The sequence below is a fragment of the Miniopterus schreibersii genome, assembly GCF_964146895.1.
Source record: "Miniopterus schreibersii genome assembly, chromosome: 13".
NCBI classification, from domain to species: Eukaryota; Metazoa; Chordata; class Mammalia; order Chiroptera; family Miniopteridae; genus Miniopterus; species Miniopterus schreibersii.
This window is the reverse complement of record NC_138113.1, coordinates 11,461,238-11,736,752: the sequence shown is the minus strand read 5'-3', so window position 1 is coordinate 11,736,752 and position 275,515 is coordinate 11,461,238. Positions and strand designations below refer to the sequence as shown.

The window sequence follows — 275,515 nt, the reverse complement described above, 5'->3', positions numbered from 1 at the left end:
CATTTCACAAAGAGACATGAACATAACTAAAAAGCATACTATTAAATGAAAAGAGAAACAGAACAAGATCTATAGTACAATGTCAATTCAGTAAATTAAAAACACACACACGTCAATAGCACTGGCTATTTTGTAAGAATTCATAAATACAGGGTAGACAAAAGTAGGTTTACAGTTGTTTGTATGGAAAACAATACAATAATAAATAATAATATAAAAATAAACTTTCACATACTCACAACTGTAAATCTACTTTTGCTCACCCCTGTATTTAAGGGTAAATATCAAACTTGTTAACATAGTTGTCTGTTGGGAAGAAGGGGATGGAAATGGGGATAAGAAAATATAACAGGGACTGATGATGTCAGTATGCTACAAAAAGGGAAGAATGATTTTCAGCTTTCTAAACATGAAGTCCAACATTACAAATTTAATACAAAGAAGTTCTGGTTCTGGCATAGTGGCGTAAGTCCAACACTCCTGATTAGAACAAAAAAACTCTAGACTCTGAAACGTAAACAAAATCAGAGGGATTGTGGAGAAGAGTCAAAAATGGGGGAAGTGACCCACATGGGAGCGTGTTTCCCAGTTTCCCCCCCTCACATGTGGCTTTGCAACTAGGGCAGAACCCACTTGCAGAGCATCACGGGTAGCCTAAATTCCAATAGAATCTACACCTTTCTGGCCAGAGAAATGAGGAAGAGTGATCCCTATAGACTAGAAAGTATATATGTGGGGGGTGGAGGGTGGGGGAGAATCATGAAGAAGAGATAGGGAAAGAAGGGACCCTATAATTTTGTGTATGAATCCACACAAGTCACAGCTTAGCCTGAGCTATGTATGTATGGAGTATATCCAAACCAGCTTTTGTAAAGGCTTTGAAAAGTGAAATAAGATTTGAACAAATGCACAAGTCTCAGACTAACCCATGAGCTGCTAGTGTGAGACAGAACCAAACCAATGTATCAAAAGCTTTGAGAGAGAAAACAAGATTTGAAACACCTAGAAAAAAGTCTCAGACTAACCCATGAGTGATCTGTGTACAAAACAGACCTAAACCATCTCAGCAAAGACTGAAAGAATGGAACTGATATTGAGCCAATGCCCTCAGAAGGCAAAACAGAACTTATGGTCTGAACCTAAACAGGTTACCTGCTAAAATAAAAACATTAACATTTCCCAGAAGATCCTAAAAAGACCCAGAGTCCACATATATAACATTCACAATCTTGAGAATTCCAAAATTACGCAATACACAATCAGGAAAATGTGAACAATTCTCAAAGAAACAGATGATAAAGAGATGAAACCCCTCTAGATGTTGGAACTATCATAGACTTTAAAACAGCTATTATAACTATGCTCCATGAAATAGAACACATTTCAAATGAAGGGAAAGGTAAGAATTATCAGCAAAAAATAGAAACCATAAAAAATAATGAAATGAAATTTTAGAACTGAAAAATACAGTATCTCAAAAACTCACTGGATGGATGGGCTCAGTGATAGAATGGAGATGACAGAGGAGTCTGTGAACTTGGTGACAGATCAATAGAAATGATGATCTAATCTGAATAAGAGAACAAGTTATTGAAAACAGTCAACAGAGCCCCAATATCCTTTGGGTCAATATCTAAAGGTCTAACCTAATTGTAATCCCAGAAGGAAAGAGACTGAGGCAGAAAAATACATTTGAAAAAAATAATGATGGGAAATCCCCCAGGTGTAATGAATTTACAGATTCAAGGAGCTCAATAAACACTCAATGAGATAAACTGAAGAAAAAAAAAAACCTAGAGCTTTCAGCTTGGTGAACACAGGGAGATTTGGGGAGGATGGAGCACTCACAGAGCATGGAACCCCTGCACCCCCTTCTCACATACCTTGCCTTATGCATCTCTTCCATCTACCTATTCCTGAGTTATATTCTTCTATAAAAGACAGTAATTTAGTATTAAAAAAAAAAGATAAAATACACCTAGAGACTTCTTAATGAAACTGTTCAAAGCCAAAGATTAAAAAAAAGTCTAGAAAGCAGCTAGAAAAAATGACATATTACATTCAGGCAACAACAATTCAAATTATCATGGATTTCTCAACAGAAACCATGGAGGACAGAAGGCAGGGCAACATCTTTAAAATCCTGACAGAAAAGATGCTGTGAAAATATCCTTTAGAAATATTTCTTCAGATGAAGAAAAACTAAGAAAATTTGTCAACTGACCTGCTCTATGAGAAATGCTAAAGAAAATTATCCCGGACCTAGTTGGTTTTGCTCAGTGATTAAGAGCATCGGCCCACGGACTGAAGGGTCTCAGGTTCGATTCCGGTCAAGGGCACGTACCTCAGCTGCATTCGGGAGGCAACTAATCAATGTGTCTCTCTCACATCGATGTTTCTCTCTCTCTCTCTCTCTCTCTCTCTCTCTCTCTCTCTCTCTCTCTCTCCCTCCCTCCCTCCCTCCCTCCCTTCCACTCTTTCTGAAAAGCAATGGAAAAAATATCCTCAGGTAAGGATAAAAATAAAAATAAAAAAACAAGGAAAAAAACCCTCTTTATAGCAAAAATTTAACATCATCTGGCTAGGTTCTCAATATATATAAATACAATATATATGACAGCTATAACTTAACGGTCAGGGAGGGGGTTAAAGGAATCTCTATGGTTGTGAGCTTTCTACATTTAAGCAAAGTAGTAGGATGTGAACTCTAAGTAGACTGGAAAGACAGGCATGTATATTGTAATTCCTAGAGCAACCACTACCAAAAGAAAGAGACAAAAATCAAACAGATAAAATAAAATGGGACACTAAATACTCAAAAAAGAAGGTATAGAGGGAAAAGCAGGATACAGAGGACAGGTAATAAATCCAACTATGTCAATAATTATCTTAAATGTTTATGGTCTAAACACTCCAGTTAAAAATCAGACAGACAGGGTGAATAAAAAAGCAATACCCCAGTATATCCCGCTTATAAGATGCACACTTTAAATATAAAGACATACATAGATTAGAAGTAAATGGATGCAAAAATTATACCATGCAATCAGCAAATACAAGAAGGCTGGAGTGGCTATTTTAATATCAGATAAAACAGACTTTAAGACAAAGAGTATTGCTAGAAATAAAAAGAGACTATAACAAATCATCAGGAAGACATAATTACCCATTGTATGTGTCTATAATAGAGGCTCAAAGTACACAAAGCAAAACTGATGGAATTAAAGGACAAAACAAGACTATTCTACTCTTAGCAGAAAATTTTAAGACCTCCTCCTCTCAGCAATTGACAGAACTATACAAAAATTCAGGGAAGTCCTGGACAGGTGACTCAGTTGGTTGGAGCACTGTCCTGTTCACCAAAAGGTTGCAGGTTAGATTCCTGGTCAGGGAACATACCTAGGTTGCGGGTTCGATCCCCAGTAGGGGCGGGTACCAAAGGCAACCAATAGAAAGAGAGAGAGAGAGAAACATCAATGTGAGAGAGAAACATCCACTGGCTACCTCCCATATGCACCCCAACAGGGGATCAAACCTGCAACCCAGGCATATGCCCTGACTGGGAACTGAACCATGACCTCCTGGTTCATAGGTCGACCATCAACCACTGAGCAACGCCAGCCAGGCAATTTTTTATCATTTTTAATGATAAATTTAAAACTTCTGCATTTCAAAAGACACCATTAAGCAAATGAAATGCAAACAACAGACTGGAAGAAAGTAGTAAAGACAAAGGAATTGTATTCAGAATATATATTTTTTAAAATACTACAATTCAATAAGATAAAGAACTTTTTAAAAAAATAAACAAGATATTAACAGATACTTGCCAAAAGAGGACATATGAATGGCCAATAAGCATATGAACATATGTTCTATATCATCATTCATCAAGAAAATGCAAATTAAAAGCACAATAATCCCAGACAACAAAAAGCTAAAGGAGTTCCTCACCACCAAACCAGTATTTCAAGAAATGTTAAAGGGGACTTAAGAAGGAGGAAAAAATAAATAAATAATATAACTAATAAAATGGCAATAATTGCATAACTATCAACAATTACTTCAAATGTAAATGGATTGAATGCTCCAATTAAAAGACAGGGTGGCCCTGGCTGGCTGGCGCTCTGAACAAATCACAGGTTTAATTCCTGATCAAGGGCGTGTACCTGGGTTGGAGGTTCCATCCTCGGCTTCAGTCAGGGCTCAGCTCCAGTCAGGGCTCATGTGGGAGGCAATCCATCTGTCTCTATCACATGACGTTTCTCTCTCTTTCTCCCCCTCTCTCCCTCCCTTCCACTCTCTGGTGATGATTAACAGCAAAAATAAGACATAGGGCGGGTGAATGGATAAGGGAAGAAGACCCTTACATATACTGCCTACAGGAAGCTAACTTCAGATCCAAAGACACACACAGACTGAAAGGAAAGGTATGGAAAAAGATATTTAATGAAAATGGAAACAAACAAAAAAGCTGAGGTAGCAATACTTATACCAGACAAAATAGACTTTAAAACAAAGGCTATAACAAGAGACACAGAAGGACCCAGCAATCCCACTTCTGAGTATTTATGGGAAGAAACCCAAAATACTAATTCTAAAATATATATGAATCCATGCGTTTATTACAGCATTATTTATAATAGCCAAGATATGGAAGCAACCTAAGTGGTGTCCATCAATGGATAAATGGATAAAGAAGAAGTAGTACATAAATATAATGGGATATTACTCAACCATAAAAAAAGAGTGAAATCTTGTCATCTGCAACAACATGAATGGAACCTAGAAGGTATGATAAGTAAAATAAGTCAGACAGAGAAAGACAAATACCATGTGTTTTCACTTATATGTGAAATCTAAAAAACAAAATAAACCAACAAAACAGAAACAAACTCATAGATTCAGAGAACATTTTGATGGTTGCCAGATGGGAGCAGGGTAGGGGAAATGGGTGAAAAAGGGGAAAGGATTAAGAAGTACAAACTGGTAGCCACAAAATAGTCATGGGAATGTGAAGCACAGCATAGGAAATGTCAATAATATTGTAATACTCGGTATGGTGTCACATGGGTACTAGATTTATCAGGGTGATCACTTCATAAGCTATATGTCTAAGCACTATGTTGTACACCTGAAACTAATATAATATTGTATGTCAACTGTAACTGAAAAATAAAAACCTATTTTAAAATAACACAATGAAACACCATTATATACCCATTAAATTAGCTAAAATTAAAGACTTACTCTCATACACTGCTGGCAGAAATGTAACACAATACCACCATTTTGGAAAACAAGCAATGTCTTGTAAAGTTAAACACACTCCTGATATATGACCCAACCATCTTAATGTTAAATACCACCCTAGTAAATAAATACCATCTTAGATATTTATCAAGCTAAACAAAAACATTTTTCCACACAGAGACTTGTACATGAATGTTCATAGCAGCTTTATTGTAATACCCCCAAATTGAAAATAACCCAAATGTTCATCAAGGTAGACGGCTAAGCAAATTATGGTATATTCATAATGGAATTCTATTCAATAAAACTATTTTTCATTCAAAGAACTCATGCAAAAAGACAACATACTTTATAATTTCATTTATATAAAATCCTAGAACATGCAAACCAATGTACAGTGACAGAAAACTGGTCAGTGGTGTCTGGAACATAGCAGTTATTTAGTAAATGTTATTTGAATGAATTAATCCCCTCCAATGAGTACCTAGTTAACAATTTTTTGTATTAATATGGAAAAGCTTAGCACAATCGACATATAAAATAATACACCAGTCTGGAAGTCAAGTAGTTTGACAATACAAGGATTTCTTACAGTCATTTTTATTAGTCCTTCCGATGTTCATCAATGTATCCATGAGTACATAAGCGGAGGGCTACACTGAGTCCTCTGTTCCATTTTTATTATAATTCGTACTTTTTTTTTTCTTTTTTTTTGAAAGCTAAGTTGTTCTCTGGGTTTAGACCCGCACTTGTCCAATCAGGTAGACATTAGCTACAGGTGGCTATTTAAGTGAATTAAAATTAAATACAATTTAAAATTCAGTTTCTAACACTAGCCACATTTCAAGCGCTCAAAAGCCATACGTGGCTGGCAGCTACAGTACTGGACAGTGCGAATACTGAACATTTTCACCATCACAGATCGTTCTCATGGGCCGCCCTGGCGACACAATCAAAAATGGACCTCAGAAAACCTCACTTACTTCTTAGTTCCCACGATCCTCGTGCTCCTCTGCTGCTTAAAGGATGTGGGTCCCGGAGTCTAACAAACGCAAGCACAGAAGTGAATGCAGGGGGCCTCTGGTCCTTGACCACAAAAAGACAATCCCCCTGCGGCCAGAAGAAACGAAGCTCTCCCGGGGCAACTACCTCAAACGGAAGGAGGCAGGACTTTTTTAGGAAAAGCGTGCCGTCCTATCTTCCTACGGCAGGTGACAACACCAGAGCCTTCCTCTTCCCCATTCTTAAAACCCTGTCTGGATAGAGGCTCTAAAGGGAGGAGAAAAGAGAGGACAACGGATATGGGAGGCATTGGATATATAAAAAGAACAGAAACCAATGGCGATCTGGCGACGAACTGAGTCCAAGGAGGTGAGGAACAGGCAGCGGAGAAGTGGGGGGAAAAAAGGGGGCCAGGTAGACCTGACCTAGAAGGGTGGGGCCTGCGATGGGCTCTGATAAAACCAACAGTGAGTTGGGGACAAAAGCGAGGACCGCGTGCCGCGGGCTCGACAGCGCTCCCTCGGAAGCATAACGGTCAAACCGAGAAACTCACGGCGGGTACTGCACCGAGTCTGGAAGACATCACTCCCTCTCCACGCCTAACAAATCCACCCAGGGGCTCCGGCCAGACCAACGCCACTCCGGCTCTCCTCTCCGCTCCCGGATGTGGAGCCTGCGCAGTCCGCGCCGCCCGGCTCGGGTCTGAACGGCCACTTCCGCCTGGCGGCTTCCGAGGGGGCTGCTGCCCGAGTGAGTCACGTGACGAGCCACCCTCCCGGGCCCCTGAGACCCCGCCCCCGGACTGTGCTGTGGGACCCTGGGGACTGGGGGTGGGAGTGGAGCCTCAACCTGGCCTCAGGGCCCCCTCCCCTCTCCTTTAATGTCCACCTTCCGTTCTCCACCCAGCACGACGAGTGGTCTTTCTAGATGCACAAGGAAATCAATCATTGCCCCTTTATTTATCGTAGAGAAACTGCAGCCCCCTCCCCGCCGTCCCAGCCCCCAGGTAGAGAGGCATAAGCCCTTTCACTGATGAGGGTGCAAGAATTGGAGTCGGTGGCTGAGCAGGAAAGACGCCAGGAAACGCCAGCTTGGTGAAGACGTGAGGGAATAAATGAACAATGGGGGGCGGAAATCTCTTCTACTTGCTTCAGGGCTCCAAACTTGCCCTGCTTTGGGGGTTTTTTGTGTGGTCCCTAGGAGACATTTGAGTGACTCTTGAAATCTTTAGACAAAGTATATCTTGGCCTCTCCCAAGGGGAGTTGCGTTTGAGTCTCTCCTTAGGGGGACTGTCAGGAGTTCTCTCAGAGAGACTTCCATGGGTTTTCGCAGATGGACTGTGTAGGCTCCTCTCAGAGCGACGGTGTCTGCTCCTCTCGGAATGACTGTGTCCTCTCCTCTGAGACGGGCTGTGGTATCTCCTCCTAGAGGGCCTGCGGTATCTCCGCTCAGAGAGTCTGCGGCATCTCCTCTCAGAGGGACTGCGGCATCTCCTCTCATAGGGACTTTGCTGGCTCCTCTCAGAGAGACTGCGATGTGTCCTCACAGATGGGCTGCGATGTCTCCTCTCAGATGGGCCGCGATGTCTCCTCTCAGATGGGCCGCGATGTCTCCTCTCAGATGGGCTGCGATGTCTCCTCTGAGAGAGACTGCGATGTCTCCCCTGAGAGAGGCTGCGATGTCTCCCCTGAGAGAGGCTGCGACGTCTCCCCTGAGAGAGGCTGCGACGTCTCCCCTGAGGTGGACTGCGACGTCTCCTCTGAGAGAGACTTCGGCGGCTCCTCTGAGAGAGACTTCCACGGCTCCTCTGAGAACTTCGATGGCTCCTCTGAGAAGGACTTCGATGGCTCCTCTGAGAAGGACTTGGATGGATCCTCTGAGAAGAACTTCGATGGCTCCTCTGAGAAGAACTTTGATGGCTCCTGTCAGAGGAATTACCTAGGGCTCTTTCCCTATGGAAGCTCTGGGGGGTTGGTTTCTTAGGTGTGAGTTTCTCTTTCGAGTGACTGTATGAGGTTCTCTTGGTAGGGGTACCGTGTAGGATTCTCCCTTGGGCCTGGACTCTGATTTCTCTTTTGGAATGCGTGGACTCTGGGCTAGAGATTTCTCTTCTGTGGAAGTCTTCCTTTGGTCTGCAGCCACTCTCATTTTGAACGGTACCCAAAGGATGGCTGATTGTGGTGGTACTTACTTGGGAAACACCGCCCCTGGGCAGTGGGAAAGGTCTGGGTTGGAAAGAGCCGTCTGGTTTTGGTTGTTGAGCTGAGTCGAATTGGTCTGCTTCTTGCCCCAACATACTCCCCTGTTTAGTGGTTGAGTCTGTTGGCTTTAGATTGACAACTGGGATCCTGTCGCTTTTGATCTCTCTTGGTAAACTATAGTCAGAGGCTTTTTGTTTTGGTTGGTAGTTTTTGCTTGACCGCAAATGGTCTGCCTTTGTCCTGTCCTCAGGCTTTGGCCCAACAGATGCTATAATTCTCTGTGCCGTTTGGAATGCCCTCCTTAGTCCCTGGAAAAGCAGTTGAATGAATTTGGGTTGGGAGGATTTCTTAGGGTGTCTTTTGAAAGAGGCAGTGGTTGTCTGAGATGCTCCCTTCCTTTTCCTTTTATGGGCTGGTAATTTCCTAGAGGGACTCTGTACAGGTCCACTGTTTGTAAAGAACTTTTTGTTTTGTGGTCTAAATCCCTTGGTGCTTCTTTTTGTTGAATATTTTGAATCATGGGTGTTTTTGGTTCTCACTTTAGTCCATTTTTCTTCCTGATTGCTTTCAGAGTCACTCTCTGATAAAGAATGAACTTCAGTCAATTTATAGTGCCCAGGCTCTCCAATATATGTCTTTCCTACTAGGTCAGGGCTGCCACATTGCTTTTGCCTAATGGGGATGTGCACAGAAGCAGAAGACTGAGAAGACTGAGATGAGAAATCTGTTGTAGATGTAGGACTCCTGGAAGCTCGAGTATGGATTTTAGCTTTCCTTAGTGATGTTGATATAGAGCTCCTCGGTGTGATGGATCTGCCTCTTCTATGATACTTCGAGACTTGGGACCTTTTTCTAACCCGTAACCTAAAGCCAAGACGCAATCTAATCTCTCCATGGCCTTCAGGAGTGCTTACAAGGTGAAGCTGTGGATAGATAAGAAGATAAGGTCCAAAAGTGGCCTGTGATTTATGACAACAATTAAATCCTGAACATCGGCCACACTGTAGGCAGATAGGGTATTTTAGGACCAGACCTGAAGCTAGTGGTGGAGGTGCATTGTGGGGTATTTGACTCCTTAACAGTTTTGCTGCTATTTTTAGCTGTAGATCTTTTAGCAGTTGGAACTGTTCTGAGTAGTCACCGTTGGCCTGGGAAAGATAACTTGGCTTGAGGGAGTGTTGGGACTCAAAAATCCTTGTCTGTGAATCACTCTGTGAGTTCTCACTCTCGTTCACTGGAACAGGATCTTTCACAGTAAAAAATATATTGAAGGAAGACTCTGACTCTACTGGGTCAGGAAGCTGCCCCCCTGTATATGGAAAAGGCATGTGCTGAATGAATTCCTGGGATGTATCACTGAGCTTTGAGTTTGTTTTCTTTATTTTCACTCTAGTTCCAGAGTACTGCTGTATTATGGAGGACATAGAACCACGTGTCCATATCCTTAAGGCCATTCTTTTCTCATGACCATGGCATGAAGTATGTCTCTGAATGTAGTTTTTGACCACTGAAGCCTGAAAAATAGTACCTTGACCTGTCAATAGCAGACCCTGTGAAAATTCCATCAATTCAGCAGGAACCCCAAATAAATTCTGAATAAATTGACGGGTATCAGCAGTGGCTCTTTCTGTTAAAGATGTTTGAGAACAAAGCTTCCTTTCCATAGTGGCCCCCAAGACATTCCCCAGCATTAGCATATTGGAGAGATATTTTCTAGGTAGTCTCTGCTTCCAGGAGTGACTTTCCCAGACATTCTGTTGTCTTCCCAGGACAGACCAGGTAAGGCTTCTTCGAGCCCCTGATCCTGCCTGGAAGGTCTTAGGTGGTGATCTCCAGCTTTGTGGTGGATGTTGGAAGAGGTCCTGGAGTGAGTTCTGTAACTCTGCCACCTGCCTTTTCTGAATCCTCTCCTTAGATATGTCATCCTCTCCTGGGATCTTAGAATGGGGTGTTTCTACAGTGTTAGCTGCCTTATCAGAGGGTTGGTTATGAAGGAACAAGGGAAAGGTTGAAGTAGGGTCTATAAAGGACTCTTCAGGCTGCAAAATATCTGTCCAAAGATTTTTTATATCCAAGGCTCTTGATACTTCTGTCATCTCAGAATCCCAAAGACCTCCTAATTCAGATTTTGTTTTGACAGAGCTTGGAATGACTGGGTTTGAAGAGTTGTGTAGAAACCTAGAGAAATAATTCCCTATTTGTAGCTTTTCTCCTGATGTTAACTCCTCAAATTCCCTCTTCTGATATACCTGTCTTAGATACAAATCCTCAGATTCCATAACTTGAGGAGACCTTATTTTTATCCCTATAGATTTCACAGCCTGAAGCCCTTGTTCATGAGTCAACACTGTAGGATCCTCGAATGGAGATGTTGGCTGTGAGGCTAATTCTGCAGATTTCACTTCAGTATTTGACCCTGGATTTAACCCCTCAGATTTCACTTTTTGAAGATGTGATTCTAGTGCAAACACCTCACATTTTAAGTCCTGCAGCTCAGAGCCTGAAATCAATTTCACAGACTTTGCACCACAAAGCAACGGCTCTTTGTTTATCTTCTCAGATTTTACATCTTCCAGCAGTGGCTCTGGTAAAAATAACATGGATTTTGCACCATTTAACTGAGGACCCAAAACAAAGTGCCCAGCTTGTTGCTGTGACCCAAGGTGGTGCTGCAAAACTTGAACTTCTGGAAATTTTGTCCCTGGAGTTAACTTAGAAGATTTTACACCTTGCAGATGTGATCCAGGATTAATTAAAACAGACTTCATTCCTTGAGATTCTGGCCCAGGGTTCAATTCAGAAGGTTTCATGCCTTGTATCAGTGGCTCTGGATTAAACTTTATAGAATTTATACATTGAAGTTTTGGCCCTGAATTCAATTTAAAAGAATTCACACCTTGCAACTTTGGGCCAGAGTTAAACTCTGTTGTCGTTATACCTTGAAATTTTGTCCCTGAAGTCAACTCAAAAGATTTTACACCTTGCAAGAGTGGTCCAGGGTTACATCCAGTAGAATTTACAGATTGTAATTTTGGCACTGGATTCAACTCACAAGAATTTTCACACTGCATCTGTGGCCAAGGGTTGCTTTCCATAGGTGCTACACCTAGAAACTTTGACTCTGGAATCAATTTAGATTTCACACCTTGCAAATGTGGCCCAGGGTTGCATCCAGTAGAATTTACACACTGAAGTTTTGGTTCTGAAATTAATGAAGAATTCATACCTTGCAAATGTGGCCCAAGACAGAACACCTTAGCTTCTGTACCTTGAAGCTCTGGTCCAGGGTTCAATTCAGGAGATTCTAGACCTTGCAACTCTGGCACAGCATTGAATACCATAAAATTTATACATTGAAACTGTGGCCCTGGATTCAATCCAGAGGATTTCCCACCTTGCAGTTTAGGTTCATGCTTGAATTTCAGAAATGGTTCATCTGGAAGCTTCATGTTAGTGCTCAGCTCAGATCTTATCTCTTGTAATTGTGACCCAGCATCAAACTCTGCAGACTGTATACCTTGAAGCTTTGTTCCCAGGCACAATTCAGAAGATTTTACATCTTGCAGCTGTTGATGAGGATTGAAATCAATAGATTTCACATCTTGAAGTCTTGTCCCTTTACATAATTCTGAAGATTTTATATTTTCCAAGGCCAACTCAGAGGGGTTTGCAACCTGAAATTTTGGGCCATCATTGACCTCTGTAGAGTTCATTATTTGAAGGTTTATCAACTCAGAAGATTCCACACTTTGCAACTTTGCCCCAGAGTTGAATTCCATAGATTTCGTACCTTGAAGGTGTGTGTCTCGTGTCAACATAGACAATTTCCTATTGTGCAGGGCTGAGTTGAACCCCAAAGACTTAACATCTTGTACTTTTTTACCTAGAGCTGATTCAGAAGATTTCATATCTTGACACATTGGTCTGGTGATGAACTTCTCAGATTCTTCACTTTGAAGCTTTGTCTCTGGTGTTAACTCAGATGTCACAACTTGAAACTGTGGAACAAGTTTTAACTCAACAGATTCCAAATCTTGAAGTCTCCACCCTTGTGTCAAATCAGATTTCTCACCTTGTTTCTGTGGTCCAGGGTTGAACTTCATGGATTTCACACCTTGAAGCTCCCTCTTCTGGGTTAAATCAGATTTTTCACCCTGTAACTTTGGACCATGGTTGAACCTTAAGGAATTCACATCTTGAAACTTTGTCCCTTGAATTGACTGAGATTTTTTACTTTGCATCTGTAATTCAGAATTGGAAAATGATTTCATTTCTTGAGGCTTTGTCCCTGGGATCACTTCAGAAGATTCCATACCTTGAAAGTGTGGTCTAGAATTGAGCCACACTTTTTCATCTTGAAGCTTGATACCCATGATCAAGTCAGAACATTTTATTTCTTGTAACTGTGGAGCTGAGTCCAACTCTACAAATTTCGCACCTGGAAACTTCCTCCCCAGGGTCAAATCCGATTTCTCATCTTGTAACTTTTTACTAGGTTTCAAATCTACAGATTTCACATCTTGAAGCTTTTCCCTTGGGATCATTTCAGAAGATTTCATACCCTGCAAATGTGGTCCAGAACTGAAATTCATAGGCTTTACATCTTGAAGCTTTATATCCATTATCAACCTAGAAGAATTTATATCATGCAACTGTGGGCCTGAATTGAATTCTGCTGAAATTGCTTTTTCAATTTTTGTCCCCATTATCAGCTCAGAAGATTTCACAACTTGCAACTGGGGGGCAGGGCTGAATTTTTTATGTTTTACACCTTGAAGCTGTGTCTTTGAGGTCCCTTCAGAAGATTTCATACCTTGTAACAATGACCCAGGTTTGAAATCTATAGATTTGACACCTGGAATCTTTGTTTCTATAGTTGATTTAGAAAAAGCTGTACCTTGCAACTGTGAGTTGGGATTTAACTCGGTAAATTTCATATCTTGGGGCTTTACCTCTGGTTGCAACTTAGATTTTCGACTTTGCCACTGTGACCCAGAGTTGAAATCCTCAGATTTCACACATTGAAGCTTTTTTTGAAGAGCCAACTCAGATGACTTCATACTTTTCAAGTGTAGTGTGGAGCTCGACTCTATAGTTTTATCACTTTGTAATTGTGACCCTTGGCTTACTATCCCAGATTTCACCTCTGGAAGCTGTGGTTCTTGCATAAGCATTAGAGACTTTACACCTTGAAGCTGTGTTCCTGGAGGTGACTGTAAGAGTTTCACTTCCTGAAGCTGTAATTCTGGGGTCAGTTTAGGAGATTTCCCATCATGCAAGGGAAGCCTAGATTTGAACATCATAGATTTTATATCACAAGGCTTTGACCTCAAAGTCAGGTCACCTGATTTCATACTTCTAAACTGTAAACAAGGTTTCAAATCAGAACCTTGGGGCTGATGTTCCTGGCATGATGCCAAAGACTGTATTCCTTGAAGCTCTGGCTTTGGAGTCAACATAGATGATTTATTATCTCTTAACTGTATCAAAGGTTTCAACTCTGCTGGTTTGACACATTGAGATCGTAACCCAAGATTTAGCAGAGATTTTGTACATTGAAACTCTAGTGCAGGCATCCACTGAACAGATTTCGTACTTCCAAGCTGTGGCTCTTGGCTTAACTCTACACTTTTCATACCTTGATGCTGTGGCTCTGATGTTGATGCCAAAAATTTCCCTTTTTGCAGTTGTGGTCCTGGGGGCAACTCAGGGGTTTTCACACTCTGCAACTGTGGCCCACAGTTGAACTTCATATATGTTGCACCTTGAATTTTTGGCTCTAGAGTCAATTTAGATGACTTCACATCTCTGGACTGTATGAAAGATTTCAACTCTGCAGAATTGACACCTTGAGATTGTGACCCAAGATTTAACCCTATAGATTTCACACTCTGGAATTCAGGTCTTGGTAGCCACTGAATACATCTCATAGTTCGAAGCTGTGGCTCGTGTTTTAAATCAACAGTTTTTACCCCTTGAAGCTGTGGTTCTGAAGTTGACACCAAGGGTTTCACTTGGTGCAACTGTGGCCCTGGGGCTAACTTGGGAGATTTTATGCTTTGCAACTGTGGTTCAAGTTTAAACTCTTTAGATTTTACACCTTGAATATTTGATTCTGAAATCAATTCACATGATTTCATATCTTTCAACTGTAACTCAAAATTGAGGTCTACTAATTTTCCATCTTTAAAGTTCAGCTCTGGAATTAACTCCAAAGACACCCCATCTTCCGACTTAGACCCTCTCTTCAATTGCTCTGAATTTACACATTGCTGCTCTCGTGAGATTGCAGATATCTCCCCGTCCTGTTCTGGCTCAGGAGTTAAATTCCCAAGTGCCATCCCTTGAAACTCTTGCCTTGGTGCTGAATCCACAGATTTTACTCTCTGAAACTTTTGTATTCTGGTTACATTCACAGGTTTTACTACCTGCTTCTTTAGCCTTGGGGTCAATTTCACAGACTTTACACATTGCAGTGAATCTGAAGTCTCCTCTAACAATTTTAAACTTTGACATTTTAAACATGGAGTAATCTCCACAAATTTCATGTCTTGCATTTGTGGCTCTGATGTCAATTCCTCAGGTTTCACACATTGTAATTTAGGCTCTTGAAGCAATGGCCCTTGTGCAAAAGGCACAGAATTCTCACCTGGCACCTTTGACCCAAGTTTTAATTCCACAGCTTTCACACCTTGCACTTGTGTTCTTGGGACCAAATTCATAGCTCTGAATTCATTTCTTCCTGACTGTAGAGTCAACTGAACAGATTTTATATCTTGAAGCTTGGGATCTGGGATGTTTTTTACAGATTTGACATCTATCTGTGGCCCTAAGCTTATCTCCACTGAATTCTCACCTTCCAGCTGTGGACTTGGACATTTTAGGCATTGTCCTGGAGTTAAGGCCACAGATTTGACACTATGAAACAATGATTCTGGGGTTTGTTCCCCAAATTTGACATCTTGAAGCTTTGGCCCTAGTTTCAGTTCCTCAGGTTTCATACCTTGAAATTGTATTTCTGGGGTCAATTTCACAGATTTCATGCTGGGAAATTGTGCTCCTTCAATAGGGGAAACAGATTTCATATTTTCAACCGGGAGTCCTTGGCTTAACTGCAAAGATGGCTCTGCTACAAACCCTAAAGACTTTATATCTTGAATCTGTGTTCCTGGTATACACTGCACATATTTGAAATCTTGATGCTTTGGTTCTGGGGTCAAATCAGAAAATCTAACATCTTTCAAGTATAGTCCTGAGTTTAGTTCCACAAATTTCATACCTTGAGGTTGTGGTTCAGGAGTTGACTGTATAGGTCTAACATTTTGATGCTTTGGCTGTAGGATAAAATCTGACATTTTGATATCTTGCATTGGGGAAGATGAGGTAAATTCATCAGATTTTACACCATGGTGTGAAGGCCCTGAGATTAAATCTACACATTTTCCGCCTTCAAAAAGTGGCCTTGGAGATAACTTTGAAAATATAACACTTTGTGACTGTAGCCCTATGGTCAAGTCCTCTGATATCATACTTTGTAGCACTGGCTCTTGTATCAGCTTCTCAGATTCTACCGCTCTGGTAGTAGTTGACTGTTGAGTTAAATTAACATATTTCATATCCTGTAACTGTGGCTCTGGATCCAACTGCCTGGACTTTACTTCCTTGGGCTGTGACTCTGGAGTCAACTCCATAACATGTGGTTTTGGTCTTGTAATAAACTCTTTAGATTCTATCACTAATGGGGCTGACTCAGGTTTTATACTTTGGGGCTGTGGTTCTGAAGTCAATGGAACAGGTCTCACACTTTGAAATTGTAGTTCTGAGATCAATTCTTCATAGTTCATAGCTTCTGAATATGGTCTTAGATTCAGAACAAACTTAATACCTTGGGAGTCTGGGATCAACACCTTTGATTTCATACTTTGTACCTCCGATTCTGGTACCAACTTCAGAGATTCTTGTGTTGTGTGTTGTGACACCAGAGTCTCCCCCATGGCTTTTACACTTTGGAGTTTTGTCTCAAGAGTATCTTGGGACGACATTGAGTTGATCTGCCTAGATTTTGAAGCATGACTCAGTGACCCTGGGGTATTTCCTAAAGATGATTGCATCAACCCCACAGATTCCTTCTTGTGGTGACAAGTGTCAGAGGTCAACTTTGTTTCTGTTTCTTGATATCCTGGCTCTGAAATCATCCCTAAAGATTCTGAAGCTTGATGCCATGGGGTCAATCCTTCAGGTTCTGTGACTTGATAATTTGGTTTGGGAACCAACTCTACAGATTTTACTGCTGGAATGTATATCCCTGGGATCAGCTCCTCATATTTCACACCTTCTACCTGTGTCTCAGGAATCCTTCTACATTCTACCATTTGAGTTTCCACATCTTTAAGCAATGGCACATGGACTGTCTCCTCAGGTCTTATACCTTGTAACCATGGCTTTGGGGCCAACTCCACAGATTTCATATCCTCCTGTTGTGGTCTTGGGGTCAACTCCACAGTTTTTATACCTGGAAACTCTGGCGGTAGGGTCAAATGAACATATTTCATACCTTGCAACTGTGAACTGGAGGTCAAATCTATAGATTTCTTACTTTGGCACGGTAGTACTGGGGCTAACTCAGAAGATTTTTCACTTTTCTGTTGTGGTCCTAGGGTCAACTGGGTAGATTTCTCTCCTTGAAGCTGAGATCCTGGGTATGACTGCACAGATTTCCCACTTTGAAGGTGTGGTATGAGGGTCAACTTATCAGATTTTACACTCCGCTGTTGAAGTTCTATGGCCAATTCTATAGAGTTCGTATTTGGGGTCAGCTGTCCATATTTTACTATTTGTGGTATTGATCCTGTGGTTATATCTACAGATTTTATACTTTGCAACCCTGGTCCCATGATCTGTCTCTCAGGTTTTACGTTTGGCAACCCTGGGGATAACTTCATAGAATCCATAACTTTAAGTTGTGGCATTGGCTTTGCCCCCATATTTTTCACATCTTGAAGCAATGATGTAGTAGTCATTACTGTGGATTCTGTAACTTGATGTGGTGGGTTTGGGCTCACTCCTATAGATCCTGTACCTTGACCCAGTGACTTCGGGATTGTCCCTAAAGATTCCATTATTTGATGATGTGACTTTGTCAACTCTACAGATTTCTTCATTTGTAGCCATATGTCAGAGGTCAGTTCCATAGTTTCTATAACTTGATGGCTTTGCCTTGGACTCATCTCTGAATATTCCAGGATTTGATACCATGGGGTCAACCTCAAGGATTCCATGTCTTGAGGTGGCACTGGGGTTAATATCATAGATTCTGTGCCTTGATGAAATGGTTGTGAAGTCATCCCTACAGAGTCTAGCACTTGAATACATGGCCCAGGAGTCGACTCCAGAGATTCCTTGACTTGAAATATTGGCCTTGGGGTCAAATCCTGAGCTTCTACAACTTGTGACTGTGGTTCTATGATCATTCCCATGGATGACCCCAGTGCTACTGGGGTTGTCTTTAGAGGATGTATGGATTGATATGATGGCATCCCTACTGATTCCATGGCTTTAGGTGGTGGTTTTGTAGGTACACTCACAGACTGTCTAATTCCAGGTGGATCGATAGTAGTAGGAGAACTAGAAGACATCAAATCATCTGGTTGAGTTGCCCTTGGGGTCAAATTTGAAATATGAGTCTGTGAATCTAGGATACCATCTGGCTGTGTTGGTGGAATTATTCCCATGCGATCCATAGCTTGTAATAGTGCCACTGGAGTTACTTTCATGATATCCATGACTTGATGCAATGGCCTGGGTATCATGTTCAATGACTTTGTGTTTTGACATACTGGCCCAGGAATAATTTTCATTGGTTCTACGACTTGACTTTGTGGCTTTGAAGTTATGCCTACTGATTCAATAACTTTATGCTGTGGCCCAGGGGTGATTTCCACAGTTTCCATGACTGTATGCTGTGGCCTTGGACTCGTCTTTCCTGGTTGTATGTCTTGGTGGTCCAAAATTGTGTTAATTTTCACTGACTCCTTGACTTGACATTGTGGTCTTGGGGTTGTTACCACTGGTTCTGTGATATGTGGGTGTGATTTTTTAATCATCCCCATGGAATCCATGACTTGAAGCAATGCTTCAGGAGTTACTTTCACATTATCTGTGACTTGATTCAGTGGTCTTGACGTCATCTTCTTTGAGTCCATAACTTGATGCTGAGGCCTTGGGGTTACCTCTGCTGATTCAATGATGTGACATGCTGGTTTTGAGCTTACACTCACTGTTTCCATTGGTTTCACAACTTCATTTGGCTGTGGAAATAAACCCATAGATTCTGTCAATTCTGAATGTGATTCTGGGATCGTCCCCATTGAATCCACAACTTGAAGTAATGCCAATGGTGTTATCTTTATGCTATCTGTGACTTGATATGGTAGCCTTGGAGTTAACTCCACATTAGTCACTTGGGTCTCATGCTGCTGTATGCTTTTTTCTGGAAGACTTCTTACCCTCTGCTCTATACTAAGTTCTAGTACATGTTTTAGGTCCTTCTGCAGCAAAGTGTTTTCCTTTTGAATTATGTCAACTCTTAAACTTTGGGGAGGTGGAGTGCCCATTGATGTAACTAACAGCTTGGATCCAAGGATTTGGGGGCCATCCCCAGGTTGTGACTTCTTACCCGGGATAAGTGATTGTGAAATTTTTGTTTCTGTTCTATTTAATCCAGATTCTACTCCAGTGTTCACATGGCGCTGAAATGATGGAAGGTCTGGGGATTTAGTGTTGATATTTTGCTCAGTGCTTTGATGAATGGGCATAGATAACTGGATTTGGGGTTTTTCTGGTTCAGGGATGCTTCCATGTACCTCAGTTAAATAATTCAGCATCGCCCATGATTTCCTCACAGGCTGAGGCACTGTTTGTTTAAGCAAAGTACAAACCTTCCAAGCCATATGTCCCTCTAACTCCCACCTAGCCAAAGGAGAGAGCCGGGTTGGAGCCCACCCTGGGACTTGTGGTCTCTCCTTGACAACAGAATTTGGCCGATGATCTGTCAAATGATTCTTGCTCCTTCTCTCATACTTTGTTTTCTCTTGTTTGCAGAAATATGGGAATTTAAAAATAGAGTTGATTAAAGAGCTTTGAGGTCTTAAAGGTGAAGGAGCTGCCAAATTCTGAAAGGTTTTTGATTTCCCAGGCTCTGAAAGCTGAAAAGGAGGCAAGGATGTGCTTTGGTTCTTGAAAACAGGTGGTTGCTTTTTAGATAAAATAGGTAAACTGTGGCTTCGGGATTGCCAGGTTGTTCCTTCAGAAAAGACAGAAGAGTGAGACAAACTGGAGCTGTTGCATGATGTTCCAGAGGGGGTGTTATGGATAGTAGAATGTTTTGCCATCTTACAGTCACAAAAGGGTAGAACAGGCTCCTGAGCCACAAAGCCAGAGGAGGTGGAGGAAGAAATATCCTGTGGTTCAGGCAAACGCGATTCCATAAGAGCTAATCTAAGGAATAAAGAGAAAAGTTTCATTTTGCTTTGAAACAGGAAAAGGAAAAGTAGAAAAAGGAAAAATAATGGCCATTTAAAATGCAAAATATTTTGGACTGAGGGAGAACAGCACCAACAAAAGGTTGCTTTCCCCGACATCAGTTACTTAGGAAAGAGTTCCTCCACCGAGACAAAGGGAGACAATTGTCCCATTCCAACCAAAAATGATCAACAGGCCAGTGGTTCTTAAAATTCCTTTAAACCAGAACTTTCCCCCACTGCCAAAACTAACTGACTGGTTCTTTTCTCTCTCTCTCCCTCCTTCCTCATCTCCCCCTCTCCTTCACTCCCTTCCTACGTCCCTCTTAAAAGCTCTACCGCCTTCAACCCCTACTCAGAAACTACATTTCCTGACCTTGCACTTTCCAGATGCTGGAAGATCTGTTGAAGACAGAGTATACATTCCTGGGTCCATCCCTCAGGGAGGCCTGAAATGCTGGATGAAAAAGAGTATGTGAGGGTAATGGAAGTGATATTAAAAGTACTGGTAAGGAAACTGATAAGAAGAGAGACTTAACTTAGAAAGGAGGCAGCTATGATAGGGTGAGAAGTAAAACAGAGTCCCAGGTATCTTACTCCTAACTTTTTATAGTTTGTCAGTAGGATAGGCTGAAGAAAGAAAAAATAGACACAGTGAAGATGGATTTTACTCACCATGTCAGGTTAGGTTTAATGCAACCCATCCTGAAATTTTCTTCCCACTGTTGAGCTGGGAATAGAGGCGAATAATCTATTAGTATCATGACTATTGACATCACCTAGTCCAAACCCCTTATATTGCAAATAAAGAAACAAAGATGAAGTCATGCCCAAGATCATAAAGCTAATTAGTGGTAGAACTCAGGTTTAACCTAGGTCTCAAGTTTGTTTTGTTTGTTTGTTTTAAATCCTAATCTGAGGATATTTTTTCCATTGCTTTTCGGGGTGGGGGGAGAGAAACATTGATGTGAGAGAGACACATTGTTTGGTTGGCTGCCTCCCACTTGTGCTCCGACCAGGGCTGGGGATTGAGCCTATAACTGAGGTACATGCCCTGGCCAGAATTGAACCTGGGACCCTCGGGCCAACTCTCCAACTACTGAGCCAAACCAGCTAGGGCTCAAGTTTGTTTTTTAAACTATACTATGCTGTTTTCACCATATAGTATAGATGTAAGCCATTGGAAAGAGCAGGGATGATCATGGTAGTAGGGAGTTGGAGTGGGGGAAACATGATAATACATATCGTTTCCTCCAAAAGAGACTATCCAGTTTCTATGGTAGGTAAAAAAGGTCCTGACACTTTCCATAACAAACTCTTGGTAGTCATCCCTTCTCCACTCTCCCATCTCACCAAGTTTCTTTCCTGATACTTTGAGCATTACACAAAATGAGAGGAGGAAAGGAAGCACGGAAAGAATTATAGAGCCATTTACATCTCTTTGGAAGTGGAGATTCTAGAAAGAATAAGCACATTTCTTTCATTAACATAATCTTTTTCAACCTCCCACTCTCCACCAGCTGTTAAAAGCTAGAATCTTAAAAACAAACAAACAAAAACCAAAAAACAACAACCCACAGTTGGTCTGTCATTAGCCTTGAGCTTAAGAATAAAGCATAGGATCTTTCTGACCTGTGAATTTCTGGATCTTTTTCAACCTATGCTCCTTTGAAGTCTAGAGAGGCACAAAAAGAAAAAAAGAAAAAAAAAGTCAGGTAATGTTCTAGGTTAGAGAATTTATTGACAGTGCATTTCATCTTAAAGACACAAATATTGATACAATTGACATCTATAACACCACAGCAACAATTACCACCTCATTCATTTATTTTTATTTTTTTATTTTTTTTAATATATCTTTATTGATTTCAGAGAGAGGAAAGGAGAGGGAGAGAGACAGAAACATCAATGATGAGAGAGTCATTGATCGAGCCCACAACCCGGGCATGTGCCCTGACCGGGAATCGAACCCTGATCGTCTGGATCCCAGGTCGATGCTCAACCGCTGAGCCACGCCACACCGGGCACCACCTCATTCATTTATTCACAAGCCATTTATTGAGTACTTGGTATTGGGTGGGGTGCCAGGACTACAAAAATAGATATGATCTCTGTATTCTAGGAACTTACACTAATAAGAAAAACAGATCTCTAAACAGATAAATTACAATAGTGTGTGGTAAATGCTGTAGCAGAAATGTAAGTGCTAGGGATACAGAGGACAGTTGTTAACTGCTGGGGAGAGAAAGAAAGAATTACTCAAGAAGTCATTTGTGTTGGAGTTTGGAAAATCAGCACAAGGTTTTTAGGTAAAGAAAGAGCATTTCAGGCAAGTGGGAACATCACCGAGATTAGAAGGCCATGCTAAGTAATGAAAGATGAAGCTGAAAAGGTAGGTAGAAGCCAGATTATGCCAACTGGAGCATTTTTATTTGGTCCTGTAGGTCAGAATTTCCCAACCAGTAGTTAGTAAACTCCCGGGTTTTTGCAAAGGCGTTCCACGTCATTTTAAGGGGAAAAATATTTGTTACCATTTCAAATCCTAAGATAATTTTTATTTCTTCCCTTTAAACTAGAACATCAGCCTCGGGAAGTATACTAAAAGAGCCTCCACAACAATTACTGAGGAATTCATGAATGTCCACATGATTCAGTCACTCAATTTATTACTCAGTTGAATACCCCTAACTCAGTGGTAGTTTTAACTTTTAAACAGTTTTACGCTGATTTTATACTTGGTCACGTATTATTTATGTCCATAATAGACCATTGATTAAAAACATCAAGCAATAGGAAAACTGATGTTGAAATACAGGTCAATATATTTACAAATTATCTTTTTATATATTTATCTCAAAATTACCTCTGCATGTCATAGACCCACATAATCCCCCACTACAAAAGCACTTGGAAATGCTGAATAAAATACAACAAATAGCCCAGCCAAGCATGGCTCAGCAGTTGAGCGTCAACCTAGGATCCAGGCGATTGGAGTTCGATTCCTGGTCAGGGCACATGCCCCAATTGCAGGCTTGATCCAGAGTCAGGGGCGTGCGGGAGGCAGCCAATCAATGACTCTCTCATCATTGATGTTTCTATCTCTCTTTCTCCCTCTCCTTTCCTCTCTCTGAAATCAATAAAGATATATTAAATATATATATATTTATATATTTATATAAAATATCCTTTAAAATCTGCTCACCAGACAATGAAGCTTGAGCTCAGGGAGGAGGGGGCACACAGGCTTCTCTAAGAATTTTAACCAAGAGTCTCTCCTCATACTCGTTTGGAATACTAATTTATGCTCACTGTGTAGTCAGGGACCCTCAGAAGGAAAATAAAAGTGGTCCTGGGTTGGTAATGCCCCTAAGGCAAAAGGCAAAAATAAATATAAAATCTCTTTGGAAACTGGAGTAGAAGAGAAAGGAAAAGGAAAACAGTTTGAATAATTATACTTTAATAAATGAGGAATACTTAATGAAATGATGAAATTCTTGGGGGGGAAAATGTAAAATACCAAAAGTAGGCTTAAAGAAATATACCATTTGAGTAGACCAGTAAGTATGAAAGCAATCAAAATGCTAATCAAAGATATTCTCCATCAGACCTATTAAAAGAATTCCAGGTTTCTAAATACCAGAACTTATAAATATCAACAGCATTTCTCTACTGCAACAAAAAACTAGAAAAATACATAATTTTAAATAATAAAAGATATGTCCTTCATAATAGCAATAAAAATGATAGAGTATCAAGGTATTAAGTTAACCAAGACTACAGAAGACCTTCATGTAGAAAATTATGGAACTCTAATAAAGGACATAGAAGATGATCTGAATAAATGGAGAGACGTTCTAGGCTCTTGGTTGAATAATTTGAAATTATAAAGATATCAGTATTCCCCAAATTAAATTATACTTTAATGCATTCCCAATCTAAATTTCAGTTGGAATGTTTCAAGAACTTGTTAAACTCCCTAAAATTATACGGCAAAAGAAAGATCCACTAATAGCTGAGTCAACCTTAAAAAGAGGGGCAAAGAAGGGACCTGCTGTACCAAACACTAAAACACACTACAAATCTATGGCAGTAAACACAGGAACAAACAGACCAATGGGACAGAATAGAGAACTCAAAGACAGACCCATGAACGTGGTAAAGGGAGTTCCACGGATCAATGGGGGAAAGATTCTTTAGCAAATAGTGATAAGAACACTGGCTAACTATAAAGGGAAAAATAAAATTGGATCATTTCTTACTACTATATATAAAGGTGGAGTCCACGTGTATTAAACATTAAAATGTAAAAGGTAAGCCTGGAGCATCAAAAAAATGTAGAAGAAAATCTAGAAAACCTAGAACACAGAAGAATTTTTTAAAGAAAACTTCAAAAATACAAACCATAAGGGGGCGTTGGGGGAAATCCAGTAGAAGATCCTGCCATAATATTGAATGTCAACTGTAATTTAAAAATTTTTTTTTTTTAAATTGAAGCTCAGCCTCTGATGCGTTTCAGCTGGAACCTCATGACACTGAGAAGTTCAGAGGACTAAAGAGAAGTCCTTGGGAAGTTGTAACCACAGGTTGACTTTTGTGTAATTTGCAGCTCAAGTTCACATCATCTACATGGTCCCAAAAAACTTTCAAGCCATGAATTTAAAGTGATCCTAGATTGATGGTGCCATAGTCAGAAGCAAATTAAATACTCCAACAAAGATCTTTATCCTAGGCTTCAAAAAATCCATGAATATTGCATTTTATTGAATAGATTATTTCTGCAGAAAGAACAGAAAACCAAAACAAACTTACAGAGATGCCAGGTATTGGAATCATCAGATCTAGATTAGAAAACAACAATGTATATTACATTTAAAGAAATAAAAGACAAGCTTAAATATATTTGTAAGGAAAAGAAAACCATAAAAAGTGATCTGGCAGATTTGAAAGAGAATTCAATGTTACTTCTAGAAATTAAGAATGCAGTACTGAAATTAAAACCTCAATGGATGGGTTTGTTTTAGCAGTGTTAATAAAATACTTCTGAACAGAGAATTGATAAGGATGCATATTGAAATTCCTGGAGTAACCACTGGAAGAATAGGAACAAAGTGCATAACTTTTAAGCTACTGGAAGGGGGAAAATGGAGAGAGAGAAATTCAATCCAGGATTTCTGTTTCTAATTGTTTGAATCCTGCAAATGAAAACAACTGGAAAAGCTGGACCAAAAACAAATTTTTTAAAAATATGTATCTTTATTGATTTCAGAGAGAGTAAGGGAGAGGGAAAGAGAGAGAGGGAAACATCAATGATGAGTCATTGATCGGCTGCCTCCTGCACAACCCCTGGTGGGGATCTAGCCCACAACCCGGGCATGTGCCCTGACCAGGAATCGAACCTCGATCTCCTGGATCCTAGGTCAATGCTCAAGCCATGCCCAGCTAGGCTGGACCAAAAAAATTTTAAACATTTATTTGAAGTCATTGAAGATCTGTCAAGGCATCAAGGACCAGAGGAGATAAGATCCCAGAGAAAAAGGAACTGTAAGGAAGTGAGCCCAGATTCCCCCCTCAAAGCATTTGCCAACTCACGCCAGGGCTGAAAAGCTAAGCAAAATGTTCAATAGTTTTATGGAAATATATGGACAAAAAAAAAATACTTTAGGGACCAAGGAAGAGGGCCCCTAATAAATATCCCAATCTTTCATTTGATACCCCTTAAGGGTTATACTTAGGAACAGGAATAAATCTGAAATAAACTAGGCTCAAAAATTGAAGCTCATATGGTTTCAGGTGGGTACTAAATTTATCCAGGGGATCACTTCATAAGTTGCATAAATGTCTAATGACTATGCTGTACACTGGACACTAATATAATATTGAATGCCAACTGTAATTTAAATTTTTTTAAATTGAAGCTCAGCCTCTGATGTGTTTAATCCCTGGTTGGATGAAGACGAGTTTCTCTATTCTAAATGACTTCCAGAGGAAAAAATAACTCTAATGGCCCTAGCTGGTTTGGCTCAGTAGGTAGAGCATTGGCCCAAGGACTGAAGGGTCTCAGTTCAATTCCCAGTCAAGAGCATATATGTTGGTTGCAGGCTCAATCCCACCCCGGTCAGGGCATGTGCAGGAGGCAACCAATTGATGTGTCTCTTTCACATCAATATTTCTCCCTCTCTGTCTCTCCCCCTCAATTCCACTCTCTCTAAAAAATCAATGGAAAAAATATCCTCGGTTGAAGATTAACAAAAAAAGATAAAAATAAAAATAACTCTAATGTCTGGAGGAAAGTAACTTTACATATAACATGCCTGGTATTCAATAGAAAAATTGCCATGTATATGAAAAGATAATAGTGAATGGTTGAAAACTAAGAGACAAACATGGGCAATATAAACAAACTCACAGTCAATAGAGATATTGTTAAAAGACATGTACTTTAAAATACATATGATTTATATGTTCAATAAATTAGATTACAGGTCAGAGCTCCCAAAGAGGGACACAATGGGCAGGTATGGGTGTGACAGGGGTATGGACAACTTCAAGTGGTTGGAGCTGCTTCATACTCCAGAGGCCTAGTGTCTCATGGTGACCTCTAAAAATGGTTTACTATTCACTGGATCCAGAAAAACCCACAAAAACCATACAAATTGAGAGGCTCAAATCTTCAGGTTCACTTTAAGAACAATCGTGAAACTGTCCAGGCCATCAAGGGTATGCATATCCAAAAAGCCACCAAAAACCAGAAGGATGTCACTATACCGAAGTAATATGTGCCATCTGTCATTACAACGTGGAGTTGGTAGGTGCGCTCAGGCCAAACAGTGGGGCTGGACTCACGATTGGTGACCCAAAATGAGTGCTGAATTTTTGCTGCACACGCTTAAAAACACAGAGGGTAATGCTGAACTTAAGCATTTAGATGTAGATTCTGTGGTCATTGAGCACATCCAGGTGAACAAAGCTCCCAGGATGCAGCGTAGAATTTATAGAGCTCATGGGCAGATTAACCCATACATGAGCTCTCCCTGCCAAATTGACACAATTGTTACTGAAAAAGAGCAGAAGAGGTACCTAAACCAGAAGAGGTGGTTGCACAGAAGAAAAAGATATCCCAGAAGAAACTGAAAAAACAAAAACTTATGGCCCAAATAAAATAAATGCTAATAAAAGTTAAGAGAAAAAGAAATTAGATGACAAGATGGAGAATTTTAGCCAAGAACTAGAAGCATTTTTTTAAAAAATCTAATGGAAATTCTAAAACAGAAAAAAAAAAAAATTAAAAATGGGTAAACAGCAGATTAGACACAACTGAAGAGAAGTCTGAAGAAAATATCTATATTGAAGCAAGGAGAGAGAAAATAGGTATAGGGACTATGTAATAGGAGTCCCAGAAGAAAAGGAGAGAGAATAAAGCAGAAAAAAATTTGAAAAGTTAATAGTGCAAGGGGTATATGAGAATTCTCTGTACTTTCTGTTCAATTTTGCTGTGAACCTAAAAACTGCTCTAAAAACTAAAGTCTATTTTTAGGAGAGGAAAAAAAAAAAAAAAAAAAAGACAACTAGGAACTTTCCAAAACTGAGAAAGCCTGAGATTCAAGTCTTAGATGCAAGAAATGTTATGAAGCAGGATAAAGAAAAGCCAAACTTAAGTACATAATAGAGTGCTGAAAACCAAAGACAGAATTTTTAAAAGAGTCAAAAATAAAAGGCACATTATATTCAAAGAAGCAGTAAGATTAACAGTTGATATAATTTTAGAAATAATGGAATCCAGAAAACAATAGAATAGCATCTTTAATGTGCTAAAACAAAATTACTGCTTACCTAGGTTTCTATATATAGTGAGACTATCATTAAAAATTGAAGGTGAAATAGAGAATTTTTCAGTCAAACAAAAACTGAAAGTATTCATAGTATGCCCAATTGCTCTAGCTAAAGAATGTTGAATGTCTTGAAAGCAAGATTTATCCCAAGAATGCTAGGGTGGCTCAACATAAGAAAATAAATCAATGTAATATATCACATTAATAATATTAAGGGGGAAAACTGACATGATTATCTCAATTGATGCAGAAAAAGAACTTGACAGAATCCAACACCCATTTATGATTTTAAAAATACAACAAACTAGGAACAGATGGGAAATTCCTCAAAATGTAAAGGGCATTTATGAAAAACCCACAACTAATCCCATACCCAAAAGTGAAACACTCAAAGCTTTCTCTCTAAAATGAGGAACAAGGCAAAGATGACTGCCTTCACTGCTTCTCTTTAACATTGTACTGGAAGCTCTAACCAGAGCAGTTAAGTAAGAAAAAGAAATAAAAGGCATTTAAATTAGAAAGAAAAAAGGAAAACTATCTCTAGTTACAGATGACAATCTTATTTACAGAAAATCCTAATGAAAACACACGACACCCAAACTATTAGAGTTAATAAATGAGTTTAGCAAAGTTACAGGCTGCAATATCAACAGGATACAAAATCAGTTACATTTCTACACGCATGCAGTGAACAATCAAAAATAATATTTACCTAATGTAATAATAATATTTACCTAATCATGTATTATGAAAAAGGGACAAAATGATTTTTAAATTCCTAAGGCAGTTGACAAATTATGACAATGAAAGAAGTTTGAGAGTCAGAAAAGGTTGGTAGGGGAGATAAATGGTATGGGGGGAAAAAGGGAAAAAAGATTGGGAAATGCTGCTGTAGGCATTGGAATGCTGGGGGATTTTGTTTGTTTAGTTACTTTTAGCAGAAGGACACAATCAGCTTTGGGAGGTTTTGTGTGTGTTATGTTTTTGTTTCATAGAGCCAGGGTCTATACTCCAGGCTGGAAAAAGTTTGTAGGAGACGAGTCAGGAGACTGTAAATAGTTCAAGAGATGAAGTCCTAGTTAAGACAATGATACTGGATCTTGATTGCTGTACTTGACTTTTTGAGAAAAAAACGAAAGAACCTTGTGGCCAAATATATCGATAGCCACATATATCTCCGATATCTAGAGTCTAGGCTAGCTCTGTCCAATAGAAATATGGAAATATTCTGTATCTTCTCTGTCCAATATAATAGCCTCTAGCCACTAGTGAGCATTTTAAATGTAGATTGTGCAATTAAAGAACTAAATTTTAAATTTTATTTAATTTTCATTAATTTAAATTTAAATGGACCACATATGGCCATTGAACACCAGATTGGACAGCACAGGTCTAGATCACTAATTGGGGCTGTTTGAAAAATCTCTCCACAAACAATTTATAAGAACTTCAAATGTAATAATTCATTCTCTACCTTGACCACACACAGGACTTCTCCTATCTAATGTTTTCTATTGTTTCAAATGCCACCATCTTGTCAGTCATTCAGGGTTAAAGCCGGAAAGTCATTCATTCATTTCACAAACATATATAGAGCACTTACTTATGCCAGGCAGGATGCTAGGCCCAGGGGATACAAAGATGAGTGTGGTCCTCATAGGAAACAGGTGGTAATGTTTATAATTAACCCTTTGTATTTGAGTTTCAATCAGAAAAAGACTCAGCCCCTTCCCCCTTTTTCTACCTCACTTCCCACATCCAAACTTTCACCACAGTATATGCCTCCTCTTTCACATTTCTGAGGATAGAGTGTTTTGTCCCTGCTTCTCTGCTGAATCCATAGTGCCTAGAGGAGTGCCTTGTACACTGTGGCAGTGATGGGTGATAAACATTTGGAAGATGAATCCATGTCCTCTTTTCCACCTTACTGCGCATTCCATCATTTCCTTTTCCCTCCTTCACACTAAGTCATTAATACAGCCTCCTGTTGGCTCGGCTACGCCAGAGAACTACCATATACACTTCTGGAGCATGACCTGAGAGCTTGTTAGAAATGCAGAATTTCAGTTCCTACCTCACACCTAAATCAGAATCTGCTTTTTGAAAAAGACCCCCAGGTGATTCATATGCACATTAAAGTCTGAGGAGCACTGTTGTAAGGCACAGATCTAAGCACATTTTTACCTAGCCTTAAAATTTTTTATGTCTTTCAGTTGCATATAGAATAATATTTATACTACCAAGTATCCAGCCTGGCATTTGAAGACCTCTACAATGTGACCTCTATCAGTTTTCCAACCTTTTCTCTGAGTTCCCTACACTTCTACACTCTATTCAGATAGGTGTCTTCACCTGTCCTCAAACACACCCAACACTCCTGCTTCCCATGCTTTTTCCCAATATACTCCTTCGATCTGCAGAACCTTCCACTACTCTCCTCCACCCACCCTATCCACCTTCAAAATCCTACCCTTTCTCTGAAGCACAACTCAAACTGAGCTCTCCCAGAAGGCATTTTATAGATCCCTCTAGTTCAAAATACTCTTTGCCTCACATCTCTTTAGCAATATTTATACCTCTATTACATCTTATCACTTTCTCTTTCTTTGAGTTGTGTATATATCTGTCTGCCTATCTCTGCCTCTTCATCTCAAGCTCCTAGAAGGTGGGGATGGTGTTTTATTCTTCTTCAATGGCTAGTATGCTGTCACATAAAAGGTACTCAAGGTTTGTTGAAAAAGTACTGAGAGTGACTTATATATAGGAAACCATCCAAAAGCACTATCTCAACTCCCCTCTTCCCCCCATCCAATTTCCCCAATGGCCCAAGATGTAGGAGTTTCAATACGGCTTCGGGGGCAGGGGCAGGGAGCAGTGAGTTTCAAGAGAGTGTTGCATCACATACCTCTGAGTCTGAGTCTGTCTCTGCTGCCACTTGCTCCCTGTTCTGTTTCCCAGAAAACAGCACCCAAAGCGCCCAAACAAGGAGACCAAATAATAGTAGGAGACTGACATGTGATGGCAGTGGAAGGGCTGGCCCCCATGTCAGCGCCATTACTCAACCCCATGCCCTTCTCAGTCAAACAGTTTTCTTTCTCAAGGCTGTGACTCCATATGACATCACAATGGGCATTGCAAGGTCAACCTGACAGGTCACTGCATGCTGCTTGAGTTTCTTCTCTGAGCCGTGCCATCTGCTGCTTCTTTCAGCAGCTGCCCATGGTCTTTGCCCTGACAACCAACGCTTTTACAACACTTCTAGGATCAGGCTGGAAAACTTTTCATAAAATAGAGAGTATGGAGGCAAGGTTTCAAAGGAGCAGGACTCCCAAGTGGCCTGTCCTGCCCTATAAGCATCTTCTCTGGAGCCAGTTTTTCCCTAGAGGTCCAGGTATGGTGTCGCATGTTCCAAACTGCAAATTACAATGGGTCAAGTACATTTAAGAAAGCTAGGATATTTTAAGTAGGTGGCCTCAGAAAATGTGAGATATATGGTTTCCTAACTCTAAGGCTTGACATGTCTCCTAGTTGCTGTTGCACTGAGACAGATAAGAGGTGTCATATAGGGAAATTAAATGACCTTAGATTTCCCAAGTCTAGAACATTTATTTTGTCATTACACCCAGTTGACTGGATTCTCTAGGGTTAATTCACTGTAAACAAAATTTGCAAGGAATCAATCTGTGCTCTAACAAAGATAAATAAAACTGGCCAGGACATTTTTAATCTGGAAAATCAATTAAATTAAATAACTATTGACTAGCAGGCACTGTCTTAGAAAAAGACAGACACGGTCTCTTACCTCACAGAATTTTCAGTCCATTGGGGCAGCCGAAGTAATATTCTCAAAAAGCTCAACAAGGAAGTGGTTCAATAAATATGGTATATCCATATTATGTAATACTCTGCAGCTACTATAAAGATTATAATTATAACAATAAAAATAAAGAAAAAATATTATAATTATAAAGAATGAGACCTGTCATATTGAGCACACATATATGGCAGGTACTAGTTATATGCCAGCCCAGAGTTCTAAGAAAAGATTCAGACTGGAGGTACAGTTTGGGTTCTTAAAATATATAGGTACAATTTGACAAGAACCTTTTTCTATATGTATATAAAAATGTATTCTTTGTGCCTTAAATATTTACTCACCATTATGAGAGTCTTTCCTGCTATTTTGTATAACTGATATTCATTTATGTTTATTATTTCATTGCATTATATAACCACACCATAACTTATTTATCCATTATATTGACAAACATTTGGCTTGTTTTCTGTGTTTGGCTATTATAAACAATGCTTACATTCCTATTTCTCCATGGCAGTGTTTCTCAAGATTTAACATACATCAGAATCATCTGGGGGCTTGTAAAACACAGGTTGCTGGACCCTAGAGTTGCCCATTGAGTAACTTTGGAGTGGGCCCAGGAATTTGGTATTTCTAGTAAGTTTCCAGGTGATGCTCATGCTGATGCTGTTGGTACAGGGACCACACTTTGAAGATACCTGCTCTAGGATATCTATCTAGGAGTGGGATCATTAGGTTATAGAGTATATGTAACCTAAAGCTTAGTAGACAGTGCCAAACTATTTTTCCCAAATGGTTATGTTGATACTTCCACCAGTGGTGAATGGGAGGCAGTTCTTGCTCTCATGCCAACATGTGGTATTGTCAGGCTGTTTAACTTTAGCCAATCTGGTATATGTGGCAATGGTATTTCATTGTGGTTCTAACCTAAATTTTTCTGATTACTAATAATTACTAACTTGTGAACATATTTGCATAAGTTAATTGGGGATTTGTCTCTAAATATATTGCTGTATTCTTGCCCTGACCGGTGTTGCTCAGTGGTTAGAACATCAGCCCATGGCTTCAGTTCCTGGTCAAGGGCAATACGTAGGTTGCAGATTCGATTCCCTGCCTGGGTCGGGGCCTGTGTGGGAAGCAACCAATTAATGTGTCTCTCCCACACTGATGTTTCTCTCTCTCTCTCTCTCTCTCTCTCTCTCTCTCCCCCTACTTCCCTTCCCCTCTCTCTAAAAATCAAGGGACAAACTATTCTCAGGTGAGGATTAAGAATAAATAAATAAAACCAAAATCTGTTCGACTACTTAGCAGTCACCTTCCCACCTAAAAAGATTTAAGTGAGCCTCAGAGAGGTTCTGTTCCCGGAGTTCCTGGGTGCCTCTTAGTTGGGTATCCCTCAGGCACAAGGGGGAGCCAGCTCTCTACTATCAGAGTGACATATCTTAGGCACTGAAGAGCTGGCGTGGGTCTGGGATGAGAGAGGGTGACCTGGATTTGTCAAAACAGGTGGCAGCTGAGGTCCAAAATGCACTCCCCTTAGGCAGAACTGAAGACCACTTTTCTTAACCTCTGTAGTACCCTTTTCATACTACTTGTCACAATCATGTGTCTCACAAGAACAGAGAGCTCCTTGGCAGAGTGTCACTGAGCTTTGTAAAACTAGTGCCAAGCAAAATTCCTGACACACTGAAAGTACTCAGTAAGTGTTTGCTGAGTGACTAGCAGTCGGCGGGATACCTGTTCCTTCTCATGTGCAACCTGGATGTGGACGGAGATGGGAGCAGGCCAAATATCATCTGACAGTGGCTGAGGGAAGGGGAACCCCTGGAGGAGGCTCTCCATGTACTGAGCCTTGGGCTGTCTAGAGGACCACTGTGGAAGAAGTGATAAGCTCAGTGTTGGGCCAGAAGGCCAGGTGAGCAGGAGAAGGGAAGGCTTGGATCCTGAAGACTGGCTGGACTGGCTGTAGAGGCTGTAGAGAGTTGATCCCTATAGGAAATCCCAAACTCATAATCCCCAAGTATGAAGAAAACTTTGGGTAAAGGGGTTGGTGGTGAGCCTTGACTAGCTAGCTTAAGCTGGAGAATTAATGGCAATTTTCAACCATGTCCCATCAACCCTACAGGCTGGTCATTTTAAATTGAACTCACTCCCTCCGGTTTCCTTCCTAATCATATCCATCCTTCGCACTGCTGTCAAGACTGTTCAAGTGCAAACACTGTTCCTAATTTGTCACCACCCTCCCTTCTATCTAGCTCAGCACTGTCCAATAGAAATATAATGAACCACATATATAATTTTAAATTTTCGAGTACTGCATTGAAACAGGTGCAATAAATTTTAATTGTTTTATTACATCCAATATATCCAAAATATTATGTCAATATTAAAAATTATCAGTGAGGTATTTTACAATATTTTTATACCATCCCTGTGAAATCCAGTTTGGGTGCTAAATTTGGGTGCTAAATTTTAATGTAAAAGTGACATATGGTTCTACTAAAACAATAAAGTTGCATTTAATGAAAAAATATTACGCTGCTTCAGTTTCAAAATAAAAGTTAAAAGTTGATTCTTCAGTCGCGATAGGCACATTTGGAAAGCACAGGTCTAGCTACATTTGGCAAGCCCAAGTTCCTGGCTGGCCTTCAGTCTTTCACAGTCTCTCTCCTTCCTGCTCCCTCATAATCCCTCACCACTCTGTGAAATGACACTTCACTGTAGTCAGACCTGTGTCCCCATATGTCATGCCTAGTCCCCCTTCTGGGCCTTGGCTAATGTTTTTTCTAATAAGGACATCCTACTGTATTTCACCTGTGCAAGCCATAGCCACCAGGCCCAACTCAAATACCACCTCTTCCATGAAGACTTCTGTTTTGCTATAGAGCATACAGACCCCACCCTCTTTGAAGTTCTGTTGGACTTTGCGAAGGATCCTGTAGTTTGACACTTAATTGTCCTCTGTTTCAACTACTGGTTTTGTCTCTCCTCCATTGGATAGATGGGCCACTCTGGGATGGCAAGGACCAGCTCAAACCCGTCTCTGGCTCCGCCTACCCACCCTGATCCCAGGAACTACAAGAGTATAAAGCTTTTTTTTTTTTTTTTTTTTTTGCCCCCAGTTGGTTGGGTGGTTCTGCTCATTTGAGAAGGTTGCTTTGGGGCCCTGGTGGGTGCTCACTAAATGCTCACTGATTGATTCCTTTCATGTAGGGTTGCCAGATTTAGTGAGTAAAAACACAGGACACCCAGTTTAATAGGAATTTCAGATGAATAATGAAAAAGACAGTGGAAGGATGTCTCAAATATTGCATGGGACGTACACTAAAAAATTATTTTTACTTATCAAATTCAAATTTAACTGGTGTCCTTTATTTTATTTGCTAAATCTAGCAACCTTACTTTTATGACCGTCTGTTGAGCTATTTGCTCAGCATCATTCCTCCTCCACCACCTTGATTTTCTCTGGGGAAACACTGAGTACTGGAGAACATCATTTTGAGTATCTAGAACTAGCTACCCTGGAATTGTTCAGTTACACGAGCCCATCGTTGCCTTGTTGCACTTAAACCAGTATGAACTGGATTTCTATCACATACTTGTAACGGAAAGAATCCTGTCCAATCGATATAATTTCACAAACACACACCCAATGAGTGCACATATACCCTTTAAAGGGGAGGATGAGCCTGGTAGAAAGAGGAGAAGAGGCGAGGGAGAGAAGTGGGCTCTTATCCCCACACATCTCCATACCTCGGCTAAATGCCTTCCGATGGCAGCCTAGGCATTGAAGCCAGGCCCCACCCAGCCCCATCATGTCCTGCCTGCAGCATGGCCAGAGTCCGCCAGAGGAGTTCGGAGTTGCGAATGCAGAGGTCCAACATGCGATTTTGGTGGATCTTTCCAAGAAGCACATGGGCCCCTGTACTCACTGTATTCAGCATCCACTTGCTGCTTAGTGCATGCTGTAACTTCTAAATAGCGCAGTCACATGGGGGTATCGAAAATTAGAGGACAGCAGAGCAGCAGAGTGAGCAGGACCCTATTATTGGACAGGCATCTAGAGATCAAAATCCAGGGGCCAAAAGGCAGGCATAATTTGTTTGACAGCCAGAGTTTAAATGTTAGGACAGTGGTTGTAAACTAGTACTGTCCCAGGCACACCTGATGGCTTCACACATTTGTGTTTTTGACTGATATCTTCTCTGTGGATTTCTATCACATACTTGTAACTTACTGTGGTAGACAGATATCGTCTCTAAGTCCTTTCACAGTAGGGTTTTGCTCTTACCAGAACTTTCCTTTAGCTTCACAGGTACCATACAGGGGAGAAGTCCTGGGATTCATTTCACTAAAACCAAAGGCTCCAGCCTTTTCGTGCGCTGACACATGATTACTGATCAATGTGTGTTTGTCGAAAGCATGTTTGTCGAAAAAATGAATTCGACTTAATCCTTATAACAACCTTATGAAATAGGTTTTCCTATCCCCATTTCTACATATGTAGAAACTAAAGGTCAGAAATAAATTAAGTGGAAAAAGCTCATATGACTCAGAATCCGAAGTTAAGTCCAGGTCTTCTGACTCAGTGATGAGGCCATTTCCTACTCTGCCACATCATCTCCTGTGTGGATGAGACAATGCATGTGAAAGCTCGCATGCATGGATGAGACAATGCATGTGAAAACTAAAGTGTGTGCAAGCGCATGGTACCGTGAGAGAACTACCACCTGTCCGTGGCCCTCATATCTTGCACTTACAAGATCTATTATCACACTTTGAGGGCAACAGGGGTCCAGTAAAGGAATTGAGAGGATTAATTACGTGTGTGTGTGTGTGTGTGTGTGTGTGTGTGTGTGTGAACATATATATGTCCATTTTCTTTCTACTGAAAGGACTTAGAGGCAAGGACACACCAGTAGCAGTGAGCATACCTAGCACCTAGGTTTCTAAAAACCTATCTCCAGTAACAACTAGAGCTCCTTGGAAAATGGCTGATTCCAGGGCTGGAGCCAGGGAGAGCACAAGGTGAACCTGGGGCATTTTTGTGCTCCTACATAGGACATGACTGGGTAAACTACTGTACATGCACACATACGCGTAAGTAATAATAAAGAAGAGGTTTGTAAACCGAAGTGGAGTGATTTTCAGGATATCTTGTTGAGCAAAACACAAGGCAGAAAAGAATATAGTATGCTACCCTTTGCATAAGAGAAAAGGGGATTCCCCCCCCCAAAAAAAAAGAAACACAGCAAAGAGGGTTAAATACTAATGTGGATATGATATGTCACAAGGATACAGGGGCTAACTTGAACGAGCTCTCATTCTGAGCCTTAAAATGAATGATGACAGGAATGGATTAAAACGCATTTAACAACAGCAACAAAAATACATCAGTCTGTACCGATACTAAACAAATGCAGATGGGGTGGGGCGGGGGGAGAGAGGTTTTCTTTACAGAAGAATGCCAACTAATAGACCTAGACGGAAGGAGAAAAATAGAAAAATCACCACTTTAAAATGACCAGAGTGATGACTGGTCCAACCAAGGACCATCAGTGGATGCTAAAACCATTGGATGAAAGACTGCTGAGGAACAGAACATGAGGAAGTATAGCAGACATCGTCTTGACCAAATGATCAAGCGTGGATCACCAAGAGGGGACAAACTGCTAGCAGGCACCCCCTGGTAAAGGCACAGCCTCATCTGTGCAGTGCTGCTGCCAAAAAATTTAACCTGAGTACAGTGAAGAAAGCATCAGGCAAATTCAAGCTGAGGCACATTCTAGATAACGGTTGGTCTAGCCTTCTAAAATGTGACAGTCATGAGCGACGAACAGCCGGGGAACTCATCTAGATTAAAGGGAAATAAAGAGACCCGGTAACTAAATGCAATGTGTTATCCTCGACTGGATCTTGGATCTGGAAAATGATAACATTACAGAGGTAATTGGGGGAATCTGAATACGGTCTGTATATTAGATAATTATATTAGTGTGATAATTATATGTAGGCGAATGCCCTTGTTCATAGGGGCAAAATAACTTGTGGCAAGTGTCATCATATCTCCAATTATCTCTCATATAAGTCAATGGGGAAAGAGAGATGAAGCTGCTGTGGGAAAAATGCTAATGACTGGTGAATCTGGGGAAAGCATATGGGTGTTCATCGTCTGATTCTAGCAATTTTTCTGTAGGTTTGAAATTTTTCAAAATGAAAGTGTGGGGGAGTTTACATAAAAAATATTTCTACAACTAAAGATTTATAAGCCCTCATGGAAGCCTCCTTATTTTAAACAATTCCAATACAATTACTTAGAAAGATAAAAACTTGAATCAAGTAAAAGACAAAACCACAAAAAAGATTGATAGATTTGACTACGTAAAAATGTCAGTAAAATGTCTCTACATAGAAAACATTTATAAAAACATAGAAAAAGAACAATAATAAACTGGGGAAAATATGGAACAGTATTTTTTAAAAAGGCTACTGTTCTTGTTATATGCATTCCTTCTTACAAATTAGTAAAAAAAAAAACTAAAAAAAACCCCAAAAGAATAGATGAATATGTCCAGAAGATATGAAGCAGTACAATTAAAAAAAAATCAATGGCTAATATGTATCTTTAAGTAGCCAACCTCCATAGTAATTAAATAAATATAAATTAAAACAACAATGACCTGTTTTACACTTTTTTGCTTTGCTTATTAGTGAAGATTAAAAAGAACAATGTTACCCAGTATTTTAAGGGTATAAGCAATTTTACACTTTGTTTATAAACCTCTTTGGAGGTTAATTTGACCATATTTATCAAAAAGCCTTAAAATTTTATATACCCTTTCACCCAGTGATTCCACTTTTGGAGGTTTATCCTTGGGTTTATCCTAAAAAAATAGTCATATGTGTGTATAAGGATGTTCAGTGCAGCATTTTATAAGAGCCATAATATTGAAACTATCTACAATATCTGACAAGTGGGGTTAGAGTAAACAAATTATGGTACATCCATAGCGTGGAATAATACACTTGCATTATAAATAATGAGGTAGATATATTTGTACAGAAACGTGCTTATAATTTTAAATGAAGATAAACAAGTTAAAAACAGCAGGTCAAGTATGTTTCTATTTTTGTATAAATATATTTACATATGCATAAAAAAGAAGTCTAGAGGAACATTCTCCAAAAATTGTCTAAGCGGTTTTATGGAAAAAGGTGGGTTATGAATTATTTTTTCCTTCTTTTGATTTCTGCATTTTCTAAAGTATTTACAATACAAGTGATTACTATCATAAATACAATTTTCTTTAAAAATACAGTTTTTTAAAAGATCACAGACTAACATTCCCTAATTATATCCCCTATCCTGGGACAATCGGTGACATGTGATAGGTCCATAAAAAACATTCATTGGGTGAATGAATAAAGGAATCTGGCTGAACTCATGGATATGGGTGAAATTTATGTTGTCTGGTAAAATAAACCATGGACTTACAGTGACAAGACCTGGGTTCAAGTCCTGACTCCTGCCTTAGCTGTGTGGACATGATCACAATCCCTGAATATCTCAGTACCAGCTTCCTTATCTAGGAAATAGGAACATTATTCCAGACTACCCTTTCCAGACTGCTCAGGAATGGGTAGAAAGGGCTTCAGTAGGCAGAAAACTAAGAAGTAGACAGACAGGGCATCAAGAGAGTGCTGGAAGGAGGGTGGGCTCAGAGAGTTGATAGGGAGGTAAGTGAGCAGCCTGGAAGCTAGGCTAGAGACCCTGGCAAGGGACGGAGGCCCACAGCAGGATGAGCTCCACTCTGCATGACCTGGACCATGCCCAAATCAAAGACTCTCAGAAGTTTGGTTAACTTTGGTTAACTTAGCAAGGATTTGGCTAAGGCCTTTGTAAAGTCAAAGGAAGGGCAGGCGACGCTAGGGAGATGTGTCCACAACCCAGAGGAAAAAGGAACGGGAGCGCTCAAGGCCTAGAGGGCCCACTTCAGTTTTGGGAGAGGCTTAGAATGGAAGAATGAAACTGCATCCCATCCCATTTTTATAAAAGTCCAAACGTAAAATTGAAACATATAATCAAGGCATAAAGCAATCCACGATTCTAGTTAACACCTTCTACACACAGATGCACAAAGCTGCTTTCAACAGAAACTAGCCCTGGCCGGCTTGGCTCGGAGCATCGTCCTGTACCCCAAAAGGCCACGGGTTCGATTTCTGGTCAGGCCACATACCTAGGTTGTGGGTTCAGTTCCCGGTTGGGGCAAGTAAGAGAGGCAACCCATCGATGTTTCTCTCTCTTTCTCTCCCTCCCTTCCTCTCTCTAAAATCAATAAACATATACTCAGGTGAGGATTAAAAAATAAAAAACAAAAACTAGAAACTACCCTAGATCATGTAGGTGTTTTATAATTACTGATTCAAGAGAACTGTCTTAAACGGGTGGAAATAACACATTTTAAGATGAAAAAGCAAATGAGAAACTAGGATTTGATCTACAACATTTCAGTTGACACACAACGGCAGGAATTTAGACAAGATGTAACAGAACCTAAAATCAGAAGCCCCCACTGTGTTCCCCTTTCCTGAGCGCCCTGCGCCTCCAAATCACCTCCCTCTTATTCTCTCTCTAAATGGACACTTTGAGCTCAGAGAAGGAAGCACTATATATTAAACCAATAGTGCTTGGGGTGGTTCTGTGGATGAGCTGCCTTGGGAGTGTTAAAAAAAATAGGAAAGTAGATTCTAGCCCTGTGAGTGGGAGCTCTGATGTAGGTTGAGGTAAGGCCCTGAAATATCTATTTTTTGAAAGCATCCCTTGGAGATTCTGATGTACAGCCAGGCTTAGGAAACAGCTAAATAAACCATTGGAGTGAGCCACTTGATAAAGCTGAGGGCTTCCTATCGCTGGAGGCTTTCCAGAGAAGGCTTGTCGATCACTCAAGAGCAGCTTTGTGAATTCAGTGGTGGTCTTGGGGACAGGGATGAGCTGGGTTCCTTCTGAGGTACTTTTTTCAATTCCCAGATTCCAAGCCTGTAGTGCAATTCATACAAAAGTATAAATGAGTCTGAGGTACTCTTAATCCTGATCCTTTTAATGGAGGCCTCTCCTTCACCAAAAATATATCTGCTGCAGTGGATGCTAATTTCAGGCACCGTGACTAAGTGAAATGAAGGATTCCAGACAATATAGGCATGGAGATCTTCCAGCTGTTCCTTAAATCGGTGGCTTCCAGACTTGGCTGATCTTCAGAGTAGTCTGGGAAGCACTATAGAAAGATTTTTGAACACTACTACAGAACTACCAAAGCTGACTCTTGGGTGAGCATGGTACCCAGAAATGGGTAGTTTTTAAAAAACTGTGTATATTTGGGCAAACTACTGAGGAGGGGAAGAGCAGAAACCCAAGGTGGAAAGAAGTCCTGATGAGAAATGATTCTAGGAATCAGTGCAAAAAGCCAACATGAAGAAGGGTCTCGCCTCCCATTTGCCAGGTTCTGGGACCTCAATCACAAGTTGAAACGGTTTTGTGACTGGCGTGGTCCCACACTGCAGACACACTGTCCTGCCTGCCTCTGCAGCCACACAAACCTGTCACACTGCCTCTGCTTCCAGCTGTCAGGGCCTTCCTGAGCCACAGTGATGATAAACCCAAGTACCCTGGCCCCTTTGAGCACCACCCCCTCTGAGCCCTTTCCTGTACCCTTTCCTGGTCTCCAGGCCATCTGATAACCCTGGGGAAGCTTATGGAGTGCCTTTTTATGTGCACCTAGACTTCCCAGCCCCTGCTTTGCCCCTGAAGAGGAAGACCCAACGTTCATTACTCTTGCCCTTAGGTACAATGACCTCATTCTGGATGGCCTAGAGCCTGGAAGTGCAGAACTATACCCAGGCCCAGGCCCAGGGCATCGAGAATCCCTAGGCAAGAGTACTCTGGGACCAGGAATGTATCAGGAAGCCAAAGATCAGGGTCCTCAGGGTCAGCACAGCTCAGAGGGCTGGGGCCATGGCTTGATCACATGCTCAACACACACAGTCATCCAGTCATCTGTGCCCCACTTGCCTTATTTCACTCTCTCAGAAGACAAGAGAAGCTTCAGAGCCCCAGGGGTGTGCACGCTGAACTGGATATTACAGGGGAAAGCGCACAGAAATAGAAATGCTGCAATAAGAATTAGAAACCAAAGTACCTGCCCTCAATACGTTAGCCAACATGTATTTACACTGAACAATGCACTTTTCCCATACAGTATCTTGTTTGCTAAGAGGACACTACTAATACCCTCCTATTTCAGATGATGAAATTGAAGCTCAGAAGTTGTCAGTTGCTGAAGATCACACATATCCAGGTTCTGACTCCAGATCTCATGCTCAGCCAAAGCATGAAAAAAAGTGAGGATTTTATTAGATGTTCAAACTGAATGAAGCAACTAACAAACTGGTGCAAATTAATAACCTTTCATTCACACAGTGTTGTAAGATTTGTAAAGATCGTCCCCCAGCATTGCCTCACTTGAGCCTCACTACAGCCCTGTGACGTTCTGGACTCTGATTTACAGGTGAGAAACCTGAGACTTAGATTAATCAGTTTCCCCAAGACCACATGAATTGAAAAGGTAAGTTGAAAAGGTACAAGACACATACATCGTTGCTCTTTAAATTTCCCCCTAAACACCCAGTGCTCTTAATAATCTCTATCGCAGGCTCTTCACATCCCGTGCACATAGGAGACCCTCCATAAATATTTGCTGAATAAATGAAAGAATGAATAAGAGGCTTTAAGGAGTAAATGTCACATGATGAACGGAGAAAGGACTTAAAAGCTGACGCAATCTACAAGTAGGAGACTGTTGACTTATCTCGGCCACGCAGGCCCCTCCCGCGCTGCTGGCTAATCCCACCCGGGGAGGGAGGGGACCCCCGCGCCCAGGACCCCCGCGCCCAGGACCCCGCGCGGGCGCCGCTTCCCCTGTCGCCCCAGCCGGCGGGCTCCTGGGACCGCGCGGAGGGATCTGAAGGATTGGGACCCGGGGAGCCGCCAATGGGAGGGTCGTGGGAGGAGCCCCGAGAAGGGGGTCGGCGCGGGAGGTGGGGGGGGAATGACGGCAGCAGGAACCCCTGCGGAGCCGAGCGGAGCCGAGCGGGGGCCGGTGCGTCCCGGCCGGGCTGCGGCGGAGCGCGCGGGGCCAGCGCTGCGGAAGGCGGCGGGCGGCTCGCCGGGACGGTCGCGCCCCGCTGCAGGCGCCCGAGGACACAGCCGCACAGCCTCCGCCGGGGGACCCAGGCCGCGGCCAGGCGGCGCCGGCACCGGCACCGGGCAGTGCTCGCCGAGCGACTACGCCGCGGGTCCGAGCTCGGGGCCCCAGCAGCCCCGCAACCCGCGCCCGCTACGCCTCCGCTCTCTGCCTGCAGCTCGGCCCCGTGCTACCCGCCTCGACGGGCCCGAGCCGGGATGGGGTAGGGGCAGCACCACCAACTCGGGCGATGGGTCGCCCCCTGGGCACCGAGCAGCCCCCCGAGGCCTAACTGATCGCGAGGACCGGCTGAGGTGGGTTTGGGCCGGGCACAGCCGTGCACTGGGGGCTCCTGGGTGATGCGGGGACGGGAGGGCGTGGGAAAAGGGGGCGCTCTGGTGCTGCTGTGGGCTGTGGGGAGTCCGGGAGAGTTGCTGCCCCCACTTGCGTTCTGGACAGTCCTTGACAGCCCCCCCCCCCCAACTCCTGGCATCTCCAGGAGCGCCGCCTGGATGTCAAGCGGATGCCCCAGTGCCTCCTAGCGGACTCAGTGGGGACCATGGCTTCCCTGATGCCCCTCTCCCCTTACCTAAGTCCCACGGTCCTCCTGCTGGTCAGTTGTGACCTGGGCTTTGTGCGAGCAGGTGAGTAAAGGAGATGGGGTGGGGATTAACCAGAGCTAGTCTGTGGATGGAACCTGTTAACCTGTGACCGTACCCACACTCACAGACCGGCCTCCATCTCCTGTGAATGTGACAGTCACTCACCTAAGAGCCAACTCGGCCACTGTGTCCTGGGACGTCCCAGAAGGCAACATCGTCATTGGCTACTCCATTTCCCAGCAAGTATGAATCGCCCTTCTGCCCCCCTAATCTGTGTCCTTGGATCTCTGAATATTCCTTTGATAACCTCCCCCCCAAGCTCCCTCCCAGCGGGGGGAGAATGTGGGAGCTGGTGTTTCCTGGCTCAAGCTGCCCTTTTCACCCTACTTCCTTGGCTTGGATGTTCAAGAGTGCTGGCTTGAGCCTGTAGCCTGGGACTGGGGTGAGGCTGCCCTTCTCTCCGTCATTGTCTCCCTGAAGCGACAGAATGGCCCTGGACAGCGTGTGATCCGGGAGGTGAACACCACCACCCGAGCCTGTGCCCTCTGGGGCCTGGCTGAAGACAGCGACTACACGGTGCAGGTCAGGAGCATTGGCCTTCGGGGAGAGAGCCCCCCAGGGCCCCGGGTGCACTTTCGAACTCTCAAGGGTTCTGACCGGCTACCTTCAAACAGCTCGAGCCCAGGTAAGGGTCTCAGTTATTCCCCACTCCCTAAAGCTTTGCATTCTCTGGCTTTTTATCTGGACTTTAGCCTCTTGTTTACTTCTCCAAAGCAAGTGACAGTCTAGCTTAGATGAATAGAAGGATGATTTAATTCGTTGTTACTGCCAGGAAAGGAAGGAAAGCATGTTGGCAGGCGATTGAGTATAGACAGGCTGGTAATGAATCTTTTGGAGGAAGGGCTTTTCAGCTTCCTTCTACCCAACCTCAGTTCACAGCCGCTGCAGCCTGCATGAGCAAGTACCTGACCTGTGGCCCTTCTGCTTTTTGACTTCTGACCACCTGTCCATCAACAGCTTCCCAGAGAGGGGCTACCAGGGTCAACGCTGGGATAGGTCTACCCTGACTCTGATCCCCAGCATCTCCATCCTTAACTGTCTGCATAGTCATAGCTCTCTAGCTAGTCCCCACACCTGGAGTCTGTCTCCTTCCTTCTCAGGTGACATCACAGTGGAGGGTCTGGATGGAGAGCGACCACTGCAGACAGGGGAAGTGGTCATCATTGTGGTGGTGTTGCTCATGTGGGCTGGTGAGTAAGCAGCTGGACAGGGGACCAGTGATTGAGGGAATAGGGCTCAGTGAAGGTGGGAGGTGGTGAAGGTTGTTGGGAGAAAAGGGGGTGACAGAAATGGAGTGGGAAGATGCTTAGTTGAGAGGAATTAGCAGAAATTTGAAGCGAGGGAGAGGAGGCTGTGGGGAGCCCAGAGAGAAAGATTTAAGAGGGTGGTACTTGTGCATGGGCACTAGGAATTCAAGGATGTTCTTCTCAGATTCTCTATCTGACTGCGGGTATCACTGCCCTTTGAGGCTGTGAGTGGGGAGGCTGGGATCAAGGCTCAGACTGTTTTGTTGTGTTTCAGCTGTAATCGGGCTGTTCTGCCGTCAGTATGATATCATCAAGGACAATGACTCCAACAACAACCCCAAGGAGAAGGGGAAGGGGCCAGAGCAGAGTCCTCAGGGAAGGCCGGTGGGGACAAGACAGGTGATGTGGGGCCAACGAGGGAGGGAAGGGTGATTTTACTTCTAGGAGCAGCCAGGGAAAAGGGAGAAAGCCACGGAAGGGCAGGAAAAGGGAGAATGGAAATTTGGGATGGAGGAGGTACTGCCTTCCTGAAATTAGAGACTCAAGCCATTTTCATTCACAGAAAAAGTCACCGTCCATCAACACCATAGACGTATGAGTGAAGAACCGGAACCAGAAGAGAGATGCACTAACAACCTGGGGATGGGGATGGGGTCAGGGAGAGCCTAAGATGGTGATCTGCCCAAGACTGAAGGATCCCACAGTCTCCCAGAAGATAATGACACTCCCACAATCTCAGGCCTGGTACCCATCCTCTTTCCACTGTGAACAGGGCCAGAAGGTAGGTCTGTGAGGGTCTGTGTCCCTGCACCTGGGGAGTGGGTATCAGATGGGATATGTCTTTCCATCCCCCAGGTCCAGGGGAAAATCACTTGTTCAACCCTATCCCATTAGGTCCCAAATGGAGTCCCCATTTCACCTGTATCAGGACTCAGCATCCCCAGCTGCCCCCACATCTTGCCTCCAGGTCTCAGAGAGGGGTTTCTGTGGGTACTCCCCCTCTCCCAGCAAATAAAAAATGACAGACACTGCACTGCACTACTCCAATGTCTTCCATGGAGCCTCAGGTGCTCCCCCTCTCACTTGGCAGCGCCCCCAGCTGCTGGTGATCTCACTCCTCGGACATTTTTCCAATAAAGGTTCTTGGACAAACTGGAGCTGACTGTAAAGTATGCTGAAGACTTTTCCCCGCCTTCTGTCCTCTGACTACAAGGGCCCCTCACACCACCACCAACTTGACAGGAGCAAACTCTCATTTTAAGGTGTTTGCTTTGATTCTCCAGCCTGGACTGGGTGGAGAGGGGCCAGAAAAGGGTAAAGAAAACTAGAGCCCTAGTTCCTTTTGCTTTGTTGGGTGAGAAAGGGGAGAAAGGATATAAATTCTTCCTGCACCAGTGGAAATGAAGGTTATGTCACATAAGAAGGTCAATAGCCTTTTTAACTTCACATCAGCAGCCCAGCTCCTCACCCTTTATTCCTTTGAATCCTCCATCAACCCTGAGCTAATTTTCAGAAAAGGAGTGAACAGAGAGTCTTGGAAAAAACGAAAGAACAGCTACACTAATGGATCCGTTGGTGCCACACGCTCCTCCTGTGTGTTCCTGTTCCTATTCTTCCCAGCCCTTGCTTTCCCTTTTGTCTCTGTTTCTGTCCATTCTGTCAAGGTCAATAATAATTGTAAAGCATAAATGACTTTATGTTCACTTCCTGCCACCATATCCAGAGGAGGATTCTGGAAATAAAACTGAAGTATTCAAACTCCCCCGTCAAAAGAATTATAATTTAGGCTCTGGGGCCTATTTGTTTCCTGTGAAAACAGGGGCAGTCCTCTACTCCTTCCTGAGTTCCAATTGGTTTGTGCCAGTGAAATACCAATTGACATTTGCAACCACAGTGGGGTAAAGGCTTCGGAACCCAGAATCTGTCTGGACATCATATGCTACACTTTCTGGAGGGTTACAGGTCTTCTCAACCTCAGATATTTCCAGAGAAGGCTTATGACTAACTCTGCTTTTCTGAATCTTGATCTCTCTGGTATGTTACAAGAAATTAAAGCAAGAATTCTGAAAGAGACCCTGACCCAAACAAAGCTCAGTAAGTCAATATCTTTTCTACTTAACCAAGCTCTAACCCCAGGTATCACAAGACAATCTTAACTTACAGATGAGCCAGTTTCTGATTTGCTCTCCACCCTGAACCATGAAAGTATCCTGATCTAATTAGCAGTCTTTAATCCACCATTACCCAATTTGGAAGCAGATTACCTGACCTCTCCCTGGCCACTGGTTCCAAAACACTCTTCTCTCAGACTGAGCACGTCATTTCTTGGGATGGGAGTGTCACAGGGTATAGTGTCATGGAGATAGGGAAGTAGGAGTTGAGAAGGAATATAAAGGGTGTTCAAATGGGCCAGCTCTGGGTTGAATCCCAGTTCCATCCTTAACTGACTGTTAGCTTGGGCTAAGGACCCCTCTAATCCTGAGTCTCCTGTTAAGTAAAATGGGACTAATAATACTGTCCCCCTTCAAAATGTGGCTTTGAGCTTAAATTGAGATAATGCATGTGCAACACTTTGCACAGTAAACCTGGCAGACGCATACTGAGTATTCCCTGTTAGCTATCATTATTAGCCTGTGATCCCGGGCAAGTCCTAAAACTCATTTCGGTTCAATTCCGTCAACTGGAAAAGGTCTAGAATAGCAATTGCCCTGCTTTCCTTCAAGGCTGCGAGAATTAAAAGAATGCACTCAGCCACGCTTACGTAATCAAAGCTGGAAAGACCTCGATTGCATAGCCCCCGGGTTTGCAGCGGGCTGCGAGCTGGGCTCGCTCTGGAGTTTGCAGGCGGCCGCGGGGTTAGTCAGGGAGAGGATTCCTCAGGTCCTGCCCTGGCCCCGCTCTCCGTCTCACTGCGCCTGCGCACGTCCCGGTCGCTCCGCCGCGAGCCTACGTGGCGACCTTGCGACTGGCGCAGCGCTCCGGCCGCGCCTGCGTCAGCCGCGCATCTGCGGCTGCGTGACGGGTTGTCCAGGTAACCGCGGGAGTTGTCGCCGTCGGGTGGCATCTGAGAGACAGGTGTTCGTCATGCAGCTGAAGCACCTGAGAACCCTGCTGAGCCCCCAGGTGAGGAGTTGCGCGCCTCGTCCCTCCCCCCGCCCGCCCTCACGTGCCGAGGGAAGTGGGGACTGAAGTGGAATCGTGTCGAGCGCCTACTGTGTGCAGGAGACTGGAGGCCATAGCGGTGATCGGGTCTCTGCGGCGTCAGTAGCGCCCAGCAGGCGAGATGGATCGCTACCCACCGCAGCTTTCATTGCGTTTCATTTAGCGGCAGGTCCGTACCAGGCCCCGTGCTGGGGCTCGGAGGGATCCAGAACCAGCTGCTCTTTATTGCTCCTGCCTCCGAAAGGCTCGTACTGGAGGGAGAGGAGCGCGTGTAAAGACGAACGGAGACCTACACCGAACTCGAGAAGCGCTCTCAGCGCGAGCCCCAAAGAGGGGGTGCAGACGACGCCCCCGTTCGTTCCGATGGTGAAGACCTCTGATTGACAGGAGGCTGGGTACCGGGGCAGGAACCCTGAGCCATGGTGCAGAAAGGCTGGGTTTTGGAGTCAGGAAACCAGAATTCAAGTCCTAGCGGCACCGCTGCTTTAAGCAGACCTCATAGCTCAGACTTCATCCCTTTATCACACAGACTCTGTCAGCACTCGCTCTAATAGCAGCAGTGAATAGGGGATCTGGGAAGAGTTAAAGGAGGTCGTATACACAAAAGAACATGATAAACTGAAAAAAAGTGTAAAAATCGGATAGACAAGAGAGGACATTCAAAATGCAAAACAAAATGGTACAAAACTAGTAAGAATAATGTCTGTCAGAGCTGAATGTTGTAAGAGTAAAGAAGTTAGGATTGTGGTTTATGAGGTCAGACATACGTGGATGTAAATCTTGGTCCTGTCTCTTACAAATTGTATATGTAAGCTTGAGCAAATTACTTAACCTTTCCATGCCTCAGTTTCCCCACCTGTGAAAGATGCATAATAATGGCATCTACCTCAGTGTTATGAGGTAGAACAAGATAAGGAATATCAAGCACTTATCAAAATGCCTAGTCTATGGTAAGCACCTGTTAAAGGTTAGCTATTATTTTTCTATTTCCTACCTCATTTAACCCTCACAACAGCCCTGTGAAGTACATATTGCAGAGAAAGGAGAATTGATTGATTGTGGGAATCAGGAAGGCTTAACAGAGGATATGGCATTAGGAGAATAGAAGGAAATTAGAATAAAAGATAGATGTGTCCATTGCTTAGTAAACTTTCCCCTGAGCCTGCAATTTAAAATTTTCTTTACCCTAATGGAATAATTGGAAGTGAAATCTTCCTTCAGTCTTTCAAAATAAGATGATGTCATGATGCAGGAAAGGGCTGAATGCCCAGGATTGGAAAAAATGATGAAGGAAGATGATCAGCAATGATTGTTAAGGAGCCCGCAGCCCTTCTGATATAATTTAATTAAGATCTGGAGGGTAAGACTGGTGGTGATGGGACTACTTTCTGACTCTGGAGTGAGGATTTTGACTTTTTCAAAAAGCCTTTTTAAACCTCTGACTTTGGAGGTAACCGGGTTAGGAGTGAAAAGTAACTGTTTTAAGCCAGCACTCTAGAGCCCAAGTAATTAATCAAACAATTGAAGCAGACACTAAATTTTTTTATTCCAAGGAGGGAAATCCCTAGTGCAGAACCACAGAGGACCAGGAGGGACAGACGTGGCAAGAATAATTCACTGGGAGATGATGCCTTCTAACTTAGACTTCTGTGAAGTGGACAGTTAAGGGGGAAAAACAAAAACAAGATGGCATTGTTCATCCTAAGTCTCAACTCTGATTACTTTACTCCCTATTCCAGAACTTTTACTGTCTCTCTCTTTCCTACCAAATAAACCCAAAGTCCTAGTTTCGAAGATCCTTCTTGAACTTGCCTCAGTCTGTTTTTCCTACCTTATCTCCTCTATTCTGCTATTTACAAGACAGTTTTGGCTAAATTAAATTACTGTTCCTTGATCCTACTTGCCTTTGCTCATGCCATTCCTTCTACCTAAGGTAATTTCCCCACTCAGCTGCATTCACTCCTCAAAGCTTATGTTGATCATATAAACATAAGTTATCTCAGGCTTCTACAAACTATTATAGTGCTTTATACATACTTCGCTTATGGGAATTTTCCCCTTTTTTGCACCATCTTAGTAGGTCAGGGGCAGGGACAGAGTGCCTTTCTCAGTGAGGTACTCAAAAAATGTTAATTGAATAAAAGGCTAAAGACCAAAACTTAGATCAATTGAATTTATCTTAGTAGCAGACCTGGGGTATGAGGAGACAAGGTTATTGCAGGGACACATTGGTACAGTTGACTAAGTATGTCACCTCTTAGTACATTTGCATTATGGGTTTCTAGAAGCACCTTATTCTCACAGTCTAGGGTTTTATGGCCTTGGAGACCAGATGGATCATGGGCATCCCTTTGTTTTAGGAAAATTGACAAAAGTCACACTAGAAGTAATGAAACTAGAAATGCTTTTGGCATTCTAGACTAGCACTTGAATTTATTTGTTTATTTTTAATATGTTTTTATTGATTTTAGGGAGAAGGAGAGAGAGAGAGAGAAAGAGAGAGAGAGAGAAACATCAATTGGTTGCCTCCCTTAAGCACCCTGATCCGGGACCAAACCCACAACCCAGGCATGTGCCCTGACCTGGAATCGAACTGACAACCTTTCAGTTCATGGAACAATGCTTAACCAACTGAGCCACACCAGCCAGGATGCACTTGGATTTATTTTTGCCCTCTTTGCCTCTGCAGGATGGAGCTGCAAAGGTGACCTGCATGGCTTGGTCCCAGAACAATGCCAAATTTGCTGTCTGCACAGTGGACCGAGTGGTATTGCTATATGATGAACATGGGGAGCGGAGAGATAAATTCTCCACTAAACCAGCTGACATGAAGGTGAAGAGTGTACCTTAACCTGTTGATGGAGCCTTAGGAACCTGAAAAACTTTCTAACGCACTTCTTAGCCACAGGCATAGGAAGTGGCCTGCTCCCCCATTTCTCAGACTAAATCCCTCAAGCTCATTACAGTCACACATGCACCTTTTCTTTTTTCTTTCACATATTCTCATTACTTTTTACTTCTTTTTTTAACTCTTAGTATGGCAGAAAGAGCTATATGGTGAAGGGCATGGCTTTTTCTCCTGATTCCACTAAAATTGCCATAGGACAGACTGACAACATCATCTATGTATACAAGATTGGAGAAGATTGGTAAGGGTAGAGATTGGGAGAAGGGGGTGTCCTGGAAAAGAAGGGGAAGGCAGGAGGAAATGCCCCACTGGGGAGGGAGAATCGAGAGGATGGGGAGCCAAGCTGGGGCACAGAAGGCAGAGTCTGTTTTTGCTTCCCTGCCTTTGCCTGCCCCATGTGTTCTGTGACCCTGTCCCTGGAGGAATCAGTCTAAGTCAACAAGGAGGCCCTGTGAGATCCTGGGGAGCCCCGGGCGATGTAGCCTCTTTGTTATTGTTCCAAAGCTACTCAGGCTCCCCTCTTATGCCTCCTTTCAGGGCACCTATGGAGTGGTAGGAACACATCTGCTTTTTTTCCCCTTCCCCTAGCATTATTTGTGTCAATTTATCAATGAAAATGGTTTTTAATATGCTTTTCCTCCTTTTATTTGGCAGGGGTGACAAGAAAGTCATCTGTAACAAGTTCATCCAGACGGTAAAGTTCAGACCAGTCCCTGGGAGATTAGGGTGAACAAACATGCATCAATATACCTGCTTATAAATACAACCAGAGTTGCATTTTTTAACATCTGTATCTGACTTTTCCTCCTGCAAGGATGGTGCTCCCTGGCTGCTCATCCTCATCTGCTTCTGTCCTTAGAGCCCAGTTGTATCCCCGCCTCTCCCTCCCTGAAGGCGATTGGGGTGGTGGCATTTGAGGCAAGGTGTCCGGGTAGTTCAGATTTATGTTCTTATAAATGTGCTAACTCACTTAGAAGTGACATCCCTTTTCCTTCTTTCTGTCTTACAGAGTGCTGTGACTTGTCTGCAGTGGCCAGTGGAGTACATCATTGTTTTTGGACTGGCCGAAGGGAAGGTAAAGGAGGGAAAAGCTAGTGGGTGGGGATAATTGTTCTGGAGAAAGAAATATGGTTAATCTCCCTTAGGGTTGAGTTGTGTACTGAGGAACCATACAGAGGGACCAGTTTTGTTTTTTTCTTTTTCTTTCCTTAGGAACCAGGGTGAAATTGAAAGTACCCTAATCAGACTTGTGTCCATTCTCCCATTTTCAGGTTCGTTTAGCAAACACTAAAACTAATAAGTCTTCTACCATCTATGGGACAGATTCTTACGTGGTGTCACTGACGACAAAGTGAGTAAGGAGAATGGTGTCCCAAGAGTTTGGAAATGGTAGGAAAAAGCTTTGGGGAAGTCTGCACTGGGAGACCACAGTATGAAAGATGGGGAAGACTGGGAGCAGGCACCACGGGCAGGGTAGTGTTTGACAGAGAAAGGGGACTTCCTTGGTGAGACAGAACACCCTAATCTTTTTCTGTATTTCTCCTTTCCTTCTTTTCTCCCCTTTTCAGTTGCTCTGGGAAAGGAATTCTCTCTGGTCATGCTGATGGCACTATTGTTCGGTATTTCTTTGACGATGAAGGGTCTGGAGAGTCACAGGTATGAATAAAGGATGCTCCAGGATATGGGGTAAGGCTGTCCCAAGAGCCCTCCTAGAGGAGGCTGGACATTAAGGAATTTTGGTTGAGGTTCTGGGGAAGGAGGCTAGAGGAGTGAGACCTCAGAGAGGAGACAGTTGGATGTGGCCAGAGAGAGGATTTGTGTTTAGGAGGCCAGAACTTAATATTTATGGGAAATGGTGAATCAGGTGGAAGGGACTTAGAGGCAAAGAAAAATAAAGACTCTGAGAGTAATGAAAAGTGAAAATTACTCTCATTATATAAAAAATATATTATGTACATAAACTTATAGAAGAAAGACTCATTTACTCTCTAGAGGAAAAAGATGTAGGATAAAAGGAATGTTCATGTTTTACTCTAGTTGTCTTTGGTTTGAATCATTTACATTAAGAACTACTTGTGTAATACTTAATTAAATGTATCCATCCTAAAAATAAAACATAAAAAAGGAACCATAGCTCCCTGTGGTTGGTTAGTGTGCAGGACATCTCCTTTTGGGGGACCTTATTAGGTACCTAGTAAACATCTCCAACACATAAGTATTTTGAGGTTTCTTCTTGAACACAAGGTCAGTAAGTGTGTATATATGTCATATGTGTGTGTGTGTGTGTGTGTGAGTATAAGACAGAAAGATAATATGTGAAGTCTTCAGGATTAGGATGTGCTGGGAGAAAGATTTCTGCAGAGTAAGATGATCAGAGTGAGTGTGCCCGGTGCTATTAAAGAGAAATTTCCAGGGTGGAGTCGTCAGAGTCAGCATGATTGGAACTCTCTTCTTCTCTTAGGGGAAGTTGGTTAACCATCCGTGCCCACCCTACGCCTTGGCTTGGGCTACCAACAGCATCGTGGCTGCAGGCTGCGATCGGAGGATTGTGGCCTATGGAAAGGAAGGCCATGTGCTACAAACTTTTGATTATAGCCGTGACCCTCAGGAGCGGGAGTTTACCACAGCTGCAGCAAGTCCTGGGGGCCAGTCTGTTGTGCTGGGGAGTTATGACAGGTGGGTCCCCTTTCCAGTGGCATCCTCTGCCTACTTGCCCTGTTTGCACTCTTTGCCTTAATCCATTTATTCTCAACCACAGTGGGAGACTGGATCAGAATCAAGTGTATGTTGAAAGAGATGCTCAGGTTTGATTAATGCACTTTCCTCTTCTGCTCCATCCTTTGGCACACTGGCACTTCCAAAATGCACATGCCCTGTTGCGCCTCCATGCCTCTCCCTGGGATTCCACAGTGGAATCCATCTCCATGTTCTTTGTGTTCCCATTGCCCCTTTTTAGACCACTGGCTTAGTGTTTATCACATTATGTTATACTTTAGAGTTTGTATCTATCTGGCTAAACTGAAGAGCCCTTGAGAGGAGGGCCTATTATTCATTGTTTTTATCTCCAGTGCCTAAGTTAGCATCTAATACATAATACATGCGCATCGTTTTGGTGAATGAGTCAATGAGTGAGTGATGGGACAGTAGATAAACAGCTAGTTTGGGTCCCTTCACTTTCCTGGGGTGCCTTTAACCCCAGCTTTATCAGTCTGCCTTTCTATCCCCTTCGAACTTGTATGTAACTCTTCCTGTTCCATTTTTTCCTTCTGTGATTCCTCTCTCATTTCTCTCTTTTTTTCTTTCCATATTTCTCTACTGCTAACAGCTGATTTTTCTCACCAGCCATAATCGCCTTTGTTTTCTCTACTCTCATCACTCTTAATCCATTTTACTTTGGACCTGGTTCCCCAACTTATTTCGTTTGAACCTTTTTGTCCCTCCCTACTAGTCTCCCTAGCTTGTCTGTTCTCTTTCATTTCCTTACCCCTCTAGTTTAGCAGGACCACTTTCCTTCAGATTCCAGCCCACCTTCACCCTTTTTCTCATCCTCCACTTCTTCATTCCATCCGCCACATCCTTTATTTCAGACTCCGGGTGCTCAACTGGAGCCCTCGGAGAAGCATCTGGGAAGAGGCGAAGCCCAAGGAGATTGTCAACTTATACACCGTCACAGCCTTGGCCTGGAAGCGGGATGGCTCACGACTCTGTGCGGTATGTTACTAGTTAGCCCCTTTCTGTGCTGGTGATGTTCTCCACACTGGGAAAGATCCTGCCTTGTCCTGGAGCACTCTCTCCTGATGCTAGAGAACCTCTTCCTCCCTTTTCACCCCAGCTGAGAAATCTGACATTACAGGCAGGAAAGAGAAATGTGTACTTTATTGGAGGCCAAAGGACAAGGAGTTGTATAGGTGGGGCTGATTTCTCCCTGACACCCCACCACTATGCCCTTGAGTCCTCAGTTGGCCACCTCTTTTCCTGCTGGTATTTCCCAAAACTACCCACTCTCCCCTAGATTCCAGAACCTAAGTTTTGGTGTCTCTAGATGCCTTCCCATGCCTGTGTGCCATGTGTTACCCTTTATGCTGTTGCTTTCCTCTCTAGGGCACGCTCTGTGGTGGAGTGGAACAATTTGACTGCTGCCTCCGAAGGAGCATCTATAAGAACAAGTTTGAGTTGACATACGTGGGACCTAGCCAGGTAAGCCACTGAAAGCCTCTGCCATGGCTCATTCATCCTTGGAATACTTCCCTGCCTTCTGGCCATAGCCACAGTGTCAAATTTAACCTCTGGCTGAGTTTTTCTGGGGAACAGAATGTGTCAGGGAAACTCTCTGGCAACTTTGCTGAAATAGTTCTTCCATTTTATTAAAAGAAAAGGTTTAGACACCAGGCCTTAGGGGTATGGAGACTGCCACTTAGATCTTCCCGGTTTAAAACTTCACTGCCTATCTGATGTCAACTGGTGAAGCTGATAAGTGGGATTACAAGGGTGAATTCTGTTGTTTTAAGGCCTCTGAACTCACCGTGTATGACATTGCAAGTTAGTTTCTTAGTTCCTGAGTCTGCTTTTCTCTAACTTTACCTTCCTTTTTTCTTTCATTTATTATTCACTGATTCCTTCATTCTTTCGTTGTCTCCAGAAACATTTACCCATTCTCAGTGTGTCAGCACCGTTAGTCATTGAGAATTCAAAGATAATCACCTGTAACACACTGTACCTTAATCGAGATCATTCCAGTAAAGGCACAGACATATCAAAAAATCATATAGTAACAGTAGTAAAAGTTAGAAAGGTTTTGACAAAGAGCTGTGGGCACATAGGGAGAGTGATTGGTTTTATCCAGTGGAACTTTCAGAATCATATATGTTATAAGCATCAAAAGAGATACTATATCAAAGCATTTCACAAATAGTAAAACACTAAGTAAATGTGATGTATTCTTATTACCAACAGTGTCCTGGGCCAGGTGAGGAAACAAGATATCAGCTTTATTTAGCACTGTGGAGGTGGGCAAAGGGCACAGCATGTTCGCCCTTCTTTGGGGTTGGGGAAGCCTAGACATCTCAGACTTGTCCCCTACCAAGGTGATTGTGAAGAACCTATCATCGGGGACCCGAGTGGTACTCAAGTCACACTATGGCTATGAGGTGGAAGAAGTGAAAATCCTGGGAAAGGAACGTTACCTGGTGGCCCACACGTCAGACACACTGCTGCTGGGGGACCTGAACACTAATCGCCTTAGTGAGGTAGGAACCAAAATGGGGGAGGGGAGGACAGGAAGGGGGCTTCTTGAGCTGCTACTTCTGGGAGCCAGGTTCCCTGGAGGAAGATCTCCACAGGAAGCACTGACATTCTGGTATTGGGGAATCTAGTTTCAGGGAATGAGGCTCAGGACGTTTCAAGTCCTGGGATACAAATCACACCGTTAGGCTGTTTTTATGCCACCTCTCAGAAACATAAGGCCTGCACAAAATCTGACATAGCACCTCTTCTGTGCAATGTCAGAGCCTCCCAGACAGGATTTCTCTGCCTCCCCCTTTTCATTTTTTCAGCATTGTCTTGGATAGTTATCAACATTTTCCCTATGTCTTCTCTTCCTTTTACAGGTAGCTTGGCAGGGATCTGGTGGCCATGAAAAGTATTTCTTCGAAAATGAAAATGTGAGTAGAGCCTATTCACCATCACCATCTTGAGAAGCCTCCTTCCAGCTCCTGTGTCAAAAGGATGGCAAGTGGCAGTAGGCTGAGGAGACAGCAGATAAGGAAGGTAGAGGGTGAAATAGGCAGAGGAACAGAATAGAGAGAAATGTAGGGAGTCTCTTTGAACTGACAGTGCACCTCCCTCTACTGTTTTTCTCTTTCTTCATGCAACCTTTCCACCATATAACAGTTCCATTCATCCCCAGGTGTGCATGATCTTCAATGCTGGAGAGCTGACCCTGGTGGAGTATGGGAGTAATGATACCCTGGGTTCTGTACGTACTGAATTCATGAACCCCCACCTCATCAGGTAACCCCCAAGGATCTCTAAAATTTGAAACTCAAAAGAATTCCCTTTTGACTTCTAACTCCTATGTCCTCAGATTAACCTTAAAACTTCATCCCATATGGTACTTGAGCTCTTGACAGACATCCCAACTGCCTAAGCCCATTTTTCCTTACCTCACCTTCATGTTTCAGTGTCCGTATTAATGAGAGGTGTCAGCGGGGAATGGAAGAGAATAAGAAATTGGCTTATCTTGTGGATATTAAGACTATTGCTGTAGGTAAGACTTTTATAACTTTAACAACAAAATAGATGTTTATAGTGCACTTCCTTACCTCATATGAAAAGCACTTAGACTAGTGCTTGGCACATAAGTACTTAATGAATGTTAGCTATTAATAATATTAAGATTATTATTACTTGTGTATCCATACCCAGTTCTGTCAAATCCTCATTTCATTATGTTTACTGTGGATCTTTTATCTCTCCTCTTACTGATGGACACTTAAGTTGTTACAGTGTTTCAGTTCGCTAAGATGTATACCTAGAGTGGAATCACTAAATCATAGAAGTATATCTTTAATTTTACTAAATATTTCCAAATTGCTCCCCAAAGAGATTGTACCAGTTTATACTCCTACCAGCAGTTAGAGTTCCCACTCTTCCACATCCTCTCCAGTCCTAGAAATTGCCTCCCTTCATAATTTGGCTCAGTCTGATGTATGTGAGATAACATCTCGTTATATTTTGTTGTCGTTCGTTTGGTTTATTGGCTGTTTGTGTTTCTTCTGTGAGTTGCCAGATCGTAGCCCTGGTCCGTTACTAGAATCAGGTCTTCCTTGTTTTAAGGATTTCTGTGTGTGCATTTATAGCCTTAGATGGTTATTCGCATCTCAGGTGTTTTATCTCAGCCTGTGGCTTGCCTTTTCTCTCCTTTTCAGCGTCTTTTTAGTGTTCAGACACTTTAAAGTTTAATGTCCATTGCATCACTTTTTAAGAAATAGTTTGGATTTTCGGGGTCTTATTTAAGAAATCCTTCCTTACTCCCTCCTATAGTTTAACACTTTTAAATTTTGCTTTTCATCTGGAATTTATTTTTATGCATAACATGGGTTGGGATCTAATTTTATTTTTCTTGTAGTTTAACTGTTTATTGAAAGGCCATTCTTCTCTACCCACTAATTTGTTCATGTCATCTCTCATAAATCAAGTTTCCATATACATATGGATCTGTTCCTAAGATATTTTTACATTTCATGAATTTTATATTTCACATCAGATTGCTGAGCTCAGAAATGTACATATCTATAATGGAAATAATAATATAGTCCAATGGCCTAAGTTCTAGTAGCAATAATGAGCTGTGAGACTCTGGACAAGTCACCTCACTCTTTAGATCTCATCTTCAGTGTATGTAAAATAGAGTCCCCACAGCGCTAGTATTCTATGACTCTACTTATAATTGGGGAATTAAAACATGGCTTTATCATTTTTGCTCCTTAATTAAAGGAAAATTCATTTTGGAGTTGATCTTCCAGTTGTAGATATTAGGGGGCATTTAGTCTTTAGTTTCAGCATATATAACAAAGGCAGGTACATTGCTTGTTAATAACGTATATCAATAAGAGTTGTGAATGGACTTTGTTCAGGAGACTCCCTGCAAGCATTGTAGGAATCCCTGAGTAGTCTGTTCTAAGTGTGACTGTTTCTTATATTCTTTACGAGATTCAGACCAAACTAAAATATTCATCCTCTGTCCTGACCAGCCTAGCGTTAGTTAGAGGTTCTTCTGATTTTGTTTGTGTGCCTTCACCAGTGTTTGCCCCTTAGTGTTCTTACATCATAGGCACTCAAATGTGCACATAACTCCTTGGAGCAAATCTGATCATCAAGGTCATTCTGTTCATTGACTTTCTCTCACGGGTGTGCTGTAACTGGGAGTGCATGCTTAATGTGCTCAGTGCTGCCTTCCAGAGGATTTTGTGAGTAATAGAAGCCAACTGCTCCATAGCTCTGATCTACTATGAGACAACTCCAAGAGTGCCAGAGAGGAATGACATTTTTGCTGGGTCTGGACTTTTTGAGTTAACTAGAGTTAAACAAAACCTCGACAATTTTCAAAGAAACCCAGCATCTTAAGCATCTTAGCAAACTTATGTTGTATTGGCCATTTGCATTCCTCAGGACATACTCTAGACTGAGCCCAACCTATGATTGTAAGGCCGGATTTTTGCAGGGTGCCTCATGCCCTGTATATGATTATGTAGAATGTCTCTTCTTAATCCTGTCTCCTTTACTCTCTAGTGGATCTGATTGGTGGCTACAACATTGGCACCATCAGCCATGAGAGCCGTGTGGATTGGCTGGAACTTAATGAGACTGGGCACAAGCTTCTCTTCAGGGACCGGAAACTTCGTGTGAGGAGGGTTACTAAGGCTTTAGCCATTGACTGGTCCATAGAGGATGTGGTATTGCTGCTACTGGGGATTGTGGGGAGCAGGATGGGACAAAATTTCTTGGTGCTATGTCATTAGCATAGCACACGGCCTAGAAGAATCAACATTCTTCCTATCTGATATCACAACCCATCCTATATTACCCTTAAGGAGATTGTTTCATGATGGCACCAAAGTCAGTAGGGGAATGTGAGAGTTGTTTCTCTCTTAGTATTCCCAAGTCTGTGCCCTTGTGAAACACCCTTACTCCTGCATTCTTCTTCCTTGTGCCTAGCTGGCCTTCACCCACACCTGCTGCTCTAGTGCGCCTCAGCTATGCTTGTCTGACAGCATTGCAGCTGGCTTGGGGACAGTCTCCTCCTAGCCATAGTTTCAATATGGTATCACCAGAGTTCAACCTCTGGGGCAAAGAGACTATCTGGTGATTTTTCATTTTGTTTTTATTGTTACGTGAAAGCCACATCACAAATTTCCAGACCATTTAATTTGTCTGGAGGTCTTCCTTTTGTAATTGAGACTGGTAACTTGCCCAGTTATTCTAAAAATAAAAGTCTGACCTTCACCTAACTTAAATTCCTAGGGTGTAGGTCTTTGCTCTATAGGTCATCTCTTATTTGGCCAGAGTCAGAATATGCCAACTCAACATAAACTCCAATGGTTGCAGGTCAATAAGCTTTGACATTCAGCATGTACTTGACTGGTGGGTTAGTTCACCACATTTCACCATTAGGGAAATGGTCAAGATCCAAAGACAGCGCATATCCCCTTCTAATTGTGCTCTCTACCCCTTCCTTCTTCAGTTGCATCTGTACGATATTGAAAGCTGCTCTAAGACAATGATCCTCAACTTCTGCTCCTACGTGCAGTGGGTCCCAGGAAGTGATGTGCTAGTAGCTCAGAACAGAAACAGCTTGTGTGTGTGGTACAACATTGAGGCACCTGAGAGGGTCACCACGTCCTCTATAAGGGTATGTCAACAGCAGGGCTCCTCAGACATAGTGTCAGGCTCATTAATTAGAGCCCTGAGGAGGCTCTGAAGGTTACTCAGTTTTCTCTGCCCACTACCCATAATCTCTGTGTTGGAGTTGATAAGTAAAGCTTAGACTCTTTCCCCATAGTGGACCAGGCCCAGGACCACTCTTGTTCATATTCCCGAGATTATAGTAGACCCTCGGAATATGGGTCTCTATTACAGTGGCCCTGGGAATTCACCAAGTCCTAATGAGGAGTTCCCTCAGGCTGGAAGATCTCCACTGGGAGGGGCAGTTCTTAGGTCACTTCCTGTGTGCTGATTCTGTTATAAGCCCTTCAGAGTTCCAGTTCCTTTTTTCTCAGACTGCAGATCAGACCTTCTCTTCTATCCTACCACAAGTTGTCTTTTAAGAGGATAATCCTTAGGAATACCTATTCATAGAACTGCTGGAAGCAGAAGTGGATATCACATTTTGTCACCTTACCTGCAGGCATTATTGCCATCATAGCTACAAGTGTACTGTAATGCAAGGACAATACCATAGATAAGGGAATTTTATTTCCTTGAGAGAAACTAAATGTTAGGAAAACAAGGGTCACCCTATGAACATGAGGGTTGGGTTAGGGCAGGTTCTGTTCTGCAGTTGGCTCCTGGAAACACTAACTTAGAATTCGGGTGTTGTGGGGGATTGACTTTTTTACAGGGTGATGTTGTAGGTCTGGAGCGGGGTGGGGGAAAGACTGAGGTGATGGTGACCGAAGGTGTGACTACAGTTGCCTACACACTGGACGAGGGCCTTATTGAGTTTGGAACAGCCATTGATGATGGCAACTACACCCGGTAAGGAGCTGGGCTGATAAGCTGGAGTGGGTTGTAAAACTGGCCATATCTAAACAGGATATGGCTGGCCCTCCCCTGCCCCGCCCCATCACCAATATTCCTCATGTCTTCCTGACCCTAGACTCATTCCTTGTGCTTGGGTTCCTTCCCTCTCCAGGGCAACAGCCTTCTTGGAGACTCTGGAAATGACCCCAGAAACAGAGGCGATGTGGAAAACCTTGAGTAAACTGGCGCTAGAGGCGAGGCAGCTACACATTGCTGAGAGGTGAGAGGGCCAAGGTGCCGGCAGTGAGTAGGGCTGACCATGTGGGTGTTTTATGTGTGCGCTGCTTCTCCCCAGTGTTCGCTTCCTTCCCATGCCAACAAATGCCATAGAGCCCTTCATAGTAGGGCTCCCAACATCCCCCATCCTAGACTGTAAGAGTGTGTCTTTTATTGTTTTTCTTCCCCTTCTTGTAACTAGGTGCCCCTTCAAAGCTTTTAACACCCATGCCCTACAATCCATGCATTCATGTGTATATTCTGAGTATGGTATTGAGAGTGTAGTTATAGGACGAACTGGAACTCCAGACTCTTAGAGTTCAAATCTTGGCTCCATTTGCCAACTTCTGTAACCTTAGAGAGATTACATAACCTTTCCAAGCCTTGGTGTTTCGATTTCCACTGTGTAAATGGGGATTACAATAGAATTAACCTTGAAGGGTGGTAAAGAAGGATGGTAGTGGTTGTGAAGGACAGGTGAGAGCATCTGTGCCAGGAGCACAGATTATAGGTGCTCAATCAATGTCAACTGCGGCTATTTGGCTAGGAGTCATCCTTGATCCCCTTTTCCCCATACTCCCCACAGCTAGACTATCAGCAAGTCTGAGGGACTCTAATCCAGGCCCTTCAAAACGGATGCTGAGCCCTAGCTGGTTTGGCTCAGCAGTTAGAGTGTCGGCCTGCTGACTGAAGGGCCCTGGGCTCAATTCTGGCCAAGGGCACATACCTCTGTTGCAGTCTCGATCCCCGTCGCCGATCGGGGGGCATGCAGGAGGCAACAATCAATGTGTCTCTCTCACATCAATGTTTCTCTCTCTCTCTCTCCCCCTTCCACTCTGTCTGAAAAGCAATGGAAAAAATATCCTCGGGTGAGGATTTAAAAAAACCAAAAAACCCAGATGCTGAATCTTATTAGTCTAACACCACCGTCTCCAGCCTAGAACTGGCCACCAGTGTTGCAAAAGCCTCTTAAGTAGTCTCACTGAGACTGTGCTTATACCCTTAGATCCATTCATCCCATAGCAGCTGAGGTAATTTTTTAAAAACATAAGTTAGATTTACTTGCTCAGCATCTACCAGCAGCTTACTATTATACTTAGTGGAAAACCCAGACTCTTTGCCATGTCCTAAGGCCTCTTCTTCCTTCTCATATCAAGTACCTACTTGCCCATCCATCTCCAGCCTCACTGGTATCCTTTTAGCCCTTTGAGCATGCCAAGCTCACTCCTGCTGTGGGGCCTTTATGCTCACTGTTCCCTCTACCTAAAATAATTTTCTCCATCTTACATGACTGCTTCTTTCTTATAAAAAGGTCTCGGTTAAAACATCAGCACCTCAGATAGGCCTTCTCTGACTGCCAACTTAAGTAGTTCCCTCAGTTACTGTCTATAATATCACACATTTTATTTTTCATTCTCTCACATTATCTCTGTTTTTTTGTTTACTAATTATTTGTTTCTACCAGAAAGTAAGTTCCCTGAGAGCAAGGCCCTCATCTGTCTTATCCTCTTTGTGTCTTCAGTTCTGGCATGAACAGTGCCTGGCACATAATAGATGCTTAGTATGCCTGCTGAACCAATGAATTAATGATGATCCTATAATAATATTACTATTGCTATTATTGCTTCCATGCTGTAGGTGCTTTTCCGCTTTGGGCCATGTAGCAAAAGCTCGATTCCTGCATGAGACCAACGAGATTGCAGACCAGGTGTCTCGGGAATATGCAAGTATCCTCCTGACTCATTCAGCCTCTCCCCTGAGATTTCTCAGCTCCGGAATCCCAGTTTTCCCGCCATGACTAATTCCCTCTACCCTGCCCACCCTACCTGCACCCTCAAGTTGAATTGTTTTGGGATTTCTTGCCAAACCTCAATTCTCTTAGCCCATGAAGTTTTTCAGCCCTCCAGGTCTTTTAGCTTCCACACCTCTCTGGCCTTCCTGTCCCAGCCTGCATAGACAGAATGGCTCCTGCACGCCGACAGACTAGCCAGAACCTCCCTTTTCCCCACAGGGTGGAGAAGGAGCAGACTTTTATCAGGTCCGAGCACGTCTAGCCATGCTTGAGAAGAACTACAAACTGGCTGAGATGATCTTCTTGGAACAGGCAATGGGAGAAGAGGGACCGGGTGGATGAGGGGATCAGAGGGGAAAGTGAGGCAGACTTGAGGGAGGAAAGAACACTGGCTCCTGGGCTTCCAGAGGTTTGAGGAGAACTTATAGAAATGTTCACACCATTAATTTCACTCCTCGATTTCCTTCTCTGTGTTAGTCCTTACAATTACTCTCTTTCATAGAACGTCTTTCTCCCCCTGTACTTCCGAGCCTGTCTTTGTAATTCTTGTGCGTGGAGGTAGATCCAGGTTTTATGGGCCTGAAGCTTAACAATTCGAGGAGCCCTGTTTAAGAAAAACTCCCTAGGGTCCCGGCTGGGTGGCTCAGTTGGTTGGAGCATGGTCCCATATACCAAAAGGTTGTGGGTTTGATCCCCTGTCAGAAACATACTGATGGATGTTTCTCTCTCACATCGATGCTTCTCTTCTTTTCTCTCTCTTTCTCCCTTCCTTCCTCTCTAAAATCAATAAACATATCTTCAGGTGAGGATTTTAAAAAATGAAAAGAAAAACTGCCTTGGAAGGGGCCTGTCAAATAAGGGTCCCTGAAGCTTAAGCTTCTTTTAGTTCATAATAAATTCACCTCTGCTTGTATATAAGCAAAGGCCACATGGACTGGTATCTTAGCCAGGCTGAGGAGAGATGCTGGTTACGGATGCTCATATCTTCCTGGTGTCCCTCTTTCCTCCACCTGGGTTCCCCTAGAACGCTGTTGAGGAGGCCATGAACATGTACCAGGAGCTACACCGTTGGGACGAGTGTATCGCTGTGGCTGAGGCCAAGGTACTGGTTCTGTCTTCTCCACAATGGTTCAGAACTCGGTTCCACCAATATCAGAACCCTCCTCTTGTCAGGGAGGCTGTAGGAACTAGAATGGGCTTGGGGCTGGGAGATGACATGGTGAGACGTTAGGACATTGGTGTCCAGGATTTTGTTGTTACAGTGGGATTGGAGAAGCAGGGAAAGCAGCAGTGCAGGAAGGAGGGATGTGACTCTCAGTTCTGTTGCGTGTCCAGGGGTACCCTGCCCTAGAGAAGCTGCGCCGGGGTTACTACCAGTGGCTAATGGACACACAACAAGAGGAGCGAGCAGGTGAACTACAGGAGAGCCAAGGAGATGGGCTAGCAGCCATTAGCCTCTACCTCAAAGCAGGGCTCCCTGCCAGAGCTGCTCGGCTGGTGCTGACCCGAGAGGACCTGCTAGCCAACACTGAGCTGGTAGAACACATCACCGCAGCCCTGATCAAGGGGGAACTCTATGAAAGGGTATGGCTAGATTCCTACTCCTATTTCTTATCTCCAGGGCTCAGTGCCCCTCTCCTACCCAGACAAGTCTTGGAATGCATAGCCCTCCCTGACTGGTGGCTGATTCTCTTCTTTTGGGGGCTGATCCTGATTCTTTGTGTAGTAGGGGTATTGTAGTAATTTAGTATGTGTTAACAGGCAGGTGATCTTTTTGAGAAGATTCGAAACCCACAGCGGGCCCTGGAGTGCTACTGTAAAGGCAATGCCTTCATGAAAGGTACTAGTCATCCACCTCCCATCCTCCAAACAGCACCCCAGTCCCTATTTTGGCATTTCTGTTCAGGCTGACTGGCTCCACTTCTCTATCCCTCCACTTCTCACCTGTTTTACACACTTCATTTCCCTGTCTTACTTTTCCTGAGTCCCGTCCCTGGAAGTCTGAGCTGAGTGCCTCTCCATCTCTGGCAGCGGTGGAGTTGGCTCGATCGTCATTCCCGGTGGAGGTGGTGAGACTAGAGGAGGCGTGGGGGGACCACTTGGTGCAGCAGAAGCAGCTTGATGCAGCCATTAATCACTATATTGAAGCCAGGTATGGTGGTCTGGGGGTGCAGAGGAGATCAGATGTGAGGTGAGAAGACCTGGGGCAAGTAAGGGAAACAAGACCTGGAAGAGAGATCTCCAAATGTACGATGGAGTACACCCAAGGAGTCCTTTACCTGCATCCATCTTCCTCTTTCCTCTGACATATTTATGGCTTTCTCAACTATGCCAGGTGCTCCATTAAAGCAATTGAGGCTGCCCTGGGTGCCCGCCAGTGGAAGAAGGCAATTTATATATTAGATCTGCAGGACCGGAACACTGCGTCCAAATACTATCCTCGTGTGGCCCAACATTATGCGTCTCTGCAGGAGTACGAGGTGAGGAAGAGCCCCTTTCTGCAGCCTGAGGCAATGCAGTACAGGATAACAGGAGAGAACCCAGAATAGGAAGTGGGGCCATCTCACCAAGTCCTTCTTTTTGGGGCCAGCATCACCACCCTGGGTGGAAAGAAATGGTTTACTGACCCTATTTCATTCCAGCATGACACAGACCCTCCTTCTGTGCTAGCATGAGTGATTCTTCATGAACAATTCCAACTCAGTTAAAATGTAAAAATCCCTTGCATTGCAGAAAGGTGAGGCTGTTTGAAACTCCCATTGTTTTTGGTCAGTCTTTTATTCAAAACAGTAGGTCTGAGACACCCATAGTCGTCTTTCCTCTGTTGTGGTACGATAGTGGTATCCCCGGCTCTGCGCCAGCCCAGCTGAGGTTTGTTCTTTCATCCTACATGCTGCTTTAACTCTGCTGCTCTGACCTTTTGCATCTTCCCCTCTCAACCACAGATTGCGGAGGAACTCTACATTAAGGGAGACCAGACAAAAGATGCCATAGACATGTACACCCAGGCGGGTCGCTGGGAGCAGGCGCACAAGGTAGAGAAGGGGGTGGGGCTCTTGACAAGAGAATTGCACTTTTGTGGTTGTGGCAACACTCTCCTTAGTCTTTGATCTCCCATTTCCATGGGTTCCCAGAAAGCTCAGAAAGTAACCAAAATATAGTCTGGTGACTTTGATCCCTAGCCACAGAGAAAGGCAAGGATGAATGGAGACCTATGTTCCCAGACCAGTAATTCTGAAGAGCAGATGGGGCTTGGGAGCTGGGGTATCTGAAATACCACTCCTGACACCCTAGTGACATGGGCAACTGTGTTCTCACTTCTGCTCCAAGAACCTGGTGGGTATGGTAGGAGGATAGTAATGGGAACACATGTTCCCAGCACCCAGCACAGGGCGTCTCTGGCCCTCCTGCCATAGCAGAATATAGTTCTTCCTTTGCTTCTTACAGACTTGGAACTCCCTGAGCTGACTAGGAGAGGGGCAGCAACCACACCCCGTGGTTGACGGGAAAACACAGAGGTCCTGAGAAAATGGGTTCCCTTAAGCCCCGCTTCACTGACTACTCTGCACAGCCCTCTGTTTCTCTTGGGGACTGGCATCTGAGGCTGCTCTGGCTTTGTGTGCACAGCTGGCAATGAAGTGCATGAGACCAGAAGACGTGTCGGTGCTGTACATCACCCAGGCACAGGAGATGGAGAAGCAGGGCAAGTACCGCGAGGCAGAAAGGTGAGCTGAGGCCCCCCAGGAGGCGTGGAGGGAGATGAGGCTTCAGGGCTGGAGGGAGGGCTAGGGTCTGAGGGTGTTGCCCTCTGCTCAGAAGGCAGTGACAAGACCTCTTAGGAATGACTTCAGGAGCAGGAATGTGGGTCTAAGAGGCCCCAGGTGTATCTCCCATCCCCAGGCTGTATGTGACAGTGGAGGAGCCTGATCTGGCCATTACCATGTTCAAAAAGCACAAGTTATATGATGATATGATCCGCCTGGTAGGAAAGTACCACCCAGACCTCCTCAGTGACACACACCTACATCTGGGCAAGGTGAGCCCTTCTTCTGTCCCTGCTCATCTCCTCCTCAAACAAGCTCCATTTGCCCCTCTCTCCATCCTGACCCACCTTTCCCCAGGAGCTGGAGGCTGAAGGCCGCCTGCAGGAGGCTGAGTATCACTACCTGGAAGCCCAGGAGTGGAAGGCAACAGTGAACATGTACCGGTCCAATGGGCTTTGGGAAGAGGCCTACCGGGTAAGGAATCTAGGCTACACTGGGGGTACAACCATCCTTCCTTCCCACTCTCCAGTTACAGTCTAATCCTACAATGATTGTGGTTGTCTTTGAAAATGTCCACACCTATACACAGAATTTCTCGTGCAATTTTAAGGGTTTGTGGACTACCTGAAATCCATCCTTGGACCGTAAGCAGGCTAAGAGCCCCTGAAACTTAGCCTTCCTGTCATTCTAGCCCAGGTACCACCTGATCCTTGTCAAAGCTGAGGTCAGGTCAGAGATGAGAAGGGAGCAGCCATGTATCCCTGCTCTGGAGAATTGCCAAGTGGCTTTGCTTTCCAGGTGGCCAAGACTCACGGAGGAGCTAATGCCCACAAACACGTGGCCTATCTGTGGGCGAAGAGCTTGGGAGGAGAGGCTGCAGTGAGACTGCTTAATAAGCTGGGACTTCTGGAAGCTGCTATTGACCATGCTGCTGACAACTGGTGAGGCACTAAGCCTTCTCTCCACTGGCCCCGTTCCAGACAGGGCCTCTACATAGAGAAAGAAAACTGATGTGTAACCCAAGAGCATTTCTAAAAGCCGAGGCAGAGTGGGAAAATGTGGTAAGGAGAGATCCTTGGAAGGACTTGATAGAGAGGCAAGAATGAATGGGTAACTCTTCCCCTAGTCCCTGGGTCTCAGAACAGTGTATCTTTGGCAGTTCTAAGGATAAAAGTGGAGAGGGAACAGCTTTTAAAGCTCAAATGCACTAAGCCAGTAACTTACTTCCGAGTAACAGAAGTGTGATTCCATTAAATGCATGGTGAGCTCTTCTTAAAATGTTATGAACGCCTGTAGTTAACCTGCATTGAGCCAGAGTGCTGAGGGTAGGTAGTCTTTTTGAGAGACTGCTTTTCTGCTAATATAGATGTGGCTCAGGAGGAGGAGGAGGTGGGAGCTCCAGGAACCCTCCCCACCCTGTCAGTGTAGTGCTGAGGCTCACGCCTCCTTCCCCTCCGTCCTGCATCCCACCCTTTCACACTCGGCTGGTCTCCGGAAGCATAGGCTCTTCCAAATGTGTCCTGATCCACCGTGACAGTGGTGTGGCCATCATAGGGCTGCCTGTCTTTCTTTACATCTCTCTGTGCTTCTCTATCACTTCATACTGTCTTTCTCAATGTTTCCCTCCCCTCAATTCTTGCTCTTTCTGTTTTCTCTCACCTTCTCTTTCCCTTTTCCTCTTATAAAAGGAAGCATTGAGTAGGCAAACCTTATATGCACCTTCCCTTTCAGCTCCTTTGAGTTTGCTTTTGAACTCTCTCGGCTGGCGCTCAAGCACAAGACCCCCGAGATTCATCTCAAATACGCTATGTACCTGGAGGACGAGGTATGGCTGTGCTCTTTCTCCCTTGCTTTTGGCCCTGCCCGCAGAGCCCTCCTGTCCATCCCCTAGCCCACTGCTGCCGGTGTCCACACCTCCGGTCTCGTGGCTGCCTGTGATGCCAATCTCCTCGTCACGTGTGGCTGCCTTTCTCTCCCTACAGGGCAAATTTGAGGAGGCTGAAGCTGAATTCATCAGGGCTGGTAAACCCAAGGAAGCAGTCCTCATGTGAGTTACCCTAGAAATTCCTAAATCCTATCCTCCCAAGCCCAGCCCCAGGACCAACCTCACCTTCATCCAAACCTAGTATAAATAAATCTTCCACCCCCTCAGTTGCATGGCTATTTGTCTCCCACTGTTGAGGCCTCAGTCTTTTATTAACCTCTCCTGTGCCCTCATCTGGGAGCAGGTTTGTCCATAACCAGGACTGGGAGGCCGCTCAGCGTGTGGCCGAGGCCCACGACCCTGACAGCGTCGCCGAGGTGCTGGTGGGGCAGGCCCGGGGGGCCTTGGAGGAGAAGGACTTTCAAAAAGCAGAAGGACTGTTGCTTCGGGCCCAGCGACCAGGCCTGGCCCTCAATTACTACAAGGTGGGACACAGAATTCAGGGCCATGAGGGGAGGGTGAGGTCATATGTGAGCCCACAGAGCGCTACACTGACCTCTAGTACTGAGAAAGATCAGGTTAGCATTGGGGAGGGGAAGGAGAGAAAGGGGAAGGAGAAGAGAGGTCCAAAGACCCAGGAATCAGTGGACCATACCATGTGTGCAGCAGTGAGAGGCGGTCACGCCTTCCTCTGCGCTCCTGATACCTGGAAATCTGAGCAGGAGGCTGGGTTATGGAGCGATGCCCTGCGGATCTGCAAGGACTATGTGCCTGGCCAGCTGGAGGCTCTTCAGGAAGAGTATGAGCGAGAAGCTACCAAGAAGGGTGCCAGGTATGAAGCCAAGGGGCCAGGAAATGTGGGCTGGGGGTGGGTCAAACAGTATAGGCTGCCCCTCCCCATTCCCGGACACAGACACTGCCATCTCCACAGGGGCATGGAGGGGCTGGTGGAACAGGCTCGACAGTGGGAGCAGGCTGGAGAGTATAGCCGCGCAGTGGACTGTTACCTCAAAGTGCAGGACACAGGAAGCCCTGGCCCGGTGGAGAAGTGCTGGATGAAGGTGAGGCCCTCCACACCCTCCCTGGCCTCTGCCTCCCCAGGCCTCCATTTACACCCAGCATTCCTTCTCAGACATTTGTCTTTTTTCTCCTATGTCTTTTTGTTTTCAGTCAAGTAGCAGGTATCTATTGAGTGCTTGCCAGATGATCCAGAACCTACAAAGGCTGTAAAAGGGGATATAAGACAGAACCCTGACAGTCAGAAATTGGGGGAAGTTAAATTAACATGTGGCTCACTTAACTAATACTGCATCTGAGTGAAGTGATCACCTCAGTGACCACTAAAGTGTGTGATTCAAAGTGAAGTTCAGAGAAGGTTGAGATCTTTGTGGGCTGGAAGGGTCAGGAAGGCTTTGTGAGGGAGTAGGGAGGCCTGGGACCAGAGTTAGAAGGACAAATTTCAGACCCTGGAGCTGGAGCCAGATGGAGGCCATGAAGAATGCAGAGACTTCTCTACCCAGCAGCCCCTGAAAAGAAGCTTCTAGCAGATTAAGCCAAGCCAATATGTTTCATCAATTCTAAGACATATAAATAATCACATTTTAGTATCTTTGAAATTGGGATACATGTACAGTTTAAATGATGTGGCTTAGATTCAGGGAAATATGGTACTAGGAGTTACAAGAGGGCGAGATTCATCAGCCCCCTAAATAAAATGTTGGTGGATGATGCCCTTCAGAATTTCCCTTAGGCTTCTGAGGCCTTGTAATCAAATAGCCCCTAGAAGTTGGAGAAGAAGGAAGTAGAAAGAAGGACTGATATCTGGTTGTGAGAGTTTAGCAGATTTAATCAGCAAGTATTTATTAAGCATCTGCTGTGTCTTACTCTGAGGTGTTGTTTACTGGGGTCTGTGCGTGACTATACCCTCTGCAGGTAAGTCAGAGGATGGCTTCCTGGATGAGGCACTTTAAATTTGAAGGGTTTGGTAGGTAAAGAAAGAGAGGCAAGAATAAGTTGGGGAAAGACCAGGAGGATTAGCATAGTCTACAGCTAAATTAGACCATGTGGAAATTAAAGTCTGGTGAGGCTGTCAGCATCACAGTGGAAACAGAGTAAGTTCATAGAACACTTGGGTCTGTAGACTTACTGAGTTTGAGGGTTGGAAGGTGTCTCTAAGATCATCTAGACCAGCACTGTCCAAGAGAAATATAATGTAAGTCATAAAGGTAAATCACACATGTAATTTAAATTTTTTTAGTAGCCACATTCAAATAAGTAAAAAGAAACTAATTATAACATTTTATTTAACCCAATATATTCAAACTATTATTTAACATATAATCGATATAAACATGTATTGAGATTTTATACATTCCTTTTTTTGTACTAAGTCTCTGAAAACCAGTGTGCATTTAAGCTTACGGCACATCTCGGTTGGGCCCAGCCACAGATGACTAGTGGCTGCCGTTCTGGGCAGTACATGTCTAAACAAACCATCACTTTTATGATGAAGAAACTGAGGCTCAGAAAAGCCCAACACAAATATTTACAAAATGTCCTGGGCTCCTATTTTAGGGTTTCTTTCCCTGTACCATGCTACCAAGATTCTGTTTGTGGCAAAGAACTTGTCAAAGGTGGCAGGGCCAAATGACAGCAACGAGTGTCTGAAAGACGATGAGCTGAGAGGTACTAGGTAGGTCCTCTGATCGTCACTTACAGGCTCTGATGGGCCATGAGACAGGCTTTTCCTAGGAGGGCAGAAGGTCAGGGAGGGTTTAAAAGAGAAAGTTGGCAACTGGAGGGAAAAAATAGATCAGCCTGAGGACCCCCAGCAGTATTTGTCTCTCCTACCCATTTCCACCTTCTGCTCCACCACTCAGGCAGCTGAACTCTCCATCAAGTTTCTGCCTCCCCAACGCAGTCTGGAAGTCGTTCGGGCTATAGGACCCCAGCTGATTGGAATTGGAAAGCACAGTGCAGTAAGTAGGGTGCTGGGACTGAAAAGACAGATTCCACAGAGATGGGTGGAATGGTGACATCTACACCTAGGAAAGTGCGTGCAGTGGCCTGTTGGCAGGCGTGGCATGCAGTGCTGGGGAAACAGAGGAAAGAGTTCACAGAGGGGAACCTGAGGAGTGGAGGGGAAAGATGGTCTCCAGTCTCTGATTTCCCACCATGAAGGCTGCAGAGCTCTATCTGAACCTGGACCTAGTCAAGGAAGCCATCGATGCTTTCATTGAGGGTGAGGAGTGGAACAAGGCCAAGCGTGTAGCCAAGGAGTTAGATCCCCGGTAAGCTCACTCCCCCTTCTCTGTGGTAAATTATCTTACTTCCTTTTGTTAAAACTGAGAAAGTTCTCATGGGAAGGGTGTGACCATGAGACCATCCCAGGACCATGAAGTGTGAGATCTCTGCACATCTTCACAGGTATGAAGACTATGTGGACCAGCATTATAAAGATTTCCTGAAGAACCAGGGCAAAGTGGACTCGGTGAGACTTGTAGAGGGAGCAGGAGGCAGAACACACAGAGACTCAAGAGATTCTCTCCCTGTTCTCCCCTTCACGTCATCTCTCTCCTAACTCTGTCTTTTCCATTGATCCACAGCTGGTGGGTGTGGATGTGGTGGCTGCTTTGGACCTGTATGTGGAGCAGGGCCAGTGGGACAAGTGCATTGAAACAGCTACCAAGCAGGTACTGCTGTCTTCCTCCTGTTCCCAGCTCTCCTGTGCATGTTCAGATGCCTAATCAGCATCAGAGAGCTTAGTCTTCCACACTGTGAATTCGGGGTCAGAGGCCCAATTGGGTCTGACTTGCATATACCTTTTGCCTCCCAAACAAATCCACTGTCTCAAGTCACCACCACCCCTTCCAGCCTGGTCTTACTGATCCTGACTTCCTCTATGCTTTTCCTCCACCCCTGGAACAGAACTACAAGATTCTGCACAAGTATGTGGCTTTATATGCAACTCACCTGATCCGAGAGGGTGGCTATGCCCAGGCACTGGCCCTGTATGTGCAACACGGAGCCCCTGCTAACCCACAGGTACCAGCTTGCTCCTTAGGATGAATGTTTCCTCAAGGAAATTTTCCTTCTCCTGGAGAACCACCGTCCCCTCAGGAACTGTCTTTGTTAAGGATCCTTTGATCAGTGTCATGCTCAGAGACCCCACCCAGTCTCTTCCAAAATGTACAACCTCTCTGGAGGATTTACCCACCATAGGAACACCAACCTTCCAAGCTCTTAGCCCACACACAGGGAACAGTCTCTCAGAAGTGAATCCTGCACACACCTCTAGGGCCTTGGCCTTCCCCAGTATGAATGCTGCTGCATTCCTATCTGAGCATCGCAGCTCCCTGGAGTATTAGCCCATTCACACTGACTGCATTCGCAGTCACGCATTTGCCCCCAGTCACAGAGCACCAGTTAGTGAGAAACAGTTATATACTTACTCTTCTTCATTCTCTTCCCTAAAAAATAATCAGCACTTTCTCCATCGCTGTCCCGAGCTCCTCCACACACATTTATAGCCCGTTTTCCTCTCTTTGGCCCCAACTTCCACTGACTATTCCTCTAGTTGTCCACTTCTCACTCAGCTCTTCTTACCCCTCTACCTTCAGAACTTCAACATCTACAAAAGGATCTTCACTGACATGGTGAGCTCACCCGGGACCAACAGTGCTGAGGCCTACCACAGCTGGGCTGACCTCCGGGATGTCCTCTTCAACCTGGTGAGGAAGTCGGGTCGAGAACAGTGGCAAGGCTACTCTGCCTGTCCCTGTCCTTGTCTCTTCATTCATGCACATAAATCTTTACCCTCTGATGTACCTTTTTCTGTCCAGGTGGCTATCAATTGACTACTCTATGACCCTGGTACTCCTCTGACCCCTGACCCAGGCTATGCTCTCTGCCCACTCTAGTGTGAAAACCTGGTGAAGTCCAGTGAGGCAAACTCTCCAGCCCATGAGGAGTTTGAGACAATGCTGCTGATTGCTCATTACTATGCCACTCGCTCTGCGGCCCAGAGTGTCAAACAGCTGGTGAGATGGAGGGTAGAGGAGCACTCAGTCTATGGACACATCTTCAAATGTATGAAGTTGAATGAATTCAAGTTCTGGATTCTCAAGCTTGGTCCACTTCTCTCCTAGCTTCTCTTCTGTTAAATCTTTAACCCTTGCTGAGATGGTTTTCTCCCTGCCTCCTTTGACCTTAGGGCTCTGTGCCCACACAGCTCCAGCCTATTATGCGTAAACATTCAAATCCCATGATTTCTGTACTGACCTCTTATACACATACCTTTGCCTTATTCATGATAGTACATTGTATCATAATTTCATGGACTTAGATGATAGAATTCTAGAAGTGGAAGGAAATTTAGAAATACTCTATGCCCGGTTCTCTGCAGATGAAAATAACTAAGACCCAGAATGGCTTGAGATGCAGAGCAGTTTAACATTGATGTTGGTTCTCTGGTTCTGTGGCCACCTCAGGCATAGGTTCATCAGTCTGGTAGCTCAGTCACTGAAGTGCCAGGATCACAATGCTTTGACTTTAATCCACAGGAAACTGTGGCTGCCAAGCTTTCTGTTTCACTTTTACGTCACACCCAGCTACTTCCTGCAGACAAAGCCTTCTATGAAGCAGGCATTGCTGCCAAGGTAAGCTAGGACGAGGAAGGGTGGGGTTGAGGAGATAAGGAAATTGAAAGTTGGAAGGTGGACTATTCCATTTGCTCAGGTAGCGCAAAGCTGAGTGTGGGGCTGATGTTATAGAACATATCGGTTTCCCGTGTCTTCCTGGATTCTTTCCCCTGCATCCGGAGAAGCAGCATCCAGGCCCAGCTGCTCACTCCCACTTGCTACTTTTCTCTGTTGCAGGCAATTGGCTGGGAGAACATGGCATTCATCTTCCTCAACCGCTTTTTGGACCTGTCGGATGTGAGAAGGGAGGTTGTGCCCCGGGGTTGGGAGGTTTTGCCTGTTACAAGCTATGCCTATTTCATGGCTGCTCACTCTGCCACAGGCAATCGAGGAAGGGACTCTGGATGCCCTTGACCACTCTGACTTTCAAGATACAGACATTCCCTTTGAAGTGCCACTCCCAGCCAAGCAGCACATACCCGTAAGGACACAGGATTGGAGAATGGGAGGCTTGCCAGTATGAGTGCATTGAGAAGGGAGGATGTTTAGGGATGGTGCTTCCAACACTTTGTACTGGCCATCAATCAATCACATCTTTGGAACTGCCTCAGTCCTCACTATTTCTTCAGTGAAAGTAGAAGCAGAGGAAAAAGCTAAGGGTGTGACTGTGAACCTCAATTCAAGGAAGACCATTTATGGGTGAAAGGATGGTGGCTTAGCAAACCGCCCCCCCAACTTGCCATCCCATGTGCCCTGCCCTGCGTGAAGCTGTGCTCTGTGTCCTTCCCAGGAGGCTCAGAGAGAAGAGGTGCGAGACTGGGTGCTTACAGTCTCAATGGACCAGCGGCTAGAGCAGGTTCTACCTCGGGATGAGCGTGGTGCCTACGAGGCTTCCCTGGTGGCGGCAAGCACTGGAGTTCGGGCACTGCCCTGCCTCATTACAGGTACAGAACCCTACAGCACCCTGTATTCTGTGGTGGGTAGAAAGGAGGGGAAGTGAGCAGGAGCAATCAACTATTTTACTGTGATTCAGTAAAGGATGCAGAAGACAAGAACATCCTTACCCCTAAATTACCATTTTCCTCCTCAAGCCCCAGTTCCTCTTTTTTTCTTCCCCTATAGGATACCCCATTCTGAGGAACAAAATTGAATTTAAGCGGCCAGGGAAGGCAGCTAACAAGGACAACTGGAATAAGTTCCTGATGGCTATCAAGGTTAGAGTGGGAGACTTGAAGGATGGGGCAGGAAGAGCAGCACTGAAGAAAAACAAAACTACTAGGAGGCTGGGTGGGACTGTCAAGAAGGCAGGTGCAGGCCCTGAACCCTGCTGCCTATACTGATGGAGCTGATTTTCTTCATAGCAGTAATGTTTTTCTCAGCACTGACAAGTTCCTCTGATGTTCTTTCTGTTTGCTTACAGACCTCCCACAGCCCAGTGTGCCAGGATGTGCTGAAATTCATCAGTCAGTGGTGTGGAGGGCTACCCAGCACCAGCTTTTCCTTTCAGTAACTGGTAGAGCTCAGGAAAGAAAATTTCTTTGCTTCATTAAACTCTTGTAACTAACAGAGACCACTGTATTTTTTATTTATTAAGGTCACTTTTAACACCAGCCCAGTGCTTTTTTTTACCCCCAAATCAGAATCAAGTAGTTCTTTTATTACAGTATTTATTTTTTTATTTTGTTAATCCTCACCTGAGGATATTTTTTCCATTGATTTTTTAGAGAGTGGAAGGGAGGGAGGGGGAGAGAGAAAGAGGAGAGAGAGAGAAACATCAGTGTGAGAGAGACAGATCCACTGGTTGCCTCCTGCACGTGCCCTGACGGGGCTAGGGATCCAACCTGCAACCCAGGCAGGTGCCCGTGACTGGGAATCGAACCGGAGACTCTTTGGTGCATGGGCTCTAACCACTGAGCAACACCGGCAGGGCATATACAGTATTTCTATCTTCCCAGGGGTAGGTGGAAAGCCCTGTGGATCGAGCCTCTGGATCAGCACCTGCTTGGCAGAAGGCAGAGCCTGGGTCAGAGGGCAAGCAGCATAGCAAGGGATAAGACCCACTTCTAAGAGCAATTCCCTGCCCCTAGCCTTTCCCAGGCCACAATCCTCACAGCCCATTACCTGTCCTAAGCCCAACTTTTCTGTGATGCCTGGATTTCTTGGTTTTGACCCAGCAGCTGCTCATTATCCTGCCTTTTGCATTTAGGATGATCAAGCTCCGTCAGTTCCTCCAGCTGCAGAAGAGGGTGGAGTTAGTACTCTGGCCCTGAATTGTAGTTCAGCATCTTTTCAACACAGCCAATCCGTACTGGGTGAACCCTTCCTGTTCATCTTCCTTACCTGCCCCTGTAGCCCTTCCTTCCTGCAGGGCCCCACCCCACGGAGCGTGAGTGCTGCCACACAGCAGTAACCAGACAGAGCAGCCTCTGCTGCAGACATGAGCATAGAAGGAATCCAGAGAGCCAAGGCTGTATCCTAAAAGGTGAAGAGGAAGGATGGGGGGGACTAGGAGGGAGCAGGGCAGGAGTGGCAAGTTGGGGTGATTTAAGGGGCAGACCAAGGCTTTGGGGACTGCAAAAAAGCTGAGAACACACTCACATAGATTCTTGTGGGGTCAAAGGGGCAGTCAGCGTGTCCAGGCCCCTGATCCAGCGGTAGCAAAGGATCCAGCAGTCCTGGATGGCAGTCAGCAATAAGCCGGCGGCCACCATTGGCCACAGTGAGTGACACGGCAAGGAGGAGGCCCAGGGAGCAGGCAGTGGACAAGAGCAGGTTCACCAGAGCTACTGCCAGCAGGGCCCAGTGCTAGCAGGGTCAGAAGATCAGGTGAGCAGCCTGGGGTAACTGACTCTCCCACTGACTAGACACCTGGGTTTCTCTATTTGGGTCTTCTCCCCACTTAAAGATGAAGCTGCGTCACCCCGCATTTCCCTGACTCAACCCCCCTCATTAAAGCTCCAGAAAACACCCCTCACCAGTTGTGGGCGAAGAGGATTCCTGGACGCCACGAGGGCCACAAGTCCCAAGGAAACACTCTGGAAGACACAAAGCCCGCGTGAGGCCCAGATTGCTCTCGCACGCCCGCCTGCCCACAACCTGGCCCGCCCGCCCGCCGCACTCACCAACAACCCGGAGCCCACGGAGATGACATTGGCAGTGGTGTACTCGGGGGTGACGGCACCGCGGGGATTAGCTACGTGCCGCAGCACGGTCCCGTGCAGCACGGCCCCCAGCAGCAAGTTCACGTGGCCCACCAGGATCAGCGCGAGGCCCACGCGCATAAGCCGCCGAGGGCCCCGGACAGCGTCTGCGGAGCACGGGGGGAGGGGCAAGCCTGAGCCCGGAGAGGAACTGGGAAGCCTGCGCGGCCGCCCCAAGCTAACCAGAGGTCGTCGGACCGGTTGAGGGTGGGTGCAGGAAAACGAGACCACAGGGGTCCCAATTACCGAATCTGCAGAAGCGGCAGCACCTCATCGCCTCTCCGCGCCCGCCGCGGGGCAGCTCTACCTGGCCGCGGCCCCTCCTCGCTCGCAGCCCAGTTCCGCCCCATCACCACTACCTGAAGGCCCAACCTCCGCGCCCCGGGCGGGGCTCCGAGCCCTGCTCCCCCTAGCGGGGAAGGCGCAAACACACAGGACGCTTTTAGCAAAAAGTAGACTTTTATTACAGCAGCAACTGAGGCGAATTGAATGGCCCCCCTGGGCCACCACTGCAGCACCACCCTTCTCTCCCGCCCCCTCCGCCCCAGCGGGATTGTAGATTTCAGCTCCCCCAGCGCCCATGGGCCTCCTTTCCACACAGGCTGGGCAGGAGCCGGCAGATCAGCGACTAGCCCCCAACTAGAAGGCGGCTGCTGAGAAGGCCCAGGCCCACGTCTGTGCAAAACAAGTAAACAAAGTGCAGAGGGGAGGAAGAGAAGGGAAGGGGTAGGGTGATGCTCAGAACCAGGGAGCCCCAAAGCCCTCCTAAGTCATAAAGGAGAGAAGGAGCTTCACAGGGTAATACTGACTGGGGGGAAGGGGCAGGAAGGCTGCAGCACGTCTAGTGACAGCCACAGCTCAGATAAGGGGCCTGGCCCAAGTAAGCTCTAAGAGGAGACGGTGACAGCAGCTGGGTTGAGGGTGCTGTTCCTGGCAAAATTGAACTTGTTCAGGGTCTCCTCTAGCAGAGAAGTCAGCCGGCTCTGGTCAGCCTGAGGGAGAAAGCTGAGTGAGACCGGCTGAGAGAAGAACCGAGGTAGCCCCGCAGCTGAAGGCAGAAACCTTACCTCACTAATGAAGCCCAGCTGCACCAGCTCAGCTGCCAACTCAGGGATGTTCTCATCTGACAGAGAAACAGGAGAGCGTGAGTACAGGGTGGAAGTGAGGGGCATGGAGCCCTTCTAATAGCCCCAGTCAGGTTACCCTGGCTGGAAAGAATGATATAAGCAAAATTGTCAGATCCACCCTTAAATTTTAGGGGCTAATGTATTCATTTTACGTTGAGTCAGTATGTTAATGCCCTGTCACCTTCCCCACCCCTGAATATGTCCCTCACAGATAAGGCTCATAGACTCTCCATCCTTGGAGGGAAAGGAGATACTCACTTGGCATCAGGTCACAGCTCAGGTGCCGGTTCAATTTGTCCTCCAGCTTCAGCAGAAGTGTCAGCTGGAGGACAGGTCAGAAAATGAGGCTCCTCTTCCCCACCCTCTAGCCACCCAACCCTATGCAGCCCTGGCCCTGAGCCTTACATGATGTTTGACTCCCTCCTCCACTGACTCAATGTTGCATTGCATGAGTACCACCTAGGGAAAGGGGACAGAGGGTTACTAGAGTAGGGACCAGTGAGTGACTTGGTTGCCTTATTTGAGATGTCCTCTTGCCCCTTCCACAGGACCATACCAACATCCACACCCACATAGCCCCACCTTTCGGGTCTCCACCTCAGCTGGTTCAGGTGTAGGAGTCTTGACAGAGGGGGGCACCACAGGTGATGTCACCTCCTCCTGCTGTGGCTGCTGGGGCCGAGGTAGCCCAAAGGCTGTCAGGGGATAGATCCCATTCCTAAAGGGAAATTAGCCAAGTCTTGTGGGCTCTGTGAATGCCGTAGGACCCCCACCCCTGCTTCCTCAAAAAAGCGTTCTCACTCTTTTCTCACCTGACATCTTCAAGGAATTTATCCAATTCCAGAGCTGGTGACTGAGAATACCTGGAGAAGAAAAGAGAGAGATGGAAGGAAGGAAACAAACAACAGATTCAACCATTCCCAGAGAATGGACAACTGACAGATTCCTCAGGATGGTAGTGACCAATCTGTCCCTTTCAGACCTTCTCAGTTAGTTACTCACAAAGTCTGAACTGGTTCTCTTCCTGGTCCTGCAGGGATTTCAGCCAGTACAGCACTGGTATCCATGTTTTTGGTGATCTCTTCCAATGCATTCTCTGGGATCATGTCTGGAGAGCATGACAGAATGAGAAGTTATGCAGGGATAGTCAGAGTAATGTCAAAGAAGGCACAGAGGTCCTGGGGGGTTAAGTATCCCTTTAGAAGTAGGAGAAAGACAGCATGCCGGTGATAGTTACAAGGTTCCAGAGAGAAAGAAAATTCCTAGGAGGGCCAACAGGACTCACGTTGGTGTCCCACAATGCAATGGGCAGCAAGGAGTTTGAGGGAGGGCACTTCAAACAGTGCTGGGTGGAATAGAAGTTCTCTGGCTGTTGGTCTGCGAGCAGGTTCAGACTGCAGGCACTTTTGAATGAACTCCTGGAAAAGGGAACAAGGAAGTGGAACAGGCATTTGGCACCCCATTGTGTTCATCTTTATCTCTCATTATATTTAGAACAGGGCTTTGTACATACTAGGTGCTCAACATTAATGGAACAAATTGCTAAATGTTTTTGAAAGGGCTTTGAAAACTGTAAGATATTATATAAAAGGTATCGTTCACTGCCCTTCCGGTTTTTGTTTTTTTGAATCCTCACCCAACAATATTTTTTCCATTGCTTTCAGAGAGAGTGGAAAAGAGGGAAGGGGAAGGGAGAGGGAGAGAGACAGGAAGGGAGAGAAAGAGAGAGAGAAAGAGAAACATCAATGTGAGAGACACATCAATTGGTTGCTTCCCGCATGTGCACCGACCAGGGCCAGGGATAAAGCCTCCAACCAAGGTACATGCCCTTGACCGGTAATTGAACCAGAGACCCTTTAGTCCATGGGCCCACACTCTTACCACTGAGCCAAACTGGCTAGGACCCTTCTGGTTTTAATAATTATTTTTCTGCTTTCTTTTTACTGTTCAAACTTATTTTTTCCCTTATTTTCTATCTCTGCTTGATTAGCCCACTCACTGCCTACCTTTCTCCAACCCTCGCCAAATTTGTCTTCTCTCTTCCCAGACATATTCCTTGTGGTCAATAATATTCACCATCCTTTTATTTCCTGAGCCTAGTACCACAATGTCCTTTGTCCACTACAATCATTTACTAAATGCACTGGATTTCCTGATGCTTCTTCTAAATCACCCATTTTCCACCTCCATGATAAGTAACCTTTCTTCCTTTCGATCTTGAATGCCCACAATATCATATACCTAATCTTTCCCTTGAACATCTCACCTTAACACTGAACTGGAATCATTCCACACTAGCCTCAAGACTTCCCACTAGTCTTCTTTCACGCTTAATCTAATGAGTTACAAACTATCCTTATTTGGACACTCCTGTCCTAACTCCCCTAAATGCAGTTTATAACTGACTCATAACCCTTATATCCTTTAAATACTAGCTCATTATTTAAGGTCACCTTCCCTAACTAAAACTAAAGTTTACATGGGTCCACTTACATGTAGATTTGTTTCAATAAATACCTGTACTGTTTTCAATCCATGGTTGGGGAGGGCTGACAGTATGCATTGATCTATGCCATTTAACAGGGGACTTGAGCATCCCCAAAGTTTGGTATCCGCAGGGGGTCCTGAACCAATCCCCTGCAGATACTGAGGGACAACTTAAGCTTTAGGGGAGTCAAAAGTTATATGCGGCTTTTTGACTGCGCAGGGGGTTGGGATCCCAGCCCCTGCACTGTTCAAGGGTCAACTGTGTGTGTGTGTGTGTCCCCAAATGACTGACTTGATTAACTCAAACTGATTTATTTACAAATATCAAGAGAGATGTCTAAGAGTGTATACCAATTACCTAAGGTAACCATCAAATTAGTTTTCTTCCATGCAGAAACACCTAAATTAACACATAACCTTTAACCCCAATATTACCCACTTAGACCCTGAACCTGTGTGCATATACAAAACACATGGTAGGCACCACGTAAGGAAATGTTCACTGCTTTTCCTTGCTCTTTCTGCTTATGTTCTCTTGCTCTTAGAACAGAGCAGCACATTCCCAGTAGACAGAATGGAAGAAAAATGTAAGACATTTCAATGTCTGTTAAGGAGGGAGTGATCCCAAAGATTCTTACCCTCTGTAACGGGTCTTCTAGAAGCTGGATGGCACTGCTGATGGCTTCCTGTGGCACATATGAGGATTCTCCATTGCCCTGAATCTCCAGCACTGCCATCTGCAGTGAGGGGGAATAAAAAGGGAAGCAGAGATCTAAGAACCTCAGTGTTCCCAGTCGCTCCCTCAAGACCAGTACTCATCCCCCCTCCAATCTTCTAATTTGACCCCTTTCCATCACCGCCACCCCTCCTCGATGTGGTTTCCTCACCTCTAGTGCACACATGCCAAAGGAGTAGATGTCCACTGCCGTTGTCACATTAGTGACTTCTAAGGAAAACAGAAGGCTTTGGTGAATCAGAGGATGTGAGCAGGGCGTGGTAGAAATGCCTTTAAAAAACTTTTTGTATGCCAGTAGAGAAGGACTAGTAGTTTCAGTTATGTTACTTCTGTGGAAACCTGGGGAAGAGTGCAGAAAAACTGGGATGCCTCACCTCCATACTCTGGTGCAAAGAAGTGTAGATTCTTCTGCTCTTCTCGACAAGTCTTCACATGATTGTTGATAGTGTCAGGAGCCACTGGGAGTAGGGGAGATACCCACAATCTGACCACCATCAACAAAGCAGGTGCACTCCAGAGAGGCCCCCAAAAGCCAAATTCTCTCCTGAAGTCTCTAACCCTCAAAAGGCACAAACCCTTTCCCATCAACTACAGACTAAACATGAGCACCACCTACCTCCCCTTTCTCAGGTCTACCACTTCTCATCAAAGGTCCCTAATTCAGTTGCAACAAAGGCTCCACACTAAACTAACAGGTATGCAGGGGCTTTGGGCTAGTCAAGGAGAAATACAGGCTAAGGAAAAACTTTCACTTGTGACCTGTTCACCTTCCCCATAGCCCAGGTCCACCTAATCCCTGATCACAGGAAAATGTTTGATGTAGTTCTTTCATCCACCCTGCAAACAGCATAAAATAACAGGCAGCCCTGCCTAATCTAAGACAATTTGAGACCTCAGACACTTGGGTAAAGGATGAGGAGGGTACACCCAGGGAGACAGCCTCCTCCTTACCCAGCCCTGCTGACTGCATTCAGGATTAGCTCAAAATGGAAGCAATGCCCTGAGTCACTTTCACTTGTAATCACCAAAAATTTTAGACCCCTGCTCTATCCCTAATCCCTCAACATTACCTGCCAAAGGGCTGAACGAGGAACCAGGGCCAGGCCCAATTTGGACTCACTCAAATCATCAACAATGACTACAAGTCACAGAGTCTGGGAGCACAGTATGGTTTAGGGAACCAGCCTGATGACGACAGGGAATAAGACTCTAGAATATAAGTGGCCGGCCAGGCAAATCCACAGGAAACAAGCAGGTTATGGAGGGGCAAGCAGGTGGACGGCTGGTAGGGCAGAAGCCAAGCAGGCATGATTAGGCAGGGGGGTAGGGGAACAGGGATTGCTCCCACGACTGCATGCACTGGGCAGCCGCAAAGGGGAGCAGAAGGAGCACAAACAGAGCCCCATGTGGGGCAGAGGGAGCTCTCACCATTAGCAAAAATCCTATGAAAGACTGTTGGGAACAAAGCAGCCCGTAAGCGGGAGGGAGGAAAACAGAGAAAAGTTGTGAGCGATGGAGCAGCCAAGCCCCAGACAAATGGCCACACAAACACCACACAGACACGGCACACAGGGATGTTAGACACTGCACACAACACAGCAAATGAAAGCACTCACAGCAGGCACAGCCTGGAAACTCCTTTGGTAGGGTCCGGCCCAAGAGGCTCAAGTTAAACCTTACACCCATCTCTTGCCTTTTCCAACCTCCTATCAAGATCTCTGTTATTCTCTGTATTTACCCACTTCCCTCCAAAAAGGTGCACAATTAGACCCTATACCCTTTCCACTAACTGACTGGCCTTTCTCTATGAATTATCCTAGAAAGGTCCTTTCTCTTATCACCAGCCCACACCTCATAATTTTGCTGTTCTCCCCATTCCTTTCATCTTACCCCCATGGTTCCCAAAATCCCGAGGCTCCCCTGCCCAGAACCTCTCCCTCCCCTCACCAGAGCCAATCTTGATGAGTCCGTTGTGCTGGATGAAGATGGTGTCACAGGTCAGGTTCCCATGGATGATGGGAGGGTCACAGGAGTGCAGGTAGCTGTGGGGGCACTGGGCTGTTAGAGGGGCCACTGGGAAATTAAGGGCAAGGGGAACCCAAGGGTTAAGAGGAGCAAGGGCCTGGTGGTCTCCTGCTGGTCACCACAAAGATAATCTCCACACTCTGAATCTCCACTATGCCTGATGAGTTAAATAGCTGGATAAGCACTGGGAGACAGAGTTGGGAGACAGTATCGTGTTTAGGGCATTAGGATGGACCCTTTAAAAGACCAATGGGGGTCTAGTTTTGACAGGATATGACTCAAAGAAAGTGGGGTGAGGCAGAAAGAACAGCAGAATAGTGCTCTGAAATCTGTTTGGAGGAACTAAATCAGGAGACATGGGAAAGACACTAACCAGATCCTACTTACCTTAGGGCAGAGAGGATTTGTGTGCACCAGCGCTTCCAAGCCTGGAAAAGAGTGGGCAAGGGGCAACAATAGTCCCCTCTTAACCCTCTTCACAGTTCCCTCCATCCCCTCCTGATCAATTTTATAATTAACATAATCTTTTTTAAACCCCAAACCAGCTTAAGACTTTGCTCTCCCTCCATACCTTTTCATTCATAGTCTTATGGTTCTTTTTGGTCTTCTTCAAAAATTGCTTAAGACTGCCAGATGACATATATTCTGTGATAAAAATGACCTGGAGAGGCAAAGCACAAAAATAAGGCCTTAGCAGAAAGATCCCCTGCCTAGTGACATATACACCACATGTATTTTAAATTTGGAAGCTTGGTTTTGTTTTTTAAGTTTCTCTCCTTTTGTTGTTAGTACCACTTCCTTATGTGCCCCGACCAGGAATCGAACCAGTGACCCTTCAGTGCAGGAAACAAGGCTCAACCAACTGAGCCACACCCGAAAGGGCCAATTCCTAGATTTAACAGGACAATGGAAACTACTGAGCTATGTATGGGAAGGAGAAAACAGAAGTTCACTCACTTCTGCCCTGTCTGTAACCAGACAAAAGGTATAGGCAGTAGTCAAAGCCCTACTCTCATCACCACACCAGTTGATTCCAGTTCTGTTTCAAAACTATCTTGTTTTTTTAATATCTGGATGTAAAGGAAAAATAAATGTAGCTAGTCTCTTTGCAGTAAGCGCAGGAAAAAGTTCTTACCCTGGCCTTGTTCTCTTTAATGTCAGCCCAATACTTGTGAAACTTAACAATGTTGAGATGTTCCAACTGAATCAGATTATCAAACACAGCACGGACCTTTTCCTGGAAGCAGGGGAGACAGTGGGATTACAGGGTTAGAACTCATTATAATCCTGAAAAATCATTCCCTATCCCTCCCCAGAAATGATCTAGCCCCAATATACTCTCCTTAGTCAGCTTCCCAACACCAATTCCTCTTTAACAACCAGCAATCCAACACCCCACAGGTGATATCATTTCACCATTACCTACCTCCTGTAGCTTGTAGTTCTTGCGCTCAGAAAACTGTACCTCATTCCACACAACCTCTACACCCTCTTCTGTATCCATGGCCAGGTATGCACTGTCAATACCTGGTACATTCCGCTGATTCACCTAAGAAAAAATTCAAATAAAAGATAATTAAAGTTACCTCATGAACCCTCAATTTTAATACTACCTATGATCATCTTCTCCTAGGCTCTGACCTACTGAAGTTTGGTCTGCACCTTTAAGAATTTGCCCCTCTACTTCTCACCTCTTAGAATTCACTCTACCAAAAGTGACACTACCATCACTTTACCTCTTCTCGCCTCTTCTGCCAGCGCCCACAGGGTGACTCTTCCAAAATTTCAGACTCATCTTCACTTTCTTCTTCTTCCTCTGGGGAAGCAGCTGAAGTCGTGGAAGTCACAGGAGGTGACACTGACGTCAGGCCAGGAGCTGAGGATGAAGATTCTACCTTTGGGTCTGAGCCACCGCTGAGTATTGTCTGGGACTCCCCGTCCGACATGCTGGAACAAACACTCAGGCCTGCATTGGTTGGGGCAAGGACGGAGGAAGAAGGCAGAAGGGTCAAGATACATCTACAAAGATTTAATCCTAAAAATCTCTTCTGAGATTAAAAAGAAAATAAAACATACCTTCTTTGTTTCCTTAAAATTCAAAAGCAGAAACAGTCCTGTCTGAACACTGAAACATTAACTATTCTCCTAATCTAGAGAAAAGTACTCTTCTAATCTAGAGAAGAGAAGCTATTTTGGTTGAAGATGACCCACCCAAGGGTGGCAAACACAAGATTTATGGCAGTATAACCCATCCTTAGTAAAGTCCAAGTGAACAGCAAAACCAGGTGCCTCATTCCTTCTTGGCAAATATACACCCAATAGCCTTCCCTTTGAATCCTCATCTACCCCTATTTGCACTGTGCTCAAGAACTAAGCTACCTGGGAACTCACTGTTCAGGTGACTCCAGATCCCAAAATGTACCATTAATCTAGCCCAAAGGCTGGACCTGTAGCACTCTCAGTCAGTTTATCCCCATGAGCCCTCAGCTGATTTACTCCATTAGAACTAACCTTTGCATTCACTATCTATCCCTCCTACACACAGAAGGAGCCTGCCAGACCATGATGAAGCCACCCTTGGGCCTGGTGACAGGCAGTGGTTAATGACTTCGTTCCTGATGACCTCACCTTCCCTGTGATGTGAGTGTGGCAAGTGGGTATGGTTAGCAACATTTTTTTCTCATTCATTCATTCAACAAATGTTTATTAAGCACGTATTATGGGCCAAGCACTGAGGTAGGTGCTTGAGATACAATAGTGAATAAAATGAAGAAATGTTCATACTCATAGAGTAAGAACAAACTTAAGGCAGATCTCAGCCTTCCATGGCTCAAAGGCACCATACCCTGGGTAGTCCTTTCAAGTACAAATAGTATAGGAACAAGTACTAAAGTATTATACAGTATAACATTTTTTTCAAGGGCATGGCTACCTGGAAAAAAAAATTCTCAAAAGCTAAAAGTCACTAACTTGTCCAGAGAGTCACAGGACAACCATAGACTGTTATTCCATTTCTCCAAGAACAAGGGTTCTGAAGGAGTTGGCTTCTGTGTGTGCTGGATTCAAGGGAGTGCTCTACAGTGTGAAAATGATATCCTGGAAAGTAGAGTTGTTCCTCTAAGTCAGTTCAGAATACAGATCTCTGATCAACACCAATATTTTGAAAAACATTCATTTCTTTTTAGAACTCAAGGATGCCCCCTTCTGCCCATCTCTGCTCCCAACCTACACTACTTTTAACTCAAGTTGAGATTTTTATTAGATAACATTCTAGTAAAGCACTACAAAGAAAATCTGGCAAGACAGTCTTTCTCTATGTTTTTTCTAGGTTCTTGACTATCATAAATTTTGTTCAACCAGCCAGGAAAGCTACAATCTGCATGTGTTAGTAATCCACCAGAAAATGAGTTAATTTTCCTCCTTCTTACCCTGAAAAGTTGCTAAGAAAAGTGATAAAGTTCATATGAATTACTTTCTAGAGCTGCTATAATATAGAATGTATTCTGAATCCAAACAGCTAAGTAAAATTTCCAGCTAGATTAAAATAGGAAATACTAGTGTAATTCTAATACTAGAAGCCTGTAGCCAATGGACTCTAAAGAAACCTCTAGACCCAGGACGCAGACAGTCCACAGTAGGGCACCACAAAAAAAGCCAAACTTTCATCAGTCATAGGGATGCCCTTGGGATGTGCTTGTCCTCTATCTCCCCAATCTTTCCTCAGTAGGCAAAATAAAGGCAATGCCCAAGATCTCCCAGCATTCCCCCTATTGATGAAAAATTCTTTGCAACACTGGGAGTTTGGTCCAGGGTCGTTATAGTTTTAAACAGACTACATACGTAAAAGGTCATTTACGCCCCTAAAGGGAATCTTCTCGCCGCCTCCAGCCACCCCGAGACGCACAGTGTGTTTATTTCTGAGCAATGTAGGTAAATCATCCTGCAAAGTTTTTCTCCGAGACTTGCATTTCTTGGACTGCAAGCCCCTCTGCAATGCAACTCCTCGGTAACAGCTCTGCAGGCCACAGGCCTCTTGGCTGCGCTCACCCAGATCAGACCAAAGAGGGCCTCTGAGACCTACTGGGCTCTGCGGTCAGATACACAGCAAGCTCAGGGAAGGAATTTCACTCCAACAGGTCGCCCTGCCAGGTATCTGCAAGTGAACGCCGGCCCCGCACGCAGGCCGGGGGAGCGAGCGGCCGCCACCTCATCACTGGAGGGCCCCGCGGCGCCACCGGAGGCACAGGCCACGCCCCCGCGCTGTCGGCGCGTCGACCCCAAGAGCAGGCGCAGCCGAGACGCTGCGCTTCCGCAGGCCGCCGGGCCTGCGACCGCCGCCCCCGCCCCCGCCCCCGCGGCCAGCCCCGCCTCTCGCCAGCCCGAGTTGGACAGGAACGCCGGGACCTCGCGCCCAGCGCCGGCAGAATTCTGGACCGCCGTCGCTGCCACTCGGGGGAGCTGGCGGAGGGCCCAGCAGTGACGGCCCAGGCTCAGCCCGTTGGCTCCGGCAGGCCGGGCCTGGGCCGCCGAGTAAGCAGGGCCGCCGAGTAAGCAGGGCCGCCTCCAGACACCCGCCTGCCGGGGTCCCACCGCCCCAGGCCGCGGAGGCCGATACTTCCATCCTCTAGCCGGACCCCTCCCTGCCCCTCATTCCCCTCGGCGCTCACCTCCCGATTCTGCTTCCCGCAGCCTGTGCTTCAGCTCCAACTCGGGTTCCGGGGCCGCAGATCTGAGAGACTCCCTCACAGCTGCGCTCCGCGGCGCAACCGAACTGTGGGCCCCGCCCTCTCCGCGTCCCGACCAACAGATGGGCGGTGCCGCATTGCCGTTGGGTTTCCATTGGACAAGGGGGCCGGAGTGGGCGGTGCCTCGGGGAGACTGTTGCTCGCTGCGGTCGCTTTCAACCTGGTCTCCTCCCCTTGAGCTTGTCCCGCGGAGACCTCTCCGAGGCTTCGATATTTTCGGTCTCAACTGGGACTCATCTCTCTGTCCACCCCTCGGTCCCTTCCAGGTGCCCCCGATGATTCCGCTGGGCGAGAGGAAGGCCTTCTTCTTCCTGAAGGCGCCATGACAGTTTTTGCCCGACTGAAAAACAAAAGGAGCCAAAGACGTAGCTTCAATCCTAGAGGAGCACCCACCCACTTTTATTATTTGGAGCGAGACTGCGCAGAGCACCAATTATTCAGAAAGCTTAAAAAAATTACTGAACACACTAACACTGAAAATTGTTGATGCTTCGTGATTGCATAGCGCTGATATTTGCCAAAACTTTGCAAGAGGTTTTTCACAGACATTATCTCATTTGATCGTCATAAGAAATTGAAATTATCATTCAATGAGTTGACAAATGCAAAAAACTGGATCAGAAGCATTAAGCTATTTACCGAAAATTGATAATAGCCAAATCTAAAATCCAAAACAGTAAGACTCATCAAATAAGACTTCCTTGAAAAGGTGTTTGGGAAGAATAGATTCTGGCTGAGCCCGTTAATCTGCGAAAACCGAACACGGAGCCTGAAGGATGGAAGTTCACGCAGCCATTAGACGTGTGTTACCGAGGGAGGAAAACCCCATCATCAGAACTTGGTAACGTCGTAATCACCAAATTTCGAAATTTCACTGCCCTTAAAGGGAATCTCTAATCCTATTTAACTGATTTAAAAAAAAAAAAGAAGTTATCTGGCAAAGCCTCTCATTTTCTCATCTCTTCAACTCAAAATACTTATTTTAAAAACCAATCTTTCATACTTCCTTGATTCTTTTACCTTTGAAAGAGAAGGCTCAGCCCTAGCTGGTTTGTCTCAGTGATTACAACACCGGCCCTCAGACTGAAAGGTCCCAGGTCTCCTGGCCGAGGCTAACGTCGTGTCTCTCACTCTCCCTCCTTCCCTTCCCCTCCCCCCTCCCTCCCTTCCCCTCCCCCCTCCCTCCCTTCCCTTGCCCCCTCCCTCCGTTTTAGAGAGAGTGGAGGGAGGGAGGGAAGAAGGGAGAGAGAGAGAAAGAGAGAGAGAGAGAGAGAAATCAATTGGTTGCCTCCCACCTGTGCTCCAACTGGGGTGGGGATTGAGCTTGCAACCGAGGTATGTGCCTCTGATCGGGAATGGAACCTGAGACCCTTCAGTCTGCCGGCCAACGCTCTAACCACTGACCCACACTGGCCAGCGCTCTCCTCTATAATTTTTGTTCTTTCCTCCTAATTATTTATGTGCCCAAAGTTGTATTCTTGTTCTCTCTACACCATCCCTTAGGAAATATATCTATTGATGAGCTTCCAATATATCACCTGAATAATATTTATATTTATCTCTACCACTTATTTCTTGCCCAAACTCCAAAATAATAGTGGATGTTCCACTGTCATTTCAGTTTGCCTAAAGATTTCCATTGCAGGTTGGTAATCCACCATAAGAACCAATTTATTGGGAATAAAAGCCAGATGGCTGGATGACAGAGCAGGAGGAAGACTGCTTATATACCCATTTTTGCCTTTTGAATATTCTGCCATATATTTTTTTTATTCAAAAAAGAATTCTTACCAAAGAAATAATTTATTAAATGATTATAAAGAAAGTCAATGCCTTAAAACTACCCATGTTTATTTGTCTAAGTTTCCCAAGTGACCTGCTGCCCTCATCTCCCAAGTGGACTATAGCTTTGCATTGTGACATGCTGGTTGTACAAATCTATAAATTTACTAAAAATCACTGAATTCACAGTGAGTAGATATTTTTTTCTTCTTTGTTTTAATCCTCACCTGAGGATTTTTTTCCATTGCTTTTCAGACAGAGTGGAAGGGAGAGAGACACACGCACATCGATGTGAGAGAGACACATCGATTGATTGCCTCCCATATGCGCCCTGACCAGGACCCGAGTCAAGCCTGCTACCCAGGTATGTGCCCTTGGCTGGAATCAAACCTGGGACCCTTCAGTCCGAGGACTGACATTCTAACCACTGAGCCAAACCAGCTAGGGCATGACTGAATCTTATGGTGTGAAAGTTATACCTCAATAAAACTGTCCAGAATCTTTTAAGATTTTGGTTTCTGTAGATCAAGGCAATTGGATAATTTGTTGGATTTCTGCTCTAAGCTTTTCTTCCTCAATATGAGACTTGCTAATCATGCCTCCAATCTGATCATTCCTCTAGGAATGTAATGTGGATCCTTCCCTCCAAAAGAGCCTCTTTTCAAAATGAAGGCATAATCAAAGGAACAGAAATGCTCCTTTGCCTCAAGCTTGTCATTTACATTTCTGCAGAGCCTCAAACAAAGAGAATCCTAGATTTTTTGATAATTGTGAATTATCTGAGGTGCTTTAAAACATGCACATTCCCAGGATCTTCCCTGGATCAACCAAATCTGAACCTGCTGGGGGCAGGGAGGTCTTGAGTATCTGTATGTCTAAGAATCTTCCAAGGTGATTCTGATGCAGGTAGCCTGGCCTACAACCATCACCCCAGTTCACACCTTATCCCTGTCTAGGAATGATTCCTTGTGACACTGCCTCATAAGTTGGGCCTCTAAGTTTCATTATTTATATTATGAAATGGAAACATTATTTAGCTCTATACCTCTATCATGTCATAAGAAATTGAGTCAACTTCTCTAAAATAAACTTAATAAATAGGGCCACTGGGGAATAAAAAACCGAACAGCCCACATAAATTAAGAATTCATCTGAGATTTGATTTCCATAACTGCATTCAATTATGTTAAAAATCAAATTTATTATTTCTTTTGTTCTGTGTTTTACTGACATAAAGGTAATATCTATCTTATTTCGCAGGGATGTTGTGCGTTTAAAATAATTATCAGGTAATTCTACAGCTTTTCCTGGGCTAAAAACCCTAATATAAATATTTTGTTTGATTTCATGTAGTTTACCTTTGTTGTAGTAATAAAGACAACTTCCCTAAATCTAAAGTTATTTCCTGTAAAAACAGATCAGATTATAAAGAAAGGTTTTGGAGATCCTTTTTATCACTAGTGGTCTAAGACTCCCTTATTTCACATCTTACAGCTATACTTGAAGCTTGAATCAGAGAGCAAAATTCAATTCAATTAAACAAGTACTTATTTAGTGCCAACTACGTGCCAGATACCAGGCTAGGCAGTAGGGTAACAAATGAATAAGACAAAGTTCTTGTCCTCAAAGAGTTTATATTTATTTGGGAAGCTATCTGTGCAAACAAAAAAGTTGTAATACCCAACAACAACCAAAAAAAAAAAAAACCCCAGACAAAAAAGAAACAAAACAAAAAAAGGTTTTTAAAAAGTACACTTAACAAGTACAACAACAGAATTATATATAAAGTTCCATAAGATGAATAGAGAAGGAAGTGATTGACTTTTTAGACGAAAGTTCCCTGGGAAGATGTGGTAGACTGACTAATGGACCCCAAAGATATGCACATCCTAATCTCTGAAATTTGTCAATGCTACCTCATATCGAAAAAGCGACTTTGCGTATGATTAAGGATTTTGAGACAGAGAGATTATCCTGGATTATCAGGATAGGCCCTAAATGTAATCACAAGTACCCATAAAAGAGGGAGGCAGAGGGAGATTTGACTACAGTAGAGAAAGAAATGTAACCACAAAAGCAAGAGACTGGAGTGATACCAAGTAATGCGGGTAACCTCCCGATGCTAGAAAAGGCCAGGAAATGGATTGTTCCCGAGATTCCTCAGGAGGAACCAGGACTGCTGACACCTTAACTTTAAACCACTAAAACTGATTTCAGGCATCTGGTATTCAGAACTGTAAGAGAATAAATTTGTGGTGTTTTAAGCCACCAAGTTTGTGCTAATTTGTTACAACAGACATAGGAAACTAGTTCATAAGTTTTCTCAGACAACAAGACTGATGCCTGTCTGACCTGGGTTTTAAAGGATAAAAACTGAATAGTAATTAAACTAGTAGTGAAGGGAGTTCAGAGAGGACTGAATTGTCCTTTTCTCTGACTCTCCAGTTGCAGAAGATAGGAAATTGGACCATGAATCCTATGATTTTCCATTCTAAGTTATGTCACTTTTTTAACAGTAAGAGTTGAAGATTTCTAACAGGTGTTATTTTTCTTTCTTTTAACCTCACCTCTGACTTTTCAGTTTGAAATTTAATCTTTGTTTTTACAAAGTTTCTTACTTTTGGAAGAGAAGAGTAGACTCTCCAGGGAAAATATTCTTAAGAGAGTAAATGAGAAAACTAAGAGAGAATCTGATAACACTTTTTTATTTTTTGGAGTAAGCCTGGGAAGAGAGTGACAAAGCCCTCTCCAAAACAAGTAAAGGAACTTTTTGCCTGATTTGTGTGGGACTAAGAGAAACAAAATAGTGAAAATAAAAAGTTAGTAAGAACTCTAAACTGGGTATAACTGCAGAGAAATACAAGGATGTATAGTATATAGCTAGGAGAGTGGGATGATAGAGTGAGAGCTCCAACATATACCAAACTTCTAGAAGAAAATAAAGAGAAAATAGTTTACGATTTTTTAAGTATTGATGAATGACACTAGTCCTCAAATAATAAAAATAAGCTTTTAGTATTAAAACATGTGCTAAGGTACATCATAGTGATATTTGCATAACATCAAGGATAAAGAGAAAATTATAAAAGATACCAGAGATGGGAGAAAAAACAGATTACCTATGAAACAGCAGTCAGATTGATAAAAGACTTCCTTGTAAATCAAGAATTCAAGAGTGAGGGCAAAATACATTTGATATAGCAGAAACAGTTAAGAGATTTTTTTTAAAGCACCCACACAATCTCACTGAAAGACCTATTTATAAATAACAATTTATAAAACTGATTGGGAAAACTTACACTCTGGCCATGATGGTATAACAGGGATGAAATTTACCCTCCTGCCTTAATCATCCAGAAAACTGGACAAAATATATGAAGCAATAGTTTTCAGATATTGGATAACAGGTAGCACAGGATAGTGATCTCTGAGAGAAGGGAAACAAGCGTATCCTAAGAGTACTGTCTAGAAGGAGTTTTCAGTCCACTTTGTAGAGAGAGGAAACCCAAACAAAGCCTGCAATCTCACTGCATTGAGAAGAGTTTGGAGTTTAGGGAGGCCAACGTGGCGAACATTTTCAAGGCAGAGTACCAGAAAGGATAGAGCTACACACAGAGAGCAATGGAGCTCTGCAGAAAGATCCTCTCAAGATTTTAGCTGAGCACTGAGCTAAAACATACACAAGAAACTATCAAGGTTGAGGAAAGAACCATTTGAGAGGAGTAGGAGGAACAGTCTTCCAGTGGAGAGAAGGCCATTTTGGTAGACAAGGCAGCAGGATTCCATTGGCAGATTTCCTTTTATTGTTCCTTTTGTTCTTCAGTCCCCAGCAGATTGTAGAGCCAGGTGATTACAAATGTGAAGTCATTTGTTACTTTGAATGTGAGCCTCAGTTAAGAACTTTTGCCCTCCTGATAACTACAAGCAGCAGCAGGACTTTTCTAAGTAACACTATGGTTCTCTTGGGCCAGTCTGTCAGACTCCACTTGTGTGTCCTCAGTTCTTAGCAGCCAATATGGCAAAGGAGTTCTCTTACCAATGGACTTAGAGGAATCCCTACAGAATGGTTAAGTGTTCCATAGATCCTCCTTGGAAATTATTATTGCTTTTGTCAGCTGTCCTTGCTCCAAACCACTGTTGCTCTTAAACTTTGCCAACACCTCCTTCAGGCTCTGCACATGGGCCCATACCAATGGACATAGATCTCCTCACTTTATTCTCCAAAGCTCAGCTCAGTCCAGGCTATTTAACAAGGCACAGAGGCACAGACATTAAAAACAAAGAAAAGTCCACAACTGCCACTGTAAGTGGCTATACTTCAAATTCCTCATAAGGCAGAGCCAGCTCAGCCTGTCCATGTCCCTCAACAGGAATCTCTAGACTGTACCACATCTTGGAATCCTAATGCTGGCAACAGGCATGGGACCAAAGAGAATCTTTTCCAGTTTAAGGCCTGCTTATTTCTATTCTAGAATGTGTGACTGAGAGACTCTCTTTTCCTTAGGGGGGAAGAAAACTCACCTCCACTTTGGCCTGCTTGATGCAATCCCAGGAGTTACTGACACTCTCCAGACCTGGGATAATTTGGCTTTTACATAACACCACTTTATGAGATACCAGTGACTCAGGCCAGTCTGGGGACTTATGTGAGGTGTGAAGATAGGATTGGTACACACTCTTCAGGGTGGCTCCAGTTTTGTGATCACCTGTGAACAAATACTTGGATAAAAACATATATAGGTTTCCTAAAAACAAATACGGATTTTAAGAGACATTCCAGTGTATATTCTCATTTAGGGAAAAGATCTCTTTTCATGCAAGGGCACAGTCCTGCGAAAGAAACAATTTACATTACTAATAAATAAATTAACCCCAGCATCTCAGTCTGAAACACCTGAATTTTTGTTAGTGGTCATTTTACAATTATCTGTAGGATAAAAATGACTATTTCTTTTACGTAAGTGTAGAGGGCCCATTCTAGAGATATCCTTGAGAAAAGAAAAATTGCTTCAAAATGAATTTATGTCTTGCCTTCTAGAAATATAAAACTGCAACTTTTTAAAAAGTTTCATTTATTGGGCACCCTTTGAAATTTAAGAGGAGTATGGCCTACTCTAGAACTTCAGAAATGGAAGTTTTGAAGTTCTTTCCCCTCTCTTCTGATAACTTCAAAATATCTGTATTCCTTTTCTCTTAACTCTAAATCTCACCTCCACAATTTTCCCCCCTCCCGGGACCAATCTTTCACCTTTAATCACAAACAGGAAGGAACATAGAATCAAAACTGCTGTGCTTCCAAGGTAATATTTTATGACTAGTATAATGTCATCAGAAACAGGATATGAAGGAAGTATATGAAGGGTCAAAAACAGAATTAGGAACCCCAGGAAAAGTTTGGGGTGGAGGAGTCTGGGAGGACCTACTTTCCAACTTCTCTTTTCTCATTTTCTCCTTACTGAACATCTTCTATATGCAGGCTGAGTTTCTCAGTCTGGGGTCTGTTACCCTCTGTTACCCAAGGCACTATGAGTCTTCTATGAGAATTTTAAAGTTTTGTGCTTTAAGTTTTACAATATAAGCATATTTTGGATTATCTAGATTTGCACCTTTATATTTTTGAGTGATCTTGTGTTTAAGTTTACAACTGAATTGGGGTCACATTATACTCTGAAGTTAGCATGTAACTTTTAAGGCATTGTTGCCTGGCCTGGAGTCCCTTGAATCCATTGGGATCTGCAGTAGTATGTCTCGGTGGTTCACAATTTCTCGTTTGAAAAGCACTGGCTTAAAATCACCTTCTCCTATTTTCTCCTTTCATGGAAGGTAACCAGAAAGAGGCTCATGAGCAGCTAATAGAAACAGACAAAAAAGGTTTTAAAAATGACTAGTCTTTTCCAGTTTATCTTCAATTGTTGACCAATTTGAGAGACAAGAAAATATAAGCAATCTAGTGACTTGTTTAAATAAAGCAAAGGTAATAATGGGATATATGATTGTGATTGTGTGTAAGAATTGCCAAATGCTTAGAATTAGTTGTTTTCTATCCACAACAAATCAAACCCATGCCTTTATCTAAACTTGTTTTAGAATAAACTTGGTGTATATTTTAGAGACTTTTTTTTTTTTTTCATTCAGAACAGCTCCTAAAGCACATGTTCAGGAGCTGCTTCTTATACTGGGTTCGATTAATTATATTTTGAAACTCATAAAGACAGATTCAGGAAAAGCAATTTGTGAATATGATGATGTTTGGGTTTTTGTTTTTAGTTTAAAAAATTGGTTTTGCTCCCTATCAAAGGATGAAAACTTTGTGTCCTTGGAAGTGTACTGTAGTGTTTTGGGTGGAAAATGGGGATGGACTAGGAAGAAGGTAATCTTCATAGTCTTGTCTCTTTTCCCATCTCTTTCCATGAGCCCCTTAGTGTCTTCATTTCCCCTCCCTGTGACACCCCTGCCCTCCCAGTGCCTTTTTCCTTCAGTCATTTCCCCCCCACACATTGTTTTCCTTGTCTATTTTTCTTCCATTTTGTTTCAGGCAATCTCCTATTTTTTGTGTGAACAGAATTTAATAATTTAATGTTATTTCCATCTCTTATTTACTACAGTATGTGTTTATGGATACTTAATAAATGGTTGTCCTTTGGTTGAATAACAATACAACAGAGCAGATTTGGCACTTTACATCCAGCTCCTCTTATCCTTAAAGCATTCTGGAAAAGTCGATATTGTATGACTGTCTGATAGATGAGGAACTGAGCCTGAGAGAAAGTGACTCGTGAAAGACCACGTAGGTAATATATGTCAAAATTCACGCTTTTTTCGTTCTTAGGGGAAAAAAAAAAAGAGGCTCTTCTTTGTCAGAGACCTCATGCAAGTTCATGTCAGAGATCTCATGTAAGTCACTACAGGCCTGATATCATCTACCCCCATAGTCTAACTTCAATCCAATATTTTCAACGTTTGTATATCCAGTTGTCACCTTAAACTGAACCCACTGTTTTTTCCCAAGACTAGCACCCTCCCACCACCACACCCATTTTCTGTTAATGGCTCCACTATTTTTGTCATTCAGGGTCAAAACCTTGGTGTTCATTCAACAAATACTTAAATTACTGTTAAGCACATAAATGTGCTAGGGATACTGAGATATACAATAAATTTGATGGGGTTTCTGCCTTCATAAAGGCTTATAGTCTGTCAGGAAAGACAAACAAGTGGGGACCCCAGTGTAGGGATTTTACAGAAGACTTCCTGGAGGTCAAGGGGGTGGGTGGGGAGGTTTGTTCTATGGGTGAAAGCATAGAAAGAGGAGGCGTCGCCTTGGAGGAACCCAAAGATATATTGCTGAAGTATTGAGTTGCAGTGGAAATGGAAAGTGCGAGAGACATGCTAGGATTGGTTCAAGCCTGAAGGGTTTGGTAGACCATGTTAAGGAATTTGGAGTCGGTCTCCGAAGAGCAGGAGGGAGCCATTAGTTTTGTATTTTAAAAGAACCAACCTGCTCCTAGTTTGGAGCATTTTTCCCTTCCATCCCTGAATCCAGCCTATTGCTAAATCCTGTCGATTTCTTGTCTAGTTTGTTCCTTCATCTCTACTCCCACTGCCACGGCCCTAGTCCCTGCCCTTCTCACCCCATGCTTAAATTAAGAGCCCGTTAGTTATTCTCCAGGACTTTCTGCCCTCAATCCACACTGCACATGAAGACTAGACCAACAGTCCTGAAATGCTATACCAGGCTAAGGGTGAAGTCCAAGTCGCCCATCTTGGCACTTACGACCCTCTATCCTGTTACTACTTAAAATCACTTTCCAACGAGGCTAAACAGCTTCCTCAAAAGTCCCCCCAAATTCAGCCTACAGCCTTTCCTCGTCCGTGCAGCCTCGTAACAGTCCCTCCTCCCCGTCACAATGCGCTCCGGAGGCAGCCTGAGGCCTCAGGCAGCAGCGCACCCTCCTCTCCTAGGATTTCTTCTCACCCAGCCTAAAACGTGCTGAACGTCTCTGCACTGTATTAACTCGCTTGAAGGCGTAGATAGAGGTCTTTATTTTCTTTTGTCAGAAAAGACTCTCTTACATTCTACTCGTACAAGCCTCAGAAAAGCCCGGCCAGGTGCTTTTAACTAGTCAACTTGAACTGAACCGAATCCGCCGGGGGTTGCGGAGTCTGAAGGCGCGGTGGGGAGAGACGGAGATGACACACTGGAGGACAGACTGGAAGCACCGGGTCCCACACAAAAGAGCTTCAGAGAAACACGCGAGAGGCCGGGGTAGGGCAGCAAAAAAGAGCGACAGCGAAGAACAGGTACAGCCGACGACCCGCCCCTGGGGTCGCGAGAGGCGGTCCGCGGCCGTTGGTGGGCGTGGCCGCGCCAGTCTCGCGGGAGCGGCGGTTGGGCGGGCGGTTGTCTCCTCGGGCGGGGCGAGTTGCTAAGGAAATGACTGCCCGCAGCGCCGAGCCGGGCCGCGCCGCGCCGGCCGGGCGGGGTCTGGAGCGGCGGCGTTTCCGCTTCCGCTCCCTCTTCAGCAGTCCCGTTACCGCCTCCTGGCCGGCCTCGCGCCTTTCACCGGCACCTTGCGTCGCAGCGCCGCCGGCCCGCTCCTGCCACGCGCGCCCCCGGGGTTCCCGGCTCCGGCGCCGGCGCGGGTCGCGCTCTGTTCTGCCTCCGAGGCCGCCGGCCAGCCGCCGCCATGGGTGCCTACCTTTCCCAGCCCAACACGGTGAAGTGCTCCGGGGACGGGGCCGGCGCAGCGCGCCTGCCGCTACCCTACGGCTTCTCCGCCATGCAAGGCTGGCGTGTCTCCATGGAGGTGAGGCCGGAGGAGCCCATGGAGTGGTCTCTGGAGGGCGGGAACCCGAAGGAGAAAAAGGGAGCGTGGGGGATGGGGTCGTCCCTGGGGAAGGGTCCTAATGGTGAGCCCGAGTTCCCAGCGGCAGTTTGGGGGGCGGCACCAAAAGAGGGCCTGGGGCCGAGAGGGAACTGGGGTGCTTGGGGACCGTATGCCGGTGGTCAGCCTGGCGGCGAGGGCTTTGCCATGTGGAGAGAGGCACCTTCCGCCCACTGACCGCCCTCTCCCCGTGCCTTCGCGCCATCCTCTTGTGCCAACACAACTCTCCAGGCTCATAAACCTTGTGAGGTTTAGTGTGGGAGTAAAGATGAAAAGAGGGATTATTCATTTACTTTTGCGAGGAAGAGGCGAATAGATGAGAATGTTAATTTTTTAAATTTTATTTTAAATATGTGAGAGGCCTCTTTGGGCTAGGAGTTTGACAGTGAAAAGAAGCCTGGGCAAATACTGTTTCAAGTTCTTATCACGTCTAGTTGCCTGGCCCTGGACACCGCATGTTAATTTCAGAGGCTCGACCCGACCTCCAAGAATTGTCACTCGTTTGTGTCCTCTTCAGGGCCTTTTATGGCCTTTGGAAAACTTGAATTATGACAGTATTATTCCTTTTTAAAAATTATGCTTGATATTTTTTTTCATTTGGTATTTTTTGAAAACTTAATAATTGTCGTTTGCCTGTGCCTGTTGTTAGTCTCCTGATTTTTAATAATTTCATTATTAGTTTTTTGTCTTAACATACAGCGAACTGACTTCCTATTTCTAGAAAACTTCACTCTGGGTAAAAGGGGAAAAGTCTGGATATAAAGGAGTACTATTAGGCAAAATGGATTTGAAACTACAAAGGAAAACAGGGAAAACTATGGTAGGAAGGAAAGGGAGAAAGACCTGTGTAAGATGTGTCTTTGTGAAGAGTATAGTGAGATCTAGGCAGAGGGGCCAGGGAAATGCTCTAATTATGTCTATGATTGAGGGTTTATCCACCTACTAGGTGGGCTTCAGGTAACAGCCAAATACAGTCTCCCTTGGGAATTTCTTTAAATCCCTCGCTCCTCCCTGTGGTTAGCTCTGGAATGACAGTGTAAACTTAAAGGTTTGTTCTCAGACTCAAATATTATACCCACGGCTGACTTTAAACAGTTCTGTCATTAGGTATAAATTTCAAGAATGGAGGGGATCCTATAGTTCATCACATCTAGTTTGGCTCCCACATTTTACAGCTCAGAAATTGAGGCTCAGAAAGGTTAGGACACTTGTGCCTTGATAGAAAGAATCTGTGGGATGAAATTGTTCAAGACACTAGACATCATCTGTGTCAACCTGAAGTATAACATTCATATTTCACTATGGTGCACAGTATTGAGCTTACTGAGTGCTTAGTAAGTGTAATTGTCTGGCTGTTAAAAATACCTGAATATAGTTTCCAAAGGAAAACATTTCTATAAGGCTGGGGTTTGGGTTAGTTTGTATTTTGGAGGTTCCATTTCTAGGGCATTTTCTTTTATAAGATTTGAGCTGACCCTCTCATTGCACAGGAAGGCTTTTCCTTCAGGTTTCTCATTCCATGCTTACCATTTTACTCTATGCTGTGGTTTTTCCATTTCTTAGTACTCTTCTTTCTTGTTTTCTTTATGAATTGGATATTCAGTTTTCCAAGTTATTTGCTCAGTGATTCTGTGCTGTTGGCTTCCTCTCTACAGGACATTTCCCTTTATTTTTGGTTTCTACTCTGCTAATTATAAAATGACTTTTTTCATCAGGGGCTGTTTGATTTGTAGGAGATCTTGTTAGACTATTCCTTGGATCCTAATCTTCCTTTTGAGAGATAACTACTTAGAGTTTTTAAATCCTCCTTTTATGCTGTTTCTGACCTTACTTTTTTAAAATAGTTAAATAAATCTAATCAAATCCTCGCGAGGTCCTGTTTGGGATCCTTTTCTGCTTCCTTGATACTTTTCCTTTTGGCTTGGTTTTGCCTTTCTCCCCACAGTACAATGTAGTTTCTTTGGTATGACAAGGAAATAACTGACATCTAGTCTCTTGAGTGAACCTTATCTTTTCACAAAGTGTACTCCTGTTCCTCTTAGCCTTTAGGGCTTAATTCTATCAATTAAGTCTCTTTACCTTATTTGTTTGGTTCTAATGCTTCTCAGTTGAGGTAAGTTTATCATACCAATACACATTACAAAGGTTGCTAAAATCCTAACTCACAGATTCAGCATTAGAGAGTACTATTTTACCCCTTCTCTTGGGTCAAGGATGGCAACTATCAATAGTTGGCATTTTACACTCTCTGCCTCTCTCCAGCCCCTCTTGCTCTGGCACCACAGTGTTTTGAGAAGGGGTAATTGAAATACCACAGTTGATGTTCCCTTCTTTTCTTCGTTCTCCATGGTTTGGAGGGACCCTTAAGCTGGTTGAGGTTTGTGTTTTGGGGGTTAAGGGGTAGGTCGTGAAATGGTGCCTGAGAAATATATGTGGAAAGTGCTGAGTTTTTGGTGGCTAATGAGAAGTCCAATCTGAAATGTAGTTTTAAAGGGACAAAGGTACTTGTGATTTTTGGTTGCGAGGTTCTCTGAAAGTGATAAAATTGCTTTCTGTGGGGAGGTAGGATTAAAAAATATATATTTTTATAAATTATATTTGCCCTTTTTTAAAAGCAGTATTATCAGTATCTAGAGTATAATTTTGAGTATGCTAATTGTTCACTGCTGGGCTATTAATAGTCGTAGAGGGTCATCTTGAATTGAATGTAGATAATGTTGAGTAGAAAATTCTTAAGATATGTGAAAGTTTCAGTTATATTAATGGGCAAAAATATAAAATAAGCTACCTTAAGCATGCTGTGGGGTTCCATTTGAGAGAGGGCATCTGAAGCTGAAGAGCATTTATGTCTGATCCTTAGAGTAGTGTCTCATCTCTAGTTTAAAGCACTTTTTACTTACTGAACCAGATCAGAATTCCTTTGTCTAGGATGTAGTTAAGCAACTTTTATAAAAGGGCATTCTTTTCATTTGATTAGCATGCAGTACCTCTTCACCTTTCAGAGATAGTATGAAATGATATCAAAGGTATGCCCATAAATATGGAGAAATTGTTTTCTACAATACTATTCCTTTATAAGTTCTCAAGTGACTGGCTTGAGGCACAATCAGAACTTATTCCTCAAGATTTCAAGAATATTTTACATAAATTATTTATATTGCCCAGTCTCCTAGCAGTTGTTACTACTGCTTCTGTTGGGTTATTAATTTGGAATTATACTTTGAGAGGTAAGGACTTGAATTTGAGTGTAGAAATTTAACAGATTTGATCAGTAGCCCTTCTCATTTTAAGCTGCTATTATGCTTTCTGGGAAGCACAAATCTTTAGAACGGAATTTAATCTAGTTGGATGGAAACATTAACTTTTAATCATATATAGTATCTGAAAATGTACCTACAGGTCACTTTTAAAATAACTTTGAGTTATAATTTACATATCATATACATTTAAAGTATGCATTTCATGGTTAACTTATTCAGAGTTTGTAGCCATCACCATTATCAATTTTTGAATATTTTCATAACCTCCGAAAGAAACTTTGTAACCATTACTAAGTAACTCCCTATTCTCCCTCCTCGAACCTCTGGCAGCCACTAATTTACGTTATGTCTATGGATTTGCCTATTCTGAACATTTCATATAAATGGAATTATAAATATGTCACTTTTTGTCTGGCTTCTTTTACTAAACATACTAAAGGTCATCCATGTTATATCATTAATCAGTCAGTAGTTCATACCTTTTTATGGCTGAATGACACAATATTCCATTGTATGGCCATTTTGTTTATCCATCAATTGATGGATGTTTAGATTTCCACATTTTGACTATTATGGATAATGATGCTATGAGTTTTTGTGTTGAAATAAGTTTTATTTCTCTTGAGTATATATCTAGGAGTGGAGTTGCTGGGTCATGTAGTAACTCCATGTTTAACACTTTGAGGAACTGCCTAACTATTTTCCAAAGTGGTTGCAACATTTTATATTTTTACCAGCAATATATGAGGGTGTCAGTTTCTCCATATCCTCCCTCCTTTGTTATTATCTATCTTTTTTATTATAATGTATGTGAAATGGTATCTTGTTGTTTTGATTGTATTTCTCTGATGGCTGATGATGTGTCAGGTAGGATGTGCAAGTATTTTCTCCCTCTCTGCCTTTCTGCTTTCTTGTTGGTGTCCTTTGAAGTGTTAAATTTTGAAGTCTAGTTTATCAAGAGTTTTATAGTTTTAGCTCTTACATTTATGTTTGTGATCCATTTGAAGTTATTTTTGTGTATAGGGCTCCAGCTTCATACTTGGCATGCGAATATCTAGTTGTCTCAGCACCATTTGTTAAAAAGCCTGTTCTTTCCCCTCATTGAATTATCTTGGCATCATTGTTAAAGATCAGGTGACCATAAATATGTGGGTTTATTTATGGACTCTTAATGCCATTCCATTGATTTATATACCTGTTGTTATGCCAGTACCACATTGTCTTGGTTGCTATAGCTTTGTTGGTAAGTTTTGTATCTTCCAACTTTGTTCTTTTACTTGTTTTTTCTTTTCTGGGTCCCTTGCATTTCCTTATGAATTTTAGTGTCATTTTGTTAATTACTGTACAAAGACACCTGGGATTTTGGTAGGGATTGTGCTACTCTGTAGATCAATTGAGGAGCATTATTTTAACATTATTAAGTCTGTAATTTTGTTGTGGTATCTGCTGGTTTTGTTATCAGGATAATATTGGCCTCATAGAATTAGTTGGGAAATGTTACCGCCTCTTCTATGTTTTGAAAGATTTTATGGAGAATTGATATTAATTCTTTAGATAGGTGGTAGAATTCACCAGTGGGGATCTGAGACTGGTCATTTCTTTGTGGGAAGTTTTTGTGGTTTTTTTTTTTTTTTTTTAATTTTTGTTAATTCTCACCTGAGGATTTTTCCATTGATTTTCTTTTTTTTTTTTTTAGAGAGAGTGGAGGGAGGAGAGGAGAGAGAAACATCGATGTGAGAGAGACACATCCATTGGTTGCCTCCTGTTTGCTCCCTGGCCAGGCAGGGGATTGAACCCTAGACCCTTTGGTGCACAGGCTGATGCTGTAACCACTGAGCAACACCCGCTAGGGCTGCTGATATTTTTATTTATTTATTTATTTATTTATTTATTTATTTATTTATTTACTATTTATTTAAGTCCTCACTTGAGGATATTTTTTCCATTGCTTTTCAGAAAGAGTAGAGGGGAGGGATAGAGAGAGAGAGAGAAACATTGATGTGAGAGAGACACATACGACTGGTTGCTAGTTGCGTCCCACAGGGACTTCGGTCTGGGCCGAGCCTGCAACGGAGGTACGTGCCCTTGGCCGGAATAGAATCTGGGACCCTACAGTCTACTGAGCCAAACTGTGGTAAAATACACACAACAAAATTTACCATCTTAACTGTTTTTAAGTGTACCGTAGTGTGAATTACATTCACATTGTTGTGCAACCAATCTCCTGAACTCTTTTCATTTTGCAAATCTGAAACTCTTATACCCATTAAACAGCTCCTCATCCCCCTCTTTTTCCAGTCCCTGGCAACCACCATTCTACTTTCCATGAAATTTGACTGACTTTTAAAATTATATGAATGTATTTCCACTGTGTGATAGACTTTGTTTTGCATCACCTAAAATTCATATGTTGAAACATAATCCCCATATAAAATCTCATATAAAGACAGATTTGTGTTTTTGTGAATTGCTAATTTTACCTAGCATAATGTCTTCAAGGTTTGTCCTTATTGTAGCTTGTATCAGAATTTCCTTCCTCTTTAAGGCTGAATAATATTCTATTGTATGTATATACCCCATTTTGTTTATCCATTCATCTGTTGATGGACATGGGTTATTTCTACCTTTTTTGGCTATTGTGAATAAAGCTGCTGTGAACTTGGGTGTACAAATAGCTCTTTGAGACTCTTGTGGAAAGCCCAAGATCAAGGTGTCTGATGAGGGCCCACTTCCTGGTTCATCAACGGCTGTCTTCTAGCTGTGTCCTTATAAGGCAAGGGAGCTCTCTGGAGTTTCTTTTATAATCTCATTTATTGGGTTTTAGAGAGAGGGAGGGAAGGAGAGAGAGAGAGAGAGAGAGAGAGAATCATCGATTTGTTGTTCCACTTACTTATGCATTCATTGGTTGGTTGTTGTATGTGTGCCCTGACCGGGTTTCGAACCCACAGCCTTGGCTTATTGGGACAACACTCTAACCAACTGAGCTACCCGGCCAGGGCTAGCTAGGCCTTTTTGATCAATAAGCCTTTCCTTAGTCTTAAGAAAAAAAGAAAAAGTAATTCCCTTCCCAACTACCTTCAAATTTTTAAAATTAACTTGTAAAGATTAAGATAAATTTATATATTGTGAATCCAAATTGTTGACCCAGTGACACAGGAATGTTTGAGATTGACATCAGATAGATAACTATGGCTTTATTAGTACAGATCCATTGATTGTCTAGACTCTAGAAGGTCAGAAGGGGTTTGTGATATATGATTTAGTAAGGCAAAGCCTAAGAGCCCTGACTCAGGTGACCTGTGTATTCTGTCATCTCTTCCAGACCATCTCAATGGTGGCTGTGTTATGATATGATACATCTCTGGGTTTGAGGTAGGAAATGAAGGAGGAGTTATCCTTAATGTATTTGTCCTGAGGCATCTAGGAGCTCACCGTTCTGAGCAAACGTGGAAGTCCTGCTGTGTTGTAGAACATCCTGTTAGGCCCCTGAGCTATAAAGAAATTTAAGACAGTCTTTGCTTTCATGTTGGTTTACAATCTAGTTAGGACCTAGGACTCCATTTCCGCCTGTGGAATGTTGGATAACAGTACAAGATAGCATATGCTGAATGCCAAAATTATTGGTAGAGACAGTAAATATTAAGAGTTTAGAGAGGGAAGTGATCATAGAATATTGGTGTGGTTGAGAAAGATCTCTTGGAGGAGGTGAGACTAACTGGACTTTAAAGAAAGAATATAACAGACGAATGAGGTGGAAGAAAGTGGGAGGAGAAAAAGTATTAGATAGAAGGAGGGGTAGGAGGAAAGACTCTGAGATAAGCATGCTTACTCTGCTGGGCTTGGGTGGTCAGTATCAAGAGTGTCTTGGGGAATAGTTATGAGAGGTAAGAGATTAGGTATGGAGATGGGTTGGAATGGTGTTGAGTGCTTTAAATTTCCAGTAATTTGTAGGGAATCAATCTTATATTCAGTAGAATCCACTGAAAGCTCTAGCAAAAAAAAAAATGTTATATTAGGAAGATTAATTTGGCAGCTGGGTGTATGTAGGTTGGATTACAGGGGCCAGAGAGTAGAGATAGAGGAGTTAAACTAATTCAGAGTAAAGTAATTCTAAGAGAAACAGCAGCACTGAGTGATGGAAGGTGGAAGACAGCCAGGAAATCAAAGAGGACCTGTATTAGATGTTGCCTGGGAGAGTTAAGATTTCATTGACAGCCTGGCTGCTGTGTCTCAGTGGTTGAGCGTTGGACTAGGAACTAAGAGGTCACTGGTTCAATTCCCAGTTAGGGCACATGCCCAGGTTGTGGGCTTGATCCCCAGGAGGGGGCATGCTGGAGGCAGCCTTATGATAAGGTGATGTTTCTATCTCTCCCTTTCCCTTTCCCTCTCTCTAAAAATCAATAAAAACATTTTAAAAAAAAGATTTCATTGACAGAAATAAGACTACAGGTGAAGCTCTAATTTTTTTGAGACTCTTGAGTTCCTTTTACATATGTTAAGTTTGAGGTGGAGAAGGGATGTCTGATATTAACAGGCATTTAGAAGTATAGAACTACAGTTCTTCACAGAACCCAAGAGCTCTTTCAAGAAACCTGACGTGGTTTGTACTATTTGATTATATACAATGGCTGGGGTGAATGAAGCCTGCAAAACAGCTCTTTGGATTGCTATTAAGGTTATTGTCTGCTTTGTGAAGTAAGATCTTGGAGGAGAAAGGTTTGAAGATTAGGAGTTTAAGAGGAATGTTAATCTATAAAGAGGAGAAATACTGCTTTTGAGGAAAAATGAAGGAGAGATTAGATAAAGCTGGAGAAATTTTGAGGTAGAATAGGGAAGATGTTAATATATTTGAGTCAATGGAGAATACAGGAAAAAATGATAAGTGGAAGTAGTGACTACAATCAACATAATTTCATGACATCTTATGAGTACAATACTTAATGCCTCTGATTCAGGGGTAAAGAAAGCAGTTGGTCAGGTTGTACAAGGTTGGATGAGGTTTTCTAGCTTGCTAAGAGACAGTGTTGAAATACTTGGCCCTGGCTCAGAAAGGGACAAAGAGAAAGAAAGGCAAGGCTATAGGTAGGAAGGCTGTGATCAAAGGTGTAAAGGGGGAAATTGAAGTGCTTAGAGAAGGCAGAACAGTTCCAAGTGATGATAAAGATTCAGAGCCTCATGAAGAAGTAGAGGAGAAGGTAACGTGGAGTAGTTCTAGGAACTGAGACCTCAAGGCATAAGATGAAGCTTTATGGTGGGCATTCTTTTTGAGAATAAGGATAGAGAAGAAAAATGTGAGCCAGGTGCTGAATTTCAGAGCAGAATATATATGTATTTATATGTTAAATTCCAGTTTATAGTACTGTGATGGTATGGGCAAGATAAATATTCCATTTTATAAATGATGAAATTAAGGCAAGAGATAGCTAGCCAGAGATCATGTAGTGTATGGTAACATAGCTACTCAAGGCCAATTCATAGGTTTTTGTGGGGTTTGGGGGAGGGTCATTATTCAGAATGGAACAATATTACTTAATGTGCAAAAATTAAAAATGTAGAAAATAATTATTATCCAAAGCTTACTCTCCACTAAGTCTGATACATGATCTTCCAGACTTCTAGCATATACATACAGGTACTTTTCTTTTTTTATCACTTAATATATTGTGAACTCATTTCCACATTAACTCATATTCATCATTTCTTTTTCTTTCTTTTTTAATATATCTTTATTGATTTCAGAGAGAGGAGAGAGAGAGTTAAAACATCAATGATGAGAGAGTGGTCATTGATCGGCTGCCTCCTGCACACCCCCTACTGGGGATCGAGCCCGTAACCTGGGCATGTGCCCTGACCGGAATCAAACCGCTACCTCCTGGATCCTAGGTCAATGCTCAACTGCTATACTAATTTATATTCCTATTGATAAGGATATGAGAATGTGTTTTTACTTCACTCTTACTACCACTGGGTATTATTAATCTTTTTCATCCCAATTTGCACAAAGGGGTATTTTCTTGTTTTCAGTGTTTGTTTCTTTGTTATTGAGGTTAAATATTTTTTCTTATATTCACTGAGGCTAGATCTTCTGCTTCAAGATCACATGCTCTTGCCCAGCGGGTTGGGCGTTGTCCCATGCACCAAGAGGTCACTGGTTCGATTCCTGGTCAGGGCATATGCTGGGTTGCCAGCTCAGTCCCCATTAGGGGAGTGAAGGAGGCAGCTGATCACTATTTCTCTCTCATCGATGTTTCTATCTTACTCCATCTCCCTTCCTCTCTATCTAAAATCAATAAAAACATTAAAAAAAGAAATAATTAAAAAATAAAATACAGAAAAAACTTATTAAAAATTGTTATAAATTTTAAAAGATCACATGCTCTTGTGCGGAATAGATGAGGAAGTAAAATAGATGGTTGAAATAGAGGTGTCAGTTCAAAATAGATGGTACAGATGTGATCTGGAGTGACATTGCAAGACAGAGAAAGACCAGTTGATTCTCTTGTTCCACTGGGAAAGGGTGGACAGGAAGACTGCTCCTCTCTCCTCTACCAAAAAAGTGGAATTAGTTGGACTAGTTTCTCAAATTGTAGTAATACATTTTAAAAACATTTAATGTACTTTTGAACAAGCTAAACATTCCCATTCATTCATTCTTTTTTTTTTTTTTTTAATTTTATTATTGTTTAAAATATTACAGATGTCCCTTTTTCTCCCCAGTGACCCGTTCCACCCCGTTCCTTCCCCCTCCCCAGTCCCTCTCCCCACCATTGTCCATGTCCTTGGGTTGTGTATATATGCACACAAATTCTTTGGTTACTCTCTCCCCCTCCACCCACCTGCCCTCCTCCATCCCTCTGACATTCATCAGTCTCATCTATGCTTCCATGTCATTGAATCTATTCTGTTCATCAGTTTATTAAGTTCTTTAGATTCCACGTATAAGCGAGATCATGTGATATTTGTCTTTCGCTGCCTGGCTTATTTCACTTAGCATAATATTCTCCACGTCCATCCACACTGTCCCAAAGGGTACGAGATTATTCTTCTTTACAGCTGCGTAGTATTCCATGGTGTAATGTCCCACAGCTTTTTTATCCACTCATCTACTGATGGGCACTTGGGCTGTTTCCAGATCTTAGCTATTGTAGACTGTGCTGCTATGAACATCGGGGTACATATATCCTTTCTGATGAATATTTCAGGATTCTTAGGATACATTCCTAGGAGTGGAATCACTGGGTCAAACGGCAGCTCCATTTTTAATTTTTTGAGGAACCTCCATACTATTTTCCATAGTGGCTGCACCAGTCTGCATTCCCACCAGCAGTGTACTAGGGTTCCCCTGTCTCCACACCCTCGCCAGCACATGTTGTTTGTTGATTTGTTGATGGCAGCCATTCTGACAGGTGTGAAGTGATACCTCATTGTGGTTTTAATTTGCATCTCTCTGATGATTAGCGAGGTGGAGCATTTTCTCATGTGTCTCTTGGCCAACCGTATGTCCTCTTTGGAGAAGTGTCTATTTAAGTCCTTTGCCCATTTCTTAATTGGGTTGTTTGTCTTGCTCTTGCTGAGTGCTATGATTTCTTTGTACACTTTGGAAATTAGCCCCTTATCAGATTCATCCTTGGCAAATATGTTTTCCCAGACTGTGGGGGCCACGATTCATTCTTATTTCCATCCCTTCACACTCTCGTGCCCTCCTGTAGGTAACTGCTTTTATTAGTTTTCTGTGTAACCTTGTAGTATTACAATATGGAAAGACATATTCCTATGCTTCCTCTTAAATAAAAAGCAGGTTACTAAATATATCTCTTTACAGTTTGCTTTATTTAAGAAAATATCTTGGAGCTCCTCCATGGGTTTGGTTTTTTGTTTTTGTTTTTTAAAGGAAAGCAGTACTTGTGGAACTCTAGTATTTACTAAAATAATTTTAATTTAATGTTACTTAAATGTGTAAAAATACAGAAGTGATATAAATTCCATGCCAATAAACCACAATACAAACCAACAGAATTAAATTAATGTTAATATGACACAACCTTTTTGTTGAAGTTAATTAGACACAGCATGACTTAGGTAGTGACTGCTGAGGCACAGTTCCTGATGAATTTAGCATGCCTGTATTATACCTGTGCCCCGTGCTGATTCTCCCACTGTTTTTCTGTAATCCAACCCAGTCCTTCCTTTGTTTAACTTTTTCTTTATTTCATGTCACTACCATCTTTCCATATGAGTTGTACCATCATTCTATATGATTTACTTATTTATTGTGTTTATTGTGCATACCCCTAACTAGAATATAACTTCTTTATGAAATGTGGGTGTTTATTTGATTCACCAATATTTATCCTAAGCACTCAGAACTCATCCTGGCACATAATGGATACTCAAATATTTGATGAATGAATGAACAAAGGAATTCTTAAGTACATTAAAGTCTGAGAACTATTGGTAGAGGATGATGAGGAAGTAGACAATCATAAAAGCAGGCAATAAGGTGCTGAGATGGTGGTGAGAGGAGAGGAAGGCCCAGTAAGATAAACTCTGGCTTAGAGGGAAGGGAGACCACCATGATGGCTGGTGGTAGAGTGGTTGGAAGAGGGAGAAGGTGACCGACCTTTGGTCTACGGTGTTCTGCAGATCCTGGGGATGAGGCTAAGAGACAGTTGATGATGACCATAGGTAGGCCATCAAGGGCCTCCATGGCAGCCCATTAGCTTTGGGGGCACTTTTCTCCTGGAGGCAATCCGAGGGATATACAAAACTAGGTATTTTTCCATGCTCTCCTTTCCTACCTTAAAATAACTTTATTTTCTGGACTTAAGTGAAGGCATAGTCTTATTTCAGGGATAACTTAAGAACCACTGCACTCAGATTTCCGAAATTAATCCAATTAGAAGTTTTTAATTAATACAATTAGAAATTTTATAATGTTGGTGCCTGAAAGAGGAAGGAGAACTATTTACACAAGGATAATAATCAAAAATATACATAGTGTATTAAAACCTTGTTTTTAGAAAGCACCTGAAAGGAAAGTTGGGTGGTTTTTCAAGATGGGGCAGAGTAAGCTGTGGTATACTTTTACTGAGGTCTGACAGTCTTGGTTGAACTATAGCTTAACCTGGAATATTTGGGTGGCAGAGTTTTGCTATTAGAATAATTTGATTAGGCCCAGCCTTTCAACTGAAATGTTGGTGTGGCAGGACCATTACAAACTTCTCTTCAGGTGTGCTAATGCAGTCAGGGGGCTGGGGGGCAGGAGACGGGAAGGCTGATTATATGGGGCATTTTAAGTTCCAGGTAACAAATACTAAACACAGCATAGTTTAATAACATTATTTATTGGGAAGATATTCTTTTGTAAATATATCCTGTGCCTAGCCTGAGGGTAACTTCTTGAATGAGTTAAAACTTTGAAGAAAAAATGTTTAGGTGGTGTTTTGTTGGGGAGGGCAGATTTTAAATGTATATAGTTTTGCAAATTTCTAGCGCTTTCACTCAGGCTGTCTTGGGATTCTTCTAGAAACTTTTTAGGTTGGTAATGCCATCTGGTCTCATTGTGCCATCTTTTCTAGCATTTTCTTCCTTGAAGTTCACTGATTGATGGAATGGGTCTGGAAGTAATTTAAAAGATTCTTTATTCTGATTCTTCCATAGTTACACAAATCCAAAAAGGTCAGGTCTAGAGTTCTAACAGCCAAACATTCTGCCATCTGGACTGGTATCTCCTAGGCTGATGCCGTTAGACTGCAGAGGTAGTGACCTGATTCATCTCTCTCTCTTCTTCCCTCCTTCCTTTCATTCCTTTCTTTTCTTAGTTTTTATCACTCTATCTTCCTTTCTTATTTCTAGGCCATGTAAGTCAGCTAGGGAAGGGTTAGTGAGATTAAAGTGTGAACACAATCCTCAGGACTTGAGGAAGAATATCCTTTGACCTTGAGAAATGCTAATTATGCTCTTTTTCCTAGGACGCTCACAATTGTATTCCTGAGCTGGACAGTGAGACAGCCATGTTTTCTGTCTACGATGGACATGGAGGTAACTTTAACAGATCATGTTGGTAACATTCTGACACTCTAATTCCAGACTTTATAGGGCAAGAACAAGTCCTTTGTTCTTTTACTTTCCAAAGTTCTGGTCCTCAGCTACCATTTTCTGCCTGGTGCTCTTTTTCTCTAGTCTGCCAGTCTTTTTTCCTAATAGGATATTGTATTGGTTCATCATCTCAATCTCACCAGGCGTTGTTTTAATCCAAAGAAGCCTCTTCCTACATTAGCTCCCCCCCGCACCACAGAAAACTAAGTATGCAAGTGAAAAAGGGATATATTAATACAACCCCAAGAGAGGTGATAGTGAAGTCCATTTTCTGAGTCAGAACTTCTCAAAGACTGTCTTTCAAACAGTTTTGAGTTGTGTGCGGTATTCATCTCCTCAACCCTTGGGGTTTACTCCAGTATAGCAGATAGATATTGTATTACTTTCTGTGTGTGGGAAGCAGTGCTCTGGGTGACCTTACTTTTCTTCTAGGGGAGGAAGTTGCCTTGTATTGTGCCAAATATCTTCCTGATATCATCAAAGATCAGAAGGCCTACAAAGAAGGCAAGCTACAGAAGGTCTGTCTTCCCACAATGTTCATTCTTCCCTTCTCTGTAGGCTTTCCCGTTTTCCAATCCTTGGCTTTTCCTTTCTCATTGCCACCCTACTTCTTCTTAAAGAATCCTTTGCCTAAAATGAGTTCATTCCCACTTGGGCCTTTTTAGAGCTGCCTTATCATTCCCAGCTCTCTGAACTATATACGAGTGTCTCCTAGTGTGGTGGATCACACTCTAATTTGCACCCCATCCTTTTGACCAGGATTCTGTAGAGGCAGTTTATTTTATACCTGCTATACTTTTTCCTACACTTGCCTCATACTGTTTTGCTTATATTCAGGCTTTGGAAGATGCCTTCTTGGCTATTGATGCCAAACTGACCACTGAGGAAGTCATCAAGGAGCTGGCACAGATTGCAGGGCGACCCACTGAGGATGAAGATGAAAAAGAAAAAGTAGCTGATGAAGATGATGGTGAGTGTGGCATTTCTTGTTTGAGAGGAAATCAGTACTTTAAAGTACTATTATTTAGTATATATTATTTCTGTATCAATTCTAAGGGAGGATGACTTCCTAGGGACCTGGAGAGTCCTCAAAGAAATCTTTGTTCTCCTGTATTACATGTGATTATGAAAAGGAGAAATAGAATTAACCTTTGTCGAGGGCCTAGTGTTGCAATTGTAAGCATTTTTATATGCATTATCTTTTGTCATTGTGATGGGGTCTTTCTGGTTACTGTTAATGTTTATGTGACTTTTTTTTCAAGACCGGAGCTGTCATTAGCCCAGCAGCCAGTTATGAAACCTAGGCCATAGGCCTAGACTGGCACTGTGGGCTTCCTGGGTCCTCGGTCAGAATGCGGTTTCCAACTTACTAATAAAAATGAGAGGTGATAAGGAAAATATAGTACCTAGTGTTCCTTTGAAAGGGGGTGAAAGACAAAGACCAAAGGAAGTCTATGGAGGCAGATGTTACTTGAGAAGGAAGCAAAGGGGTGTTTTTCAGAGACTTGATAAATGAGAGGACCCTTAGGAGTAGGAAGTGGTGGGGAAATTGGAACTCAGGCTGGAAGGGCAGTGGATATAGTGAGAGGAACTAATCCCATGAGGAGTCTGGCATCAGGGCGCTGATTTAGCCTCTTACCTGCAGTGGACAATGAGGAGGCTGCACTGCTGCATGAAGAGGCTACCATGACTATTGAAGAGCTGCTGACACGCTACGGGCAGAACTGTCACAAGGGTGCTCCCCACAACAAATCTGGAACTGGGACAGGCGAGGAACCAGGGTCCCAGGGCCTCAATGGGGAGGCAGGATCTGAGGACCCATCTAGGGAATCTTCTTCAGAGGAAAATGGCCCCACAGCCAAGGCCCACACAGGCCTTTCCTCCAACTCGGAACGTACAGAGGCAGGCCAAGGTGGTGAGCCTGGCGCTCCCACTGGTGAGGCTGGGCCTTCCTGCTCTTCAGCCTCTGACAAGCTGCCTCGAGTTGCTAAGTCCAAGTTCTTTGAGGACAGTGAGGATGAGTCAGATGAGGCGGAGGAGGAAGAGGAAGACAGCGAGGTAAGGGCCTGTAGGGACTGACAGATGCTAAAGCTGCAGAGAGGGCCTGTTTGGTTGCCACCCGTAGCTGTTTGAGTCTTTTCCTCCTATTTTGACATCAGCCCCCAAGACCCACTATATTTTAAGCTCTTGAATTCATTATCTCCACCAACACAGGTACCATTAGGCCTCTTATCTCTTCCTTTGTTGATAACACTAACAAAAAGATCTAGTTCTGGCCTTTTAGTCTATCTCCTTGAGGGAATAGAAAGATGGTGGTTGTTGCTTTGGCTATTTGGGTATTTCCTTTTCTGGGCAACCTATTTTCTGGTCATGTTGCCTAGAAGGTGTTTTTTGTCTGACTGCCTTGGCCTTCCCCAGGGCTTCTTGCTAGGGACTGTTGAGCCCAGATCAGGATATGAGTTATACCCATGCTAGCCCTCTCCCTTCCCCCCTAATTCTCACCGTGATCATATAGTTGCATTTGTGTTCAGCAGGGCCTCTTTGTTTTGAGTAGGAGTTCGGGGAGTGGGTAGGAAGTTATCCCCATCTCAGTGGCCTGGGGTCATCCCTCCGGCAGGAATGCAGTGAGGAAGAGGATGGCTACAGCAGTGAAGAAGCAGAGAATGAGGAAGATGAGGATGACACCGAGGAGGCTGAAGAAGACGAGGAAGAAGAGGAGGAGATGATGGTCCCTGGGATGGAAGGCAAAGAGGAGGTCTGTGGGGAAGGGGAACAGTGAGTTTAGAAAAACCAAGAGGCAGGTGTGAATCTTCTGATTTTGATTTTGGGAGAGGGGGTCCCCTTGCTATCTTAGTACTGAAGTCATGGTCATGGGATTTTTTTTTCTGCAAGGGGAACTAGGTCATCTGGGTAGAATTGTTTCAGAAAAGGGGGGGAGCATGCCATATTCTTGGAAAGAGTAAATCTGTGCTCCTTCTGTTTATTAGAGCTCTCTTGGTGGTCCTAGTGAGAGGAGAAAGCATAGAGGAATGGTCAGGGGAGACTGATGAGAAGCTTGTGTCCAGAAGCTCCCATGATGCTTTCTTTCTTCCTCTTAAGCCTGGCTCTGACAGTGGTACAACAGCAGTAGTGGCTCTGATACGAGGGAAGCAGTTGATTGTAGCCAATGCAGGAGACTCTCGCTGTGTCGTGTCTGAGGCTGGCAAAGCTTTAGACATGTCCTATGACCACAAGCCAGAGGATGAAGTGGAGCTAGCACGCATCAAGAATGCTGGTGGCAAGGTCACCATGGATGGTCGAGTCAATGGGGGCCTCAACCTCTCCAGAGCCATTGGTAAGAACTAGGGAACTATGGGAAAGCTTTTGGGGTCTTGTTCTGTTTTATACTATGTAGTAGCAAGTTTTAATCTTCATAGCCCTTGTACCTTTCCAAATATTTTTGTACCTACCACCTATATCCTTAAATTTCTCTATGAGATAGGTAATATGGGTAGCACTTCTGGATGATGAAAAAGACAGGTTAGTGATTTCCTAAGGTTCAACAACCTAAAGCCAGGGCTGTAACTAGAAAAACTAGAAATCAGTTCTCTTGTCCACTATATTATGGAGAGAAGGGAAATGAATGACAAGGCTTCAGACACAAGTCTGTGGGAAGTGCCCAAACTATTTGCTAACTATTCCTTTACTTCAGGAGACCACTTCTACAAGAGAAACAAGAACTTGCCACCTGAGGAACAGATGATTTCAGCCCTTCCTGACATCAAAGTGCTGACTCTCACTGACGACCACGAATTCATGGTCATTGCCTGTGATGGCATCTGGTGAGCACTAGCAGAATGCCTTAAAATTCCCTTTTTTCCTGCAGCATTACTTCTCATGTAGGGCTCTGAGCTGCCTTGGCTTTATTATCCCTTGAATGGCTGCATTCAACACCTTTTCTCAAGCTGCTCTAGGATTAGAGCTTAGGCAGTCAGCTTGGTGTCAAGACCCCCAAGCCCAAGGCAGAGCTCAGGACAATCTCTGTGTTTACGTTGGCCCAGGCTGTCACCTCTCTCCATACTCCTCTACTCTGCTTTGGTGGGACTAAAGAAGATTCTGACTATTGTTTCTGATCCCAGGAATGTGATGAGCAGCCAGGAAGTTATAGACTTTATTCAGTCAAAGATTAGCCAGCGTGATGAAAATGGGGAGCTTCGGTTATTGTCGTCCATCGTGGAAGAGGTGAGTCCCAGGCTGCAGGAGAGTGTCTGGTCAGCATAGCCAAGGTTTTCTCTAAGATCAGAGCATGGGAGTATCATTCATTAGTGATAGATGCCAAACCCTAGAAAGTTCCACCTTCCCTCATTTCCCTGACTCTTACGCCTTCGTTGACTATCAAATTGGCTGTTTTGTAATACCTGTTGCCCATTTCTCTCCTTCTGCCACCTTTTCTGGCAGGACCAGCCCTCTAGTGGGACTTTAGGCTCCCAGGAAGGTGTTCAAACCCTAAAACTGTGATACCCCATCCATTTTGTAGCTGCTGGATCAGTGCCTGGCACCAGACACGTCTGGGGATGGTACAGGCTGTGACAACATGACCTGCATCATCATTTGCTTCAAGCCCCGAAACACAGCAGAGCTTCAGCCAGAGAGTGGCAAGCGGAAACTGGATGAGGTGCTTTCTACTGAGGGAGCTGAAGAAAATGGCAACAGTGACAACAACAAGAAGGCCAAGCGGGACTAGTGGATTTGTTTGTCCAGACTTCTGCCCCCCTAGACTGTTTTCTGAGCCCTCTGGACCTGAGACTGAGTTTTGTCTTTTTCCTTTAGCCTTAGCAGTGGTTGTGAGGTGTGCAGGGGGAACTGGGTGGCTTTACTCAGCCCATTCCAAAGAGGGCTCTCCCTCCACACAGCAGCCCAGGAGCCTCTGCTGTTCTCCCCAGCCTCCTCTTGGCTCCTTGGGGCTCATCACTGGTTCTGTGCCTGTGCTCTGTTGTGTTGGAGGGAAGGACTGGAGGTTCTGGTTTTTATTCTGTGAACTTTATTTAAGGACATTCTTTTTTATTGGCGGCTCTATGGCCCCAGCCGCTTGCACCCGCTCTCTGTTGTACACTTTCAATCAAACACTTTTTCAGACTAAAGGCCAAAACCTAATCGCGCCCATGGTGTCCTTTTTTTCTTTGCTGCTGTCCTGTACGGGCCACCCGGGTTGCCAGGGCGCTTCAGACTTCCCCCATCAGTAGCATCTACCTAGCCATTGTGCGTGCGTGTGTGTCTGTGTGTGTCTCCTGTGTCTCCCACGCGAGCCTGTGTGCCGGGTAGAGGGGGCCCAAATACTTTAACTCCCTGAGTTGCTGGCAGGCTGGCCTTACGTCGCGTCTCACCCTCACCCCCTTCTGCATTGAAGAATAATTTAGTCGTTCCTTCAGGGAGGGGTCCTGACAGGCCAGGAGGCCCTTAAGATGAAACCGGGGGCTGGGCTTAAGCCCTTGCCAGCCGTTTTCTATTTGATCTCTGATTGGCTTTCCCACTTCATTCGTCACAATCACTTCCTGGTCACGCTGTGAAGGCCTTACTGCCTCTCTTTTCCGTGGACTACGCGTTCCGTGAGGCTCTGCGGTAGCGGAAGCGGAAGCGAGTACGGAGGTACCAGCTGGTCTCCGTAGGGGGGGGGTAGGGGGCTCCATGAATGGACGCGGCGGCGGCGGCGGGAGCGGCCTGAGCTGGGCGCCGGGGCCAGGGCGGGGGGCTGCCCGGGGCCCGCGCCGCTGCATGGGGGCGGCCCGCGGGCCCTGAGAAGAAGAGCGGGTGGTGCGCCGACTTGGGAGGGGCGGGGCCGGGCGGCCGCAGGCCAGAGGCGCGTCGGGCTGGAGCCGGTCACGATGCCCCGAAGGAAGCAAAGCCACCCACAGCCCGTGAAATGCGAGGGGGTCAAAGGTCAGGGGTCAGGGGCCGCGGTGGGGGGAGGAGCGGGGGTGGGGTCAGTGGAGTGGGTTCAGGTCGGGCTGGAGGGGGACTTCTGAGGGATGGGGTGGGCGCTTCCCACCCAGGTATTAAGGGAACCCGGGAGGGTCCACAAGTCTGGGCAGTACGGTCCACGAGGTCAGGTCCCCGGGGTGCGGATAATGGGCACAGGTCCTGAGGGAAAATCTACAAGCCCTCTCCTCTCCTCAGTGGATACGGAAGACTCCCTCGATGAAGGACCTGGGGCCCTAGTATTGGAGAGTGATTTGCTGTTAGGCCAGGATCTGGAGTTTGAGGAGGAAGAGGAAGAGGAAGAGGAGGAAGGTGACCGCAACAGCGACCAGCTCATGGGCTTCGAAAGAGACTCTGAAGGTGGGTTTGGGGGACTTGGTTAAGAATTAGTGATCGCTGGAACCCCAGCCCTTCAGGAGGTGGGTTAAGGTTTAGTGCCAGTGAGCAAAACACCGTTTCCTGCCTGTTTAGTTTAGATTTGAGCTAGATTTCTCCACTTGCCTAATCGTCTAATAAGCTCCATCACTTTGCTGAGGTGAAGTTCTGGGGCCTGATCCAAAGGTGGTATGAATAGGACAGTGGAAGTCACTGGTTAAAAGTAAATGTCCTTTTTATAACCTTGTCCCCACTCCATAGCCCATTCCTTATGTGAGTTTACTTCTGAGAGGACAGGGAAGCAACTTCTCATTTCACCCGCAGCTTAAACTCCTTTTGTACTGAGGTTTTCATCTTTACCTTCAAGTATCCTTCCACATTCTCTTCCCTGTAATCTTAGCAACACCCCATCCTAATTTGCTGCACTACCTACTCCGTGCCACTTAGGAAGGATGTTTTTGAAAGTCATTGAGGGAACCCATGTAAAATCATCCTTTAGGCTGAGAAGTAGCATTATACTTGGATTTTCTACTTCCCAGTTTTGTCTCACTCTTGAGAGTTTTTATTTTATAATCAGGTCCATATTTAAAAGGACCTTACTAATATAGAGCTTAGGAAAAGCTCTCAGGCCTCTACCTGGTATATTTTTACTTTCTTATCCTAAGAATCAGTTAATTACATTATTGATTCATTTCAGTCTTTGGTCCACTGTGAGCCCTTGATCTTTTTCCATTAAGTAGAACTATGCACAACTCTGTTTTCACTAGGCTAGTCCAGACACAACAGTAGACAATTCATATTTAATTTTTGGGATCACGAAAGGGAAGAGAAGGGTGGGGCCAAGCAAATAGGAAGACCACAAGTGAGAAAGGGTGTTTGGAATCTAGTCCTACGCAATATTGATGTCTCTTCTCATGTCTGTCTCACCAGGAGACTCTCTGGGGGCCAGGCCTGGGCTTCCCTACGGGCTGAGCGACGACGAGTCTGGGGGCGGCCGGGCACTAAGTGCCGAGAGTGAAGTTGAGGAGCCAGCCAGGGGTCCAGGGGAGGCCAGGGGTGAGAGGCCAGGCCCTGCCTGCCAGCTGTGTGGGGGGCCCACAGGTGAGGGGCCGTGTTGTGGGGCAGGAGGGCCGGGTGGGGGGGCCCCGCTGCCCCCACGGCTACTATACTCATGCCGCCTCTGCGCCTTCGTGTCCCACTACTCGAGCCACCTGAAGCGGCACATGCAGACACACAGCGGGGAGAAGCCGTTCCGCTGTGGCCGCTGCCCCTACGCCTCAGCCCAGCTCGTCAACCTGACACGACATACTCGCACCCACACTGGCGAGAAGCCCTACCGCTGTCCCCACTGCCCCTTTGCCTGCAGCAGCCTGGGCAACCTGAGGCGACATCAACGCACCCATGCAGGGCCCCCCACTCCTCCCTGCCCAACCTGTGGCTTCCGCTGCTGTGCTCCTCGTCCAACCCGGCCTCCCAGTCCCACAGAGCAGGAAGGAACTGTGCCCCGGCGACCTGAAGGTAAAACACTAAGGACCGAAGAACCTGGAACACAGGTGGGTGGCCTTAGGGATACTTGGATTCACCAGGTCTCATTGTCCCCACAGATGCTCTGCTGCTTCCAGATTTGAGCCTCCACATGCCGCCAGGTGGTGCCAGTTTCCTGCCGGATTGTGGGCAGCTGCGGGGTGAAGGGGAGGGCCTATGTGGGACTGGATCAGAACCACTGCCAGAGCTGCTGTTCCCTTGGACTTGCCGAAACTGTGGACAAGAGCTGGAGGAGGGGGAGGGTAGTCGGCTGGGAGCTGCCATGTGTGGGCGTTGTATGCGAGGAGAGGCTGGAGGAGGTGCTAGTGGGGGGCCCCAGGGCCCCAGTGACAAAGGCTTTGCCTGTAGCCTCTGCCCCTTTGCCACTCACTATCCCAACCACCTGGCCCGGCACATGAAGACACACAGTGGTGAAAAACCCTTCCGCTGTGCCCGTTGTCCCTATGCCTCTGCTCATCTGGATAACCTGAAGCGGCACCAGCGTGTTCACACGGGAGAGAAGCCCTACAAATGCCCCCTCTGCCCCTATGCCTGTGGCAACCTGGCCAACCTCAAGCGTCATGGTCGCATCCACTCTGGGGACAAACCTTTTCGGTGTAGCCTTTGCAACTACAGCTGCAACCAGAGCATGAACCTCAAACGTCACATGCTGCGGCACACAGGCGAGAAGCCCTTCCGTTGTGCCACCTGCGCCTACACCACGGGCCACTGGGACAACTACAAACGCCACCAGAAGGTGCATGGGCATGGCGGCACAGGAGGACCTGGTCTCTCTGCCTCTGAGGGCTGGGCCCCACCTCACAGCCCCACCTCTGTTTTGAGCTCTCGGGGTCCTACAGCCCTGGGTACCACTGGTAGCCGGGCTCTCCATACAGACTCACCCTGAACTAGGTCCTTCACTCCCTGGGCTGTATGGATTAGCCCTGACTCTCCTGTATGTTTTATAGAGATGGACCAGAAGCCACCTTCTCCTTCCCCCGCTGGCCAGGGGCTCCAACAGACTAACCTAGGCACTATATGGACCAGCCCAAACCCCATGGGCGGGGGGGGGGCCCATATGGACCACGGGGCCTTGCCTTGACTGATGCACTTCATGAGCTCAGAGAAGGGCCCTGTATTCACCTCCACTGCTCCCAGGGGCAGTGGAGAAACTGGCTGGGGGACTGCCCAGCCTCCCACCTGTTTATTTAACTTATTTCAGTACTTTATAATAAAGGAAACACTAACAAAGCCATGTCTATGCTGAATTGGCAGTGGCAAGCACAGCTTAGCCTCACCCTTAGCACAGCAGTCCATGCTGTGATGGGAGAAGCAGGGGCAGAAAGGGAACAAGAGGTAGGCAGTAATCAGGCTGAGTTTAATGATGGGAAGTTGGGCCGGGCCAGACCATACATAGACCTCTGCCCATCCCCTTGGCCCATGGCCCTGAGGAGCCAAAAGCTGCTGGGGGGCGCTGTGGTTCCTCCCCAAGGCAGGTAACCATGGTCCCGTGGACTTTGTGCAAAATACTAAATGCTAATTTGGCATTGAAGGCCAGCTCTGAAAAGGGGATAATCCTTTGTGCAGCCAGCCCAAGGGGGAAGGGAAGGTAGGTTAGGAGGCCCCTGGCCAAGAAGAGAAAAGGGGGAAATAGGAAGGAAAAGACCCCATAGGCTTGGGGGATACAGGCACAGGGCAAGTTTTTGAACATTCCTCTGGGGTAGAGGGCAGACATCCTAGCACTGGAGATCACAGATCCTCATCTCCAATGCCCTCGAAGGCGAAATTGCCATGGACATCACTGGCACTGGCATCTGTGCTGGGACTGCCAATTCCCCGCAAGCTCACGGCACTCAGCTTGCTCTGTAACAAAGGCAGGGTTGGGTCAGACATAGGGCTTGAGGCTCCCTGAGATCCCCTACAAACACATATTTCACCAACCCTTGTGGGAAACTCACTGAGAGTTTGACCATGGACTCCCGGCTGGCATCAGGTGACTCCTGGAGAAGAGGCAGAAGTGTCAGAGACTTCACTGGGGTACATGAGGAAAGCCTGGGGGCCAGGGTACTGACACTTAACACTTACAAGCAGCGGTGGGGATTTCACTGCTTGCTGGCTGTCTGAGCGTCTCAGGGTGCCCCCCACCCGTCGGCGCAGCATCTGGGGATGGAGATAAGGCACTGATAAGGGCAGGACCACTTCCTTTGGAATCCCCATCACTTCCCCTCCCTCACACCTGGTACAAAAGGCAAGGGAGAACACAGCCACTTAACTACCTGGTCCACACTTGCTACTTACCTTCCTGATACTGCCACCAGATTTCTTCACCATTAGTTCATCTACCATGGACTGCAAACAGATGCTCATCATGATGGCCTGAAGGCAAGAGGAGAGCTCAGCCTACAGTTCTCATCCTGAGCCCATAACCCCTAAGACAAGGGCTCCCACTCACATGGAGTCCTGGAAGCCCTAGACTTGGGTATCTAAAGAGAGGCGGCGCAATGGGGTCCAGAGGCCTGAGGGCGGGCTCACACCTGGGGGCTAGTGATGGTGACCCACTGGAGCCGGTCCTTGCTCATGAGGTATTCGAAAGCCAGTTCCAGGCGCACCTCACCCCGGCCCCGGCCCGGGCCCGGACTGCTTGTGCCTCCACTGGGCAATGGCACCTGGGAGAGAGAGGAATTGAGCTGAGTTCATTCTGACCAATCTGCCATGCTCTCTGACCCACTGCAGCCCAGCCCGTTTCTAAAGCTCAAGGTTTGCCAGGCCTCCCCCCCCCAAAGGCCTCTCCTTCCTATCCCAACTCACAGACGAGGTGACCCGCCAGCACCGCATGCGGGTAACCCGGAAGGAGCCTTCGCGGAGCTGCTGGCCAGGCAGGCGGAGCTGGAGGCTGAGCTCACTGTTGCCTGCGCTCACCACTACCGGACAGTCCTTCTCTGGGAAGTCAGCCACACAGGCATCAAAGCGCAAGTAGCCATAGTGCCGCAGCGTCTGAGCCAGCCGCAGGAACTGAAACCGGCACCACATGGGGTGGGTCAGGAGGAAGCAGGGCAGCCCAGAGAAAACAGCCCCTTGGAGTGAGGCAGGCAGAGCTCACCTCCTTCTTGGAGACCTTCTCTTGCAGAGATTTGAGCTGCCGGTGCTGCTCCTTGGTGACCAGAATCCACCCACGCTCAATATCTGATACTGTCTACAGTGGAGACAAGAGGTCAGGGGATTCATGGCTTCCAGTCAGAGGTCCAAGGAAAAGTGTCCAGTTACCTCTATCCAGCCTGACCCCTGGCCCCACACTTGAATGACCTTTTTGCAGTAAGTCCTTGACCATAACCAGCTTATAAAGTAGGGAGAGCAGATATTGTGCCAGGTACCCTGATAATATTCTAGGAACTTCCCCATGAATTGGGAGAAAAGACATGAAAGTAGTTTTCTTGGCAGAGTGGGAGACCAGAGTCATTTTCAGGAGGAGGTTCTGAGGCAGCTCCAAGCTCACCTGAGCATAAAGCAGGTTCAGGCCAACTCGGTTCTCCATGACATCGTCATCATAGGCAGAGTCCCAATAACTGTGGGGCCAAGGGGTGGAAAGGGTTAATGGGGCTAAGCTGGGGTAAGGCAAGAGGTAGAATGGAAAATAGGGGCAAAACAGGAAAAATCTAGAACTATCAGGCTAATGGTGGTATAGTGGGAGAAAGCTTGGGAGGCCTAGTACAAACACCCAGTGTTGCCCCCTTGTCCGGATTATTCCCTCTCAATACATGGCCCAATAATTCAATTTAGCACCTCCTCCTCCTCCAAGCCCAGCCCTGACCTCTTTCTTAGCACAATCTTATACTCTTGACTCCGAAGACTGGTAACTGACACATAAGGCAGCTCGAACTCTTGCAACTTCCGTACAACTATGAGTTAAAACAAAAAAGGGAAAAATGTCACGAGACTCAAGGGGAGGAAAATCAAGAGGGAAGCCCTGAGGAAATGCCAGGGGGGAGAGGAGGCAAATTCACTACTAGAAGCACAGGGTAGCAGTAAAGTACAGAGAAACTCACAAGAAAAGGCTCCATCCTCTTTTTCTCGAACTAGAAAGAGACTAAAGTATCCAATCAAGTCATCTGGAAGGTCCAGCTTTGCAGCCACAGCCTGGGGGTCAAGAGGGAAGTACAGCTCATCATACTGGCTAGTTCCAATCACCCCCAAAACCTGGGACCCTGGGGAGTAGGGGAGTGCAGAATAAGCGCCTCACCTCTAAGACATCTTCAGTCTGATCTGAAGTTAGCACATTAACCAGAACTTTCTGCCCGTTGCTGAGCAGCACTTCCAAGGAGACCTCTTCTGTGGGGACCTGCTGTGTCTCCTGGGAATGGAAGGCACCACTTTGTTAACCCCTGCCCAAGTCTCTCTGTCTAGGTTCCTCTGGTGTCTTTTATTCTCAGCTGCTTAATTACATTAATTACATGTTTTCTTGATTTCATTGGTATAGCAGAAGCCCCATTCCATAAAAAATGCTGCCAGGATGAATCCTCTGTAGCCACCTCATTAAAGTGATGTAGCCCTACAGGAAGGTCTTTCCCTTAAATCTTGGTTCTACCCAAAGCCTCACCTGTTGTGCTCGACGCAGGAAACTATTGAAGGTCTCACTGCTGCCAAGTAATGGGTCTTGCCGAACTGTGGGGGCAAGAGAATGATGTTCCAGTAACTTAAGACTCCTCTGTGGCTCCTCCCAGTTCTCTTCTTGGTAAGTCATCCCCTCCCTCCCAAGACCTCATTTCCTAAGCTGATGGTGGCCTGTCACATCCCAAGCTGGCCTTATCTCACTCACTGTTTGTATAAATTCATCACCTGCCCCACCCTTGGCTGCCATCTAGTTGAGTCCAGTCTATAGAACTAGAGAAATAACAATGATGTCAATTAAAAGCACATCAGATACAAATTAAGCTCTCCCCACTGATCTAAATTGCTTTAAGACTATTTAGTGTTATATTAGTATTTCTCATATATGTTCGTGCCCAAGTTGCTTTGTTAGTATCTAGAGCATGCTACTCCCTCTTGCTTATAATTAAATACAGATCAAACAAGAGGCTTCCCATGTCTAGAACTCAGGACCTTTACAGAACCAGCTGTCTGGTCTCTCCCCATAGTCCTCAACACAGCCAGCCTAAAGTTCCCTCCAAGCACTCACCAGCTTGCATGTACTTCTCTAACTGCTCTCTCCTCTGTTCTACCTCAGCAGGTGTCAAAGAGAAAAGCTTCTTTGGGGGAAATGCAGGAAGCACATTGGCCCCATACTCCTTCCGAAGCTATTTAGAGAAAGAGATACAACCCTTCACATAAACATAGCAAACAAGAATAGACAATCCATGCTCACAATGTTGTTCTGGGCTTCCTTTCCCTTCCCTCAGTCCTTGCTTCCCAATCTGTCCTGCTCATCCATGTAACAATTCCTTGGGAAGAGGTAGCGTTCAAATAAAGCCGTTCCTCTGTCCTACATATAAGTTCTTTCCTATCTTACTGTGTACAAGTCAACCCCTTCACAGTACAAGGAGGCTTTATATGGGGCCAGGGCCTAGGGAACCCCTTGATTATCTAGAAAGACTGTGTTCACTGAATCCTCACAGGAAACAAAGGGTTTTAAAAGGAAACTTTATGTGCACAAATTGTTAAATAATAGCTAAATATGTTCACAAAGCATCTTGGGACTCATAGAGACTTTACAGATCAACAAGTCCCATTTTTGTTGTAGAAACTGAAGTCCAAAGAAATTAAGTAAGTTGCTCAGGGTAGCACTAGTTAGTAGAACCAGAGGTCTGAACTGAGTTAAATAGAGTCCACAATCTGGTGAGAACAACAGAGAAACATTGCGTCACAGATACATAAAGATAGCTGGAACAGCTACTCACACTGAGATAAGCCACAGAACAGAAAGTAATCAGTTAATAGTTTGTATGAGCAGGGAGAAGAATTTCCAATTGCAGTTCAGATGACAGAAGGAATGTGCTTTGGCAGCTGAGGGGGGGGGGGGGACGGACGAGAGGTCATTTTTCATGCACTGGCCAAAACCTGAAGTAAGCCAGGGGTCAGAGAAGCAGGAAGGAGGATGTGAATATAGGGAGGAAAACAGAGGACAGACATTAAGCTTCTCAGGGAGTTCCCCAGAAATGTCAAACGATAAGGTAAAGTCTCAGGTCCTCCGCTGTAGCAGTGATTCCAGAGGAACTACAGCCTACAGGAAAGCGATGAGGGGGGAAATGGAGACATTGACGCCCAGGTGTAGGGATGGGCTTGAAGCTGCCTCAAGGCAGGGGTGCTAGTCCCACCTGCTCGTGCAGTCCCAGAAGCTGACTGTAGCGCACCCGACAGTGCAGGACTCCATTCACGTGAATGTTATAGGCCTGAGGACACAAAAGCAGGCAAGCATTTTAGGGTCGCGATCCGGGCGACCCCCTTGAGAACCCTGGCCGGAAGTTGCCTGGCACAGCTCCACTTGAGTAACGCGCCGAGACCTTCCGAAGGTTTGTCAGTCTGTTTTCCCCAGGGCCAGGTCCCAAAGCAGAAGGACCAGTCCTGGGGAAATTCGAGCGCTCGTGTCGCAGTCTCCATCCCCAAGAGGCCAGTGACGCCCACCAGAGTAGCCGCTGCAGAACAAAGGACCTACAGGAGCGGGGGCGACCTCTGGACGAATCTGAGACGTGACATAAACTCCCAGCAAGGCCGTCGGGAGTCGGCGGCCTGGGAATAGACCCGAAGGTTGGCGGCCAGGCGTCGGAGGCCGCTCGAAGAGGTCTCTGGCCCGTTATCCCCGCCCCTGCCCGGCCCGGCTCCAGCGGCTCCTCACCACGTAGGCGGAGCCACCGCTGTCCCCGCTGCGGGACTCGGTTTCAGGAATGGAAAAGTGCATGTTCCCTGCACCAGGGCCCGGCCAGGCACCGGACCGTGAGGGCCGCAGCGGCTTTGCACGCTCGCCTCCGCTGCTCAGCGCGTCCCCGCAGCTTCACTCGCCATTTTGGGGGCGGGGGTCTGAGATCGGATGTGGGTAGGGCGGTGGGACGTTCGCTCCTGGGCGCCGCGCCTGGCATGCTGGGAACTGTAGTCTGCAGGGCAGGAGAGACGGCCGGAACTGGAAGACCCAAGTCGAGACGGCCCTCATCGCCACCCGTAGGCCGGGTGGCGCGCCAGTGTACGTCGGAGATTGTAGTCGGCTTGGGGCTGGGCGCCGCGGGTGTCGGCTGAGAGGCGCTGTAGTCCCTGTGACCGCGGGGGGCGGAGCCTAGGACCCAGGGCGATGGCTGCCGTGGCTGTGGCTGTTCGCAAGGGTGAGTCAAGGGCCGGGGCACACAAATAGGTACGCGAGCCGACTGGCTCCAGACCGCTACCGCTGGGTCTTGAGGCTCCCTGGGCACTGTTGTTCAGTTCGGGCGACGCTGGCCTGCCCTGCCTCGGCGCAGCCGGAGCCGCGGACCGGCTGGTTCCCGTGAGAAGCGTGGGTACCTCTCCTTCCTCCCTCCCCCGCCTACCCTTTGATCCTGCCGCGCTCTGCGTCCCCACGCGAATCCTTGGCTCGCCTCCCGCCTGCCGGCGGAGCCTTGGACATGCCGACCCGTCAGCCAGCTGCTCCCTGTACGAGTCCCCTCAAATCCTCTCGGAGCCTCTCTGGGTCACTTTGTGCTCTGTTTTCTGATGCAGACTCGGGATCTGGGATGAAGGCGGAGCTTTCTCCTCGGCCTGGGGTAAGTGAGGGTGCCCTCTCAAGCCTCCTGTCAAGCGCTACTCAAAAGGCTGTGTCAGCTTCATTCCGCCCCAACTTCACGTCATTTCTCAGTAAAGCCAGATTTTAGAGTTCTTATCACCCTAACGGGATGTGACTCTGATCCTGGAATAGAAGCTTTGATCCCTGTGGGGTGAGAGGGAGGTTCAGGGACTTTACCTTCTGGGTATCTTGTGAGCGTCCGGTAGTGTTTATTTACCTTTGGAAATGTTGGGGAAAGAGCAGTATTGTCTGTGTCTTAGGTAGCAGGGAGGGAGATGACCCAAGAAGAGAAGCTGCAGCTTCGGAAGGAAAAGAAACAGCAGAAGAAGAAGCGGAAGGAGGAAAAGGGGGCAGAACCAGAAACTGGTTCTGCTGTATCTGCAACCCAATGTCAAGGTGCGGGGGCTTTTTAAAAAGGGCTGGGTGTGGAGCTGGTAGAGGGATGTGTGGCAGAGAAGAGGGGGAGACAGGACAGAGTGGGTTTGAGCAAATGAAGATGGGAGAAGGTTAGATAGACAGGGAGAGAAGGTTTTTTGGTAATAAAGCATAGATATTACCTGCCTGGGGCTTGGGCATCTCTTCCTTCGATCTTTAGTAGGTCCAACCAAAGAACTGCCAGGACCCGGCAGTCAGTTGGGCACTGGTGGGGAGAAAGTTCCAGCTGGTCGGAGTAAAGCTGAACTTCGTGCTGAACGGAGAGCCAAGCAGGAGGCTGAGCGGGCCCTGAAACAGGCAAGAAAGGGTGAACAAGGAGGACCACCTCCTCAGTCCTGCCCCAGCACAGCTGGAGAAACCCCCTCAGGTATTTTCTTTCACTTTAAGACCTCTGTTTGTTTCTGATTCTTGTGTGAGCCTAGGCTTCCAGAGTTCAGAATTCTCCTGTCAACCTCATCCTGCCCCTATTTCTTCTTCTACTCTTTCCCCCGCTTTTTTACCTTTTCTGTCCAGTTTTTCTTGATGTCTCTTATGCCCTAAAAGCAAATTTCTCAATGTCACCTACAGAGTCTTAAAAACATGATCATTATTTTTTAGGAGTGAAACGAATCCCTGAGCACACTCAGGTTGATGATCCCACACTTCTGAGAAGGCTTGTTAAAAAACCAGAGCGACAACAGGTAGGAAGTGGGTTTAGAGCATGGCCAGGAAGATCCTAGGGAGATGAGATAGAGGGAGGAAAGGTGCTTAGGGCAAAAATGAGACCCTGGAGAAGGATGGGTATTTGGGACAAAGTAGTTTCACCTTTTACTTCTTTTCCAGCTTCATCTCATAAGTTTTAAACTCTAGGCCATTGATTCTATTCCCCTATTTTGTCAAGGTTCCTACACGAAAAGATTATGGATCCAAAGTCAGTCTCTTCTCCCACCTACCCCAGTACAGCAGACAAAACTCTCTGACCCAGAATATGAGGTAGGATCTTCTGCTGTAACTTTTTAAGTCTGAGGAGTTTTGGTAATTATGTATTGAAAGTGACTGGAAATTTGAGATTGGATCTGTGGGGAGAAGCATGAACACAAGGCAGAACTCTAATGGAAATGGGGGTGTTTGTGCTAGTGAAGGAAGTTCCTTTTCATTAGGGGCAGGTGGGCAGTAAGTGCTCAAGCTCCCTTGCAAAGTGTGTGACACCGCCATCCTATCAGCATTCCATCCTCTGTGATCCACCCAGCCATGGTGCGACTCGGCCTGCAGTACTCCCAGGGCCTGGTCAGTGGCTCCAATGCCCGGTGTATTGCCCTGCTTCGTGCCTTGCAGCAGGTACGCCCCGTCCTTTTCCCTCTTAGGACCCAGCCCCACCTTCCCCAACACTACCCCAGCTTCTCTTGCCCTCAGAACCCTTTCTTCAGTGAAGCTTACCCTATCCCCCTTTCAGAGACCTTTATTGGGGAGCATTTTGTTGATCACTTTGTGTACATGACAGGTAATTCAGGATTACACGACACCACCCAATGAGGAACTCTCAAGGGATCTAGTGAATAAGCTAAAGCCCTACTTCAGGTAAGGACAACCACTACAAGCTACTCCCAGCTCACCTAGTCGTTTTCCTGGACCTTTTCTCTTGCTCTGCCTTTTTTCCATCTTTCTGTTCTCTGTGTTCTTTTAAAGGTGTTTTTTTAAAACGTGAAAGCTTTGTAAATTGTGAAGAGTCATACAAATATAAGGCGTTCTTGTTTTAGCTTCCTGACTCAGTGCCGTCCCCTGTCAGCAAGCATGCACAACGCTATCAAGTTCCTTAACAAGGAGATCACGGGTGTGAGCAGTTCCAAGCGGGAAGAGGAGGTGATGAGTATGAGAAATGAGCAAGGCATGCACCTGGGGGTAGAGTGGAGAAACACTCAGGACTCCTAGGAGGGACAGTGTGACCATTCTGCCCTGGTCAGGGGTTGAGGAAGTGGTTGGGCTCTCTGACTTGTGCCACCTTTGGCTCCCCTTTAGACAACCTTGTCCTCCTTGAGCCTATCGTTATACACATATTTAAGCATCTGGCATGATCATCAGGAAGAAATGTGTCCATTTCTTGTTCCCTAAGCATCTTACTCCATTTAGGCCAAATCAGAACTTCAAGCAGCCATTGATCGGTATGTGCAAGAGAAGATTGTGCTTGCAGCTCAGGCAATTTCACGCTTTGCTTATAAGAAGATCAGTAATGGAGATGTGATCCTGGTATATGGATGGTATGGTCCAGATGCTATGACTGAGAAAATTGGGGGGATGCTACCCTTTCTGCCCTTTAGGAATGAGCTGGCCATCAGCTAGTAACGTTGTAACTGAATCATCCTCTCCATTCACACCAGCTCTTCTCTGGTTTCACGAATTCTTCAGGAGGCTTGGGCTAAGGACCGTCGATTTCGGGTGGTAGTGGTGGACAGCCGGCCTCGGCTAGAGGGAAAGCACATGCTCCGCTCTCTGGTCCGTACTGGGGTCCCTGCCTCCTACCTGCTGATTCCTGCAGCCTCCTATGTACTCCCAGAGGTGAGGGCAGAGAAAAAGGACTCCAAAGTTGGAGTAAAAGGGTTTAGTAGTATAGACTACCTTCCAAGGGACAATTATTTAGAAATATTAGAATTGTATAGCCCTGCTTATATTTAATGGGAAAAATACCTATAGCATGTTAAGGAACGTTATATTAAACTAGCAACCACCAAGAGGGAACAGGACAAAAGTAACTTCAGAGTTTAGTTTTCCTGTGGGAGATGGCAGTGAGTCATTGGTTAGGTGTTTTCCAAGAGCCATCATTAAGATTTGATAGTCATTGTCTTAATATTGTTGTCCTGGGCAGGACTGGGGAACCTTATTCTACATTGATCACAGATATTTCCCCACCTCTCCTCTCCAAAACAGGTTTCTAAGGTGCTATTGGGAGCTCATGCACTCTTGGCCAATGGATCTGTGATGTCACGGGTAGGGACAGCACAGCTGGCCCTGGTGGCACGAGCCCATAATGTGCCCGTCCTGGTCTGCTGTGAAACATACAAATTCTGTGAGCGTGTACAAACCGATGCCTTTGTTTCTAATGAGCTAGGTAAGGAGGCCCAAGAGGGCAGAAGAGAAGGTTCCAGGGATTGAGATTTGGGAGAGGGGAGGTTGAACTACAACTTGTTTTCTAAAAGGACATAAATGGGTACACCTCCTATTGCAGATGACCCCGATGATCTGCTGTGTGAGCGAGAAGAACATGTGGCCCTGGCTAACTGGCAGAACCACCTGTCCCTACGGTTGTTGAATCTGGTCTATGATGTGACTCCCCCAGAGCTCGTGGATCTGGTGATCACAGAGCTGGGGATGATCCCTTGCAGTTCTGTACCTGTTGTCCTACGAGTCAAAAGTAGTGACCAGTGAGGGAACAGAAGGTCAATAAAGGACATACTCCCTACACTCAGCAACTCTGCTGCCTTTTGTCTCTTTTAGCATCGCCACCAGTTAGGAGTCTAGACTCCCCAACCCCTCTTAGCACCTGCTACCAACATCAGACCTTTATGGAGACCACCTCAGGTGACTAGCTCCATGTCTGTGTAAGGGCCAAAGTGAAGGTCAGTAAGGGGACCAAACACTATCCCAAGTCTTCAGTCTTTTATGAAGCATCTAAATGCCAGACACTGAGCTAGATATGAGGAGGAATATAAGGACAGGTAACATCTCACCTAGTCCTTGCAGGATAAGAAGTTTCTCAGTTGGAAAGAATGGGAAAGAGAAAATAGCTTGGACACAAAGACAGACTAGACCTTAAAAATGACTGGCTAATTCCAGTGTCCAGTAGTGTGGTGAGGCTAGAACTGAGAATGAGTGATAAAGCTGCAATGGTTGGGTTGGGGCCAGATTGTGAGAGTCTGATCATTGTGGTTAGCTTTAAAAAAAGTTATCCATTTTTTGTATGTATGTGCGTTTTATTGAAAAATTTCAAGCAGCACAGAAGCAGAGTGAACTATACAAAGAATCCCCATCAGCAGAAGCAATAATTATCTAGATTTGCCACATTTGCTTTCTTTTTTCCCCTTACTGAAGTTACTTAGAGCAAATCCCAGACATTATATCATTTCACTCCTACAAACTGCAGTCTCTAAAAACTATGGAAGTTTACCATATTATTACACTTAAATTCTTTCCTTTGTTGTCCAATCCATAATCAAATTTCTATTATCTCAAAATGGCTTTTTACAGTTGGTTCCTTTGAATCGGGGTCCAAACAAATCCACACATCATATTTGGTTATTGTGTTAAGTTTCTGGAAGCAGTCTTCCCCACCCCTCTTATTTTCTCTTGACATTGACTTGTTCCATAAACCAGGTTGACTGCTTCATACTGCCTCACATCAGGAGGCAAATAAATGGTTGCTTGTTCTATTTTCAGTGATGAGTGGGTCCTGGCATTTTGAAATTTCCCATCCATTAATGATTGTTGCTTGAATTATGTTACCAGGGGATGGGAAATGGTGACACCCCCCCCCCCCCCAATTCTCCCATTCTTTCCACATTACTAGCTGATAATCTATAAAGAACTCCCTCTCATCAGCTTATTTTTTTCATTAGTTATTATGAATTACAGTTCCTACTGGAAAGGCAGGCTAAATGCTTACCTCTTATGTGCCAGTTTTCAGGAACTGATTACTAGTTACTTCCAGTGGTGTACAATGACTAACTGATTTTGTAGCTTTTTAGCTCTTCTTTAAAAAAGATCATTATGAACTTTTTTTTTTTTTTATATTGAGCATCCCACTGAATCATCAAAGTTAAGCAGAAGTTCAACAGGGTCAGCTAGGTGCTTTTTAAAAATTTTTTAATTGATTTCAGAGAGGAGAGGGGGAGAGAGAGAGCGAAACAATGATGAGAGAGTCATTGACCCACTGCTTCTTGCACATACCCTACTGGGGATCCAGCCCACAACCCCAGGCATGTGCCTTGATGGTGACAGGGCTGCTAGGTGCTTTAGAAAGATAACTAGCAGAGATTAGAAGCAGAGACACAGATCAGTTAAGACTGCCTGTCAATCAAAATTACAAATGCACCTAAATTTTGGTTCAGTAATTCTACTTCTGGGAATTTGTTATCCATATACTCATTTGAAGTAACTTAAGATACAAGGTTATTTATAGCAGCACTTTATAATTTCAAGAGACTGAAAACCACCTAAATACCCATTAGTATTAATAAGGAACTAATTGAATTTTACTACATTCATATAATTAAATACTAAGCAATCATAACAAAAAATGAAATTTTTATGTATGGAAATGGAACAATTTCCAAGGTACACTCAGTTAAAAGCAGCAAAGTGTGTGTAGTTGCTGTTTGAATTGAATAGGGGAAAGATATATGTATTTACATATGTATATAACTACATAAATATCTTGGACTTGTAACAAGAAACTGATTGCCTGTGTGGATGTGGTCTGGGAAGCTGGAGACAGAGGTGGGATTATTCACTTTATTCACCCTTTCTAGCTTGAATTTTGAGCCATGTGAATATCTTATTACGAAAACAAATATATTAATATAAAAAGATTTTGCAATTGTTCAGTCAAAGATAGCCTAATCTGAGGCAACAGGAATGAAGAGACCGATCTGTTCACTACAAGAGCATTTAAGATCTGATGTATTGGGGAACCAATCCTCAACTGCACAAACTGCGCTCACAAAGGAGTTGGTCCTAAGCCACAGAGGGGGTGGGTGAGAGACCCTTTATTCCAGTTTACAAAAACCTTAGCTCCTCCCATTCTTAAATGTTTTGGTAAGCAAGGGAGTTTAATGAAATTGGGAAGAGAAAGGTTTTACCACACCCCTCCCACGTATTTATAACATCCTAAACTCTCCTATTCGGTTTGTGGAGACGCGTGAAATTTATAAGACTTCTTTAAGTGTTTCAGGAAAGGCAGAATTTATTACATTCTTTCTTCACCGCATCCCACCTCCCAGTGAGGGAGTGGAGCAAAGCCGAACAGGGCCAGGGTGCAAGCCAGAGTCTCCCGAGAGTAGGGTCCCCACTCCTCCTGCTCCTTTCTTGTCCTGTTCCCAAGTTCCCTTTCATTGCCTTCTGTCTCGCGTTCATCCCTGACTTCACTAGAGGTTGGATCCGCTGGGATGGGCAGGGCGGGGTAATGCCCCGCGGCAGAGGCCGGAGTCACCTCCTGGCGGCTTGTAGCAATGATTCCTTTGTCTCCCAGTCTGTCTTTGGCTCAAGCGGCGCCAGGCTTGCAGGTAAAGACTCACATCCGGCCTGGCACTGCCCGCCCCAGGCCCAGTAGTCTTGAAGAAAATCCTGGATTCAGCGCTCCGGAAAACCAGCACACTCGAGTATAGCGTAGAGGCCGCGTGGGAACCCATGGGGGCGCGGCGACCATCACCGCGCAGGCGTCAATCTTACCTTCCAGACACTGCAATTCCCATGAGGCCAAGCAGCGTCCTCCGCGCCGCTAAGCCCAGGAGCTTCGTCCGCTCCGAAAGGGCTCGGGAACTCTCGCCGCATTGCATTATGGAATACATAGTGTAATAGAAAACTCTTCGGGCACAAACTCCCGACCAAACTCACGTGTTTACCTTGTGCACTGGCAGCGGCGGCCGGGGTTGGGCGTCAATTAGGAGTAGCTACAGGATTACGTCATAAAGCCGCGACCAGACGGGCGGCGCCATCTTCGAACTTGGACTTCCGGAAGGACTTTGGTGAGGGTGAGTGTTCAGCCGTGGGGTGTGCGGGGGCCCCCAAGATTACTCCTCCTCCCTTTTAGGTAGCTATAAAATGTTGGCTCCGCAGTTCCCTCTCTGCAGAGCATTGCGACCTCCAGCCCTGGGCTGCTATAGAACCATCATGCTCCCCATTTTCTTACCCACCGTTGCAAGAGCGCATCCCCCATCTCTGCTAACCACGGTCTTGTCTTCTTCCCCGACGCGGTGTCCGTACCACGACGTCCTGTGTCCGGGCCTCGGCGCCGCTTACATTATCTCCCTTGACTCTGCGAACCTACGGTAGTCGACTCTTCAACCTCAGAAAGCTCAGGGCTGGCCTCAGGCACGGGCTAGCAGTGAAAGCTGCTCTCATGCCCGGGACTGAGGGAGGGCAGGTGGGCACCCCTACAGTAGTTGGGGGTCAACCACCTCCTCCTGCTGTGGCCCAGCCTCTTCCTCGCTGAGGTTCTTCTAACCCTGGGGCTTGTGCCCCGCGCGCTGCAACCTCATTGGAGCAGTCAAGGGCCAGTTACGTTTCCCTGTCTAGCCCTTTTCTCCCGTGGCAAGTTGGCTGGGGAAGGTAGAGATGACGACTTCAACCCCACCCAGCGCTTGGCTAGAGTGGTGTAGGGTATGGCCAAGCCTCTTCGCCACAGCGGCATATTGTTACACAGACTTAAGTCATTCCTGTGCTATTACCACTTTTTCCCGTCCATTGTTATCAACTGGACTATTGTTTTCTTAATAGTTTTATTTAAATTTATTTATATTCTCTAAGAAATATAGATGAACTTATGATATCATATTTCATGGGCTTGTTACATATTTTTTTATGCAATTTAAAATAAAAACAGTCGCCCGGCCGGGCATGGCTCAGTGGTTGAGCATCGAGCTAGGATTCAGGCGATCAGGTTCAATTCCTGGTCAGGGCACATGCCCGAGTTTCGGGCTTGATCCCCAGTCGGGGGCGTGCAGGAGGCAGCCGATCAGTGACTCATTGATGTTTCTATCTCTCTTTTTCCCTTTCCTCTCTCTGAAATCAATAAAAATACATTTTAAAAAACAACCAAAAAAAACCCAGTCAAATAAAATTGTTCATTTTTATACCACTAAAATCATTTTGCATGCCATCAGTTGTACCATAGGAACACTTTGGGAAACAACATGTTAGACCAAACAGTGAGTTTAAAGTAATTCCATATTTAAGGAACAGTGTTATTTATTTTCCTTGGCTGAGGTCAGTTGGTGAAGTATCTTGGAAACCAGACAAGTCGGGGTGCAAATGTAAAATTTTATAAACTCTAGTCCAAATTTACTAAACATCCTTTACTTATGTCCAAAATTTGTTTTGTGAAATCATAAATGGAATTAACCACTAACCCTTCTATAAGAAGTGAATCTTTAAAAGGGATTTTGTACCTTGAGAAGTTAGTCATTCAGTCAACAAGGTTAATTATTACACTTACCATGTAGCAGGTTCTGGATACAAAGTGAATCAGATAGTCAAGATTTTTATGAAACTTTCAGGGACGGTAGATATGAAATAAATAAATACAAATATTTCTTATCATAAGAAAATTCCAGATGGACTAAAAAGCTACATGTGATATTCAAATTTAGAAAAAAGTATTAGAAGAAAATAAAATAGGATATGTTTATGTCAATGGGATAGAAAATGCCTTTCTTTTTTTTTTTTAATCCTCACCGAGTATATTTTTTCCATTGCTTTTTCAGAGAGAGTGGAAAGGGGAGAGAGAGAAACATCTGTGTGAGAGAGACACATCGATTGGTTGCCTCCCACACTCGCCTGACTGGGGCAGGGGATTGAGCCTGCAGCTGAGGTTTGTGCCCTTGGCAGTAATCAAACCCAGGACCCTTCAGTCCACTGGTCAACACTAACCACTGAGCGAAACTGGCTAAGGCAAAAATGCCTTTTTAAGACACAAAACAAGCCATAAAGGAGAAGTTTGAGAACTTATAAAATTTAACTTCAGTTTAGGAAGAACATTATAAGCAAAAGTTAAAAGTAGGTACAAAGAGAAAATATTTGCAACGTAAATAACTCCACAGATCAATAAGGAAAAGATCAAGTTGCCCTATAGAAATATGGACAAATTTTATGTACAGGCAGTTCATAAAAGACATATAGATATCCAACATATAAAAGAAATTCAATTATTATTAGGTCAATAAAAATAAAAAAAGGAATTCTTTCACCCATCAGATTGGCAGAAATTAAAGATTGGCAAGGGTGTGGTAAAATGGCTATGTATACTTAGTGGGAATATAAATTGGTTTTTGTTTTGGTGAACTGTTTGGCAGTATCTATTTTAAAATATGCATACCCTTCAACCTGATACAGAATTTCACTTTAGATGATCATTCTAGAAAAATAATTTCTCATTAATGAAGAGGCCTGTACTAGAATATACATTGCAGTATTGTTTGTAATAGTATTGTAACCCAGTTGTCCTTAAATGGGAAATATCTAAATAAACTATTAATTCTATAGAACACCATACCATATAGTAACCAAGAAGAATGAGAGAAATATATGCGTACTGATACGGAAAATTTTAAGACATATAGTATTGAAGTTCTCTTGACTGATCTCCATTTAACTTTCTTATGTTAATTGACATTCTCCATTTTATTTGTAAAGCATACAGGCTGATGCCCATGGCACACTAAATGCTGGAAGCTGCATAGGCTTTTCTCCTATAGGCCTGATCACTCTACTTGCCAAGTGTCATTGTATTGGTTCCCAAATCTGTTTATGTCAGTTGGTTTGTCATTACATTTGGTGTTATATATTTAAATTTTAAAGAAATTTGAGTACGAAGAAATTGTTGTCTCTATTAAAACTAAGTTGAAACATGGGAGATACACAAATATTTTGTTGTTCTTTGTAGTCTACTTATATTTATAAGTATTTGGTATCAATTAAAAGTTCTATAAAAACAATTCAAAGAAAGAAAAGAACGCAAACTAAGTTGAATGCTTTGGAAACACAAAAGAGGTGAGTTTGCAAACAGGCAAAAAAGTTGCCAAATAGGTGTGAGTGAGACATTGTAAAAGACTGAGGAACATTTGTAAAAAATCTGGAAGGTTATTGCACTTGAATTGCTTCTCAAGAAAAGAGAATGTTTTTAAGAAAGTAATGGTAAGTACCCTCAGTGCTGCTGAGAGGTCAAGTTAAACAAGACTGAGAAGTGTCAGTTGGATTAATTGACAGCAATTACTGATGATTTTAGCTTCAGGGATGAGTTGGGGACAATATCCTAGTTAGGAGGAAGCAGATTTATTAAAATGTAAGGGCAGACTACTCTTTCAAAAGTTTGACTGTGAGATGGAGGAGGAAGTTACTAGTTGGAGGAGGAATGTAGGTTGAAGGCTAATTGTATGTGTGGTAAGATGAGAACTGTAAACATGTAGATGTTCATGGAAAGGACTAGGATAAATGGCTCTGGTTTCCTTACGGGGGAAATAGAGCTAGAACGCTAGTGGAAGGTGTGACCTTAGAAAGTGGGTGAGGGTTTAGATGCAGAGAGGGTTAGGCTACTTGACAAGAAATCGAAATAGTTCCCATCTAATGGCTTTGGGTTTTGTTTCAGAAAACAGGCAAAGTCCTCTGCTGAGAACCAGGGGATCAGACATTGGAAGAGAGAAGGCATGGGAGTGACTAAGAGAAAAAGTGTGATTGCTAGCACTTGGGCAGTTTAGATGTACATAGTGGAGAAGATCCATGATTGGTTCACCCAGGACTCAAATTTTGCCAGACGTGTGGAACAAAAGACAGAAAGAAAGGAAGTTCATGATGTCAGTAAGAGTCTGAGTAAAATAAAGAAATCTAAGCTCAATTGCATGTGGCCGCTGCCATAGGGAGAAATTGGAGAGATCAATGAGTAGTGGCTAGATATGAAGAATAGATACAGTGGTAGTAGTTGAGCCGTCTAGCTGTAATGATGGGAGGTTGTGATCAGATAGTGGATGTCTAAGTGATTTTGGAGGTTAAAAGGTTTTATGTGACGGTAGGGTCCAGGGTGTGACAGAAGAGTGACTAGCAGTACTTTAGCTAAATGTTACAAGCTTCAAAGGAAAAGGTGTTTACAAGAGCGGAAGGACTATTTGTCAAGATGTGGCATTGGAGAGGAACTGAGAAGACACTAATCCCACTTTCTACCCTGGGGTAAGTGGGATGTGAGAGAATGAGCAGCCTCCACTTGAGAGCCCAAAAAGCTAGACATTTCATTTCCTGGAAATTTACCATCCAGGATTCTGAATATGATTTAGGTCTTGCTGATCAAATGCGCTCTTGAAGAGCTCAAGTTTAGACCTGAGGCTAAAGAGGAGAGGGGCAGGCCAGCAAGTATGCATTTTGCTGGTGCAGATTGTGGTAGTGGAATGGTTCTGGATTTGGGAGCCAGAGAAGGGTCTTCCCCACTTACTCTGTCACATTCTTCTTTTTTTTTAATCCTCGCCTGAGGATATTTTTTCCATTGCTTTTTAGCGAGAGTAGAAGGAAGGGAGAGAGAGAGAAACATCAATGTGAGAGAGACACATCAATTGGTTGCCTCCCACATGGACCCCAACAGGGGATCGAGCCTGCAACCCAGGTACATGCCCTCGGCCAGAATCGAACCCCGGGACCCTTCAGTTGGCGTGCTGACGCTCTAACCATTGAGCCAAACTGGCTAGGGCTACTCAGTCACATTCTGATTGCAGAAGCTGTTCTATGCAACCGAACCTTGGCCAATAGAGAGGGCAATAATCATTTTATTCACGTTCTCTTTGTTCTTACTTGTGACAGGGGCTTCTTGATTTAGCAAGTGGGTCCCCATCATGGCATAGGAGAGGCCATGTGGTTCTTGAATCAGCAACTATAAAACAACTTCCCAATTTGACAAACACTTGTTCTTAAACTGTTTTTCCTCCCAACCCTCCCAATGATCTTCTGTGCAAGGGATTCTCCAACTTGGGTGTCCATCAGAATCTCCTGAAAGGCTTATTATAGCAGGTGCTGTCCCCATCCCAGAGTTTCTGGTTCAGTAGGTCTGGGGTAGGACTGGAAATTTACATTTTAACAAATTTTCAAGTGATGCTGAGGCTACCAGTTCTGGGACCACACTTTGAGAACTGCTGATGTGAACCATTTAATACCCTTTAATAAATCCCTTTTAGCTTGAACTGACTAGAGAGGAGTCTGTTCTATGCAACCGAACCTTGGCCAATAGAGAGGGCAATAATCATTTTATTCACATTCTCTTTGTTCTTACCTGCTGGAACTGCCCATGATTAAAGGAAGTAGTTCTGTATTTTCTGAAGATTTTGCTTTATATATTTTGATGCTATGTTATTTGATGTCTAAAGGTTTATGATATTTATACCTTTTATATGACTTGAAGTTTTATTCATTATAAAGTGCTTCCCTTTTTGTCTCATTTAATACTTTTTTCCCTGAATTCAGCTTTGCTATTACCATCAAAACTCCTTTTTTCTTTTTGCTTATATTTGCCCTGTATATTTTAATTCATCTTTTTGCTTTCAGCGTTTTGAGTTCCTTTGTTTTAGATATCTCTTTAAAAGCATATAGTTTGTTTGGCTTTTAAAATCAATCTGAATCCTCTTTCTTTTAATGGCTGAATTTATCAGATATATGTTTATTATTTAATAAATATGTTTTATCTTCTGTTATCTTTATGGGTGTGTGTGTGTGTGTGTGTGTGTGTGTGTGTGTGTGTGTATTTATGTGTCTTTTATTTTTAATCTTTTATTGTGCGGTCTTTTAAAAAAATTCCTTCTGGTTCTTGTGGCCTACAGGGTATTTTGGAAGCAATATGGTGTACTCTTTTTAGTTCTATTAAACATCCAAATGGTATTAATAGCAACTATATGCTTTTAATTTACCAAACTTAGAAACAAAATTAGGATACTTCTTCTTTTTTCTTAGTCCACTACACCTAGAATACTAATATTTTTACATTGTGGGGCTTTTAAAAATGTTAAGTTAGAGTCTATTTTATAGCTGTATTTACCATGGTTGTTTAAACTCAGTTGATGTGCCCGGCCGGGCGTGGCTCAGCGGTTGAGCATCGACCTAGGATCCAAGTGATCAGGGTTCGATTCCCGGTCAGGGCACACGCCCGGGTTGCGGGCTGCAGCCGATCAATGACTCTCTCATCATTGATGTTTTTTATCTCTCTCTCTCTCTCTCTCTCTCCCTCTCCCCCTCTCCCTCCTTTCCTCTCTCTGAAATCAATAAAGATATATTTAAAAAATAAATAAACTCAGTTGATGTGCCACTGTGTTAAATGCTTACTATCAATCTTAATACCACAACTTCTCCATTAGAAAGTTCTTTATATTGACTTATCTTTCATTGGCTAAAGCAGGTCTTCAAGTAGATTTTTAAAAAATTAAGGGTGCATCAATTATAAATTCCTAGAAACTTGCATATTGAGAATGTCATCCAGTTACTTCTACATGACTGACATCCCCGTTAGTAAAGAATTCTCTTGATCCTCTTTCTGTTTCTTTATCTTCTAGAATCAGTTGTTTTTGAGAGCCCTGAGGCTGACCTGATTTTCCCCCTTTGTAGAAGTTTAGTATTTTCACTAAGATATTTCTTGATGATTATTGGTTTTTGTTGCCCTTTTACACTGTAAGCCCTTGGGATCTGTAGACTGAGGTCTTCCTTTATTACATGAAAGTATTCTTTTTTTTTTTAATTTCAGGAAATTTTCTTCTGTTAAATTTTTGTAGGGTTTTTTTGTTTCCGTTTTTCTTCTCTCTTTAGGAACATCAATTATTCCTATGTTGGCTTCCCACTTTTTTCTGTCTATACCATCTTCTCGTCACCTTTATCTCTTTGTAAGCTATGTGGTTTCTTTTTTTTTTTTTTTTTTAATATGTCTTTATTGTTTTCAGAGAGAGAAAGGGAGAGGGAGAGAGAGAGATAGAAACATCAATGATGAGAGAGTCTTCATTGATCGGCTGCCTCCTGCACGCCCCCGACTGCCAGGAATTGAACCTCGATCTCCTGGATCCTAGGTTGATGCTTAACCACTGAGCCATGCCAGCCGGGCATACGTGGTTTTCCCCAAACCTATCCTTCATATTACTCATTTTCTTTTCAGCATGTATAGTTTCAACATTTTGCTTCTCTGGTTTTCGTTTTTATGATTTTATTCTTTTACTCAGTTTCTTTCCTTATGACTGCCAGTTTACTTGTTACCTTGCCATTGTTTTGTCTCTACCTTGATCTCTTGTTTCTTGAATTTCATAGTCTGGGTTGTTTTGAAAATGTAGAAGCTTTTGTTAGAACATTTTTTTCAGTTTTCTGGAGCCTTTCTTTGAATGGGTGCTTTTGTGTATTTTTTTCATGTGTTTGTGTCTCTCCCCCCTCCCCAATAGTATCTATGTTTAGATTCCATTTAGTTCCTTTTTGTTTATTACTAATTTTGAATGGAGCAGTTCTGTCAGGGCTTGCTATTTACCAGAGGACAATGTAGGTAGATTGTCATTCACCTCCATTTACTTTGGCATTGTTATATTCTATCTTTAGCACATGATATTATATTGTGTCCTTAGTACCTGAGTTAGAGGGTTGGCTATTATAGTTCATAATCTGCTTTGACTGTAGCTTCTTCAAGAGAGACAGTTGTGAACTTTAATTTGTATGATATTTCTTATGGTATTTGCATGAGGAAACTTTTCTACTGAGGCTGATGATTTCTTTATCCTTAAGACATATGCAGACCTATGAGGAGTTCCCTCCTCAGATCTGAGCTGTTTCTCCCCCTTTGTAACAGACGAGAAGGTTTTTGTGGCCGAAAACTGTGCCCTTGCAGAGTTCTTTGTTGCTCAGGTTTTTGGTTTGGGAGTCAGCGCTTTGCTTATCTCTGTCAGTTTACTTTGGTTTGGATACACATCTGATTTCCTGGGTTTGAAGAAAATGAAGATTCATGACCATTTTTTAGTCCATTCTTTAATGTGAGAATAGTTTCTCTTTTTTTCCCTTTTTAAAATTAATTTATTGATTTGAGAAAGAAAGAGAGAGAGAGAGATTTGTTGTTCACTTATTTATGCATTCCTTGGTTGATTCTTGTATGTGTCCTGACCTGCGGGTAACGAACCCAAACCCACAACCTTGGCGCATCAGGACAATGCTCTAACCAACTGAGCTACCTGGCCAGGACAGGGAAAAGTCTGTTAATGTAGTAGGATGTTCCTGAATTGTCTGAAAGCCTAGCACCTCCCCCCAGGTGAAAGATTGATGACAGGGCACTAGAGAACTGTTTTACTTATTTTTAAATCTGTTCTTTGACTAATATTTGCAAAGATAGATTTTAGCTTTAGGCATTCACTGCAATATTATTATTACAAGAAACTTTATGAGCTTTAAATTAAATAATGTAATTAAAGCACTTAGTCCAATGCTTGCACATAGCAAGTGTTTAATAAATGGTGGCTTTTTTATTATTTGTTCATTATCAGCTCTACTAGCATGTAAATTCCATGAGGGCAGGTACCTTGTCTGTCTTGCTTACTGTCATATTACCAATTCCTAGAACAGAGCCTGACATATAGAAGATGTTTAGTAATTACTGTTGAATGAATGAATGATCGGGGAGCTTAGGTTTCTCGTTGCGAGAGGGGCGGTGAGGGGAGGAAAGCAGAAAAATCTGAGCCAGTACAAATAGCTTTTGCCTTCTTCTCATTTGTATGTGTCTGTGCAGGAGCAGCCATTTTAGGGGGTGCTGATGGATACCTGCGGGGTCGGCTATGTCGCCCTGGGGGAGGCCGGCCCCGTGGGGAATATGACTGTAGTAGACTCTCCCGGACAAGGGGTGCTAAACCAACTTGATGTCAAGACCACTTCAGAAACAACCAGTACAGAGGCTTCCACAGAGGTGTCTTTGCCTACCACTTTGTCTGGATTTGAAGATTCTTTTGATGATAAAAAGCTTCTTCCAGAGCAGGAAAGCCCTGCCAGGCTGGAACAGCAAGGTATGTACCTTGTCTTTTCATCTTTTTCTCTCCCTGTGCTTAGCTTAAGATGAAAGAGAACAGGTTGAGCCAAAGGTCTTAAAAACCTAGGTATGATGTAGTCTGTTCTAAAGAGGCTTGAGCTCTGGTCCCATCTCATAGACCCGTATTCTTCTCTACAGATCTTTCTTCAGAGATGTCAAAGGTCTCAAAGCCTAGGGCCTCAAAGCCTGGCCGGAAGAGAGGTGGTAGGACACGGAAAGGCCCAAAAAGGCCCCAACAGCCTAATCCTCCATCAGCCCCTCTGGTTCCTGGTCACTTAGATCAATCCAACCCTCTGTCCACCCCCATGCCTAAGAAACGAGGTCGAAAGCCCAAGGCAGAGCTGCTACTGCTGAAGTTGTCAAAAGGCCTAGATCAGCCAGAGTCTCCACCTCCAAAGAGGCCCCCTGAGGACTTTGAGACCCCACCTGGGCAACGACCCCGCCGAAGGGCTGCCCAAGTGTAAGGATTGGGGCACATCTTGGTGGAGGGGGGTTGCGGTAAAGGAATCAGGGTGGGTCGGTTGTTGGGAGATCAGAAGACTATGATGAGGCATCAGGTAAGCCGGGGTGGTGTCAGGGTTCTGGGGACTTGAGCAATCTTCTGGCTTTTACCACAGCAACTTGAATCTTCCTAACTTGGTCTGTCAGGAGGTTTCTTTCTGTACTTTGTATCCTATCACACTTTTCACAGTTTCCTCCAGGTCTTCACTGCAATTTCCACCCGATATACATGCCTTTCCATTATTTTCCATTGCCATCAGTGACTTTTGACTGTGGTAGAGTGAAAAGTGCTTGGGACTTCGAGTCAGAAGACCTGGTTTAGATCCCACATATGTTATCTGAATCATCTTGGCTAAGTCACTTAACTTTCTTGGATTTCTGTTTCTTCATCTGTCAAAAGGGAAGGGAAAATTAATAGCTGCTTCACAGGGTCACTGGGAGGATCCAGTGAAATAAGAATCAGCCAAGTGTCTGGAAAAGTGGGCTCTTAGTTAAGTGTTTGTGAGTATGGCTCTGACTCTGCCTTATCCCACAGGGCACTTCTGTATCTTCAGGAACTGGCTGAAGAGCTCTCAACAACCCTGCCTACTCCAGTGTCCCGTCCTGAGAGCCCCAAGGTGAGCAGCCCCACCAAACCAAAGAAAACCCGGCAACAGTCAGCCTGTCAAGGTGAAGAGGATGACACCGCACGAGATGAAGATTTTGTTCTCAAGGTTGAAACTGAAGATGGAGACGAAAGTGAGGTCCCAAGTGAGAGCTCATCTGACCCTGAGCCTGCCGTGCCCCGAAGCACCCCACGAGGATCCACTGCAGGGGTAACGTGAATGGACAAGAAAGTGAATGGAGGAAATAGTAGGATTATTAGGGGACCAAGAGGGTGCCCAGAGGAAAGCTTTGGCCTAGTAACTGTGATGGCCAAGAGAGGTAAAAGAAGAAAGGGAAAGCTTCAAATACAGTTGAGACTGCAAATAAGATTATTTATTCATATATTGAGCATCTGTTCTGTGTTAGGAAACATAAATGTGAATAAGGCAGAGTCCTGCCTCACATAGTTCAGTGTGATAAGTGCTAAACCAGGAGTGAACAGAATGTTTTAGGCATATACGGGAGGGGTGTTTAACTGCTTAAGGCTTCACAGAGGAATGATAGTTGAACTAGGTCTTGGAAGGTAAATTGATTAGGCTGCAGTATGAGGCCTGAGGTAAAGTGGTGGGGAGATAGAACTAGAGAGGACAAAAGGACTAAGATTGGTAGGAGCCAACAAAGGCGTATGTTTAATTGTGGTAAAATACGCATCACTGAAAACTCATCATTTAAAAATGTACAGTTCGCTGGCATTTAGCGCACTCTCGATGCTGTGCAACTGTCATCACTATCCATTTCCAAGACCTTTTCGTCATCCCAGATAGAAACTATACAACAGAGGTTTTTAGGTAGAAAAATAACATGGTCAGTTAGGAAAATAGGTCAATTTGCAGTTGACAGTTAAAAGACAGCCTCAGTGATCTAGGTGAGAGATACTGAGAGCCTGACTCCAGCAATGACAGAAGAGAAGGTGAGGGCAGGGGTGGGAGGGGGCAGATTCCAGAGGACTATAAGAGAATTAACAGCACTTGAGAGTTGTAGGAAAGGAAGGAGCAGGAGTTTCCAGCCTCGATGGTATTCTCATACACTGAACTTGCGAGCACAGGAAGTGTGAGGAACGCAGGAGGGGTGAAGATGGCCAGGGCAGGTGATGCGCTCACTTTCTGACTGTTGACTTGGAGGTGCCTGTGGTCCATGGGCCATCCTGGGGACATCTGGTCACCAGTCATGTGGTAAATGGGACCAGTGCCTTACTTGTCTTAAGTGCAACATTTAAGGGAGCACCAAATACCTCAGAAATAAAGATAAATATTTGATACAACATTTTAAAAAATCTAAACTAATTTAAGAAATCTATAATGACCAAAGTACCAAATTTTAAGTAAAGACAGGAACTGTATTACCGATTTTCCTTTTACCTCAGGCTCTAATATTACTTGACACCACTGTATGGGCCTAGAGTCTGTAGAAAAGTTGAAACCTAGTAAAGTTTGCGTTTACTAAAATGTAAACTTGATAAACAGGTGATGGTAGTCAAACTTGATAATCAGGTATAATGATGGAATATGGGGTGAAATTACCAGAAGTGCATGTGTAGAGGGTTGAGAAGAAGTCAGAACGTTTCTGGGAAATATCATCATGGACCAACTCTATGAGGAGGGAGAGTGAGCAAAGGAATATTAGGAAGGTGGGAGGAGTAAGGAGAGACCGCTCCATAGGGCAGGAGTGTCAAGAAGTAAGTGGAAGTCCTCTGAATTCAGTGCAGAGATGTCAAGGAAAGTGATCAAAAAATAGATAACAGATTTTGCAGTTTTGGTGGAGGAGTAGGAGCAGAAGGTGGAGAAGTCATTGTAATGGTTGAAACGTAAATCTTTTAAGATTCTGGTAGGGCCAAGGTTAGAGAGGAAGTGGTGCCAAGAAAAGTAAAAGCTCGCAAAGCTGTGTCCTGGGGACTTTCTCCGGCCTATAAAATTCTCTCCCTTACACTTTCTTCATTTGATCCCCAGAAGCAGAAGTCACACTGCCGGGGAATGGCTCCCAATGGCTTATCAAATCACATCATGGCTCCTGTTTGGAAGTGCCTCCATCTCACCAAGGACCTGTGAGGCTTGGGGAATGGGGCCCCGGGGGTGAAAGGGTGGTGGTGGAGTACAAAGTATGATCTAAAAGCAGGGCTGTGGGAAAGACAGAAGGCACTCTCAGGGCAGAACACTGAAGACATGCATAAACGGCACTACTCCAGAGGCAAGAGCGCTAGAGCTGTGCTGTCCCATATGGTAGTCACTAGCTGCATGTGGCCATTTAAAATTAAAAGTCCAGTTTCTTCTGTGCACTAGCCCCACTTCAAGTTGCCAGCTAGCAGCTCGTGTATTGGACAGATAATAGATCACTTCCATTATCACAGAAGATTTTTTTTTAATTGATTTTTTTCCCCCAGGGAGAGAGAGAGAGAAAAACATCGACTTGAAAGCAAAACATTGATCAGCTGCCTCCTGCACACCCCCTACGGGGGATCAAGCCTGCAACCTGGGCATGTGCCCTGAGCGGGAATCAAACCAACAACCTTTTGGTGCATGGGATGACACTCAGCCAACTGAGCCACACCAGTCAGGGCCATCATCACAGAAAGTTTTATTGGGTAGCACTATTCTAGAATTTATCTCCTCTTTTATTAATGCTTCCTTTGTTTCTCTAGCCGAGAACAGAAGCATTCATACTGGGAGTTTGCAGAATGGATTCCTTTAGCCTGGAAGTGGCACCTGTTATCTGAACTGTAAGTTGAAGGGACATCTTTGAAGCAGAGGGGGCAATACCACTGGAGACAGAAGGATGACAGAGGACTCTAGATCTAAGATGGGAATCCTGGGATGGGAGAAACTCTTCCAGATTCAGGCTGTTGTTCCCTTTGCCTTCCCCTAGTGAGGCAGCTCCCTACCTGCCCCAGGAGGAGAAGTCGCCACTGTTTTCTGTACAACGTGAAGGACTTCCTGAAGATGGCACACTCTATCGAATTAACAGGTGAAGACTGCATCAAAAGGGATTGCTTCGCTTTTTCTGATTCTAGGAGACAGAAATAGGAAAAGTGAATGTTGAAAGGGAAGACAGATTGGCCCTATTCTTCCCTTGATGCTGGTCCATTTGATTCCAAGGATTGGAGTCCTGGGTAGATCTGGTCGGTCCACTCTAATTTGTAGTGCTTGTTGCTGCTGGCGACTGAGGGAAGCTTGGGAGATTGAGGGTCAAACCTGTTTACAAGGTCATATCCACTCAGATAGACCCCGATAGACTGGCCCTAGAAAGAACTCTGTAGTAACCAGAATGCACAGCCTGACATCTTTGAAGGTGAGCTAGAACTAGAATGACTTTGGGAGGGAAAGGAGGAAGATACAATCGATGGCTAGGACTGTTCTCACCTGTACACTGTTCTTGATATTCTGGCCCTTGCTGAAGCCAGTTCATACTAGTTCCCAGTGGAGCTCCCATTCTGTCCTCATTATCTTTTGTTTTTTACTTAACTTTTTAGAGCAATTTAAGTTCACAGAAAAATTGAGAGGAAGAGACAGAGATTTATCATATACCTCCTGCCCCCACACATGCATAGCTTCCCACACTCTCAACATCCTCCAGCAGAATTGATGACCTACACTGACATATAATCATTCAAAGTCCATAGTTTACATTAGAGTTTACTCTTGGTGTGTACATTCTGTGGGCTTGGACAAATATCTAATGGCATGTATTTATCATCATGGAATCACACAGAGTATTTTCACTGCCCTGAAAGTCCTCTGTGCTCCACCTATTCATCCCTTTCACCCCTACCTCTGGCTATCACTGATCTTTTTATTGTCTCCATAATTTTGCCTTTTCCAGAATGTCATATATTTGGAATCATATAGTATTAGCCTTTTAAGATGGGCTTCTTTCACTTAGTAATATGCTTTTAAGGTTCTTCCATGTCTTTTCATGGGTTGATAAGTCATTTCTCTTTAGTGAAAAATAACACTTCATTTGTCTGGATGTGTCATAGTTTATCCGTTCACCTATGAAGCTCTTATTACCTTTTATTAACTCCTTTTTTCATCCCATCTTTGATTTTTCTCTAGATTTAGTTCGATCACAGCACATCCAGAGCGCTGGGACGTGTCCTTCTTCACAGGGGGACCTCTCTGGGCTCTGGACTGGTGCCCAGTGCCAGAGGGGGCAGCAGCCTCGCAGTACGTGGCCCTTTTCTCCAGCCCTGACATGAATGAGACACATCCACTCAGCCAAGTTCATTCGGGTCCTGGGCTACTCCAGCTCTGGGGCCTTGGGACCTTGCAGCAAGAAAGCTGGTGAGGTGGGGGCTGGGACACTGCCATGGGAGGGTGTTTGAGGAGGAGAGAAGGAGGGGGCTGGGCAGGGACAGGGTTGGGGTTGGTGGAAAGGGCTTGGATTGGGTAGAAATAAGGGGAGCACATAGGCTCTGGCAGCCCTAGACCCCTTCTTCCTACCCATTCTCCTCGCATGGTTTCTCTCCTCAGTCCTGGCAACAGGGCTCACTTTGTCTATGGGATTGCTTGTGACCACGGCAGCATCTGGGACCTCAAGTTCTGCCCCAGTGGAGCATGGGAACTTCCAGGAACCCCTCGGAAGGTACCTCCCCAGTTGATTGTGTGATGGCCCTGGGACTCAGCGGCAGAACAAAGAGACCCTGGGTATTCCCAGAGTTGGAGGAATGGAGTTTGGAGAGTGGTGGATGGCGTTTTTTCTAGTAACTCCATATCATATTTTCAGAGACCAGAACCTCAGAAGTTTTCTGAGAGGCTCCTGAAGGCAGCAAGCCTCAGCGCAGATCTGGTCTCACCCTCTAGGCTCCTCTCCTGCCTCGGTTGGGTCTCTTGGCTCTTGCCTGCTCAGACGGGAAGGTGCTGCTGTTCAGTCTGCCCCATCCTGAGGCCCTGCTAGCACAGCAGCCCCCAGGTGAGTAGCCCAGCAAGGAGAATGGGGCTGCTGTTGCCATGGCCAGAGCTTTATAGGACCTGTTCATCTCCCCTGGCACTCCTCTAGGCCCAGTCTCTCTAGTACAAAGCCTTACACAGTCACAGCTCCCATTCTGACTTCACATGTTTTGTTCCTGACCTCTCTCTTCAGCAGCCCAAAGTAGTACTCTTTTGCAGAGTTATAACTGCGCTCTTAGCACATTACCTCTATCTCCCTCTCTTCCCTCTTCCCCTGTACTCTCAGGCCTCTTTGGCTGCCACAGTTAATTGGCTGTGTAAAGAGCTGCTAAAGGCTGAGGCTGACAGATGGAGCCACTCTCCCCTGCCATACTCTTTTCCTCCCTAATCTTGTCCTCAGCCTCTCCTGTCCCCACTGCTCCACATACATAGAAACACACTCTCTCTGTTGTGAAGTGAAGGAGAAACTGTAGAGCTAAAGATGAGCAAGGAGAGGAGGGGGTCAGGGAAAGCAGCTCCTATTTGTTGAATTTACTTGTTTTTCAGCTGTACTGAGTAAAGAAGAGGGCACCTAGGTTTGAACCCTGAGAAGGCCCATATTTGGTGATCAGGTGGAGGAGTGGCTTGAGGGGTGGGAGGTGAGGAAGAAAAGATAGAATGGATAGACAATTCTTTCAGGAAGTTTGGTTGTGAAGGGGAACATGTAACAGAGTAGTGGCTGGAGGTAAAGGAAGGGTTTTGTTTGGTTGCTTTAGATAGGAGATAATAGTGCGTGTTTATGTGTGAATGTGAGAATAACCTAGTAGGGAGAGAGAAAGTGAATGGGTAACCAAAGAGCAAAGTTTTGGAAAAGGTGGGAGACGATGAGAAGGGAGCAGAGTGGAGGGATTAGCCATTCTGATAAGAAGGATACTATCAGGTATAATAGGAGGAAAGAAGATGGGGCAGAGAGAGGTGGACTTGTACATTTGATGGTAGAAAGATAAGAGTGTAAGGGAAGGTCATTATTGAAAGGGCAGGGTGCTGATCTAAGAGCAGGGCTTTTAGGACCTCAGTCCTCTGGATCCAGAGTGTCATTTCTGCTCTTTTTCCCTCACAGATGCAATGAAGCCTGCCATCTATAAGGTAAGTATGGAACCTGCTGCCTTACCCGAGACTCCATCTTCTAGAGCCTCCCTTATTGATGCCATAACAAGTTTCTTTCTAACTCTGAGAGATCTTCCTTTCCTGCTGAATTGAACATTGATTTGAGTTTTTGTTCCAAACAGTAAGTATCCCTAACCCTAGTCCCATCTCTTCTGTCCCTGCAGGCACAATGTGTGGCAACCCTTCAGGTGGGGTCTGTGCAAGCATCAGACCCCTCTGAGTGTGGTCAGTGCCTTAGCCTGGCCTGGATGCCCACCCGACCCCATCACCACCTGGCTGCTGGATACTATAATGGTAAAAACAAAACAAAACCTAAAGAATTATTGCTCTTTAGGCTTGTTTTAAGTTGTTTCCTTTTTGGCTCAGTGTTGGGCATTACATAGTTATAAATATTCAGGCAATGTAAAAAAAATACAAAGAAGGAAAAAAGTATTTTTCTGTTCAGAAAAATGAGTAGATGAACATGATTTCTTGCAGTTCTTTATGCATATATAAAGATAAAAAGAAATGGGATCATACTCCATGGTGATTTTAATGAAAAGGTGTTACATTTAATTATACTTTAATTTTATAGAAAAAAAGACGAGTGAAGCTGAAAGATTAGCTAAGCTCCCAATAAATGTTCCTTTACCATAGAAACATTAGTTCCTTAAAGATACTTTTAAGATTAGAAAGGAAAATAAAAGATGACAAATAACATTAAGTAGTTGGAGGTTTTAGGTTGTTTTTAAGGGGAGGTAAGAAAATTAGCACTCTTATATTTCTTCTTATCATCTCTCCCACCATCTTCTTATTGTGTTTCTTTTGGTGATATTATTCTTACATTATCAAGGTACATGAAACTTGATACTGTTTTGCTGTCTTAATTCCCAAGTTATTTAATCTTGATTTTCTCTTGAAATGATCACAGGTCTCTACCAGTCCTTTCATCTGTCTCCTCCTCCATTGCTGAATTACTAACGTTGATTAGCTGTAATTCACTGTCAATACAGTTTCTTCAAGAAAGGTTCATAAGTGCTACATTTCCTGAGTATATGTATAAAAGAGGTTTTAGCTACCTATCTTTTTCCCAAATTTTATTTATTAAATTCTATTGTTCTTTAGTTTGTCTTTTATTTTTATCACAGTTACATTTTTTATTACCACCTCCACAGCTAGCCTGGTCAGGGGTCAACTTGTTTTGGGTCAGCCAAGTTAGTTTGTTTTCTGTTTCTCTACATTTTGTTGCTTTTGGCTCCTTGCCTGCTCTCTCTGTCTTAGAGCAGAGTTGACAAATATTTCTGTAAAGGTCCAGATACTGAATATTTTATGCTATTTGGGTTATTTGGCTATTGTTGGAACTATTCAACTCCACCATTATAAAGTGAAAGCAGCCATAGACATTAGGTAAATGAATGAGTGTGGCTGTGTTCCAGTCAAACTTTATTTACCAAACCAGGCGTCAGGCTATATTTGGCACATGGGCTATAGTTTGCCAACCCTGTCCTAGAGGGTTTATGTTCTTTTAAAATCTCTTTACTTTTATTTAGTAGGAAGTAGAGGCTACTGAGTGCATTCAACCTACCTTTCAACTGCAGATCCCAGACTAAGATATTACTTTTTTGTTACTTAGAATTGGAACTAAAAATATCAGGTTGAGCCCGGCCAGCCGTGGCTCAGTGGTTGAGCATCAACCCAGGTTCCAGGAGATTGTGGTTGGATTCCCAGTCAGGGCACATGCCCAGGTTTCGAGCTTGGTCCCATCAGGGGCATGTGGGAGGTAGCTGATCATTGATGGGTGGCTCATCATTGATGTTTCTATCTCTCTCCCTCTCCCTTCCTCTCTCTCAAATCAATAAAGATATATTAAAAAGAAAATCAGGTTGAGTCTTTAAACTGTGGAGGGAATGTTGACCAGCTAATCATGATCCTTATGTCATTTCATAGGGGATTAGGTCTGAGGGTAGAAGAGAAAGTAATTAGAGCAAGGAAGAGACAACCTACCTTAATACCTACACATTCTGCCCCTACCTCAGGCATGGTGGTTTTCTGGAACCTTCCCACTAACTCGCCACTGCAGCGGATACGGCTCTCCGATGGCTCCTTGAAGCTCTACCCCTTCCAGTGTTTCCTAGCCCATGACCAGGCTGTGCGTACCCTTCAGTGGTGCAAAGCCAACAGGTTGGAATAGGAGAGTTGTGGAGGTGGGGGGTGAAGCTGGGACAAGCTGATTCTTTCAGATTTGTTTAGATTTGATCTTCTCCCTCACCTTCCATCTTTCCACAGTCATTTCATAGTGTCTGCAGGGAGCGACCGGAAAATCAAATTCTGGGACCTTCGACGACCTTATGAACCAATAAACTCTATCAAGCGCTTCTTGAGTACAGAGCTGGCCTGGCTGCTCCCCTACAATGGTGTCACTGTGGCTCAGGACAACTGCTATGCCTCGTATGACAGGGTGGAGATAGGAGAAGCTCAGGGGACAGACCCTAGGGGTTGGGGTGCAAAGTGTGCCAGATTATTGTGGGGAGAGGAGGGTTGAGGCTTGTTTCACTGAGGTAGTTTGAATTCTGGAAGGACATGGGGAGAAGAAATTAATCTAATCTTAGAAAAAGGAAGGTTTCATTTTCTCTTTCTCTTATAGTTATGGACTCTGTGGAATTCATTATATTGATGCTGGTTACCTTGGTTTCAAGGCCTACTTCACTGCTCCTCGGAAAGGCACTGTCTGGGTGAGCCTCTCCAAAATCTTCATTACACAGGAAAGTGATTCATTTACTCACCTAGTGGTGGTCAGGAAGAGGCTGTAGTTTTGGATAAAAGAAGATAGGTGTGTGGTAGCTGTATCATCAGGGATGTGGGTTATGATAAACTCATTTTTGTTTGTGTGTGTGTCTCTTCCCCCTGAGACTGCAGTTATTACTGGTTCACAGAACTGGATGGATGGATGGATGGATGGATGGATGGATGGATGGATGGATGAATGAATGAATGAAAGAAATCTGTCTCTTATTAGAGTCTTTCAGGATCCGACTGGCTTGGGACAATAGCCGCAGGAGATACATCGGGGGAGCTCATTGCAGCTATATTGCCTGATATGGCACTGAACCCAATAACTGTCAAGCGACCTGTAGAGCGAAGATTTGTATGTATATGAATATTTAATGCAGTACCATCTGTTAGGTCCTAATCCACATGACCTCCCAAATTAGTACTGTAAATCTCCCAGCCCTGATATTATCCCTGGGAGTCTTGGTACAGAGTTGCACATAATATTCCCTACCCTAGTTCATCTGCACATACGTTTAAACATACTGCTTTATTCATCTTTAAGTCTGTCCTGCCACAAACCAATTTTCTCTCTTTTACTTTCGTTCTATCTAGTCTTATAAAACCTAATCTCATGGTCTCCTTTCTAGCCTATCTATAAAGCAGATTTGATGCCATATCAGGATAGTCCTGAAGGTCGAGACCATTCTGCTGCTTCATCTGGAGCCCTCAACCCTCCCAAGGCTCGAACTTACGCCGAAACGGTCAATCATCACTACTTGCTCTTTCAAGATACAGATTTGGTAAATTGGGGCCAGGAGAATGGGTGTGGCACTAGAAAACGTAGAAAACCTTATTCCTTATATAATAGGGAATCCTAAAGAGTTCCAGCACAAAGATGCAAAACTAAGAAGCTGCTCACTGTCTCTCTCCTATTATACTTCCCCTCCCCAGGGTTCATTCCACGATCTGCTCCATAGAGAACCAATGCTGCGTATGCAGGAGGGAGAGGGGCACTCTCAGCTCTGCCTGGACAGGCTGCAGCTGGAGGCTATTCATAAAGTAAGAACCTTGCTGCTTCTCCACCCTTCACTCTCCTTTTCTTCCAACTCTGGACCTGTGATCAATGAAATGGGAGATGAAAAGCAACAGAGAGGGCTAGGAGGAAAAATAGCTCTGGCAACTCATCTTTAAGACCTTAACTTTGTTCATTGTCTTCTCATTCCTACCTCTCACCCACTCCTGGTCCTATTCTTTCAGATTCTGGCACGTGTTTTTCGCTCTCAAGCTAGGACTCATCCTAAAACACCAACTATGAGCACCTCTTTTGTTTTCTATTCTCTTCACAGGTACGTTTCAGCCCAAACCTGGACTCCTATGGATGGCTCGTATCTGGGGGGCAGTCAGGGCTGGTTCGGATCCATTTTGTCCGTGGACTCACCTCCCCACTGGGCCACCGTATGCAACTTGAAAGCCGAGCCCACTTCAGTGCTGTGTTCCAACCGTCCTCCCCTACTAAAGGGCCTGGTTTCCCTCCAACCAGCCATCGTCTTCTGCCCAGTCCCTAGTCGTGCTCCACACAGGACCCTTGGAATGAAGTCTGCCAAGAACAAATGGCCCCCATGCACAGACCATAGGAACCGGGGCCTTCTTGGACAGTGATGCTGCCAGGCCTGGACCTTTAGACCTGCCTGTCCAGGACTCCTTAGATACCTCTCCTTCCATTGACTTCAGCTGTCATCACAGCCCCCTGTGGGCAGGGGGGGCTTGCCCTCCACAAGCTCTCAAGGTTCCTTCGCCTAAAACTGGCCCACAAGAAGCGCTCGGGCCTGACCTAGGCTTGGGAGTCAAATTGCTCATATTGAGCATATTGTGAAGTGAGTAAAGCTAAGTAAAGGTACTGGGTGTTTTTGAGACCACATGTGAGTGGGTGTTTGGAAAACTGGAAAGAGTATCTGCATGAAGGCGTCTGTCTGACTATATTCCAGGATCCAATATTACTGCCTTCCCAGCTTCCTGTTTAGAGTAACCAACATGCAAGCCCATGGGGGAGGGGTGATGGTGGTAGTAATTTATTGGACTGAAGATGCTTATAATAGTTCTTCAACTGAGGAACACCAGAAACACAGTACCAATAGAACAGTGGCTCAGATCTTACTTGCTCCTGCTTAGGAAATATTCCTGATCATTGGTCATCTGACCTTACTTGAACACTCCTAGACAGTCATGTTTTAAAACATCTTCCTTTATATCCAGTCAGAGAGTATACCTCTATAGATTTTACCATGGGTATTAGTAAATCTAGTCATTCTAACCTGTGATTGCCCTTTTAAGTGTTTAAAATAGCTATCGTGTTTCCCAAGTCTTTTCTTCTCTAGATTAAATATCTTCAGTTACCTTAACCATTCTTTTACACGTCATGATTTTTGATCCTTCATGATACTTTCACATTGTTAACTTATTAAACATTTTAGCTACTTTATTTCAACCCTATATATAGGAGATATTTAGAACCCAAGAACAGTAATGTATAGTAAGTCCACACTTAATATCATCAGTAGGTTGTGTGGCTTTTTTTTTTATGTATTGATTTTTAGAGAGAGAGAAAATTTATTTCTTTGTTCTACTTACGCATGCATTCATTGGTTACTGCTTGTATGTGCATTGACTATAGAGATCAAACCTGCAACCGTGATGTATCTGGGTGACACTCTAACCAACGGAGCAACCCAACCAGGAAAAGGTTTTGTGACTTTAAACGACATATAATGAAACCAGTTTTATCATAGGTGAGTTGATATAAATAAGATTTAAGTTCCTATGGCATCTTACAATGTTATAATGAAATGTTATTTGAGGACCTGCTGTATTGTTACAGCTCATCTTGTTAAAATCCTTTTTTGGGGTGCTTCAGACTCATAGTGACTGCAATACTGCTCCCTAAGCAAGGATGTATCCCAGCAATGAGAAATAGGCAAACCATAGTTTTGGAATGTATAATAGTACAATCTGAGGTTTGGGGTAAGTAATCAGATGACTTCAGGAACTATTACAGAGAAAAAGACATAGCCAGCTGCTATTGAAGGGAGTAGAGAGTAGTGCCTACCTGGAACAAAGCCCTCTGGCACTCTCGACTGATTAGCCAGATATCTGGGAATAGCTTTCTGCCTCTTAAGTGTAGGGAATTTATCATGTCAGAAAACCTCCTTTAAGAAAGGAATCAAGTACTTCAGTTTCCTTCCTGTGCAGAAGAGGAAGCAGACCTGGAGGCAACCCAGACCATTAGCAGAGGAACCACAACCCACGTCAGTGCAAAGGAGCCAAGTATTGCACCATCCTATTGTGATCCAGCTCAGGTTGTTCCAGTTCTCTTTTTGAACTGATTGATAGGGAAGTGCCCTCCATTGCAGAGAAGTTTTGCTCATTCTACACAGTAGTCCCTTGACATTGAGTGAATTGAAATCCCACTTTTAGTGGTAAAAAAGATGGGACCTGAGGACCCATGCTGTTGAGGCTGTAAGTGGGTGCTGGTAACCCTGCTCCTGCTGCTGTCAGCCCCAATCTTGGCCTCCAAAAGAAAATCAGGGAGATGTTTTCAGCCCTTGATCTCTTTCTCTAAGATAAACCCTTTCTCTCCAGGCCACTCCCTTTCTAACCTTCCTTCCCAATATATCTACTTTATACTATCCATGGGTTTCTGCACTTTTCCTTTGTGCCTTTTCTCACACTAGTCCCTCCTCTGGGAGTGTCCTTTTCTAGCATCACCTAAGTCCTATTCATCATTCAAGGTCCCAGCTCAAATTCCACCTTCACCAAGGAGCTTCCCAGATTTCTCCAGTAAAAATTATTCTCCCGTGTGTTCCCAAGAGGGAAGAAAGGATAAACAAGTGTTTTTTAAGCACTTGATCTAATTCAGGTTACTTTGCATATGTTGCTTAATCATATGATGTAGGTATTGCTCCATTTTACTTGATAAAGGTAAGAATCTGAGTGGTTAACCAGTCTGAATAAGATCATATAACTAAGTGATGGTGCTGGGATTTTAACCTAGACAGTCTGACTTCAGAATACAACTTTCCAATCTGCCACATTTGGTCTATTTACTAGTGTAAATCCACTCTATTGTGGTGTTTTGCTTGTAAAAGCTTTTAAAGGTTTGTGACATTGAATTCTCTTGCTTCCTTACTGTGTTTCTCCAGTATCTGTGACAGGATTCTCCCTGCCTTAATCATATAAAAGTTGAGTAAATTTGGGGCTGGAGCTAGCCAGGTAGAGAGCCTGAAAAAAATCAGGTATGGCTGTCTCCTGAAGTGTGGGCTCCCTGGATATAGTTAGTAAAGGCTGCCAGGCTGACAAATCTATTGCCAAGGATCTTGTAGGAGTTTCCACCTCCCTAAGGAGGATATTGCAGTATATTCACAAAATTTTAGAATGTTGGAGCAGTAAAGGGTAATTAGGAAATCACCTGATCCATTGGTTTACAAACTTTTGTTGTTAATCCTCACCTGAGGATATTTTTCCATTGATTTTTAGAAAGAGTGGAAGGGAGGGATGGATGGGGAGAGAGAGAGAAACATCAATGTGAGAGAGATACACTGACTGGTTGCCTCCTGCAGGTGGATCAAACCTGAGACCCAGGTATGTGCCCTTGACTGGGAGTCGAACCTGAGACCTTTTGGTGCTGTGGCCAATGCTCTAACCACTGAGCAACACCAGCCAGGGCTACAAACACTTTTAGTTGTGCACCCTTCTGTTTAAAAGTCGCTCATTCTATAAGTACACAGTTTTTAACAAGTTGAGATGAAGAATCTGTAGTGATACCCACCCTCACAAACATAAACCGTAAAACTGGATCCCAGTTTGTTAAACAGAGCCAACCCCCTTATTTCACAGATGAGGAGCCTTAAGTCTAGTGATGACCAAGGTTGTCCAGCTCCCTAGTTAAGAAACCAGTACCTAAGCTTCCTGAGGCTCTAATCCCAATGCTTTATATTAGGGAGTCATCTTTATGCAGCATTCCTAAAGGTTACTGTGGATAAAGCACTGAACTAGTTGCTATGAGGACGACAAGTATGAACAAGACCCAATTCCACCCACTCAGGAACTCACAGTTGAGGCTAGTGAAAAACCTAGAGACAAATAACACGCACACCTAATGCTTATAGTTTCCATACTGATCCTGAGACCGAAGAGAAGTCAGGACCTTGGCCAGCTCCGGGGCGCGGGAACAACATGGGTCCATCCAGGCTGAGAAGCATCGGGGCAAAGGGGCAGAAGGCGACCGGGGTCTGACGAAGGTGGGAGGTATGACAGGCGAGGCCCACACCAAGGCTGGCTTGGGACTTAGTCAACTTGGAAAACGAGTCGCTCCGACCAAGCTGAGCTGCTCTCCGAGAGTATCAGTGATGAATCGGTCCACTCCCATTACTGCGCTGGTTGCAGGCGGAAGCCGGCTGGCTAGCCAGGCGGAAGGGGCGGTGCTCATGGCGGAAGTTCCGCCTCCCGCGCAGGTCACGTGGGAGGGCTGAGCTTGCGCCCAGGTGAGTAGCCCCGGGTCCGGCGTCCGCGGCTTAAGTCTCCGCGCTCCGCGAACGCCCACAGCGCACGTGATAATTCCAGGCCCTGGAGTGACAGGTCGTAATTCTGACGTGGAGTTGGACTCAGGAAGGATGCGGGCTGGTTCCAACTAAGAGTCTGAATCTGGGGACCGACCAGGCTCTGGGTGAAGGCCTGAGCAAACCTATCCTCTTGAGTGCCTCGTAGGGACCGAGGCCCCCGGTGGCCCTGCTTCAGGGCTCGGGGTGGGATGGCGGGTGGCAGCCACCGGAATTTCATAGTCACCCACAGGCGACCCAGTGACAGGAAGCTGCCCAGGAAGCATCCCTCCAGAGGCCCTTTAGGACGGACGTAATGAAAGCGGGACGGGGAGAGAGAGTGGCACAGGGAGGGTCAGCGCCTCTTTGTGGTGAGGGGCATTGGGGGTGAACCCCTCTCTTCTTGGCTTGACAGGAAACATGGCACTCTGGCGGGCATACCAGCGGGCCCTGACTGCTCACCCGTGGAAAGTACAGGTCCTGACAGCTGGTGAGTGCCCCTCTGGGACCTGAGTGGGACCAGAGTAGACTAATTTGGAAGGCAGAAGCTTGCTCCACCACACCTCCCTCACTTTTTGCTTCTGTTCAGCCCCCTTGAAGAGTTGGCTGTCTCTCATCCCAAGCTATCTCCAGTCTGTTTTGGAGGGTAGGGACCCCTAAGGAAAGGGATATGCATAGTTGGCCTACCTGTAAAGTAGGATCTGAAAGTCCTCAAAAAGCTGAGGAGTCATCCCTTCAGGATAAAGGCATTTCCCTAGGAGGCCTTAACTTAGAAAAGTAATCATAGCAAACATTCCTCTAACTTTTACAGTGTGCAAATCACATTCACACACATTGTCTCTTAGAATCCCCACAAAGGTCTCTGAGCTAGGATTACTTGAGTCTCCATTAGATTACACACCTAATAAGTGCTGGAATCAAGATTATTATCCCAATTTATTTTTCTTAGTGTTTTTTTATTGTGAAATACATTTTAACATACAAAAGAATGATTAAGAGAGTTATGTACAGTTTTTCTTTTGTGTGTGGGTGTTGTTGTTTTTTTAAATATATCAGCAGAGAGAGGAAGGAAGAGAGAGAGAGAGAGAGAAACATCAATGATGAGAGAGGATGTTCAATTGGCTGCCTCCTGCATGCCCCCTACTGGGATCGAACCTGAAACCCAGACTGGAAATCAAACTTCGACCTCCTGGTTCATAGGGCAATGCTCAACCCCTGAGCCATGCTAGCTGGGCTGTATGTACAGTTTACTAGTATTAAAAATGAATACTCCTGTATGAGTACCCGATGTTGAGATCCTTTGTGCACCTTTCCCTAATTCATACTCCCAAGAGATAAGCACTTTCCTGAGTTTTGTTTATATCACTTGCTTTTCTTACGGTTTTACTACCTATGTATGCATTCCCAGACAATATACTAATCAAGGATTTATTTTTACTCCAAATCCAGTGATTGAGGAGCAACCTTACAAAGGTAACCTAACCCAGTGACTTACCTGCATTTGTTACCCATTTTCATTTTGTAGATTAGCTAATATGAGAAAGGATGTCACAGAGATAAATAAGTTTTATAGGAGGAAGGATTATAAGGATTATGAGTATTGGAGCAGTACAAGACTGATCGGGTTAAGATGGGGTCTTACCTGTGTTTAGAGGGAGGGAACAGGATCCTAATGAGGACGATGTGCTTCTGAGAGGGAGACTGTTGAAAGGGGTGGGTATATTGAAAGCCAGGATGGAACAGCGATCCTGTTACTGGAATAGCTTCACATCAGCACTAGAAACCTCACTGGGGACTGGCCAAAAGATGGCTTCTTTTGTCCCTCCTTAGACCCCTCTCCAGCCTCCTGTGCCCAACCACCCTATGTCCTGTCCTCAGAGTGTCCGTCAGCCTGCATGACTCACCTGGCTGCGTGTGTGGTGACTCATGCTGGACTGTGTGGCTGTGATGGGAACTGACACGCTGGGCCCTTTGCCCAGCCTGATTCCCTCAGGGCCCCTGACTGCCGGAAGGAAGGTTCCCCTTCTTGGCCATTAAGAATAGAGAGGAAAGGATAGTCCTTGTGTTTCCCTACTCAAGGCATCTGCAGCTGACAAGAGCAGGATCTGGAGCTCCAAGGGGCCCAAGTGCAAATATGTAGCTGAACTGGGGTATTTGTCTGTCCATGCTAGAGCCCTGTGGCTCCACCCCCACAGTCTTCCTGAGGCAGCTCAGCCCCGAAGCAACCTCTAGGTAGCACTTTTCTCAGACTTTTCCAAACCTTTCAGACTTTTTCTTTCCTGCTGCTTAGTGTATTTGAGTCAAACTAAAAATAAACAGAGGAAGTAGAAATTGCTCACTGAGCTGTTTTTAGATTCCAGCACAGTAGTTCCTAAAGGTCCATGGAGTAGCTCATCACACTGGAAAACAGAATAGAGATTTCAGACTTGGAGTTAGAAGACCAAGATTTGAATCTCAGAGCCATAGTTAGGAGTAGCTGCATGAACAAGTCAGTAAACCTCTTTGAGCCTCAGTTTCCCCATTTAGAACTTGAGTTTAGTTGTATGACCTCACAGTCAGTATAGAGAGTATCTCTGGGAAAGGGCTTTAGAGATTTAAAAATGTTAATAAACTTCAAGGCTCCAGGAGTTGCCGGGAGTGTTCTGAGTGTTGGCAACCAGGGCACAGCAAGCTATTCTTTTTATAGTAGTGTTTGGGTTGGTTTGTTTCACTTGCCAGAAATCTGAACATGAGCCCTGGCCAGGTAGCTCATTTGGTTAGAGCATCGTCCCAATACGCCAAGACTGCAGGTTTGATCTTTCAGGGCACCAATGAAGCATAAATAAGTGGAACAATAAGTCAATGTTTCTCTCTTCCTCTCTTTCACTTCATCTCTCTCTCTCTTTCTCTCTCTAAAATCAATCAATAAAAAGAAATCTGAACATGGACCACTATCTTAGCCTTGGTTCTCCAAAAAGCTGAGCCTGAAGCTTCTGTGCAAGTACTTTGTAAGGGTTTAGGAAGGACTCCCATAGGGGTTGGAGGAGAAAGAGCTAATATAAGGATACATTGTTAAACTGTACACTGCTTAGGGCACCTGGCTGCTCAATCCCTTAAAACTGACTGAGGAGCTCTTTGAAATGCCTCTTAGGGCCCAGCCAGGCATGGCTCAGCAGTTGAGTGTCGACCTAGGATCCAGGCAATTGGGGTTCGATTCCCGGTCAGGGCACATGCCCGGGTTGTGGGCTTGATCAATGACTCATCATTGATGTTTCTATCTCTCTCTCTCCCTCTCCTTTCCTCTTTCTGAAATCAATAAAGATATTTAAAAAAAGAAAGAAATGCCTCTTAGGACTACACAGGTGAGTAGTCTTTCCTGGAGAAAAGGAGAAACCTTTACCCACCAGCTGCCATCCCACATTGGCTAAAGGTTCACCATGTGGATTATTAACGCCCATGCATAGTCCCCAAGTAAAGCATCAACAGTGCAGCCCCAGGTGTGGCATAGGCCAGAGGCAAGAATCTATCAGACTGATAGATTAGCAGTAGTGGCTGGAGTAAGAGATGAGTAAATCAAGAAAATCTGAAATGATTCAAAAGTTTGTCTGATACATTCAGTTTGGTCCCAGCCAAAGTCAGGAACTGGGCAGCCTGGGCAAAGGTCTGCTGTGTGCTTTGCAGAATTTGAGTCAGCCTCCCATCCTTTCTTGAGGGCCTTTCTAGCCTTCAGAGGGCCCAAGGCCCAGCTCCATCCATCTTAGGCCACCCTGGTCCTGCTGTGGGAACCGCTGAGCTTCTGCAGACACTGTTTTCCCTGGAGTCTGAATTAAGCCAGGATGTAAGAGCTCATTCAGTCCATCCCCTGATATTACATGGAAGGAAACTGAGGCAAGGGGGTGACATGCACTGAGATCTCACATCGTCAGTGGTGGAGCTGGCATTAGAAGCTAGAGCACTTGCCAATGCACTGCCAGCCCTTGAGACTACTGGGGGCTCTGAATGCTGAGTGTAGCCCCAGTTGGTCTGGGCTTGGACACCTGACAAACTGCAGGACCTCCATTTTGTCTCATTTTCTAGCAATAGGATAGGTCCAGGTCAGGAATGCGGAGGACATTCAGACCAATCCCAGAGGATGCACTCTCTCTTTCCACTGCGGGTCCAGCTCCCTCTGGGCTCTGCCAGACCAAGCCCCTATGCCAGGCAGCTAGTTAATTGCTGGAGACTTCTGGGGAGGAATGAGTCAACGGCACCACTGGCCCCGTGCCAGTAGCTGTACCTGACAACTCAGGTCTCCTGTACTCAAGGACACTCTTCCTGCCCTTCATTCCAGCTTTCTGCCCCTCAGCCTGTTCTCTTCCATTAACACTTTTTCTTACATCTAAGACTCCATGCATAAGGCCCGGAGAGGAACAAAGTAGGGAACTTATTTCCATCCATGCCTAGGAAGAGGGTGTGGAAGTTGGGGCTTTTCCACTAGTGGACAGAGGGGTGGTCCCAATTACATCTGTGCTCAGAGGTAGGCTCTCCCCTACCTGCCCCCACTCTGCTGAATCCGGTCGGGAGTGACGGCATGAGAACTGGCACCTACCCAGGGGTATGATGTCACGCCCGCGCCAGCGTCTGCCTGCTGGGCTCTGCGCCCAGCCTGGCATTGGGGCATCACTGCCCAGCAGCCCCTCACCCTGCCCCATCAGGGCTCAGGCAGTATGTGTCTGCAGGTCTCCAGCCCCAACTCCCCAGAAACAAGTCCAAGGAAAGGGGAGCCAGAGCACTGGAAGATCCAGACCAAATATGCCTAGGAGGGCTCCCAGAACCTGGGCTTGGGGAAGACAGAATAAGGAATCTGAATGTCAGCATTTTCTGCTCAAACAATCACCTGGACCAGAAATGCAGGCCTTCCTCTACGCTGGGACCAAAGCCATAGACCACCCTGGAGTTGTTGAGTCCAGGGGCCTGATGATTTGTGGGCAGAGGATGAACCTCTGGGTCCTGTTCTGTCTGAAATGGACAGAACTACACACCACCTACTCCTCCTGCTGCCCTTTCACTTGGTATCTCTCAGTTGATGTGCATGGTTTGGGGGCCTGGAATTTATCTTTTTCAAAGGCTGCAGGCCTCCAGGACTATGAGGCTAGAAGTTAGGACTTTGATTTCCATTCCTGCTTTGCCTTTAGCTTGTGTGACAGTTGGCAAGCATGAAGAATGAAAACACACACCTCTCTTTGTGACTGTTTCTTTCCCAGGAATATTGCTGCTTGTACTCCCCACAGGCGACAAGGAACAGAGATGGTCTCACATTTGGGGGAGAAAAAAAGAGAAGTGTCTGTGATATGCAGGCCTTTGGGGCCTGGTTCAGGCAGGAACTCCCTGTGAATAGGAGCCACAGGAGTCTCTTGGCCTCCCCTGGCCCCTAAGCCCAAGTCTCAGCCTATTCTGGGAATTCCATGGCCTCCTGTTCCTCCTTGAGAGAAGGCCTGGGTTCAGGCTCCAGCTCCACTTCTTACGAAGTCCCTCTTCTCTCAAAGACATTAAATAGAGGTGTGACCCCTACCTCCCAGACCTTTTGTGAGGACTAGATATGTGAGCCCTTTATAAACTCGAAACATCTTGCTGAAGTAGAATGTCTAATTGTTAGTCTTTTCATTTAATAAGTGCCTGCCTTTCTGTTCCACCCTCCCGGGACTTCTCAGGGTCACTCTTCCCTTTGTGCATGGACACAGCAGCTCCCTTCCCTGACTGGGAGTGCAGCTGGTGACCCCAAGTTGTCAGGGAGGGGCATAGGGAGTTAAGTGCTAACTAGGGGGAGCAAGCCTTCCCTTGGTCAACTGTTCCTCACGCCTTGAGCCTGACCTGCGGTCCTTTGGGGCAAGACTTAGGACTAGACTTAGAGTTCTTTATGCCCTTTCCCAGAGTAGTCCTGTTGTTTGGGGCAATACATTTGGCATTTTTCCTTGGCTTATTTAACCTGCCAGGGGCTCGGTTAGTTAGGTTTGGCTGGGGATGAGAGAACAGAAGTGTCCAGGATTCTGTCCATATCCCTCTGGGAGGTTGTTCTGGGAGGACCTCTACCACTGTGGGAGTTTCAGGAAGAGGAGTCAGGGCTGCCTTGATGAGTGTGCTGGGGGTTTCAGAGTTGCTCCATGGCTGGGAGTGCCAGCAGCTGAGACCAGCAGCCTAAGTCACCTACAGGTGTCCCAGCTTCAGCCCCAGCTCCAGCTCTCAGCCTTGCCCAACTGCCTCTGACTAGGCTGCTCAGGGGCAGGGCTGCACAGAGGGTGTGGGGGAAGAGCAGTGAGTGTGCAGCCAGCACAGACGTCAGAGCCAGCTCTGGGCCAAGGAAAGGGGTTGAAGGATGTGTTTGCCCAGTGCTAATTGAGGGCACAAGGACAGTGGTGGCTCCGGGGCTGGAGGGGGACTCTCATTACTCAGTGAGATGGACAGGCGAGCTGGAGATCATACGGTCACTCCCAAGCAGTCCTATATATAAGTGTGTATTTGCTAGAAACCATCACGCCACCATGACTGACAGGGGACTCTGTAAATAGTGATGATTTAGATCTTGGTTTCTGGTATGGGTGTCTGACAAGGGCTGCTTAAAGCTGGGTATCCGTGCAAGTGAGGGGAGGGGAAGCGGATGCAAAAGCTTGGGGGAGAAATGACTATAATACCTATTGTCAGCTCAATCTGAGATTGTGAATGGGGAAGTTGGGTTTGCCTGATTGTGCTAAGAGGTGGCCAGGACTCCTTCCTGTAGGGACTCTTACCAGCTCAACCAGTCATCTTCCTAACTAGGACCATTTGAACACTCATGTCTTAGAAAAAGAATTATTCTTGCTGTTATCCACAATTGGAGGCCCCAAGACCAAGGTGAAGGACATTGACCAGGGTCTTGCCTTGGGGTGGGGGGAGGGAGGAGCCAGGGTTCCTTACCATTCTACACAACCTATTCATAGTGTGGTATCTTGGAAATAATACTGTCTAGGAAATCAAACCACCTGGTTTTTGCCTTGGCTTTGCCACTTAGTGGTTATGTGAGATTGCGGACCTTTATTTCCAGACCTCTAAAATAAGACCATTCTTTCCATGCCTCTAAGTTATCTGGAAGGCTTTTCTAATTCTGACAGTTTGTAGTTCTCAGCTCCTGGTACCTTAGATTCTCCTTCTTCTAGCTTCAGTTTCTGACTGTGACTTCCCTTCATTGCTCAATGCAGAGTTCTTGGGCCCTGGCCTGCTCAAGGCTGCTCATCCCAGTTTCTAACAGTATACACATGAGGTGTCACCATCCTTGGGAGAGGAGAGCTTGAAAGCAGCAGCAAGGGACTTGTCATTTGTCCCAGAATTAAGCCCTTGGGCCCTGAGTACCAGAGCCTCATTCAGTCAACAGACTTATCTACCTCCTTGGAGTGGCAGCCCCATCCCTGGAGGTGTCCTGACAATATCTGTGTACCCTGCACAGGGTCCCTGATGGGCCTGGGTGACGTTATTTCACAGCAGCTGGTGGAGAGGCAAGGTGTGCGGAAACACCAGATTAGCCGGACCCTGACCATGGTCTCTCTGGGCTGTGGCTTTGTGGTAAGTTCTGCTCACAGCAGGGCTGCTGGTGGATTGGATAGTGGTTTGTTTCCCTTGGCCTCTCACAATCTAAGCCAAACTGAGTGTATGCTTGCCCTGGGATTTGGTTTCTAATGCTTGGGGGAAGAGCTTTGTGATGTAAAAGCTAGTTGGTCCCCTCCCTGGGGTTTACTTTCAGGGCCCTGTAATAGGAGGCTGGTACAGGGTTTTGGACCGGCTCATCCCTGGCACCACCAAGGCGGATGCTCTAAAGAAGATGTTGTTGGATCAGGTGAGCAGAAGCAAAAAGGAAGTTGGGCAGGGTGAGCTGTGTTGGGGGAGGGTGGGGTTTAGGTGCTCACAGCACTTTCCTTTCTACTCCCTAGGGGGCCTTTGCCCCGTGTTTTCTAGGCTGTTTCCTCCCACTGGTAGGGACACTCAATGGACTGTCAGCCCAGGACAATTGGGCCAAACTCCAGCGGGTGAGTTGGGCAGGTGTGGGGAAGAACTCTGGCTGTCCAGCTGGCATGCCCAGGGGAATGAGGCAGACTTCATGGGGATGGGAGAGGTGGATGTGCAGGTAGAGTCCCCTGCTCTGGAGGGGAGGAGCTGAAGGAGGTGTGGTGCAGGAGTGCAGTCTTTGAACAGAAGTATGTAATGGTAGGACTGGGAGGTGGGAGCTGCTTGGAAGCGCAAGCATTCATTTGTTCCTCCTTTGTCTCCTTAGGATTATCCTGATGCTCTCATCACCAATTACTACGTAAGAGCTGACACCTGCACTGCCTGTTCTGCTTCCTTGAGTCCAGAAGTCCCCAGGGATGGCGGGTCCTCCTGACATAGGAACCCCTTAGTTGGGATTCCTCTCTCGTTCCCAGTGCAGGCAGCACACTCAGGAAAGCAGTCACCCAGTTGTTCAACTTGTTTTTGTTTACAGCAGTTGGAGGAAGAGCAGGCAAGGCAGTGAGTCTGGGATTGGGTGATGGAGGCAGCCCCCTAACATTTACCTTCTCTCTCTTGTAGCTCTGGCCTGCTGTGCAGCTAGCCAACTTCTACCTGGTTCCCCTTCATTACAGGTATGGCAGATCTCTCTTCGAGAGAGAGCCACATTATGAACAGTTGTAGACAAAGTGATTCTCTCAACCCTTAGCTACTTTAGACGCCCCCAGGCGTCTAGGAGCCCCTGATCAGAGCTCCTAGACACCTACCATTTTATTCAGAACCTCTTACTCATTATAGCACCTGTCCTGGAGTATTTTCCCACTGACCTTTCGTCTTCCTAGGGAGGATCCTGCTCCACAACCATTGGCTCCATCCCACCTGAGCTCTCTACACTTGCTGCAGGGACAGTGCCTAGGGGCTGCAGCCTAGATTAGACAGAAAGGTAGACCAAAGAGCCATGTAGGTTAGGTTAGTCTACTGGTCAGGTTAGTCCACTGCAAAGTATTCTTTTACCCTAATAATAAAGGTAGTTGCTGAAACTGCAATTAAAAAAATATGGTAGAACTGAAGATGAGTAGTTCAGATTATTGGAGGTGAGGGGGTTTTTGGACCCAGGAAAAGTATGAAACTCTTCAGAGGGGACATGGTCAAAACATGCATGAATACCATAGCTAAAAGGAATATAGACTTATGAGCCAAATTTGAAACAGTAGGTCCTTGCAACAGTCTTTGAAACTAAAGCAAGGTAAAATAAAGAGAAAAAGGTGCTATTTTCAATGGCAGTTAGTATGTTTTTGAAGATGAGATCCCAGCTGGTACAAGGTGGACAGATACGGGCGTCTAGGAGCCCAGACAGGGCATGAATAACAGCCATGCAAGGCAAGAGGGCTGCTGGGGGTATTTCTCTTTGGGCTTCTGAGCAGGAGACAGCTCTGGGACAGCACCAGGCCTTGAGCTGGTCGTCCTCTGGTCTGCGCCCCTCCAGAGAGGGCTGGAGGAAGGAGATCTAAACGTGGATGTTCTCAGAGATAGTCCCACCCTTTTTCATTACACTCTCCTGTCTCTTCCCCTTTGCTTTCTCTTTATCCACCCTCTTCAGGATGCCATTTCTGTTCCTTAGGTTGGCCGTTGTCCAGTGTGTTGCTGTTATCTGGAACTCCTACCTGTCCTGGAAGGCACATCAGCTCTAAGCTTGCCTCGCTCCATTGCTTCTGCCTTGCAGTGATGCAGCTTGACCCTGGAATGGTCAGATGTCCTCCTCAAAGTGGGCACACTAGTTTTCAGGGGATCCGTTTGCTGGTCAGAACTTAGTGGAGTCAGCACTGTGAAATGACCCATTTCACTCTAAAGTGTAAACTGACTCCTTTTGAATTCACTAAAAGCTTTATAATGGTCTTATGCCCACCACATAGTAGGCAGTCCATAAATATTTGCTGAACCATATGATCTTGGCAACTTTAGTTTATTCCTATATCCCGGCAAGTGCCATTTATCCCCACTCTTCATTGATACATTTGTTTCTCTAACCATTCCTGGCCCTAGTGTAGCTCCAGTTCTTTGGGGATCTCCTCAAACTCTTTATGTGGACGTCCATGAATATGTTATAAAAATGTAATCTGGAATCTGCAGAGGCAATGAGTAAAACCCAACAGAAAAATACTGGGGAGTCAAAATTTCTAGAGGTGGAAAGAAGCGTAGAGACCACCAAGCCCAATCTTCTTTTACAGATGAGGACACTGAGGTCCATAGAAGTGAGGCGACCTGTCCACACCACAAATTAGTGGCAGAATAGAAACTTGAACCCATACCCTATAGACTGAATTTTTGTATAACCCCCAAATTCATATGGTGAAAAACCTTATGTCCAAGGTGATGGTATTAGGAGGTGGGACCTTTGGGAGGTGAGAAGGTCATGAGGGCAGAGCCCTTATGGCATTAGTATCCTTATAAAAGGTGCCACGTGAAGATGCAGCAAGAAGGTGCCATCTATGAACCATTAATCAGATCCTCACCAGACACTATCCACTGGCACCATGATCTTGGACTTCCCAGCCTCCAGAACTGTGAGAAATAAATGCTTGTTTATAAGCCACCCAGTTTGTGTATGTTTTTTTGTCACAGCTCCTCAAATGGACTAAGACACCATGCTTCCTTTCTACCAAATGATCTTAACCTGAAGTCAAAGATACAGTAATAATACTGCTGCTGTGATTCCCAGGAGAAAAATTAACTTGGCTAAACTATCACTTTGGGACAAACTCAGAAACAGATGGATCAGCTTTTTATGGTCTAAAAGCACTCTAAGGCCAGAAACCTTTTTTTCTGGTGCCCCAGTCAGCCCTAGAATTTAAATCCTGGGGCTGGAATAAGATCAAGAATCCTGGCCAACTCAGCCTGCCTCAGCTGCCTCTTAGGTGGGTACCATGGTGATGGCTGAGTGCCCGCTGCGCTGAGGGCCTCAGTTTACAGAGCTGGTAGCTGGGGCAAGGGAGTGGGTCTGAGCAGCACAGCGCTCTGCCAATGCGGCTGACCCCTCTGGAGGCAGAGGGCACAGCCAGCACCACGGACAGCTCCCCAACCCAGCCACCCTTTCTGTGCCAAAGGAGAGTGGCGATCCGGACGAGTCCGGTTTGGAGACCGGCCCTACTCACTGCTGACTGTTCTAAGTGGTGAACGACTCTCTCTCATGGCTCCCAGGGAAATCTCTGCGCCCCAGCCAGCTTCTTGTTCACTTGAGTCCGCTGTCGCTGCTAGCGCAAGCCCCAGAGACGCGCCCCTTGGGGTCTCGAAACCCGCTGGACTCCAAGCTGCGACCGTCATTGCTCTACAATCAGTGCATGCTTCTCGCTGACGTCAGTCGGAGCTGTCGGAGAGCTATATAAGGCTGGCCGCGGTCCCGGGACAGACCCCGCGTTTCCCAAGGCGCCCGCTATCAGCTCGCCTCGAGGGACAGAGACTGGACCTCCGTCCTGCACTGTGCAGACGCTCTTCCCGCAACCTGTGAGTGGCTCTCAGAACGTCCTCCCGGACTCCCTCAGCACCAGGACTTGGCACTCCGCTCACCTACCGGGACCGCTAGGAGGGAGGGAGGGAGGGAAAGAGGAAAGGGTGGCACAGGACTGGGCAGCAGCCGGGGCTGCAGGGAAGGTTGTGGGCACCGGGCGGCAGCCGAAGGGGACCGGCGGGGACGCTGGACGTGCGCGGGAAGGGGAGTGGTGCCACCTGCAACTGCTCCAAGCGCACCTCACCCTGAGCTGCTCCCGTGTGTCCAGGGCCGGTGGCACCATGAGAATGGCCGGACGCGAGGCGCTGTTGGCGCTGCTGCTTCTGACACAGCTGCACCCGGGGAGCAGCCAGTGGAACCCGGAGGAGGCGGCAGCAGCCAGGGTCCAGGACCCGAGTCTGCGCTGGAGCCCCGGGACGCGGAACCAGGGCGGCGGAGCCCGCGCGCTCCTTTTGCTGTTGGCGGAGCGCTTCCCCCGCCGCGCAGGGCCCGGCGGATGGGGATCTGGGACCTCAGGCGAACGGCCGCGACGGGATGACCCTCCACTGTCCATTGACCTCACCTTCCACCTGCTGCGGACCCTGCTGGAGCTGGCGCGGACGCAGAGCCAGCGGGAGCGCGCAGAGCAGAACCGCATCATATTCGAGTCGGTGGGCAAGTGACCCGCGGGGCCTGGGGCCCCCCAAACCTCGAACCCCACCCCCTATCCCCGGGCTGGCACCTGCTCAACCGGAACTGGCCCAGGCCCGCGGGGCTGGAGCGGCCCGGGGACGCCTTGAACACTCTCTGCGTTACTAGTTTTTAATAAAAGTGCTGAAGAGCCTTTTGCCTCTGTCGTGGGGGCGCAGAAACCTTCCACAGCAGGGTGGGAACCCACAGGAAAGTGGGGCCTCTCGGGCTGGCGGGAGGGAACTAGGAGAACGGCTTTCAGCCAGGATCCTGTGTCCTCAATATCCCCAAGTCCCCCACGAACTCCAGTCCTGATCCCTCCACACCACCCCCTACTGTGTCCTTGGCACTGAGCTCGGGCATCCCGGCCCGTCATCCACGAGATGCCCAGTAGGGGTTCACCTCACTTCGGCCCCCCAACTGGTCCCAGATGCGGAGAAGGGAGGGATGGTGATGGGCGCGTCGAAGCCGAGCTGAGCGAGCAGTGATGGGAGCTGCGGGCGGGGTGCGTTAGCCCTTTATTGAGCTTCCCGGGGGCGGGGCGCCGAGCTGCGGGCGCGGCCGTCTCCCCGCAGATCCTCCGCGACCCGAGCGCCAGGAGCCCGGAGCGCAGGGTCCCCCACAGGGGAGGGTCAGTGCAGGCCTGTCCCCAGGAAAGAAAGTTTGGTGGGCGGGGGCTCCAAAGGACCAGGCAACTCCGAGCCCCAGCTCACCGGCCGCCGCAGCCACGTGGGCGCCTCCGCTGCCTTCCCACCCGCCCGGCCTCCCAGGGCGCCCAGGAGCAGCCGGGGGGAGGAAGTGTGAGGGCGAGGGGAGGGGAAGAGGGTGTGGGGCGTAAACCGTGATGGAAATAAAATAATAAAATAAAATAGGACAAATTTAAAAATAAAGAAAATAGAAGGAAGTGTCCCTTTGCGCTGCGCTAGGGGGCTCCCCCTTGATGGGGGTTGGAGGCGCTTAGAAGGAGGAGGGGCTCCGAGGGAACGTCGGGCGGCCCGGCGGGGCAGCGGCGGGGGGAGGGGCGGCTCCCGCCCCCGCTCTCACCTTCCGGCCGCTCCTCCTCGGGCCCCGCGCCGCCCTCGTCTACGTCCAACGCCGCCTCCTCCTCCTCCTCCTCCCCGGAGGCGCCTGGGCCAGGGGGAGACCCCGGTGAGCGGGCGACCCCGCGTCTCTGGCCCTCGGGCCCCACCCGCCGCCCCGAGGCCCCGCCCCCGCGGCCTCCCGGCCCCCTCACCCGGCTGGAAGTCGATGGTCCTCAGCATGTCGGCCACGTGCTCCACGCTCACGGAGAACTGCTCCATGCTTTCATAGCCGGGCTCCGGCCGTCCGGCCAGCTCCACCTTCGACATCGTCCCGACCCTGCGGCGCGGCGGCTCGTCGGCAAATGCCCCTCCCCTCCCCGCCCCTCCCCCCTCCCCGCCCCTCCCCCTCTCCCCTCCCCCTCCGCCTCCCCCTCCCGCGGCGGTGAAGCCCCGCACAGCTCGCTCCTTTCCCTCCCGGCCCCGCCTACTCACTTATTGATCAGCTCCTTGGCCTGCTGTAGGGAGGAAAGGAAGGTGAGCGTAAGCACTGTGCCACCCTCTGGCCATGTTCATTTCTGATGCCCACCACAGTCCTGAGGGGTAGGTAGGTGGGGGAGAGGCCTATCCCAATTCTTAAGGAGAAAACAGACTCAGAGGGGTGATTTGCCCAACGCCTTGGGGCAAGCAGGTGCCAGAGGTCAGCCTTGAACCCAGGTGTCTAGGTGCCAAGGCCCCCACTCTGGCCGCTGTGCAGCCTGCCACCCACCCCCAGGGCCCACCTGCAGGTAGAGCGCCATCTGCGGTTCCTCCATGGACTGGATGGCCGACTCCACGAGCTTGGAGGAGGCCTCCAGGTGGTCCCCGTACTGGCGGATGAGGCCCCTGACGCGCTGCAGCTTCTGCTCCTGCTCCCGGGCCAGGGCCTCCAGCAGCTCGCCCTTCCGCTCCTCCAGCACCGCGCACAGCGTCTCGAACCTCTGGTTTAGCAACTGCTTCTGCCTCCGGCTGTTGTCCTGATGGGGGGTAATGATGAGACCTCAAAGCTGGGAAAGCACCCGGCTACTTGTCTCATTTCCCATTTAGCGCAAAAAAAAAAAAAAAAAAGCACGGAGAGCCAAGAAGAAAAGTGACCTGTCATTTACACCACAAATTAGTGGCAGAGCCAGAACACGATATTTTTTGAGATGTAATTGACATATAACATCATATGTTTCAGGTGTACAATGTAATGATTTAATATTTGTATATATGGTGAAATAATCACCACAATATGTCTAATTAATATATGTCACCATACATAGTTAATTTTTTTATGTGATGAGAATTTTCAGGTTCTACTCAGCAAATAACACACTTTAAAGTAGCCTGAGTGCTATGTCTCTGGTTTTTACTTGTTTATTTAGAACTAAATTATCACATTTAGTTCTCAAAAAGATCCAATGAGGTAGGTGCCATATCATTCTCATTATTACTATTTTATGTAGTTAAACAAAACCAAAGCACAGAGAAGTTAAATAACTGCACCAAAGTCACAGAGCTAGTGAGGGGCAGAGCTGAGATTCTAATCTAGCAGCCGGGCTAAGCTCCTCCCACTACTTGTGACTCATCCAGAGGAGCCCAGAAGGGTTCTTTCCCTCCCATCCCAGGCTCACCTCGATGGTCTGGCACACCTCCTCCATCTGTGTGATCACGGCTTGCACACGGTCATTGCCTGCCACCAGCATCGCGATGCCATCACTGAGCTCACTCTGCCACACACACAGGCCAGCACTTAGGGCTGGAGGACCTGGTCTAGAATGCACCCCTCCCACTGCAGCCAGGGCTGCCTAGAAGAGAACTGCCCCCTCCATCCCACCATCAGGGCATCTTCAGGGCAGCTATTCCAGAGATCTAGAGGGTGAGGAACCATCCAAGAAATATGGAAGTACATTGTATGGACATTCACCAAATACCCACCAAGTGCCTGGCACTGGGTTAGATGCTTTATCTGTAGATTCATGCCTTCCATCAATTCTGAAAAATTCTTCATGATTGTCTATTAGGATAACATTGCCTCCTCTTCATTCTCTTTATTTTCTCATTGTGTGATTCCGATTACATATATGTTAGACCTTCTCATTCCCAGCGCAGATTCTAGGCTATTTTTTTTTTCAGTCTGCTCTTCCTGTTTGCTAATTCTCTCTTCAGAGAAATCTCATATTCAATCCATCCTTTGAATGTTTTATTTCAACAATTGTATTTTCATTTCTAAAAGCCCTATATGGGTCTTTGTCAAATTTGCACTTTTGATAGTCTAGTGTTGCTTGTTTTTTTAACTCCATCTTTTTCAGAGCAGTTTATACACAGTGACTTTCTATTCTTTAATAATTCCAATATCTGAATTTCTCAGAGGTCTAAATCTATAAATTTTGTTTCTGCTGACTTTAATCATGGGTATATTTCTTTGTGTATCTTCAATTGTGAGCTAATCTTTGCTGTTCTTAACCTAACAAAAGCCCAAAGGCTTAAACTGAGGCTGTCGTTTTTTCACCTACAGACAGAGTTTGCATTTGCTTTTGCCAAAAGTCAGGTGTCAAAACTGACCACTTCAGTTCCTCGGATTCCGATGTAGCCTGGAATTCTTGGGGGTCTTCATTGCAGGTCTCCCAACTTTTAGTGGTTTGGAAGCATTGTCTCATCTTTCCAGAGGGCACTGCCAGCATTTGCCCTCTGGGAAATCCTGACTTTTCTGTGCTCACCATTCAGGGTTTCGTTCTCAGTTCACTCGGCCTTCCTCTCTCCACCCCTACCTCTACTTGGAGATTTCCTTTTCTTCCTACATGCCTACCAATATAATTTAAAATTATGTTTCATGTAGAATCCAGTTGTGTGATGGTGAGAGGGCCTTGAGAGCATCTAGTCCACCATGCTGAAGTCTCTGCCTGCACCCATTATCTTATTTTATCCTGAAATAGCTCTCAGAAGAAGGTGTTTTCATCCCCAGTTTACAAGTGAGAAAAGTGAGGGCCAGAGAGGTCAAGTGACTTACCTCAGGTCACCCATAGGACTGGGACCTTAGCCCTGATCTCTAGCCCTTAAAACCGAGTGGAGTAAGAGGCTGAAGTCCAAGACCTGTCTTGTGCCCCCACCCCCACAGGCCTGCTCCCTCTGCGGCTGGTACCTTCTGGCGCTTGTAAATGGTGGGCAGCGGGGCCACCTCGCAGTCCTTGTGGGCACCAAAGACTTTGCAGAGAGAGCAGGTGGGCACTTCACAGCTCAGGCAGTAGATATTGATCTTCTCCTCCTCATGCTCCTCACACATGAGGTGCTGCTCGGCCTTGGAGTGCAGCGGCCTGAGGGGAGTGGGCAGGGCGGCAGGAGGGTCAGGGGCCAGCCACCAGGGAGCCGGGCAGATGAGGCTGAGAGCGTGAGGCCCCATGAGCACCTCTCTTCCGTCTCCACCAACCACCACCCCCTTCTGTGCCCCTGCAGCTGGTGCTGTGGCTGGTAGGCGAGCGACTTCCACAGTGCTCTTCATTTGGGGGACAGACAGGGGCTTAGATCCAAGAATAGCCTCTGTCCCAGGAGGCAGAGAAGTCCCACAGGGCAGGAAGTAACGGAGGGGTGGCAAGGGCCTTGCTGGTGGATGGCCAGCCCTCCCCAGCTGGAGAAAGTGAAGCGGTGATCAGGAACCAGAGACCACCTGAGCGGACTGACCTGGGGCAGGTCCCGCCCCTCTCATCTCTAAACTGAAGGGGCAGGTTGATCTGGTGCCTCGCCCCTTAGCCCTGATGGGCTCCCGGGCTGTGGCCCCCGCCCTGCCCTTTAGAGAGCGGCCCCCACAGCTCACCGCGAAGACTCCTGCTTGTAAATGTCAATAATGTTCTCCACCAGCAGGTTGCGCTGCAGGCCGTAGACGCCGTGTCGGTCCAGGACAACCTCGTGCCTGCAGGAGGGGCAGCGGAACCGGCCTCCTGAAGACACAGTGGTGGAGCCCCGGGATTGCCACAGAGGGTTCGAGGCCTGTGGGGACAGGTAGTGTGAGAGAACAGGCACCGTGAGGCCTGAGGGAACTGGGGGCAGGGGGAAGTAATGGGGGCCGGGGAGCAGGAGAACGATGGAGAGAGTGGCTTCGGCTCCTTTCCGTGGCTGGGCGTCCTCAGCAGTTTGGGGGGGGGGGGCATGGAGATCTTGTTTCCCACTTTAGTTTGTTGTTCATCCCACCTCCTTGAGCGTCCCTGCATCCCGAGCCTAGCTTCGGTCAAGGCCTAGTCAGAATGGGATCTCCCCAAAGGGGCCCAGCTTGGAGTTGTGAGGTGACATTGACCTGGGCAGGAAGGCTCAGGTAGGAAACGGACTCTAAGGGATGCAGTCAGTGTCCTCCGGCCTGGAGCTCTCCTGGGCCGCATCTGGGGGAGATGCTCTGCAGCCCTGGGCGGGGGCTCAAGCAGAGACAAGTGCTGAACAACGGGGCAAACAAGCCACATTGTGCTGGGTAATCCTGGGAAATCCCTCCAGGGACTGGGAATCGGGAGTCCTGGGTTCATTTGCTGCCCCTGACACTGTTCTGTGTACACTGGGGCAAGCAATCGATCTCTGTAAAATTAAGGACTAGATTGGATTATTCATTCTACAACAAATATTGAGTGTGCCAGGTAATTCCTAGGCTCTGAGGATGAGATATGCGCAAATGCATTCCTGTCCTAAGGACAAGCAAACTGACAACTACGCTCAGAAGGCTGGGTATCATGACAGGAGTAAGCTCAGACGGAGGACTTCTCAGAGATGCCCATCACTTCCTCCATTCATACCTCTTAGAGAGCTTGTCCCATCCCGTCCTACAGTGGACTGCTGTGCCCCAGGCCACTGACAACTGGCTCAGAGTTGAGGAGGTGGTCGCCTGACCCAAGCAGGCCACTGACAATTGGCTCAGAGTTGAGGAGGTGGTCGCCTGACCCAAGCAGGACAAATCAAACTTTCTCTCTAGGAACTTGGAATTGAGGCGTAGAACCTGAGCTGGCTAGACCACGTGCAGCTGTGGAACTGAAATCACCTGTGGTGCTGGGCTAAGAGTTGACGGTGTGGCCCCCCAAAGTCTTGTACAAGCAGTAGAAAGTGTGAGGGGTCAGAAACTATGGACAGAGAAGGCTAGTCTGCAGAGGAGAGAAGAGTCGATTTGTGGATTACAGCAGAGATGAAAGACTGAAGACACTGCTTGTTGTTCTTCAAGACTTACCTCCGCTTCTTCTTAAATAATAGAGCCCCTGAGATTTTAGCAGGACGTGTGCAATAAAGAACACGTGCCCAAGCCTCCGTCCGGCTGGGTGTGGCCAAGGGGCTGTGTTCTGGCCAGTGGGGTGTAGAGAGAGGTGTTTTGTGTCATTTCTAGGATGTGTACAGGTCCTTGAATAAATAACGTCGATGAAATGTCACAGGAACTTAACCCTTGCTCATGTCAATGAGCCTGTGGTAAAACTGGTTTCAGTACACGTCATTTCATTTAAAGTGGCAGAGCCTATCGACGGCATTAAGTGAAGAGCACTTGAGATCTTGATCCTTGGCATATGTCATCAGTCTGGCTCAAATAAACTCTTATAAAAATTATCTACAGGTTTTGATGTTTCTTACATCAACACTTTGATTAGCTGGTGGGAAGCCTATAAAAGATGTTCAGTAAATGTCTGAATGGTAAAAAAAAAAAGAAAAGAAAAAAAAAGCCATATTCTAAAGCGCTGGCCCAGAGCAAAGACAAACTCATGGGTACCCTCTCTCCTCCACCTCCCTCCCTCACTACACCCTTCCTCTATCCTCATTATTTAACATTCAGTACATGTTTTGAGGGCCTATTATGTATCGAGCACTGTGTTATGGGCTTTCCAGACATAATTGAATTTAATCCTCAGGAATCTCTTGTTCAGATGGAGGAGATGAACATTTGCCCCCTAACTTAGACTACAAGAAATATAATGATAGTGGCTAACATCTATTGAGCACTTACTTTAGGCCAGGCTTTGCTCTATGTCCTTTGGTTTGTATGAACTCATTTAATTAATTCTCATATCAACCCTATGAAGTAGGTACCACTATTAGCCCCATTTCAAAGATAGGAAACTGCAGCCCAGACAAATTAATTGCACATGGCCATCAGCTAATAAGTGGCAGAGCCAATATTTGAACTCAGCACTCTGACTCCAGAGTCCATCCTAGTAATCAACACAAATATACTACATTATCAGTTCCAACACTCGTCTCTCTATGAGTTTCAGGTAAAACAGATTTTAGTAAAGGTCATGAAAGGCCAAACATCAACCTTTCATCCAAGGACAGAAACAGCAGCCTAGAATTCAGCTGCCGATTGAAGTTATCTGAGCAGAGACAAACAAAAGGTGACCCATCAAATCAAAACCGCTTGTGCTATGGAGCACGGTGAGGGCCTCGCCTACAGCCAGAATGACCTGCTTGTCTGAGAAGAGGAGAGGAGATGGCTCAATCTCAGGGAGACCTTCTCCAATGGCTCTGCACATGCCCCAGGGAGGCTCATTCATCAGATTCTGGGGCAAAAGTATTTTGATGCAGCATAACCAGACTGAGGCACCCAGCTGCCTACTAATCCTGGCCAGACCCCACTACTCACCAAAGCCAGAGGACTAAACAGAGATTGCACACCAGTGATAACACCTAACTAGCCAGTTTACATTTAAGGGAACAGTGGGCGAAAGCCTAGGTAAGTGGAAGGTGAAGTAAAGAATTCACTTTTAGCACCAGATGAAACAAGCCCTATTTAAAGAGGAGTAATAAGCAGAAGGGATCTAACCAGAGATGCTCGCCAAGGTAACACAAAAGGAACAGGAGAAAGAAAGCGGGACAAGCAAAGGACAGACGAGGAATACACTCTGGAAGAATGGTTCTGAGAAATAGTACAATTCAATATAACATTTTTAAGGAAATAAAGAAAACAGTCTGTTTGATTAAAGAAGAGATATAAGTGATCAGAGCTGGAGAAGAAAAGTGAGCTGGCAGAATTAAGTAAAATATACTATCAACGTAGAAACAAAATGCACATTTGACACAAAAGGAAGTAGAATCTATGATACTGATCCAAGTCACATAGATGGTAGAAAATAACAGAGACAAACGTAATCAAGACTGCACGCTCCAGTATGGATCAACCTTGAAGACATGTATGCTAAGTGAAATAAGTCTGACACAGAAAGACAAATATTGTGTGATCCCTCTTATATGAGGTGCCTGGGAGGGTCAGATTCATGGAGATAAAAAGCAGAATGCTGGGTGCCAGGGGCTGGGGTGGGGAAATGGAGAGTTCGTGTTTAATGGGCACAGAGTTTCAGTTTGGGAAAAGGAAAAAGCTGGAGATGGATGGTGATGGTTGTGACTCATGTGAATATTCTTAATGCCACTGACCTACGCACTTAAAAATGGTTACGATGGTAAATTTATATCGTGTACTTTAGCACAATGTTTAAAAAAAGTAATCAGGACTTGTCGGGATGCTTGGCCAAGGGTCCTACTTCAGACCCCCTCAGCGGGACTGGCTGCGGGATTGGCCGGAGGTGGGCTTGGAAAGCACGCGGCCCTTCACCAGCCTCCCCGCCGCCGAAGAAATGCCTTCAGCAGCTCGTCCGTGGGCCAGTCACTGCCGGCTCGGCGCCCGGGGCCCTGAGCAGCAATCGGTGCCCAGGCAGCCTGCCCTAAATCCTTTGTTCGAAGGGCACCGGTGCTGGGAGCTGGGGAGCACGCGGGCCGGTGGTGGGCGGCTTGTGCCCCTGCCGTCTTCCTAGCCTGGCTAAGGGCTGTGCTGCCCGCTGGAGCAGGCGTCGCAGCTGAGCCCAGCCTCCCCAGCCACCCCTCGCCCCGCAGTGCGTCCCCTTGTCCGCAGCTCAGGTCCTCCTGCCGTTTTGCAGCTCTGGCTGGTGGCTTTCCTCTTAACCTGCAGGGCATCCCTTCCTTTCCTTGACTGCGTCAGCAGCGTTGCCCCACTCATCTCCTCGCCCCATCTCTGGCGTGTGTGTGTGTGTGTGTGTGTGTGTGCGCGCGCGCCCTTGGTACTAGGACTAAACTTGACTACTAAGAAAATAGTAAAGTTTATCTTTTGGATTTCCCAGGGCCCTCTAGCTCATGGCGCACTCATGTTGCTTAGAGGCCCTCACGGTGCTATCATGCACTAACCCAGTGTCCCCAAAATACCATATACATGCTGGTGACAAGCATGAAGATTTTAGGTGGTGTGAGGACGGACATTTACATTTTTTATGTCTTTATTTTAACGCACATTAGAAAAAAACAACCAGCCTATAAAACTGGTGCTTTTTCATGGATTTTGTAATTTAGAATGAAGATAAATATTTAAGCTTTACTATTGAGTCATTTTAAAGAGAAATATTAAAGACGTAGTACAGGTGCTACACAGCTACGGCAAAAATCAGGAAGGTGAAAGGAGAAGGGAGTTTGGGAAGTTTGCGCTTGCCCTTTCCTGACTCTCTCCTCATCAAAACTTGTCTGTCTTGGGTCCCAAGCTTTGAGAGTCACCTGTACCGGACATGTGGATACAGGGGTCCCCCTTCCGGTAACATCTCTGTATTTTAACAGAGGGCATTTGGGGCCGCATGATACAGGGAAAGTAGCACAGACCTGAAGCTCTAGTGTGCGATTTGCCACAGATGACCTTGGGAAAGTCATTCCTCACAGGCTCCAGTTTCCCCAGATGGAAAAAAAGGGATTTGTACTTAGCACTGGGTCCTTTCAAGAGCTGATGTTGTCTGAGCAGTGAGCCTTAATTGATAGAATTATGGTAAGAATATCAGATAGCATGCCCTGTGTGTTTTTGCCTGGGAGATGGGAGAAGGGAGTTGGTGGTTTTTATAACAACCTTCTCCTGTCACACCGTGTAGGTACCACCTCCTCTGTTTAACTTTGACTGTGACCCAGTGTCTCAATCATTCGTGCCTCCCCCTCGCTGTCACTGAGGGTCCTCTTCCTGTATGATGTAAGCAGTTCTTAAAATCCCACCTCTGAAATAGCCCTGGTGTGTTTAGATGGATTTATACATTTTACGGTTTGTATTATCCATGAGGTTTGAATTTTATATAATACATCTGTATTATTTTTGTAATCATAATAAAAAATAAAATTGCTTTTTAAGAATAAACATGTTGGTTATTTCACAGGAAAGATGAAGTGAGTTATTAATGGAATTATGTTCCATTTTTAATGAAGTTCTTAATAACATGGGGAGATACTCATGTCATGATTTTATTTTTTAAAAATATGTCTTTATTGATTTCAGAGAGAGGAAGAGAGAGGGAGAGAGATAAAAACATCACTGATGAGAGAGTCATTGATCGGCTGCCTCCCGCACGCCCCCTGCCAGGGATGGAGCCCGCAACCCGGGCATGTGCCCTGACTGGGAATCGAACCTCAGTGTCCTGGATTTTAGGTCTATGCTCAACCGCTGAGCCATACCAGCTGGGTACTCGTGTCACGATTTTAGATGAAAAAAGCAGGATATAAATCTGTGTAGACAGTAGCATCCCAGCTTGGAAATGTGCTATGAGATTTACAAGTGATTTAAAATTTTATTTGTTTGTTTATTTGTTTTAGAGAGAGAGAGGGAAATACTGATTTTGTTGTTCCCCTTATTTATGCATCATTGGTTGCTTCTTGCATGTGCCCTGACTGGGGATCGAACCCAAAACATTGGTGCATCAGAGCAATGCTCTAACCAACTGAGCTACCTGGCCAGGGCTTACAGGTGATTTTTAAAATGTCTATGTATTCATCTACAGTCCCCAAATTTCTCTGTGTAGACCATGAATTACTGTATAAAATCCCTGAAATAAAAGTTAAATAATTTGGCAATAATTTGTAAGTAATAGAATTAAATTGTGGGTAATTCCTTCCTTCTTTAATTTTTATTTTTATAATTTCCAAATTTTGTGCAAGCACTTTGGGTTTGGGGAAAAAAACAAACTTAACTTTTTAAAAAAGGCAATGACCAGTCCTGACATGAAAGAAAAGGGGGTGCTTGAGTGCCATAAGAGCCAACAAGAGAAAACACTACTTAGTAAAGAACTATTAATTCAAGGGAGGGAATGTTGAAGAAGATACCACTTGAAGATTGGGTAGACAGGTAAGAGGAGATGGCAGTTATGAAAGAGTTTCAGGAGACCAGAGACTATAGGAGGTTAGGTTACAAACAGGCAGGGGAGTCATGGGGGAAGCTAGAAAGTGGGTTTCATTACTGTCCCTTCCAGGAGCCTTTTCAGACAATTTTTTCCCTAGTTGCTAATCCCTCCCCATTAAGTTTTAATACCACAAATCTAAAAAAGTCAAAAACTTATAGAAACAGAAAGTAGAAAGGTGATTGCCAGGGGGTAAGGGTGGGGAAATAGGAAGATATTGGTCAAAAGGTAAAACTTCCAGATATAAGATGAATAAGTTCTGGGGGTCTGATGTACAGATAGTGACTATAGTTTATAAGACTGTATTGTATACCTGGCACCTGCTAAGGGACCACACACACACACACACACACACACACACACACAAATGGTAACTATGTGAGGTGATGGATGGGTTAACTAGCTTGACTGTGGTAATCATTTCACAGTGGAAACATATATCAAATTATCACATTGTACACCTTAAATATATATAATTTTTGTCAACTTGTACCTTGCTAAACCTGGGGGTGGGGTCTTACACGAAAACAAAAAAATAAATGAAAATTTAAAAAGAAAATCACAATAGCCTGGCCAGTGTGGCTCGGTTTGTCGAGTGTCCTCCCCTGCACCAGGAGTCAACCAGTTCAATTCCTGGTCAGGGCACATGCCGGGGGTGTGGGGCTTGACCCCCAGGAGGGGGCGTGCAAGAGGCAGCTGAAGGATGTTTCTGTCGCTCTTTCTGTCCCTTCCCCTCTCTAAAAAAACACACAAAACAATGGAAACATTTTTAAAAATTAAAAAAAAAAAGATCACAATAAAAAATTTTTAATACCACAGATGTACTTGGAGCAATACCACCCCCATTGAGAATACATGCTGTGTTCTAACACAATTGGGTTTCTTTATAATCATATATATTATATTTTGTGCATTTAAAAGACACTATTATTTTTTTAAAACCACACACACATTGTCCTTAGAAAGGGTCCATGGGCTTCACAAACTGACAAAGGGGTCATGGCACAAAAAGAGATCACTTCCTTCCCTGATTGTAAGTCCCCAGATGGTCTCATCACCAATAGGCGTTTTACACTGTGAGGGTACATGGCAGTCTCCTTACTACATCTCCACGACTAGTCGTCTCGCGTGGGGCTAAAGAGCTCTCAGCCAATACCCAGTTAGCAAAACCCTATGTTTTGCTTCTTATCTTTCTATTTCAAGGTTAAGAAATAATTGGTGGGTTCTGTTGTTCACATAAATGTCTTTGTTCTCTCCTTGCATCTTACACTGTAAGACTGTGTAAACAAGAGAGCCAGCCCCATAGAGGAAAATCTCCTGTGCCAATGACGTGATGTGCAGAGGACATTCCATCACTCCAGGAAACAGAACACCTAGATTTATGTCCCTGCTTGGTTCCTTTGTTTGTGTGGCTGTAACCTGTTTCCTGTGTTCTCCCCATAAAACGGCAATAACACCCATGCTCCCTAACTCAGATGGAATATGCATGCAATTATAAAGCACTGCTCTAGACCTTAAAAATATATGACCACACAGAGCCACACGACACAAAAGAACTGTTCTTTCTTCACTGTGAAGGATACAATGGAATAAAATAAATGGAATTTGTTTTATGTCTAGTCTATGTTCAAGGCTTTTGCGTTGTCACTCTTTTAGACTCTATGCTGCCTTCTGTTTCCTTTGTAACATTTTGTAGCATCTAATAGAAATGTTCCTTCTAGAAAGATGATCCGTGAATGCAGTTACGCTAACAAATCAGAATGTTTTCCCTCTTCCCTGGTTATCCAGAGCGATGCTGATTTGGGATACTGGCCCAGGGTGCAGGGTGGGGGTGGGTGGGTGTTGGAGGCGTTGGAGGTGTTGGGGGGGGGATGGGAAGAAGACCAGACATTTGGAGAAAAGTTGAAGAACCTTAGAAGAATCTGGGTGTTGGCAAACGCTGAGTTGGGGGTAGGAGGGTGACTCTGAGTGGAGAACGAGCTCTGACTGACAACCTAGCAAAGAGCCTGGCACAAGGGGCTTGTGAAGGGAGGCTGGCTGGAAGGAAGACTGACAGACAGAAGCTGGAGCCCAGGTAGGGCACTGGCAGCGGGACGGGAAGCCCTTTAAAAATGGGAATCCATAATGCCTGAACTTGTAAAATAAAATTGTCAGAATTACAAGGATGTTAAAGATCAGTTTAAATTCTCCTTCTTATCTCTCTCATATATATATATATATATAGTGAAGAGGCTCAAAGGGGTGGAATCGCCTGGTTTACATCACATGGCAAATTTAGGAAGAAACTGGCTTGAGGAGATCCCGGGAATGCTAAGTCTCACTCTAGGTTTTTGTTCCCCACAAATCGAGTTTCTTTCCTAAAGTCAGTAAGGTCTTTAATTCTGCTTCAAAGTTAATGCAATTCACAGAATTTCAGTAAATCCATTTCTCACAAAGGAGACCTGCCCAGGACTGGCCGGGGCCCTCAGTAGCAGGTGGAAGTGCTCGAGGAGCAGGCTGTGTAGGATTTTCGCTGCAGGCCTGTACTTGATAACAGCAGGTCTTAACAATTAACCGATAAAGAACTGGAATTCAGGGCGAGTGACACAACACAGAGGTCACCCCTTTCCCAGACTGCCCTTTATTAGAGAAAGGGGCCTCTTTCTCAATATTCCCATCTCTGTAAATCTCTCCCTAAATGGACATCCCCCAGGAAAGCTGTTCCTGAACAATCTTCTTTCAAGGCCTTCTGGTTGTCTGTTAAATTACAACAGGTTGCAGCTCATAAACGAGTGGCCACAGTGAAGTGGAGGCAAGTATAAAAATAAACGATGGCTTGCTTGAAAGTAGTTCAGGAGCGAAGAGAGTCTACAAATACAGAAACACATGGGAAGATGTGTGCCAAATTCCCACACCAACAGCTTTCTTCTAGTCAAAATGCTTGGGAGCTGAGTGGGTACAGTGTGGGGAGAGAGGAAGGAGAAATGAAAGGGGGCTAACAGGGTGCTTTGGTATTTTATGTTTCATTTCAGAGAGAGAGAGTGAGAGAGAGACTACAGCTCTAATAAAAACTAAACCATGATGAAAACTATGTAAAAATATGTATGTTCACAAGGGCTTGAAAGTAATAGGCAAACATGAAAATACTTGTCTTGGGAAGATAGGATTATGGGTGATTTCCTCCCAAACCATTAATACTGTCTCATATTTTCAATTAAATGTTTTAATTTTTTAAATTTTGCTTCCTGGCTCCCTAGTTTACCTGCTGCTATAAAATCACAGTTCTCTACAATTCCTGTTTGTTATCCATCACAGCAGTTTTTAGAACAGCAAAACCCTGGACAACACCTAAATGTTTTAGAGGACTGATTAGATAGGCTGTGGCCAGCTGTGACAATGGAGCACCACAGAGCATTTAAAAAGGAAAGCATGGCCGGCCGGGTGTGGCTCAGCGGTTGAGCGTCAACCTAGGATCCAGGCGATCAGGGGTCGATTCCCGGTCAGGGCACAGGCCCGGGTTGCGGGGTCGATCAATGACTCTCTCATCATTGATGTTTCTATCTCTCTTTCTCCCTCTCCTTTCCTCTCTCTGAAATCAATAAAGATATATTTAAATAAATAAATAAATAAGTAAGTAAATAAATAAATAAATAAATAAATAAATAAATAAATAAATAAAAAGGAAAGCATGAATCTGAATGTGTGGACATGGAACGGCTGCCCAGAAAGAGTGAGTGGACAAAAGCAGGTGTGGGGCAATGAGTCTAGTTTAAATATATGTGCACGCACGCACGCACACACACACACACATACACACAGTTCTGGAAGGCTATCCACGAAACTTGGTAATAGCTACCTCCATCTGGAGAAGGGAATTGAGCACTGAGGTGGAGACTCACATTTCATAATATAAACTCCTATGTTTGAAAAAATGTGTGTGTGCATGTGTGTATAAAACAATATAATAAATATGATTAATATAATATAATAAATATAATAATAATATAATATAATATATAATAATAATATAATGTAATATATAATATACTGGTATTGCTCCTGTAAGCTCCATTAACTTTCTAGGCAATGTTCTAAGGGCATTTTTCCTAAGTGGCTTGAAGACAGAGAAACCAAAAGTCCTACTCTTGTCCCTATACTTAGAAAACAGACAACCTGATTATGCCTGGAGTTGTCAAAATGTGGAGGCAATGTGTGAAGAAACTAAATATGCTCATCTTTCCGAGGGAGATCTGAGATGAACATACATAAGCGCAGCCGCAAAACTGGGTCAGCCTCCCACCAGGCCGGCCCAAATAAAGCAGCGAGGAAACAAGCTGTTCGCTCTTCTCTGCTTGGAGGGCCCAGGGGGCTCTGAGCTTGAAAAGACCCACAGAGCCACCCCAAAGCCCTGGGAACCATATCATTTCCCAAATATTTTGCACAGGGTTTGGCCCAAAGCATTCCCAGGTCTCTGGGGGCCCAGATCAGTATTCCAGAGCTTCAAGGAGCCAAAGCAAGTGTGCCTGAATACAGGCGACTGCCTTGAACAAGGGACGTCACTTCAGCATCTTCTGGCCTCCTGTTCCTGGGTCCCTCTGCCTGATGATACTACATGTCTGTGCTTTAATATTTGGACCCTTAGCACTAGCTGGTTTGGCTCAGTGGTTTGAGTGTCGGCCCACGGACTGAAGGGTCCCAGGTTCAGTTCTGGCCAAGGGCATGTGCCTTATTTGCAGGCTCGATCCCCAGCCCCGGTCAGTGTGTGGAATGCAACCAATCGATATGTCTCTCACATCCATGTCTCTCTCTCTCTCTACCTTCCACTCTCTCTGAAAAGCAATCGAAAAATATCCTCAGGTGAGGATTAGAAAAAAAACAATAAAATAAAATTCGGACCATTTATTTTTACAGACACATTACCTTCACTTTCAAAACTTCTCTTTGCTTTCACGTATTTCAGGCTATAATGAAAGGATGTTTCACTCCAAATTCATGAGAAGGAAAGGCAAAATCTTTTTGCCATTCCATCCTAAGCATCTCAGCCTGACCGATGTTCAGAGAGTCACTCAGACCAAGGGAACACCCAAGATGGTGGGCAAGGCAGGGCCTCTCGTACACGACTGATGCCCGGGGCAGGGAGGCCTAACAGTCAGTCTAGACCCCAGAGAGGGAAAGTCACTGGCTCTGAGATACTCTGGAGCCAAGTAGACTCTCAGAGGAATAGGAGATGGGAAGGGGCTCAATGGGAAGACAGCAGGAAAGACTCAGTGAAGATGGCAGATGACAGACAAAGGGTGGGCCCCAGGGCACAGCTGAGGGATGGCCTGACTTGGTGAGCCCACTACTCCGCCCCCCAAACATGCTGTCCCAAAAAACATAAAAGGGAGCATTTTCCTGGTTAAGTTAAAAATCACTGTATTCAACACAGTTCCTCATAATTTCTGATACGGATGAAGTGTATGTTCATGTGGGTTTACCGTTGCCAGGCATAGTAAGCTGGCCAGCTCTGGTCTGTTCAGAGTTTTCACTTCATTAGTAAGAGGTGTGTGTGTGTGTGTGTGTGTGTGTGTGTGTGTGTGTGTGCACGTGTATCTTTTCCCCTCACTCTCCCTGATCTTTGTCCTGTTTTGTAGATGACTGGAACCTACGCCAGTGACACAGGGCAAGAAAGAAAGCCCATTTGTAAACCATCCTGGGACGTGCTGCTTTTCTTTTTGAAACCAGCAGCTAAAATGGCATCTGTGAACTTGACTAGGTCTGCTTTGCCCTGTGACCACATGCAAACCTAAACTGGTTGCATTTCTGGGAAGTAAATTTTCTTCTCTGCTTTCTGATTAAGTGACCTCAGTTCTTTTTAACCAGCAGGCCCCTTTATGACTAGTCTGAAGTGGGGCACAGGCGTGACTCTTAATTGGGGAGAACTCCCAGTCTCCTGCCCACTAATTCTGCCTCCCAAAGATGGATGCGCTGAGCTTTGGAATAGTTTCACTGTCATTATGGACCTTTCTCACAGGGTTTATGTTGTAATATTTCATCATCTCATTGCTATTCTCTCCAGATTTCCCACAATGTTCTCAAAATCTAAAACTCCAAAGTGGAATGCAGAGTCTAGCACAAACTGTTACACAGCCTGGTCCAAGATCACCTCTCTCCTGCTTTCTACGGGGGGCTTCTTTCCTCTGTAGATACCACCGTGCCCGCTGCTGTCCACGCACAGGCTGAGCTCGCCAGCCTGCAGAGCAGCTGCTGACTCATGCTTACTGTAGGATCTCCTAGAGCCCCGGCTCTTCTTCTGCCCCTCAGCCAGGACAGCCACCACCCGTCTCATAGAGCACTCTGCCCATCACCTTCTGGGGGCTCACTCAGCCCTGATGAGAAGTTGCCCACATGTTCCCACAGCTTCACCTGACCCCCCCCCCCGACCCCGCCTCGGCCCACCTGGAAGACGTCATTGGCACACTTTCGGCACAGGTTGTGCTGGCAGGGCAGGATCACCACCGGTTTGGAGAACATCTCCAGGCAGATGGGGCAGATGAGCTGCTTCTCCAGGTTGTCCATGCTGTGTGCATCCCCTAGCAGCGGCTTGAAACCCACTGCGAAGTTCATCCCCTCAGTGATTGTGCCGACCCTGGCCTTGGCCGTGGCTCTGGCCTTTCCTCACTGCCTCTGGACCCTTCCTCGTTTACTTAGTCTGTGGATTATTCTGTTCCCTTTTGCTGCTCACTCTTGAAATAGCTCTGCTATCTTTCCTGTCCCTTCCTGACAATTTGCAGCGCCCTTAGATAGCTGTTTTCAGACACTTCTCGTCTCTCTCTTCTTTGCTCTGTACTACAGCCAGGCACATGCAGCTTTCTCTACCCTCACTCCCTGAGCAACTCTGTCCCTGGAAATGTCTCCTTTTGTTCCCCAAACGACTCTTGTTCACTCTACGGGCAGCACTGTTTGTCCCTCACTCCCCAGAGAGGAGATTAATTTTAACGTGGGGGTGGGGAACAAGGGGCATCTGTGTGACATTCCATCTCCCAATTTAGCTCCTGTAAGGCGAGCCACAGCTGTTACCGAATGAGTGACCCTGACTCACTTAGGAATGGGTGACTCTCTTGAGCAAGAGCAGGGGTGAGCTTCAGTGCTTATGGTGAAAGGTGGGCCAGCAAAGGTACTGAGCTCGAACTTGCTCTCACCCAGAAAGGCTCCTGTGAGCCCCTGAGCCCGGAGCTCTGGCTTGGGCCCTTCTTCCAGGGCAGTGATATGCAGTCTAAGTTGGCTGGTTTGAGAGGGATGGTGCATGGCTCAGGGAGGGAGGGCAGAACTTACTAGACCTGCAGGCAGTCAGGGAAATTGTTTGCCTCCAAGGCTTAGCCTGGCCCTGCCCCTCCTCCTCTGAACCCCATGATTCAGAACAGGGGCTCCAGAGACTGGAGAGAGGCTCCGGTCCAACACTTCTGGTCCACTTTTGTTCTTGCCCAGAACTTTTTTATATCACCCTAGGAAAAGCAGCTCTGGGAGGCTAGAACTGGCAGTTGTGCCAGGGCCTAGAACGACCTCATGAGCTTGCCCCCAAGAAAGTGTGACATTCTGGTCCATGAACACATCACTGGAGCCACTCCAAGCGCTTGAGATTTGTTAGGAAATTGAGAGAAGCTGAGTTGGGCAGAAAGGACCTGAGTGCCAGGGACCTATTTTGAGTACCAGGGGAATTGGCCTCCAGGGAAATTTTAGAGTACTGGCAAAGTCATAATCACAAGGCTCCGGGAAGCCTCTGTCCCAGCTCCACAGTCGTCTTGGACTCTCCAACGCAGGCTGGTCTCAGATGTGAGCACTAGCCCTCCATCTTTTTCTCCAACAGGTCTTTCCCTCCATTCCAGGCACAATTTGTCTGTTGGGGTCCCCACACATGCACTGGCACTGAACAAAAGCTCTTTTATTGACATTCTTTAGCCCCTCTCCCAGTCAGGAGAGATAAGTATGAGGAGTTACTAGACTCTGACCCAGGGTGGACAGGAAATAAATGATGTGGAGAGGATACCAAACAGGCTGTGCAGAGGCACGAGTGGGGAAAGGGTCTGTAAAAGTACAATCTTTTCCCTATCGTGTGTTTCATGCCCTCATTTTAAAAACAAAATATATGGTGACCAGCCTGCATCAGATGTGGGTGAAAGGATGGAGACAAATGGGCACTGATGTGTGAACTTCAGGCAACCCACAGGGCCAGGCTAACAGGGGCTGTGCTGGTGGCTGCAGTCCAGGGACAATCCAAAGGTGGGACAACTACCCCTAAGCCTCAAATACATTCATACTTTTCCTAAGCTGACTCATGGTGGCATGGAATGAGGCTGGCAATGCCAAGTGTATGGGCACCAGAAGAAGGTGAGACCAGCCCCAGAAAAGTGTAGTGGCTTAAGAATGAGTCTGATGCTAAGAGTTCTTGGTATACAGAATTGCAACAAAGGAGGGTTAACTGGTGCCACAACTCTGGGACAGGATCCACTCTGCTCAGCTTTCAGGATCTTGGTGGAGATATCACAAGTGACTCAGGGGCCCTACCCAGCTGACATTGGCTCAAATCCCAAGGGAGGCACAGGAAAAAGGATGCTTGGGAAAAGTCTGTCACCACTGCCTGAGGCCTCTTAGGGGTAGGGATGAGAGGTCTGCTCTCCAACAGATTAAAATTGGGACTGGAGCTAAAAAGAAGAGTAGTCAGGTGACCCTGTACCGCCAGGGTCAGTGACACCATCAAGGACAGAGACTGCATCCTCACTGGGATGGACGCCATCAATGCTTCTAGAGTTGGGATTCTCACATTCTTGTGAGCAAATCAGGGTCAATGTCAGAACATGGCTACACCTGCTCCTCTCCAATGTTTCCAGTGTACCGGGTAGCAGGAGACGCCTTCCTTGGGTCAGCACCTAAGGACAGAAGTTGGAGTCTTATTAACCAGAAGGAATGAGCACCAAGAATGTAAAGCAAACCCCCTACAGGTAAGGCTATCACCACTTATAGTCCATACTATGGGGTCTAAACTCTCCACTAACGACTCATCTGAAGTTAGCGCATATTCTTTTCTTATCCTTTAATTATTGCTGCATTTCAGTTTCCGTACTTCACTCTTCTTCATCTTTTAACCATCATCGTCACTAGAATCATCTCCCCCGCTTCTAAAATTTTCTCTGTTTCCTACGATGGAATTTGAAAAACACACATATAAACATTTAGTCATGATTTGTCTGGCTACTGGGGAGGAAACCGTTGCTCTGCAGTTACACGTTCACATCAGTAGGTGGCACTGTGTGGGCTCCAGTAGACTCACCCTTGAAAGTTTAACTAGTTGGAGTGGGGATAATCTCAGTTCACCTTCCTTCCAAATAAACGCAATGAACTACATCCCCTAACTTGTCTTCAAAATTACCTTTTCTAGGCACACTCTCCCACCCATTTCTTCCCTTAACTCCCACCCACTCCTAGCTTAACTGTCCCGAGGCCAACAACCTTACATTCGAGCTGCCAGTTTGTAGCATAAGCCCTTCAGAGACCAAGGGTCTCCCCTTCCCTTTCTTCACTTTGCCCCAATACCGACTTGAGACTCTCGCATTTAGGGGTTCACAGTTTCATGCCCACTGTTTTTTTCACTCCTAGTCCCACTCTTACCTCGACCCATCTATGGTTCTCACCTGCTCTCGGAGGCTGAGTATGGACGTTCTGCTGGTATTTTCTCCTTGCCACCTCCTCAGGTGGCGGCTTCAGTGTTCCACAGCAAAAGCAGCAGCAGCAGCAACAGCAGCAGCAGGTCAGCAGAACACACAGGAGGACAAGTGTCTGAAAGACAGGAAAGAATGGCGGCCTCTGTGCAGCAGTTCTTCTATATATCCACTCAAGCTCCCCTCCCTCTATCCTCCTAGCACCCAGAAAATGAGACAACAAAAGCATCTATCCAAGGAGAGGAGGGTCAGGTGACTAGATGAGGAGGGTCTCCCCTCCTTCCTTATTCTTAAGGGACTAGGAAGAATTGTGTACCTTGAACCAACAACTATTCATTATAAAATAGTATTTGACGCCGTCTTCGCCTAAGTGATCATATAAATATATTCCCAGTGAGCCATGCCGGTCGTAGATTTTCCGCTTCTTATGGTCACTCAGTATAGAGTGGGCTGTGTTGATCTCTTTGAATATTTCTGCTGCTTGAGGGTCCCCTGGATTCTTGTCTGGATGATACTTCAAGGCCAGTCTCCTACCCAGGCAATACCCAAAAGGGGGGAGGGGAGAGAATAGGGAGTAGCTGGGGAGGGAGGGTTAGGACGAATGACAGGGATAGGTCTTTAGATAGTGAAGAGGGAATGCATTAGATGTGGTACAAAGAACGGAGGCAAGCAGCCCAAGTCCAAATCCCTTCCCATGCCACAGTGAAGAGGATGGTGGCTCCATCCAGCCCCAAGGTGGGTTTTTTAAAATGGGCCAAAGAGCAAGGTAGAAAGCGATGGGTTTAAGGGGGGGAACTCCAGGGTTTAATAAGGAGCTGACGTCTGAACCTGTAGGCCTTTTTGACTTCCTCAGGCGAGGCGCCCTTCTTAAGCTCCAGCACTGCGTAGAGGCTTGTCCCAGTTTTGGACAGCCGGCGGGCTGCTTCCTCCACATGACTCATGATCTGGATCAAAGGACAAGATGCATTTGTGAGAACTTCCACAGGTGAGGTTGCAGAGAAGTGAACTTCCGGTGACAGGAGACTGGTGGCCTTCAGGGGCTAGATGGGCGTAAATGACTACAAAGGGACAAGTATAAGACAACAATGAGTGCGATCTGTCACCAGCAGGAGAGTGCAGGTGACCGGAAAAGACATTCAGATTCAGTTTTTTTTCTTTTTTAAAAATACTGATTTTTAGAAAGAGAGGGAGGGGGATGAAGGTGGGGGAGGGAGAGGGAGAGTGAGAGAGAAACATCGATTTGTTGTTCCACTTATTTATGCATCATCGGTTGCTTCTTGTACGTGACCTGACTAGGGACTGAACCTGCAATTGTGGCATATTGGGAGGGTGTTCTCACCAACTGAGCCACCCGGCCAGGGCCAAATTCAAATTTTAAAGAGGACACATCTCACATTTTCTAGTGTCCTTCAGCTACGCAGGCCTCCAGACACCCCACATCCTAGAATGTTGTAAACGAGGGTGAGGTCTCCACATGGAAAGACACTGATTTTGTCCAGAACCACTAGCACTTCAAGTAAACAGGCCTGGTCTTGTCCAAACTCATTGCTGGGTTTGAGAGACCAGTGCAGCCTCGGCCTCCGAACAGGTTGGGTCAGATCTACAATTCCAAGGGAGAAACAATTCAGGCCAGACCCTGAGCGGCCTGAGAGAAGGGTCCAGAGCCAGCCCAGGGGGCAGTGCTTCCGACTAGGCCAGAGACTTTATTCCTACCCCCAGCCTCCCCTCTCAACTCGCCCCACCCAGGCCCCTCAGAGACAGGGCAGCGGAACCCACAGAGGGGTGAGGAGGGAAGTGAAAAGAAACACCTGTGGGCGCCGACAGGCGACCAGCAGGGAACAGGGAGCAAGACTCGGGGAGTGGGGAGAGACTGGGAGGCTGTGGCCCTGGACAACCCAGGCATCAAGCTCAGAAGGGAATGTCCCGGCCCCCCGGGCCCCCTCCGGCTGTGTGGGCTCCCCACCGGGCCTGGCGTGCTACCTCGGAGTCCTCTCTTCAGCCCGGTGGGCCCTACACAACCTCCATCAGGGTGTGAAACTTCACACCGCCGGTCCAGCCGCCCACTGCGCTTGCGCACTGCGCCAGCACTCCGCGTCGCTTTTGGCGCCACCGGAAGGTCTGGGAGGTGAGGCTGGGCGAGCCCTGGGACTTATCTCGCGCGCCCGAGCGTAGGGATCCACCGGGCGCCGGCGGCCGAGGGCGGCTCCTCCAGGCCTTTCCACGACCACAGCCCGCGGGGCCGCCCTTCTCCAGAGCGAGGGGATCGCCTGGCCTGGTCCGCAGGCTGGCTCATTGCCTCGCCCGCGGGAAGAGAAGGGGCTTGAGGGACGCAGCTGTGAGAGGTACGGGTGCTGCTCGCCGCTCTCAAGAGGTGTGTGGCCTGCCCAGGCCTCTGTCAGAGCTGAGGGGTCTCCGCTCGCTCCCTCCTTCCCTTCCCCCCAGCGTCCTTTAAGACCCGCCTCAAGTGTCGGTCTTTGTGGGAGCCCTTCCTTCACCCCTCCAGTCGTTCCCACCTCGCTCCGTCAAAGCATTTATCCTGTCATATGGTAATTGTTAGTTTGCCCGTTCCTTTAAAACGATATCTTGAACATTTCCAGAAGTTGCTACTGTTCTTCAAAAATTTCCTTGAAATGCAATTACATCATGACTGTGTTCCAATAATGTAATTATTTAATCCAGGTTGGATAACGAAGTTTCTAATCACTTGATAGTATAATGACCTTATGATGAAAATTCTTATCTGTCTTTAAATAAATCTCCCCTTTTTTCTCTGGGGGTAGCTTCCTGGAAGCGGAATTATGGAGTCGAAGTGAACATTTTTGAGGCCCTTCATCCATATTACTAACTCTCTTCCCAGAAACATACCAAAAGTACCAATTTACATCCCCAACCAATTTCCATTCTGCCTACAGGACGTGGAGCACCTTCTTTATCTGGCCTCACTTCCCGAGATCCCCTACAGGAAGCAGTGTTTGCACCACTAATAATTTACCACCTCATGATACTGGAGAGGAAAACGCAATGGTTCATTTAACATGTAATTGAAAGAGCTTTATTAATTCAATAATTTCCCTCTGTTACCCCTCTTGTGGCTTTTACCACGCTCTTTTAATACAGTTATTTGTGCACCTTTATCTCCCCTTCTAGGTTTTAAGTGATAAATCAATACTCCACCCCAAGAGATGTGAGCCATCTGAGCAAACTAACTAAGGAGTCCGTATGCAACAGTCACAATGACCACTGAATTAACTAATTTATTTCTGTAGGTCTGTGATCAGGGTGAGAATGAAAATCTTTGGCATGAGTTTAGAAGTTAGTGACCTAGAGTGAAGGAGCTGACAGTTTTTTTTGGTGGCTTGTACTATGCCAGATTTCTCTAACCAACCTCCAACCTTTCATCGCCATCACGGGAGGACAGAAGTAGCAGAACAACACAGTCGTTTCTCCACTAGCACTGGGAAGAGCGTAGAACATTAGAAGTGCAGTGTTCTTACAGCAAATTCCTCACCTCAGTCTGCAGGCCCAATGTGGTCCTGCCCCTGCCTCTCCCTCCCATTCTATCTAGGACCACTGTCTTGATTGCTCTGGTCCCTGCCACACTGTTTTTCTGTCAGTTGTTTGAAGACACCAAATTCCCTCCCGTTTCAAGGGCCTTTGGCTACGCTACTCACTCCGCCTAGAGGATTCCTCCCTGGGCTGTTTGCTATGCCAGCTTTTCATCTTTGTGGATCTCAGCTTCATGCCTCCTCCGAGAGGCCTTCTAAATGGAGTTCCACTCCTCTCTCCCCACTTTATGATAGCCTAACCATGATTTGTCAATATATGTTTATTTGCACATCGATTTATTTAGCATCTGTCTTCCCCAGTAGACAGTGAACTCCATGAGGGTCGGGACCTTGTCTATTTGTTCACCATTGTATACCCAGCACCTAGAACCATGCCTGGCTGACAGTAAGTAAATTAATGATTTGTTGAATGAGCCACAGCAGAGGGAGCCCTCTGCTGGTCCAGTGTAGACTCAGAGATTGGCCCATAGCAAGGGGCAAAGAGAAAGAGGGCAGTAGGGGAGATGGTAATGGTGATTCTGAGCTGCTCATTTGTGTTAGCCTCCATCCAGTTTCTAACACAGTTCCTGGAATATTGTAGGTGATTAGTAAATGTTAGTTGGTTGAATGAACCAGGAAACTTTTGTGTGCCTTTTCAGAGGTACACAATAATTTTAGCCAATTATTTCCTTTGATCTTCACAACAACCCTGTATGGTCACATCCCTGCTTTATAGAAGTGAGCACTGAGAAAAAGGGCAAATTAAGGAGCTGAAGAGAATTAGTAAATATCTTTCACATCTTGCCAGAGGCTCCAGAATGTTATTATGTCTTATCATTGCCCTCTGACATTCTAATTAATTCTAATTATAGTTTGTGGCTCTTGAAATAGCCATTATCTTGAAGTTTCTGAGCCTCTGCTTTGTCTGAAATGCTGCTGCCGCCAGTAGGCTGCAGAGATGGGAACAGAGCAGGCAAGTCGTCCTGGCATCCTTTGATCAGAGGCTCTCCACTTTGCCTTCACCTGGAAACAGACCCCCTTTGGCTCTGTTTCCTATGCACATTGTATCTTCCAACACCCCGCACAGAACTAGGAAGAAGACACAAGCCAGGAGTCAGAAGCCCTAGTTCTGAGTTTGCACTCTGCCTCTGACAAGCTGTGTCATCTGGGACAAGTCACATAATCTCTGAGTCTCCTTTTCTCCTTTTCTATAAACCTGTGTCATTTCCAGGGTTGATGTCAGGACTAAATTAGATTTGGTATAGAAACGGGTAGAGAAAATGAAAATAACTCTGCTAAAGAACGAGTACAGACTAAAACCCTTTCTGGAGTTATCTGCCCTCTCGCCATACCTTGAGTCAGGGAGCTTCTAGTTTACTGCCTCACAGAGCCATTTGGTCTCTCTTGAAGAAAAACAAGAAGCATCCTTTATTTACCCACAAACAGCTAAAGTTTTAGTCATATAGCTGGAATGCACACATACAGACAGCAGACATCGGATATTTATGCCCAAAATATCATACTCTCAAACATATGCAGTGGGAGAGAAAGAGCATAATTTGTCATACCCAACCACCAGGTTCTAGAATTGTGCAGTTTTTAAGCTGGAAGGGACCTCAGAGACTTAATTCTCATTCAATGCCTTTATTTTGTAATTGAGCAAAGTGCAGCCCAGAGATAAGGATTGACCTGCTCAAGGTCAATCAGTAAGGTCCAGATCTAAGTCTTCTGACTCCAAGGTCAGTGTCTATACTGTGACTGCTCCATATACATACCAGCTCTCTTTAAAATCTAGGTTACAGACCAAAGCTGTAGTTGATATTCATTTCCTTTCATGGATGATGTCAGGAAATAGCCCTCCTTCCCTCCCCGCAGTTGAAGGCATATATGCTACATGTGACCAAAGAATACCACAGGCCCAGGTGGTTTGCGTGGCCTTCCCGGAGCAGACATCTCAGGGTGGGAGGTGGAGGGCTTCCAGCTAGACGGGTGCTTCATACCCTGTCCTCTCTGACCTGCAGCCCCAGACTCTGCAGACCTAAGGGCAGGCTAACAGGGCAGATAATCATGTCTACCTCTTAGGATTGCTAGGAGGCTTATTTAATTTGAACAGTGCTTGGCATGTGGTAGTGCTACATCATTCATTATTGTCATCGTTTCTATCCTTTCTCCTCCCAATTTTGTAAAGAGAAAAGTTACTTTTCACTTTGTGTCTGGGAAGAAGGGAAAATCAGGCTTCTCCCTCTAAGAAGATTTGCAAATTGTAACTGGTATCCTTCGGTCCCCTTTCTGCATCCTCCTGTTTTCCTGTTCCCCCACCCAGTATCCCCATGCTGCTTTCTGGCTATTCCAGATATCCCTGACAGTCTTCCCCAAGGAGTCAGAACTCTAAACTTACCTCTCTCGGCTCCTCTCCTTTTAATATTTCTAATAAAAAAACAAATACCTCCATAAAATGATCTCATCCTTAAGGGTTAGGTGGAAAGCAATCTGGTTAAAACACTAATTCAGCTTACAGTAGGAAAGATATAATACCTCACCCACTTAATTCTTACTAACACAAAAGGAATAACTGGAATTTCAGGCTATGTCTTGGGACGAGGGTTTGGGCCTTAAGTCACTTCTCTCCTTTCTGTCCAACTCCACCAATTTCACGTCTTTTCCTTCCTGCGGCTCCGCATTATTATTATTATTATTTTTAAATATATCTTTATTGATTTCAGAGAGAAGAAAGGAGAGGGAGAGAGAGAGAGATAGAAACATCAATCATGAGAGAGTCATTGATCGGCTGCAGCCCACAACCCGGGCATGTGCCCTGACCGGGAATCGAACCCCGATCGCCCGGATCCTAGGTCGAAGCTCAACCGCTGAGCCACTCCCGGCCAGGCTCTGCATTATTCTGATTCTCCTCCACCTCCAGTAAATTTCCTCTCCCCCTGCTGGCCCCTCTCCCTTATTTCATCTCCTGACCATGGATATTTTATATGGTTTTGTCTTTAAGCTCCTGCTGTGCTCTCTCCTTTCTTCTTCAGAGATCCAGTCTATACCCATGGCTTCAGCTGTCACAGCTATGCTTTAGTGTCAGTTTGGTGTCATCCACATGCCAGTTTCCCATTGTCTCAAAACCACACTCTAAAATCTGAACTCATGATCTGGCTCCCAACCTGGGTGTTCCTCTTGGTTTCTCTGTTTACGTTAATGTTATGACTTTCCAAGATAATGATGCTCAAAGCCCAGATATCACTGGGCTATGGACTCATCATTTCCCCCTAATTTAGTCCGAAAAGTCTTAATTTTTAAATGGCTCTTTTGTTTATCCCCTTTTCGGCTCCCATAACCTTGAAGCACCCCAGAAAAAGGATTTTCATATCACACTGACTGTTGTCCCAGCCTCCTAACTGTTCTCCGTACTGCCAGTGTCATCCTGGATACTGCTGTAGATCAGTTTGTAAAGCACTGCTTCCATCGTTACCATTCTTTTGATCTAAGCCTATGGATTCAAAACAACCTTTTAAATGTGGCAGTGAACTCTACAGCTTGATTCCAACTTACCCCTTCAAACTTAGTGTCTACTATTGCCCTCAAGTGTACCTTCCATAACACTCAGACTGGTCTTTTCCCACCTACACATCCCTATACCATCGTTCTCGCCCCACTGTCGCTCATGAATTGTTCTTTTCATTAATCAATTCACTTACTCAACAAATATCCATTAAGCACTGCTGCATGCCTAGTACCCTGGATACAATAATTGGTCAAATTCTTTTCTGCTCTCATAGATTATAGCCTAGTGTATAAGACAGACATTCATTAATATCTTCAGTAAATATTTATTGGGTGCTATCATGTGCCAGACACTGTTCTAGTGTTGGGGATACAGCAGTATAGGAAATAGGCAAAACTTTCTGTCATCATGGGGCTTACATTCTGGTGGGAGGAGATAGACAGTAAATAAAACAAGCAAAATATATAGGATGTTAGGTGGTAATAATGGCTATGGAGAAACATGAAGCAGGGGATGGAGACAATTGTTTAGGGGAGATTGTGGTTTTTAAAAGGATAAGCAGATAGCCTGGGCCAGTGTGGCTCAGCTGGTTGGAGCCTCGTCCCATACAACGAAGGGTTGCAAGTTCAGTTCCGGGTCGGGCACATACCCAGGTTGCAGGTTCGATCCCAGGTCAGGGTGTGTGGCACATATGGGAGGCAACCGATCAATGTTTCTCATGTCGATGTTTCTCCCCCCCCCCCCCCCCGAATCAATGAAAAACATATCCTCGGGTGAAAATTTAAAAAATTTAAAAAGGATAAGCAGATAGGGCCTGAGAAGGTAATATCTAAGCCAAGATCTGAAGCAGGTCCGTGGGTGAATAGTAAGACATCTGGCAGAGTGTGTTATAGGTAGATGAGCAGATGCAAAGGCCCTGGGGTGGAACATGCCTGGTGTGTTGTAGGACCTGCACAAAGGCCAGAATGGCTGGGGAGTGAAGTGGGAGTGGTATGATATCAGAGGGGGCCAGATTGCGTAGGGTTCTGCAGGCCAGTGGAAGGCCTGTGGCTGACAGTGAGTGAGATAGGGGGTGATGAAATCTGGCCTAGTGGTCTAGTCACTGGACCGAGAATAGACTATAGGGCAATAGGGTAGAAAAAGGAAGACAACCTAGGAGGCTCCTGTCATAATCAAGAACACAGATGATGGTTTGGACAAGGGTGGGAGCAGGATTTGTTGACAGACTGAATGTGGGGTGAAAATAGAGGAGCCAAGGATGACTCTAGCTAAGGTTTCTGGCCTGAGCAAATGGAAGGATGGAGGTACCAGATTCTGACATGGGAGGTCTGCTGAAAGAGAAGGTTGGGGATGGGGGTGATGGTCAGGAGCTCAGTTTTAGGCTAATGAAGCTGGAGACACCTATTAGACATTAAGGTGGAGAGGCCAAGCTGATATTTGGGTATTTGACTTGGAGTTCAAATGAGAGATCTGAGAATCATCATATAGATGCCTTTATTTAAAAAGTTCCTTTTTAATAGAAAATTTCAAACACATACAAAAATAAAATAGTACAATAATTCCCCATGTACCCATTACTTAGCTTCAACAACCATTACTTCATGCTGTTTCTCCATAGTATTTATTGTATTATTTTTTTAAACCTTCACCCAAGGATATTTTTTCCATTGCTTTTCAGAGAGAGTGGAAGGGAGAGGGGGAGAGAGAGAGATGGAAACATCAATGTGAAAGAGACACATCGACCAGGGTTGGGGATTGAACCTGCAACTGAGGTAAGTGCCTTTGGCTGGAATAGAACCTGGGACCCTTCAATCAGCGGGCTGATGCTCTAAGCACTGAGCCAAACAGGCTAGGACTCTGCATAGTATTTAAAGCCTTGAGACTGGATGATATCTCCCAGGGAGTGAGGTGGTAAGAGAAGAGGATGACCAATTCTGGATTATCCCAGCATCGAAAGGTTAAGCAGACGAGGAACCAGCAAAGGAGACTGAAAATAAGCATTTGGTGAAGTAAGAGAAAAACCAGATTACAGTATCCTGGAAGCCAAGTGAAGAAACAATTCCCAAATAACAATTTAATTGCAGTATAAGTGCTAAGGAAGAAAAGGTATGCAATCAGAATATATAACATGAGAACTAACATAGTTTGGGGGTCAGGAAAGGCCTCCCTGAGGAGGTGACATTTAAGCTGCAGCTGTCCCTCATCCTCTCCAACTAAAATCCTGCTTCCTTCATCCTACTTCCATTCTGACAACACTCCATTCCGGGATGGCTTTTTCAAGGACCATGTGTCACCCAGTAGGGGGCGCTGGGATCACAGTGATGAGAAAGAATTCCTGCCTTCAGAGGGCCTATAGTCTAGTGAGGAGACAAACAAGCAAATGATTTCTTTAAATGTGGTAAGTGACCTAGCTGGTTTGGCTCAGTGGTTAGAGTGTTAGCCAGTGGACGGAAGGGTCCCAGGTTCAATCCCAGTCAAGGGCACGATGCAGATGCAGGCTTGATCCCTATACACAGTCAATCCATGTGTCTCTCTCACATAGATGTTTCTTTCTCTCTTTTGCACTCTCTGAAAAGCAGTGAGAGAAAAAAAAAAAGTGAGTGCTACCATCACATAAGCACAGTGGGCCTTGAGAGCACCAGGTAGGAACACATAACCCAGCTGGGGGAATTCAGGAAAGGCTTCCTGGGAGTAACACCTGAGCAGAGAATAGAGTGCAGGGTTGCCTCTGTGCAAACCCTTCAACCTGGCTTGGAGCTTTCAAGTGTTAACCCTTGCCCACATGCTTGAATTCCAGATCTTGCCTGAGATCTCAGCCAGCCTAAAACCTGACCTTACCACTGGGCTTTACTCTTCTTCTATACCAAGATGAACTGGTCTAGTCTTGGTCCCCCCTTGAAGTCCCCTACTGACTGCTACCCTCTGCTCTGGAAACTGCCATTGACCTGTTTTCCTGGAAACATCCAGGGCTTCCTGCCTCCATCGTGCCTTTGGGACTAAGAGTGGCCTAAGGACTCACTTTAGGGAAGATGGATATCTGAGGCAGGACAGGACAGGCAATAAGAGCATGTGGACAAATCAGTAACAAAATACTGCAAAAATTGAAATCTCCTGCAATCAAGTTAAAGCCAGGAGGGATGGGAACACATTTATCTTGTTCACCAGGAACCCCCAGCTATGCTACAAGGTGTATGGCAGGAAATGTGTTCAGTAAATGTTACATGAATAGTTCTCACAAGACTATAGCTGGATACAGGGCACGAGGCCTAAACTGTGCTTCTAACTGCTGCATAATTTTCCTAGCTCTTAGGTGCATTAGAATGCCTTCCACAGACCAGTCATTCAAGAGGACGCTTTGCAAAGATCTTCACGGCCACTTGATGGCTCTTTGAGAAACAGGTGCAAGTAGTCTGTTTCACTGCCAGGCTTTTCTTGCATAAATTTCCAAGCAAAGGGAACTGCTGGTATTCTCCCGCCGTCGTCCCCGGCTTCCGGAGGCAGCAAATTCCAAGGCCCGACTCCCAGGGAGCCGAGGCAGAGGGCAGCCGCCTGCTCGCTCCCCATCCGGGAGAGGGGCGGGCGCGTGCCAGCTTCCGTGCTCTCACCCCCCACCGCTCCCCCTCCCCTGGTACCCCAGGCTGCCCAAGAAGGGAATCCCGGAGGAAGCCATAGCTGTTACTATCGCGTCCCCTGTTGCCATCATCAGCTGAGGCGTGCCTAAGAAGCCCCTTCTGCACAGGGCCCAGCGGGTTCTTCCTATTCTCGAGTTCGCGCGCCACAGCCACTTCGGGTGGGGCTCCCGCGTCCAAGCCCTATAGTGCGCGGAGGCCCCTCCGCGTCGCTGCTCTAAGGCTGTCAGAATCCGGGAAGCCCCAGGCCCGGTGCGGAGCTTAGAAAACCGACGGCGCCAGTCGGGACGGGCCCGAGGCCCTGGCATAAGCAGGCGGGGTCCTGAGTTCCACCTGGTCCCTGACACGGACCAACGAGGTGACCTTAGCAGGTGGCTCCCCCTCGCGCCGCCTCAGTTTGTCCCCCTATAATCCAAGGGAGGAACTGAGTTCCCACGCCTCTAGGGGAGGTTGGAGGGAGAACGCCCCCCCCTTGCCCCCTAACCGCGCGTGGGCTTTGGGCTGGGCCTTGGGCAGGGAGTGGGTGGGGTGAGGGCGCCGGGGACAGGCTGGCGCCGCCCCGGGCGCAGCTTGGGTGGAGGCGCAGCACAGAGGGCTCGCGCAGACCCTCTTCCGTTTCGCATGGCTCCGGGTCTAAGTACGATACCTACGCACACGCCGCCTGCAAACCTTGGCACCAGCCGCACTCTCCCCCGCCGGAACAGCCAGCCCGCCGCCCAGCTAGTTTTCCTAATCCGTTCAAGCCTCACCTCCTCCGCGAAGCTCTCCCAGGTTAACCCCATCACTTCCAACAACTCTATCTGGCACGTGCTCCGGTTTTTCGTTTTTGGAAGTGCACACGCGGTCTCATTGGAATAATAATGGCCCTAAGTTCAGGACGTCCAGCGTGTTCTGAAGGGTGCGGTTGATGGGTTTCTTGCCTGGGCTTACTAACCACCCCCCTCCACGCTTCCCCATCCATGCTTCACTCTTTCATTCCTCTTAAGGACGCTCAGCTTTACAGAGTCACAGCTTAGAGTGCACATTCCAATCATCACCCTCTTTTCAATCTACAGTGGCAGCAGGTGTGAGGGGCAGAGAGCACTGAACCTTTGAAGCTTCAACTCCAGGCTCGGCCACCGACTTTGCTGTAAGTCGCCCCTTTCCCCCGGCTTCAGTTAAAAGGCAAAACGAGGTAATGCCTGGGAAGGTACTACAGGTTTGAGGTAAGGAATCAGGTGCTGGCAAGCACCCCGGCCTCCCTCCAGGAACAGTGGCTTGTGACCCCAGAGAGATGGGGCGCCTCTCCTCCCTCCTTCAGCTGCTCCAGAATTCCGAGTGACAAAACCGACACTGTCTTCAGTCACCAGCATAGCGCCCAGAATCAGGAAGGGACAGAGGATTCCAGCCCCAGCCCTTTATTCGCTAGCTGCACGCCCCTGAACATTTCTTTCTCTGGGACTCAGTTTACTCATTCGGAAAACAGGGATAATAATAGACTGAAGGAGAGCAGGAAGCTTTTTGTCATCCAAAGTCTCTATAAAAATGAATGATAATGAATGGTACAGTGCTTGGCAGCAGAGTTAGCTCACGAATTCTGACCCCACGTCCGGAGAGTGGTTTCTGGCCCGAGTCCCTGGAGTCCTCCCAGATGTAGCGCACTGCTCACCCCACGTTCTTTCTGGTTCTCTCGAGATAGGTAATGGATCCACACCTGTTTCTCCCTCCGTATAGGGGGCTGGGGTCGCGAGATGACAGGGTGGCCGAGGCAGGGATGCCCCGCGCGGGTTTATAAGGGGCAGTGTTCCTTAGATGCAGGTTGGCCCGGGAGGTCCCCAGACTTGAGGAGCTCGGCTTGAGACGGATGGGCGGGGCTTTGGTGGGGGCGGGGCTACCCCACCAAGAGGGCGGGGTTATGGAAATTAGGCGCCCTTCGGAGCCCGGACCGAGAGCCGAGGGCTCCTGCCGCCCCCACGTGGCTCCGGCGCTGGGCGAGGGAGCTTTGGATCTGGGGGTAGAGCTGCGGGGGCGGGGCTTAGGCGTGGGGAGGGAGGCTGGGGAGCCTGGAGGCGGGGTTTGGGGAGCTCGCCCAACGCCGGGCGGGGCTCCAGCGGCCGCGGGATCTGCAGTTCGGACTCCCCGAACCACAGTCGCCGCAGTTCCCTCCATTCTGGTGGCCCCGCCGCCCTGCGGGGAGTCTGCGGGGGTCGGCTGGCCTCTTGGACTTGGCACGGGGCTGGCCCCGCCTCTCCCTCCTTCGGTAGGGTCTAGACGGTCGGGACCGCGAGGACATGGAGCCCTCTCCCGCCAAGGGGGGCTCGGAGACTACTCGCCTGGTGAGCCCCCGGGGCCGCGACGACGCCGGTGGCAGCCTGCGCTTGAAGAGGTAGGACAGACCTGGGCCAGCCCTCGGCCGGGGGGCGCCACCCTCCTGCCCTCCGTCCATTTCGTTGTCTCCCTCGGCGCGGCCCCGGCCGACCGCCCCAGCGCACCCCGACTCCCTCGGCTTCGCGGCAGGCAGCGCCCTTCTCCGCGGCCACACGGGGACCCAGGCCCCCAGCCAGGTAGCCTCGACCCCCGCCGCTCAACAGCTCGCTACGCCTCCTCCCAGCTCCCTCTTTCTTACGGTCCCGCGAAACCGATCCCCGGCCCGCCCCCCAAGCCTCCGGACCCCTCCGCCGCCCCGCCGCGTTTGGCTTCCCTACCGGCTGCAGCCCTCCGTCGGGCCGGAGTCCGCGCCAGGTGCCCCGATGTCCGCATTGCTCCGGGGCCCTGGCGGAGGGAGCGCCTCGCCGCCCAGGCTGCGGAGCCCCAGCTGCAGGCCCCCGGCCCCTGCCTCCGCGCTCGGGCTCAGGGCGTGCGCCCCAGCCGTGGCCAGCTGTGGGCACCCGGACCGAGGGTGGGCCCGGACTCCGAGGCGGGTCTTCCAGGCCCCTGGGGCGGCGGGCGGGCACGAGGAAGCGAGGGGGCGACGAGGAAGGAGCAGGTGCGGTTGGGCGGCAGGGGGTATTCCCGGCTCGGCACAGACGGGGCCGGGGGCGGCGAGGTGTGAAATGAGGCGCGCGGAGCGGCCGGGACAGCGGGCCGGGGGCGGCCGCAGAACCGCCTCCGCGTCCCGCCGGCCCCGTCCGCCTTGTCTCTCGGAGCGGCCGAGCCAGGTCCTCCTTGGCCACCTCCGCTGGCCATTTTGTCTGTTGGCTGACCGTCCGTTAGTCTCTCTTCTCATCTTTCCCAGTCTGTTTCCCTCCCAGCCCCTCTCCCTTTGTCTCCGATATGGTGCCTCCCTGTGTGTCTGGATCTTTCCCTGGGTAGGGGCTGTAAACCTGGGTGGGTGGGGGAGTGGGTGAGCAGGCGGAGGCAAGACTTCCCGTCTGACTCCTTCCTGCAGGGGACTGCAGACCTGGGCAACCGTGGGGGCTCCAGCCGCGCCCGGGCATCTCTGCGCCTACCCTTCTGACTCGGATTCAGACCATTCCCTACCCCACTCGATATTGTTTGTTTGTTAGGGGTTTCAGAGAGCTAGGGAGAGAAAACTGTCTTCCCTTCTCTCTAAACAGCATGTACCCTCCTCCCCCATACACACCCACCCACACACTAACAATGAGGTTCTTTAGGGTCCATTTCCTGCGGAACAAAAGGGTGCAGCCTGTTGATGGGTGGCTACCTTGATGACTGGCTGCACTGTGCCTTACAGGACCAGGAAAGCATCTTGCCTGCTGCCCCAAAGCCACTCAGCCTCTGCTTGCTCTTCAAACCCGCATCTCTGACTCCCAGCTCATCTTCATTCTCATTTGACCATTAGTCACCAAATCCTGCAGTATTTTCGGAAAGAGACTCTTCCCTACCTACCTTCCCCTCCTCTAAAATTCTGCACAGGGAGCCTCTGGCCTGCTCTGTTCTGGACCCCTCCATCTCCTCTCCCCTCTTCCTGCCAAACTAGTACATCAGCAAGGTCATCTCAGAGCTCAGGAAAGATATGTTAAATCAATAGGTGTGTCTACCTTTATGCTCCTTAGAGTTCATCACTTTTGTACTCCGCCCTTCCCCTGGCTCTTGTCATTGTCATTCCATGTGTCTGGATTCCCCTTCTCCATCTAGGTCTCATCTTCTGCATCTCTCCCTCTGTGAAGTTCTCCTCACCCCCATTAGAGTTGGTCACTCCCTCCTCTGTATTCCTAAGTCCTTTGTTCATAAACCTCCTGTCCCTAGCCTCTCCTTGCATAGTAGGTCATTTGTGACACATCTGTCTCTCCTGCTAGATTGGGCTTCAGCATGTGTACATGCCTGGCACACCTCATTGAAGAATGGCGATGGGTTTCAAAGCCACCTCATCTCCCCATCTCCTCTGGAAGCACACCTAGAATCATACATACCCAGTTTCCAAGTCTTGGAAGGGAATTCCAATAAATTAATCTACCTACCAGCACTTGAATTTTCCCTACAAGCACCAAAGGTCCCCCCACTTCCCTCACACCTCAGTTCACCCACTTGGCAGAGCCTTCCTCAGACAGATGGCCCCAGGCAACCCTCCTCACTTTACTGCTGTGATCATGGTTCTATCTGGGGCCTTCATGTTCACTCAAAGGTATTCTTGTCACACTTCCGTGAGTATTTCTAGGACTGTATTTTTCTATTTAGGTCCTTTATTCTGTGAAAAGTTCTATTTTTGATGGGGTTCAGGTTGGATAGTAGCGGGGGTGAGAATTGGGCCAAAATAGACCTAAAAGCCTGAGCTCAGCCTCTGGCATTCCCAGATCAGGCCCTTGGCCCCATTCATTTGTCAAGGGAGGCCTATGGCACTGTGCGGTTTAAGTGGCCTCTGCTGGGTGCTTATGGTCAGGCTGAAATCCAACTAACGTGTAGCAGACTCCAAAGCCGGTGTCCCTACTGCTACCATTGCCAGCCATGGCAGTCTGCACATGCCTTCCCCATGCCCTCCCCATGACAGCCCAGCTCAGGAACTGGCCATTAGTTCTCTGTACCAGGAACCTCAGACTTTTTGGGTCTCAGTATTCCACTCTTCCCTAAAAGGGCCACACTTTAGTCCCATGTCTAGAGAGGAGTGGTGAAGGCTCTGGGAAGGAGGCACTAAGGCCAGGATCATGTGCTGAGTCCTGCCCTACACTTTCACACAACCTTCCCTTCATATTGCCTCTGCCTGGTAAGCTCACTTTGTCTTTGTGAAAATCCTCCCCATCCTTCAAGGCCCTTCAGTTTTAACCTGATTTCTTTATTAGAATCAATGTATCTATCTGAGCCCTAATAGCACTTTAACTACTCTAAGGGCTATAGCTACCTTCTGCATATACATTTGTCTTGTCCACCAAAAGGTCCCAGAGTCTAGAAAGGATTTTGTTTAATGATTTACTCATTTTGTATGCCTTATGGTACCTAACATAATGAATTTATTTGGTTGGAATCTAGTCTTAGCTCTGCCACTAACTAACTGTGTGGCCTCCATAAGTTCTCTCCCTCTCCTAAAGCTTTTATTTTTTTAATTGATTTTAGAGAGAGAAACATCAATTTGTTGTTCCACTTATTTATGCATTCATTGGTTGATTATTTTATATGCCCTGACCAGGTATTGAACCTGCAACCTTGGCATATCAGGATGACGTTCTAATCAACTGAGCTACCCGGCCAGGGCCTAAAGCTTTTAAAAGTGGAATTAATCAGCCCTGGCTGGTATGGCTCAGTGGTTAGGACGTCTGCCCACATACCAAAGGGTTGGGGGTTCAATTCCCAGTCAAGGGCACATACTGGTTGGGGGAGGCAACCAGTTGATGTGTTTCATATCAATGTTTCTCTCCCTCTTTCTCTCCCCCTCCCTCCCTTCCACTCACTCTGAAAAGCAGTGGAAAAAATATCCTCAGGTGACGATAACAAAAAAATAAATAAAATAAAATAAAATAATAAAATAAAAAGGGGAGTTAATCAGAATGCAAAGGTATAGGGAATAGTTTTCTAATACTTCTCTTGAAAACTCGTATTTTAGATTCTTCTTTGGAGTAAAATACGCTCAACTGTTTACAAGATAATTTCTGAGTTGTAAAAACTTCCTGTTTTTTCACTGTGTTCCCACATTTAATCTTGGCTGCCACAATCAAACAGAAAGTGTGAGGACCCTTTTTCTTGCATCTGCACAGGAACCTTAGGAACAGACAGTAACTGCTCCAAGTCTGTCGGACAGATGCATGCCTCATACTTCTACTCTCTTTAATAGGGTGTTAGACTAGGCCATCTCTAAGGTGTCTTCCAGCTGTGAAGTATGTACGAAAAGAAAAGGAAGGCTGGGATCTAAGTGTTCGTTTAGGCCCCATCTCTCGTGTGGCCCTCTGTCCACAAGGTCCCGGGTTTGACCAGGCCTTGGGAAGGAGTGAGAGATGGGCCACATCTGATGAGGCCAGTCTGTAGGATCCGGAATCTGAGAGTGAGGAACAGGTCGCCTGTGGGCCAGGCCCCAGTTGAACCATTTGCCTGCCTCAGTCTCTTCACAGAGCCCTCAGAGCCCCTCCCCGAGGAGCCCAAACCTGTGGAGATGGGCTCCCACCACTGCCACAACCTGCCACAGCTGGGTCTCACCCCTGAGAGGCTGCAGGCGCAGAGGCAGCTGTGTGCCGCCTGTGCTGTGTGCTGCGTCTTCATGGCTGGGGAGGTAGTCGGTAAGTTGGAGAGCTGCTCCTTCAACCCCGTCCTCCCGACACCTGCCGAAGCCACTCTCCACTCAGTGTTCCGGGGATGTTCCTGGTTGGCGATGCAGAGAAGATAGGGATGGCTGACGCTTGGGAGTTGGGTGCCCAGGGATGCACAAGTGGGTGAGAGTGAAGGACAGCAGCAGGGGAAATTCAGGGCAAGGTCCAGGACTGGCTTCTGTGATAACTGCTCTTTTAAAAGCCCTATTTTCTTGTTATTAAAATATGCCATTGTAGATAAACTAGAAAATGTGGATGCGTGAAAAGAAGAAAAGAAAAACTATAATCTCATCACCAGCGAAAAAATCACAGTTCACATTTTGGTGTATGTCCTTCGCTCTTATTTTCATGCCTATACAGAAAATGGACGTTGTTTTACCCTTGCAGGTGGGTATTTAGCACACAGCCTGGCCATTATGACCGACGCAGCCCACCTGCTAGCAGATGTGGGCAGCATGATAGGCAGCCTCTTCTCTCTTTGGCTCTCTACCCGTCCAGCCACCCGCACCATGACCTTTGGCTGGCATCGCTCAGGTAAGGCTCCTGCATGAGCTGGTGACCTTCCAATCTTGCCAGAGGGTGCCTCTTAGGGTCCTGGGCAGGTCTCTGATAGCTTGTCTCCACCTGCAGAGACTCTGGGGGCTTTGGCCTCTGTGATCTCCCTCTGGATGGTCACTGGCATCCTCCTGTACCTGGCCTTCATCCGCCTGCTGCACAGCGACTACCACATCGAGGGGGGCGCCATGCTGGTGACCGCCGGCATCGCAGTCTGTGCTAATATGCTGTATGTTCCAATATGGAGCAGGCACCATGTGGGGTTCAGGGCAAGGGGTCCTCCTGCAGACTGGGAGAGTGGGCCCTCCCCTCTCAGGCAACACATAGTTTTCAGCACTCTGCCCTGGGAATACTGAGAAGGGACTGGGATAGAGACCTAAAATTCAGTCAACAGACACTAAGGGCCTGCTGTGTCCCAGCCACTCTTGCTGTGAACTTTCATCACTATTATCTCATTATAGCTATTTAAGTAGCAGGGCCAGCATCTGAATTCAAATCTCTGGCACCATGTGCTGTGTTCTTGCCCCAAGGCTGCACTATTTTTCTGTCTTGGACAGTGTTTTCTTCCTGGGGCTGGGAAAATAGGGAGCATACAGGTGGAAAAAGAGCTCCTGGGGAGGTGGGAGGAGGCAGTATGGAAATGGCAGAGGGGGCTGGGAGCAGGTCCCTGGGCTGAGCTGCTCTGCTTCCCCCTTAGAATGGCCTTTGTGCTGCACCAGGCTGGGCCCCACCACAGCCATGGGTCTAGGGGGGCTGAGTATGCACCGCTGGAGGAGGGGCCTGGGGAGCTCCCGCCCCTGGGGAACACCAGTGTCCGGGCGGCCTTCGTGCATGTGCTGGGGGACCTGCTGCAGAGCCTTGGGGTGCTGGCTGCCTCCATCCTCATCTACTTCAAGGTACTGACCCTCAGGCCGTCCTGGCCTCCTCCCCAACCCCACACCCGGCCCCTCCTTCCCAGGACCCACAGCCTCCTCCCCACTCCTGTTCCTGGCTCCCCAGGACTCAGGCTTAGGGGCGTGGTCCCTTTCCCCTGAGCAGGGCTCTCAGGGGCCTCTTGGGTCCTGTTGTCCAGGACACCCAGACCTTCCTCTGAGAGGTCCCTGGTTTCCGGGCTTAGGGGTCTTTCTCTCTCAGCCTCAGTGCAAGGCGGCTGATCCCATCAGCACCTTCCTCTTCTCTATCTGTGCTCTTGGCTCCACGGCTCCCACCCTCCGAGATGTCCTCCGCGTCCTCATGGAAGGCGAGTCACACCCCACTGCTCCCCACCCTTTGGGCCCCCCTGACCTCACTCCAGCACTGGGTGCCTCTCTTTTCTCTGATGAGTGTGGGGAGAAGTCCGGGGCATGGGACCTATTGCAGGAAGGATTCGGCACAGGGTGAACTGTGGGGGTCAACAGAGTGAGTGGGTACAGACTGGGGGAGGTGGAGTCTGGTGGGGCTGCCCCTGGGCAGGAGCAGCCCTGGAAGTAAGGCTCGGTGGGTGCTGTTTGCAGGTACCCCCAAAAATGTGAGGTTTGAGCCGGTGAGAGATGCACTGTTGTCAGTGTCAGGAGTCCGGGCAATTCATGAGCTACGCCTGTGGTCCCTGACGCTCACTTACCATATTGCCTCCGCACACCTGGCCATCGGTGAGTCCACACTGGCCCCAGCCAGTTATTCCTAGAAATATGCCTCCCTTCCCCTCCCCCTCCAAACATAAAAAGATAGCCTGAATTACTGGGATTGTTTCAGTGTCTGTCTTTCGCCTTCTCTCTCTGTCTCTCTCTGACCCTCTCTATAGTGCAGGGAACCAGTAACTCTTTTCAATGTCACTAATACCTACGTGGGATGGGTACGAGGGATGGAGCACAGTTAGGTAAATTCCAGCACCTCCACTCAGTGAGATATCACGTAACTACTGAAAATGATGATTATGAAGACTGTATGGCAACTAGGGAAACTGCTTATGGTATAATGCTAAGGAAAAGGCTGAATATAAAATTATATCTACATTATGATTCAACTATTTAAAATATATATGGTGACTCACAGGCTGACAAAGGATTTTTGAGTTTCTTCCAGATGCAGGAAGCAATCAGAGACATGCAATTTGGATGCCAAAAATATATACTTTGTGGGATATGTGATGATAGCTCTAGAGGGACAATGGGACAGAATATTTAACATCTGGGTTGTCCTGGAAAATCGGGTGGCCTGGCTGCTGAAATACAGCTGTGTACTGATAATCAAAGAGCAGAAGAGAATAGAAAAATAAGAGCAGTCTAGTGTGTTAGCCTGGTCGGTTCAGGGTGCGTCTCTCCAACATTTTCTTTATGTTTTTATGCTTTTCATACAACACAGAAAGCAAATAAAGCTCCCCATTGAAGCCTGGCTTTAATGCTGTGCAAGCCCCTGGGTCTCCCTACTCTGGTTCTTATCTTGGCTCCAGCCTGGTTCCCGACTCCCCTGGGAACCTGCTGTCTCTTATCACTCTCCCACAGACTCCACTGCGGACCCAGAAGCTGTCCTGGCTGAAGCCACATCCCAGCTCCACTCCCGATTTGGATTCTCCAGCTGTACCCTGCAGGTTGAGCAGTATCGGCCGGAGATGGCCAAGTGCCTGCGCTGCCGGGAGCCTCCCCAAGGCTGAGCTGACCCTGCCCTCTCCCCACTGTCTGGCCCTGGCTCAGCCCTGGGCTCTCAGCAGCTGCCTCCCTCTCAGGGGAGGGACCGAGCTGGGCCCTTACCCTTCCTGTATCCCTCCTTCCACCTGCCAACTCCCAAGCCCCAGTGGGCAAAACCAAAGTATGGGGGTGGGGTGGGGATGGGGGTTGGGCTGAGCAGGGAATCAGTGCAGTGGGGGCATGTCCCAGCTCCCCACAGTCTGGGGAGCCACGAGCATCCTTTCCCTTTCCGTGAAGTTCATTTGTCTGTGTGGCAAGCTGGCTGGCTGGGCATCTGCTGTCTGTGTGCTTTTGGTGTGCCTATGCCCGGGGGAGGTCAACAGGGGCCCCTCCCCATGTGGTCCTCGCTCTGTCTATGCAGGAGCCCCAAAACTTGCACTTTGTCCGTGTGTTCTGGCCCTGTGGTTTGTCTGTGTGTGTGTTTCTTGGTGCTGTGGCCTGTGTCTCTCTGTGCCTGTGTGGCTGCGCTATGGTTTCTATGAGTCTGCACCATCCATGTGTCCGTTTGGGGGTCTGTCTATCCCTCTGTTGGTGCTGTGCCCTGGGCTATCCCAGAGAGAGGGAGGACTCCACTGAAGCTCCACCAATAAACTTGTGTCTCAATGCATCTTTCAGCCCCTGTGCTGACTCCTCGGGAGGGGGAAACAGAATCAGTCATATGAGCACTGACAGAATCCTGCAGTTCCACAGCCCTCCTACCCCTTCCAGCCCCTCCGCCCTCTCCACAGTCAGAGATACATTCCAATGATGTAGACTAGAACCTGCCAGGCTCCTTACCACCTTTCCCTATTCACAGCGTGCTCCAGCCTGGGTCCTTGGCTCAGGGAGTCCCCATGTGCCCTGGGCTGGGTTACAGGAGGAAGCTAGAAGGCAAGGAGACAAGGGATTTTGGAGAGTCATTCCTAAAGCCTCCTGCAGGCCATGGTGGCCTTGGGCTGGTGGGAAGGAAGCTGCATCACTTTGGGAGAGAGTGGTTGGACCACAGTGCTTATATGGGCCCTGTTGTCAAGCTCTGTGAGGCCGGGGCAGGGGCCTTCAGCCCTGACTGCCCCAACCCTGAGTCCAGGTTTGGGCTGCGGACACCAAGGACCTCTTCATAGTTATTCCCCCTTTGCCTTAAGGGTCATGTATTTTACAGACTTGATCTTACAAACCAGACCCATTGAGGGATCGATTTTTGCTTTTTAAAAATCAAACCTTTTGTACTCTGATTTTAGATCTAGTGCTTTGGATCAGCAGGAGTTCACTGGCCTTCCTACTCCAGGTTGATAAAATTCCAACCCGAAGCAGACACTATTTTTTATTAGCCCATGCATATTTCTGCAAGTGCCCCCCCCCAATGGAAATATCTTTATTGTAAAACTATCTCTTTTTTATTATTAAAGCACATTATAAATATATGCTTGTTTTAGGGTTCAACAAAGGAAAGGTATATAAGGTAGAAGGTGAATGTTTCCCTTATAATCTACTCCCAGAGATAGCTGCTGTTCAGTTGGAATCTCCCCACCCATATTTTCATGTACATACCAACACTTCTATGTAACGTCAATGGGATCGCTTTATTGTGTCGCCTGCTTTTATGACTCACACACACACCCTGGCTGCATCTTTCCGCGCCAATGCACATAGATTCCACTGCTCTTTAAGGTGAGGCCTTCGGACTGGTTGGAGATAGGCCTCCTCACTCTGATCTTTATCTGGGGGCCTGGGCCCAGGCTGGGTGAGTCACCGCTGGCCTGATGTGGAGGTGACAGGCTGGCAGTCCATCCCACTGGGAGCGTCGAGGCTGCCCCCAGCCCCAGCTGCTCGCCATGGTTTGCTAGTCCTTGATACTTTCCCATTTTCCGTCTCATTGATTACAGGCCCCAAGTGACAGGATGAGGGTGGGGAAGTGAGGAAATGGAGGCTCGGGAAAAGGACTGGACGTTTACCTACGAGCAGTCCAACACCGCAGGCCCCTGTGTGCACAGTGCTGGGCCCCTCTGCAGGGAGGGACAGACTGCCCAGGGCCGAAAAACCTCACCCTCTCAAAGCCCGCAGTCCATCTCTGCCTCACCCCCTGCAAGATGAGGGAGAGGGAGCTGAGGCTCAGAGAGGGAAAAGGACTTCCCCACGGTCACCCATTAAGCGACAGGGGCAGGAGAAGAGCCAGGCTCTCACTCCCACTCAGGTCCCTTTAAATTTTTTTTTTTGCTGCAAAAGCTTTATTGTTTCCATTTGGTCCGATGCACGGGAGAGGGCTCCAGGGTGGTTAAAAGGATGGCTAGTGGTTTTGGGGAGAGGCCCAGGCAAAAGCCAGACACCAGGGGGAGGCAGGGGGGCCCCTCAGCTGCCTCTGGGCTCCAAAGGCTCCTGGTCTGCCTGAGGGGGAGCCTTTGGGAGACTCCCCGAGCCCAGCTCGGGGCCGGCTGCGGGTGAGTCAGGTGTCGCCCATCTCCTGAGGGTTTTCACCTGCTCACCTGGGATGTGGTTCTCCAAGAGCCGCAGAGCTGCAGGTCTGCGCGCAGAACCGCGGGTCTGCGCGCAGAACCAGGGCCTGCAGGTCCCAAGGGGCCGGGTCAGGCTCCTCCCCACGCTGCAGTGGCTTCCGTGGCGCCCCGAGTTTTGCCCCAGTCACCCTGGAAGATGGTGTGACCCCCGCGTGCTGGTTTCGCATCTCAGAGCCGCGCCCCCGGAGCCACGTCGCCCCGGTGGAAACAGCCCAGAGAGGTAGGTGCGGGGCCCCAACGGCCGCCTCCGCCTGGGGGTGTCACCCTGAAACCCGGGAGCGCGTGGTTGTTGGGCAGCGAGGCGTTAAGGTCTGAAATCGGTGGTGGCGCCCCGGCCAGTCTGGCTCGGTGGTTAGAGCTTCTGCCCGCGGACTGAAGGGTCCCGGGTTTGATTCCGGTCAAGGGCTTGTACCTCGGTTGTAGGCTGATGTGGGGGAGGCGACCAATTGATCTCTCTCCCCATGCTGTCTGAAAAGCAATGGGGGGGGGGGGGGAATATCCTTGGGTGAGGATTACAAACAAACAAAAAACAGTATTTGGCTGGTCTCGGAGGCTGATGGCCGAGGCGGTTCCAGAGGTGGTGTCTGGAAAGAGGTTGGAAGGTGGTCTGAGGCTGGAAGAAGGGGCGTCCTTGGGTCTGTTCCGTCTAAACATTGTTGAAGCAAGAAACAGGTCGGGGCACACCGAGGGCACTGCCCCACTCAGGTCCCTTTGAAGCTCTGGCCCAACTGAGTTTCTGGGCCCCTCTCTCAGCACCCTGCTGCGCGCCGCGTCGGGCTGCTCTGGACTCTGGCTCCTGGTTCTGCCTCAGCTCTGGACTAATACTCTGGTCACTGTTAACCTCCCTGCCTTCTAACTTTCCTGTAAAAAGAGGGGCTACATGACACTGTGGGTATGGATGCGCCTAGTAAATACAGAGAGAGGGCCTGTAGGAAAGGGCTCTCATCTGGGTGGAATCCAGGATGCAAGGCAGAGATTTCAAGGGAACAGAGTGGCCCAGCACCCTGACAGCAGGGACAGGAGCCAACATTTATTGAGCAACCCTTAACTCAAAGCACTGAGCTAGATAATTATCTGCACTTTACATGTGGAGAAACAGGCATGCCTGCCCAGGGTCATGCTGCTAATAACTGTCAAGAGTTGAGATTCAAACTCAGTTGGTCCTGACTGCTCTAAGTCCCCGGCAGTTCTTCCATGCCCCCTGCCTCTGCCCACCTCCAGGCATGGCTCTGTCAGGGACTGGGAAGGCTGGGGGATCAGGAGCATTCTGCTTCATTTATACACTTTCCCAAGGGAGTCCAGGAGCTGTCTGCAGGAGCTGCCCCCACCACCCCTGTTATCTCCCCAACCCACCTCCTCCACTGGCTGGTCCAGAGGCCCTTTCCTTCATGGAGCCCTGCCCTGAGATAAAATTTGTGGTGGAGGGAGAAGAAGGGGCTGGAAAGGCAGGGAACAAAGGGGAGGCAGAGGAAGAGCAGAGCAGAGTGGTGAAGGCCCGTCATCCATCAGCCCAGACCTGGCAGCTTGTTACACAGCTGGTTAACCAGAGGGAGAGGGAGAGGGGCCCAAGGAAAGGGGGTGCAGAGAAGGGTGAGATGGTCAGGAGGAAGGGAGACAGGATTGTCATCCTGACGGTGCAGCGTGGATGTGTTCACAGGAGACTCGAGAGAGAAAAGCCAGAATGGGAGGGTGGGGAGACTGGGCCTGGGAACATCCAGGCAGATGGACAGGCCCTGCTTCCTCACTGCGCCGCTTACCTAGGGAGCTGCTGGGCCAGCTGGCAGGGGACAGATACACCTTCCTGTCCAAGGAGGACTGAGGGCCAGGCAGGGGAGCAGTCTGTCTGGGGTCAGGAGGAAGAGCAGGGTGATAAAGCCTGTCCTCCTCCCCCACTGACCCTGCCACCCCTTCAGGGACTTCAGTGCCAGCCTGTCTGAAGGAGGAGCTGTGGGACCAGCTATCCTGGCTGCCTTGTTAGACTGTCAGAGTGGGAGCAGCACCCTCCCCTCTCCCGCTGGTGCCATGGTAGCAAAAGAGGCAGTTAGAAGGCTCTGGGGGGAATCTCGGGACCTGAGCCAGGATGGGAAAACCCCTGCCCTTCTTCCTGATTCTCCTACCTTCCTGGAGAACTGCGTTTAGGGAGTTTCCTTTATAGTTGAAGGACTCTTCACCCCCAATTCTGGGAGGTTTCAGCCTCCCTGTCTCTGCCATGAGCTCCAGGGTCATCTCACCAGCCCCTGGTTAGTACCTTCGGGGGTTCTGGGCAGTTCCCAGGCCTCTGTGGGGCGGAGCCTGAGGTTGTGGATGCAGCCGGGATCACAGATGATCCCACAGACAAAGAAGCCCCAATTTCCAGGACCAGGGAGAGAAAGTGTGGGGAGAATGGGTAGGAAGGAGGGTTGGGGGTGCCAGAGCCGGTGCCCCTCTCCTTCATCATCACTCCCTGCCCTCTCTCTGCCCCTCGCTGTTCCCTGGCTACAGCATCCTGAAGGCCAAGGAAGCAGTCCCCACCAGGCCTGGGCAAAGCTCACTCAGAGGACAGGTGTCCTCTGTGTCAGAGCTGACCCTCTGCACTGGACACCAGTCTAGAGGCCACAGTAAGGGCACATCTCATGCCCCTCTCCCCCACAGCACCAGAACTCCCACGCCCTCTGGTCAGTTTCTAAGTGGGTCCCTCACTACTGGGGGGAAGGAAAGATCAGCCATCCACAGCCTCCCCTACCCTAGATTAGAGCTACACGCTGAGGGAGAGGCTGCAGGCTTCTGTACCAAACAATTTCCATTCTTAAAACATAAAACCTTCTCAGAATAGAACAGGAAAGCACTGTGTAGGTGGGACTCCAGGTGCAACCCTTCTGAGTTTTCCTCTCTCATTTGGTGCTGTGCCCATGGCATCTGGTGCCAGAGTTTACTGACTTTCTCTCTGACCCAGTCTGCACATTCAATTCCATTCTCATTTCCTTTGGCTCAGCCAAGATTGGCTATATATTTTAAAAGGACTGTAGCCAAAAACCTAGGGAAAAAGAAAAGGGGACCAAACCCAGGAAATAAGACAGTTAATGCTTACCAAAATAAGCAGGTTTGAGACCCTACATCAGCAAACTTGCTGTTCCCTGACCGAGAAGTCTGCCCAGAGATCGCTTCCCTGCTCCCCACCATCCAGCCCACCTGCTGCACCAGAGCAGGGTTCGGATCAGGACTAGTCACACAGGACTCCTGGGAGGCACAGTGATGGGGGGGGCAGGGATTGCCCTAGAGATCACAGATCTGCAGATTGCCCTTGAGGGAAGGCACTGCTTTCCTCATATTTGCCTCCCCAGCACCAGCTCACAGCTTGACACTAAGTCAGTGCTCAGTACTGACTGTTGGAAAAGGAATGAAAGGGTGGAAAGAAACGTGGTGAAGAAATGGATGTGGGGCCAGTACAAAGCCCATCATATGCCCTCTTAGTCCCTAGGCTCCCCCCAACGGGCCAACAAGCCAGTGCCTTACAAGCTGACTCCCCAGGGCAGATCTGCAGTAGCATTTGGTGGTAACGCACCAGGGGCCTCTCAAAGAGGAAGAAATGGATATTTCTAGGGTTCCTCAGGGTGGGTGACATGCCCACTGAAGGCCCTGCCCTGGACATTGCCTCCCCAACCCTACCACAAACTCAGTTGTCTAGCTTCCCGTTGAGCCCAACTCGGTGACCCTCTCAATCTCCTGTGGATTCATCACAGCTTCGTAGCCTTTTCTACACTCTTTTTGGGTCCTATCCAAACACCTCTTTTTCCCTTGTCTCTTGGGACCCCAGCCTCTAAACCAGTCCCTCCCTCACTAGGCCCATGAAATCTGGTGCCCACCTTACCTCCACAAAGCTGCCTATGTTGATGATTCAGTCAACAAATGTTTATTAAACACCTATGTGCTCAATAGTGTTCTAGAGGCTTGGGACACATTAGTGAATAAAGTTCCTGTTCTGTGGCACTTATGTAATCACATATAAATGCCACGTATTTTTCTCTGTCGTACCTTGCCCCAAATCCCCAGCTTCATTATGTACATGACATCCCCATATAGATGTCCCATAGCAACTGACAATATCATGCCCAAACAAGCCATCCTTCCCTACCCCAAACTGGCTCGTCTACACCAATCTCAGTGAGGTCCCCACACCAGAGTCCTTTTCCACTCCTTCCTATCGTCAGTATTTTATAACACCCATTCCTGTTAGTCCAGACCCTCTTCACCCATCATGTTAGTGCGACATCGCCCTAGTTGGCTTCCCTCCTCTCCCCCATCTCTTCCAGATGCTTCCTCACTAGTCTTCCCCCAGCGCTCACTCTCTGCTCCTGCCTCCACCAGGCAGTATCTCCCACAGTCTCTGGGATATTGTACAGAATTAGAGGCACCAATGTTACATCGGGAACTTCCAACTCTGCCCTTTCAACGTAAAGCCGTCAGGTGCGCCGACTCGCCCGTGGCTGCAGCGCAGTGCCGAGGCAGGGGTAGGATGGTGGCAGGGCTCTAAGTGGGATGCCTATTTTGAGGGGATTTTTTTAAACTAGGCTAGACAGTGAATAGTTGGGGGAAATGACTTTGCAATGATAAGTGAACATGTTAGGTCGGACCTCTTTTCATGGGGGGAGGGGGATAAGGGTTCATCCAAAAGTCAGTCAAAAAGAATGTGAAATGTTAGTCCTTGGCACATGATTAGAGCTATGTTAACTTAAAAAAAAAAATTCAAATCTCTTAAGCATCTCAGGAGGAAAGGAGACCAAAAAACAACAAAAAGTACCTTTTATGGTTAATAATTACCTGGAGCCTATGAAGTTCTCAATAAATGTACAACAGGCTCAGATTTTGTTTCTTGCAGCTCGCTTCCTGTAGTTCCCGGTGTAATAAGATCCCATTTTTGGTTGTAGCGGAGAGAGTTTAGTCAACTTGGAGCTGTGTTATGATTAGGAGAGCCAAAGAGAGGATCAGGGCAGAAACACCTCCCACCACCTAGCAGCTGAGCAGAGCGCGTATGCCGCCTGGCAGCGAGCACTGCCTCCACCCGAGGACGGGGCTCTCCGAGTTCTGTGGCAATCTGTGTGTGACAGATTCCCAAGTCCGTGGGAAAATAACCTCGGACTTGTCTGAATAGCCTAAGAAGGGTAAGGGAAGCTCTAGAAAGGAGTAGAGGGGTTCTACAAATGATAACTCTCTTCCAGGTACCTGAGGAACTTGTCAGGGCCAGGCTTTGGAAGGCCTGGGAAGGGCCAATATTAGCAGGACAGGAGAGGTCTCAGCTTCCCAGAGGATCAGATGGCGTTATAGCTCATCCTGCCCTTGTTCAAACAGTGCCTATGTTTATGAAACCCTATTTCTGTTGGAATCTACATCCTAACCTCTTGGTCTGGTCCACCAGACTGTCAACCCTAACTATACAGAACAGGGATGCCCTGCTGGGTCTCAGTGGATCTCCTCGCTGTGCTGCAGGCACAGAGCTACCACTCCTCTGTTCATGCTGTGTTAGAAGTTTCTTCATCCCCTCCGGCTCACCTGCCAAGCTTACCCCTTCCTCAGAAACCAGCCCAAATCCCAACTCCATGGGCCTTTCTGACTCCAGACCTGTGCCGACCACTCTTTTCTGAAAACTGGCTCCCCACAGACACGTTAGACTTGTTCTCTGGTTGATTAGGTTTGTATGGCTTGTATGATTAGGTTTGTATGGCTTGTCTCTCCCACTGCTGCTGGATGCCCTGAAAGCCTGAAATGACTTTTTTCTTTCCGTACTAATAGAAAGATAGGTTTGAAGTAGTCCTGTATGTGAACTCTAGCTATGGGACTCGGTGAACTAACTTTTCTGAGCCAGTTTCTGCATTTGCAAAACAGTTGGAAAGTTGGTATAAGATTAAACAATGTGTTATTTCTCACACTTTCAAAAAGTTCCTTCGCCTTTTCCTATTGCTGCAACATGTTAATACCTCTTTGCATGAAGTAGATTCTACATGAACGATGCTGGTGCAGTTTGGACCACTGTGTGCAAACTTGTTCAATCAACTAGTCCCTGGATGCCTTACCACTAAGAGGCTTTGAAATGGCGGGTGAGAACCACCTAGGTCATCCTTATACTCCCCTCGAAATGGTGCTTTGTACCCAGAGGGTGCTGAGTGCAAGTCTGTTGAGTCAGGAAATGCCCCTACTGCTAGTAAAGTTCATGGAACGGAATAGCTCACACACTTTGAATGATCCACAGAAGCCCTAACCCGCAGATGCATGAGCTACTCCACCCGTCCCCTACCCCAAGGTTTCCAAGCCAAAGTGCTCCTCAGCCCTCCATGGCATCTGTCTGTCTGTCCCTAGTCCAGTCTGAAAAGTCCTGTGTCAGTGGAGGTTCCCAGGGATAACAGGAGGGGCTCCTAGCAGTGACGGCAGCTGGAGAACTCCAAGGTGAGGTTCGGAGAATCAACGGCTGCCTCAGCTACTGAAGCAGGGGACTAACCAGGCAGGAGAGAAAAGGCCTACAGGGTAATGGAGCTCGCCAGTCGGGCTCCAGCTGCTCAGCCTTCTTTCACTATGATTTGCGCCAGGACTTTGAGTGCAACTTAATTGAGGAAGGAGGGCTGCACATGTATCAGCGTAGCTCAGGACTCAGAGGTCACCAACAGAACAGCATGTTCCTGCCCAGAACCCCAAAGAGCCATGACTCTGGTAACACTGAGCTTGGCTGCTCAGCCCTGGCTAGAGCAAGAGCCTGCCAGTTCTTTTTCTGGAAGAAAGCTTTGCTTATTACACTTAGCATCCTATGCTGAAGCCAGAATACATGCCAGGAAGCAGGAACTAGAGGCAGCTAAGCTATTTATTAAGTCAGTAGAAAAACTGTACAGAATTGAGGTGCAAAAGGAGACAGGTCAACTCCATGGGGGAGAGCTCTAGTCCAGTCCAGTGCCAGAAGTGTGGTCTGCATGTGTGTACGAGCACGTGAGCTACCTTGACGCCCCAGAGCATCTACTAAGTGTGCTGCCCCCGTGGGGGGCACTGGATTCTGAGCCCAGCAGCTGGGCCTGACGCTGAGCAGCTGAGCCCTAGAAGCGGCCCAGCACAGTGGCTAACAGGGCCATGCGTATGTACATGCCATTCTCGGCCTGGCGGAAGTAGGCCGCTCGGGGGTCTGAGTCCACCTCCACGCTGCAAGAGAAGGAGGAGAGTCACCACGAAGCCCGGGATGGCCTATCCAGGACTCAGTGCCCTCCTCCCACAGCCAGCCCCCAGTGTATCAGTTCTGACATCATGTTACCTTATCTCATTGACGCGGGGCATTGGGTGCATCACCACCATCTTCTTCTTGGCCCGGGTCATGATGTGGGGAGTTAGGATGAACTGTCCAAAGCACTGTGAGACAGAGGGGGGCCCTGTCAGCACCTCAGGGCAGTGCTGGCTACGAGGCCACAGCCAGGGCTCTTCCCAGTCCTTTCCACACCCACACAATGTTACCACAACCAAGGGGCCCTGACCAAACTCCAGGGGCCCAGCCTTCCCAGCCTTGCCAGGATGCCTGGCAGCATCAGCACTGGTTTTCTCCTCAATCCTGGCACTCACAGCCTCATATTCCTGGGTAGAGCCAAAGCGCTCCTTCTGGATCCGTGTCATGTAGAGCACATCGGTGTCGGGCAGCGCCTCCTCAATGCTCTCAAACTCCTCCTGAAAGGGGAGGCCGAGGCAAGGTGAATGCAGTGCCAGGTTCTGCCTACCTGACCTATGCCCCCCATGGCTTCCCAGGGTCTCACCTGCTTGGTGCCACGGGAGGCCACAAAGGCCCACACCTTGGGTGGCATGCGCAGGCTGGGAGGCGCCACATAGCGCAGGCTGACACGGTACTGGGTGAGCAGGCAAGCCAGGGAATGCACCGTGCGTCCATGCTTCAGGTCCCCCACCATAGTGATCTAGGGGAGGAACTCAATCACCACGAGGACCCCCAGAGCGAGCACTCCCTTCCCATTTCAAAGCTTTCAGCCTCAGGACCAGGATGTAAGCCTCCTTGATGTGGCCTTCCCAGAATAAAGGAACTACGTCACAACTGCCTCCCTCACCAGACCTTCCCTGGGCAGGCCACTACCCTCACCGTCATGCCGTTGACAGTCCCAAGCTCCTCCCTGATGGTGAAGATGTCCAGCAGGGCCTGGGTGGGATGCTCTCCAACCCCATCCCCAGCATTGATCACTGGCCTCCGGCAGTGCTTGGCTGCCAGCTGTGAAAGCAGAATCAGGGAAGAAGAATCCTGTATTCTGCATCTCCCTGCCTCAGTCCCGCTCTCCCTGGGTCCCCTCACCCATCTGGCCCAACCTGACACTTGCAGTCACAGAATATGGAGCAAGGGCCCTTGTGCCTCTGGGTCCCCAGGCACAGGTGCATAGGGAGGCCTCACCTCTACTGCTCCGGGTTGGGGGTGCCGGAGCACCACAACATCAGCGTAGCAACTCATGGTCTGCACGGAGTCAGCCAGGGATTCACCCTTCTGGACAGAGGATGTGGCTTCTGAGAAGCTAAGCACAGCGCCCCCAAGCCGGGCCATGGCTGCCGCAAAGGAGCTGCTGGTCCTCGTGCTCACCTCGTAGAACATGGAGGCCATCACCTTCCCCTGTGGGGAGAGCAAGATTCAATGTGTATGTGTGTGTTCATCTTAGAGAACACACAGGCTGCTGCTTGCCTCCTTCCCCAACTTACAGAAGAGGAGCACTGAGAGAATCCTTCCTCCCAAACCTCCCCATGACCTGAATTTCCACCATTTGTGTCACTCTAAGCTAAAGGCTCTGCTTCCAAAAAGCCATTGCTAAGTGTCTGAATGTGACACACATCCTCTGGGAGAAAAGGAAATGTCCTAGCTCTCTCCCATGAGTACATCAGCACAGACCAAGTGACCAGGTGAGGGGCTGATGCTCAGGGCTTCGCGAGTCAGCTATGTGCTGACAGGAGGCAGATGGGGAACACCTAGAGCAGCAGGCGTTTCCAGACAGAGAAAGCTGTTATAGTGGGAGATTTGGACTCACACAAGGGGCTTATGGCAGGGGGAAGAGGCCCCTGACCACTGCACAGCCCTGCTGACAGGGGCCAGGATCCTCAGCCCACAGCCCTGATCCTGACCTTGAGGATGTCAAGGCTCCGCTCCTTCTGCACCATCATACGCAGCGTGTGCGCCACATTGAACAGGTGAGACATCTAAAAAAAATCCCAAGTCAGCTAAAAAGGCAGTGGCCTCCAGAGGTCCTAGTCCCAAGCTGCCAGGTCCTTAAAGCTCTGGATGTCCCGATCCTCCCTCCCCCAGGCACCTGATCCTTGGTGAACTGCTGGACGGACAGGATATGTTGGCCCACTAATGAGTGCAGCAGGGGTGAGGTCTGGGGGTGCAGCAGGCCAGGGGTCCCCAGGTTCTGGGGTGACGCCTGTCTAGGTACTGGTGGTGGAGGGTAGCAGGTGCCATCAAGGGTTCCCATCAGCTCTGCTGTGAGGGACGGGGCAGAAGAGGCTGGTCAGAGTGTTCCTCCCGCCCAGGCCAGATGAGAGGTCCCTGAGGTGAGTGCGTGTTCTGGGGAGTCTCTCACCTGGCTCAGCTGCCTTCCGAGATGCCTTTTCCTTTGGCTCCTCAGCTGCAAACAGGGCAACAGGACAGATATAAGCCTGTGGCTGGGGTCTGCAAAGAGCCTCCCGTCCCCCCGGACTCTGAATCACAGTGTCTGTGTTAAACTGACTCACACCACAGTAGCACTAGCAGGTTAGGGCAGGGCAGGAAGGACTAGCAGCTCTGGGGACACACATGTGATTTCCCACGGGGGCTATTGTGTGTGAGCAGTGGTCCCCTCCCTGGTGGCAAAAGGATTCTAGGGAAGGGGAACATCAACTGACCACCTAGATTTACCCCATGCTCTGCTGCCCCGGGGGATCCCAGCTCCTGCGTATAGGAATGCAGTTGCCCACAACAAAAAAGGGCCTCTGAGAAGGAGCTGTGGGATGCCTACCTTACGCTAGGCAGACTGATTTGGGCCAAGGTGGGTACTAGGATGAGGGAATGGCAGGAAGGACGGGATAAGTGGACAATGATTAGGTGCTCGGAGGGGAGGGCCTGGATCAGCTCCTAGGTCACTGAGTCTCCAATCCTGTCTATCGGGGACACTGGTGGGGGAGCCTGTCCCTACACATCCCTAAGTCCAGGTGGCCCACCCTATACATAATAGGACCTCTCTTTCTTACCTGGCAGACCTGGGTCCGAGGCTCGGTGGATTCGGGGTGGCAGGTGAAAGCGGCCATCAGGAAGCCCTGGGATGCCCCGGCGGGGCCTTTCAGGTGTCTGGAGAGAAAACATCAGTCTAGTGTAATGAAAACTACTGATCCAACCCTTTCTCAAATTCAATCCGCCATGAAAAGCCAACCTGCCCGCTACCCACATGGATTCCACTCTCTACCACCTCTCCTGAGCACTATGCTCTCCTTAACAGGGACAGACACCCTGCCTTCTAGAGATGTATGCTGGCTCCATGACAGGCCCCCAGAGATATGTCTGGCTGGGTTAATGGGTTTGTGTTTCCCATAGGTAGCCTCCTAAACTGAGAGTTAACTGTTTCACAGTAGACAGAAGTAGGTGGTGGGGCAAGTAAAGAGCCTTCCGCCCTGAATCCACCAATGAAAATGCTTATGTCGTTAACCCCACCCCTGGCTGCAACTCCCAACACTCCATCCCAGCCTGAGCATTGTGCCTACCGTGGTGACCTCACTGCTGGCAGGGGTTGAGGGTGTGAGTTGGGGAACAGCGCCCTGAGGCCACTTGCGTACATCCTGTCCATAGCCTGGAGGCACCAGAACCTACAGACAGAAGGTAGGGGCAGGGAGGAATGAGGAGAGAGCCTGACTGGGATGGAAGGAATGGAAACCAGCAAGGAGACAAACTGCCCTAGGGGAATATGCCCACCCACATATAGGGCAGCTGGAGGGGGTAGTGGGGAGCACAGATGTGCTGGGACAAAAATGACACAACTGGGACTGGGCACAGTCCACACACATACCTGCCCATCAATATAGGCGACCTCTCCTCGTAGGACCACACGTCGAATAGTGCCCTTCAGCTTCTGCCCCTCAAAGGGAGTCCAGTGGGCCTTGGAGAAGGGCATGTGGCTGGGGACTGTCCATTCATGCTCCAGATCCACCTGCCCAGAGTGGTGAGTTATGCTAGGAAAAGCCCACCTCATGGAAGAAACCCAAGGGCTGGAGAGTCCCCCACCATTTTGGGCCCTCATCCCATCATCCCCACACCTCCACATAGGTGTCCTCTTGTGGGGGCAGGTGAAAGATCCGCCGAGGATTGTGGTGCATTCGCTGTAGCAGGTCATCCAGACTGAGCCGGCCCTCACTTACAGCCGTCAGCAGCAATGGCAGCATGGTCTCCAGCCCGGGGAAGCCAGGGGGAGGCCTAGGCCCACATTTCTCCTCCAAGGTGTGGGGGGCTAGGAGAAAGAGCATTACCCTCAGCAGCAATCACCTCCACATCTGGGAAGTCACACCACCACCAGGGCTGCCGCCTCACTCCCAGCACTAATTTTTTCTGGGAATGGGAAAATAGGGAAATAGGGACTACTGCCATCTTTTGGAGTCCAGACTCTTTACCCATATTCTTTTGTTTACAGTTTTACTTAATTGCTCACTCTTCAATGGACATTTATCAAGCACCTATCACAGACCAGGCACTGTACTAGAAGCTGGGGTACTACACAGATCAAGTCCCAGTCTTCATGGAGCCAGAGTCCTGGCCCAGATCCCCTGAGCTGGGGAATGGGCCCTGCTGGGTAGAGGAGGGCCCTCTCACCATGGTCTGAGGCAAAACAGTCGATGACAGCCATGTTCTCCCACAGGGCCTCCACGTCCTGGCGAGATCCAAGCTCAGGCCGGACGTCGCCCTTCCCAGGCCCGAGGCGCTCGAGGTCGTCACGGCTCAGGAACAGATGGTGGGGGGCCACCTCACAGGTCACTGGCAGCCCCCGGGCCTTTGCGGCTTTAATCAGGAGGATCTGGTGGGGGAGAGCAGGGAGATCTAGAGGAGGCCTGATCCTGCCCTACAAAATCCCCACAGCCAACATCCCTTCTTGAAGTTACGGGGTAGACAAGCTAAGGGTTCTGGCTCCTTAGAGCCTTTACTGCCCCCAAGACCTCCCCTGACCTCCAGGTGTTACTGGGAAAGCAAATGGAGCATTGGGACCTCTGGTGTATCTCACCTCCTCCTTCCGTGCCACGTGACAGATGTGCACTGAGCGCTGGGTCAGCTGAGCCACCATGAGGACAGCAGCCAAACTCTGCCGCTCTGCGTGGGCCACAATGGGAAGATGGGAAGGCCAAGTCTCGAAGTGCTGGAGGGCAGAATAAATTTTCCAGGAGTGCTCAGAGCCTTTGATTCTCCATGCCTGTCAGAGCCCAGAGCATTCACAGAGCTCTCTGGGCTCCTCACTGCTGTTGGCTCACTCTCTGGGGCCCTCCAGCCAGCAGGGATTATCTGGCTGCCTGCTCCCACATGCCCACTCCCTACCTCCATCCACTGGTCCATGCTGTCCAGCCGCAGCTCAGAGAAGGTCTCGTTGAGGTAGAGCTTCAGCCCTGCAGCAGACCCAGCCACAGTACCCAGGGTCCCTGCATTTTCTGATGAGGCTCCGAGGAATAAGGCAAAGTCACAGCGGGCACCAGCCTCTGCTAGCTGGAGAGAATACATGAGATAGAGCCCAGTGGCATCCATGCCAGCCTAGCACCAGTGGCCTAGGCTCCTGGGGAGGGGCAGAGGGAGCAGAGCTCAGGGAGGCAGGGGAGGCTAGTGGGTCACCATGAAACAGGAGTTCAAGAGCTCACCTTCTGGGCCAGGGCCAGAGCAGGGGCATCAATGATGGGGGGCCGGGTATTAGGCATGGCACACACCATGGTGACGCCCCCAGCTAGGGCAGCAGCTGTGCCTGAGGCAAAGTCCTCCTTGTGTGTTCCACCTGGTTCCCGAAGGTGCACGTGGACATCAATCAATCCTGGGACAATACAGAGGTGGTAAGATCAAAGGAAGATTCAGAGACATGAAGGGCAGCAAGGAGGTGAGCTGGGGTGGCAAGAAAACACAGGTGAGAGGTGGCAAGGTTCCTCAGTCAAGGGCACTGTGGATTGAGGAATAAAAGAACTCAGAGTGACAAAGCTGCTGGGGCCTCCACACTCTATGCAGTCCAGGCAGGGAGTGGACCCCTCAGCCATTTTCCACCACACTGGGTCTCTATGACTGCTGTTACCAGTGGCCAGAGCCAGGTTCTCCTGAGTTCTACTTACCAGGTAGCCGCACAAGCTTTTGGGAGGTCATGCAGTCAACATGCACCTTCATAGGAGGGACTGGCCCGATCTGGCCCAGGGCCTGCAGATGGAAACCATGGTCAGCTCTGATTGAAGGGCATCCTTGGAGTTGTAGGTGGCGACTGGGTTTCCCATAAACCAGGATCCTACCTCTCTACACTTACCTTTTCTCTCTGCAGCCATAAAGTTTGATTATTAGCATGGCCACTTCACAATGAGATTTCCCAATCCCGTGACACACTTGCTTCTCCCTCCTCCCCCATTAGCACTGGCTGTCTCTCTCCCTGCACTCAGGTCTCAGATACCTCCACAAACAGTTTGGTGCATTTAATATCAATGATGAGGGGCACAGAAAAATCAGCGGCCAGACGTCGGGTACGGTAGCCCTTGGTGACGAAAGAAGACAGACGGCGGCCCCCAGCTCCACGCATGGACAGGTTAATCACAAGCTCAAAGTGATTCTCAGCCAGCTGCTCCAAAATGCTTCGCTGTGGTGGGCACTCACCATCGACTGCCTCCTCAAAGTGCCAGTCCACAGCTGTTACCTGTGGCCCAGAGACAAGGTTGGGGCTAACCTGAGGGGTCAGGAAGGCCAGCCTGAAGGGAGGGAAGGTGGCCTGGGAGCCCATGAGAAGACTGAGTACCCCCTGGACCAGGGCTGCCTCTATTTGCTAGTGACAGAGTCTATTTCTTGACAGGGGAGACATCTAAACTTGGTTACCAAGGACTCTGTGCAGTATGAGCCCCCACACACATACATAGAGATAAAATTCTGGAAGAAAATATATCAGAATGTTAATAGTAGAGAGGTTTTAGGGCTTTTTTTCTCTCCGCTTTTCTGCTATTCTCTCTCTGCATGGGATATACATGATTTGTACAATAACAAAAGCAGGGGAAGAGGGAAAACATTCTTTGGCTCTTTCAAACCCTCGAAGGCAGGCAGTGTGGGGTACGTTGTGGAGTCCCTGTACCTTGACGCCATGCTCAGTGTAGAAGTCAGCAGTGCCCAGACTGGCATAGAGGCTGTAGCCCAGGCTCTCCAGCAGTCGCACAGTTGGGAGCAGCTCACTTTTGTTCTGAACCAAGCAGAAGATGAGGTTGTATTGCCCCAGGCTTCCACTTCAAGGTCAGGGCATCTGCCCCCATCTCTCTGGGTGCCCCCCTCCAGATTCTATACCTTATAGCTGCCAATGGTCAGCAAGATGTTCTTCTTGGGGATCTTAAAGCCAGTGCTTAGCATGGCCTTGAGGTAGGCCTCACAACGGCTTTCCCCAAAGCCGGCCACTTCCCCGGTGCTGGTCATCTCCACACCCAGCACCACGTCAGCACCCGCCAGGCGGGAGAAGGAGAACTGGGGCACCTGAGGGAGCAGGATGGGAGAGAGGCCAAGGCGTGAGGGGCCCATTTCTGCGCAGTGGGAGAGGAGCCACAGCCCCCTCTCCTTGTCCCATCCAAACAGGTGAGCCTGCCCTGCTGCTGCTCTACGTGTGCCCTACACCCACCAGCTAGTGCTTCCCAACACACCCGGGCCTTAGGACACTTCCTCAACAGTATGCAAATCAAACACCCCACCCGTCCTTCAAGGCCTCATTCAAGTGCCACCTCTTCTCTCAAGCCTTCCCAGGGCACCCTTTTTGGAAGTGGTGTCTGCTGTCTGTAAACTCCTTTAGCGTTTTGTTTATATCTCTACTATGTAGGTTTATTACAGACCGTTCTATAAACAAGCTGTTTTTGGAAGCAACTTCTCTTGCCCCCCATTACAAGAGTGAAAGCTTCTAAGGGACAGGAGCCATCTTGTTACCTATGGCCTAGCAATGCCCTGCCCTCAGCAGGTGTCTGGTCTACACACCGACCGACGATTTGTGAGGTGAAGGAGCTCTCTCCCACTCTGTCCCCCTGCTGCTGTCTGCAAACCTCAGGGTTTCGATCCTCTTTACCTTGACCCCCACGACTCCAGAGCCAGTCATGAGCCCCACAGGTTCCACTTCTTCCCCCATGATGACCCGCGTGGCTAAGGCTACTAGGTCTACACCTAGTGTCTTGGAGACGAAGGGAAAGGAGCGAGAGACACGCACGTTGCATTCAATAACTTTCAGCTGGTCGTCCTGGGGTAGAGAAGAATTGGTCAGGCCTTCCACAGGCTGGGCTTGCTGCCACTACCCCACTGACCTCAGCTCTTCCCCTCACTCACTATTCTGTGGGTAATCAACCAGGTACTAAAGCCTGAGGACACTGCAGGCCCTGGCCATCACCCATCCCTCCAGCCTTCCTGCCTACTTTCATGAGGGCAGGAGACAGTGCAGGGCTCCCTGGCACTGGGGCTGGCACACAACTAGGAGGCGCTGTGGTCCTTTAGTCCCTTCCTTTAGCCCCCTCTTCCTACCTTGGCAATGAGCTGCAGATTGAAGGGTCCCGTGACCTGCAGTTCCTGGCCCACGGCATGCACGATGGCTTGGATCCGCTCCAGGGTCTTGGCAGTAATGTCCTGTGGTGGGGTCACTAGTGTGGCATCCCCTGAATGCACGCCTGCATTCTCCACATGCTCAGAGATGGCGATGGCCACCACCACACCGTCACAGGCCACAGCATCCACGTCAATCTCCTGGGGGGCATTGCAATGTGGTATAGGGCAAGGGCCAATTTCTTCTCCCACTTGCCCCAGGATGCTCCCTTCCTTTAAGAGCTTTAGCACACCCATCCTTCCCAGCGCACTGTGCCTATGAATTTCTGTAGGACCAGAGAGGGGATTCTCATTAAGGGCTGGGAGCCTGCCCTCAGAGACTTGTCTGTAGCCTACCTTGGCCTCCTGAATGAACTTGGAGATGACCACAGGGTGCTCCTTGGAGACAGCTGCTGCACTGCTCAGGAAGCGCTCCAGGTCCCCATCAGTGTAGGCCACATTCATAGCAGCACCACTCAGCACATAGGAGGGGCGCACCACGCAGGGGTACCCCACGGTCTGGCAGAACTGGCGAGCAGACTGAGGGTGCAGGGAGCTTAGCTAGATTAGTCACACTAACCCATGACATCCTCCAGCCTCCCACAAGGCCCCAGCCCACCTCTAGGTCACTGAGCTCTCTCCACTGAGGCTGGCTGATACCAATGGTATCAAGGAGCCGTGAGAACTTGAAACGGTTCTCAGCGGAGTCAATGGCTTCAGGGGAGGTGCCTAGCACCCGGCACTGCTGCCGATGCAAAGCCATGGCCATGTTGTTGGGCAGCTGCCCACCCATGGAGAGGATCACGCCTTCAGGGTTCTCCAGCTCATAGATGTCCATCACTACCTACAGTGCAGGAGGAGAAACAAGTGGTGGTGACAAATGGGGTCAGGACCTCAACCTTCTGGCTCACTGCTCCTCACCCTCCACCCACATCCCTTCACATCCCACAACTTCCAAAGAATCTTAGGTCAGCCAGCTACTCCCAATTGATCCTGGCCACTCAGGCCGAGGGGCAGCCTTCATCCCTCTCACCTCAAAAGAGATCTCATCAAAGTAGAGTCGGTCACACATGTCATAGTCAGTGCTAACTGTCTCTGGGTTGTAGTTCACCATGATGGTCTTATACCCCATCTGCAATGGGGGGGGGGGGGGGGAGTCTGATATCAGCAATCAGGTGAGAGGAAGAGATGGAGAAACTAAGCCAAAGCTCCTACTTTAGAGAGCACCACCTCAGCTTCCTGAAACAGCTGTACAGCTCGCCCGGCTTGGGAAGGAAGTAGGGCCAGCACTGTAGGTATTGGAGAAGTAGGTACAAAGTGCTGGAAAGGAGACACATGCCTTGTGTGGGGCACAAGACAGGCTAAGGGGACCCTTGCCCCCATCCCAAAACCCTACAATAGATGCAAAGAGTAGCAATTAACAGAAAGTGCCAGGATGAAGTATGGGTGGAAGGCAACCTCTGGAGCTAAACAGAACAGCAAAGAAAACAGTGTGAAAGAGTAGCTCTTGTACCTTTCGGAGCTGCTGGATGCAGCCCACAGCACACCAGTCGAACTCGACGCTAGAGCCAATCCGGTAAACGCCAGAGCCAAGGACCAGGACATGAGGTGTTCGAAAGGTAAGGTCATGGGTGGTACTCCAGTATGTCAGGTATAAGTAATTTGTCTGGGCTGGCCACTCAGCTGCAACTGTGTCAATCTGTTTCACCGCTGGGCAGATCCCCAGCTCCTGACGCAGCTTGCGAACAGCCAGCTCTGTGCTAAAGGAAAAAGGACAGGAACATAGGCCCTGGGAGTGGGTGACGGACTGAGTAGGGAAGGAAGATCCCAGGGCAGGGGCCACAGAGGAAACACCTAAGGATGAAGGTCCAAGGCCTTCAAAGCTCCCCACTCTCCCTCCTTTCCAAGGGCCCCTCACTGGTACAAAGTCTGGCTGCTCTGTTTCTCAGCCCGAGGCCCTTGCTGCCATCTCTCACCTGAGAACCGCAAGGGCAATCTGCTTGTCTGAGAAGCCAAGGCGCTTGGCCTGGTGCAGCAGGTGCGCGGGCAAAGGCTGTCCGCGGTGCCGCTCCAGCAGCTGGGCATGTGCGATGATCCCCTTCATTCGGTGCAGGAACCAGCGATCGATGCGTGTGAGCTCATACAGGCGCTCCACAGAGTAGCCAGCCCACAGAGCGGCCGCCACCACAAAGATCCGCTTATCTGTTGGAGTTTCCAACTCCTAATGGGGAGAGGGCAGACAGATGGATACAAAGAATTGTGCAGAGGCAGATGACAAAATGTTAAGCAAAATGTTCCCAATCTACTGTCAGCAGCTCAAAAAGACTAAAAGCATGACTGTCATCACCTCTGAAAAGGAAACTGAAGACCAGAGCAGAGGCCCTGCAATTGCAAAAACCTGGACATCGATCCTGGCTCTGCCTCTTACTGCCTGTGTGGCTTTGAGCAAGTTCCACAACCTCTCTAAGCCTCAGTTTCCTCATCTGAAAAAAACAAGCCTAATACATTCTCATATAATAAATGAGATGAACTACACAAAATTCTCAGCAAAGTGAAAACACAGCAAATGTCCAATAATGACTGCTACTACTATTACTGGTAACAGGCTCATGGGCTGGGACAAAGAGCAGCAGGGTCCATTTTAGGGGTGTTGCTGGGGGAGGAGGGGTGCACTTACCATATCGCTGACCGGCTTTACTGTGTGATCAAAGCCCACACAGTTCTCATCCACCATGCGCAGAGCCTTCTGGAAGGCCTCCTCAAATGAACGCCCAATGCCCATGACTTCACCTGGAAACATAGACTATAAAGACTGAGGGCCTGTTGGTAGAGGGGAGCTGCCCAGATGTCTATGGTTTATAGTCAAACCTCCGGGAGGTTCTCAAGTCCAGTCCCATGGTGGTGGGATTTATGGTGTTTCATTATTGAAAAATCTTAAATTTTCAGCTCTTCCCCCTATAACTTTCATGTTTTATTAGTGAATATGGAATTCAAATGCTTAAAATGGGCCCTGGCTGGTGTGGCTCATTGGGCATCATCCCATGCACCAAAAAGGTTGCTGGTTTGATTCCTGATCAGGGCACATGCCTGGGTTTGTGGGCTAGATCCCCAGTAGGGGGTATGCAGAAGGCAGCCGATAGATGTTTCTCTCCCTCTCCCTTCCTCTCTAAATATTAATTTAAAAATCTTAAAATAAAGTGCCTAAAATGGGCAGGTGGATATTGGAATGTTATAATTTATCACAGTGGCCCAACCATTATTGGTTATCTAGGTATTTGGTTTTCTTTATTCATATTGTGAAGACCATCTGGAATCTGACTTATCCTTTAAAACTTTAAAAAAGTATGGATCAGCCCTAGCCGGTTTGGCTCAGTGGTTAGAGCATTGGCCCATGGACCGAAGGGTCCCAGGTTCGATTCTGGCCAAGGGCATCTACCTCGGTTGCAGGCTCAGCCCCCAGTAGGGGCACGTGCAGGAGGCAACCAATCGATCTCACTCTCACGTCAATGTTTCTCTCTCCCCCACCCTTCCACTCTCTCTGAAAAGCAATGGAAAAATATCCACAGTGAGGATTAAAAAAAAAGTCTGGATCATAGGAAAATGATCCCACTACTCACTGAATTTACCCAGAGCTAATCACATTTGTAATTATCACTTCAGAGTATTTCTTCCTGGACTTTTTTCGCATGTATGTTTTAAACATGATCATAGTGCACATACAATTTCCATCTGCTTTTTTCCTCATCACAAGCATGTTCTCACATTGCTCTGTGACCTTATTACCACCAGTTTAATTCCTGCATAATTTACCACAATTTAAAAAAATTTTTTTTTTAAATTACTGATTTCAGAGGAAAGGAGAGGGAGAGAGAGAAACATCATGGGAATCGAACCACGATCTCTTGGTTCATGGGTCGCTGATCAACCACTGAGCCACACCAGCTGGGTGATTTACCACAGTTTAACTGCTTGCTTACTGAAGGACATTTAGCTTTGATGTGCATATCGCTCTAAGTGAGGCTGTGATTTTTTTGTGCTTTCTTTTAACTAATTTTTTTATTGATTGATTTGGGAGAGAGAAACATGGACTTGTCCCACTTATTTATGCAATCATTGGTATACACTTGTACGTGCCCTGACTGGGATCAAACCCGCAACCCTGGTGCATGGGGACGATGCTCTAACCAACTGAGCTACCCAGACAGGGCTGTTTACTGTGTTCTGGGTTAGCTCCTTCAGATAAATTTCCAGAAGTATAGCGGCAACAGGTAAGACACATTTTCTGGGTCTTGATAAGTATTAATTGCTTTATAGAAGTTTGTACTTTATAATACAAAGTGTAAGTTTAACTAACCTTCTAAGAAGTGTGTATAATCACTTAAAACAATTTCTGATAATAAGCAAAAATATTACCTCATTTCACTAATTTCTATTTATTTATTTACTTATTTAAATCCTCACTCGAGGACATGCTTTTATTGCTTTGAGAGAGAGGGGAAGAGAGATACACACTGATGTGAGAGAAAAACATCTATCGGTTGCGTCCCGTCCATGCCTCAGCTGGAGCTCAAACTCGCAAACTTCTTGGTGTGTGGGACGATGCTCTAACAGCCACTTGGCCAGGGCTAGATTTGATTTCTGTTTATTAATAGAAGGGAGCTTCCCTCTTTCCCCACCCGTTTGCTTACTGATTTCCTCTTCTGTAAAGTTTTGTTCATGTCTTCTGAAAATTTACCCCACTGTCTTCAAGTATTTACAAACTGTATTTTTTATTTATGATCCTAATATTTGTTTCTTTAAAAAAACAAAGAAACATCAAGATACTAACAGTAGTGTTACGGAAGTAGATTATGAGTGATTTTAATTCATTTGTAATGTGGTTATATTATAAAAGTTTTTATTTTGGATTAAAAAAAAACCCAACACTCATACCTGCATACCTAGAAAAATTCTGGAATCATATATATGCCCAAATTAATCTTTGTGTGACAAGTGATTAATTATTCTTTGGTTAAAATTTCTCAATGATAGATGTATCTTACTTGTATAATAAGTTACAAAAAGCTACCAAAGATCACATTCCAAGAATACTTGAATAGATGTAAAACACTGGAATGTCTCATCTAGGAATCAGTCTTTGTCCTATTTTCAATCCACTTCTTTTAGCCACAATTTAATTATGGCTTCGTTCCCATGTTTATTATAATTTTCATATAACAAATTCATCTCCAGAAGGAACAACTTGGCAGTCTGGTAAGATTTCTAAAAATTCTGAAATAATATCTGAGCTCAGACTTTACTTGTTTAAAGGCTACTATTGCTCTTAATGGAAATTTGAGCACAACGAAATGCTCTTATCCTTAGCTGGTGGCACTTTGGTTCGTGCACATGCTTGTTTGTCTAAGGACACTATAAGGAAGCATATTAACTCAGTTCCAGCATACTCTACCCCTGGTCGGAGGCTGACCGCTACACCCATTCACTTCACTACTAAATTTCCCTGTTTTTATGAAAAAAGACTCTGAAATCCTGCTTGATCTTATACATTGTGCTAGAAAAAAAATTTTTTTTAATCTCATTGAATGACCATGGCAAAAAGTGCCCAGAGAAGGGGATGTGCTGAGGATGGCTACCACTGTGCTGACTTGGATTTCAAGAGTTCAGAGAAAAACAGCAGTAATTGCCCCAAGCAACAGAATTTAAACTAGCACAGTCACTACCATTAACAGCCTAAAGGCCACTGGCAAAATGCCATGAAATGCTGTGGGTGGAGTTTCACGGAACTGGCCTCACAGTATAAGAGAACAACACTTTCCTTTCATGGGCACCTCAGTTACTCAATGGTAAAAAAGAGATGAGCTTCTCTGACGGCTACCACCCAATCCCAGAGACCCTGACATGCCATCTGGGAGTGGAGGTGGCATATGTATTCTGACATAGATTTCCAGATGCCTTTGATCCCCACTCCTACTGAGAACTACTATCTTAGTTTGAAATGTCCCTATTAGCTCTGAGAAACTATTCCCAAGAAGCTGCTAATATAGACTCTGAAAGGTCATGCCAAGGAACTAACTCTATGACATTCTGTATTTGTGAGACAGGTAGGACCCCGTGGGGTGGTCTGGGGAGGGGTCTCGGGATGTCTCTCACCAACGCTCTTCATGCAGCTTCCAATCTTTGTGCTGACGCGGAGGAATTTGCTGAGGTCCCAGCGAGGGATCTTCACCACACAGTAATCCAGGCTGGGTTCAAAGGCTGCTGTTCCCCCAGTCACCGAGTTCCTGGGAGCCATCGGGTGGGGCACCAGAAGAACAAAGTGGGAGATATAAAGGTTGAGCTTCCAGGTAGCTCTCTCCATCCCCATACATCCAAGCTAATGTCCTCTTCACATTCCCTGTCCATAAGTTTTCTTTACCTCCCTGATCTCTCCCCGCCCTTGTACCTGAGCTCAGGCAGAGGGATGCCCAAAGCCAGCTTGGCTGCCACATAGGCCAGAGGATAGCCTGTGGCCTTACTGGCCAGAGCAGAGCTGCGAGACAGCCTGGCATTCACTTCGATGATGTAATACTACAAAGAGAGAGAAAAGAAAAAGTCACCAGGTGCCCGGCCAGGCGTGGCTCAGTGGTTGAGCGTTGACCTAGGATCCAGGCGATCAGGGTTGCGGGCTCGATCAATGACTCTCTCATCATTGATGTTTCTCTCTCTCTCCCTCTCCTTTCCTCTCTCTAAAATCAATAAAGATATATTTAAAGAAAAGAAAAGAAAAAGTCACCAGGTAACTGGCCTAGAAGGCCCACCTAGGCGAGATCTCAGAAAGGTAAGAAATAAAGCCCTTCCCAAAGGGAATGTAGCAAAAGTCCCCTCAGGGTCTGTAGGGTCAAAGGCCTCTTGGCCTTGAGACCTCAAAATTATGGAAGGAGGTCCAACAGCTAGAATATCAGCTCTAGGACCTAGAGTCTCACCTGCTCAGACTCGGGGTTCAAGGCATACTGCACATTGCACTCCCCAACAATTCCAAGGTGCTGGGTCACCTTGATGGCCGTCTGCCGCAGCAGCTGGTACTCCCTGTCATTCAGCGTCTGGCTCGGAGCCACCACTATGGACTCACCAGTGTGAATGCCCAGTGGGTCCAAGTTCTCCATGTTACACACCTGTGAAGGGAAGGTCCCATGGTGGTCACTGCCAAGGGGGCCAGGAAAGACAGGAGGCTGTATCCATCCTGGGTCTGAGGGACACTGAACCCTCAAAGATACAGCCCTGGCCTCTGCTCTTACAAGAGCTCAGACTGCCTGACACTGCTCCCACCCTGACTCCATCACTCACCGTGACACAGTTGCCGTAGGCGTCTCTCACCACCTCATACTCAATCTCCTTCCATCCCTTCAGGGACTTGTCTACCAGGACTTGGCTGGTATGGGCAAAAGCTGGGGCCACGAGAGCAGAGAGCTCCTCCCTGTTAGAGGCAAAGCCAGAGCCCAGGCCGCCCAGGGCAAAGGCTGCACGTACCAGCACAGGGTACCCCAGTCGCTCGGCAGCTGCCTGGGCCTGCAAGAAGCAGAAGAGGTGAATAAACAGGTTGGGCCTTGACTGCTTGCACAGAGGGTTCCTGGGTACAGAGAAAATAAAGTGTAAAGAAAATGACACCGTTCTACCTCCCTCTACCACCTCTCAAACCTGTTCAAGAGAACTTGCTGCCTCACTGGGGGCCACGTATTCTCCAATCTCTGCCATCCTGGAGGCAAAAGCGCGCCGGTCCTCAGTCAGCTCAATGGTCTCTACGGGTGTGCCCAGGACCCGGACCCCATACCGGGCTAGCACCCCAGCCTTGGTCAGCTCCACACCACAGTTCAGAGCTGTCTGGCCCCCAAAAGTCAGTAATATGCCATCTGGGCGCTCATTACGAATCACCTGTGGAAGGAGAGGGAGGAATGACAGGCATTAAGACCTTGGGGTTAGGAAATGGATCAAAGATGTTTAGAAACCCAGCATGACCACCGGATCCCCCTGCCCACACAGGTCCTCCTCCTCAGTCCAGCCTTACCCCAGTGACACCTACCTGGGTTACGTAGTGAGGCGTTATGGGAAGAAAATAGACCTTGTCAGCCAGCCCCTGGGAGGTCTGCACTGTGGCAATGTTGGGGTTAATCAGCAATGTCTGGATGTTTTCCTCCTTCAGGGCCTTGATCGCCTAGGGAGAAAAATGGCATGTCAGCCTCGATTGCAGAAGCAAGACTGTAAACAGTCTCAGGCGGGCACTTCTCTTCCTCTCCTCCCTGTATTCTTAGTCCCTAACAACCAACTTTTACTCCTCAGGACCTCACCCATCCGCACAGTCCCCAGACCTCCTCCATTTCCTCCCACAACCAATGCTGAGGCCTCAGCCTTTCTCTTCAACAAGCGTGCTCATTCCTAAGGCTCACACACCTGGAGGGGCAGGATGGCCATGATTTACCTGAGAACCTGAGTAGTCAAACTCTCCAGCTTGGCCAATGGAGAGGCCCCCCGAGCCCAGGATCAGAACCTTCCGTAACGGTGGAAGCCCAGCGCCTGGGCTGGGAGTCCCAGGCAGACAGAGGCACTCAGTCAGCCGCTGTCGAACTGTGAAAACAAAGAAAAGTCAGACTGTTAGCTGAATGAGACCTGAGAGAAATCATCTGGATTAACCCCCCTCACTTTACAGAAGAGTCCAGAATGTGTCATGCCTCTAATGAGTGGCAGAGTCAGAACCAGAACCCAGGACTCATGAGTCAGGAGCAGCTTTCAGTAGGAGTATAAATAAATCATCTCAGTTTTGTTGCCTTCCCACCCTACCTCAACTTCCCAAACGTCTATCAGTTTCCTGGGGTATGTCCATCCTAGAGCTAGCCCTGTTCTGGGTTCCACATCCCAGTTCCTCTTAGCTGCTTACCTGTCTGGCCCCCAGGGTTTCCAGCTGTGACCTCTTTCACAGTTTCCAGAAAGATATCAAAAAGAAGCTCCATATCTGAAGGACCAGCTTGGTGCTCTGGGTGAAACTGGACACTGTTGAGGAAATTGGGTCATAAAACCTGTCATCATCACTGGCCTGGGCACTGGCAGCCTCAGAGGTGGGAAGTGGGATAGATAACTGGGGCCTGCTATGATTCTTTACTTTTTGATCTTCCAGTCCCAGGGGGCTTCAAAGCTGTACACATTCGGTTACTCTGCCAGAATCACCCAGGCTCACCTGAAGAAGGGCAGGCTGTCATGTACAATGCCTTCATTGGAATGATCATTGGCGTTGGTGAAGAGAGGAAGCCAGCCTGCCGGCAGTGAGTCTGTCTCCACAGCAAACCCATGATTCTGGGATGTCAGAAAGCAGCGCCCAGAGCCCACCAGCAAGCATGGCTGGTTATGGCCTCGGTTCCCATATCTGGAGATGGAAGCATGCTGAGCCACAGGCCCCTTTCACCCTCCTTCCCCACTGGACCAAACCCAACTCATACTGATCTCAGGACTTAACAGCTCCCGCTCTGTTTCAACTCTAATGAACACCAACTCTATGCCCCTTCCCAAGACTCCCCACCCCTCATGTCAGTAGTGCAGGCCCTTCCTCTTCCCATAAGTCCCACCTCATCTTATAAGTCTTGGCCCCAATGGCTAAGGCCAATAGCTGGTGTCCCAGGCAGATCCCGAAGACAGGCCGGGGATTAGGTTGGGATAAGACACGGCTCACTGCAGATATCACATTGGGATAGGAGGCAGGATCGCCAGGGCCATTACTCAGGAAGAGACCCTCATATTCTGAAACCAGCAAAAAAGATAACATCAAAACCAGTATTCAACTAGAGACACACTTGCAGCCCTTACCATTAGGGCAAAAGGCCTTATCTCCATTGTCTTCCCTGCAACTCATGTTGACTTTTAGCAATTAGACCAAGGGAGAGATCTTCCACCCATGCTGTTTTGTCTGTGGTCCTATAGAGACCCCAGCTACTCACCCTGGCTGTCCAATGCATGGTCCCAGGGTACCACAGTGACCTCCGCCCCACGCTGGCACAAGCACCGGATCTGATTATACTTGAGGCCACAGTCCAAAGCAAGGATCCGAGGGGTACCCCCCACATTGAATACCCGTGAAGCCTGAGAAATAAAAGGCAACGGTTGGTGGCTGTGATCAGTGGGTACAGATATGCGCACACCAACCCCCTAACTTTGAGGCCTCTTCTGATTCTCCCTTAAGTGCTCTCCCCAGTTATGGACAGACTGTAACTACTGTGCTATAGCTTGCAACACTCTCCCACTCTACCTCTGTACCTTAATGGAGACCTCCGGCACCAGAGGGCGGGCATTGGGGTCCAAGAATGGCAGGGCTGAAGGATCTGTCCCATCCTGGACCAGCTTTCCCAGCAGAGACCCTTGCTCTCGCAACTTCTTAGTCAGCTCCCGAGTGTCCACTCCTGTCAAAGCAGCACATGCTGAGAGATCACACTCCCCCTACTCAGTCGTGCATGAGGTTAAGACTTCCAGAAGAACTTCCATCCCAGAGCCCTGAGTCACACACAGCTGTTCCACGGGCATCAAAATCCTAAGCCATCCTGATGAAAATACACTACACCATCAAGTATTCTTGCCAAAAATATCAGATCTGAATTATACCATGATTCCAGATCTATTTGTTTACAGAAAATGATATCAAGATTTATCTGTTTACAAAAAAAGAACATGCTAAATGACACTACAGGAATGTAATCAACAAAATGCAGACTGTGGGATACTCCAAAGAAAAACTGACCTGTTATTATCAAATAGGTTACAAAGCCCATAGACTAAAAAGATATAGCCAAAAGCAATGTATGGATCTTGTTCAGATCTAGATTCAAATAAACAAATCACACAAACAAAAAAATCTGGTAACTGGGAACATTTTAAACTTTGCCTGGATATTTGATATTAAGGAATTATTGTTAATTTTTGAAATTTTTGATGTTATCGTGTCATGTTTTAAAAGGATTATTTTTTCATAGATATTTAACTATTTATGGATGAAATCATACAATGTCTGAGATTTGCTTCAAAACAATCTGGGGGTTACAGTACTGGTGATAAAATAAGTTTAGCCCTGAGTTGGTGGCTATACAAGCTGGGGGTTCATTATATACTATTCTCTCCTTTTGTATGTTGGAACTTTTCCATCTGAGCAAGAGCTCAAGTTCCTTGCCCCAGACCCCAATCTAAACCTTCAAATCAGATTCCTTCTATCACCTTGGACTCCAGTCCCAATAGTGCTCAGAGATCTCTTGATTCTTTCCACCCAAGCACCTGTGCTCTGCCCAAACACATTTGTGCTTGCACCATACCTTGCAGGCCAGGTATGCCATGCTGCTGCAGCCACTCGTGCAGGGTGCAGATGGAACTCCAGTGGCTGGGCGTGGGGCAGCACTCACCTACCACCAGACCTGCCACATGGATCCCCGAGGATTCAAACCACTGTTGATGGAAGGAAGAGATCATGAGGAGCTCAGGGCCATACACCTTCCTATGTCATCTTTTCCCATTGTATGGCATGAACCCTGTACTTCAGCCACACTGAGTGACCTGTCATTCCTTAAACACACCAAGCATCTCATGCTTTTGCCCTTTATCAACAGTGCTGCCCCCCATATGAAATACTGAACACATGGGCCCAGGGTGCCTGATTAATAATTGAAAATGACATTTTCCTTTTTCCTTCCTTTTCCTTTATCCAAAACTGAGATCACAAATCCCCTCTTCTGTGAAGCTACCCCCACTCGCCCACTGCAGCTTGTGCCTCCTCCTTAGAGCTCACCTAAGCTCACTTCATTTCCACTGTTCTTGCTATTTACATGGTAATATGAATGTGTTTGTGTCTTCTTCACAGAACTGTGAACTCCTCAAGAGCAAGGTGACTAATACATGGTAGCAGCCAATAAACATTTACTGAGTGCTGGGGGAAGAACAGAGAGCATGAAAAAAGACAAGGTCCCTATCAGTCACAACATTAATTTGTTACTTAGGGAGCATGAAAATTAACAAGGTAACACGTAAATAAACAAGATGGTAATTACAGAGTGTGATAAAAACAGTGTGAAACAGGTAGATGCACAGTATCTTACTAAATAAAAATAAAGGTTCAGGGAATAATACTACACATGATTATACCCTCCTCCTTCATAGGGAATTATATTTTTAAAAAGATAACACAAATTTGTTATCCAACGTATAAGCACTTAGTAACTAAACAGGTCATTTATGAGGGAGGGAGTAACATATTCAAATTACATCTGCTTAATGAAAGATTTAAAGAAAGATAGATATTGAGATTGTTATTTAGGGATTTGAAGGATAGTTTGGCAGAACCGTGTCCAGGAAGACTAGTCTACACATGAACAAGTGTGTTCATAACACATGTGCCACAAAAGCATCTGTGGTGATCTGGTGGCTCTAGGAGACCTTACCCTGATTCTGTCAGGGCCTCAATTTTGCAGGTTTATAAAATCAATTTTGTCAGTGTGTTTACAGTTGACAAAGCTGAAGACTGACATGTTAAGCAATATACCGCATTATAAACCACAATGCAGTGTATTAATAGGTTTGTGATGAGGAATGGTCCTTTCGAGAAATAACAAGTATGTCCCTTACCTATAGTTCCCTTTCCCAAGTGGAAGGCAAATTAAGAATTAAGGCTCAGTAAGCCTAAATCACAACAAAACAAATTTGAGAAATACTGCAACTAGGCTATGGTGACTTCTCCTATTAACTTTTTCATTTTTTTATTACTTGAACTCTCAGAGGGCAACTTAATATACAAATTCCAGAGGAGGAGGAATAGGGGAACCTCATTGTGGGAAGAAGCTGAATTTTCTTATCTAGATGTAAGAACTCTACTGAAAAGTGGTAGAAAATGAGGCAAGGTAAGGAAAGTAGGTTTAGAAAGTGATAATCAACTTCACTGGTTTGGTAGCTGAACTGGGACCCACTGTCACTGGAAAGGGTGTGACCCTAGTTTATAGTCTCTTTCCCACTAACCTATTTACTCTGAAAGCATTGCTCCCATCATCACAGGACTCTACTGCTAAAAAATCTTCACTGGTTCCCTATTTTGGTTGTGTTTTTTTTTTTCATTTCACTGGTTCCTTACCAAAGCCCAGATTCTGGCTTGGCCTCCAGCACTGCGCTTCTCAAGGTACTTAAGCCCTGCATAGTACTTGTTTTATCACTTCGGTATGTATCTTTGTTCTCTCCAGGATGCCTAGAAGAATGTCAATGTCTTCACTTCACTAAGTTAATAATTACTGATTTGAAAAGGAATTCAGAGAAAGCATTGGATGTGGCTACCTTGCTGAGACCGAACTCATCCACTTCATCTGGGGGGATGCCATAGTTGCCGATCAAAGGATATGTCAGCACTAAGATCTGTGCTTTGTAGGAAGGGTCTGTGAGGGCCTCGGGGTAGCCGACCATACCGGTTTGAAACACTGCAAGAGAGAGGCAGGGCTGGGGCTCAGGCCGGGCCTGCTTCGGAACACTGCCCCACTCGATGGGAATGCCCCAGTGGAGGCTGCCTCGACTGTGAGATGAAAGGGGCTAAGCTGGGGACTTAGGCGGGGTGTAGAGGCGGGGGTGCAGGCGGGAAAATGGCGGGGTCTGGACAGGGCAGGCTGGGCACAGAAGGGCAGCAAAGAGTGGGATGAGGTCGGCAGCCGGACCAGGCTTGCTTACCCACTTCTCCGGCAGTCGACACAGCGGCCCCAAAGGGCTGGCCCCGCAGAACCAACCCATCCTCCAACACCAGGGTCGCCATGGGAACGGAGCTTAGAGACGTGGGCAAACTGAGACGCTGGAAGCACAGCAAGTTTCCACCTGTGCTGGAACCACGTGAGGACTGCGAGCCCGGAGTCGGTACACGTGGCTAGCGGCGCGGATGCCCGGAGCAAGTGCGCGGCGGAAAGCGCCGAAGCTCCAGGAGTGCCGGGAGGCTGCGGACTGCGGCGGCGCGGAAAGCGGACGGCGTGAGGGGCGGGGCCGGCACGTAAGAGCCGGGGCGGGGGGAGGGGCGGGGCGAAGTTGGAGGCTCCTTCCTACGCAGCGCAAAGCCCGGAGAAGCCTGTGAAAGAAAGATGCCTTCTCCACCCCAACCAAGAAACACACAAAGCCGGACACCTTCCCCTAAAAAAAAAAAAAAAAAAGTTTATTATCGTTAACAGCACAAATGGGAACAGGTACAGGTCCACTCCCGGACTGGAATGTGCCACTCCAGTGTTGTACAAGGTTCTATCTTCCTTCCATCCATGGCTTTATCCTTGAGGAGGATCCTCTGGCCAGCCTATCTAGGAAGCAAATCTCCCTGGCTCGGCTACAATAGACTGAGATGATCTTCAGGTCAGTAGGAAGACCTATGGAGTTCATGAAGCTTTCCGGCGTTGGGTTCCCCACAGCAGGATGGAGATGGATAATGTGGTGGATCCCAGAATCCCAAAGAACATAAGTAGCGAGAATGATCCCTGTGAATAAAAGATTTTTAAAAACTCATACAGCGTTACACCAAGGGCTACATCCTAACACCCAGTTCTTTCCTAGTATACCGTATATCCCCTCACCCAGGGCAATTTTTCAGCGTTTCCTTCACTAGGTAACTTGAATCAGCTGCTGGTCTTATGGCTCTACTTTCTGAGAGGTATTTGCTCTATGCATTTCTCTTATCGCTCAATAGAAGAACTAATTCCTCACCTGACGCATACACTTGTAGCCATGGAAGCCATCAGCACAAACACACTGCAAAAGACCTGGACCATCAGGCACACAAGATCCATTCTCAGGACATATTTCTGGGAGTCAGAGAGAAACACAGAACATCACTGGATCTCATTAAGTATGTTTCTCAAATATCTGCTTCAGTTTAGATTATCTCAATTATTTCTGTGTCAAAGGAGAAGAAAGATGACAGATAATCAGAACATAACCTTTTCTTTCCAAGGGGTTAGAGCCTCAGAAACCTGAACAAAAGTCATGTAAGCAATTTTACCATCTTTGTGATCTAACGGGGAGAATACAAAGGAGGAAAGGCAGTTTCCAAAAGGATGGAGGTGAGACAGCATACCTGTGTCCGCACTGCTATTGCAAAGGTTCCTTTGCCCTTGACAGATTTGGTTGTTTGTATAAAAGGTGACAGTATTCCAGGCATTAATACCTCCAGGACAGCTGACATCTTGTGGTAGTATCCTGAACACAACACAAGCAGTCTTAGTATGCAACCCAAAGTTACTGAGCTCACAGCACTGCCCCTCTTTGATTCTTTCCCTAACCCCATACCCTTACAGAGTCTGGAGCTGGATAAAGCCATGAAAGGTGTTGGCCAAGTCATCCTTTAGGGGGTTTGCTTGCAGGTCTCTGAAAAGCAGACACTGTTAGCACCGTGCTTCAGGAAAACACCCTACTTACATCCACATATCTTCCTTAACTGGCATTCCAGTTCTCATTCTGAGTGGTCCAAGATATGACATTAGTATTCAAACATTTTTTTAGGAGCCCATTCTCAAAGACTTTCCCATCAACGCTTCATCATAGTCACTTTTTATTAGGGAGGATGACAAACCACTTACATGATGATAGCAGTATGAGCTTGAAGAAAGTTTGGACCAAGGTCCTTCAGAGAACAATTCTGGAGATCCAGCCTGAGGAAATAAGGTAATCAGTATAACTATGTGTCTCTCTCTATCCAGTGTAGACTAATACAACTCTTTTCCTGCTAAATATTAGTTGAACACAGCTGTGTTCAGGGCCATGCACTAGATGCTGTAGATGTTTTAATTCTGCACTGTCCAAGTCAGTCACCACTAGCTAGCTACATGTAGCTACCTAAATTAATTTAAATTAAAAAAATTTAGTCCCTCATTTGTACTACCCGCATTTCAAGTGTTCAGTTAACCACTAACATGTAGTTAACAGCTACTGTATTGGAGAGTATAGATATGGAACATTTCTATCATGGCAGAAAGTTCTTTGCATCTGTGCATATATTGGAAGAAATTTGTTTCTTGTCTAGATTAATGAATCTCACATTATGATTCTCAGGTCCACAAAGGACCTTCAAATGGAAAAAAATTCAAATCACAGAAATGGAAGTTTTTTTCTGAGTGCATTTTCTACCACAGATTGGATGTAAACTAGTGGATATTAAGGACCATGCCACATTATTTTCTTCAGTATCTATTGCTGTCTGTTCCTTTATTCTACAAGTATTTACTGAGTGCCTACTAACTGCAAAAATCTGGAGTATAAAAAAACCCCTCAGTATCTTAGCTTTCAAATGGCTTACAATGTTGTAGGGGAACAAGACCAAAAATAAAAACATTAAATATGAAAGAAATCACAGGACAATATATAAATAAATTTGAGTAGTACAGACACTAAGGTTAGTGGAAGTAAAAAAATATTGTGGTATTTAGTAGTAGGGAGAAATCACAAAAGATATTGGAATTAAAGAACAGATAGTCTTAATTTGGTGGAGGAAGGCAATTTCAGGTAAGGAGAGAAGCCTGAACAAAAACCAAATAAAGAAACAAAGGTACAGTGCTTTTGAAGGGTTTCAGTGGACAATTAATTGGAAATCTAATTTTAAAGCCAGAGAATGGTAATGAAAAAAATTTGGTTTTCAGAAAATTTAACACAGAAGAATTTAGGTAGATTAGGGAAAGAGGAGAATGGAAGCAAGACATGATATTTTGAGTTTGAAGTGAGAGTGCACTCAAGAGGGAATGTTAGTAGGAAGCCAGAAGCACCTGCTTGGAGAGAGGTCAAAGGATACTAAAAGAGATCTAATTTGGGGGACACCTACATGGTGGCTACAGTTGAAGCTATAAGAATTAGGTGAATTCTCAAGGGTATAAAGGGAGAAAATGCAGGTACTAACCTGCACAAGGGGACAGGTAGAGGAATTTGCCCCAAAGACAAACATGAATTAATCAGAAAGGGGGGGGGAACCGTATTAGCATAGTGTCTTGGAGGCTAAGGGGGTCATTTCATGGAGACACAGTAAATAACCCAAAGCCTTGATAATAAACAAAAACCAAAGCCATAAAAGCCTTTAAAATAAAACAGGCAAAAATTAAGACTTGTATGTAGTTTAAACCAGGAAGAACCGCAGGATTGTCTACTTAGCCAAAAATGCTATAACAGATTTAAAAGTATGAAAATCATGGTTGAAATGCCTCTAAAATAGGCACAAATATTTATCTCAAAAGCCAATCAGGCAAGCCTTGATGAATCTGGGTTGGGGACTCTTTTCCACTATCCAGGGATGTCTTCTCCTCCCTCACCCCAGGATGGTGCCCTTCTGATTCAGGCAGCAGCGGGAGTACAACATTAGCTCTGGCGTCTGCTTACAATAAAGGGCCACTTCTGACAAATTTCGCACACGCCCTGGGCACTGGATGCATATCTGCAGAAGAGAGAAAACGATTAGGACTCCAGAAAATAAAGCCAAGAAAAGAACAAACAGTAATCAAAAGTTAACTGCCAGCACACCTCTCCAGAACTAGGGAAGTGTCCTACCTTTATCCGGTTTGACTAGGAGATGCCTTTCTTCCCAAGCGCCAAATCAGCGCACCAGAGACTTTCTGCACCAGACTACACCCAGAGAAGGCTCTCATCTTTGAGGATCACTATCCGAACATATGTATTATATCCTCACCAGTGACTTCTCAATCTGACAGCCCCGGTCTGGCCGAGTGTAAAAGGATTACAGGTACACAAATAACTCAGCAAGCATTACAGACAATCCTGCCACCGCACGATATAAGGCACTCGTGCGTGGAGAGCCTGAAGAGCCAAAGGGCTCATCTGTAGAAGGAACTTAAAAGTTACTGAAAGATTAAGGTGCGAGGAGGTCAAAGATCAAAGGCTCTTTGGATGTCAGCAGGGCAACGGTTCTGGGAAATCTGCGCAGAGTGAGGAATCTTGAGCGCCAGCCCGCTGGGCTTCGGCTGGTAAGGCCTCAAGGGCAAAACCAGGGAAGCCGACCGGCTGGGGAGAGCTGAGGGCGGCTGAGCGCGACACACAAGCTGGCCCAGCACCTCTGCTTCAGTCCGACCTCTAACTTGCTTCTGTACCTCGGGTAACGCCAGAGCCCTTTCCACGCCCAGAGCGAGGAGCAGGGCCGCAGCCCAGGGTAGCGGGATCCGAGGCCTGCCAGGACCGCGAGAGGACATTTTTTGGCTTTCCGAGTCCTTCTCAGCAGATCGCGAGATTTGGCGCGTGGCTCCGCCCCCAGAGGGCGTGGACTAGTAGTGCGGCCAGTTGGCCGCGCAGGGTGCTGGGGGTGGCTGCTGCTCGCGCAGGGCCTGCTTGCTTCTCCGTGCGTCCCAGTCCTCGTTAGGGGACCCCGGCCCGCTCCCGTCCTTCTCCTCCTTTAGCAAAGGCCTCCTGCCGCCGCTCTTTCAGCTCCGTGTTCCTTGCGCCAGGACGCCGGGGTCGCGTCTCTGCTGCGTCTCTAGGCTACTCCGTCAGCCCTCAGTAAACATGGCGGGGCAGGCAGGGGGCGGGGCCCGGCTGTCACCCGTACCGCGTGCTGCGGATCTGTCCTTCGGCGGCGGCGGCGGCCGGACCCGGGCTTGGAGACCCGGCAGGTGGGCCGGACGAGGGCGAGCCGGAAGAGTGTGGCACTGCACCGAAAGGCTCGGGAGGACCGCGTCAGAGCGAGGAGGGAGGGACCTGCAGGAGAGGGGCGGGGTGAGTGGGGCTCCAGAGTGGGGGCCGGGGACTATATTAGGTGCCGGCGGCGAGGTGGTTGGTAGTGCTCTCGCCACTTCGCAGTGGGAGGAAGGTGGGAAGCCAGGAAATAAAGAGGGTAAGAGTGGTGGAGGAGAGGAGGGCGAAGGGCAAACCTTGGCGTGAGGAGACGAGCCTGGGGACGCGCCGGGCACGCTGTCCTCTTCACCTCAGCCCTGAGACCGCGCGGCGGCCGGGGCTCCGGCGCAGAGGTAGGGGCGGGATAGATGTTTCCCTAACTCCTCATCTCCTTCGCCTTCCCAGGAAAAGGGAGCGATGCTGATCGCAGAAGGACGGGACCTTAGCCCTGCCTGAGCCACGGAGGTAAGGGGAAGGCGAGCGCAGTCCGGGGGTGGCCCGGGCTCGAGGTGCAAGGTGGCGATAGTGCGCACGCGCTTGGAGGGACGGAGTATTAAGGCCCTAGGAATTAAAGTTAGCATTAGTTTTAAGTTAAAATTAGCATTTCAGTGAGGGTCCCTGAAGCCTTTCGGACCTTAAGGAATTCTAAGCACAAAGCCATATTTTGAAGGAATCTTTTTGGGATGTTTGGTCCCTCTGTGGCCCCTTAACATTTGTCGGAGCCAAAGCAATCCAGTGTAGTTTGTAACTGAAGTGAGGGTGGAGGTGGGTGGAAAAGATTCTCTTCTTTGTCCTAGGCATTTTAAAGAGGTGTCCCACAGCCAGCTATTTGTGCCCTGTTTTAATGAGGCAACTTCGTTCTTTTGGCTCACAGCCTCTGAGAGATAGAAGTCCATAGGTTTTAGATCCGTGTAGTTTTTAGCCACTATCCTGTTCTTAGACTCATGTCTGATGGTTTTTTTACTGGGTTAGGTTTTTCCTGCCTTGTCTATAAAGCTGTCCAGGAGGGTTCTCCACACCTCCTGCAGATAGAATTTATCAGAAAGCCCTGCCAGGTTACCTCAGCTGTCTCCAGTTCTGTATGTCCGTTCTAGTTTATACTGGAATCTTTCTTTCTACAACTACCTGCCTATCCTTATCACTAACCCTTTACCACTATACATTCTTATTTGCACACAGCTGCTCTCTTACTTTTCAGTATCACCTCCATCATAGCAGTAAAAGACGTGCAAGGAAGGGCATAGAGGAAGCAACGGGAGAGCCTAGGCTGGGCTGTTTTGGCTCACTGGGAAGTCGGAGCGAAGGGGGCCTTGGAGACAGGTTCAGGGGGTTAGCCTGAGATGGGCTGCTGCTCCCCATTGCTCCCCTGGTTACAAGTCACATGGGGTCCCTTAGAGGTTGGGGGACACTTGGCTGTGGGGGAAGGGAATGGCACAAGCGTGCTCCCTAGAGGGAGAGCACATTGGGACCTTCATTTTCAGGGATGTTAAATGCTAGGCATTTAGGGGATGTCTTAGGGGCAGATCAATAGAATATTCATCAGCTTTATGCGGATGTACCAAACTGAGATTTATTCTCTTAATTCGTCTGCCTTTGGGTGTGGTTGGCAAATGACCCTAATTGGATTTCTGCTAGCTGTCTCCCTAAGTAGGGTGTTCTTAGAATCATGTCTGATGTAGGCTTTTTTACTGGGTTAAGGTATTTACCCTCTGGTTGGGGAGGAGAAGTACAACCATTTACTTTTAAGTGTCCTTGGTTTAGGGAAGGTAGGATTTACTAGGTGGCTGCAAACTGCTGTTTAACTATCTGTCTCAGTTTACCTATTCCGCTTGTCCTGGAATTTTCCTAGCTTACTATTTTGTAACACAAAGGCCCAGGGCATCTTTAGGTTAAACCAGAGTGGCCTACTGGGAACATTGTTCTGAGGACTGACATTTGTAACATGTGATCCCAGAGTTGCCAGCTTTGATTTCCTCTCTTCATTGGCCCCAGGAGTTTCAGAGTTCAGGTTTTATTTGTGTGAGGCGATATTCCAGCAGGCAACATCTGCCCAGAACACAATGTGGGAGAGCTGGAGGACAGCCAGGTTTTCTCCTAGTGGGCAAGAACAGAAGACATAGCTTATAATGATCTGTCTACATTAGTTGAAATCTAAACTTTGTTCCATGAATGACTGACTACAATTAACATTCTGCTTCTGTCCTGGTTAGTAAGAATGGGGCCACTGGTGAATAACCTGTTATGCCTGTGGATAGTACTGTTTCTTCCATTTTTTGTATCATGCTGTATAACTTCTTTTGTTGTTGTTAAATATACCTTTATTGATTTCAGAGAGAGGAAGGGAGAGGGAGAGAGAGAAGCATCAATGATGAGAGAGTCATTGATCAGCTGCCTCCTGCATGCCCCCACCTGAGGATCAAGCCTGCTACCCAGGCATGTGCCCTAACCGGAAATTAAACCTGGATCTCCTGGATCCTAGGTTGATGCTCAACGGCTGGGCCATGCTGTGCAACCTTAAGCAAGTTACTTAACCTCTCTAAATTTCAGTTTCCTAGAGAGTATTCATGTAAAGTGCATAATCTGAGACATGGTATTTTGAGAGTGATAGCTATGGTTATGTCTTCATTTATTTCAATTATTTTTTATTATTTATTACAATTACTTTATTACTAATGTCTGTAAAGTACATAGCATGCTGCTGAGTTACATAGCAGGTGTTCAAAAAATGCTATCATCATCTTAGGCAATCTAAATACATGGTATTCCCTGGTATTTTTTTCCCCTAATACCAATAAGTATCCTAGGGCAGTGATTTTCAACAGCTGTGCTGGAAGAACTTTTTTAAATTTAGTTTTTTATTGATTTTAGAGAGAGTAAAGGGGAAAGGGAAAGAAAGATTGATGTGAGAAATATCACTTGGCTACCTTCCACATGCAATTGAACCTGCAACCTGGGCATGTGCCCTGATCAGGAATCAAACACCCCACCTTCATGTGCCATAAGATGAAAAATTGAAAATCGCTGCCCTAGGGGAAAGTCTCTAAATACATTGTGATATAAATGGAGAGTGCCAGTGAGTGGGGAGATCACTAGACCTAGGTTCTAATCTAGTGTCTGGCAACAATCAGCTCTGTTGTTTTGAAAAGATCATTGAATTATCTCAGCTTCAGTATCTTTGTAAATGAGGGTGCTATCTTGGTGATGACCCCATAAGATTCCTTTAAATTTTTAAATACTATGATCCTATCCTTGTTCTAAAGATAATGGTATATTCTTTGAGGATTAGTATTTCTTGTGCAGGAGCCAGAAAAGCAACTTTCCCATTGTCTCTCAGCCCCTCCTTTCCAATTCCCTCTAGGATAGTGCCAAGAGTGACTTAGACTGAAAGCCTAATCCATCTAGGAATGTTGTTGACTGTGAGCTCCTTGCTCCCCATTCTGGAGCTGGAGTTTTGGGGCCATAGGGTGATAGGGCCATTTGGATCACAGCGATTGGTTCCCTCAAGGGGCCAGAACAAACAGCTGCTGAGTTTCACTCTGCCCTCCCCAATTCCTGATTTCACTGGTAGCCACTTATAGAGCCAGACCCTCAGTCTCTGCCCAGCTCCAGACACAGCTTCTGCAGGCAGCTTTGCCTCAGAACAAGGATTGTTTCTCTAAGTAAGCTGTGTGCCCCAGCAGGATAGGACCACTCTCTCTGGCCGTCCCCCTTGTCCCAGCTGTCTGGCTGGTTTGCTTCTCCCCAAAGTGTTCCTGTAATCATAACTCTGAACCCCTGGCCCTAGCACATTGCCCTCTCACTTTTTTTTCATCCCACAAGAAGCCATAACTTTATAATAATAGAAACAGTACAAATTTCAAACCAAGCTGCAGTTACTCTTTTGAAACACCAAAAAAGATCCTTGTTTTTTAGGTGGTTACATTGTTAATTCCATAATAGCATTTACAGTATCATTATTGCTGTCCTTCAGGGCTTGGACCGCCTTTGCTCTCGACACATTTACTTGTGACATGACCAGTTCTATGTCCTTAACTTCCACTCCTGTTTCATCAACCTCTTCCCCTTCACTCTCCTCTTGTGTAGTTGGAGTCTAGTCTGTGTGTTTTCTTGTATGTCTGAGGCAGCTTCACCTTCAGTTTCTCAGCAGCTGCTAGGAATGCTTGCTGTGATAAATCCTTGATCTTGACTTCCCCCAAAACTATGTAGATTCTGAAGCTGTGCTCTTGTAGACATCTGGTTTTATGATGACAAAGAAGATATTAGAGTTCTAGATAGTGACCCTAGTAACCCCTGTAACCTGTCAAAGACCCAGTTTGGACATAGCCTTCCATGCCTTTTCATTGATTTCAACTGCTGCTGCCAGTTGGACTTATGTGGTGGCCTGTGTAGAATCTGTTCCTTGAGCTCTGGTACTGATTCATCACTGTCAGATTCTGGGGCTGGGGCAACTCCTGCTCTGTAGTCAGGACGGTTTCTATGGTTTCACTGGGCATTTTGTGTGGGGAACCCCTCTCACTTTTGAATCCCACCCCTCTTCCCAGATCTGCTATTGATTGTGGTGTTATAGGTAGAGTAGCTGAGAAACAAGTGGCAATACTGGGGATAAATGGTTGGCCTGGGGATGCCTGGAATGGAATTGGGGGCTGCCATGGAGGTGATCTCATTGAGAATCAGTGCTGAGAAAGGGTGCTGTTAGCAGGGTGAAACAGGGTCATGGGAGGTGGGGGCTGAGGCGAGGGGGAATAGAGGGAACCGTGCTGTTATTAGTCTTCATTTCTTCTTCCCTGCTGGGCTGTGGCGCCAGGTTGGGCTCTGCTGGCTTAGTATATTGTAGTGACTGGGTCTGTGCCTGCAAGTGGGAACAAGGAAATCTTCTGAGAAGAAACATAAGCTAGAGTTGATTTTTCTTTTGTTGTGGGATGGAGATTAAGAAGGTTTTTATATTTCACAGCTGTGCATATTCAAAAAGGTGTTGGCCAAGTAGTTGTACCCTGACCATCTCACTGCTGCTTCCTCCCTACTTTTTCTCTTACCAAATCCATACTAAAACCCCCAGACTTTCAAGGTCTGTCACCGAGCTGGCTGGTCCAAGTTTGGTGGATATGGGATGCACTGGCCTGAGGGTGGGCAGCCATGAAGGCAGGATATAGACCTGACTGAGAGCTGATTCCTTTGCAGGTCACCCTGGACAGTGTTACTTGGTGGAGGAGGACTGTGAGACCTTGCTTGAGAGCCAGGTAGTAGCCACTTGCCTGCCAGTGCCCAGCCAAGTGGCAGCCCAGAGCCCAGGAGCAGCAAGTGGCTACAGGTCATAGATACAGTGAGGCCATGAGTGTGGGGGTGACCACCTTCACTCCTCTCCCTACAACCCCAGATACAAGCACGGTAAAATCCGCCTTCTCCCTTGTGGACTATGTGGTCTTCACCCTGTTGCTGGTTCTCTCCCTTGCCATTGGGCTCTACCATGCCTGCCGTGGCTGGGGCCGGCATACAATTGGCGAGCTGCAGATGGCGGATCGAAAAATGGGCTGCCTTCCCGTGGCGTTGTCCCTGCTGGCCACCTTCCAGTCTGCTGTGGCCATCCTGGGTGTGCCGTCTGAGATCTACCGCTTTGGGACCCAGTACTGGTTCTTGGGCTGCTCATATGTACTGGGGCTGCTGATTCCGGCACACATATTCATCCCCACCTTCTACCGCCTGCATCTCACCAGTGCCTATGAGGTGAGCAGGGTGGGGCACAGTGGACCCTCAGGCTCAGGATGGAGAGGAGGAGCCGGGCACATGTAAGGGCCCTGGTCCCTGGGTTACCTCTGCCAAAAGAGTGACAGGGTTTGTATCATGTGTTTTTAGGCTCCCAGTGAGGTTGAGTTTGGGGAGGAGGGTGCTGTGCTGAGTGGCTCTTAGAATGGAGATGAATTGGATATTCCCTCATATTTCTCGACCTCTTGAGAGAAATTGTGTGTGAATTATGGGGGTTGGAGTCGGGAGAAGTACTTTTTTATTTTTTATACTACCTAGTACCTGGAGCTCCGATTCAATAAAACTGTGCGGATTTGTGGGACTGTGACCTTCATCTTTCAGATGGTAAGTGGAATGAGGCTAGAATTGAGCCTGAGACATGGGAGGGGGGCCTGAACTTGGGCATGCTGAGGCAGTTGGAGCCTCACTGCTCTCAAACTGGCAGGAATCAAATTCCTGCTAGGGGTCAGTGTTACTGAAACCTCCAGAGGCATCCTGCTTCCCATTCCCTCCAGTTCCTGCACAGACACTATGGTGGCAGCAAGCCAAAATTTGGAAGAAGGGAGAGGAAAGTGAGCCTAGGTGAAAGGAGGCTGTTGGGGTATTAGAGCTGAGGTCCATCTTTCCTCCTCTCTTTGTCCACCCTCATCTCTTGCCCTCATTCTCTTTTCTGTACCCAACAGGTGATCTACATGGGGGTTGTACTCTATGCACCATCACTGGCCCTCAATGCAGGTGAGGAGTGCCAGCCCCTGGCTCCCAGCCCCAGTAGGCAGGGAAGGCACCTTTGGGAGGGGCAAGTAGAGGAGAGTGTGCAGAAAAGAATCCAGCCTTGGCCTGGGTATTTCACTGCAGTGCCCTTGGCTGGCCTCCACCAGCGGTAGAAGCAGGCTTGCTTCAGTTCACTTGAGAGCTAATCAAACATTATTATGCCCTGTCTGAATTGGTCAGCCACCACCTTTTGGTGGAGTTCTGAACGTTTCTTCCCACTGTGGTGAATGATTTATTTCATCCTAAATGACCAAGTGCTTCATGTCTCACCAGGGCTTCTCTGCCTTCCCCATTGGGAAATCCTCTTCCAGAGACAGAAATACGACTTTTTTTCTCTTTACAGTGACGGGCTTTGATATCTGGCTGTCAGTGCTGACCCTAGGCGTTGTTTGTACCTTCTACACTGCTCTGGTAAGGGCAGTGAGTCCTTGGGGAGGGAGGAGATGAGATCAAGTAAGGAAGGAAAATGGGAAGGGAAGGAAAAGGGGTGGGTGAGATAAGGAAAGTTGGGATGAGATAAGAATGTGGATGAGAAGCTCAAAACTAGGAAGGAATGAAGTGAGATATAGGAGATGATATCTATAGGCTCTCAGTAATTATGCCCCTAACAGCAATATAGTGCACTTGCTGGTGGGTGGTTTTGAATACATTTGTGTCAGGCATGCTCTTTTTCTTACAGGGTGGGCTGAAGGCAGTCATCTGGACAGATGTGTTCCAGACTCTGGTCATGTTCTTGGGGCAGCTGGCAGTTATCATTGTGGGGTCGTCCAAGGTGGGCGGCTTGGGGCATGTATGGGACGTGGCTTCCCAGCATGGCCTTATCTCTGGGATCGAGTAAGTACACCCCTTCGCCTGGCTGGGGTCTCTAGTGCCTAGGAGCTAAAGCTATTCTAGATCCTGAGCTCAGGGTTGTAGTAAGCAGATGGCAAGCTGTGCCTTACGTACGTCACTGAGACAGGTGGGAAGCTGGCACTACAGAGATGGAGGCTGATCACAGGAGTTGGGGATGTTTTTAGTACCTGGGATGAGGCTGTGGGTTGGAGCCCTCCCTCCAACTTGCTATGCTGTCTCTTGAGTCCACCCACCCAGTTCTTGCCTTCAGGAGCTCCTTAGCCTGCCCAGTGGTGTCTCTGGCCCATGCTATATAGGAGGGTGAGGAAGGCTGAGTTTTTGTAGTGATGGCACAGTGACCAGGGGGCACTGATTGCAGGCTAGATCCGGACCCTTTTGTGCGGCACACTTTCTGGACCTTGGCCTTCGGGGGTATCTTCATGATGCTCTCCTTGTATGGGGTGAACCAGGCTCAGGTGCAACGCTACCTCAGCTCCCGCACGGAGAAGGCTGCTATACTGTGAGTCCAGGGACGGGAAGACCAGGGAGCAAGGGCTGGAGGGAGAGGGTGGGCCCCGGTTCCACGGAGGCAGTTTGGGTGGGGGCAGGATGTCAGCACACATCCACTGGGGTCAGGACAAGAGTCTGCTTTCTGGGTCTTGGGGACATGCTTGAGGGTATCTGTTGAGCCCCTCTCTCCCCTTGACCCTGACCTCTTTTGCAGCTCCTGCTATGCTGTCTTCCCTTGCCAGCAGGTGGTCCTCTGCATGGGCTGCCTCATTGGCCTGGTCATGTTCGCCTATTACAAGGAGTATCCCATGAGCACCCAGCAGAGTCAGGCAGCCCCTGACCAGGTGAGAAGGTCTTCCTGGCCCCCTTCTGTGCCCAGGAGGAGTATCTGGGAGGCTGCAGAAAGGACTCCCACCTTGGGCAGCAAGTGGATTTAATTCCACTCTGGGAATCTATCCATCTAGTGAGGACCCCAAACCCCAGCATCATCTAATCACATTGTTTACCCTGGCTGGGTAGGGACCTACCTTCATTGACTCACCACTGTGCACCATATGCCCTCTTGGGAGCTGTCACCCACCTGGTCTCATGTAACCCAACAGCCTCCTTTTATAGAGAAAAGCGGCTCAACAATGGGGCCAGTGTGCTGGGGTATGAACTGCATCGCTTTCCAGAGCCCATTTTCTCTGCTGTCACCCTTGTGCTTGGCCCCTCTTCCTGATGCTCCAGACTGGCTGGGGCATGTGCAGGGGGACTTCCTGTACGTCTTGCTCTGGGGAAGGGCTCCCCTCTCAGGAGGGCTATGTACTTCTGCTCTGCCTGCAGTTCGCCCTGTATTTTGTGATGGATCTCCTGAAAGGCCTGCCAGGCCTGCCCGGGCTCTTCGTTGCCTGCCTCTTCAGTGGCTCCCTCAGGTACCCTCTTTGACTATTTCCCTCAGGCTTGCTGCAGCTGACCCTTACTTAGTACAGAGTGATGGGTAGAGGAGGGGATCCCTCATTATGTCCATCCATCTATGGGTGGCAAGGGACAGCTCATCTGTGTAGACAGAGCATGTCCTCTCCTAGGAGAATGCTCTCTTTTTTGTTAAAGGATTCTTCTATAATACCAGTTGATCTGCTGCACAAAACCTGTGCCCCACTCAAAAAATGTCGTGTCCTTACCTTCCAGGCCTCTTCCTTGGCTGCCAACCATAAGGAAGGATTCTTGGCTGCACATGTCATTTCTTACCTTAAGGGTGCTATCCCACAATAGAGTCGTTTGTTAGTTTTGCTTCTCTCAGTGCAACTTGTCTTTCTCTTTCTCCTTTCAGCACCATATCCTCTGCTTTTAATTCATTGGCAACAGTTACTATGGAAGACCTGATTCGACCCTGGTTCCCTGAGTTCTCAGAAGTCCGGGCTACCATGCTTTCCAGAATCCTTGGTGGGATTATGCTTCCTCTTCAGTCTAAGATACACCCTAAGCACTGTCGCCAGTCTGCTTTAAAGCACCAGCTTTAGCCTGGGCTTAGCACTTGTTGAATGAAGCTCACAACCTTGTTCAAAGCTCAGGGCACTTCCTGGGGGGTCTCTGTGTCAGACATGTGTGAGGACAGGGTGGGAGGGACCTGTAGCTGGGGCATGAGGTAGTGATTTGGCTGGGGAAGGAACTTTGCTCTACTTTCCACCCCTTTTTTGTGTTAACTCACATCTTGTTTCCTCCCTTCTTTTTCCCCAGCCTTTGGCTATGGTCTGCTTTGTCTGGGAATGGCCTATATTTCCTCCCAGATGGGACCAGTACTGCAGGTAATGACTGGAGGGAAGACAGCAATTTTTAGGGGAGAAAGGGAGCAGACTGAAACTGGAAATTGAGGAAGATAGCTATTGTGAAGGGAGTGGCATAGGGGCAGGTGTCAGAAATTCCCCTTTGAATGGACTATCTTTAGCTGTGAACAGATTCACGTAGCCAAAAGCCCAGGGTCATTCCTAGGATGATGGCTCAGACTTCTAAGTATCAGCCTCAGAGGAGAGCCCAAAGCACTTTCCCTTTCCCTTTCCCATTTCTGACCCCTGGGATCCTGCATTGTGACGGGCTCCAGATAGAGGGGATAGGCAGGCAGATCTGACAGGACTCTGAGGCAGTGCTGGTGAGGCTGGGGGGCTCTGAGCCGATGTGTTCTTTTCCCAACCCTGTTCTCCACAGGCAGCACTCAGCATCTTTGGCATGGTTGGGGGGCCACTGCTCGGACTCTTCTGCCTTGGGATGTTCTTTCCCTGTGCCAATCCTCCTGTGAGTAACACATCTGGCTCTACTGTCACGTGCAGGGATGAACCTAGGAGATAGCTTGGCAGGGCTGGCACTCTGAGTGCTAGGAACTGGTGTGTGGGGTTTTGATAGGGCTGGCATTGTGACAAGAGTGTGCCGTGTCTTTGAGCAGGGTGCTATTGTGGGCCTGTTGGCTGGACTCCTCATGGCCTTCTGGATTGGCATTGGGAGCATAGTGACCAAAATGGGCTCTGGCATGGCACCCTCACCCTTTAATGGGTCCAGCCTTTCCCTGCCCAGCAATCTTTCTGACGTTGCCATGACCACATTGATGCCCTCAACCACCCTCTCCAGGTGAGTTGGGCCTCATTTTCTTTCTCCTTGAGGGGAATGGCTCATTTTGGGGGGGTTTCCCAGGAGCCTTGCTAAGGAATGGGCTACCAGAAGCCTTGGGGAAATGTTGGATATTGGATCCCAAGACCCTGGGACCATGCAGGTGGGTGGAGCCAGGTGGCCAAGGAATGCCCTCTCAATTGTCCTCACCCCTCTGTCTTCCCCAGGCCCACAGGGCTGCAGCGGCTCTATTCCCTGTCATATTTATGGTACAGCGCTCACAACTCCACCACAGTCATTGTGGTGGGCCTGATTGTCAGTCTCCTCACTGGTGAGAGGGTGTGGGATGGGGTCACATAGAAATAGGATGGGTTGAGGGAGGGTGCTTAGGGAATCTGGACTTTAGGGGGAGAATGGACCCTACCCTCTGGGCTCCTGGTATCTTTAACAATCAAGTTTCTTGGCTGAGGCTCCAGGAGGTGGGCAGGACTGGTTTTGGGAGCCCTGAGAACAGGGCTTGCTCGGTTGTACACAGTAAGACTCAAGCTCCTTGACCTTCAGGGGGAATGCGGGGCCGGACCCTGAACCCTCGGACCATTTACCCAGTGTTGCCAAGACTCCTTGCCTTCCTGCCTATGTCCTGTCAGAAGCCACTTCACTGTAAGAGCTACAGCCAGGTAGCGCCTGTGTTGTCAGATCTCCCCTTCCACCCCTCTCCGGACCTTCCCAGTTCCCTTCCATCCCTTTGCTTTCTCCCCCGACCCAGCACCCCTTCCTCTGGTTATTTGCCTGAGCTTGGACCATCCTGCAGCAGCTGCCCTGGCTCCTCAGGAGAGCGCTGGCTTGGTGGGCAGAAGGGTCTGAGTGCAGAGAGGCACATAGCGTGCTGGCCTCTCCTGTTCCCTTCATGCTGCTCTGCTTTCTAGCTGCGGTCAAAGCAGGTTCTTTCCGCTTGAGTTGCTTCCCAACCCTTTGTCCCCTACTCCCCATTCCATTCCCTTTGCTCTGTGTGTCCCCAGGACCTCCCTGTAGACACCACGGTGTTCCCAGAGAAGATGAGTAATGGGATGCTGAAGGGCAGCGGAGACGAGGAGGCCATGGCAGGGCCTGAGGAGGGCCCAGGGCACCAGGGGAGCAGCCCCACCTTCATCCTCCAGGAGACCTCACTGTGATCTGGACTCAGGAACCAGCCCAACAAGTCTACCCTGTGGCACAGGGATGAGCTGCTTGATGTGTCCTGCAGGGGGCTGGATCGCATGACCTAACCCAAACCAAAGGACCTTATGATCTTAAGGGTGTGCTGTGGTAAAAGCTGTCAGGTCATGGGAGTCATATGGAAAAGGACAATGACTTCTGATTCAACTTCAGGCTCATTTGAAGTGGATGAAACCTGCAGTGCAGGTTACAGCTGTCATGGGGCCTGATCCGGCAGAGTTGACCACCTCCTCCATAAACTAGCTGTTGCTTTCCTTGTGTCCCATCTAAGCCACAAAGGCCCCTGTGACTACTTTTAGGTTGTGACACCACAGACAGGCCCCTCTCATTCTAATCTGTCTACCTCCATTCTTGAGAGGGAGGTTTTGGTGTTCCTAGGAGGCCTCAGAATAGACGCATATTCATCTCCTTTGTGTAGAGTAGGGGAAGCTTTCCACCCCACTGCCCCCAAGCCCCACCTCCAGTGGGCACTTGGGGATGGGGCATATATCGATCTTAGAAACCAGGGCACGACCAGGTCCACTGTGGAATGTCCATCTGACTCCTGAGCCACACCACCCTAGTATTTTGTTACTTGTGCTCCTCTTTCCTTTTGGAGTTCCTTCCCACATATCTTTGTTCCTAGGGAATAAAAACTATCATTGGAACTGGCATCTGGCCGCCTGTACTGTCTGCAGTTTCTCTTGTCCACTCAGGTCCCATCCCTGGATCGGATAAGAGCCCTCATTTCCCCTGCACAGGTCTTCTGCTAAGGAGAAACAAAGGGGACCAGCTTGACTCTGTGAGGTTTCAAGTCATGTCTCTGGCATGTCTGCAGGGGGAAGCATTGTGCTCATCAGGGTGGAAGATGCATACTTTCTCCCCTTGCTGCTACTCATCCCCTGTGGCTCAGTCTGTCCCCCGTGGAGCCCCAGGGGAGAGAGTTTGCATCTCGCCCCTTGCTGCTCTGAGATTTTCACTTTGGGGGCTAGAAGAAGGATGCTGCTATTTGGCTTTAGAAATAGAACATTTGAAGTGGATTTTATGGTCTGTGAAGAACACTGCTCATTCCCACCCACGCCTGGCCTCTACCCCTGCTTGGCCCCATCCAGAAGCAAGTCTGCACAAGCTCTACAGGCCCCTTAGGGGAGACTTGGTCCCAGGCAGATCTGTGGACAGTCCTAGGAAGTGCCAGGTTGACTCTCCCTCCTGAGGTCTACCTTCCTCTTGGCAGCCCCTCTACATGGATGCCAAGGGGGCATTGCTCCTGGCTAATGCATCACGTGATCTCACTCATGTGGAGTCAAATGAACAAAATAGATTTAGAGACAGAAGCATGGAACAGACTGACGAATTTCGGGGTGGGGTGCGGGGGAGATTAACCAAAGAACTTACACATACATGAATAGCCCATGGATACAGACGTAGTGTGCAGGCCTGGGGCAGAGTGGAGGGAATCAATGAGGGAAAAAGGGACATTTCTAATACTTTTGACAATAAAGATAATCCATAAATAAAAAGGATACATAATTATAGATATTAAGGTGGTAAGAAGATATGAACCTTAGACCAATAAACTAGAAACTCTAAAGTAATTGCTAGAGCCTGGCTGGGCGTGGCTCAGCGGTTGAGCATGGACCTAGGATCCAGAAGATTGCAGTCTGATTCCCGGTCAAGGCACATGCCGGGGTTGTGGGCTCGATCCCCAGCAAGGGGCGTGCAGGAGGCAGCTGATCAATGACTCATTGATGTTTCTCCCTCTCTCTGAAATTAATAAAGATTTTAAAAAATAAAAAGTGAAATTTTATGAGTCTTTTATAATAGGATCTATCTAATACCAAAACCAGACATTTCATAGGAAGAAAAGGAAAATACAGGTTAAACAATCATGAACATAGATGCAAGATAAAAAATTAGTGAACCAAATCCATCAATGCATATAAAAAAAGATATCGCCAATTGAGTATTTCAGAAATGAGAGGGTCTAAAAATAGAGATTCAAATAATATAATCTGTAACAAGGTTAAAGCAAAACCTCTCAATAGGTGCAGAAAAGGTGTTAACTAATTCTTTTAACTATAATAAAAGTTGTGTGTCTTTTGCAAATTATAAGGGAAAGTTTATATAGAAAGTTACAGAGGTAGCTAAAGTGAGCCAGCTGGGCTGCCTATGCTCAGGAAACACATTACAGAAGCAAAAAAGGGCCCTTGGAGTTTAGAAGAAAGGCAAAGAATACCCGGAGGGGAGGGGGGGGGGAAGGAATAGGCGCAGCCTGGCCGTGCTCCAGAGAGGGAGAGTCGCTCAAAGGGAGTTTTTTTTTCCAAAAGGAAACGGGAGGGGAATTTAATAGAGTGTGAAAAGCTTCCTCTTTGAGATCAGAAACAAGATAAGGGTGCCTGCTATTATAATTTCATTTCAGCATTGTATTTGATACACTTGCCATTGTAGTCAGCACAGTCACACAAAAGCTCAAAATGAAAGAAGAATGATGAAGCTGACCATATTAGAATTTAAACCTGGGAGGGCTGCGTAGAGGTGGAAGAGGGCAGAAGGGATAGATGGCATTGGATTAAATTTAATTTAATTTTAAAAAGTTTAAACTTCTTTTCAATGAAAGACACCATTAAAAAAGTGGAAAAGACGACATGAAAAAGTAGAATCTGTGTCACATGTTAACTGAATTAAAGAACTTGATATAAAGAACACCTCACAACATAACAGACATATTCTGTTAAAAATGGGGAAAGATTTGAATTGACATTTTACAAAAGAGGAAATGCAAATGACCTATAAACCTGTGAAAAGAAATTCATTCTTGTAATGAAGGATATGACAATGAAAAAAACACAAGATACAATTATGTACTAGATTGGCCGAAAATGACTTCATGTACAATGGGAGCCATTGACTTGATTCTTGCTAAAGTGGCTACAGTTTTACTCATCACTGCTTTTGTACCATCAGTGCAATGTCCACAGAGTGAAGAGCACATTACATGGCAGTATTATCATAGAAGAAAATAGTTTTAGCCCAGCTGGTGTGGCTCAGCAGTTGAGCATCCACCTAGAATCCAGGAGATCGCAGTTCGATTCCCAGTCAGGGCACGTGCCTGGGTTGTGGGCTCGATCCCCAGTAGGGGGCGTGCAGGAGGCAGCCGATCAATGATTCTCATCACTGATGTTTCTTTCTCTCTCCCTCTCCCTCTCTCTGAAATCAATAAAGATACATTTAAAAAGAATCCTAAAAACAGTAATGATGTAGGAGGATCTCAAGATATGATTAATGTGTATTCCATTCTACCATTTGTATTTAAAAAGGAGCTGTATATATTTATATATTTGTCCATGTATACAAAAGTCTGGAAGGCTACACAAGAAACTAACAATGGTTACTTCTAGAGAAGGAAAAAAGAGACTAGGATGGGAGAGAGCTTACTGGTCTGAATTCTGTATATGCCAAATGCATATATAACCTATTCAAATTATTTACAAATAAAAATGTTTGCAATGCATACAAATTGTGGCTATTAAACATTGGGTAAATTTTATTCATTTTAGAATGTTTGGAAATAAAACCAACAAACTGGGTGTTATGTACATTGTAAGCAAAAGTGACAGCACAGATGCCATTGATGCTAATGATGTCTCAGGATCACCAACCTCAAATTCTGGCTAAAGGTTGCCATTCTCACACCCACAATTGTGAAACAGCATCCATCTGTTCCGTAAAGTTGGCCTGCCTGGCTAACACTTCCCTATACAGCCAGTTCAGATCTCTGAAGCTGTCAGTAACATTGAGGACACGGAGAACTGTTAAAAATAACCATTCCATCCTAGGTAGCAAGAAACACTGTCTCCCATCCATCCGCCCCACTCCCATAATCTGTGGGAGAGTGTCTGTGATTCTTTTGTGAGACGTTGAGAAATACCCATGCAATACTACTAGGCCAGTGATGTTATAATAAAATAATTTTGTTTATCTGGGTAGGATAAGGTTCTTTAGCTGAGACTGAATTTATTAAAACCTTTTGAGTGAGATTCAAAATACCTTCAGCCTGGCCGGGCGTGGCTCAGTGGTTGAGCATCAACCTAGGATCCAGGAGATCGAGGTTCGATTCCCGGTCAGGGCACATGCCTGGGCTGCGGGCTGGATCGCCAGTCAGGGGCGTGCAGGAGGCGGCTGATCAATGACTCTCTCATCATTGATGTTTCTATCTCTCTCTCTCCTTCTCCCTTCCTCTCTCTGAAATCAATATATTTTTTAAAAAACAAAATACCTTCAGGTGAATCATTTAGGATGTTTCCAGCAGCACAAACAGAACACCCACCTAAAAGAGGCTCACACAGTGAGTGCGTTCAGAACAAGAAGTCTGGAGAACAGAATTCCAGAGCTGCCTACATCAGAAGTTTAACAATGTCAGAGCTCTGGGTCAGTCTCTCATGGTGACAAAAAGACTCCTGCTGTTCCCAACACTACATCTTCCATGAGATTATTTCAGGCAGGAAGCATGAAGGACTTCCCACCTTGATCTTTATGTTTTCAATCAGGAAGAAAAATCTTTCCCAGAAGCCCCAGAAGATTTCTCCTCAGATGAAAGTGATCAAAGTAGCAACCAACATTCTGCCTCACTGCTATACATGATTACCTATAGCTCCCATCAGGAAAATCCTTGTTTGTCTCTCTGCTCCTCCCCACTTGACAGAGAGCCATGTACCTGAGATGTGATGGTGAAGATTGGAGTAAATGGATTTGGCCATATTGGGCACCTGGTCACCAGGGCTGCTTTTAACTCTGGCAAAGAGGACATTGTTGCCATCAATGAATCCTTCAATGAACTAAACTACATGTTCCAATATGATTCCACCCATGGCAAGGTCAATGACACAGTCAAGACTGAGAATGGGAAGCTTGTCATCAATGAAAAGCCCATCTCTGTCTTCTAAGAGTGAGATCCCACTAACATCAACTGGGTGGGTGATGCCAGTGCTGAATACGTTGTGGTGTCCACTGGTGTCTTCACTGCCTTGGAGAAAGCAGGGGCTCAGTTGAAGAGTGGAGCCAAAAGGTTCAACACCTCTGCCTCTTCTGCTGATGTTTGTGATAGGCACGAACCATTAAAGAATGACAACTTCCTCAATATTGTCAGCAATGCCTCTTGCACCAACTGCCTGGCTCCCCTGGCCAAGGTCACCTGTGACAACTTTGGCATGATGGAGAGACTTATGACCACAGTCCTTGCCATCACTATCACCCAGAAGACCGTGATGGCTGCTCTGAGAAGCTATGGCGTGACGGCTGAGGGGCTGTGGGCAACGTCACCCCTGAGCTGAATGGGAAGTTCATCGGCATAGCCTTCTGTGTCCCTACCCAAAATGTGTTGCTCATGGATTTGAACTGTCACCTGGAGAAAGCTGTCAAATATGATGACATCAAGAAGGTGGTGAAGCGGGCATTAAAGGGCTCCTGAAAGGGCATCGTGGGCTACACTGAGGACAAGGTTGTCTCTTGACACTTTAACCCACTCTTCCACCTTTGATGCTGGGGCTGGCATTGCCTTCAGTGACCACTCTGTCAAGCTTATTTCCTAGGATGACAATGAATTTGTCTATAGCAATGGATGGTGGACCTTATGGTTGAAATCGCCTCCAAAAAGTAAGAGCCCCTGGGCCACCAGCCCCAATGAGAGGGCCAGAGAAAGAGGGAGGCCCTCAGCTGCTGGGAAGCCCTTGTGCCAACTTGCCGCTGACACACTGAGAATCTCCTCTCCTCAACACGGTTCCATCCCAGAGCCCCTGAGGAAGGAGCGGGCCTTAGGGAGTCCAGTCTTGTCATGTACCATCAATAAAGTACACTGTGCCCGCCTCCCCCCCCCAAAGAAAATCATGATTTACATGGCCCAGAAGATCATAGTTTTATAATATTATAAATAAAACCTAAATTTTCAGGGTCAGCTGGCAAAGGTAAACCAGTGACAGATTTATTAAAAATAAGATGTATGTAGGGCACGTTACAACCTGCAGTTTACATTTGTGTGACCCAAAGCTTTAAAAGTCACCACGTAGTGTTCTTTAGTTCTACTGTGGCATCTAAAGAAAAAAGGAGACAGCAGCCCCACTGCTTCCTGGGACCTTGAAGTGTTCTCGGTGTGGAAGATTTGAGTACTATTGCCTTTTCAAAGACCACTGGAATTGGAGATCAAGGTGCCGTAAAAAAAAAGAGAGAACAGGAATGGTTCCTTTGGGAGTCAGTGCCATTTCAACACTATTTTTATGTGTTTCTATAAGGGGATGATTATGACCTAAGTAATGAAAAGGCATTTCTGGGCCCTGATTATAAGTGTGATTACTGGGATGCTGCTCATAGACATATGAAGACCCACATCTCCTTGCCAAGTCACCAGCTTACCCTCTATCAGTGGCCTGCCCCGTTCCCACAACCCTGTGTAAAACCAGTGGTTTGTCAGACCCCCAGGAACTCTGGCCCACAGCCCAGGCAGCTGTTGGAAATTCTGGCTGCCAGACCTGAAACCGTGTGACAACTCTCTTAAGTGTGTCCACTCTGGGAGACAAAAATTGAATGGCTTTCACGGAGATACTGGAGTCATCATGTCTGGTAAACACCTACGTTTTCTGAGGTTGGCTAGAGATAAACTTATATATATACACACACACACACATATACTCACATATATATAAACTTATATATATTTTTTTATATATATACACGCATATGGAGTATGTATGAAAATAATATCCATTTCCTAAACTATATTTGTGTTTTAGACTTGATTAAAGAAGAGCTTGTGAAATACACCGAATGTGTATTTATTTGTTCCCTCCCAAATCCTCACTGTCATAACAATAAAGAAATAAAAAGGCCATAAACCCATAGGGTTAAAGAAAAGGGAGAAATGATGACAGGGCTCAAAAGACATCAACGCAGTTTTGGAAAATGAAAGAGATGGAGGAGCAATAACAGATATGCAGGATGGCATGGCTTAAACCTAAGGGAGCTCTTGGGAGGGGTGAGCAGGTGGGGGGGGGGGGGTGAGGGACACAGCGATTCAGAGAAAGCCCATTGTCCCAGCAGGACACAGGAAAGGGGCAGGAACTGAAGAAGCAGGTACCTCTGGCAACCGTCCATCGGTTCTTTGTCCCTATACTTTTGCTTTTTCCGAGAATTTACATAAATGGAATCATGAGTATGTGGTCTTTTGAATTTGGCTTTCATTTAGCATATTTCCAGTGAATATAGGTTTGTTTATTTATTTATTTATTTGAACATAGGTTTTTGTTTCACTTGGGTAAATACCTAGGAATTGAGATCTTTTGAGTCGTGTGGTATGTGTATGTTTAAGTCTGTAAGAAACTTCCAAACTGTTTTTCCAGAGTGGGCTCTCTATTTTGCACTCTTATCAGCCATGTATGAGAGTTCTGCTTCCTCCACGTTCTTGGCAGTGCTTAGGATTGTCATTTAAATTTTGTCTATTTATTTATTTATTTATTTTAATTTTTTTTAATTTTAGCCATTCTAGCAGATATGTGGTGGTATCTGACTGTGCTTTAAGTATACAACTCAATGGCTTTTAGTGTATTCATGAAGTTGGTCAACCATCAGCACTGATTCCAGAACATTTCCATCCCTCCCTGCTATGGACTGAATTGCTCCCCAAATGCATATGTCGAAGCCTCCTACCATAAGAAGGAATTTGGAGATGGGCCCTTCGGGAGGTAATGAGAGAGACGAGGTAAGATTAGGAGAGTGGGCCCTTGTGATGGGATTAGTGCCTTGTAAGAAGAGGAAGGGAGATATCTCTTTCTCTTCATACTCACACCCCAAGGAAAAGCCTTATGAACCCACAGCGAGATGGTGGCTGTCTACTAGCCAAGAGAAGACACCTCAGAGTGAAACCTCCCTTGCCAGTACCCTGACCTTAGATTTTCCAGCCTCTGAAGCATGAGAAATAAGTTTCTGTTGTTTAAATCAGCCGGTCTACAGTATTTTTTTTACTGCAGCCGCAGTTGACTAAAATACCTCACAAGAGAAACCCTGCACCTCTAATTCCCTCTACCCCCCATCCTCTGACTGTAACTATACTACTTTTTGTCTCTATGGAGTTGTCTTTGGACAATCATATAAATGGAATTATATCATGCACTATGTGACCTTTGTGTCCAGCTTCTTTCACTTAGCATAATGTTTTCAAGGCTCACCCATGTTGTAACGTGCATCAATCATTCATTCCTTTTAATGGCTGCATAATATTCCATTTTGTGCATATACCGTATTTTGTTTATCCATTCATCACTTGAATATTTAGATTGTTTCCACTTTTGGTTATTATGCATAATGTTGCTATAACTATTTGAGTACAAGTTTTTGTGTGAGCATATGTTTTCAGTTTTCTTGGGTGTACACCTAGGAGTAGAATTGCTAGATCATATGGTAACTCTGTTTAACTATTTGAGGAAACTGCCAAGCTGTTTTCCACAGCAGCTGTGACCTCTTTTCTATCAATGGTGTATTGGAGTTCCAATTTCTCCACATTCCCACTAACACTTATTATTGTCTGCATTTTGATTATAGCCTTCTCAGTGGGTGAAGTGATATATAATTGTGGTTTTGATTTTCAATGTCCTAATGACTGATGATGCTGAGCATTTCTTTATGTACTTATTTGTCATCCATATGGCTTCTTTGGTGAAGTGTCAATTCAAATCTTTGCCCACTTATTATATTGGTTTTTCTTTTCATTGAGTTTTGAGAGTTCTTTATGTATCTTGGGTACAAGTCCTTTATCTGATAAGGAATTGCTCCCAAAATGCATATGTCGAAGCCTCCTAATGTAAGAAGGTATTTGGAGATGGGCCCTTTGGGAAGTAATTAGAGAGGGTATTTGTAAATATTTTCTTCCCATCTGTTAAGTGCCTTTTTATTCTCTTAAGAGTATCCTTCATTTGGCCCGGCCGGTGTGGCTCAGCAGTTGAGCATCGACCTATGATCCAGGAGATTGTGGTTCGATTCCCAGTCAGGGCACATGCCTGGATCACAGGCTTGATCCCCACTATGGGGCATGCAGGAGGCGGCCGATCAATGACTCTCTCATCATTGATGTTTCTATCTCTCTCCCTCTCCTTTCCTCTCTCTGGAATCAATAAAGATATATTTAAAACACACACACACACACACACAAAACCCACTGGTGAAATCTGGTTTGGGGGGGTCTGGAAAAAGGGGAATTACCCTGACATTCCAAAGGAATGCTTTCATACGTGCAAAAGACAATAGACAGGCTCAGTTAAGGTAAAGATTGACCTTTGTCAGGGAAGATACTGGCCTAGGACATGACTACCCACCATAAACCACTTGTAGTTTAAATTTTAATTTCAGACCATCTTTTGTGGTTACTTTAGGTCTCTGAGTTTGCAAGGCTGCCATTCAGGCCTTCCCTGAGCTAGTCAGGTTAGCATGTGGTCCCTTTTCATCCAGAGCTTTCTTGCAGTTTCCACTATGAGAGGGTACAAGATGGCAGTTTGCAACCCTCAGGAGGGCCTTCACCAGAACCCGTCATGCTGGCATCCTGATCCCAGGCTGTTACTGGAAAGGGGACCTGGCCCTTGTGAGTCTGCCTAGGGCCAGCTGGTAGTGTGTGGGTTCTTGACTTCATGCAGGAAAAATTTCACAGCACGAGTCCAGGTGAACTTTAGAGGACGTTTATTAAAACTGGGGACAGTGAAATAAGAAAGGGCCTAGGATACCAGGAGAGGAGCTAGGTGGGCGAATGACCCTAGGCTGGGCTGCTTTGGCTCACTAAGAAGCCAGAGAAAAGGGGGCCTTTGTTTGGGTTTATGCTGATGTGCCAAAATGAGATTTATTCTTTTAACTTCCTCCGTCCTAGGGCGTGGTTGGCAAATGGCACTAATTGGATTTCTGCTATCCGCCTCCCTGAGTAGGGTGATTTAAGCTATTTACCCGGAGCTATTTATTTGCAGAGAGATGTAAACCTTTTACTCTTCGTGGTCCTTGGTTTAGGGAAGATAGGATTTACTAGATAACTGAACACCGCTCATTTAACTATCTGTCTTAGTGTCTCTGTTCCACTTGTCCTGGCTTACTGGCCTGTCTCAGGACTTCCAGCCTCAGAACTGTAAGAAGTAAATTCTGTTGTTTATAAGCCACCCAATCTGTGGCACTTCATTGTCGTAGCCTGACTTGACTAAGAAACATCGGTCTCGTAAAAGGCTTGGTAGGTTTCCCCGCCTACCCAGCCGCTGGCGGTTACCATTCTGTGTTCTGTCTCTATGATTTTGACTTTCTAAGCACCTCACAAAAGTGGGATCATACAGTATTTGTCTTTTTGTGACTGGCTTCTTTCACTAAGCTTAATGTCCTCAAGGCTCATCCGTGTTGTAACATGTTACAGAATTTCCCCCCTTTTTGAAGTTCAGTAATAATCTATTGTATGTATGGACCATATTTTGCTTATCCACTCATCACCAATGGACACTGGCGTTGCTTCCACATTTTGGCTTTTCTGATCAACCGATCATGTAGCTCCTCTTGCCCAGTAAGAACATGTTTAGAATGATTGCTAGGATGCCAGATTTGGATGCTGTAAATGTTATATTAATCTCCACCCCTGCCCTGCTTCTTGGGTAATCCACAACCACCGTGTTCACACATTTCACGTAAAATAAACTCACCTCATTGTGTTGCCTGGATGGGAGGATTCCCATCAAGAGAGGGTTTGGGAAATGTGTTGTGACATCCTGTATAAAAGCTGCCAAACAGCCATTGCACCATGTTATTTTTTCTGGCACTTTAGATGCCCTTTAATCACCCTTTTGATGTAAAAAAAGTTCACTGCCAATTAGTTTTCTCTGAAATAGACAGTCATGCCAGGAAACAGAAACACTCAAAATATTTTTGCAGTTGTACTTAAAGGACCCAGCAGGCATAAGGGTAAATTTCAAACGTTTTGGATACTTCTTTAAAAGAAACAGCAACACAATATTCTGTTATTATCATATATAATGATTTGCCTTTTATCATATATAATACTGGTCTGTTGCATAACTCTCCTTGCTTGGTTTAGCTTCCCAAACTGAGCAGTTGTTAAGCACAGGATCTTTTAAGTTGTTAAAATTAACCTTTGGTGCCTTATTCAACATTCAAATAAGAACCCTTGTACCGCAATCAAATTCTTACCACCTATAATGTCATCCTTCTGTGACTCAGGGCAACAGAAACAACTAGAAAGGTGTTTCTTTTATTGGCAGTTTGTAAGCTCCCATCAGACAAAGACGTCACAAGCAAAGAACACTAAAGACCAACAATGACAGTCATTCCCTCCAAAAACAAGGTGCCTGGGGGCGAGGTGGTCCAATGTCAGCTCAGAGCCTTGATAAGGTCATTGCAGATCCAGATCCACCAATGAGTCCATCCTTCTGCCTTGCCGTTCTCAGCTGGTTGGTAATGTTTCCACTTGGGGTTTCGAGATGGCTGTAGTGATTCCAGAGCATGTATGAGGGCCTGATTTCACCAGCAAAGAAGAAAACGGGGGCTTCGTCTTGTGCATCTCTTTATATTAGAGAAGATGCAAAAACTTCTTAATGCTGGGGGGTGTGGGGGGAGAGATTAATCAAAGAACATATATGCATATGTGCATAACCCATGGACACAGACAGTATGCGGTGAGGCCTGGGAAGGGGTGTAAATGGGGGAAAAAGGTGGGACATCTGTAATAGTTTCAACAATAAAGATAAATTTTTTAAAAAAAGAGTAGCCCGGCCAGTGTGGCTCAGCTGTTGAGCATCTACCTATAATCCAGGAGATCAAGGTTCGATTTCTGGTCAGGCCACATGCTCAGATTAGGGGCTCTATCTGCCTGCAGGTGGCAGCCAGTCAATGACTCTCATTATTGATGTTTCTCTCTTTCCCTTCTTCTCGCTGAAATATAAAAATATATTTTAAAAATAAAATAATAAAAAAATTTAAAAATTGGAAAGCACCAAAAAAACAAAAAAACAAACAAAAAAAACAACCAAAACAAAAACCACAGAAATAAAAAACCCACCAAAACTTCTTAAAATATTTTAAGACAATATGTTATATTAGTGATTATATTAATAATTCTTCGGCAAAAGGAAGAAGCCAGCAAAATAAAACTATAACCCTTTTAGCAAACAACGAAATCCAGACACTTAAGTAGCTACTGAAGTAGGTACAGATTCAAGACTGACTGCTATTTTACAAGATAAGTTTATGAACAAGGCTTGGAGATTGATAGCTGCACTCTACAGGGGATAGTATGAAACTTTTGGAGGCCAAATGTCTACAAGAAAGTTCTTACAAATAACAAAGACATTTTTATGATTATAGAAAAAGAACAAGATTAGAAGACGTTGCACAGGTAGAAATTTCACAACAGAGCCCCTTTCCTGAATATTGGTCTGCTCAGCTCCCCCTGACTGGATATATATTCAACATAACTGCTGGAGTGGGGAAGTCGCCTACATTTTTTTTTCTTTGCTTACTCCCATCACCCTTCTCACCCAGACCCAAACTCCCTCCCCTCTGACAGCTGTCAATCTGTTCTCTGTATCCATGAGTCTGTCTCCACTTTGTCTGTTAGTTTATTTTGTTCATTAGATTCCACATATAAGTGAAATCATATGGTACTTGTCTTTCTCTGGCTAGCTTATTTCACTTAGCATAATACTCTCTAGGTCCATCCATGCTGTCAGCAAGGGTAAGATTAGTTATTTTTTAGATTTGGTTTGGGTATTTTCTTTCTAGCACTAAAGGCATCCAACTGATGCTAATGTTTCTGGTGAAGTTGGTGGTTAAAACAAATAACAGTGCTAGCTGGTGCCCTGGTAAAAATTTGAGTCCATTCACAGTCAAGTCATGGATCCCATGTAGCCCATTCAAAGAGATCAACGGACATGCCTGGTGAGGCTCTTGCCTATCATCAAAAATGTCCTTCAGGACATTGTGGTCATCTGAATGGTATAGGACTCAAGAGCAACTCAGGATCCACACATCCTGCTTATAATTCCCTAACTTCCTCTGAAGATGAAACGCATTTGTCTGTGTTCCTTAAGCCAATGCATAGAAAAATTTCACCAAGAAACTCTTTGAAACATAGTTCTTTGTTTCTCTTTAATATGTGTGTGTGTGTGTGTGTGTGTGTGTGTGTATTCATATGGTCCCAAAACCAAGTAACATAAAAGGCATACACTTAAAAGATTCACTTTTGCTTGGCTGATGTAGTTCAATGTTTGAGCATCAGTCCATCAACCAGCAGATCACGGTTTGATTCTTTTTTTTTTTTGGATAC

At 46.5% G+C, this 275,515-nt stretch overlaps 20 protein-coding genes and 2 pseudogenes across 55 annotated transcripts in view; 11 read left to right on the top strand and 11 right to left on the bottom strand.

Moving 5' to 3' along the window:
- Positions 1-6,953, bottom strand: part of ZNF512 (zinc finger protein 512) — a 19,899-nt gene extending 12,946 nt beyond the window's left edge. For 3 of the 7 annotated variants that reach the window (XM_081156073.1, XM_081156071.1, XM_081156074.1), the window contains exons 1-2: positions 6,809-6,936; positions 6,237-6,295 (exon numbers count right to left, since the gene is read on the bottom strand). In XM_081156073.1, the coding sequence (XP_081012199.1) occupies positions 6,237-6,295; positions 6,809-6,838 (89 nt within the window). In that variant the 5' untranslated portion in view covers positions 6,839-6,936. Of the gene's footprint in view, positions 1-6,236; positions 6,296-6,402; positions 6,523-6,808 lie in introns of those variants that run through there. The other 4 variants (XM_081156075.1, XM_081156072.1, XM_081156077.1 and 1 more) reach the window with 4 other exon arrangements.
- Positions 6,954-7,451: 498 nt separating this feature from the next.
- On the bottom strand, positions 7,452-30,860 carry SPATA31H1 (SPATA31 subfamily H member 1; the record flags this gene model as incomplete). Its single annotated transcript, XM_081155859.1, is given in 6 exon segments — positions 7,452-19,953; positions 20,353-20,433; positions 20,652-20,706; positions 21,573-21,579; positions 21,583-21,651; positions 30,711-30,860. Coding segments are annotated over 6 exon segments (12,864 nt in total).
- Positions 30,861-30,958: 98 nt separating this feature from the next.
- Positions 30,959-38,631, bottom strand: GCKR (glucokinase regulator; the record flags this gene model as incomplete). Its single annotated transcript, XM_081155858.1, has 4 exons — positions 30,959-31,036; positions 33,360-33,494; positions 35,447-35,596; positions 38,626-38,631. 4 exons carry the CDS (start codon positions 38,629-38,631, stop codon positions 30,959-30,961), a joined length of 369 nt encoding a protein of 122 aa, XP_081011984.1.
- Positions 38,632-42,819: 4,188 nt separating this feature from the next.
- FNDC4 (fibronectin type III domain containing 4) lies at positions 42,820-46,529 on the top strand. Its single transcript, XM_081156608.1, has 7 exons — positions 42,820-43,173; positions 43,359-43,503; positions 43,589-43,704; positions 43,942-44,146; positions 44,622-44,711; positions 45,043-45,167; positions 45,331-46,529. The coding sequence occupies exons 2-7, from the start codon at positions 43,383-43,385 to the stop codon at positions 45,364-45,366; spliced, it is 693 nt and encodes a 230-aa protein (XP_081012734.1). The 5' UTR covers positions 42,820-43,173; positions 43,359-43,382; the 3' UTR covers positions 45,367-46,529.
- A 1,177-nt stretch (positions 46,530-47,706) lies between these two features.
- IFT172 (intraflagellar transport 172) lies at positions 47,707-76,040 on the top strand. Of its 2 annotated transcripts, XM_081156067.1 has the most exons (48): positions 47,707-47,891; positions 50,620-50,763; positions 50,967-51,079; positions 51,493-51,532; positions 51,848-51,913; positions 52,110-52,189; positions 52,407-52,494; positions 53,300-53,514; positions 54,426-54,549; positions 54,940-55,035; positions 55,923-56,084; positions 56,445-56,498; positions 56,744-56,847; positions 57,018-57,103; positions 59,128-59,240; positions 60,080-60,247; positions 60,956-61,092; positions 61,250-61,357; positions 62,992-63,076; positions 63,365-63,457; positions 64,170-64,247; positions 64,481-64,729; positions 64,907-64,985; positions 65,177-65,297; positions 65,481-65,625; positions 66,091-66,180; positions 66,773-66,870; positions 67,046-67,181; positions 67,267-67,383; positions 67,708-67,850; positions 68,641-68,734; positions 68,892-68,956; positions 69,138-69,318; positions 69,556-69,665; positions 69,765-69,894; positions 71,713-71,811; positions 72,014-72,123; positions 72,260-72,323; positions 72,439-72,525; positions 72,761-72,877; positions 73,453-73,563; positions 73,753-73,872; positions 74,395-74,490; positions 74,710-74,769; positions 74,855-74,953; positions 75,263-75,416; positions 75,595-75,686; positions 75,893-76,040. In XM_081156067.1, the coding sequence occupies exons 1-48, from the start codon at positions 47,853-47,855 to the stop codon at positions 75,980-75,982; spliced, it is 5,250 nt and encodes a 1,749-aa protein (XP_081012193.1). In that variant the 5' UTR covers positions 47,707-47,852; the 3' UTR covers positions 75,983-76,040. The 2 variants fall into 2 exon arrangements, 1 of the variants encoding a protein (XP_081012193.1); XR_014000127.1 differs by lacking the exon at positions 72,761-72,877 and having other exon boundaries at positions 47,778-47,891; positions 72,439-72,491; positions 73,429-73,563.
- Positions 76,032-78,050, bottom strand: KRTCAP3 (keratinocyte associated protein 3). 2 transcript variants are annotated; one of them, XM_081156069.1, is made up of 7 exons: positions 77,919-78,050; positions 77,595-77,779; positions 77,448-77,507; positions 77,071-77,277; positions 76,813-76,947; positions 76,594-76,706; positions 76,032-76,470 (listed from the first exon to the last, which is right to left on the bottom strand). In XM_081156069.1, the coding sequence occupies exons 1-6, from the start codon at positions 77,944-77,946 to the stop codon at positions 76,599-76,601; spliced, it is 723 nt and encodes a 240-aa protein (XP_081012195.1). In that variant the 5' UTR covers positions 77,947-78,050; the 3' UTR covers positions 76,032-76,470; positions 76,594-76,598. The 2 variants fall into 2 exon arrangements, with proteins under 2 accessions (XP_081012195.1, XP_081012196.1); XM_081156070.1 differs by lacking the exon at positions 76,813-76,947 and having other exon boundaries at positions 76,158-76,470; positions 77,919-78,029.
- Positions 78,051-78,116: 66 nt separating this feature from the next.
- Positions 78,117-88,798, bottom strand: NRBP1 (nuclear receptor binding protein 1). Its single transcript, XM_081156068.1, has 18 exons — positions 88,715-88,798; positions 85,784-86,013; positions 85,474-85,596; positions 85,183-85,284; positions 84,619-84,708; positions 84,435-84,475; positions 83,970-84,064; positions 82,397-82,480; positions 82,174-82,232; positions 81,925-82,023; positions 80,085-80,217; positions 79,802-79,907; positions 79,612-79,662; positions 79,382-79,517; positions 79,205-79,258; positions 79,058-79,121; positions 78,740-78,795; positions 78,117-78,664 (listed from the first exon to the last, which is right to left on the bottom strand). The coding sequence occupies exons 2-18, from the start codon at positions 85,991-85,993 to the stop codon at positions 78,560-78,562; spliced, it is 1,608 nt and encodes a 535-aa protein (XP_081012194.1). The 5' UTR covers positions 85,994-86,013; positions 88,715-88,798; the 3' UTR covers positions 78,117-78,559.
- Positions 88,799-99,003: 10,205 nt separating this feature from the next.
- Positions 99,004-117,957, top strand: PPM1G (protein phosphatase, Mg2+/Mn2+ dependent 1G). 3 transcript variants are annotated; one of them, XM_081156065.1, is made up of 10 exons: positions 99,004-99,381; positions 112,691-112,760; positions 113,250-113,335; positions 113,655-113,787; positions 114,463-114,875; positions 115,435-115,572; positions 115,917-116,151; positions 116,509-116,638; positions 116,936-117,038; positions 117,334-117,957. In XM_081156065.1, the coding sequence occupies exons 1-10, from the start codon at positions 99,262-99,264 to the stop codon at positions 117,538-117,540; spliced, it is 1,635 nt and encodes a 544-aa protein (XP_081012191.1). In that variant the 5' UTR covers positions 99,004-99,261; the 3' UTR covers positions 117,541-117,957. The 3 variants fall into 3 exon arrangements, with proteins under 3 accessions (XP_081012191.1, XP_081012190.1, XP_081012192.1); XM_081156064.1 differs by having other exon boundaries at positions 116,858-117,038; XM_081156066.1 differs by lacking the exon at positions 116,936-117,038 and having other exon boundaries at positions 117,334-117,950.
- Positions 117,958-118,381: 424 nt separating this feature from the next.
- Positions 118,382-121,922, top strand: ZNF513 (zinc finger protein 513). 2 transcript variants are annotated; one of them, XM_081157240.1, is made up of 4 exons: positions 118,382-118,442; positions 118,971-119,132; positions 120,078-120,665; positions 120,752-121,922. In XM_081157240.1, the coding sequence occupies exons 2-4, from the start codon at positions 119,108-119,110 to the stop codon at positions 121,576-121,578; spliced, it is 1,440 nt and encodes a 479-aa protein (XP_081013366.1). In that variant the 5' UTR covers positions 118,382-118,442; positions 118,971-119,107; the 3' UTR covers positions 121,579-121,922. The 2 variants fall into 2 exon arrangements, with proteins under 2 accessions (XP_081013366.1, XP_081013365.1); XM_081157239.1 differs by lacking the exon at positions 118,382-118,442 and adding an exon at positions 118,552-118,733.
- A 106-nt stretch (positions 121,923-122,028) lies between these two features.
- Positions 122,029-127,839, bottom strand: SNX17 (sorting nexin 17). Its single transcript, XM_081157238.1, has 15 exons — positions 127,498-127,839; positions 126,980-127,054; positions 125,845-125,962; positions 125,266-125,330; positions 124,909-125,019; positions 124,715-124,805; positions 124,480-124,567; positions 124,165-124,234; positions 123,772-123,864; positions 123,480-123,683; positions 123,206-123,337; positions 122,970-123,047; positions 122,757-122,831; positions 122,630-122,671; positions 122,029-122,534 (listed from the first exon to the last, which is right to left on the bottom strand). Exons 1-15 carry the CDS (start codon positions 127,558-127,560, stop codon positions 122,421-122,423), a joined length of 1,419 nt encoding a protein of 472 aa, XP_081013364.1. The 5' UTR covers positions 127,561-127,839; the 3' UTR covers positions 122,029-122,420.
- Positions 127,840-127,923: 84 nt separating this feature from the next.
- Positions 127,924-132,287, top strand: EIF2B4 (eukaryotic translation initiation factor 2B subunit delta). 6 transcript variants are annotated; one of them, XM_081157236.1, is made up of 13 exons: positions 127,924-127,975; positions 128,346-128,389; positions 128,674-128,805; positions 129,005-129,211; positions 129,442-129,524; positions 129,725-129,816; positions 130,047-130,161; positions 130,325-130,401; positions 130,581-130,683; positions 130,951-131,078; positions 131,199-131,376; positions 131,746-131,926; positions 132,044-132,287. In XM_081157236.1, exons 3-13 carry the CDS (start codon positions 128,685-128,687, stop codon positions 132,241-132,243), a joined length of 1,485 nt encoding a protein of 494 aa, XP_081013362.1. In that variant the 5' UTR covers positions 127,924-127,975; positions 128,346-128,389; positions 128,674-128,684; the 3' UTR covers positions 132,244-132,287. The 6 variants fall into 6 exon arrangements, with proteins under 6 accessions (XP_081013362.1, XP_081013360.1, XP_081013361.1 ...); XM_081157234.1 differs by having other exon boundaries at positions 128,670-128,805; XM_081157235.1 differs by having other exon boundaries at positions 127,925-127,975; positions 128,670-128,805; positions 129,008-129,211.
- Positions 132,288-135,475: 3,188 nt separating this feature from the next.
- Positions 135,476-156,431, top strand: GTF3C2 (general transcription factor IIIC subunit 2). 2 transcript variants are annotated; one of them, XM_081157230.1, is made up of 19 exons: positions 135,476-135,563; positions 144,299-144,569; positions 144,731-145,052; positions 145,629-145,908; positions 147,685-147,779; positions 148,374-148,451; positions 148,598-148,696; positions 149,785-150,012; positions 150,202-150,313; positions 150,532-150,640; positions 151,718-151,743; positions 151,929-152,058; positions 153,780-153,924; positions 154,030-154,191; positions 154,388-154,475; positions 154,760-154,888; positions 155,163-155,315; positions 155,467-155,574; positions 155,862-156,431. In XM_081157230.1, the coding sequence occupies exons 2-19, from the start codon at positions 144,323-144,325 to the stop codon at positions 156,078-156,080; spliced, it is 2,730 nt and encodes a 909-aa protein (XP_081013356.1). In that variant the 5' UTR covers positions 135,476-135,563; positions 144,299-144,322; the 3' UTR covers positions 156,081-156,431. The 2 variants fall into 2 exon arrangements, with proteins under 2 accessions (XP_081013356.1, XP_081013357.1); XM_081157231.1 differs by having other exon boundaries at positions 135,524-135,563; positions 144,305-144,569.
- Positions 156,432-159,621: 3,190 nt separating this feature from the next.
- MPV17 (mitochondrial inner membrane protein MPV17) lies at positions 159,622-170,670 on the top strand (the record flags this gene model as incomplete). 7 transcript variants are annotated; one of them, XM_081157243.1, is made up of 8 exons in its annotated part: positions 160,023-160,052; positions 160,522-160,596; positions 167,542-167,657; positions 167,836-167,928; positions 168,023-168,118; positions 168,364-168,396; positions 168,657-168,709; positions 169,696-170,670. In XM_081157243.1, the coding sequence occupies exons 2-8, from the start codon at positions 160,527-160,529 to the stop codon at positions 169,763-169,765; spliced, it is 531 nt and encodes a 176-aa protein (XP_081013369.1). In that variant the 5' UTR covers positions 160,023-160,052; positions 160,522-160,526. The 7 variants fall into 7 exon arrangements, 6 of the variants coding, with proteins under 6 accessions (XP_081013369.1, XP_081013368.1, XP_081013371.1 ...); XM_081157242.1 differs by having other exon boundaries at positions 169,675-169,765; XM_081157244.1 differs by lacking the exon at positions 160,023-160,052 and adding an exon at positions 160,061-160,146.
- TRIM54 (tripartite motif containing 54) lies at positions 170,020-190,391 on the bottom strand. The gene is made up of 9 exons (XM_081157241.1): positions 189,866-190,391; positions 177,100-177,272; positions 176,431-176,602; positions 174,923-175,018; positions 174,050-174,283; positions 173,763-173,785; positions 173,483-173,607; positions 173,293-173,376; positions 170,020-172,891 (listed from the first exon to the last, which is right to left on the bottom strand). Exons 1-9 carry the CDS (start codon positions 190,031-190,033, stop codon positions 172,881-172,883), a joined length of 1,086 nt encoding a protein of 361 aa, XP_081013367.1. The 5' UTR covers positions 190,034-190,391; the 3' UTR covers positions 170,020-172,880.
- UCN (urocortin) lies at positions 171,861-172,241 on the top strand (the record flags this gene model as incomplete). The annotated part of the gene is made up of 1 exon (XM_081157250.1): positions 171,861-172,241. The coding sequence occupies one exon, from the start codon at positions 171,861-171,863 to the stop codon at positions 172,239-172,241; it is 381 nt and encodes a 126-aa protein (XP_081013376.1).
- Positions 190,392-191,334: 943 nt separating the features above from the next.
- DNAJC5G (DnaJ heat shock protein family (Hsp40) member C5 gamma) lies at positions 191,335-206,675 on the bottom strand. Its single transcript, XM_081156614.1, has 5 exons — positions 206,486-206,675; positions 193,951-194,066; positions 193,439-193,652; positions 193,096-193,240; positions 191,335-192,333 (listed from the first exon to the last, which is right to left on the bottom strand). Exons 2-5 carry the CDS (start codon positions 194,061-194,063, stop codon positions 192,266-192,268), a joined length of 540 nt encoding a protein of 179 aa, XP_081012740.1. The 5' UTR covers positions 194,064-194,066; positions 206,486-206,675; the 3' UTR covers positions 191,335-192,265.
- On the top strand, positions 205,723-215,083 carry SLC30A3 (solute carrier family 30 member 3). The gene is made up of 8 exons (XM_081156613.1): positions 205,723-206,166; positions 210,267-210,442; positions 210,860-211,006; positions 211,103-211,256; positions 211,725-211,923; positions 212,162-212,267; positions 212,521-212,655; positions 213,508-215,083. The coding sequence occupies exons 1-8, from the start codon at positions 206,072-206,074 to the stop codon at positions 213,654-213,656; spliced, it is 1,161 nt and encodes a 386-aa protein (XP_081012739.1). The 5' UTR covers positions 205,723-206,071; the 3' UTR covers positions 213,657-215,083.
- A 7,904-nt stretch (positions 215,084-222,987) lies between these two features.
- CAD (carbamoyl-phosphate synthetase 2, aspartate transcarbamylase, and dihydroorotase) lies at positions 222,988-246,098 on the bottom strand. Of its 3 annotated transcripts, none has more exons than XM_081155881.1 (44): positions 245,644-246,098; positions 245,260-245,399; positions 243,261-243,390; positions 242,218-242,360; positions 241,902-242,043; positions 241,533-241,704; positions 241,148-241,333; positions 240,851-240,963; positions 240,395-240,540; positions 239,999-240,130; positions 239,617-239,850; positions 239,266-239,487; positions 238,905-239,093; positions 238,385-238,509; positions 238,093-238,223; positions 234,620-234,732; positions 233,919-234,163; positions 233,456-233,702; positions 232,976-233,074; positions 232,562-232,786; positions 232,300-232,482; positions 231,886-232,104; positions 231,440-231,607; positions 230,680-230,862; positions 230,474-230,578; positions 229,808-230,047; positions 229,482-229,563; positions 229,026-229,192; positions 228,712-228,876; positions 228,404-228,535; positions 227,998-228,199; positions 227,448-227,638; positions 227,201-227,341; positions 226,899-227,000; positions 226,392-226,488; positions 225,746-225,790; positions 225,473-225,645; positions 225,288-225,362; positions 224,572-224,784; positions 224,269-224,394; positions 223,934-224,089; positions 223,746-223,847; positions 223,444-223,538; positions 222,988-223,334 (listed from the first exon to the last, which is right to left on the bottom strand). In XM_081155881.1, the coding sequence occupies exons 1-44, from the start codon at positions 245,723-245,725 to the stop codon at positions 223,232-223,234; spliced, it is 6,681 nt and encodes a 2,226-aa protein (XP_081012007.1). In that variant the 5' UTR covers positions 245,726-246,098; the 3' UTR covers positions 222,988-223,231. The 3 variants fall into 3 exon arrangements, with proteins under 3 accessions (XP_081012007.1, XP_081012008.1, XP_081012009.1); XM_081155882.1 differs by having other exon boundaries at positions 225,473-225,642; XM_081155883.1 differs by lacking the exon at positions 245,260-245,399 and having other exon boundaries at positions 245,644-245,783.
- Positions 246,088-250,204, bottom strand: ATRAID (all-trans retinoic acid induced differentiation factor). 4 transcript variants are annotated; one of them, XM_081155890.1, is made up of 7 exons: positions 250,032-250,204; positions 249,240-249,361; positions 247,524-247,595; positions 247,240-247,311; positions 247,022-247,143; positions 246,652-246,749; positions 246,088-246,425 (listed from the first exon to the last, which is right to left on the bottom strand). In XM_081155890.1, exons 1-7 carry the CDS (start codon positions 250,128-250,130, stop codon positions 246,327-246,329), a joined length of 684 nt encoding a protein of 227 aa, XP_081012016.1. In that variant the 5' UTR covers positions 250,131-250,204; the 3' UTR covers positions 246,088-246,326. The 4 variants fall into 4 exon arrangements, with proteins under 4 accessions (XP_081012016.1, XP_081012018.1, XP_081012019.1 ...); XM_081155892.1 differs by having other exon boundaries at positions 249,307-249,361; positions 250,032-250,178; XM_081155893.1 differs by having other exon boundaries at positions 249,307-249,361; positions 249,475-250,142.
- A 533-nt stretch (positions 250,205-250,737) lies between these two features.
- SLC5A6 (solute carrier family 5 member 6) lies at positions 250,738-262,845 on the top strand. Of its 6 annotated transcripts, none has more exons than XM_081155887.1 (17): positions 250,738-250,768; positions 250,954-251,013; positions 256,057-256,269; positions 256,567-256,632; positions 256,971-257,022; positions 257,402-257,469; positions 257,738-257,892; positions 258,269-258,409; positions 258,614-258,743; positions 259,225-259,313; positions 259,712-259,824; positions 260,119-260,186; positions 260,584-260,670; positions 260,819-261,000; positions 261,207-261,310; positions 261,541-261,656; positions 261,999-262,845. In XM_081155887.1, exons 3-17 carry the CDS (start codon positions 256,057-256,059, stop codon positions 262,149-262,151), a joined length of 1,737 nt encoding a protein of 578 aa, XP_081012013.1. In that variant the 5' UTR covers positions 250,738-250,768; positions 250,954-251,013; the 3' UTR covers positions 262,152-262,845. The 6 variants fall into 6 exon arrangements, with proteins under 6 accessions (XP_081012013.1, XP_081012012.1, XP_081012010.1 ...); XM_081155886.1 differs by having other exon boundaries at positions 250,740-250,768; positions 255,727-256,269; positions 261,541-261,639; XM_081155884.1 differs by having other exon boundaries at positions 250,740-250,768; positions 255,727-256,269.
- Positions 254,405-255,300, bottom strand: LOC308566022 (nascent polypeptide-associated complex subunit alpha pseudogene; annotated as a pseudogene). The gene has a single exon. The product of its transcript is annotated as a nascent polypeptide-associated complex subunit alpha pseudogene (transcript).
- Positions 262,846-266,897: 4,052 nt separating the features above from the next.
- Positions 266,898-268,698, top strand: LOC308566001 (glyceraldehyde-3-phosphate dehydrogenase pseudogene; annotated as a pseudogene). Its single transcript has 2 exons — positions 266,898-267,825; positions 268,661-268,698. The product of its transcript is annotated as a glyceraldehyde-3-phosphate dehydrogenase pseudogene (transcript).
- Positions 268,699-275,515: the final 6,817 nt, after the last annotated feature.

Bases quoted from the DNA above. Each gene is read 5' to 3' on its own strand.
- DNAJC5G (XM_081156614.1), bottom strand. From the start codon at position 194,063: ATGAGTCATGTGGAGGAAGCAGCCCGCCGGCTGTCCAAAACTGGGACA. The intron at 193,653-193,950 runs GTTCAGACGTCA...TTGCCTGGGTAG, and splicing joins GAAGTCAAAAAGGCCTACAG to GAGACTGGCCTTGAAGTATC. The intron at 192,334-193,095 runs GTGAGAACCATA...TTCTGTCCTTAG, and splicing joins TACTCAGCCTCCGAGAGCAG to GTGCTGACCCAAGGAAGGCG.
- ATRAID (XM_081155890.1), bottom strand. From the start codon at position 250,130: ATGTCCTCTCGCGGTCCTGGCAGGCCTCGGATCCCGCTACCCTGGGCT. The intron at 247,312-247,523 runs GTAAGTGGTTTG...TCTGCTTTTCAG, and splicing joins GCTCATACTGCTATCATCAT to AGACCTGCAAGCAAACCCCC. The intron at 246,750-247,021 runs GTATGCTGTCTC...TCTGACTCCCAG, and splicing joins CAATAGCAGTGCGGACACAG to AAATATGTCCTGAGAATGGA.
- TRIM54 (XM_081157241.1), bottom strand. From the start codon at position 190,033: ATGAACTTCGCAGTGGGTTTCAAGCCGCTGCTAGGGGATGCACACAGC. The intron at 175,019-176,430 runs GTACCAGCCGCA...TGTGTGTGGCAG, and splicing joins CCATTTACAAGCGCCAGAAG to AGTGAGCTCAGTGATGGCAT. The intron at 173,608-173,762 runs GTGAGTAGGCGG...GCCGCGCCGCAG, and splicing joins GCCAAGGAGCTGATCAATAA to GGTCGGGACGATGTCGAAGG.
- FNDC4 (XM_081156608.1), top strand. From the start codon at position 43,383: ATGCCCCAGTGCCTCCTAGCGGACTCAGTGGGGACCATGGCTTCCCTG. The intron at 44,147-44,621 runs GTAAGGGTCTCA...CTTCCTTCTCAG, and splicing joins TTCAAACAGCTCGAGCCCAG to GTGACATCACAGTGGAGGGT. The intron at 45,168-45,330 runs GTGATGTGGGGC...TTTCATTCACAG, and splicing joins GGCCGGTGGGGACAAGACAG to AAAAAGTCACCGTCCATCAA.
- SNX17 (XM_081157238.1), bottom strand. From the start codon at position 127,560: ATGCACTTTTCCATTCCTGAAACCGAGTCCCGCAGCGGGGACAGCGGT. The intron at 124,235-124,479 runs GTCAGGGCTGGG...TTGGCCCCACAG, and splicing joins AAGATTGTGCTAAGAAAGAG to TTATTGGGACTCTGCCTATG. The intron at 123,048-123,205 runs GTGTGAGCCCGC...TCTTGCCTTCAG, and splicing joins TCACCATCACTAGCCCCCAG to GCCATCATGATGAGCATCTG.
- CAD (XM_081155881.1), bottom strand. From the start codon at position 245,725: ATGGCGACCCTGGTGTTGGAGGATGGGTTGGTTCTGCGGGGCCAGCCC. The intron at 232,105-232,299 runs GTAGGCTACAGA...AATGCCCCCCAG, and splicing joins AGTTCATTCAGGAGGCCAAG to GAGATTGACGTGGATGCTGT. The intron at 224,090-224,268 runs GTGAGGGTAGTG...TTCCTCCCCTAG, and splicing joins GGACTGTCAACGGCATGACG to ATCACTATGGTGGGGGACCT.
- KRTCAP3 (XM_081156069.1), bottom strand. From the start codon at position 77,946: ATGAGGTGCTGCCGCTTCTGCAGATTCG. The intron at 77,780-77,918 runs GTAATTGGGACC...CGTGCTCCGCAG, and splicing joins CTGCCGCTTCTGCAGATTCG to ACGCTGTCCGGGGCCCTCGG. The intron at 77,278-77,447 runs GTGAGGGGTGTT...TGACCCTGCTAG, and splicing joins ATCCTCTTCGCCCACAACTG to CACTGGGCCCTGCTGGCAGT.
- NRBP1 (XM_081156068.1), bottom strand. From the start codon at position 85,993: ATGTCGGACGGGGAGTCCCAGACAATACTCAGCGGTGGCTCAGACCCA. The intron at 85,285-85,473 runs GTAGGTAATGGT...CCCTGCTTCCAG, and splicing joins AGAACTACAAGCTACAGGAG to GAAAAGGTCCGTGCTGTGTT. The intron at 82,481-83,969 runs GTGAGGGGAGGG...CCCTACTCCCAG, and splicing joins ACTCATCAAGATTGGCTCTG to TGGCTCCTGACACTATCAAC.
- GTF3C2 (XM_081157230.1), top strand. From the start codon at position 144,323: ATGGATACCTGCGGGGTCGGCTATGTCGCCCTGGGGGAGGCCGGCCCC. The intron at 150,013-150,201 runs GTGAGGTGGGGG...TTCTCTCCTCAG, and splicing joins ACCTTGCAGCAAGAAAGCTG to TCCTGGCAACAGGGCTCACT. The intron at 153,925-154,029 runs GTTGGAATAGGA...ATCTTTCCACAG, and splicing joins CAGTGGTGCAAAGCCAACAG to TCATTTCATAGTGTCTGCAG.
- SLC30A3 (XM_081156613.1), top strand. From the start codon at position 206,072: ATGGAGCCCTCTCCCGCCAAGGGGGGCTCGGAGACTACTCGCCTGGTG. The intron at 210,443-210,859 runs GTAAGTTGGAGA...TTACCCTTGCAG, and splicing joins CATGGCTGGGGAGGTAGTCG to GTGGGTATTTAGCACACAGC. The intron at 211,924-212,161 runs GTACTGACCCTC...TTTCTCTCTCAG, and splicing joins CCATCCTCATCTACTTCAAG to CCTCAGTGCAAGGCGGCTGA.
- SLC5A6 (XM_081155884.1), top strand. From the start codon at position 255,877: ATGAGTGTGGGGGTGACCACCTTCACTCCTCTCCCTACAACCCCAGAT. The intron at 257,893-258,268 runs GTAAGTACACCC...CACTGATTGCAG, and splicing joins GGCCTTATCTCTGGGATCGA to GCTAGATCCGGACCCTTTTG. The intron at 261,001-261,206 runs GTGAGTTGGGCC...TGTCTTCCCCAG, and splicing joins CCCTCAACCACCCTCTCCAG to GCCCACAGGGCTGCAGCGGC.
- IFT172 (XM_081156067.1), top strand. From the start codon at position 47,853: ATGCAGCTGAAGCACCTGAGAACCCTGCTGAGCCCCCAG. The intron at 57,104-59,127 runs GTAAGACTTTTA...TTTACTCTCTAG, and splicing joins TATTAAGACTATTGCTGTAG to TGGATCTGATTGGTGGCTAC. The intron at 69,319-69,555 runs GTGGGACACAGA...AAATCTGAGCAG, and splicing joins TGGCCCTCAATTACTACAAG to GAGGCTGGGTTATGGAGCGA.
- EIF2B4 (XM_081157232.1), top strand. From the start codon at position 128,252: ATGCCGACCCGTCAGCCAGCTGCTCCCTGTACGAGTCCCCTCAAATCC. The intron at 130,402-130,580 runs GTAAGGACAACC...TTCTTGTTTTAG, and splicing joins AAGCTAAAGCCCTACTTCAG to CTTCCTGACTCAGTGCCGTC. The intron at 130,684-130,950 runs GTGATGAGTATG...TACTCCATTTAG, and splicing joins GTTCCAAGCGGGAAGAGGAG to GCCAAATCAGAACTTCAAGC.
- PPM1G (XM_081156064.1), top strand. From the start codon at position 99,262: ATGGGTGCCTACCTTTCCCAGCCCAACACGGTGAAGTGCTCCGGGGAC. The intron at 116,639-116,857 runs GTGAGCACTAGC...ACGTTGGCCCAG, and splicing joins ATTGCCTGTGATGGCATCTG to GCTGTCACCTCTCTCCATAC. The intron at 117,039-117,333 runs GTGAGTCCCAGG...TCCATTTTGTAG, and splicing joins TGTCGTCCATCGTGGAAGAG to CTGCTGGATCAGTGCCTGGC.
- ZNF513 (XM_081157239.1), top strand. From the start codon at position 118,679: ATGCCCCGAAGGAAGCAAAGCCACCCACAGCCCGTGAAATGCGAGGGG. The intron at 118,734-118,970 runs GTCAGGGGTCAG...TCCTCTCCTCAG, and splicing joins GAAATGCGAGGGGGTCAAAG to TGGATACGGAAGACTCCCTC. The intron at 119,133-120,077 runs GTGGGTTTGGGG...CTGTCTCACCAG, and splicing joins CTTCGAAAGAGACTCTGAAG to GAGACTCTCTGGGGGCCAGG.